At 39.3% G+C, this 288,358-nt stretch overlaps 2 protein-coding genes across 2 annotated transcripts; both read right to left on the bottom strand.

Moving 5' to 3' along the window:
- Positions 1–137,221: 137,221 nt before the first annotated feature.
- LOC139700070 (UDP-glycosyltransferase UGT5-like) lies at positions 137,222–148,855 on the bottom strand. Its single transcript, XM_071598554.1, has 6 exons — positions 148,130–148,855; positions 146,517–146,775; positions 145,707–145,908; positions 143,378–143,603; positions 142,406–142,625; positions 137,222–140,022 (listed from the first exon to the last, which is right to left on the bottom strand). The coding sequence occupies exons 1-6, from the start codon at positions 148,545–148,547 to the stop codon at positions 139,740–139,742; spliced, it is 1,608 nt and encodes a 535-aa protein (XP_071454655.1). The 5' UTR covers positions 148,548–148,855; the 3' UTR covers positions 137,222–139,739.
- Positions 148,856–156,592: 7,737 nt separating this feature from the next.
- LOC139700069 (monocarboxylate transporter 5) lies at positions 156,593–286,896 on the bottom strand. Its single transcript, XM_071598553.1, has 11 exons — positions 286,033–286,896; positions 179,494–179,743; positions 177,650–177,878; positions 176,839–176,985; positions 173,449–173,634; positions 170,275–171,089; positions 164,392–164,518; positions 161,243–161,419; positions 158,920–159,162; positions 158,441–158,566; positions 156,593–157,275 (listed from the first exon to the last, which is right to left on the bottom strand). Exons 2-11 carry the CDS (start codon positions 179,689–179,691, stop codon positions 157,094–157,096), a joined length of 2,430 nt encoding a protein of 809 aa, XP_071454654.1. The 5' UTR covers positions 179,692–179,743; positions 286,033–286,896; the 3' UTR covers positions 156,593–157,093.
- Positions 286,897–288,358: the final 1,462 nt, after the last annotated feature.

The raw sequence follows: 288,358 nt of genomic DNA, 5'->3' as shown, positions 1-288,358 counted from the left end.
AGGCACATGCAGATTCTGACTTTGACCCGTCGGTGTAGACTGGGACGAAGTCAGAAAGTGAGCTGAGGACGGCACTGAAGAGCTGCTGGTATTCGGAATCGGTCGTTTTGGCTTTGCGGCGTGCACTGGCAATGAGTTTAATATCCGGCATTGGTGTTAACCAAGGCGGATACTTAGCATAGGAGACGGGGCATATTTGAGGAAATGTAAAATTTACCTCATTAATAAAATCATTAAAACGAACGGCAAAGGGCCTAGTTGCCCTTCTCCGCCTGTTAAATAAGTCTAAAAACCGTTGGTTAAAAACTATGTTAAAACAAGGGTGGATTGTCTCTGATAAAATTTTACAGGCATAGTTGCCCATTAAAATCATCCTGCGGGTTTCCAACGGAGGCTCCCCTGCGTCTGCAAGTAAGCTTGGGACTGGGCTTGTTCTAAATGCCCCGGTGGCCAACCGTATCCCAGCATTGTGGACACATGTGAGTGGTCTCAAGTAAGACTCTCGTCCTGAGGAATACACTATGGAACCATAGTCCAGTTTGGATCGCACCAAGCCTCTGTACAATAAAAGCATGGTGGAGCGGTCTGCTCCCCAAGTGGAGTGAGTTAAAAACTTTAAAACGTTGAGGGTTTGGCGACACCTCTCGCGTAACACGCGGATATGCTCCCGCCAGTTCAGCTTTTGGTCCAGGATCATGCCGAGAAAGCGGACGGACTCCACAAATGGAAGAATCCTACCCAACAGGGTTAGGGTCGGGGTAACGTGGTAACCGCGAAGACGGTGAAAGTGCACGCATTTCGTTTTCTCCATGGAGAAACGAAATCCGTTCTTTCGCGACCACTCTCCCAGTTTGTTTAGAGTCACCTGGGCTTGCCTGGAAGCGTTTGGCAGTCGTGTCGACCGGCAAAATATGGCTAAGTCGTCCACATAGAGCGATGCCATCACCGGGGCATTGATGCATTCCACCACGTCGTTGATGGCGATGGCAAATAACGTCACGCTCAGTACTGAACCCTGGGGTACCCCGTTCTCCTGTGTAAAAGATCGGGATAAGTGCTTCCCAGTCCTTACTTTAAAAAGGCGGTTAGTTAAAAAATTTCTGATAAATAGGGCCATGTTGCCTCTAAATCCCCACTTGTGGAGCGTGTTGAGGATTCTCCATCGCCACACACTATCATAGGCCTTCTCCAGGTCGAAAAAGACTGCTATGACGTGTTGACGGTGGAGAAAGGCTTCCTGGATGAAGTTCTCAGTGCGCACCAGATGGTCTGTCGTGGACCTGCCACGCCGAAAGCCGCACTGAGCGTCGGAGAGCAGGTGTCGACTCTCCAAGCACCAGATGAGACGTCGGTTTACCATCCGTTCCATCACCTTGCACAGGCAGCTGGTGAGAGATATGGGACGGTAGTGTTTCGGGTCATTTTTGTCCTTGCCCTGTTTTGGGATTGGTATCACGATGGACTCTCGCCAGGCATTTGGAAAACTGCCCTCGTTCCAAAGTTGGTTGAGGGTATTTAGGACCTCCCCAATCGCAGTTTCCGGAATGTTCCGGAGAAATGCGTTGTGGATTTCGTCCGCCCCTGGCGAGGTGTAATGGGAGTCTTCGATGGCGGATTTAAGCTCCCAGGACGTGAAAGGCTCATTGTAATATTCACTTGTAGGACCTGCACCAAAATTGAGAGGGACTCTCTCGCATCGCCTCTTCAGGTTCGCAAAGTCCGCGGCATAGCCCTCGTCACTGCTATTGGCCGCGAACTGACTGGCAAATATGTTGCTTATTTCGGCAGGTGAATTAACCACCCGGCCAGCAACAAGCAATGGCGAGATGACAAATGAGCCCTTGGACCCGGAGATTTTCTTGACTTTGTCCCATACCTGACCAAGCGGCGTGCGATGGTTGATGGTAGAGACGTATTCTATCCAGGAAGCCCTCTTGGCCTCCTTCACGGCCCTTCGAGCTCGCGCTCTCAGGCGGCGGTACGATGCCAGATTAGTTGCCGTGGGATATTTTCTAAAAATATTTAATGCTTTTTTCCTCGCCCGAATCGCCCGGTCGCATTCCCCGTTCCACCAAGGGACAGGAGCTCGATTAATGTTCCCGGACGTACGAGGGATACTTTTGGTAGCTGCCGCCAACAGCGTTGAACTTAGTTTATCGACGTTGTGCAACGCGTCGAAACTTGCGTCGTGTTTATATGTAAACGTACGCTTAAAAAGTGGCCAGTCCGCACGGTTAATACGCCACTTTTCCGGAGGTTTTGAAATGGTGGGCGAAGAGTCTTCCTTAACGAGTAGAAGAGGAAAATGGTCACTCCCACAGAGATCGTTGTGGGTGGACATTTTCAGCTTTGGGGCTAGACTTCTCGAGCATAGACAAAGATCTATTGCTGAGAATTCCCCATTGAAGCTGTTAAAGCGGGTTTTTTCGCCGCTATTTAATAAAAACAGGTTAAAATCCTCAATAAAGTTGGATAAAATTCGACCTCTCCTATTGCTTTGGGTTTCTGGCCCTCCCCAGAGAGGATCATGGGCATTAAAATCTCCCATCAAAATGAACGGCTGAGGAAGCTGGTGGACAAGGGCTTCAAGGTTCAGGCGGGTCACCGGTGCACCCTCTGGCAGATACACGTTGCATAACGTCATCCTCTCAGGGGTGTGCACCGTGACAGCGACGGCCTGGAATGGAGAGTTCAGTTGGACTCGCGAGGTGTAAAGGGCCTCACGGGCCGCAACTGCTACTCCCCCTTGGGCTCGTTGGCCACTTAGGTCATCCGTTCTAAAAACAGTGAATCCCTTCAGAATACCCTTATCTTCTGCCTTAAAATGGGTCTCTTGGAGACAAATACAAGAGGGTTTAAAATCTTGGATTAAAATGGCCAGCTCCTCCTTGTGCCGATAAAAGCCATTGCAGTTCCACTGCAGAATGGAACACATTTAAAGTGTTAAATTAAAATAAATAAATAAATATATAAATAAATAAGATGACTAAAAAGGGAGATGACCAACTCTATTGAGGTTATCGCTTGAAGCGATGTTTCCTCTTCCACTCGTTTGCGAAGACCTCAGTATCAGAGATACTCTGGTCCTCTTCAATTACCTCCGGCCTCTTTGGCTTCACTGGAGGCGGCGGGGAAGGTGTATTCTCACGCCCTTTTGGCGTGTTCCCCTTGGTGGTTTTCTGTGGGCTCTTCTTTGAAGGGCCCACAGGAGTAGGTGGCTCCTTGTCCACCTTACTCTTCCCATCCTTCACCCTTTTGGGTTTAGGCACTTGCGTGTTTTCAACTGGGGATTCTTTCGGTATCTCCGTCTGCGTGGCGATGGTACACTTTACACATTGCGTGGTTGCAACGGAAGCAAAGGACCGGGAGAAAGTTGGAGCGATTAGCGCCCTGTATTTTCTCCTCGCTTCCGCATATGGGATTTTTTCAAGGGTTTTTATCTCCATGACTTTCCTCTCTTCTTTCATCTTCGGGCAATCACGAGAGTACACTGGGTGTGTACCCTCGCAATTGACACAAAGAGGTTCCGAAGAGCACTCTTTATCCTCGTGCGCGTCTTTGCCACAGCGCGGGCAGGTGGCCTTACCCTCGCAACGCGACGCGACATGGCCGAACCGTTGGCATTTGAAACAACGCACGGGATTTGGGATGAATGGCCTCACTGGTACCGATTCATAGCCCACAAACACCTTGTCGGGTAGTCTATCACGCGCAAACGTCAAGATCACGGAGGTGCTGTTTACGTTTTCTCCGTTGCGCCTCGTGGTGAGTCGACGACAATCAGTCACTCCCTGAGAGAACATTTCTCTCTTGATTTCTTCGATGTCCACGTATAGGAGGTCGTAGTGACTGATGACTCCCCGACAGGTGTTAAGAGTGCGGTGCACCTCCACCTTAATCGGAATGTCATGGAGCATTCCCATAGCAAGCAGTTTATCGCTTTGTGTATCGTTCAGGGTCTCTATAAGAAGTGTACCATCCCGGAGCTTCTTCACGCTCTTTGGGTCCCCAGGCACAATCTGTGACAAAACTCTGCGAATTAAGAAAGGAGAAACCTTTTTCAAGGTTTCACCTTCCTTTATGCACGACATAATTAAATAGCGCTTACATGCGCCTATGCACTTTTCTCCCCCGCCGGTGTCCGGACGGGATCTTTTTAGTGGTGGAAAGGGTTTTTCCTCCATAATAAGAAATGATTCGTCCCTCGGCCTCCCCACCCACCACGGAGCCACACATTTGGGACGCCACTCCGCCAAACCGGAGCGGTCGCCAGGGCTAACTCGAGGGATATAGCGCTTCTGGAGTGGTTGTCTGTTTCGGGGTGGATCTTCGGTGCAAGGGCCCACCAAAACCCTTACATCTCCGACCTCCCTACGCAGACCCCCACAACCTTGGCACTCGCCACCGGAGCGAAAACGCGACGGAAGCCGATTGACCGGGAGTGGCTAGCTCCCGGCCTCCCGTTTACACGAAATCCGGGGCCGAAGAGGGGTATCACTCCCCGGTCCATACAGGGCATCCGACACCCTGCTGGGAACCAGAAAGCTCACCCTCCAGGATCCCCTTTTCTCCCTTACGGGTCTCCAGGCACGGCAAACACCTGGGCGGATCGCAGGCCAGATGGTATGGCCGCTCACAGACAGTGGATCCACAGCACTGTCCGGACGCATCCCTTGCTGGCTTGGGGTTTGTTTTCGGGGTTTTCTCCCCGCCCTTTTAGTCGCCTCTTACGACAAGCAGGGATACTGCGGGAGTATTCTCTAACCCCCTACCCGCAGGGGGAACCGTTTCAGAAAAATAAGAATTGATAGTAAGACTAAATACTCTGATACAAAGCAATTTATTGCAGAGAGCAGGAGAGTGGACCTCAAAGGTAGGGTATCATTCAGATCAAAATGTTTTTAGGAAATATTTATTTCTATATTAAATAATTTTTGTACGTTTCCATAGAATTTTTTAAATGATATAGGAAAGTACTAACTATTTTAATATGGATTTTATATACCTCCACGAGAAGAAGTCTGAAACCGCAGAGAATGTTTTTAGTTTGTTTAAACATACAAATCGGCTGAAAACATTTTATCAATCCGAACAATCTCTTGGATTAGCACTATTTGTGATCACATGAGAAATCTGAGTGATAACCCAGTTTTAGAGCTGACAATTGGTTTTCCAAAACCCCATAAAGTGAATCCACTTTTTAAAATAAGATGGACTGTGGATATTTTGCATAATACTTGTAAATCAATGACAGAGTCATCTTCTCAATTTACGTGGAAATGGCAGTATGAGTTTGTCCTGGTTATTCTACAACGATTCATGTTTCCTTGGTTTTCCTGTAATCAACCTTGATATAATTTTACCTTTCTGCTTCCCTCTCTTTCATTCGAATGTAATGCAACTGATCCACCTTCATTCCAAGGGAGTTGGTCCAATAAGAGAAATTGATTTGAATGCCGAAATTGATATCAGAATGTGTTCTGCATGCAAACACGTTTGGAAAATAAAGAAAAGAAAACTACATTCCTGAACATTTAACTTTGAGCACCGAGCAAATAGGAGGACTGGCATCGAAGGGGCCAGGATACCCGGTGGGATCTCTTTATTAAGCGTAGGCAGATGCAAAAAAAACGAGCGAAGCAGTCGTTCCATTGGGCTCGTGTGTTTGCACAATTAATGGTCAAAGGAGTGTTTGCTGAGAGTGCTGAGATAGCGGTTTTAAGTCATTAATTCGTTTGCCAAGCGGTCACTGTGTACGTCTACTCTCCTAGGGTAACTTTATTAATTGATCAAACGGAGTTTCTCACCTGGTTGCTGTCGTAATACCTGTTCGCCTGCGTAAGGGACACTCTGCATATATATAAACCAATAAGTCGAATCACCCGTTTACCGATTATCCTGTGAAGCGCATTTATTTGGTCAATGGAGTATTTGTGCCCGTCGTTTTGGTCATCATGTTAGGCGGATTCTTTCCGCAATTTTATCATTTTTAGTGTTTGCTTTCCTGGTCCCATTTGAAAGATTTATGAGGGAGTAAATAATATCCTTGCCCCTTTATCAGACTGACGGTGCAATGTCCCACTCGTACCACTCTCCCGCGGCTGAATCCTACCCCTCCGGAGAATTAAGTTTTTCCCACTCACGTTTTTGCTTGTTGGAATGCTATTATATTTCCAGATATTCCTAATCTTATCTGAAGAGTTATTTTTTACCGGACTTAATGCAAAATTTGCGTTATTGCAATTATAAAAAATAACATAATTTACTTTAGGAAGATTCATGCGATATGAAGTCGAAGCCTTGGGCACGACATGAATAAAGAGTCAGGCATTTGAAAATTTTACTCTTGGCAATGTTTGAAAGTAAAAGTATCTCCCTAATTAGCCTACTGAATCTGCACACGTGTACTTAGCCCATTTTTTGCGTTTAAATAAAATTCAGTGATCGCTACAAAACGTAGCTGTTCATCGGAGTGTCAGGTTCTTTGACAAAGTCGTAGAGCCTCGTGAAACAAAACTCTTGAATTAGGGTAATAAGTTCAACAGCAGCGGAAAGGTAATGAATCGAATTCCAGGGAATGTTCATACTTTTTTCGTCTCAAACATAAATTGGCGGAAGTCTAATTAGTAGCGCAGCGAACTTCGAAACGCTCCCCGTTCACATTGAGCTTAGCAGGAAAGGAGTATTCGTCGAGGTTAGAACGAACGTTTAGAAAAGTTGATCAGCAAGTATGTAAGTTCTGCTTTTTCGAGCCATGTCCGAGGGCCAAAATAGTCGTAAATCAATGCACGGTGCGCTCTTATCAGAGGAAGCCAGGTCCTAAGGACTAGGAAGATCCCCAATGTTGATGCAAACCTGGAAACCTGAAAAGGGATCTACTAGATTAAGGAGATACCTTCCTATACATTTACAGATTTGGGGGTCCCCGCATTCCCGACTTATCTTCGATTGGGAGTCGGGTTTGCTCTAATGAATACTGGTTATTTACTCAAATAAAATAAAAATAGTAACATATACGCTACCCTGAAGCGTCATGCTTGCCCTAATTCAATTTAGTAGCCAATTCTATGCAGATCATTCTACTCGTAATTACCTGGACGCATTCATGTAAAAACCTTCGTAATAATAATCGATGAGAAAGACGATGTTGAGCTCAAGGAAATTACTCTTGAACATCAATAAAACCCATTTTTTCGTTGAGCTATTCACTTCATGTACACGAATTGATTTGTGCCAAAGTTGCATCCACAATAACTGCATGAAGAGAAATTTGAGAGATCTATGTGTAATTATGACAATGGAACAGTGACATCAAGCGCAAGGACCTACGACAGTCATTCGTTTAAGAGGAGAAAAAATCTTTCCGGTAAAATGGGGAGATTGGGACAAAACCGGAGACGCGAGGAGGCAGAACAAGGGTGGGTTTTGGGGATAGAGATTGTCAAACTTACGTGATGCAGCTGATGTGATGAGCGGTGATACTTCCGTGACGGATGGAGGGAGCGGTGATGCTGAAAAAGGGTGACACGTGTTCAACACCATGGCATCAAGCACATTTCCATCACCATGATCCGTGGTGCGGTCGGAAAAGTGGCTCCACTGTTTACGGCGGTCCCCAATTGTAGTTCCTAGAGTGTTTTCCATTTCATTTTAAAATTAAAGGCGGCGCTACACATGATTACCCAGTTTTCGCACCCATTTCGTCTCCGAGCTGTTCTCGATTCGTCTATCGTCATTGTTTGGCATTCGATCCTACGTATGCTTCTTTTTCAAATCTCTTCGATTATATCTTCATCTGATTCGCTTTGCCTATCCCCCCTTCACAGCCAAGCCCGCCCATGATATATTCTGGTGCGAAGGGATATAACGTCAAAGCGGTGGGAGAGAAAAGAGTTTGGGTATTTCTTTGCGAAAAGTAATTCTTCACTGCGCCTTGAAAGTGACTCACCACCTCGAATTGGGACCTTGGCCACACGAGTTTCACGTACTTTCCACATGACCTTGAAACTGAAACACTCCTCAAACAAAAAAATCAAATTTTGACATGAATATAATCATTGAAAGAAGGGCGTCAATTTGTACAAGTTGATCATATGACATTAAACTTACTTAACTCTTTTCAGCCCAAATTTATTTTAGAGAGTTTAAATATACTAACCAACCCCATACCTACGAGCATACATAAATGCATATCTGCCTTACCCATAATATATAATTATTATCGTACAAGCACACATAAACACACACCTATTGTAAACAGACTTTACCTGAATCACGACCTATGCGGGGGGAGGGAATATACTGGGATTGTGTGTCGAAGTAGACCAGCTGAAATAAGGGAGAGGAAACACAAAGGATGGAAGAGAGGCTAAGCAATATTTTATACTGATTATGTTCTTTATGATAAAATACCCCTGGTTTAACCTAGATTATATACTCTTCTTACGGAGCATGAAGTAATCATTCTCTTCCATGAAAAATATCGATTTCAGGAATTCAACGAAAGTATTTCTTTTCTATATTTCTTATTTTATTTTTTCTAAACACCTCTGTCCATTTTTTAAATTCTTCCGGTGTGTTTTCGATATTTTTTGTGGCTATGAATATTTAAAGGCCACTAATCAATGCGGGAGGAAATGTTTTATTTTACATTTCTGCTTAAGTAGATAAACTGATTAGATTTTGACCAAAATAAATTTCCTAGAATTCATTTCGACCTTGATTTAACATTTATGCACCAACTGCGGTAGTTAATTTAAAAAATATTTAAAGAATGGGATATCTGATAACTCTTTTTTTATTAAAGCACGTCTTTCCATATAATATCAATTTGTTTTCATTAAAATATGAAATAAATGGGTAATTTAACTAGAACTTTTACCAAAATACAAATTGGATTAAATGTTCAATATTTCTTCACCATACACCATTTATTCCGAGAACTATTCATTGAACATCGTTCATTAAATGGCATGAGGGGGTTTTTTGGCTCATTTGAATGTACAGGGTTCGTCCGGAAAATAAGTGTACTGAGTTCAGGAAAAAAAAATTATTACACTTTTACATATCTTAAGCTAATATTCCTCAAAATAGGACCCTTGTGAGTCGATACACTTGTTCCAGCGGCGTTCCCATTCCTGGAACGCTCCCGCGAAGGCATCATCGGGAACCTCTCGAAGACTCGTCGTCGACCTCTTCTCTGCCCTCCACGAACATCTTGTGCCACCGAAAAATCATGTTTCTGGACATGGCTGACTCCCCGTAAGCCTGGTTAATCATACCGACAGTTTCGGTAGACGATTTCCCAAGCTTTACCGCAAATTTGATGGAATAACGCTGCTCCAAAAACTTCGGCATCGCGTTCCGTGACATGGGTCGAAGCGTGGAGGTTCGCGTTAACAGAGCTCCTCACTACACCACAGCTCAGAGCCGACTGCCTTTTTCAGCGTCGCTTGCCAACATACCCCCCTCCAATCGCAGCCCGTAAGAGCGGTGCTGGGCGCGCCTGGAGCGACGCGCCCAGCCCAGGAGTCAGTACACTTATTTTCCGGACGAACCCTGTAGCGAACATTGAGATACCCCCTTGCCACCACGGGGCCATTGGGTATCTATTATATGGGGCAACGGTTCATTGTTGTCTTTGATAAGGTCAATGGTGAATACAAATATTCTACATGTGTACGTATTGAAAAATAATTTGAAAGAGGAATCTAACCAAAGCTCTTTCTTAATCGTGCCGTGCATAGGAAATTATTAAAAGACCTTAACAATACAAAATATCATGGTCAATTATTATGCCCTGTTCTCATATTTTTTGATAAAAATTAAATCCGCTTGGAGGAAGTGATGGACTGGCCACGTCAGATTTGTTTAATGTTGTATCTGACAAGCCACATGCATTTGAAGACTTTTGGAGATACATTTCCGAGCTTTCCAAGATTTTAAATTATTTATTATACTTGTATATGCATGAATATTCATTGAATAATTAATTCGAGGTAACCTACCTAATGAGTTAGGTCTTGAACCGTCTCTAGGGTCTATTGTCTACACATTGCCGGCACGTTCCTATGCTTGTACCGAAAGGTCTGTTTAACAAGTATCGCAAAAAGTTTCGAGACATAGATATATTTTAGATAATGCTACAATGCCTCAAAATTATTCACAGTGCATCCCTTGAGCGATGGCACACTTTTGCCAGCGGCTTTTCCACGACTCGAAGGCTCCCTGGTAGGCTGACTCCCGAAGGCCCTTAAGGGTTCGCTTGCAAGCTTCTTTGACGGCACTTAGGTCTTCCTCTATGGGAAACACTATTTTTCCATTCCATTCCACATCACACAACCACATCTCCAATGCTTCCAATGAACGCTCTTGCTTCAAAGACCATGTTTCACTGCCATAAAGCACTACGGTTCATATTAATTTGGTATTTACTAATATTTTTCCTTTAGCCCTCTGATATTCATATTTTGATTTAAAGTACGACAGTAACATAATTTAAAATTATTCTATTGTCATACTTTGTACAACGCTGTCGAGCTCACCAAATAGTGCCTATTTCACAATTTATTTTCTTCACTGCATAATCTCTTGAACATAGTGCAGATTTTATTTAAACATCACTATTTGCAACGTGATTTTCAAAAGAGACTCATTAACCAAGGAAACCAACAACAGAGAGTAGCAGACTTACTGATACGGAGAACCGTTATTGGAGAATAATCAATGATCTGATTTACATGTTCCTCCCTTCGTTCGTATGATATCAAACGAAATACAATAATCGATTCGAAAAAGTGGAATATTTCCTAATATTTGCATTTCATAAAGTCTGCTGTGTTTCAGATGCCTTGAAGATTTACTGATGTTTTATGAAAATAAGCTCTATAAAATTGTATATTTTTGTATTACCTTCTCAATTTTTGTTGGCATTTCCTAATTTTAAAATGACAACATATTCGACTGCGCCGGAGATAATTCTCTGCGGGATCGGTCACGAGAAAAAACATTTTAATTGAAATATTTTCAATGTCAGTGGGCACATATTGTTGAAAATATCTCCAAATCATATTCCACGAACTGTACAGTTTACTTTTAGGAGGAAGTTTTGGAAGGAAAAAACGTTATTTTGTGTGTTGACCTTATCAAATTAACAATGGCAGCTATTCATTTTTGTATTCTTTGGTGGCAAAAATAAAATGAAATGTGTGGCGAATTATATGATAAGAATCTGAAATATAAAACTAGATACATAAGATACTTGAGATTTGGAGTGGAAATTGATTTTTCATAATTATGCAACCAATGTTTCCATTAATAATTTCAGAAACAATAATAGTATGCTAAAATCTGATACATAATAAAAAAGAAAAAAGAAAAGAAATAAGAAGTAAGATTTACCAATACGGGAATGAAAGTAGAAATAATGAATAAGTTGCCGCTACTATTGTTATATTCGCATAAATTATGGTAATGGTTACAGTTTACTTTCTGAAAGGCACTAAGATAGGTTTAGGGTAACATCATTGCTATTAGGACATGAATTAACCATTTGCGGACTGTTTATTTCAAAATATTTTAATTTATTTCGGCGTGTAAAGCGCGAGAAAACCATAAGGCGGCACATGTCGAGTCAGTAGCGCTGGGTGTGTGAAAGAGTGAAACTAAGATTCACAACAGTAGTTCATATAATTTTGCTTTCAAGAGAAAACGGTCTCTTTCTAATAAATAACCACACCCATGCCATTTATGATAGCCATTTTCCTTCTTTTCCCCCTTCGGTTGAAGGAAACTTGTGTTTACTACACACTGCATGAAAAGTGAAGTTGTGCAAATCCCGCATATTCCTTTTTCATTTTTAATAGGAAAAATCGTCTTCTGAAAACTTTTAAGCCAGACCTTTCCCTCCTATATATTACGAAAGATACCTTCTACCTTTTCCTACATACTTTTATTAATTCTGCTGGGATGATCTATTTCAAACTTTTTAGCATCAATTTTCCATATTCATTTTTCCATTTTCCTAGTTCGAATTTCTAGTCCTACATTTTCTTAACGGAAGTCACAGCCGTCATTTTCATCTAACTGTACCCGTTTAAATATCATTGCGATTAATTTCCTCTAATTATCCTCCCCATATCTCTTGAATATCTTCCGCTTAAATACGTAGTTTCCCTCTTTTAGGTATCTCTCTCAAATAGAGTACTCGTATATGGGTTTTTCTTTTTTTAATTAAAATATTTCATCTTCCAATACAGTACGGTAATATATTCCTAATGAGGAAATTATCTCGTACTTTAGCTTTGATCTTTCCAAAACCCATCCACTACCCTAACAGGATCTCATGTTCTTCCGAAAATAATCAGGATGGTTGACAGCCGGTCTCAATGGTACCTGATCTTTTCATCTCCTTACACGACAGTCAGCCAAGCTCCTGTCGAAGTTGTCATATATGTTTCAGACAGAATCCTCGTTTATGATTCTTTACCTTCCACAAAGAACCTTCAATAATGTTACTATGCAAACTTCCTTGGTTGAAAATAAGGCCAATCCAGTAATTTATCCTCTTTCTTATCGGTTTAACATGTAACGAAATCCTCCCATCGCTCCCAAAACATCTTCATGAATAACCCATTCCATCAAGAGATTCTTCAACACTACGATAGCGCAAAAAGTGAAATTCTACTCCATGACACTTTGCTTGTCACTCCCGAGTATGCAAGTTTTGCTTCCAATAAATTACGAAAAATCGTATTGTATTTATTTATACGAGTATTGTCGTAATTTATTACGACAATACTCGTACAATCCCAGCTCCTGTAAACGAGATGTATGTCATGTATACATTTCTTATCTTTGGCTATGCATGTAGTTAAGAATGTTGAAATTCTTTTAAATTACTTATCGTTAGTGAGGTTCAACTCTCTGATTACGTTTCTCTAGTTTTAGTTACTATCAAATGATAATTACCGCATAGTTACATATTCTATTTTCTAACTATATTATAAGCGGAGTAAGTAATTCAATCTCTATATCAAATTAATTTTCCTTGTCTTAACTTGGGGTATGACTGGTACAGTGTTGAAATTAAAAATAGGTGCATAATAACGGCATTTATAAAAGTTATTTCTTCCATTAAGTATCAATTTCCCAGCATGAATACAAATAAATTACCCTACGACCTACTCGGTGATTTACCTTCCAAATGACTCTCGGGCGATGAAATCTAGTGGATATGTAGTGTTTAGAATGCTATTAGATCATTTTATTGTTGTTGACGGATAGTTTTATCAATTTCAACTAAATATTATGCATATAACTGTTTGCAAGCACCCATTTGTACCAATTATTCTCTAAATTATGACTACTTCTTGTGATACGAAGCACGTGGGTTCCAATAAAAGGTCCCAGTAATACACGCTCTTGCATGCGTCAGGTATATACATGCAAGACCGTGAATGTCCAAATCGCTACCACTCTACGTAATTTCGTGGTGAATTTGCGTACTCCATCAATGAAGAGCAAGGAATTTGGATATGGCAAATATGCACAGCTAGAAAACAACCAAAAGCTTTTTGGCCAACTGTATTTTTCATGCTTTCTATCATGCTTAAAATAATTCAAAAGTTAAGAATATTAAAATGAGTCCAAAATTTTCCATTTTTTTATTTCAACACAATTTCCCTAATGTTCTGTTACCTCAGTGACGAACTCTGAAATTCTTTACCGGTACATTCTGCTTAAACATAAATACCTATAATTACCACAGAATGAATAAGCCTAAAATGTGATTATCTATTATCAAACGCATTTAATAAACACGTGAATCTTTTATTTAATTTAATAATATCCTCGCAACATGAAAAAACGACATTTGAAATAACACGTTTATTACTAGAATACTCCTTACGCGCACTTCAAACTCACCAATAACCCGCCTGTAGCAAGATACCACAAGATCCACAATACTGAACATTTTGGAGAATTCAGAAAGGATTTTCAATGCCGTGCCTCGGGAGAGAAAAGAATTCCATATTTTTAACGACCATGCACAGTTTGTTGCGTAGCACAGTCAAGTCGGCCGACGGAAAACTTTCATGCATTACCATGATGGACTGTGAGTTTTGCTGAACTCAAAACTTTCTCGAATAAAAAAGGTGGCCTGAGTTTCGACAGATTTCTCCTCATCAATCATCATTCCCATTCATCTGGGAAGCCTTAAAAATCATGCATTCGTTTTTTCCAATACGAAAAACTTATACGGAAGAAAATATTGATTACCAAAACTACATCGAGAGTGAGTCTATTTTAATAGAAAATATTTCGATGCCACTAAGTGTGATTCTGCTACAAACAACACTTAAAGCCAAATTAACTTCAGTCAAGAATAATAATTTCAACTTTTCCCCAAACAATTTAGTGGGAAAACATGCTTATCCTTGGTTTTATTATCACCATTAACAGCGAAACCTAAATTACACATTTTCTTAGGAACAAGTATTTACTCATTAATAAAAATTTTATTTCAAATTTAAACGCTTATTCATGTGGAACATTACCAGTAAAAACATATTATTAATGAGTGAAATTACAATTCTTGATGAAGGACTGAATAGGAAGTAGTATCACAGACAAATATAATCTAAATAATACATTGACAAACACCTGTACACGAATTTTCACTTTCAAGGAAGCTATTTTTGATAGCATATGGCTCTATTTACCGTTACTATAAGGAACATTTAACTGGAATGAACACTAGTAAAAATAATATCCCACTTGAATATGGTAAATGAAATAATGCGCGTTGACCCGGAGTTCAGAACATAAGAAGTTGCCTTCTTTTATATTGGGTATCAAAAAAAAGTAACTTACGACGTCAATTAAGGGTTCTTAGCTAGGAGAAATGTTTCCAGGTCTTCCCCGCGGAGTGAAATGCCATCGGAAGATAAAATTATTACCATGACCTTGGAAACGGAGGTGTTTTGATGCGTTTAGGAGAAAGAACATTTCTTTCAGCGTCGCCTTCAGTAATTCCAAAGGACAGGGTAATAAATAACAGAAATATACTACGCACTAAATCACTCCCTCGGTTGTTCTTCCCGAGATAAATTCAAGGAAAAACATTCCTTGGGGGGGTATGAAAGTCCTTGATAAAATAAAGGAACGCATTCCATCAATATTTTCGCACAGAGAGTACGCTAGGGGGCTCATTGCCGCGATGAATCGTGTCAGATAGGAGTCACGAAGAAGAAAATGTAGGCCTAAATTTGCCGAACTACATAGGCATTGTTATCGATGGGGTATTCACATGAATCATTCACCAGCCACGAGATCGATTGACAGTATCATTATTCAATTTGTAAGATGTGAGAGACGGGGAAGGGGCGAGTCGACCGCGTTTAAAAGAAGAGGAGGCATTAAGCCCCATGCGCGTTTTTAAATTACGACCAGAAGAGCGATCTCTTTTTTTTCGGCAGGTGCTAGCTAAGTGGGGTAGATAAATATGGATGGTGTGCGCACGCATAGCCCCCGTAATTTATCAATTTATCACTTTCTCGCATACGATGTAAAAAGAAGGGATTTTTCCAGCCACGATATTCACTTCGTTTTGCCAAAGAAAAAACCTACCATGGTGAAACTTACAAAATTAGGAAGAAATAACTACCTGCATTTTTCACCCCGTCATAAATCGAGATCTAGGGCAATTAATGCCTGGTCCCAGACGAGGATACCAAGTTGAAATAGTCCCAAACAAGTATGAAACGTGCGTTACAAATTCAAAATAAAACGCTGCGTCCAACTATAAATTATGACCAATCTGGGAGGCAGAAAAGTCATGCGAAGTCATTAATTACCTGAATAAAAACACCCGATGTTCATATGGTCAAATGTAATGTTGATTGCTCCTGAATAATGCCGATGAAGTTTCATCTTTTGGACGTGCGCCATAAAATTCATAAACGAAATAAGTGATTACTTGTAGCATCAATTAGCACTGCATTTTCTGAAAAATTAATTTCAGGAAAAAAAATTAAAATGACATATGTGTTTCCTACTCAGTATTTTTTAGGTAGTGAACCCCAAAAAACGCTTATTAACCCATCAAGAACGTGTGCTTTAATGGTTTCATTTGTGTGAGTCGTACATGTAAAAAGATCGACAAAGTCTTATTTAAAACTTTACAGGTTAATGACTCCAAATATTTCCTGGAATAAATGCGTCAGTCAGATAATATTTTCATTACCTAAGTGTCACTTGAGAATCACTGAGATTACGAATATTGCTTGTATTTTTTGATGACCCTAGACACTTAAGCTTAATCGCCAATCGTACAGAGCAGATTGATGAAAACCCACATAAAGTAATTCAGATTTAAATCCCTTGGTAAAGGATTTTTGCATGATAATTGGAAGCTATCATAGAATGTGATAGGGGAATTTCTGCTCTAAAACTAAACATAATCCGTCATAGTAAAAAAATAAGAGGATTTTCAGTATTAAAAAAGTTGAAATTGTTATAATATTCCCCTTAATGAAAAATATAACATACATGCATACAAATTCCCTGGTCGTATTAAAAATAATACCCTGTATCCATTTTATTGCGTTACAGAATGATATCCCATTTAGTATTCTACGATTGGAATGCAGTTCCCGAAACATTTACCCAATATTATAAAACCTTTGTTTTAACGTCCTCCAATATCGGCTTTACTCGTATATATTTCTTCCCAGATCTTACTCTCCAGTTCAATTACTCCACCGAGCATTGTGAATCATATATCGACAGAATGTCGATATTTATTCCCATATCGACCACTGCTATATCCACATCCTGTTGCATCTCCGTTTTTCATTCTTTAGAAAATAAATAAGGCCTGATCAATTATTTTTATTTCTATTTCCATCAACCTCAATGCCCATTCTCAGCCAAGATGGATGTATTTGGCCAAGGGATGGTGTAGGTCAAAGTTCTTCCATCTGATATGATACGTACGTATGATACCTCATCTAGTAAAACCCCTAGAGCTGAAGGACCATAGACCACAGTTCAGACCCATGCAACGAAAGGCGTCGATCTGAAGTCAATTCCTAGGTGGTCATGTGCATTCAATTCAGAATAACTTCATGCCCCCAACTCTAAGGGTCTAAGTCCAAAATCACTTATCATCCATTCTTATATTTTTCCACATTGCGATCATAAGGCAGCAGTCAATTTATGAGGATCAGGGAAACCATTAAAAAAAACATATATTAAGCAGAAAACAAATCTTTGAAGAAAAATAATAAATTTTAACGGTATGTCAAGAAAGCTTAAGTAGTGGGGTGATTGAGTAGCTTCAGGCGTGATGTGGTGAAAGTTGAACATATTGACTAACTGATCGTGTGTTTTTTCCCCTTGATAATCAAGTCAAACGGATAACTTTCCACTTGATTATCAAGTGGAAAAGTGCTACGATCAGTTATTCATTAGTGGGGTAATCTTAGGACAAAAATACCCTTATTACACTCGTGCCTTATTTTTAGTCAGTACGATTCCGTCAGCTTTACGATTCGAATATTATTCCGTTGTAGATCGTATTCCGGAAATTGTAGTAATCTTATGACAGGTTATCATAGAAAATTTAAATTCTTATATGCAACCTTTTTGTATGAAAAGGTTCGTAAATCACACCTTCAAGTGATCCATCATGCCTCTATTCTTTTATTAAACGTAAAAGGAGAATTTGCTACGATATGGGGTCGATTAACTCATTTGGCTTCTGTCGTTCAAGGTCACTGTATCAGGGAAGCCATCCTCTTATGAATGGCTACTACCGGATAGAAGTCCACGCACCAAAAAGATATGGTTGATCATGCGGATTTGCCGAAAGGTTCAGCTACGCTGAGTGACCTAATTCACAGAGCAGAGATCGGGATGTGACTTGTCCTGTATTCACATGCACGCAAGGATGTTGGACTACAGCAGGACCCTTTTTTTTTAATCTGTTTGAAATCTTAATCAGCATGCAGCACCCTGGGAATAGCACCGTTCTTACTTCGACCAATCGTCTTTATAGTACACGACTTCCTTTCCTCACCGATTATCTCATCCAACACTCTTTACACGGTTACATTAAAAGAAGCAATGTGATAATCGGAGGACTAAGGGAAGGGGTGGGAAAGGTGGAGGGATGAGTAGGTCTGGTGGAGGGGTGAGTAGATCTGATGAAGGGGTAGGCAGGTCTGGTGAAGAGGTGAGTAGGTCTTAGACTACATTTTTATTCTATCCTCAGAACGTTTAGAAAATAAATTATTGCTGAAAATTGCTCTATATCAACTATTAGCATCGTGAAACTAAGAATATATTATCCTTGAAAATGAGTTGAAAGTTTATGGAGTGCTCTACAGGGAACATTAATGTTCATCTACTTTAAAACATCCGCGAAATGGAATTCAACGCGCCATTTTGTCAAAACCTAGAAAAATTTCCTAATCATTGGTGGCCGTTATCATTTATGCACAGATTACTTGATATATCAATGAGTGATATAAAGGTGCTCGCTTAGGAAAATTTTAAAATTAAACGGTGAGACACTTCTTGAGCAGATTGCGAGAAAAATATGCGCGAGACCTAGGCAAGAAATCGATTGAGACAGTCGAGACCTTTATTGAAGAGGAAAATGAAAAATAGGCAAGATATTCGCGAAGTAGTAAAGACCACGGGAAAAAAGTCATTAATTTTTATACTCGTGCTTTAGAAACATATCTGTGGAAAAGTCACATATTTCAAACCTCTGCTCTTAGCTATGTCTATAGGGGTAATATAAATATAGAATATATTTGAAGAAACTGATACTTACACGTGAAAGTATTCCAGAAGGGTGCAATAAATTTAGCTAAATGTTACTTCCAGTTTTGTAAAATATTCATGTAAAACTATTATCAAAGAATTCCACGAGAAAATCACAGACAAACAGACAGTGACAGAAAAATAATAAGCAATGAATATATTTTAGAGGGTCAAAATGACCCCATCGACCGTTCATTAGGGGAACAGTTTCGGCTTAATGCAAACACCAATGCGTGGGAAATGACGTGACGTACGGTGTAGTATAAGTCTCATTACCAACGAAGCGGTAGGGCCAAAGTGGAGAGAAAACGTTCAGTGCGGGTAATAATCATGGAGAAACATAAAGTGTAGCAAAGGCGGACGTTACGCCGAATGTGTATAATCCCTGAATCCATGGAAAGGACAGATATTGCGCTCGTTATATCGCCACCTCACTCGTTGATCAGAAACAGGCCCGTGGATTGAGCAATTAAGGCGTAGTAATTATTTTGGGAGGCGCACGACTGCTGAGGCAATTTGCGTAATGTAGAAGCGCTAAATAAAAACAGCAAAGCAAGGGATTAAGCAAAGGGGGGCGGGGAGAATGAGAAAATCGTCGCCAAAAGTCAAAGGCTGCGAAAAAAGAGCCCCTTAATTAGGAAGCAGCTTACATATGTAGCGGAACATAGTCTTGACACACAAGTGAAGTAATTAGGCTGAATCCACCGTAATTTTTACTTACTAACAAATTATGATAATCATGAAAATGGTTCTATATCGATTATAAGTAGAGAAAGTACTGAAAGATTTACAAAAATTCCAAAGCGCATCGACTGAAGTCGGTCAATAATGGCCTTTAACATTTAAATGTATTTCTCTCTGTATCAACATGTTGTGACACATGAGTAGCTATCAAACTCTCAAATATAATCCGTAATTCATATATCTCGGTAGAGGAAAATCATGATACTTTATTGGGAAGTTGTGAGAGCATTTTATTCCAAAAGAATAAATTTTCTACCCCACAGATATATACTAACGCAAAACTAAATTAGTGAATCCATATAAAACGAACTTAAGAGCAGAAATAAAACTATGTAGCAGTTAATGACAAACTTGGCAGACCTCACTCCTTTAGGAAAGATATACCCTGGAATTTTAGGTAAGCCAGTTAGCATTAGACACCAGGCTTTGTAGACAACATGAACGCAGGTAGATATTATGAAGTTTCTCTGATGTAGCGAAGCAAACATTCATTAAGGACCGTCCTAAACCTACTTTAAATAGATGACAAATCATTAATGACTAAAAAAATTCAAGATAATTAATCTGTGGTTCAAAAAACCAAATGACCTAGTGTTGGCTCAATTTAGAAGGAAGTATATTCTAATAAGTTTATTTCAATTAATATATCCCTTGTGGAAATTCTATATTAATTTAGTGTTTAAAACCTTTTCCTGAAATGCTGGGCTTGGCTTGATGAGTAAAAGAGAGGAAGACAAAGGTGAGCCTTTTTGTGGAGTATAAGTATACCAGAATCCAAATTTAAGGGCGCAACTGTGTGCGTAAGTACGCACATAACAGGATTATTATTTGAAGGATTCCCCTTACATTTTCATATATACTTAAAAAGTAAAAATTCATTACATAGTATTTTACACTTGATTTTTCCTAGAATTATATTTTTGTAATAATTAAAATAGATGGCAAGGCTTGCAAAATCACGTTTAAAATTGCCTTCATCCCTATCTGCGGGCCAAGAAATCAAAAATGCTTGAATGGATTACAATTAATAATCCATTGAAGTTAGCGAGTTATCTAAGTTTATGACAATCGGAATAAAAATAATGTGTATTGACAAAGTCAGGAAATTAACAGAACCGTACGCTAATCCCAAAAATATACAACAATATCATCATAATACAGAAACTATTTTTACACTTGGAAAATCACTTTTAAAGCATGAGTAAAAATAACTATGTTTGGCGTAGATACCGTGATGAACGAGCATTTGTGAATTTTCACCGTATTTTCTTTTGAAAGTTAAAAGGAGAAAATGTTTTCAAAGTCAAATTCGTGCAAAGTTAAAAGGAGAAAATGTTTTCAAAGTCAAATTCGTGCAATATCTCAAGTTAAAGAAGTAGGAAGGAGAAATGCAGTAATTCCTGAAAAATAATTTTTAAGAGAATACCAAATTTGGAAAAAAACATTAATAATTTCCCTTTTGTTTTTTTTCTCATAAATTATCACCTGAAATAATGTTTAGCCAATGAATATTGCCAAGATTTATGAAGAGGAGAAAATAATTAAATTTCCAACATTGAAGGAGGAATTAAGGAGGAATTTAAGGAGGAATTTACTGAGGTCATTTCATCAAAATTGTAGCGCGCATTTCCCAACCCTTATCAATTCTCAGTGCCCAATCTCTAAGGAAAGAAAGATATATTAGTGGTTTCCTCCTTCCTATTTTTTTTTTAACTGATAGAACTCCAGATTAAGAAGTTAGTTAAAGCGTTTTGTCTAAATAAGAAATTGAAAGCTGTTGACTTGGAAATTTAGATTAAAAATGATTGCTCCAAAATGGAGTGCTTAACCAGTATCAAGGATATAACCAATTTAAGAATATTTTCAAATTAAGTATCATAGTATGGACCGTTCAGTTTCAATATCATTACGATTTTGAATAATTCAAATTATGAGTCAAAATCATTTACTGTTTGTTTTAACCCATATAAAATATTACAAGGACATTACAAGGGCTTACAATATTACACATAAGGCTTGTATGCTGCACATAATACAATATAGAGTATCCCTAACCTAAAAAAAATTTAAACAATATCTCATATTATTTTTAGTATGTGATTAACGCTGATGTAAACATTTTTAAATTCAATGCAACAGTTTCAGAGTGTAAAAATCATTCGCCTTGACTGGGATCCCAGTCAAGGCGAATGATTTTTACACTCTGAAACTGTTGCATTGAAATGCACATTAGCGGATGACCCCGTTAAAAGTTACTGTTGCGGCATCCCCCGCAGTTTCTTTGGAATTTGATTTTTAAATTCATTTAATTTGATGGCGAAATAGATGAATTATTTTTATTCATCGAGATATTTACATACAGCGTTTACAATAAGAAAATGAAAAAATTATCTAAACCGTCAGGAATGTGGTGAAATACTGAAAACAATACACAAGAACTTCATAGATTTTTGGATCCAGTATCAAAATCGGCACAAATTTTATCACGCAACCTGAAGGTCTATCATGAAAAAAACTGTCGTTTAAATGCAACAGTTTAAGAAGCATAATATTTTGATATTCACATATCATTTCGTACACTCAGTCCATGCAATAGTCCTCACCCACTGCGTATATGCGCATCGATTGGGTTCAATTTTGGCACGCTGTTATGGGTGCATTGCATTTATGCTCTCTGCGCCATATCCGATCGCGCGTTTCACAAATTGTGACGAACATCCTGGAGTCAGCAGGAATGATTCATGTTCGAGACTGTTCGAGGCTTGGGAAGGGTGGGCAGGCAGAAGCACTGTCAGATTATCGGCCTCTGCTAAATTTTTTCATAGGTAAGATGAATGCTATCCTAATATCGGATGAGCACTTGCATGTCATGCTTTTGAATAATACTTAGATACTTTAGAGCCGGAAAAACAAATATCCATGCAAGGAAATGTATCATCAACGTACATGTTATTCCTGTAAGAGTTTTTATACATCTTTCTCTTTTACTCCTGGACATATCATGATATCCTGTGATCAAAGTATCACTTGCGGGTGCCATTGAAGATCTTTTAGGGAAACTCCTCTTTCTGCAATACAAATAGGTATTTAGCTTATAATAAACCACAGATAAAAATTCGCTGGAAGACGTCTAAAATTTCCTGTGATTGCGATAGCAACAACAAAATTATTAATTGTCGACCAATTTTAAGCATAGTATTGCATTTCTCTTTAGTTAAGTAAATGATTACTTTTTTACATTACTCTTAAATATAAGTTACTTTATGCGACGAACTTCATATGCTGGAATATTAGAATAAAGAATTAATCTCTTTCTTACGCAGGTTTACATATACATTCAGAAAAAGACTCATAAGGAAAATTTAAATCTAATACCGCGCAATTACGATCGCGTGATCTCTCTTTTATACGGGAATAATATTTCTGTAAGGCGTTTTGAAACTAAAAAAATATTAAATTACCTTTAAAAACTATAGCCCATAAGTTATTGTCCACATTTACTATTCACAGGCCTGTAGGGAAGCGTCCCTTAATTTCGCACCAATCAGTATTTTTTACGGAAAACATAACATTTTAAAGTATATTAAAAAGTGTATTAAAAATTGCACAGTTAAAAATGTATTATTTATAGGTAGATATATGTTAGTGAGTAGTTTGAGTGTTTGCATATGTGGGGTGTAAGTGTTCTAGCATGAATGTATACTATGTTTTTTTGTGGATAGTATAAATTTGTGTTGTCTTCGCAAGCGGTTTTTTTCTAATTTACGGTTGGTGTCCTAATACCCCCCGCCACACTCCCTTGCGGCGGCTTGCGGGGTATTAAGTAGATGTAGATAAAAAAGGGAAGTCTCAGCAGTCAGGGGAAGGGAAAGAGATTGGGCGCTTGGGTAATACTGAATAAAATCTGTTGACCATATCCGACCAAAGCAGGTGAAGAAATTACCATTACCGAGAGATCGCTCCGCGTCCTTGAGGCTTTATTTATCTTTCGATCAAGTCAACATATAAGGAGCCCTCCCACAAAAGGGTCAATCATATTCTTCAAGGTAGCCTTTTACATTCCTCTTCAGACGTGCTTAAAGGAAAGGCAGCACGCGTGGCCTCTACGACAGCAGAAGGGCACGTAGCCTTAGGCGTGAAGAAAGGCGAGGGACGATGCGAAAATGAGGGAAAGAAGACATCACCCACACACGCACGCGGAAAGGACTTTGAGTCCCTTTAGGGCGGCAGCGCGGAGGAGACTCGGGTGAGGAATTCCCCGCAGCCAGCCACTGCCGCGAGAGGGGAAACCGAGAGCACTTCACTTTCTCCGCTCCCTTGTGCGCCTCTCGCAAGGGTTTCCCTTCCTCTATTCACCCTCTACACCTTCCGGCACGCCCTCCTCACCTCCCGAAAACGTGTTCTGGGCATGTCCAGGCTTCTTATTAAGACGGCAAACAGAGGGGAGACCTCGTTGAACACGCACAAGAATAGCGGGGGGGGGGGGCGCGTAGGTGGATTGCGGAGATAGTTGGTGGCTCGGGGGGTGGGCCATAGGGAGGGAAATGGAGAAAGGGGAAAAGGAGGCGTAGAGGGGATATAGGCTTCAGTGTCAAAGGGACGTTGAGTGGATAGAGGAAGAAAGGAAGAGAGGGAACTGACGGTGAGAAAGGAAGGAGCTCTTTCCTCACCCTCACGAGTGGTTGTCTTACATGTGTGCCGTCAGAGGAATGCCGCTTCTCGGGGCAAGTGGTGTGAAAGAAGAGAGGATGAGGGAGGCAGGCAGGGACAGAGAAAGAATGCGAAGATATAAAGGAAGACATACGGCTCCATTAAGAGGTTAAATTCTGGCCATCTGTCGGTAAGTACTTCCCTGCATTTATAACCTCCTTAAGCTATGAAATCAGTCGCGAAATAACGGCGCGCAAAAATGGGAATGAAAAAGAGCAATGTAATAATAAAGCATGACGAAGGGGAACGCTAATATTCATAGCCAAATAATATTATAATTTCAATTGTATCTCTCCCTGTATAATAATTTTACTCACTATAAAACTCGTTTAAAAAACACAAATTTTTCGCTATGATCTAGTATATCTTACATGAGATAAATTAAAATACTCAATATTACAGGATTCATGACAATTTAATAATTTTTACAATATAAATAAGTAGTAAATTATAATAATATCCGTCAATTAATTTCTAATTTGAGTCCCAACATAACTCAAATAATTTGTCACAAAAGGTGGAATCAGAAGATGCGTGGTGGATTATTCCAGCTCGTGCATTAGGTACGGGTAACGGTCTACAATTCCTTCTTTTAAGATAAGTGCCCCAACCACTGCTGAAATTACCCGCAAAATATAACACACTGCCATTCGAGGAAAAGGAGGACCGGTGAGGATGCTATGTAACAGGTCATATCCAATCGCTGTCCAGAGCTCGTTCACACGATCCGATTAATTACGGTTGTACTATGCAAGTGTTGAACTGAAATATACGGTGTAAAAGGTACACAAGAGCAGAAAACCATTTTTTAAGGATTCTGTGACTCGATAGGCCTATATTACGAGTAACGCTGAATAAATCTAAGGAAAACTACGACCAAATCGGTTGTTCACAAAATAACTATTAAGGTTCTAATTCGAGTACCTACATCAACACATTGCATGTTTGAAATCCCCATTGAAGGTACTATCCAATAAAAACCCCATGCATGAAAAAATAAGATGAAATGCAGCATTAAGGAGAAGAAATGTAATTCATAGGTTGGTTTATGAACAATCATAATGTGATCGATACCTAAAACGCAATGCCGGCGATAAATAATGGCATTACCATGGTCATGAAGGGAATGTCTAAATAATAGCCAATATCAAATAATTTATTTTATGTGAGTGCATTAATAAGCTAAGTGACGTGACCTAATGCCATCTAATTCCAATTTAGCGTTTGAATAATCAGCTCATGAAAAATTAAGTTTTAGGGCATTTCGATCCCCGATGTCATCCTCAGGTATTGACTAGAAACTAGAGAATCCTGACCGCGCAAAGCCTATGTACGATTCTAAACAGGAAACGACTTTTTATATCAGGTAAACGCGTTATCTATTAATCCTATTAATATTAATATTATTAGCTGCGACAAGGAGTCCGCCAAACGTTATCATTGATATAGTTATTCCTAAATGATAGACGACCTATTTTTGCACGATTTCTTTTTTAATCACAATCATATTACATGCCTACGCCGAATTTATTGTTTGTTTGTTTTTCCAACATCATCTTAAGAATTTATGCAAAATATTTAGCTCAAAAAAGGCATTTCCATGAACCCTTAAATTTATCATTACCTTTTCATTCATTTATCTTAGCAAACAGTGTCATTACAGGAAATAGCATAGTTTTTGTTGTCTTCTTTCGGTTTATATCATTTTTTTATTTTTATACTCAATGGTACTCAATTATTTCTGCGATTTCTGGGTTGCTTACGAGTGACAACTTATGCGGGGTTTCTACACCCAGGGCAGCTTCATGAAAAAAAAGCCTTCTTGTGGCACTTAGTTCCTTTTACAATTAAACATCTGACTCTTGCTCTATCCAGCTCGGCGCCTCTTTCAGAGCAAAGGTTCCAGTCAACTCAAGGGATAAGGGATAAATAATCGCGAGAGTGGAGAATTTTGAATCATTTTTTATGACTACATCAGAACTGCTCCCATTTTGAGTCAAAATTGTGTTTTGCAAAAGGTTTTACACATTCTGTACAATATATTTTGCAATTGGATTTAGAAGTGGTTTAATTTAGATGATTCGGAGTCATCTTATCTTAGCGGTATTTTTAGACGCTAGGGTTAATTACTAAAAGAAAAGGTTTTTTCCAAAATTATATCTTTATTTAGTTTCCTAAGTAATGAAACAATCACCGCTTCGGATTTAACAAAAATCCTTTCATAATTCAGTCCGATAAAAATGCCACATTTTCTATTTAAGTTAATAAAACAAAAATACATGCCAATCTTAATTGCAATCGTTTGCCTACTCAAACATGAGTCAAAAAATGAATATAGAGCAACAAATGATTCCACTTTCCTACCCTCTTATGAGCACATCTTTTAATAATGCTTTGCTTATGTAAAATAGGCTGATTTTTTCATTTGCAGCCCAAAAATAGTTTATATTTTTTTACTTGATTTCAAAACCGTAAAAGTTGGTCAAAACCATCTAGATTTATAATGTTCAAAGAATCGTGGGCATATTGAATTCAAAAAGGAAATAAATATGTAATTCCACAGGAAAAAAACAATTCGCCTTGACCGGGACTGATTTTTACCCCGTGAAATTCCTGCATTTGAGTGCACATCAGCGGATGACTCCGTTATAGTAACTGTAACAGCATCTCCCGTAATTCTTCAATTAAAAACGAAGATAATTTATCATTATTATTTTGTTTACATCAGACTAAGAAATTATTAAACTAAATTGAATTCTAACACTTTATTTCAATAATCACGAAAAGCCTTGGGAGCCGTAAGTAATGAACAAAATGTTTCTTTAATTATAATTTCTAACTTTCGCTTTACCTCCCAGCGAAGTGACCCAAAAATAAAATTCCTCTATTTATTTATTGTATAAAAGCAAAATGTAGACATTCTCTTTTAAGTATATCTAAAATTTTTATGTTTTCCCAGCCGAGACATAGGTAAATCGACTTCTCGCATCTGAAACTGGAAATTCATCTAAATCCTCATGCCTCTTACCCATTGAATTAGAACTATTTTCAATGCCATATACTTTAATTTTGATTTTATTTAACTCAAAATGGTTTTTATGACTTAAAAATATACACATTAAAAGTCTGTCCAAATTTAAGACGTTTAGTAATTCAACTCAATTCCTCAACGTGTCTTTCCTTACGTTTTGCACTTTAACTATAAAAAACCTGATTAACAAGAAGCAAAATAAAACAAAGATAGTTTAGAATTCTGTTTTGTAAACATGATACTATTTACATGAACTTAGAGGTAGTTAGACCCTCCTATTATGATTCCCAATAATTGAGTACACATTTTACAATGAATTAATCATACCCAAAACCCTAAACTTCGAAATTATATGAAATTTTTTGAAGCCTTCTGGCTAAAAATGTGCGTACAAAAAACCAATTCTCTTTCAGCCCTATTAATTTTCCTATAAAAGAACAGTTCCCAATATGAGGCCTGCCTAAATTCCTTATACATTAGAGAACCCTTGCAGTTATTTTAGAGAAAAAATTACATTACATACATGAATAATAAATTTTCGCACTAAAGTGTAACGCATTAGATTAATTATATATTGCGATCTTTTTTCAAATTACGGTAAGAAACGGAACTAAAACGTATAGTACAGTAACACGCTCCTCCTACGACGATAACGTAAATTTCTTTATTTACATGAAATAATAATGATGATTCAAAATACTACCTTAAAAAGAGGTGAGGACAATGTTATTGTTAGAGAAGAAACAAAAGATTTGTTTGATGTTTTGTTTCCTTTTGTTTAACTGACACATTTTTAAGCAGATCGAGTTCCGAAGTCAAGAATGCATACATACCCTGAATTCTTTTATTACAGAATATGAGGTTTCATGAATGAAGTGCCCCTCATTGTTGCCTTATAACGATATGGTTAAAATACATTGTGGTCAAACACAAACACACCTTCCCTCAGCCATATAGAAGGTTTGTGAAGGTGAACAGAATGCCTAAAACCCAGAGCACACCTCTTGTTGTGCCAAATTATGTCGTTAGGCGTGAGATGACAATGCAAGTAAAAAATGGAAAAAATATTTCGATAAAAAACTAAAAGTGATACCTCTACGACCCCGCATAATTCGAATTGTGTCTAAAATAAAACTCCCCGACGATTTCCCGATGGGCAAAGATAAAAATAAAGACTCGCCGTCCGTCACGTTTGCACCTAGTTTGGTTTTTTTGTCAGGTCCACGATTTTCTCCCGTGACTTTTTCCACAAAAAAGATTTACTCAAGCCCTGGTATTTTCGCAGGTGGCTGAGCCCAACTCCCACCAGTCTATTTCGCGGTTAACAATGGCGGTCAGAGGCCCGAAGTGCAACCCAAAAATAACAAAAGCGCGCGAAGCATTAATTGGAGTCAACCCCAGTATATTTTTTGGGGATAATAGAACGCTTGGGGAAAAAATAACATTGGAAGGCAAGGATACCAACGATTTTAATATCTTTCGGCAAATTCCAACGCTTTTAAAAGTACCACCACGAAGAAATTAAAGTATGCTACATTAGAGAATCAGAAATGCTTTTTTTCCTACAAAGTGAAGCCTTCCAAGAAGATTTTTATGTAAAATATAGCACTAAATAATCTCGTTTTCTAATTACACAAATTTTAAAAATAAATTTCATAAGATTAAATTAATGGGACGTAAATTTTTATCCTCAATTTTATTTTTGGATGGGATGAATAAGTACAAGGGATAACGCTACATGTCATTCAACAAATTTGAGCGTTATGAAATTGACTAAATTACTAATTTTTCTTTTTCCGTTTTACTGTTGATATTAACGTTACTAAAATTACAAAAAAAAATTTCTTAATACTTATTGAACGACCCACGTGTGCATGGGTCGTTCAAGTCGTGAGCAGAAGATTTCCTTTCCAAACGCTCCACACCACAAGTCTCTAGTTCAGATTTTCTTGTAAAACTTAAACACACAATTCTGACACGCAATTATTTCACACTTGACAGTAGCCACTGCATGAAGTTCAAAGGGTGAGCCAAGAGAAGTACGTTTAGTCCTTTCTATGCCAATAACCCCAGCCAATTCGAACAAATTTCTCTCACCACTGGCACCCTAAAACCCTTACTTTGGCTAAGATACATAGATCATATTTTTCCCGTTTGGCAGCATGGCACGGACTCCCTCAAAGTTTTTGCTTCTTCTCGCAACACGTCATCCTCAGTATCCTTCACCTTCACCATTTCTTCCACTAAAATAAGCTTTCTAAATGTTCATATCTCCTTTCTCCAGAAATAAATTTCACACTGCAGACCCTGTCAATCCCGCAACCAAATAAATGTTTTTCACTTCAATAGCTTTCATCCTTTGCGCACTAAACTATCAATCCCGTATTCTCTTTCTATTCGAGGCGACCACATTGGTATCCTGATTCGCTAGATAAATTCCTTTTAAAGCTTCATGCCTATCTTATCCGAAGAGATTAGCCGAACTCCCTGCTGCAAAAAAATTATGAAACATATATGAGCCTATGAAGTGTCCCATGGTAGGAAAAATTACTCTCTCCATTTGCAGAACCTGCTTCCCCGGCGTGCAGTCCCTAAAACTTACTTACAGAGATATTTATCCCTCCCACAACAAGGAAATCACCACCGATCTGGTTTCCAACTTCCCCTTTGACATATTCATACGTGCATAAAATCTTCCTTATATTCCTAAAACTAACAGGCCCCTTTCTAAATCCACTCCAACTCCAAAAATCACTTCAACCCCAAGCAATCGATTCAGATCCAAAACCTTCTTATTCCTCATCACAAATTTCCTTCCGCAACAGTAATTTCTTAAATATCTCCCAACCATTTCGACTTCTCCCGTCATTTATCTCCCACAGCGTGAACTCTGGCCGGCTTTTTATATTGGCCAATGCACTAAGCTCCTCAATCTTATAACAGACTATCACATGCCATCCTGCAACCCATTCTCCCCGTCTACCTCACTCATTCTCTTCCCACAGCACGCAGCTAATCAGACCAACACTTTTGATTAATGCCACATTGCATTTATTTTGAAATCCCTCTTCTCTACAGAAATTCGAATCCAATTACGGACACTGGAATCTGCTTGCATTTGGCTAATACAAAGCCTCTAACATCTCGATCTAAACCTTTCCCAATACCTAACATCTTCCCCTTCTGTTCTCTAAACGCCAATCACCTAAAACATATATAAGACTTATTTTTAAATAAATAAATAAATGGAAGGAGAAAACACTCCCTTACGACATTGTTTAGGAAGTCCCACACAGTTTCGTCTGGGTACATACTTCTGTCCTCCCTTCATCCCACCCAACATCCCTATTCTATTCCCTGGTTTTGTTTAGACCCTTAGTCGTTTTCCTAACATTCTACCATCAACCACAATTTTCTGCCAATCAATATACTTTGCATCCATTGTCTCACCATAATTTCTCTCAACAAACTCCTCTCCTTCCCCACCATACCTAGTACTTCCTCATTTATTTTTCCTATCAGTCCACTTAACCTTCTCTATTCTTCACACACATATTTCAAAATCCTCCAATCTATGACCCTCATCCTGCCTCAATGACCATGTGTCCGCATAGCCAAACAAAGCTTTGGTAAGTCTTTTCTTAATATTCTTATGTACTCCACGTCCCTGTCATCGATTCTGTCCACCTTTTAAAAGGCTCTTGGCTAACGTAATTCTTCTCCTTATGTCCCTACTACTTTGACCATTTTGTACTAAAGCACTTTCGAGACAAGTAAACTGTTCCACCTTTTACCCTGATTTTTTCCCTCCATTTTAACATTTAGCTTACCTTTGGTGGTGATTTACCCCTTCCTCATGCAGAATTCAATTGCTTTCTCCTCACGGTCATTCCTCGAGCCTAAACCGTAGTCCCCCATCTCTTCCTTCGCCTACCGTTGTATTCTAATCCCCCGTCACTGTCAAATGTTTCCTTGCAGAAACACACGCGATTATGTCTTCTAACTGATCGTATGTCCTATCGACTTATTCCCCCCTGATTGCTTGGCGGCATGTACATCCGAACAATGACTAAGGTCGTCGGTTCTGCTTTCACCTCTACTAGTAATATTCTACCCGTTACTTGCTATATGTCGACAACGCTTCTTCCTACCTTTTTAATCAAAAAGTAGGAAGCCAGTGAGGTGTGGCCTAAGAGGCTACACCTCACTGGCTCTTGTCCCCTTCGCTGTATATTATTCTTTAACTATTAATTCAATAATCTCCGCTATTCTTCCATCTCTCCTCACACATACCTAAATCATTATATTTCCTCTTTCCCTCTCTCGCTTCATAGTTTCTAATTTTCCTGTCTTCAACATTTTCCTAATATTCGAAGTTCCTATCCTAACTGATTCTTCCTCTGCTTCTTCTGTGCTGCTGCTGTTGCATTAAGCTTTCCTTTGTAAGGTTTTCGTGAGATGACGACCGCGGAGGCCTTGCTTCTCCCGGTACCGGACACGACACACAGTCGATTAGGACGAGTCTTATACTTGATACAACTCCTTTACTCTATACTATCCATCACAAAAATCATAGGATGAATAATTGAGGTTCCTTCCTCAATAGAGTTTTTTTAATCACTAAATAGCCGCCCCAAAAGGGTCATGGGCCTTTGCAGCCGCCACACTGATAAACAGACCCTGTGGGAACGACCTTTATTCTGGCTCCTAACCTTTGATCGATCTTGTATGGGTGACCCTATCAAGAGCAATTATTATTACTCCCGCCAGTACAGCTCTAGGTGCCATCCGAACGCGCATGTCTATTGTACAAGTAAAAATATAAATGTTTATTTTTGTATTTTTAGAGCACGTATACACTAGTAGTTTAAAAACAATGTTAAATAAAGTCAAGACCCCAAACCCATAAATTTTAATTAAAGTTAAAAAAGAGAAATGGCATAAGATATATTTCATCCAAGTCCACTCCTATACAACAGCAACAAATTAAGTTGTAGCCTTTTTACTAACTAAAAATCACAAAAATCACCCCGAAAGAAAAATTCTTCAAGAACACCCAATTCAAAATAAGTTTAATGTAATTATACACTGTAAATATCCGTACACAAACTCATTAATGGGCATGTGAATACTCTTAAGTTCGCCTAATCCATCATTCACCTATTTTATTATCCATCGAAAAGACACTATTCATGACGATTCACACGTATAAAAATTCTTGAAATACTTTTAAAAGTCATTCGTTTGTAAGTCGAAACGATGGGGAGAAGAATACTAAACAAATAAAATAAGGATAAATTATCTGTCTTTGTCACTTTCTTTCTTAAAATGGCATATATTCACGAGATGCCAGCCGTCCGTCACTACGCATCTTTACTCGTTCACCTTTAGCTATGCATACTACATGTAAGTCCAAAGTAACAGTTACCTCATTTTCGTTTTAGAGTGAAATTTAGAACCTATAAATGTACATATGTATCTCAAGACTGATAAATCACACGACATGGTACAGCATTTATTTGGATGATATGCAAAATCTTCTTCTAGACTCGCCAAAATTATAAACGGATATCTAAGATATAGGTAAACTTTCCCGCTGTTTTTGGCATTGTATTTCTTAAAACAACATGAAAGCCTTTTGCACATTATATTTAGTACTAGTAATAATTGCGTTGTATTAAATCCAATCTTTTCCGTTTCCTCTGAAAGGGAGATAAATTCCTGCATCTATTAGATTTCAGATGAATCTGAAAAATAACCAAGGTTAGTATAAAAAGTATCGGTGACAATTTTTTACTGATATGTGCGTGAAGTGCTGCATTCAGACCGCCGGCTAAGTGTGTGTATGATCACATATCGTAGTAGCATTGATAAGATGAGAGTACACAGCATTATCACTGAAAATTTGGCGATGCGAAAGATCTGCGCTAAACTTGTCCCGGAGGTTTTGACGGACGACCAAGAGCAGAGTCGTGTTTCTGCTTGCGAATAACTTCTGCAAAGACATCGCGACGACCGGAAACTTTTCCCGATACTTTTTATACAAATCATATCTTGCCGCATTCATCGATGCAAAATTTGATTACCAAAATTAATCATTGACGCGTTAAAATTCCAACGAAGAGAACTACCTAGTTGGGAGAGAAAATTAACATGTAAAGGCCCTTTTAAATTTTTCCATTTTCATAATTATTGTCAACATTTGCTTTTTGTTCTCTAAATACTACCGCCTATTGTCATTTAACTTCATGACAAGTGCTAAAAACTTATTTTTAAAAGTAGTTACATTTGAGTGTCCACTTCTAGGGGATTTAATAGATTTCCTGTAGGTAATTGCGTGTTCATTATTCCGGATTATATCTACGCCTACGCTATTAGCACCATTAGAGATCAAAAATATATTTAACGTTCGAGAATGGGTCATTTGTTGAAGATTATAAAAGATGATAATTACTACCTGAATCGACTATCGATCCATTACTTCACCCGATAAAAACATCCAGCACGCTGACTCCTGTTCATAATTCTCACCAAAAGCTAATGATTACGCCAAAAGAACTTAACCGCAGGGACATACCATAAGAGAATGTAAATCCGGTGAAAAGCCTAACCTTCAACCACAAAATTGGAGTCCCAGCTAATTCTATAGAATGAACAAAGAACTCTGGGAAATTAGTAGCCTCTGAGCTAAGTCCAAAAAGTAAAAAAAATTCACACATCGTGAGGGTGGTTTCCATGGTTTCCGAGGCTGTTTACGCTCAACGAGTCCGCTTTCCACAATTCTCGGGATAGGGGAGGGATATTAAGGGATAAAAAAAAACTTAGCATGAGGGAGCATGACAATGGGAAAAGCGAGGGAATAAAGTGGAAGGGCAAATGAAAGGAGTTCGACGAAGCGAAAGAGGGACTCTATAGAGATAAGGATAAGGGTGATTGTTCCACATGCAAAAAAGAGAAAACAAGGTAGGCAGACGGTGTAGGGTAGGAAGGAGGTTCATAATAGGTGCAAATAAACACAAAAGGAGCTAAGGAATTAAAATGAATGGCTAAGAAAAAGAAGGGAGACAGAAAGAGGAAGACAATTCACAACGAAACTGGGATGAAAGTTTTGTCACTTAGAAACATCGCAGATTGAATGCATTTTTAAAAGCACGTCTTTTGATTATCGTGTAATATACCGGTAAATGGGTTCTTTCATTTCGCAGGCATTTTGTTAAAAACTGTCAGCAATAGCATCAGAGAATATAAAATATTTCAACCCTTAGAGACACTGACATCTTAAAATCTAGGCTTCTGCCTAAGCGGGAGTAAGAATTTTTATTCTAGTTAAAATAAAACTTAGTATCTCAATCAATAATTTGCCTATCGAGCTATTTCCATCGTTCAGAAAAAGTTCATTACTTATTTTCATTTCGACGTTTTAACGGTGATTAAAATCCGAGTGCAACTGAGTTTGATTTTATCAATTCGTCACAAAGGGGAGCTGTTATAGAATAATAAATCCAAACAAACACAAAAGAGCTTGAGAAAAGAATGAACGATTAAGAAAAAGAAGGGAGAAAGTAAGAGCAAGCTCCAGGTAGAAGAGACCCTCTACAGACTAACACGAAATACGTTGTTGATTGGGCGAATCGATTAGGAGCAGTCCCAGCATTAGTTGCCATGGCGGAGAATTTTTGTGCTGCTCAAAAAGTTGAATTATTTTACCGTCGCAACACTTTCACGGTATTTTTCCGAATGACTATGCATTAGATATCATTTTTAAAATAAATATTCATTTTCAGTACCTCCTTATTGCACGTAGAAGTTTCACTCATTTTACGCAGAATCCAGGACAGCTTAAAATAAGTTTTGACTCGAGTACTAGTAGTATTTACATTTAGAGTGCGTCGACTGCTAAGATCATTCATTACATCTGTCAAATCGTTTAAAAACTCAATTATCTTTTAATAAATAAGTACATTCATTAATAAATACTTAAAACAAATTTACCCTGCTATATTTTGCTCAATAGACCAGTTTCGCTTAAAAGCTTAAAATTCGGCTCAGTGAGCCAGGTTCATCCCCAAAAGCATATCCCGAATATCCCTTGATATGCTCAAATATTGATATCGATATACTCGATATCGATCTAAAAATAAGACAATATTTTTTAAATGACCCATTCAGATGCAAAAATAATTTTCCCGTATCTCTATTGAACCAGCAATTCTAATTAGTGACATCCCAAAACTTCATTCCTGAGGGGATGTAGACATATAAGGGTCACCTAGGTGTTAAGTTCTATTTTCTTTTGGGTTGCCAACTGGATACTGAGAATCGCACGCCCCTGGTCAATCACTTGTACCCCAGAAGCGGACTATTATTTCACGCAATACTGCAATTAAAGCTATATTTTAGTATTAAATGTAAGTAGCTCATTTCCTTAAAGAAATTATCCTCGACATTTTAATGGGTAAGAATGACTACCATATTAAGCTGGAGTAAGTAAAATGTGGAGGAATAGAAAAAAGACAGTGGTTTTTTTCTGTACGGATTGAGTTGGGAAATCTCAATCATTAGATATACAGGGTTCGTCCGGAAAATAAGTGTACTGAGCTCAGGAAAAAAAATTTATTACACTTTTACATATCTTAAGCTAATATTCCTCAAAATAGGACCCTTGTGAGTCGATACACTTGTTCCAGCGGCGTTCCCATTCCTGGAACGCTCCCGCGAAGGCATCATCGGGAACCTCTCGAAGACTCGTTGTCGACCTCTTCTCTGCCCTCCACGAACATCTTGTGCCACCGAAAAATCATGTTTCTGGACATGGCTGACTCCCCGTAAGCCTGGTTAATCATACCGACAGTTTCGGTAGACGATTTCCCAAGCTTTACCGCAAATTTGATGGAATAACGCTGCTCCAAAAACTTTGGCATCGCGTTCCGTGACGTGGGTCGAAGCGTGGAGGTTCGCGTTAACAGAGCTCCTCACTACACCACAGCTCAGAGCCGACTGCCTTTTTCAGCGTCGCTTGCCAACATACCCCCCTCCAATCGCAGCCCGTAAGAGCGGTGCTGGGCGCGCCTGGAGCGGCGCGCCCAGCCCAGGAGTCAGTACACTTATTTTCCGGACGAACCCTGTATGAAATTTCATCACTTGTTCATGTCATTTAAATTATTTGTTAATTATTCCATCAAACTTCACTTTTCACTAAAATAAACATTTTGTTATGAAATTTCCCAATGAGGTCTGCGTGTGAATGTTCTTCAAAGAATATCCACAGAGGATTTATTTTATTGCTCATAAATTTAAAAATATGTATCACAAACATAAATACATCTAGCGAAATCCTCAATGCACTATTTAGCCACGGAAATATTTAAATTTCATTTTAACTTTGACACATGTTTCCGAATATTTCTGGACGACATAATTTCTCAAGAAATGTTAGCCCTCCAATAAAATAACCCCAAAAACATTTGAGGCCGAATGTATGCAAAATCAGGAAATGCAAAATCATTGGTTTCTCAATGATTGAACTCAATGATTAATGTTTTACGCCAAAATATATCGATTGCAACAAAAATTAAAATTAACTCATGGAGTAGCCACGGTTATATTTACGGGCATAGTTGTATAATTCATATCTTCTAACACCGTGAGCAAGTTATTGGTATAAAATATCCCACAAAAGTTTTACGAGATGAAGGTCCTTTATCTGTCAAATGTTTAATCACCGAAAAAATTGAAATAGATCGGTAATGATACCTACAGATCAACATAACCGCTGTGAACATTAATTTCCAAGGTGCCAATCGCACCACTTCCGGTTAATGTGCCTCTGTACTCGAGCTACGGAGCTAGGGCAATACCCCAGCATCACCCCAATCGTATTTTCTTTTTGCGCAAATCGATATTTTTCGTAGCCTTCCCATTCTCTTCGCCAAAATGAATTTCCAGGTTCCTCACTTCCGCTTTGTCAATCACCTGCTGTCCGTCATTTCCTTCCCCCAAAACGAACGCACACATGCTACACACACACACACACCGCTACCGACGGAAATTTCATCTCCACCCTCTGCTCCTACCTACAGCCCCCCCCCCCCCACTCCGACACGGCAATCTATCCCGAGCACTCCTGACTCCCGTGTTCCCACATCCAGCCATCACTCCGTTTTTATCTTAACCACTTCCCCCGAAGTCTTCTTCTCCTCTCTATTCTGCTCCCACTCTCTTTCTCTATCTATCTTCCTTCCTCTACTATTTATTTCCGCTCCGCTGAAATTCTTCTCCATCAATGGCCACCTTCCCAAGCCGTTTAATCAAGCAAACAGCCTCGCAGGCACCTGTACTCCAAAGATTACCAGTTCCGTGAGCAGCATGCATGATTTCTATCAAATTTTCTAACGGAAGGTATTTCCAGGATTCCATTGGTAAAATGTGTACACTTTATTTGATTTCTATGCATTTGTTATCTGTACGCTCATTTACATGTACTGTATATACCGAGCCTATTTTGAAAGTATCAGTCGGGTTGCTTCGCAGGAGTAAATCGTTCATTTCCATTACAGAATACACGGAGCAAATATATATGCTTTTTTTTGTATATTCCTTATATGACAAAAAATTTAACGCCTTGGTTCCGTGCAAATATTGTTAAATTTCTTTGATATTTTTTCTCGAAGGTATTCATAGCCCACGTACTAGCCAATATTAAAAAGATAAGAGGAATTTAATCCTGAAAATTCGCGTGGTATGAGACGCGAAGTGTTAAAACATTTTTTTCGGTAATATACTGAAGGAAGAAAAAATATGCATACCTTTTGTGAATATATGAGGAATATATTGGTTATTGGAAAGGATCATTTTGGTCCAAAGGCTAGAATACCATAAATGATCTTAAATTTAAGTATAATTTTGTGCATGTAATATTAATACGAGTTTCATGCGAGTTATGAGGCTCATTTCTTTAAAAAAATATTTTAATTTCAAAGCAAAATTAGCCGTAATAGAACATTTAAGTGTTGAAAAATCATGATTAAATGCACCCCAAATATATTTACAAGGTATTAAAAATACAATCACAATGTCTTTTTCCTTGAAAAAGTGAAATTCACGTTTTAAATTTTAAATATAAATGTATATATATAGAATGTAATCCTAAAATAATGTGGGTATAGTCTCAAATGATTTGAAAAATATTCAAAAGTTACCATAAAAAATAAATGCACCTATGTTAGGTAAGATATAAATTTTGAACAGAATAAAGGTGAAAAAAAGCATCATTTATTCACCTATTTCACGAAACCATTTGTATTATTGGCATAAAAAAGATATACATTAAATAGTTTAAAAGCAATATGAAATTAGCAAAATTGAATGCTTCGAAATATAAAGTTCACGTCACGATGTAAGTTCATATCTTATGTTTCATTCAGATGTAATTGTAAATAAAAACCTAGGCAAGTTCCAAATATCAAATGCTTTGCTAGATATTTTTTGTGAAAAAGTAAATATTGCGAATTTGTAATCTAAGAGAAAGGGGTTAATCTAAATGTCCGGAAGGAGAGAGAAGGTAAAGACACCGTAATAGGATGACATGGAAAGGCATTAAGGAGATTATTTCCTAAGCATGGCGTTTGGGTGTTTGGTATGATGCATACTCATTTGAGGAAACATTACTTCGACCATCGGTTAAGGTCATAAAATGAGTTTCCGAGGCTTTTCGAAGGTGGAGGTGGGTATTAGCGGCGAAAATAAAGACAATTAAAAGCCATCTAAGAAAGAGAGCAACTACTTGCAAAAGTATTTTTTCAATGGCTTGGGGAGATACTCAATTCGCCACATTGCTGTCAAAATACATACTATGATGTAGGTTTCTGTTCCAGTACGTATTAACAAATGAAAATACGGTATAAAGATATTTAAATTTAATGACGTTATTTCATCAGATGGTCTCACTATTACCTGGGTAATAGAGATATAAGTTGCAATTGTCTATGTTCACATTGCCGAACCACTTGAAACTATTTTGAAATTCTACCTTTATATTCCATTATTATAATGATAATGCAAAGTTGTATTGTTACTTGTAATGATTCTTATTTCTATAGCCATTTTTCCCTTTTTTCATCAATTTTTTTTTAAATTAGTCCAGCCAGGGCTGAAAGAAGTGGAGACAATGTTGTCTCATCGTGCACAGGTAAAAAATATTAGATCCATAATAAAAATTAATTAATCTCACAAAAAAATATCAGCAGATTAAGAATCATTATGAAGCTATTAACCACGTAAAATTATATTTAAGCACATGGTTTTCTTAGAGACTAATCTTGCCTCAAAATAACATAGTGCCTCTTTTCCGTTCGACAAACAAGTGAAATTCATAATAAAGCGACAATTCTATAGAAGAACATAGTGCAGGTAAATCAATCCCTTAATTAAGATCTATTTGACGCGAGGTCACACAGGGCATCCCGCCGAGTCATGTCAATCAGCTTATCTGACTTCCCTTCGAAAATGCATATTGCAACGCCCGTAAAGATAGAAATAGACGGGAGTGATTCGAGAAGTCACCGCACGAAAAGAGACTCTCAAAACCAGGATAATGAACACGAGGATGACTGCGAAATTCGATTGAACTCTTGCATCCTATTTTATTCAAACCTCAAGTCAATTACCCTATTTCACCAGTCTGTGCAAAAAAAAGAGAGAGCTCGTAAATGGAAGAAGCAGAAAAAAAGTATTCCTGAATAAAAGATCAGCATTCCCATATTCCTCGACTTATTTCATTTAGAGCTAACGACTCGTCTAATTTTCAAGCTCAGATAAGAATTCCATCATCTGGCCATTTATATTCGAGCATGGAGCCTCATTATTCTTTCCTCGAGACCATTTTTTTTCTCTTTTAAGAATGAAGGGATGGATGGATTTCCCATCCCCCCCTCTCCCCTCTCTGTTCCCTCTCGGCTCCCTTTCCCAGATTAGCCCCTCAAGTTGATTCAACCGCTCAACATGGACAAAAAGCAGAGGCCATGTACCGCCCATTCCAAAATTGACTCTTCTACCCCCCCCCCCCAATCCCCCAGCAATGATCCCGGCTCACCAAATTCGAACACATACCTTGACTAATTCATCTACACACCTGAATCTACGACTGTGACGCCAACCATCAAAGAGGATCGAGGTATTATGAGAAGTAAAAGATAAATGTCCGTACTACGAGGGGCAAATTGAAGATAAAGGGAATACATAAATAATTCAGCCCCTTGTATTATAAGTAAATTCACATTTCAGAGGCTTTATAAACGTTAATTAAGCCAATATGTCTCATTTCATTTTTTTATTAAAATAAAAACTTGGCACGTAAAAATTCTATGGTATTAATATTGTTAATAATTGCTGTAAACAACGTTTGCCTGGTGCCCTGATGGAAATATGTGCCATTTCTCCTATACATGCATCTGTAATATACAGTTAACATTACTAATCTGGATAATCACTTCGTATATTTAAAGCTTATATTTTAAATGTTTTACAGAAATTACGTCATGACAAATAATAAAAGAGCGGATACAATGAAAGCATGTCTAACAATACAAATTTTATCAGGTCGAAATTCTCCCTGAATGTGTTTCCATTTTTTTACTACTGTTTTAATTAAATAATAGTTCTGTTCCATAATATAGTATTAGACAATCAATGTTTTTAAGGGTGATTTTTTTACACGCATGTAGGGGTATCTTTTTTTAAGTAATTACTACTTAGAAATAATCGAGATATCTGGATAAAATGTATTCTACATATTGATTGATCCTTATGTACATAATTTTGTTAAGTACAGCTATTGATGCTTGGTTTCAGGAATTCGTAGATTGAAATAACTCGGAAGTATGAAGAAGATAATGGCTCACAATGTGACTAAGTTCCTGCATTTGAAAGTTTACAAGGACCGGAAAATCAAGGATAAAATATTGGCGGTTCATAAAAAAGAGAGCCTGTCATATGACGAAATTTTTAGGTGTAAAAGGAGTTTTCAACGTGCCTACATGCCCCTCCCAGACGATCCAAGAAGTTGAAAACCATCACTCACGTACGATGCTGCCACAGTGAAGGACTTTATCCTATTCGACCAAAGAGCAACCATCATTCGATTCATCATGAATGAGGCTTATCTTAATTACGGCAGTGTGTGGACAATTATTCACGAAGAACTGTACATGTAAATGATGTCAGCACGCTGGGTTATACAGCTAGTGACTCCTTTTCAGAAGCAAACACGGTACGACGTACAACGCAAAGTGATGTCTTTTAAATGCTGTCACATTAATCCTTTTCTCCCAATCTTAACCCTAGCGCCTTTTTCTTATTTTCAGAACTCAATATACCAATGCAGGTTCGAAGATTTGACAGTACAAATGATGTCGGTCGACAGGTGGAAAAATGCTTTTCGATGCAACCTACAAAATGGTATACCTCTGGATGGTGTCTATTTAGAAAAGTCTTGAGAATAAAAAATAAAAATTTAGTTTCTAAATATGTTAATTTTTAGTAAAAATTAAAAGTTTACGACACTCCCTCGTATGAGTCAATTTAGTATTGAATTCCTTGTAAACTTTAATTTTTAGAATACATGGTTCGATAAAAAAATTGATACTACCTATGATTCAACTTTCTTAGACATTTTTACAAAGAATACCGTTTTGCTTCAAATGATATAGGATTTTTACTCTAGACAAAAAATCTATCTATTTTGGGAGTCTAAAATACTGCATGATTTTGTAAATATGATTTAACTACTTTGAATATTTTCGTTGATAAATTTAAAAACGAATGCATAGAACTAGAATCAAATTAAAGAAAATTCATGACGAAAATTAAACATTTTTCCAATTTTTGCAAGATAAAATTGCAGCAAAAACTATCGCATATTTTATGCAATCTTACGTTATCTTCAGAAATGACAGTTTTATAAGCTTTCTGAGCTTACTTTCCATCTTTCCTATTGATTCTATTTTTTAACCGAATCAATATCATAGAAGGCGGTCAAGGGCTCAAAAACTTTTCATAGTACTCACCCTCTTTCCCGATTGCGATGTGGCTCACATGGATAACTTGGGGAAAACTCTTGAGTTCTTCCTTGCCTCTTCCGCTTACGTCTTCTACCAGCGCTTGGTTTTCCTCCAGACGAACCCGCTCCTGCGAGTATATTGCGACCCTCGGAAGTAATTTGATACAGCCTCTCGAACGATCCTAATGAGGAATTAAAAGGAGCTTGAACTGCTTGAATTCCCAACTTCGACAGCAGTCGAAGCACTAAATTCAACAAGGTTTTACTTGGGCCGTAATCGCTTAAAACTAGTTAGTCCAAGAAAGGAACTGATGCTGGGTAAAAAATGCATTTGAAAACATTCTCGGATCATTTAGGCTTCCATTTTCAGTAGCTTTTAGGTCCTGTTAACCTAAAACACTGATCCTAATTTGACATTATTTAATAGAGTAACTGCAAATTTCTTCACAAAACACCTCAAAAAAGACTTGGGTGTGTGAGATATTTACCGTGATTATTGATGAGACAAGATACCCATCAAGTCTGAAATTTTATTTTTCAATTACTTCCATTTAGTTCCATCAGTCAGGCTTCTTTGTGAAACTTAATCAACTGGCTTGTAATAAGGCATGATAAAAAAAGGCATAAAGAAATAAGGCATCGTGACCATGCACACAGACCGATATATGGTATCCTAGCTCCACTCAAAAAAACTCAAGCATTATTTAGTGTAAACTAATTATTTAATATAAATGCATGGAAATTATTCCAACAAAAAATATAACATCTTGTTCTGCCGAGTGTGCTTCTTCTGAGTTTTAAACCTGTCATGACTTTCGATAGACCTTCATTCTTAGAACTAATTCTAACGGAAGTCACATATTCAAAATCATCTTATATTCGGATCAATTTGTGACGAAACGTCGGATAAGTTAGCCTTTTGGCTCATTTCCGTGCATTGGAATTAAAAAACACGCATATTTTTTGTCATTTGCTAATATTCAATATCAATTATTGGTATACTTCTTCGCTATTTTAGGTTCAACTCATGTCATCGACTGTTCTCGGCGGAAACCCAATGTAGAATGAAATTCGCTTCAAACCAGTCTGCCCTACGATGCATCACATAATTCCATGAATTAATAATGAATGCACAGCATGCGACAAAAGATAGTTGATTGGTGGCGACTTGGATGAAGGGTGAGAAACAACTTTCATGTTTCTGGACGATCTACAATTATTGCTTGAATGATGTCTTCGCCAATTTCTTGCAATACTGTGACAAGAAACGCGAGAACCTCACGAAAACACGTGAACAGTCACAAAAAGAAATTCCTTCCATTTTCCACTTAGCCAAGATTTGTTCGACCATCTGTCACTAAAAAAGAATTTTATGCAGTAAAAATATATGCGAGAAATCAGATGCCACATATTAACGTCTGAAGTATGGCCGGCTGGCCAATAACATTTCACAGAATAAAAACTTTAAAAAGTTTTACAATCCAATGAATATATCAGTAAAAACTTTAAATAATAGCAATTTTAATAAACCTTTTTATAAATTGTGACACCTGATCTACGAAGTATGGGAATGAAAGCGTAGGCTTTTCATATGTGATTGTGGCGAAGAATAGAGAATATAGCTATGACATAAGAGAGGGCAAACGCTAAATTTTTAATAAGAGTGAGCGAAAAGAAGAGGTAGCTGGGTAAGTCAGAAAAGGAAGAGAAAGTAGGTGGAGGAAATATTGAAAGCTATCAGGATGCTGAGGGCAGAGGCTGGGAATGATAGAAGGGAGAATCTTGGGTATGCGATGTAGAGGAAGGAAGATAATGGAATTTTTAGACAGCATGGGGGAGGCAGGAGAAACGAAGATATGAAGAAGGAAATAATTCGTTACGTTTGAGGAACAAGAGGAATTTTTCGTAAAACGTAGAAGATAATAGAAGGAATATGACCGTCCAAAAATCCATCATATTAGGTAGAATGCCTCGGATGAATGAACGGGTCTTAAATGGTTTTGATTCTTCGTCGGTTTTCTAATATATAGGTTATCACTACGGATAATTGAATAATATTTCAATAATAGCTACGAAATTATTAAATCAAAAAACGTTGCCATCATTGACTAATAAAATATGCCACATAATGTGCCCGATTTTGATGGAAATTACTCGATATTAGTCATTCAATATTAACAAAAATCCCTGGAAATGTTTTTGGTATTTATATTAACTTCATGATCCATGGATTTCCTTTGGAATTGGTGGCATGTGGTTATAAGATAACAGCCTTTATTATACAATTGCGAGCTGAGATTATGAATTAACCATAGGAATTCCAGATTTAAATTTGTAATTAGTTTTCCGATATCAGTTCCTGATGTAACTATATAGTGTGGGACTCTAATAAGCCCTTCGGTGTCGCAAGTTAACTCAACTGCTCTCGAGTGCCTAAACTAGCCTGTACCTGCCTTCCTGAAATTATTATTTTAGCTGCCCTTTCTTCGTGGTTGGAGAGACTTTATCTTTGTCTCACATGCCATGTTTAAACTCGAAATATTTATGGGCAAACAATCCTAAACTTGTGCTTTGTATCTTGAACAACGGAATTTCGCCAACTCTTAACATTAGTAAAGTTGTGTTTAGGACAAGTACGCCGTTTTTCATATGAAAATCATGGTAATAATGCAATCTGGGTCAACACGTGCCTCTATCACATAGGAAACTATGTCCATTATACATTGTTTACCCTTATGAAAACAAGCAAAGTTAAAAGAGAGATATGGAGTGATGATTCCGCTAGTAACTGCCGGTATTGCTACATGTTGATACTGTGATACTATAGATAGTACAACGAAAGTGAAGTAGAGATAAAGATAGATATGGGTCGATGTCCAGGTCATTAAGCACAACTCGCAATCCATAAGAGTTTTTAAAATTGGTCCAAGTAACAAACAAAGCTGAAAAATTCAAATTATTTTAAAAATTTTTCATTTACCCAATATAAATTTTAAGGCAATCATGACGAATTAAAAAAAACTAAATGGAAAACCGCTACTGTACGTAACTAGTAAGATTTTGAAGAAAAACTTCTTTAAGTAGGTTTCATTCACGGCTAACATAAACAGCGTCATCAGGAATCACACGGTGGGAGGGGAAATGCAGATGATTTATTTTCCCTCCTCATTATTGCTTTAAATAAGTCTGGTTTGGCGTACGAAATGAGAAAAATCAAGCCATTGTGCCACCTAAAAGTTCTATTGAGAGGATTGATAAGTTCTTAAAGGTGATGGCCTAGTAATCAACCCCAAAACTAGATCCACTTGATTTAGTGAACATATTCAAAACCCCATATTTAAAATTCACAAAACACAGTTCTTTTCAGCAAAACTTTCCTAGGAATGATCCCACAATTGACGATCAATACTTGTCACATCTATTGTTGTCATAGCATTAATAAATCCTATTACTAGGGAGTTCCGATGCCTCGATAAGGGCCATCTTATAAGCACTGGAGAAAATGTAAATGGTTTCCATAATTACCGAATTCAATGAACTATGAACCGTGAGTGTAATGATAGACTAATGTTAGATGGTGGAATGTTTTGAATCCATATAATTTGGAGCGAAAAAAACTCGGAGAAGACTTTGGATACATATGCAGCATTTCCATTTGTGAAACCAACTGATTCTGTTCACAATAAAGTAGATTCGTAAGCTTTTGGCTCAGCAAACGGTTCGGTCCTACTGCGCAGCGACCCCGACTAGTCACCATAGGTCATGAACGTCTCACCATTAGGGCGATATTTGTACGGTGTTTTCTTCATCCCTTCAGCGTGCCCGGCTGAATGCTCATTCATCTTGAATTTTCCTTCACGGTCATTTAAATAGAAAATCTACACTTGAAAAACATGTCACAACACCAGCATCGCACAACTATCTTTTGTGAGTAGCGTAGTGAAGACTGCTCAGCGTCAATTTTTCAAGAATTGTGGCCCATTTTTCGAGCGCGCGCAAATAACCAAGAATAGAAGGATTTTATGTGAGATACATGCATTCATGTGCAGGGCAGCCATTACTCACGAAGGCTGTCTTCTGTGCTCTTAAAAAACTCCAGAGTATTATGAAATGAATTTGATGAAACTTTTTACTCTTGTTAAAGTGACTAAATGAACGAAGTGATAATGCTGAATATTAAATATTTTAATCAAATCGAATGACTTATCCTTTATTTAATTTTGTATTCTGTGAATTTCTATGAGCATCTCCAAATATTTTGTGGGTAACTAAGATTTTTGGTGGGGTTTCATTTAAAGTAACCTTAATTTTTGTACAGAAATGTTTAGGGCAGAAGCACGAACAATTCCCTAGTTCGCAGATATTCGCACGATAACTAATTCACTTTTTCACTAAGTTTCACGCTCTCACAGCTTACCAAACGGATGTGTCTTACGCATATCACCTTTATGAAAACACTCATTTCACAGAACAGACCGTCCCTTCATCCCGTGTTATGCGAGCCATTGTCGTACCCCTAATTCAATATGGATCCTCTCTTCGGTCATAGAAGTCTTTCATACCCCCCTGAAGAGCCATGCGCGGCTAGAAAAGCCTTTCACTTCCCGTTTCTTAACGCACCTTCCACTTCTGCATTCCCTCGTTTTTCCCATTGAAACAGGAGGAGCCATAACACTCTCCTCTAAGGGGATTCTATAATTTGATATGTTAAACCGCATGCGGTGGTTTCAGATGGCTGCAACCTCTCCAGTGAGGCCAACACCCCATATGGTGGTCTTCCTGGAAACAATTTCATGGGAGTTTACCGCGAATATAACATCAAAGTTGAATGGCAAGCTTTTGGTTTGAATGCGCAGCAAGTACTCGTATTAGGATCAAGCGAGATAAATGGTCTAGTTCCATTTTCCCTATACCCCTAACAAGGAAAGACTCCTACGAGCCATCGAGTTATTTTCAATATTTCAATCCCAAACGCAAATGGGTGTCGTAGATTTAAACAATGAATGTGGGTTTTTTTTCAGTAATGGCTGACTTGACAGATACTGCCGTAAGGAATAGCGTTTCAGGAAGGTTATATTTACCAGCATAAAAAGATTTTCCTTTTCTCGAATGGCGCATGAATAATCTATCCATTTAAATATGATACTGTACTGCTTAAGTATAGAAGTGAGAGGTGAAAAATTTTCTTATATGCAACAGATGTATCCAACTTTTGAGGGACAGCTCTGACTCAACTCCTTATTGTGTTTGAAATAAAATACCGCAATTCTTTTCACAAATCTGTGATCCTGGGATACAGCAGCTTCATCAAAGGACCTTAATGCTATACAACGCTGGTGTGGCACTTTGCAATTAGAATTAAACTTAAAATATTGCATTGTCATACATTTTTTGGAAAAAGATCAAATTCCACCAGAACGCCTCTTGCATGGGAACACCGAAATGGAATGAGCAGACTCAATTAAATAACCTAGGAGTTACTGTCTCTCGCGATCTCTCCTGGGTGAAACACATGCGGGGAATATGTGAACAAGCGAACAAAAAACTAGGATTTATTAGAAGAGTACTTGGTAAATGTGATGAAAAGGTCAAAGAGAAATGTTATCCGTCATTTTTAAGGCCTCATTTAAAATATGCTGCATGTATATGGGATCCTCACGAAGTTGGATTGATTGCCGAATCGGATCGAATGCAGCGTAGAGGAGCGAGATTTGTAAAACGTTGTTATCATAAACTTGGTAGCGTATCCAAAATATTAGAGCAGCTAGGCTGGAAATTACTCATGGAGCGAAGGTTAAATTACAGATTAAATCTCTTGCTTAGATTAGAAGGATATTTCTTTAGCAGTGATGTTGCAAATTTATTATTACCCTCATCTTACTACGATAGGCGAGATCATTTCAATAAAATTAGAGAGATTAAGTATAGAACAGATAGATTAAAGATGTTAGTATTCCCACGAACGTTAGAATAACATTGCCCCAACCGCAGTAGGGGTAAAAATATTCGGGTAAAAATTAGTATGTGTGTATTCATCACCTGCCACACACCCTAGCAGTGACTTGCAGGGTACTAAATATATTTCTTTTAAATATAAAAAAATAACTTTGTTTTTTACATTTAGATTAGCAACCAGAAATTATTCGACATCATCATTTAAATCATAACAGAAACTGAATATAGCAAAAGTAACAAATAATAATATTGCTATAAATGCATTCTTTTATTCTTTCGCCTACCTTTTATTAGAACTTTGAACTTAACAGTGGTAGAAAAATGGTATTACTCGCGTGATAACTTACACAAAGCTAAATAATGGTTGAGCTGAAAACAACCTTCGGTTTTCATAACGTACTCTTTAAAGGGGACATCTGCTGAATGTGATAGCACTTTATGAAACCATTTACAAAGTAATAGAAATGTAATGTGAAGGTGCATAACAAGGAATAAGAAGGTGCTAGTGAACACAATAACACCTTTAAATGGCAGTAACTTCATTACGTAAAATCTCTTTCTCTAAAAAATCTTTCATCAAAAAATCTTCTTTCCTTTAAAATTAAAAAAATTATAGGTAAACTTGTACGTCACCAGTCTTTATAAGAATCAAAGGCTTCTAATCTGCGAAATAAATGAAAACTCTACGTGGAAAAGCAAAACCGTAAGGACTTGTTTAAATCTACGCATAACTACCTCCTCTGGCGAATGGCCGACTATCTTAACAAACATAAATAAACTTTACTTGTTTTCAGAATATTTAAAATGGGATAAAATAATACGCATAAGCTTGATGAGATCAATAGAAAATTTATTTCAAAAACTGTTTCGCCAGTTTCTCTATTAAATTACTGATAGAATCAAAACAAGGAAAAAACTATATAATGGATATTTAGAGTACATACGGGACAAGAATGCCAACTATTGCGATGGTTTATCATTTTCTGCAATATATTTAAGTAATACTAATTGGCCGTCTTATAATGGACTTCCCCGTAAAGCCACAATAGCTACCAAAAGAAAAATCAATATAGCTATTAATTCCCAAAGCAAACGATAATTTACCAGGTGTTCGACTCAAACGTCCAGATAAATTTCCTCTGAGAAATCATTGGACTGTAATTCGATTCAATCCGACGCAGCTCTTTGGCTTCACTTGAACTGCCAAGATATCTGACGAGGTAATAAATGCGCTCTCTCTCACAGATGAGCCCCGGAGGTCAGCAATTCAAGGACGTCCCAACTCACGCCAGTGACTTCATCTATAAGTTTACGAGGGGCCAAAAAACTCTGTTGGTCATGGCAGTAACTAAAATATTCAATGCGATGCGCAACAAATTTGAAAAATGACACTTGATCGCTTATGGGAAAGACAGCAGAAAAAATACACAACAGTGATTACTTACTGCGTGACCTTTCTTTTCGCCTGTTGATTATTGATACCACTCCTCCACAAAGAAAAAGGAATTGGAATGATTTCATCAAATGAGACGCGGAATCTATCCCATAAGCAATAATTATTGAAGAAAACCTGATTATAAAGAAAAAAATGGCACAATATTTTTTTTAATTCCCAATATTCCCTTTTATCTTTATTGAAAAATTAAATGTTGCTTATCCCAAAAGTCTTAAATCTTTTACTATTTAACTACGAACTCCATCTACTTATTTATGCATGGCACACGATTATTTAAGATTGTTTTGAGAGCCGTTAACAGCTCATTTGTTCATTCTGTAGCTAAGTGGTACTATATTATTAGAATTATTCACCTAGAAGATATTCAACAAATATGGAAAAAGTTTTCAATACTTTCCCGGAGCTTATTCGAGATCCTGTACCTGCTGGTGACGAATCCTTGCGCATGGTAAGACATTCCACTCCATCAGGGACAACTGCTCCATTCCTATATTAACTCGGCGGGACATTAACAAACTGAACTCATTGCTCTCACTGGAGACATCTTGCCTCAGAAGTCCCGCTTCGCCGTTTACAATCGCTTATAGTCCGAACCATAGTACAAACATGCTTGGGAAACCGCCATGAAGTTATCCGAGCGGGGAAAGGAACTTTTAAGGCTACCACCAAGTTTTCTACAGCGGCCACCTTCAATAATCGTACAGGTCCTGATCCCGTCAAGCCCGCTGCCAAAATCTAGGCTCTAGACACCGCAGAGTAGATCGGTCGCACTCCCGCCGATCGATGACGCCGGTGGGTCTCAGAAACTCACGACGCCGATCAACATCAGTTTCCTCCGTCACCTCTGTCTCTGGATGGCTTAAAATTCTTTCCTCCAGAAGAGGACGACGAGATACAAGCCAAAAATTGAAATTCTTGAACTGAAATTCTTTAACAGGGTCTCACAGCCTCGTGAAGGATTTCAGTCAGGATAGTGTGCGTGTGGCTGTGCGTTGGTCCCTGTCGCGGATTAATTTCCCGTAAACCACCACAGAGGGTATTCTGATCGAGAGGTTGTGGTTGGTCCCTGACGTGATTCCCGTTAAACCAACACAACAATTGGTCTGACGAGAGATTGGCAACTAATTTTTACGGCCATTGGAGTTTTCTTCCCCATTCTTATTTAATTGCCAAGGTTAATAGAAATGGATAACAGTGCCACACCAAGACGTTGCCCCTCCTATGAGACGGAGGGGTACATTTATAGAAGATTTTTGCCAACTATTCGATTACAATCACTATACACCCTGGTAGGCTGCCTGAGTATAAACAGACCTACTCACCGTTGAAATCCAGGCATGCGAAAATGAACTTTCGATCTACGACGAAAAAGAAGGCTTTGCGGTCCTGATGACAGCGACGAGATACTTTATTAATGAGGTATTTGCTAATAAGATGTGACTATTATCCTTAAATAAATTTGAATGATACGGTATATCAATGAACCAAAAAAACGGCAAGATATTGCTTCCTTAATTCACTGTGACGGTTGGTCTCTCAACAAGGGTGGTCGGTTGCCGAAAATGTGTATGCCTTCTAATACGCAGTGCATTCTTTTTTTATACATATTCGAAGGTTCATGGTCATTTACCTGCTGATTTTTCCAGATATTTCCGCCTTGGTGTATAGAGATGGTGAATTTTATCACTCAGAAAAAAGCAATCAAATAACTTATGCCAAACGTTTTCCTTAGAGTGAAATAAATTACTCTTAGTCAAGTCTCTTTAAAATCTACCCACTCATAACGCTCATTAGTCTTGAAAATTTTATCGCGAACAACGCATTTGGCAATAGGGGTATGAGAGACGCCGTCTCAACAGTTTAACTCCACCCTTTAATATAATTCGTTATACCGTCATGCTTACAATTAGTACTCCAAATCAATAAAAGAGAATCAATAAACAGTGAAGAAAAAAATCTTCTTCAATCAACTAGTATAAATGGCAATGCGTTTGATGCAAATTTAAATTTTATAAGTTTGATTCATTCCTCCGATTAAAATCGATTTATATGCCAATATTCAAGTATTTATAAAAGTTTTCTTAATTAAAGTCAGCGATGAAATTAACACTTGCCGATAATTCTAAAGTTTGCCATGCTAAAATACCTGAAATGCCGGGGACACAAAAGTGAACGATGGTTGGCTCCTTTTTTGAAAGCATCGATAATTAAAATTATCGATGAGATCAGGCGCACCAGTTTAACCTGCCAGCACGCCAAGTAGAGGCTAATAAGTTTCCCACGACTTTCAGGATAAACGGTCGGCCCCTCTCTTTGCCGTCAACTTCGCTTTCAGCTAGTAGCTTTTACTTTAATTTTTATTTTGATTCATCTTATTCGGCATAGTTTACTCAATAGTGAGAGAGAAACTTTAGTTAGAAACGTTTTAATCCGCGCATGTTAAAAACTTTGTTGCCTTATTTTATATATTTATGACGATTTGGATATACAATGAGCGTTTTTTTTCTCAGGACTTCAGAAATATAAACAAGCATTTGAGAGAGAAACTAATTTATCTAAAACATTATCTGATGTGAAAAATGGTTTTACCACGGTGTCGAAGAGATTCGAGAAGAGCTTTTTTCATTAGTCAATTGAATCCAAGAAGTGAAAGGTCAGAAACGCCATTAATCATGCAATAAACTTCGAATATAATTACTTTTTCTGAGTTCATAAAAAAACATTAACATTGTCCATAGTAGCCCGCGTTACATATTTCGTAATCCATTCGTAAATGCCAATTTATTTGCATTTGTGAATACACAAACTTCTGGGTGATTATAATCCAGACTTTATGACTTCCTTCTTTCCATCTATCCCTTGCGACCTCGTTTTAAATGTTCTGAAGGACCCTTGGGACACGAACAACAGCTGTTCCCAAAGGTTTCCACGATAAATTGAAAAAAAACACTCCACCGAATTTCCTCCCCACCCCAGAGAAATAATGTTACAAAAGCCTGATGTCCAGGTATTGTTTCCTAGTGGTTCGACAACTTTGGATATTGATGTTTTGCATTGCAACTTTGGATATTGATTTTATTATAAACGAATTCAGCATTGATCCTAAATGTTTTAGACCAAATCCTAATAAAATAAATTAAATGGAAATAATTACCACTTCGACAAATAATCCCTCGCTGCTTAAAAGCTCCGCATGCCTCCGTCTCTCACGCCTCAATCCTATCGCTCAGCTTAAGTTGGGGGTCAGCTCCGGAGCTCTTTTAACTTAAAGCGGCTCAAACTCTTTTCTTTTATCCCTTATCTTCCCTCAGAAGTCTTTTCCCACTTCTTCCTTCACAAAAACTCGACCTCCCACATAACTAATCTCAGCCAGTCTTATTATTTTCCCTTCGAAAAGAAGAAGACAGTTTTCTTTCCCATATCCAATCCTCACACCTCCAGGATAGGCGTAAAAATTTTCTTTATTTTTCCAAGGGAATTTTTTTTCTCCACTCCCTCTCACACACCATCACCAGCAGCCACAGTAAAAGAGCTTATTTCAGCAAAAGAAAAAGAACGGATAAAATAAGAGTGAAGGGGTGGTAGTAAGGAGAGGCCATTTCTGGAGAAAACTGCTAATCTTAGCGATAATATTCACTTTCTCGCACTCCCTCTATCGCGTTGCGAAATGGCGCTTTCCTCCAAGGGTCAGAACGACGCCGTTTGGGAAAATTTGAACTGACGTGAAACAATTTCCCTCAGATATGAGGTGGGCACAACGGCTTGCTATTTTCTTTAAGAATCGGTGCTGCATTTTCAGCGAGTTTTTTTCGCAAAATGCCACACCTTCCACTGTTTTCCAGATCACTTTTCAACACTCTCCTCAGACTTATCCCATTAGTCACAAAACCATACCATAGGCTGACCTGTATTTATTCATTTCATCAAATCTCTACTACTCCCAGATATTTTTTCTTTATTCCAGAATGTGGGTAAAATTAAACATTACCGTCTTTTTCGAAAAAAGGGCAATTTATTTGAAAAATTACGGAATGGAAGTTTGCTGCACTCCAGAGGCGAAGCCGATGTGGACAACCTCCACGTCTAGTATGCAGTGGACAGTAATGCATGTGCGTAAAATAAATTTTACAGGTAGTACGTATTTCACTTAAATGTAAATTATATAAAGCCTGTATACTCAACTGTTTTCTTCTTCATTTAATGGATATGTTTAAAGAAATAAGACAACGTGCTCTTCCTCAGAATTATGCCACAAAAAGAGGAAAAGAGTTATAAATTCTAACAGAGAAGAAGAATTAAGCGAGAAAATCTATTTTAGTAAAAAGTCAAATAATTTTTTCACAGCCGTCACATAATAGTGACCCTTTAATTATCATACTTGTTTTTTAGGAGTTTGACTTGATTTTTTCGAAGACTTGATGTTATTAGAATAATGCATATAATAGAAATGAATCCCTTTGGAAATACCTCAGAATATCTTATGGATATGAATACAAATGATCTATAAAATTCTAACATTGAGAATTTAGTCGTAGTTGCCCCACCTAGGCCCATTCCATGAAGTTCCAAGAACTTATAAAAAGAAGAGCATTTGAAAGGTTTTTAAGTTTGGAAGTTAGTGTCAAGAGAAAGTACCCACTCTTACAGAAAAATTGGTTTTTTAGTGTGGTTTTTAGAGCTATCATCCATAAGTAATTAACCCCCTTTATGGAATACATGTATTTATTCGATCCTTGGAACCGCAATTTTATCTCGAATATTCGTTGGATGAATTGAATGCGAATTCGTTTGATTTCCAGATATTATCGATGTCATTAAACATAACAAGGTAATTCAATTCATACAATACGATAAATCGTGTATATAAAACATCTAATATTTATTCGGTCCTTGCAAAGATTTACTGAACTTACAGGAGACTGCTGTCGACGATGGTGTACCACCTCATCCGATACAGGAGTTAATACCCGAGCGCTCAAGGGGCATCGTTGAACTTTACAGATACACACAGAGATATACATCAAAAATGAAGGAAATTGTAAAAAATATCCTTGGTAAACAATAAAATACCATTAATAAATAGAAGACACAAACTGCAATCTTAGATATATTCAGCTGTATCTCACATTCGAGTAAGCAAAGCTTAAAATGGTGTTTTACCAATAAAAATATTCATTTGTCCTGGTTGATTTATTCCATTGCAAGTATTTACAATAATAAAGGGCAGATTTTTAACATTTATTCTTTTGCGCACCTCTGAATACGAGTATCATTATTCAACAAGATTAGAATGCCATTTCGAAACTGCAATGACAATCAAAAACTTACTTTTACGGTAGAGGTGCCAAAAATTTAATTTTCACTCTCGTTAAGAAAAGTAAAAAAATCAACGTTTAAAATTTAAGCAAGGAATGTATGCATTGCAAAGTAGATATTTTCCCATGCGTCATCACCTTTTGTACATAAACACACAAGATAGTTACATTAGAGGATGGTTGAAATCTCGCTCACCTTTCCAAACGTTTCAGTAGAGGTGATGGCAGAAACCCTTCCTCCAAGTTTTCTTTCGGCTTCACTAGATTGAATTTCCTACTTTTCAAGGTAAGCAATCCAACATATATAAAACTTAGCCACTATAAACATTCCCTTTATCAAATAGCAGGTAAATTGAACGCGTGCAAAATTGGTTATGGTCTAAATAAGGAAAAATGTTTAATAAAGGTAGGTTCTGGATCGTTTTCCCGACTGAATGAATATGCGGGGCATACGGATATATTTTATCATTATTTAAAACCGTAATGATTTCCCACTTTTACACAGTTTGCAATCACGAATCTCGCGACCCAGCTCCAATAATTTGTGGTAATGCCAAGTATCACGACAGGTTTCCTTATGTTAGCACGAAATTTGTGGAACAGCGATGATGGCGTTGACGCTAGCCATCGCCTTAATGACTATAGCTTCCTCTGTGATTCAGATCCATGATCTCAACCCGGGTTTCCCACAAGACGACCCTTCGGAGTCGGCTACCTTTCCAAAATCTACAATTCAAAACGATAATCTAAGTCTTGGCATTTCGATGCATAGGTCTTCGTCCATGCCTCTAATAAATCGATTTGACGGTGCAACGAAATGCTAACCAAACGATGAAGGGCTACTATGTGGTAACTCACTCGATTCCATCTACCATGCCACTGCTTAACACACCTTAGACCAATCTGCTTTTATTTTGCAGACCGACGGTGAAGACTTTTAGTTAATTTAGGGAGTGAAGGTGCAGTTTCTTTACTCCTCGGTAAGCGACATTTATTAAAGAATTAACTCGGTTTAATGATAGGTTTTTTGAGACGGAGAAAAATTTCTTATATCGAAAAGAGTTGATGAATATTAGTATACTAATTAAAATTATTTATTTCAAGGATATGATTACGGGCTCGATGGTTTCCAGCTATTCATAGAAATTATTTTACTCCGATTATTGAACAATTATAATCCCCATAGACAGTTGCATTTTACATTCCTACGTCATAAAAATATAAAAAGTAGCCAATAGCTCTACAAAACTAGTTTTGTAAAAATGATTTGACACAATTTGTTCCAAAGTTACACCTCATCATTTAAAACTGTTGCGCAATTTGTGTCCATTATTATGTGCTTGCAATGAATGTTACTTAGAAATGCTTACATGTGTAAACTTAAGAGAATATTGTCTTTAGAGGAGTTATACCACCTGAAATGTCTCTAACAAATGAGTCGAAATTCCATAGGACCTCGCTCATCTTATTTAGCTAGAAAAAAGCTTAGCGTTGACTAATCTCATTTCTGAAAACTAAATGAATCATTTATGCCTTACACCTAAAAATTCTTTCATTCCACTTTTTTTAAAATTCCAACAAGCCAAACGTTCTCTTCAATTCTGCTATTTCACTGATGCCTCAATAGTTAATGCAGTTCTTCGCGCAGTGACTTGGTTTCAAGCACGCAACTCGCAGAGACAGATCACGTACACAGGTTTGCAAGCAAAACCCTTTAGAGAGTCGTACAAAATATTCATGGGTAATCTCATGAAGTCACAAGCAGCTCTGAGCCAAGAATAAAAAAAGAGGAGCAATGAACAAAGTAGAAACAAGCATCCTTCATCCTCTTGCTGCTTACTGACTCGCAAGAAATATTAACTCCTCCAGGCCCCTTAAAAATCTCACGTCCTAAAATCCTCACAGAAGTCCTTTTTATTTTTCTCCCGGCACGTTTTCTCAAGCTTCACCACCTCTATCAGACGTTTTCAATACTTCCTGCAATATATAGAGCATGAAGTTAAACGAGGCATTAATGGCGGCAGGTGTGGACACATACTTCATGCTTTTTTGTAAGATACGGAAAGTAATCGCGATCACAGTTTTCATAAATGAAAAAAAGATTGAATACAAGCCGTTCAAAGTGAGGACACATGTAGCAAGAATGGTCACGAGTCTCATGGTAGTTTCAAGCGCTAGAAATTCGATACTTTTTTTTCATGATGTATCATTGAAGAACCTTTAATTTCACCGGATCTTTCTTCAACAGAAATCACAGAAGATCCGGAGCTGAATCAAAACTGAGTCAAACTCACGGTGAATAGAAAAAAGTCCAATCAGTGAAGGCTGAAATTAAAATGACTGTACAATAACATAAGTTAGCAAAGGAAATGCAAAATGATCGTTTTATAAACAAAATAAAGTTTAACTTTCAGTATGAAGACCCTTTAAATCTCCGAAAGGGTTCCCAAATATAGATAGGGAGTTTGTAAAAGGTAAAACATTCGTTTATTCGTCGTTTGCACCAATTTATGTTCATGAATACGCAAAAGGGAATGTACTGAAAAGTAGGGTAAAGTAAATACGGTGTCATGTAATTAGTGGATCCAACTATCCTTAATACAACCTACTTTGGGACAAGGTAAACACAATTTCTACGTCATCTTTTCAGCCCCAATGCCAAAGAATAGTTGTATCTACTCCGGTCCAGTTCGTAATATGCGAAATATAGAACTGTATCTCTTTCAGTTCTCGATACGTCTCCGCTCTTTCCGAAAATAAATAACAGTGTTCCCAACTAGGAGATAATCCAGATGGCTTCATTTAAAGGAGATGTTTCCAGGCCTATCGTAAATTTTGTAAATTTCCGAAACTTAAAAAATTTAAATTATTTAAGTGCCAATACAGCCTATTCCTATTACATATTAATCAATGGACCGGCCAAATGGCCCGTTAAATCATAGTGTCCATTTGTGTTTTGTTATATTTTCTATCGTTGGAATATAAATAAAGTATAAATTTCGTTTTTGTATTTAAAGCCTTAATTTTCACATAAGTATAAAATCTGTCTCGTATTTAAAAGCTTCTTTCAATCAATAAGGCGCGAAAAATTCACCTTATCCATATTGCCCTCACTCACAGTTATTAGCACGATATCTTATAAACTGCGAAACTGTCCGACAAGCTCACCTAAAGAAGCCTTTTATGCATGATTCGACTTCAATAACTATTTGACTACAGAAAAGACAATGAAGATAAAATGTACAAATTAGGATAGTATAAACTTAATTCTTTCATCTGCAAAGTGGTGTGCGTGGAAAGACTCTTGCACAAGAACACCAAAATAGTTTTGAAAGAAGCATACTGCCAAGTGCGTAGGACCGCAAACAAACAACTGATGTGCCAAACGAAATCTAATATACGAGTATGCTTCCGATCGATTTAAAAACGGACGCATTCCAGCGAATGTAATACGATGGTGCCAATATATAACTCACACAACTGGATAGAGGCAATAATAATCAAAGTAACTTCTTAAATTTTATTTCCCTTTTCTACTTATTAACCCTGTACAATTAGGCATTTATCCCATTTCTTTATAAGTCCTTGATAGCCCGCAGCAAATATGCCTTTTGCTTGCTGTCGCAACCAACGAGTAACTTCTACGGCATCACCATCATCAAAACGTCGACCACCCAAATGATATTTTAGGGGCCCGAAAATCACTGGGGGCTAAGTCGGAACTGACCGGCGGATGTTCCAAGCCTTACCGACGACATGTTTGCAACAGCTCCTGCGTTTGCCTTGTTGACGTTTGCAATATATTTATTGACTTACCCTCATAGTAAGGGTCTTCAAATTGAAGTTAAAATTAAACTAATCTTCTAATGGAAATAACAGTCTTTGTGACGAAGAAGTATTTGTTCTCATCCTCTTCCCGACTTATCTCAGCCCAACTGCCATTTCAAAAACAATAAACCCTATAAATGCCTTCCTGTAACTTCCTCCTTCCAGTCATTCACACCCAATGCCACGCCGTATGGATCTGACACAATGGAAGTTCCCTCTCAATTCCCATCTTTTACCCCGCATCGCCTTTGAATATCCTTTGTCTTCTAATCTCATTCATCTATTCCGACTCCCTCTACCGATTCCCATTGTCTTTCAAGTGCTGACCATTGATTCAATAGTACCCGATACGGCTATGTTAACCAATAATTCACGAAACACATTTCTTAACAATCCTACGATAAAAACTTCTCAACAATTGCAAAAACCGGAGGTGAAACCCTTTTTTATATACGTAGGCACCTGATGATGTGGCAATAAAATTAATCTCGTAGTTAAATTCACCAGATATTCTGTTAAAAGATATTATTTTATCTCATTAATATCATGATTAACCTGAAGAACTGAGTTCAATTAATTCCATTTTTTATTCATTTTAAGTATTCAACAGGTCCTGGATTAGCACCGCTTTCATTTGACTACACACTAGCAACTTACATTCAGTAGTTTTTCTGGGAATTTATTTTTTCTTTACTTTTTTCATCCATAAAATGCGAACCATGGTTCAAAATTATTTATTTAGTCTCTCCGTAATTTATCGCCACAATTCATTCTTTTGTCGTAATTTATTTGGCGAGTACAATTTATTAATCCTCTCGCACGAACATTGCCATTGAAATTACTTCTCGTCTCTTATTCAGGTATATTTATGGACGACATGAGACCTTAAACTTGATGTTTAACAGAAATGTCAATAGACCTCTTTCGAAAATTTTATGATATTTTAGCTTCTATTGCAGACAAAGAAGCTTTAAATGGATGCAGCTAAAGGTCTGCCTTAGTCAGAGAGAGAGAGAGAAAGTGAGTGATGCTTAACCTATCAAACACCTTGCACTCCCTGAGTTGAACGATAATATACCGCTTGAGAACATATTGTTCGGATAAGGATTGAGGCATTCGACTTTGTCTGATAGATCAAGTTTCTGATAACCATGAATCCCGGGTCCTCATAGACAATTAATGTATTTTTACAAAATTACAGTTAATATTGACGATGAATTCATTGGAATGCTACCCATCCTTATACTCGTACATGATCGACAAGTCTAAACGGATTCATTCAAAAATGAGATCCTATTAAGAAATCATTTAGAAGATGAAAATAACCATCCAAAATAATTAATAATCTAGGAGAAAATCTGTCTACATTTCACGCACTTTTAATTGTCTCCTTACACTTACAAAACGAATCGTGGAAATTACAAACAAAGTGAATAAAAGTTCATTAAGTGACTCAGTAAGAATTTCTGTAAGAAAAATTAATATTATAAATGCAATAATTAATGGGTAGTAGTTTTAGGGGTTTGTAGGGTGCGTCGACAGCTATGGTCATTTTGCACCACTGTCATTACGTAAAACTTATGTTCCTTTTAAACTAGGAATAGGTAAACAGATAAATACGAATAAATATATAAATAAATAAAATAGACAAAAAAAAAAAGGAAAATGCTAAAATCAAAAGCATTAAAATTATGCGCTCCGAAGCTAAAGCTGCCCCATTAAACCGGTTGCCCTTAAAAAAGTTAAGACTCGATTTATAGACCCAGAGTCATCCCCTAAAATATTTTTTAAGTCTCCCCTTATCTTCAACATGTCTCTGGCCCTTTGGTATGTTGTACATTCCGTCAGGATATGTTTTATCGTCAGGGGTTGGAAACACTCATTGCAGCGGGGCTGTTCTTTTACCTCCGCAAAGAGGTACGAATGAGTGAGGGCAGAGTGTCCTATTCTCAGGCGCGTAATCATGACCTCTTCCCTCCGAATGCTCCGGATGGAAGAGGACCATGGTGAAACGACCGGTTTTATTGCCCTGAGTTTATTATTTTGAAGAGACTGCCAAGTCTCCTTCCACTGATGCAGGACCGAGTTCCGCAAGGCGGCCTTCACGTCCTCCATTGGAACCAAGGTGGAGTCGGTCTCGGGTTGTCGAAGGGCATCCTTCGCTGCCTGGTCAGCTTTTTCGTTGCCTCTTATGCCGACGTGACCAGGAGTCCATATAAAGGAGACCCTGTTCCCCTTTCTCTGAAGGGACAACAGGGTATAATGGATCTCCTGGACTATCGGGTGCACAGGTGCAAAGGCCGATAAAGATTTTAGGGCGCTCAACGAGTCGGTGCAGATGAGGAAAGAGCCATTGCTTTCTTTTATTTCTCCTAGGGCCGTCCTTATGGCTGACAGCTCGGCTGTGAAAATGCTGCAAGAAGTGTGCAGTTTTTTCCTCACGACTCCATGGTAGTGGGACACGACCGCATAGGCACATGCAGATTCTGACTTTGACCCGTCGGTGTAGACTGGGACAAAGTCAGAAAGTGAGCTGAGGACGGCACTGAAGAGCTGCTGGTATTCGGAATCGGTCGTTTTGGCTTTGCGGCGTGCACTGGCAATGAGTTTAATATCCGGCATTGGTGTTAACCAAGGCGGATACTTAGCATAGGAGACGGGGCATATTTGAGGAAATGTAAAATTTACCTCATTAATAAAATCATTAAAACGAACGGCAAAGGGCCTAGTTGCCCTTCTCCGCCTGTTAAATAAGTCTAAAAACCGTTGGTTAAAAACTATGTTAAAACAAGGGTGGTTTGTCTCTGATAAAATTTTACAGGCATAGTTGCCCATTAAAATCATCCTGCGGGTTTCCAACGGAGGCTCCCCTGCGTCTGCAAGTAAGCTTGGGACTGGGCTTGTTCTAAATGCCCCGGTGGCCAACCGTATCCCAGCATTGTGGACACATGTGAGTGGTCTCAAGTAAGACTCTCGTCCTGAGGAATACACTATGGAACCATAGTCCAGTTTGGATCGCACCAAGCCTCTGTACAATAAAAGCATGGTGGAGCGGTCTGCTCCCCAAGTGGAGTGAGTTAAAAACTTTAAAACGTTGAGGGTTTGGCGACACCTCTCGCGTAACACGCGGATATGCTCCCGCCAGTTCAGCTTTTGGTCCAGGATCATGCCGAGAAAGCGGACGGACTCCACAAATGGAAGAATCCTACCCAACAGGGTTAGGGTCGGGGTAACGTGGTAACCGCGAAGACGGTGAAAGTGCACGCATTTCGTTTTCTCCATGGAGAAACGAAATCCGTTCTTTCGCGACCACTCTCCCAGTTTGTTTAGAGTCACCTGGGCTTGCCTGGAAGCGTTTGGCAGTCGTGTCGACCGGCAAAATATGGCTAAGTCGTCCACATAGAGCGATGCCATCACCGGGGCATTGATGCATTCCACCACGTCGTTGATGGCGATGGCAAATAACGTCACGCTCAGTACTGAACCCTGGGGTACCCCGTTCTCCTGTGTAAAAGATCGGGATAAGTGCTTCCCAGTCCTTACTTTAAAAAGGCGGTTAGTTAAAAAATTTCTGATAAATAGGGCCATGTTGCCTCTAAATCCCCACTTGTGGAGCGTGTTGAGGATTCTCCATCGCCACACACTATCATAGGCCTTCTCCAGGTCGAAAAAGACTGCTATGACGTGTTGACGGTGGAGAAAGGCTTCCTGGATGAAGTTCTCAGTGCGCACCAGATGGTCTGTCGTGGACCTGCCACGCCGAAAGCCGCACTGAGCGTCGGAGAGCAGGTGTCGACTCTCCAAGCACCACATGAGACGTCGGTTTACCATCCGTTCCATCACCTTGCACAGGCAGCTGGTGAGAGATATGGGACGGTAGTTGTTCGGGTCATTTTTGTCCTTGCCCTGTTTTGGGATTGGTATCACGATGGACTCTCGCCAGGCATTTGGAAAACTGCCCTCGTTCCAAAGTTGGTTGAGGGTATTTAGGACCTCCCCAATCACAGTTTCCGGAATGTTCCGGAGAAATGCGTTGTGGATTTCGTCCGCCCCTGGCGAGGTGTAATGGGAGTCTTCGATGGCGGATTTAAGCTCCCAGGACGTGAAAGGCTCATTGTAATATTCACTTGTAGGACCTGCACCAAAATTGAGAGGGACTCTCTCGCATCGCCTCTTCAGGTTCGCAAAGTCCGCGGCATAGCCCTCGTCACTGCTATTGGCCGCGAACTGACTGGCAAATATGTTGCTTATTTCGGCAGGTGAATTAACCACCCGGCCAGCAACAAGCAATGGCGAGATGACAAATGAGCCCTTGGACCCGGAGATTTTCTTGACTTTGTCCCATACCTGACCAAGCGGCGTGCGATGGTTGATGGTAGAGACGTATTCTATCCAGGAAGCCCTCTTGGCCTCCTTCACGGCCCTTCGAGCTCGCGCTCTCAGGCGGCGGTACGATGCCAGATTAGTTGCCGTGGGATATTTTCTAAAAATATTTAATGCTTTTTTCCTCGCCCGAATCGCCCGGTCGCATTCCCCGTTCCACCAAGGGACAGGAGCTCGATTAATGTTCCCGGACGTACGAGGGATACTTTTGGTAGCTGCCGCCAACAGCGTTGAACTTAGTTTATCGACGTTGTGCAACGCGTCGAAACTTGCGTCGTGTTTATATGTAAACGTACGCTTAAAAAGTGGCCAGTCCGCACGGTTAATACGCCACTTTTCCGGAGGTTTTGAAATGGTGGGCGAAGAGTCTTCCTTAACGAGTAGAAGAGGAAAATGGTCACTCCCACAGAGATCGTTGTGGGTGGACATTTTCAGCTTTGGGGCTAGACTTCTCGAGCATAGACAAAGATCTATTGCTGAGAATTCCCCATTGAAGCTGTTAAAGCGGGTTTTTTCGCCGCTATTTAATAAAAACAGGTTAAAATCCTCAATAAAGTTGGATAAAATTCGACCTCTCCTATTGCTTTGGGTTTCTGGCCCTCCCCAGAGAGGATCATGGGCATTAAAATCTCCCATCAAAATGAACGGCTGAGGAAGCTGGTGGACAAGGGCTTCAAGGTTCAGGCGGGTCACCGGTGCACCTTCTGGCAGATACACGTTGCATAACGTCATCCTCTCAGGGGTGTGCACCGTGACAGCGACGGCCTGGAATGGAGAGTTCAGTTGGACTCGCGAGGTGTAAAGGGCCTCACGGGCCGCAACTGCTACTCCCCCTTGGGCTCGTTGGCCACTTAGGTCATCCGTTCTAAAAACAGTGAATCCCTTCAGAATACCCTTATCTTCAGCCTTAAAATGGGTCTCTTGGAGACAAATACAAGAGGGTTTAAAATCTTGGATTAAAATGGCCAGCTCCTCCTTGTGCCGATAAAAGCCATTGCAGTTCCACTGCAGAATGGAACACATTTAAAGTGTTAAATTAAAATAAATAAATAAATATATAAATAAATAAGATGACTAAAAAGGGAGATGACCAACTCTATTGAGGTTATCGCTTGAAGCGATGTTTCCTCTTCCACTCGTTTGCGAAGACCTCAGTATCAGAGATACTCTGGTCCTCTTCAATTACCTCCGGCCTCTTTGGCTTCACTGGAGGCGGCGGGGAAGGTGTATTCTCACGCCCTTTTGGCGTGTTCCCCTTGGTGGTTTTCTGTGGGCTCTTCTTTGAAGGGCCCACAGGAGTAGGTGGCTCCTTGTCCACCTTACTCTTCCCATCCTTCACCCTTTTGGGTTTAGGCACTTGCGTGTTTTCAACTGGGGATTCTTTCGGTATCTCCGTCTGCGTGGCGATGGTACACTTTACACATTGCGTGGTTGCAACGGAAGCAAAGGACCGGGAGAAAGTTGGAGCGATTAGCGCCCTGTATTTTCTCCTCGCTTCCGCATATGGGATTTTTTCAAGGGTTTTTATCTCCATGACTTTCCTCTCTTCTTTCATCTTCGGGCAATCACGAGAGTACACTGGGTGTGTACCCTCGCAATTGACACAAAGAGGTTCCGAAGAGCACTCTTTATCCTCGTGCGCGTCTTTGCCACAGCGCGGGCAGGTGGCCTTACCCTCGCAACGCGACGCGACATGGCCGAACCGTTGGCATTTGAAACAACGCACGGGATTTGGGATGAATGGCCTCACTGGTACCGATTCATAGCCCACAAACACCTTGTCGGGTAGTCTATCACGCGCAAACGTCAAGATCACGGAGGTGCTGTTTACGTTTTCTCCGTTGCGCCTTGTGGTGAGTCGACGACAATCAGTCACTCCCTGAGAGAACATTTCTCTCTTGATTTCTTCGATGTCCACGTATAGGAGGTCGTAGTGACTGATGACTCCCCGACAGGTGTTAAGAGTGCGGTGCACCTCCACCTTAATCGGAATGTCATGGAGCATTCCCGTAGCAAGCAGTTTATCGCTTTGTGTATCGTTCAGGGTCTCTATAAGAAGTGTACCATCCCGGAGCTTCTTCACGCTCTTTGGGTCCCCAGGCACAATCTGTGACAAAACTCTGCGAATTAAGAAAGGAGAAACCTTTTTCAAGGTTTCACCTTCCTTTATGCACGACATAATTAAATAGCGCTTACATGCGCCTATGCACTTTTCTCCCCCGCCGGTGTCCGGACGGGATCTTTTTAGTGGTGGAAAGGGTTTTTCCTCCATAATAATTAATTATTCGTCCCTCGGCCTCCCCACCCGCCACGGAGCCACACATTTGGGACGCCACTCCGCCAAACCGGAGCGGTCGCCAGGGCTAACTCGAGGGATATAGCGCTTCAGGAGTGGTTGTCTGTTTCGGGGTGGATCTTCGGTGCAAGGGCCCACCAAAACCCTTACATCTCCGACCTCCCTACGCAGACCCCCACAACCTTGGCACTCGCCACCGGAGCGAAAACGCGACGGAAGCCGATTGACCGGGAGTGGCTAGCTCCCGGCCTCCCGTTTACACGAAATCCGGGGCCGAAGAGGGGTATCACTCCCCGGTCCATACAGGGCATCCGACACCCTGCTGGGAACCAGAAAGCTCACCCTCCAGGATCCCCTTTTCTCCCTTACGGGTCTCCAGGCACGGCAAACACCTGGGCGGATCGCAGGCCAGATGGTATGGCCGCTCACAGACAGTGGATCCACAGCACTGTCCGGACGCATCCCTTGCTGGCTTGGGGTTTGTTTTCGGGGTTTTCTCCCCGCCCTTTTAGTCGCCTCTTACGACAAGCAGGGATACTGCGGGAGTATTCTCTAACCCCCTACCCGCGGGGGGGGCAATAATTAATAAACTGTGGAACCCTCATCTGATGGATTAAAGATCACATTCTACCTTTTCCTTTAGGTGCCTTATGATAACTCGCAAAAAATCACGATCAATATGGAAGGATATAACGAGAGGTAAGGAGAGCAGAGAACGGATGAAAGTATGAAGAAACGAAAGAGAGAATATTCTACCTGTCTCTTGTAATTTTAAGCGTTTTAATCGTCGGGTCTGTCTGCATCTTATCAAAATCAAGGGTGGCGATGAGTGCAGACTCAACGGCCGCAGCAAAAATATTCCCAGAAATATTACTGGGTTATGGAAAGGGGAATAAATTACTCGCAGCAAGTTTGTAACATATACAAAGTAACGGCACATTCTGAAAGAAAATTTGAGCACAGACGAGCATCGCGAAAGGGCCGCTCCCGTTTTCAAAGTGGCAAAAGGTCGCCTCACCCTTCACTTTAATGGAAACTCTTTAGGTGACTGAATATTAAAAACGTTGATTATATAGCGAGGAAAAAATCCCAGGACTAGGAGAAACCGATCAAAGGGCGTCCTTCCTGTGACATTGAGAGAAGCCGGCAGAGCTTAGATGACGGCAAAGAGTTCAGGGGAAAAAAATCATATTTTTCACATTTCACGAAAAAATAAATACTGCAAAGTGAACGACTTCACGCACGAGGTTTCGCTAATTATTCACACTCCAACATACGAACACACTCGTACATAGGTCACCTTGGTCATGGATTTAAAATTCGGGAAATATATGTAGAATTAGCAGACTCAAGGGCTCCTCCTTCCCACGGGCGATGCGGGATATCAACTGTGTGGTAAGAGATGGCAAAAATCCCACTTGCCACCCACAGCGTCTAGGAAATATTTAGTTTTTCCCAAATGCATGCACTTTCACTAACCTCGAGTGCTTTGTTGTCAAATCACTTCACACTGGGCCACACGGGACTGCCATTCACAGTATTGCTTGCCCTGCTTTGTTATTTTCAAGCATTTCCTTCCATCTCTCGTCTCTCTCAGTGGGAGGGGGACGCCTCCGCTGCCTTAGGCAGTGTCTTAGACTTCTATTTCCAACAAGGTAAATCATGAGTGATAAATTACGCTTGGTTTTCAAATCATACGCAAAAAAACCATTTATATGCCATCCTATGCACTTACGAAAACTACTGATCACAACCAATTGTTGGGTATAAAACCATTTAACAAGCTGTAAAATTACAAATAAATCGATAAATATATTTTAAAACTCCCTTAATTCGAGGCTACTTCCCATACTTTAATAAAAAGACGATACAAGGGATGCATATGAAAAACATATCTTTCTATACTAGCAGTCAGCTAACCTACTTTTTTACAATATGAATCTGTTTTTGGTTTCCTATTGATTGTAATTAATATGTACACTCCCATTTTATACAGAGGTCTATCTTTATGAGCACGTTGTGAATAATATTGTTTTTATTTTTATTATTTTAAGCTTTCAGATACTTATCCACGAGGCAATTGCAAACAGCGTGTCTGGCTGGACACTTTGGAGGGGGGTTCCGCTTCAATCGCCGGGTCTGCCACTTTCGGAGAGGCATGCGCGCTAAGTAGACAAAGGATCACCAAGAGGTGGGACGCCCTTTGTCATACCGGCTGCCAATACATCCGGCTTCATTCTGCACTTGTGGAATGCATTTTACGTCGTCCAGCAGTAGATCATTGATTCCATCGAGTATTCCCACGATGGGGGCTATCAGCTCGTCAAAGTATGCCCCGACGTTTACACGGTGACGGTATTTTTCCGTTCCTTCATCCCCTTCGAATTAATTTATTTTCAGCCGGCACTGAAAACTCGATCAAGAACTTGGAATGCACTAGATCGTCCAGGAGAACATTATGCTGGGTAATAATGATCACATACCGTATCGCATCGAAGAGTTCGGAACGCTAAGGAGTATTAAGACGAGGGTTGGACAGGAGTTTATTTGCCTGACGAGGAAAACATCGGCCGTCCTACCGTAGAAGAGAAAGAAAAACATTTTTCTGAAAGATCAAAATATTTATCGAACGAATATGTGGGAAACACCCATGAACTAATTTGCTATTCTGTTTTTTAGTATTAAAAAAACAGCATAATCAAAAATCCCAGGCATGAAGAACAAAAATCCAGCCCTCACTCGTGCATTTTATAGACAAAAAAAAACTTTTCTTGATGTGAAAGCAACATTTTCTATGTAATCGATCGAGCGATTGATTTTTATTCAAGAGGATAATTCGTTCCCATTTGTCTTTATCACCTTTGCATTTCCTGGAATACTCTGTAGAAAATTACACTTAATTGATCTTTTTACCCGCATACACGACGTGTGTGCTACAATCGAAGTGTACGTAGAGCTGTTTTTTAAACGGTTGGAGCATGCTATAACTTACTTTCACAATATCCCAAGCAGTTCCATCGCAAAATTAAATCATTGAAAACTTCTGAATAAAGCATTTAAATAAATCAGCAACATTTTGGGACGAATATAAAGGAGTTCTAATACAACGGAATCTCCCCTGTCAATCAGAATACTGTTTCAGTGGGTCAATTGTTTTCCTTTAAGGATGTTTTCCAACACACTTCAAACATTAAAAACCTAGTTTAAATGCTTTAATTTAGTTTAAAATACATTGAAACTTCGAAATGGCCCTAGCACCGCAGAGGGAAAACGTTTCCTTAAGAATATCGATACGAGTTATCTGGAATAGGTTTACTTGAATCCAACACCTCCATAATGACACAAAAAATAATAAAAAATTTTAACCGCCATTTCAGAACATTTCATTTTAACCCCCATGAAAACTAAAAATATCGCTTTCTGTCAAGTCCGAAATTGGAAAAAGCATTATTCACAATATTCCTGCCAAAGCAAATCTGAAAAAGGAGGACAACTTGAGAAAGAAAAGGAGGATTAAAAAAGAATTGGAGTGTAATAGTGGGTTACATGGTACACCTAGTAACAAAGAAGCGATATGTCGTCAGTTATTTTACATTCTTGCCGATTTCACCACGTTCATTGGTGTCAGGAGACAATAGCAAAACTGCGTTCTACTGAAGCCAGCGGACTCGATGGAAGGCTGAAGAATAGATATATATATATATCATCATATAATGATTTTGTAGAATTTGATATGGTTATGCGCGTTCAAGTTATGAGTTCTTCTAGTTTTTCTGGAAAAACGACTAACACGACAAACTTTTATTACTTCTCAACAATATCTCCCTATAGACATCACATCATGATTCAATGACCGCCGAAAATGCGTCTGTAGGGGCCCCTTTTGCCCACTGGTAAATCCGAATGCTCCATGGTGAAAGCTTCTTGGGCTCGTGGTCAAACGAATTTCCGCCTTCAATGAACTTTCAAGCACCCATGAACAAGCATTTTTCATATCAATACGACACTTGCAACGTACCCCTCACTCAATGGATAAATTTGAAAAATTAGACTTTTTTCATTATGACCTTGTATCACGCATTCAATTTTGTTAACTTTAGCCTAGTTGTTTCAATAACGCACACTCAAACTCTAATACGTGTATACTTTTTCAAAGAATCGCGGGAAATACCGTGACGGTTAATAAGCGGGTTACTCCGCAAAGGTAAATCGTAATTCGAGAATTTCATAGTTTAAAATTCACTGAATTGACCTAGATTCAAATCTGTAGCCCTCAATCGCGTGAAATTAGGACCGATCTCCATGAAGCTGTCAAATTAACGCACGGGAACAAATAAAATCTTTCGTTTTTTTTAATTCGCATGTAACAATGAAAAAATTGGAAAAGGCGTCATTACATTTAAAATGTGTTATTTTTAAGTTTCATTAAACAAAAATACTCTTCGGTACGTATTTCGTCTAACGTACATTAAAAGAGGAAATGATATTCCTCATAGTTTTTAAGTTCTGTGATTTAAATTTCAACCTTTTGTTGGTCTTACTTTCATTTTAATGTGCTTGGATTTGACAACATGTGAATTTTTCATTTTATGTATTTAAGGATTACTCTTATGCTGGAGGATATACTGTAAATAAATGCCAGTTTAGGTAATGTTATTTTCTGTGTATATGTTTATTATTAAGTTAACCATGTGTAATTACGGCAGAAATTTCTTTAATCAACCAGAGGTTGATTTAAAATACACCACAAAAGATCAATACTCAACGAGTAACTCTAACCTTCAACCTTTGCTTCAGGTCACCAGGCCCGCTGTGGTGCCATGCAGACTTTTTTTTCCAATTATCCGCGTTTTTTTAGCATTAGACCGGACTACCATTAGGCCGAAAAAAGTGATAATAGACTATATTAAAAAAATGGCGGAAAACATAAAAAATGTAGCTCCGTCACTCCCTCAATATCACTAAAAGAAAGAGTTTTTCTGCAGCGACACTTGAGCCTCCAAAGCAATGAGAAATATAATTCCAGCACAGGATCCAGCAGCGCCTCATTAATTCTTTCGTTGGCAAACAATAAGTCATACGGTTTCAGCGTCAGGAATAAAAGGCACAACGGTCAAGATGACCTCGTTACATTTTATTTATTTCCCAAAAGCAATATCCTTGAAAGAGCAATGTTCAGTGCGCAACACGACTTGGTGAACAGGGAGGACAACAGCGAAGGAACGCGAGCGAGGAAGTCCGTGTGGGTTTTCGAGAGAGGACCGGAAACTTATTTTAATGACCACTTCCGAAAACGGCGTCGCCTGCTGCAATGCACGCGCGAAAGACAAAGCAAAAGCAGCGGCGTCGAGGAGGGAAACGCAAAAAGAAAACAACTGGCAAGTGCCCTCGAAGAGACGCGAGGGCGGGAGAGAAATAACGGCCTCGGTCGTGAAAAGAGCGGGGGAGGGTCGGCGGGGGCAGGAGGTTGCGCGGAGGAGGAGGACTCATTAGCGTCCGTCCGTCCCTTTCCGGGATAGGACCCCGGTATGGCGGAGACACCCGAGAGTGTGTGACCCGGTGGCATTCATACACTTCGCGCTATGTTTTTTGATAAATAGTGTACTAGCAAAATCAATTCAAGTCAATTAAGGGGCAAACATGTAACCACCCGCTTTCCCTCCCTCTCCCATAGATGACTCGCACGAGGTTTTCTGGACAAAAAATGCTTTATGCAGCCGCAGGAAAACAACAAATTGCACCAACTTTCTACCATCCAGTATATTCCTCGGTAAAGCCATGGTGAAAAGTTTAGGGAAATTGACAGCCGAAATATAATTAAAGAAGTTCTTATGCTCCCGTCCAATTTTCTTCGTATCCAATTGGAGCAATTATGAAAACTATCTGCATTCCAACTTTCTGCTACTTTTCAAAGTTCACGGATCGAAGCGTCAAATTTCAATTAAGATTTGGCGTCCCGATAACCATTGCCGTGGAGACATTCGAGGTAATACGTTTCTTCCGATTATTTAAACTTTCCAAGAACGATTTTGATTTTATGTACTCCATTAGTTGTTTGCGAAACATTTCAGAAATTTTAACAATTCTAACATTAGCGCCAAATTTCATTCCCAAAAATTTAGGAAAATTAACCTTAAAAATCGGATTGCACGGACTGAATAGTAATTCTCATGATTCGAACTTTTTCACAGAATTAGAAAACACTGGTTAAACTTCTTCTGCTACATTATGGCATCCTCAAGTAACTAATAACACAATGCAGTAAGAGAATAATACCGTTATATGATGAAACACGTAGGATTATTTTTTCGTCGAAAATGATGATTGTCCAGTTAAGTTTACTCTTACTAAAATAACATTTTCACCGCAAGTAAATTACTCAAGTTAAAATTGGAACCTTCCAATAAGCAGTGTGTCTTAGTACCAAGCGATAATTACCCACTGCCCACTCATCATTCATTTCGGAAAAGAAATACTTAGTTATTCCACATATATTTTATTAAACACGACCTAGGTTTCGACTTACAAAATCATCATCAGGTAAAGTACAGAAGACACAGAGCTTTATAAAGTAGACAGAGAAGAGGAGGGGGGAGGTGTTTGAGAAGTGGGAGGAGGAGAAAGAGAAGGGAAACTGGTTGGAATAAGTTAGGTCATTAACTAATATACCCTTATTATGACTGTTCTTTAAAATTTCCAACTGTTCCAAGGAATCTAATCTTAAGCCTTTTTTCTCTAACTGTAGAATTTTAGGGACAAAGTCACTGGAGTGGTTATTTTCTACAAGGTGCTGGGCAAAATTGGGAGAAATATTTCCGTTTTTAACGATTTTGATTTTATGTACTCCATTAGTTGTTTGCGAAACATTTCAGAAATTTTAACAATTCTAACATTAGCGCCAAATTTCATTCCCAAAAATTTAGGAAAATTAACCTTAAAAATCGGATTGCACGGACTGAATAGTAATTCTCATGATTCGAACTTTTTCACAGAATTAGAAAACACTGGTTAAACTTCTTCTGCTACATTATGGCATCCTCAAGTAACTAATAACACAATGCAGTAAGAGAATAATACCGTTATATGATGAAACACGTAGGATTATTTTTTCGTCGAAAATGATGATTGTCCAGTTAAGTTTACTCTTACTAAAATAACATTTTCACCGCAAGTAAATTACTCAAGTTAAAATTGGAACCTTCCAATAAGCAGTGTGTCTTAGTACCAAGCGATAATTACCCACTGCCCACTCATCATTCATTTCGGAAAAGAAATACTTAGTTATTCCACATATATTTTATTAAACACGACCTAGGTTTCGACTTACAAAATCATCATCAGGTAAAGTACAGAAGACACAGAGCTTTATAAAGTAGACAGAGAAGAGGAGGGGGGAGGTGTTTGAGAAGTGGGAGGAGGAGAAAGAGAAGGGAAACTGGTTGGAATAAGTTAGGTCATTAACTAATATACCCTTATTATGACTGTTCTTTAAAATTTCCAACTGTTCCAAGGAATCTAATCTTAAGCCTTTTTTCTCTAACTGTAGAATTTTAGGGACAAAGTCACTGGAGTGGTTATTTTCTACAAGGTGCTGGGCAAAATTGGGAGAAATATTTCCGTTTTTAAAATATATGTGGAATAACTAAGTATTTCTTTTCCGAAATGAATCTCTTCCACAAAGTGACGCCTCAAACCATTCTATTTATACGTCATCATTCAATAAATAGCTCAAAATCAATAGGATACAAACAAGTGTTGTATTAATTACAAGCCACAAAGATTGTGGTGCGAAAATGCACCTGCACTCCTATGTACGTAAATCACAGACGCTGCTATTACTCGTTTCTCAACGAAGACACTCAACCTCTCACCACTCCTTTCTCCTTCCCAATAACATTTCTACCTTAATCTCAATTTCGGAATATGATACGTGGAACTGCATGGAGCGATGCAGTGACATTCAGCCGATGGTCAAAAGTGAGTGGGAGAGAGAGAGAGAGAGCAAAAATTAGGTCATTGATTATTTTCCTATCTGGGAACGACTTTGTTATTAGCGGAGCGGGAAAGTGGGAGGGGCAGGAAAGTTCGAAAGCAGGAGAAAAAAATTAAGGAGTGGGGGAAGCGGCCAAATTGGCACGAAGACAAACAATCGGCTGATGCACTTCAATAGTGCGCGGTGGAATTGATTCTCGAAATATTCAAAGCCGCATTGGCTGACTGCTTACTCTGCAGCATATGATTCGGAAAATTCAGAGTGGAGAGCAAAAGAAAATGCGGGATCGTACACCATCCCTATTCAATTCCTTAAGTTAATTGGTACTTCAAAATAGCAAACCAGAGAATAAAGTCAGCGTTCAAATCACACTAGCTTTGATTACACCAAATACAAGTCGTAGCTAGCTGATTTTTATTGACTTGTACTTCCAAAACCTCTTCCGGTCCTTCTCAAAAGAAAGGTCATTTGGATAATAACAAAGATAATGTAAAAAAAGGATTTTTGCTTTCTTATATTAATAAGGATATGCAATTTTCGGATGCATTTTTACGAAAACGTAGAATAAATATTATGGTTATATTTTCGTTTTGACTTGAAATTGAGGAGAAAGCTTACTTTTGAAATTTCTCATAAAATCATCTGGTAACTCGGGTCAAGAAAGTCGAAAGATAAACTGAAACTAATGGTTATACATCGTCATTTTTAACCAATTTGCAATTACAAGAAATAGCTACTACCTTTTTTATCCAAGAAATAGTACCCAATTGAACAATGCAACACATTTGTACCTAATAAAATACCGGTATCATAGAGTTTTTCATTAAAAACTTTGCACAATCACTCCGAGTTTCTAAAACAATAGACTTTCGAATGCGTAGCTGAGGCAGGCTTTCCCAATTCCCTTATTGATTTAATGTAACCCATCTCCCTTTTCATTTTTCATTTCACACAGTAGGCTCCGTATGCATTGTAAATCTATATATACTAAGAGATTACAGGCAGGGTAAACAAATCTTGAAGGGTAAATACGTGTAGCAGGTCGGCTTGCTCGTAATACTTCTATAAATATGATCAAATTGTCTTTATTTTTATAAATCAATTATATAAATGTCTAATAAAATCATAGATTTATAGATCTGCATTTAACTATACTACATTTAAATATTTGAATAATAACAATGAATTAGGTAAAATATCTTGAATTTATCCAAAACATAACGATCCTCGATAATCAGAAATTATTAACGTAATATCAGTACGGCTTCCGAAAGGATAGATCCTGCGAGACACAACTTACTCTTTTTGTCCAAGATATTCTAATTTCGGGATTGAGCAATGCTAGAGTGGGCGCGATTTTTCCAGATTTTAAAAAGCCTTCGACAAAGTAACTCATACTAAACTACTCGCAAAGCTAGAAGCATATGGCATGGATAAAAATATCCGGGGTTGTATTAAAGACTTTGTGAATGGTCGGGTTCAAAGGGAAGAGACACATGGAGTTAGCTCAAATATAGTAGAAGTTACTTCAGGTGTTCCACAGCCTTCTCTGATGACCTTAATGCTATACAACGCTGGTATGACGCTTGGTATTCAGAATTAAACTTAAAACGTTGCGTTGTCATAAATTTTAGGAAAAGGAGGAAATCCCACCAGAACGCCTACCTCATGGGAACACCGAAATGGAATGTGCAGACTCAATTAAAGACCTAGGAGTTACTGTCACTCGCGATCTCTCCTGGGTGAAACACATGCGGGGAATATGTGAACAAGCGAACAAAAAACTAGGATTTATTAGAAGAGTACTTGGTAAATGTGATGAAAAGGTCAAAGAGAAATGTTATCCGTCATTTTTAAGGCCTCATTTAAAATATGCTGCATGTATATGGGATCCTCACGAAGTTGGATTGATTGCCGAATCGGATCGAATGCAGCGTAGAGGAGCGAGATTTGTAAAACGTTGTTATCATAAACTTGGTAGCGTATCCAAAATATTAGAGCAGCTAGGCTGGAAATTACTCATGGAGCGAAGGTTAAATTACAGATTAAATCTCTTGCTTAGATTAGAAGGATATTTCTTTAGCAGTGATGTTGCAAATTTATTATTACCCTCATCTTACTACGATAGGCGAGATCATTTCAATAAAATTAGAGAGATTAAGTATAGAACAGATAGATTAAAGATGTTAGTATTCCCACGAACGTTAGAATAACATTGCCCCAACCGCAGTAGGGGTAAAAATATTCGGGTAAAAATTAGTATGTGTGTATTCATCACCTGCCACACACCCTAGCAGTGACTTGCAGGGTACTAAATATATTTCTTTTAAATATAAAAAAATAACTTTGTTTTTTACATTTAGATTAGCAACCAGAAATTATTCGACATCATCATTTAAATCATAACAGAAACTGAATATAGCAAAAGTAACAAATAATAATATTGCTATAAATGCATTCTTTTATTCTTTCGCCTACCTTTTATTAGAACTTTGAACTTAACAGTGGTAGAAAAATGGTATTACTCGCGTGATAACTTACACAAAGCTAAATAATGGTTGAGCTGAAAACAACCTTCGGTTTTCATAACGTACTCTTTAAAGTAAAAATTAGTCTAGTGGATATTCATCCCCTGCCACACACCCTAGCGGTGGCTTGCAGGGTATATATAAATTAAAAAATAGCAAATTTATGGTGCGATTGATATTTATTCGGTCATTTTTAAAAAAAATGGATTACGTCATCTAATGCAGTGAACAGCTTTGAGTTTTTGAATCAAATGAACTCGAACTATAACAAATGTAAAAATATATTTACAATTGTGGTAATGCGTCGTTTGCCAACTTCTAATTTTATTCCAATAAAACTGAGGCATTTTTGCTTAAGTGGGGATATTTCTTGCACTACTCTCCTAAGTTTTGCATTTGGATATCCAGGTTTTGTGTGCTTCTTATAGTGGTGTAACAACTGATTTATAGTTCCTAAAAACGCCGATATTATAGTGAAATGGCAATGAATAACAAGTATTTCTGTGAAAATGGCTTCTCTTTTTGTATTTCCCCCGCATTTTTTTCAATGGAGCCCTTACTATGTCGCTTTGATTGTCTATCCATTGTCTATGATTGTCCATCATTGTCTCTACATTCTATTTCTCTTTAACACCACCACTTTTGACTGTTACTACTACATTCTTTCTTGCAATTCGTTTGGAGGCAGGTTATTGTAAGCAAAAGTATTCTTACATAGTAGGCGGACTTCGATTTCAGGAATGAGACAGAAACACAACTCTTCGTCAAAAATGCTGAATATCACTAACCCTTTCCCCTTTGTTCATTTTGAGGGAACCAATCATCCAAGCGTTTGGAAATTTCCATTCCCGCACGACTTTCACCCATTTCGTAAATTTAACAATAAGAATGAGCACTATATTTAAATTTGCAGAGGGACAAAGAGGCTGAATTTGCCGATTACATCCCTGCCCGAAATTACAAAAGTGAACGACGGAATCAAGGCCCGAGGCAAAGTCCGAAATACCTTCAGGAACAGGTTAACTCTCCTCCTTCCTCCCGGTTTAACTCTCAAGGAAAGGCTGCCAATCCTTTCCTTTCATTTATTATTCGCGGCGAATCGAATTATTAACACTTAAAAGGCCCGTCCGAAGTGGAGCAGGGGAGGAGGAAACGGGAGATGGAGAACAACCGAGGCTCCTGAGTAGTCGGTTAAGTATAACACGAGGAAGTTTCCAATTTCAATTACAGAGTCCGCTGCTCCGTGAAATTCTTCGTAGGGGGAAAGAATGACTTGCCTTTTTGTTTTGGAAAGACCAACATTGAAGTCAAGTGTGCTTCCACGGGGTTTCGCATGTTTAATATTTTAGTATGTAGCGGGTTATTTCCCCACAATTCAAGCGAAAACTTAATGCAACTCGTTAACACCACTAATCAGTACATCCGTATTGCTTCCTATCTTGTGCTATTTGCGCCGAATTGACACATTAGAACGTTATCACGATGTCTGTATGTCCGCAAAATATATGCCAATACTATAAATAATTCGACTCTCGGCTGCTGGCATTCAAAAGCAATGCCTTTTTTTGCTCTTAACGGTCTGCTTATTTTTAATTTAACTTTTAATATATTGCTATTTATGTATAATGTACAATTGTAGTGTCATCTTCATCATACATGATATAAAAAGAATTAAGACCATCAATACAACATAGAATTACGGACAATCTCTATCATATACCATAGTGTGCGTTCCTCATTGTATACAATGGTAGTATAAATTAAAAATGTATTCATGGTGTACTCATCCTGGTGCAGCTAAGCCAGTCAGTTCTGGCTTGACAACGTGTGCCTCGTAAACAAAAATAAGAGCTTGAAGTGATGCAAATATAAAGCTATACAAATTTGTGCCACATTTTGTTCCAAGACCTAATTCATTCTGTATAATAGTCAGTCTTTCACTCTCCCTTTTACAGTATTTACTGACTGCAATGTTCTCAAATCTTAAAGTATTTTATTAAAAATTAGAGGTACAGTAACCTCCAATTTTCTTCTTCATTTATTTGTATGAAATTTTTTTGTTATATACTTAATATTGCCCCTTAATGGTAATTTCTTTTTATTTAAAACAGGTACATGCATTTTATATTTGTCATAAAAAGAGTTTCCTATGGTGATGGCATATCTATACAGCCTGTCTACAAGCAGAATTCATAATTTTTGAAAGATATTTATTCCATCTAGAATATTTGTATTTTTTGATCAAGCCTCAGACTTTTCTCTAGGATTATTTGCTGTTTATTTTTTAACATATTAATTTTTGTAGAACCAGTAGATCCCCAGATGGTTATACCATATCTTGAAATACTCTCAACCAGTGAAAAATGCATTATTTTGATGACATCCAAACTTACAAAACTAGTTATGTGGTGAACTTAAAGGATGTAATTTAATTAGTCATTTATTTTTAAAATATGTTCGCCAAAGTTAATAAGTTAATACACTCATTAAAGAAACACAAATATTGTTCAATACTAGTTCACCATACAATAGCTTAAATGCATGTAATGGCAATTTTTTCCATTGAAAGTAACTGCGTTGTTTACTAATAATATGATACCACCACCTCTTGTTTTGGTTCTCAATTTTGGTATTTTTTTATATCCTTTCAGTTGATAAATATCACTTGAATGTCATATGAAACACAATGAATATTTGGATTTTTAACTGATGAAAACCAATCCATTAATAGTTAAGACCTCACAAAATAATGTCTTAGAACCGTCCAAAACCCTCCTCTGACCTTATACTGATGGTCTCGGAGTTTTCCAACCTCTTTGCTAAACATTTTTCTAATTTTACCCATGCATATTTGTATCCTCTTTCCCATCCCTTTTCTTTTGCTTTCTATAACAAGTTTTATAATATTCAGTCAGTGAGTCATTGATAAATCTTTTGCCAGAAGATTTTCCATTGATAATGTCACTGTTATTAAAAATTTTCCTCTTGGCAACCCATTTCTCTTTTATGTTTTGGTTTTTGAAGGACAACACTAGTTTGGTATTTTTATCGGTAGGCTTGCCCTTAATGAAAAATGCATCATCAACTACGTTTTCACAATAGTCTTCTATGCAAATTTCTTTGGCAAATCTTTTCCACAACCGAAATTGGTGAGGTATTAGTCCATTCAAGACAAGATCAACTTTTATTTTGCAATAAAACCAGTCACAATGACGAAGATTCCCTTTTCTTGGCCGTTCGCCATTAAAAGTGCAAAGAATCCTCCCAAAAGAAAATGTGAGAGCGGCCTTCTACAATAAAACAAAATTGAACAATCTGTTATGCCACATGAAGGACCAAGTTGAACCCCTACACAAGAGTGAGGTGCACAAACTCCTCCGCAAAGACTGCCACCGGATATACATAGGCCAGACGGGAAGGAGATTTGAGACGAGAGTAAAGATTCACCGAGCATGCTTTAGAAACAGCATCTCCACGTCACTCTTCGCCAAACACCTGAGAAATTGTGGCCACAGCAGCGATTTCATCCCCGAAATCCTGCACATTGAGAAAAAGGCCACCGCCTCGATGTGCTGGAGCAATTAGAAATCCCTCCGCACATGGATTACGGAGATGTTTTGACCAACGATTTTTTTACCCTTCACGTTCTCCATTATTGTATTTCCCTCACTCCTCTGCCAAATAAACTGAAACCAAGAAAACCTCTTCAACAATGTAGTAACCCCTCCCAGCCTGCTACTTAAACCACTTGACTAATTACCCAGTGCCGTTCTCCCCGTTCACATTACCCATTCCCCCACTCCTCTGCCAACTAACCCGACGCCAAGCAAACCTTTTTCAACATTGTGTTAATCCCTCCTCCCAACCTGCTAATTTATCAATATTACCAATCCTCCTCCTCCGCCCCCTCTCCCCTCCCTACCTCAACCAATTCATTCTTTCCTCCTTCCTCATCCCCTCCGTCCGGAGATATATATATATATATATATATATATATATATATATATATATATATATATATATATATATATATATAATACACAGTAACACACAATAAAGAAACACAAAAAAGAACACTCACACGTATTTTTTTGATATTTCGACGGAAACAATCCGTCTTCCTCTGAAGATATAGAAGTAATGAATGATTCATTACTTCTATATCTTCAAAGGAAGATGGATTGTTTCCGTCGAAATATCAAGAAAATACGTGTGAGTGTTCTTTTTTTGTGTTTCTATATTGTGTGTTACTGTGTATTGTACTATTCGGCACTTCCGTGTTACGTCTACGTAAGCATTTATTTATTTATTTATATATATATATATATATATATATATATATATATATATATATATATATATAAACACAGATGTAGATTTTTAGAAATTAGAGACACAAAGAAAGGACACTCACAATTTGTTATTTTACGTTTCGACAGCACGGCCGTCGTCTTCAGAGAGAGAGATATATATATATATATATATATATATATAAATGCTTACGTAGACGTAACACGGAAGTGCCGAATAGTACAATACACAATATATATATATTTTTTTTAAGGTAATCTACCGGTTAAGGTAGGTTTTTTTGGATGGACACAACTACCAAACAGGCATTTTATTATTCCTAACAAAACAAAAAAAATCCATCATCCTACTCTATATCAGGTCCCTCTTCATCTCTGAGTACTTTCTTCCTCCCTTCATCCCGTCCAACATCCCTATCCTGTTCCTTTCCTTTCCTCTTTTGCCCAACATTCTACCCTCCATCACCGTCTTCAACATCCCACTGCCGGTCAAAACCCCCTTCATCCACTTTTCCTGCCTCCATAGGATTGCTCCCAACAAACCCCTGTCCTCGCCCACCATTTCAAGTACTTCCTCATTTGTTTTCTTCTCTGTCCATTTCACCTTCTCCAATCTTCTCCACACCCACATTTCAAAAGCCTCCAATCTACGTCTATCCTCCTGTTTTAATGACCATGTTTCCGCGCCGTACATAGCTACGCTCCATATCAAAGTTTTTACGAGTCTTTTCTTAACATCCTTACTCAACGTCCCTGTCATCAACTCCCTCCTCCTTGTGAAAGCCTCTTTGCCTAGCGCAATTCTTCTCCTTACGTCCCTACTACTTTGACCGTGTTGGTCCAAAACACTACCGAGATACGTAAACTGTTCTACCTGCTCTAGTTTTTGCCCTCCTATTTTAATGTTGAGCTTGGCCTTTTTCTTTCTAGAAAATCGCATAACCTTTGTTTTACTAATGTTGATTCTCATCCCATACCTGTCGCACTGAATTTCCAATTTTTTCAGCAATGCTTGCAGCCCCTTGGCTGACTGACAAACTAAAGCTTGGTCATCAGCAAACCTAACTGATTTTACGAATTCCCCGCCCACTTTCATTCCTACCTCGAGTCCTTCCCATGCCTCTTTGATCATTTCCTCTGCATACAGGTTGAACAGCAATGGTGATAATGGGCAACCCTGCCTTACACCCCTTCCTAACACTGCCCATTCTGACTCCCCGTTTCCCACCCGCACCTGAGCAGTCTGAGACATGTACAGGTTGCGGATTAGCCTCCTTTCCCTCCAGTCTATCAGTATATATATATGTATATATATATATATATATATATATAATATATATATGTATATTATATATATATTATATATATAGATATATATATATATATATATTATATATATATATATGTATATTATATATATATATATTATATATATATAGATATATATATATATATATACTGTGTTTGACCTGTATTTTGATGTTAAACCATAACGAAACCTAGGTCGTAAATAAAACATTTCTACGTGTAAGTTGTTTATTTTCATATTCAATATGAAGATTTTCCACCAAGTGACGCCAGAAACTGTTTTTATTTCTCAGTTCATTTAAAAGTTAAACAATCACCTCCTACCCCGACATATTTTTCTCTTACTGAATACAAAAACCTTATCCTCAAATTAAGTAAATAACTCAGAAATACATTCTATCGAGATATCGACTGCTGAATATCACGCACTTTTCACAAGTTCAAGTGAATAGAGAACCCTTGAGAAAGGAGACTCCCGCCAGAGGGCTCCACACCGGACTCTCTATGCGGGCGAAAGCGGTTTCCACAGAAGGTGAGCTACAAAGTGAGCCTGGCAAAGCGACATCCGATTCCGCGGCTCTGACAGGAGTCGGTCGAATTCTCCGCGACTCACGAAAGTACATCATACCTGCATGGTTTCCACCCAACAGAATTCCATGGAAACCTAACTCTCGGGTGAAACTGAGTAGGATTGGCATCAGTGCATCTCATGCGAAAAATATTAAAAACGCGGGGTAGAGTAGAAAGAGTAGGAATATCGGTAGAAGCAAAGGGTCATATTTTAAACAAATTAATTCGATCTGAGAAATAATGAGGATGATGCACAAAATTAAGACTTGACTCTGGGCTGGCTAATGGCCGAAAAATTTTAATGAAACAAAAACGAGGAAAATGATACCCCGTATCGGGAAAGGTATACGCACCAGGAGGATTCGAGGTAGAAAACAACTAAGAATGACTTGAAAAATATCTATATTAATACTCGTAGGTGGTCAAGGTTGCGGGATTGATGTTCTCTTGATCTGGGTTTCTTTCCCCTTGCATTTATTTACATGAATGTCTCCAACATGGACTCGTCCATATCCTCAGCACAGGAGTTCATGCGTGAAGGAGTAGAGGAAGGCGTGACTTTGCGTTCTCTGTTGTTTTCCTTAGCCGTTGGCACGGCCTTTGGTATTTTTTACTGACTTTAATAAAAAATAGCTTTTGGTGTATCCTTTGTAGTCTTTGGAATAAGTTCTGATTTTTGTTCGCACTCAATTTTTGTTTGATATCTAGAGTCGTATTTTCGGGGGTCATTTATTTTCTTTAACCTTTTACGTGTTTCGAGGTATGGAAGTCTTTCTTGGGTTTTGATTTCCATTTCCTTATTTTCCCAGCGCATTTTGGGGTATTCACGATAATATACAGGATATGTTGTCTCTCGCGAGTGAACTCTCGCAATTGACGCAGAAGAGAACGGTATCATCACTCGTCCCGTCATGTTTATCGTTGCCGCAACGTGGCCATGTTGGCTTGCCCTCACATCAAAGAGATATATGACCAAAGCGTTTGCAAGTGAAGCAGCGCATATGGTTCGGGATGAGTGGTCGTACTGGGACGCGTTCGTACCCTATCAAAACCTTTTCTGAGAGCTTGTCTGAGGAGAATGTGAGGACAATTGAGGTAGTATCAAATGTCTCGCCCTTCCCCTTCGCTTTAATTGACTTGCGTCGAGGACACCTTGGGAAGCCATCTCTTTCTTTATCTCTTTGATGTCGACGCGTAGTTGGTCATAGAGTGATATAACACACCTACTTGTGTTTGAGGGTCATATTAACTTCTGCCATTGACCTGCGCGGAGGTCACTTTCGATTTGATTTCACGGTCACGGTAGGTGCACAAGTTCATACCTATTAGTAGTAGTATTGGGGTTTTTAGGGTGTATCGGCAGCTATGGTCATTTTTCACCACTGTCAAAACGTTTCGAATCTCAGTTCAGCTTTAATAAATATATAAATACATCAACATTCAAAACGAAATCATTAAAAATTAAGAGACCTCAACTAAAGTTGCCTCGTTAAGCCAGTTTCCCTTGAAAATGTTAAAGCTCTATTAAAAGAGTTGGGGTCATCCCCTAAATAATTGCTTAAATCTCCCCTAATTTTAAACCATTCCCAAATCGGCCCTTCGATATCTGTTGCACTGAGTTAAAAAATGATCCACCGTCAGAGGAAGGTCAGACACATCGCAGCAAGGTTGCACTTTTGTTTCCGTGAAGAGGTACGAGTGCGTGAGGGCGGAGTGCCCTATCCTCAAGCACGTGATCGTGACCTCTTCCCTCAGAATTTTCCGGAGGCAAGAGAGCCATGCCGAAACGACCGATTTTATGGTCATAAGTTTGTTATTATGCAAGGATCGCCAAGCTTCCTTCCGCTGGTTAAGGACCGAATTCCGCAAGGTGGATTTTAGATACTCCACAGGTACCTAAGTGGAATTGGTCTCGAGTTTGCCCAGCCTTCGCTGCTTTGTCGGCTTTTTCATTGCCGGGTATTCCAACATGAACAGGAATCCATAAAAAGGATACCATGCTCCCCTTTCTCTGAAGGGATGGTAGGGTATAATGGCTCTCCTGAACTATCGGGTGCATTGGTTAGAAGACCAATATGGATTTTAAGGTGTTCAACGAGTCTGAACAGATGAGAAAAGAGTCGTTTTCTTTGATTTCTCTCAGGGCCGTCGTTATGGCTGACAGTTCCGCTGTGAATCTCCTGCAAAACGTGTTCAGTTTTTTCCTCACGACGCCATGGTAGCGGGGGACGACCGCATAGGCACATGCGGATACCGACTTCGACTCATCGGTGTAGATGCGGACGAAGTCGGAGGGTGATCCTAGGAAGGCACTAAAGAGTAACTGGTATTCCGACTCTGCGGTAAACGCTTTACAGCGCGCATGTGACATGGACTTAATATCCGGCTTTGGTGTCAACCAAAGCGGATATGCAGACGGGGTATACTTAAGGAAAGGTAAAATTGAGTTCATGCTACATTCGCACACATTCTCTGGAATGGAGACAAATAAGTCTCTGTGAGGTTACAGAGCATTTATAAGTGAAATGGGATAGAGGGTGTAACTACATCACTTTGATAGGGAAGTGTAGAACTCACCCAATATAAAACTCAATGGTATGCAAAACTCATGCAACAGGCTACCGTGTCTGTGGCAGGGAGGTGGCTGTTGGTGCATCGTTAAAGGATGTTGATCGAATGGATTCAAATGTCAGTGAGAAGGAAGAAGATCAGGGGTAGATGGTGGTAGTAGTATTTTTGGGGGTTTTTAAGGCTATGGTCATTTTGCACTACTGCCAAAACGTTTACATCCTATTGTCGATTTTTATTAATTTTTAAATAGAAAAATAAGAGTCGCTGGTACTCTGACTCAGTCGTCAACGCTTTACAGTGCGCATGTGACATGGACTCAATATCCAGCGTTGGTGTTAACCAAGGCGGATATTTAGCGTAGGAGACGGGACATATTTGAGGAAAGGTAAAATTGGGTTCATGGATAAAATTATTAAAACGAACGGCTATAGGCCTAGTTGCCCTTCTTCGCCTGTTAAATAAGTCTAAAGACCGTGGGATAAAAACAATGTTAGCTCAAACAATGGCTAACTCCCGGCCTCTTGTATATACGAAATCCGGGGCCGAAGAGCGATATCGCTCCCCGGTCCATACAGGGCATCCGAAACCCTGCTGTGAACCAGAAAGCTCCCCCTCCAGGATCCCCTTTTCTCCCTTACGGGTCTCCAGGCACGGCAAACACCTGGGCCGATAGCAGGCCAGTTGGTATGGCCGCTCACAGACAGTGGGTCCACAGAACTGTCCGGACGCATCCCTTGCTGGCTGGGGGTTTGTTTTTGGAGTTTTTCCCCGCTCTTTTACTCCCCTCTTACGACAAGCAGGGATGCTGCGGGAGTATTCTTTATTCCCCTACCCGCAGGGAGAAACAAATATTATATTCCTTTCCTTCAATGGCATCGCTTACCTAATATTTCTCCTCAATCAGTCAACATTTCATTTCCATCGACATGCTCTTCATTATAATAAACAACATTTAATGAGGTCACATATACCAAGATTAAAATTCGTTGTCAATTAATTTCAGGTCCCAATATTTAAAAGTCGATTTATTATTGATAAAATAAACACATCGAAATGCACTTTAAAATATTTTTACTTGGATGTTATTCAAACAAGTTCCATTTAATTAATCGAACACAATATGATGTATCAACAAACAACGGTGAAAAATCACAAACACCAGTTACAAGCGCAAAAATTATTTCCAAGTGGAATTCTTCATACATGCCCAAGCTAAATAAGCATGCTATCAAAAATTTCCTGTTATAATTGGGTTCTTCTTGCATTTAAAACTAAACACGCTGAGCTGAAATTACGCTCACAAGCTGTGCTGAGACTGAGCATACCCATCTAGCTAGTGAAGCGGATCGGAGCATCACAGATGAATGCCCTTTCAACTAAGTAGTTATAACTACCATCCACCCAGTAGTTAAGCCGAGGTAATGTGGAATTTTGTCAAACTCTGCAACGGTTTCTTCCTTTGAGTCCACCCACTAATCAAACCTAACAACTTTCCACAGATACCTTGTGGTTGTATCCATCTCACACGGTGAATTACATATATGACTGACTCCATTCTTCTCCGAACATGATTGTTCAAACTTTGCATGAATTACATTTCTGTGGATATCAGATAACTTTCGTCTAACCTGGAGAGAAAGAAATTGTGAGTACTAAATAATATATATAAATATTTGCTCAAATAAGAGTAAATGCGATTAATATGTTTTATCTGAGAAACTAAATGAAAAATTACTCCATAAAATGAAGTTTAAAGAAAGTTATACGAGAATCTCAAAAAACTCTCACTTCATTTAAACGCGACGCCTACTTATTAAGCCACCATCCATGGGAAACTGAGACTCATCTACGTGCAGTTTTTCTTGATTTTTGTCACCTAACATTCTTAGTTGCCTAAACGATGGCCACGGTAAAGTGGCAATGGCGTGATTGATACCTATTTTTTTTTAAGGAAAACGTGATCTCAAATACGTTTTTCCTGAGCTCCTGAGTATCTCCTGAATCCTTGAGTTGCCCCAGAAGCTTTTTCCTCCAAGAAATAACAAACTTCAGGGTCGCTAATTCCAATCCATTACTAGCCTATTTAAATATCTGGATACATAAATTAATTATGCATTATTAATTGTACTAAATTAATCAAATGTACTGGGAAACAACGAAAAATTTACAACCTTCAGGAGCTTAACTGTGTGGCCTATTGGTGAGAGATAAACACCTATGTTTTCGATACGCCGCTCTTAATCTCGATCAGCCAACAGAGCATGTATAAAATCATATTGATCCATTAAAATATTCTACCATGAGCAGCCGAGTATTCCACCGCGTGTCATTGCACTGAAAAGTGTGTTAGGAAGGCGGCCCAACAGTCCACTCTGCTTCCTGAAGGTCACAATATCCATGAAGTCATCGAACATGCCCTTCTTTCTGGGAGTCCTAATTCCCATGAGGGTTAAAATTGTTCCGAAGAACTGTGTTTATCATATGGAAAGCGCATTTGAGCCGTTATATTGGTGCAGTTCAGTCATTATATACGTTCCTTGATCAGTTACGAACTCAATATCTCTGCCTCCCTAACTGGTATTCCGAAAACTGCCAGCTGCCGAAAGATTTTATTCTTTGTTTTCACCACTTTTTCCTCCTCGGGGAATTAATATGTGAAAATAATCAAATTTTTCCGTGGAAGCAGCGCATTCCCCTATCTTAATGGCATCTTGAATTTATGGCAATAATAATGACACGCAAATCTCTTGCCTTTTCCTCAAGGTGCCGCGATTTTGTAATAGGGTGCAGTAATAGATCCTTTGTGGAAACACGAAAATATCAATGATTAAATTGGATAGTTTTAAACATGTTCAAAAATCTAATTACTTCAAAATCAGTCCTGTTTTCATTTGATCTTTGCGCGAAACCCTCGCTTTTTTAGACTTAAGGTAGGGGCTGATGTGTTCTATAAGGTAATATAATGTTTTAGCGTCCGAAAATAATAACAAGCCTAAGAAATAAAACTAAAAAAATATTTTGGGCGCATATTATACTCCTTAAACATTCACAGTTAAATTTGGAGAAATAATGACCAAATTATAGCTGTCATGGCATTTCTGGGGACCAAATAGGTGATTCATGGTCGGAAACGAGATGTTAGTCAAACTTGAAGATCACCTTACCATATATTGCTCCAACATCAACTAAATCCTGCACCAAATTGATAAAACCATCACCTCCAACAGTCTCAAATGACGAAACGACAAACGCTGTGGCGCAAACAAAATCAATGCATTTGTCGAGAACAGCACATTTCACATTCTCGGGAAAGGAAAGATTAATCTTACTTCGGCACCAACATCATTCCATTTGCATAAGTGTCGCCTTAAATGAGGACTACCTGTCTTTGATCCTTTGTATACATATATTTCTTGGCATTTAGCGTATTGAACATGATCTTGATCTTCTTCATTCACTACCAGGGGGAATGTTTTCCAAATATCGCTTTTAATGGGTAGGTGTACTCAATATGAATAATTTATAATATCCACAATAATTTATCTTTAACAGATTTTTTTTATATCCCCGTGTTGATAGTTTTCACCATTTCCCATGAAATCCGCATCAGCAACCAAAAAAATTTCCATTTTGTTCCAGCAATAAATATTTCGCAGACAGTCTGTTATTTCCGTTATTTCAAACAGTACTGCAATATCAATAAATTTTCCATTCTCATGGAAACGCCGAATGTTTTCAAAATTTGCCACCAGTTGGTGATATCATAGGTTCGATTTCATTCGCGGAGATTTAAGTTATATTTTAGAGGATGGCCCTGATTATTTAAGTCGAGTTTTTAGCCTTATAAGTGAAACTGGCCTATTTAGCAAACTATATCCGTCGCAATTAGTTTTCAGCATTTTGGTTGTCTATTGATGCATTTTTAGTACATTTATTTAATGAAATGTGTTTGAGTAATTAAACGATATGACTGTAGAGCAAAAAATGACCTCGGCTGTCGACGCATCCTTATGATAGCCACTACACTTCTGGTTTCACCTTCATTCTAGTGGGCGTCTTCAGGTCGAAGGGTGCTTAGGTGGTGAGTTAACGACAACTATTTTTCAACTACTTAGAAATGTCTTAGATGATGGATATTTCAATATCCATACTCGTTTAGGTCTTCTATCTACCAAGTACACCCTAAGATATTTTGCTAATTATTCATCAATGGCACAAAAAAATTACGCAAACAATTACGCGAGCGAAAGCTGTCAAACTCGCTCCTTCCCTTCTTACATAACCTACACATTCTTCGAAAAATGAAATCGAGAAAAGTGAGCCAGCACGGGTAGAGATTCGAGCCACGCCTACGATTTCGCTAAAAATGAGCAGAGTACTCTAATGAAGTTTAACGATATTTACTATGACAGACAATGAGTAAAATAAACGTACAGGTCGAATTACACTGTTTATTTCAGTGCTGAAATGAGAATACTTGCAACCGCATTGTTTAAAATTGGCAATATAATCGATATATGAGTTGAATTCAACTCCCAGTACTTCAAACGGAAATAATACGATTTCTCAATATTCCTTCGATCCTATTCTCAATCGGATTCTTGAATGCAACTACCAATCACAGATATAAAGGCCGTTTCAGGTGGCCTCCAATTGATCGCTGAGATCAACATTATTTTTCAATTGACACGCGTCAATGAAAACACAAAATAAAAGCTTTAAAGACTAAGCAAATATAATAGCTGAAAGAGGATATGCCAGTGTAAAATGGTTCATTCGAGACTTAACGAAGTTTGCATCTAAAACATCCTAATTTCAGTACTGATTTAAGTAGCTGAAATAAGCATCGTGTACAAAAGTCTCGACAGTTTGCAATGGATGAAAAATCAATACAGTATCGACATATCTACACACACATTCCCTTATATGTCGCAATTTTGTTTAACTTTTTCTATTCCTAAAGACGTTCCATCCTCGAGTGGGGGAATACACGAGTGGGATCTCTACGTTCACAGCTAGGAGAAAGAGAACGATCGATAAACAGAAAAGGGCAAGGGGACGAATTGGTACTGAATCCAGTTAAGGGACTGAAAGGATACCGGAAGAGGGCTCCTTATATTTGCTTAACGGAAAGGGATTTGTAACACATTCAATCATCTGTTTTTATTTCAGCATCATTATTAAATCCTTTAGTTGAAGCCGGAGTTCTCGCTAACACAGTCTATACTCTTCAGAGAAATCCTTAAGGATAATAATCAACTGTTTATTTTGCAAGGCTTACCGGAAGGAAAGTACACAATTACCGGGAGAAACATACCACGTCACAGCACTCGCTTGAAAAATAAACCCCGGCGACGTTTCACGATCTTACAGTCAGACTATTTACTTGCCCCCTTGGGTCTAGGACCGAACTTAAAAGGGGATCATAGAGTCAACAAAAGACTTCTAAAATCAGACGGTGACTTGGCTAGATCTCCGGAAATTTCGCCTGGATTAATGCCACCGGTAAATAAGGGTAAGCGGCAACGGTGGATGTATTTTTGGAAATAAACAGATTCAATTTTTTTCAAACTTTGGAAGACATCGGGGTTAAATATTTAATTTTGTTGGGTCGAAATAATGTTTTCAAAACCAGCGAATTTTCGATTGACGCTGAAAGTTTGAAAATAAAGGGGATAAATGTTTAATTTGGTATGCCGATATGCTTCGACAGAAATTCAGCAAATTTTTGTTTAACTTATAAAATCGAAGTGTTTGATTGGGCATTTTGCGGAAAAATGCCGGATGAAATTTCAGTCTCTGCTTCTCACGATTTCGAAGTAAAAAACGACGACGATTCCTACGACCGCTCTCATTCGAGGCGAAGTCATATTGGTGTATGGAGCTGTTCAAGACGTGGGAAATATAGGAGTCGTAAAGTTGACGAAGTTAAACCTCGATCGTAAAACTAAAATTAATAAAAAAACTAAAATATCCAAGGAGCGAACGACTTGATAGACGGCACGTAATAAAATCACGGTTTCTTTATGATGGTAATGCACGACGAAATAGTCATCAGTTTCAATGCCTGTAGTGACTGGCGTGCAACAGAATTGGTCTCAGACATAAAATGACAACTGTCATGAGAGTAGGCATGGATCTCATAGAATATAAGAGGATATTTCAGCTATGGTCTTGAGATGTACAGATAGTAAGTATGAGATTTAGTGAATGAATACGAATATTACTGGGAAAAGGTCCTCAAGTCTCCTTAGGTTTGACTCAGCTTTACATTCTCGCTTTATACGTCAACATAAATTTTACGCAAGTTCCTTCATCTTCATCCATGAATTCAACTTTTATTGACATTTATGAGTTCAATATTCTAATATATCTATGCTTATTTCCGACAAAAATATTTTATTCAACGACAAAGCTTACGTCCTATGGTGCTTCATTTCAGCCATTGGTCTAATTTGGAAAATTAGGTAGTATTAATTTAGGACATGGCAAAATCTCCCAAATGTATACACGCATTTGTAGTGGTAGAAGTAACACAGCAAACTAAAATTCGCTACGATAAAATTTAACATAAATTAGATGTAACTGGCATTATTATAGTTGTTCGTGTATCGGAAAAAATCGAAATGTATCGCATTGTTAAAGTTGATCATTAGTTGGAGAGAGAAAATAATTCATGAGGTAGGGGCAAAGTGTTAACACACTCATTTGATAACTCCTTACAGAGATAGTCCAATGACACCCCGCTGGCTGCCGGGCAGGCTCGAGTAGCACAGAGTGAGCTGCTGATCGCATGAATAACACCGTGACGCATCAAAACCATACATTTTCATTCAACCAAATGACTAACTGCCCAGTACGCATTAAGTGAAGCAGGGTCACGTGACCGCGTCACTAATTAGAGGGGTATCATTCATAACAATTAAAGCTCAGAAGTAATACATTAAAGCAGATCAGATATTTACAGAGACAATAATTAGTTATGTCATAATGTCAGCAAGTTAGGTAAGTATAAAAACTACTATTTTTATTTTTGCGTATTTTTACCATATTTTGCTCACTAGACAAGTTTCCCTTAAAAAGGTTAACACTCGGCTTGATGGGGGATCGGGATGTTGCGGTAGCCAATGTGCTGGATTCCCATCCGGGTTCGGATCCCGGAGGCGGCAGATATTTTTCAGTGGTATCCCTGCTTGAAGTGTTTTTGTGGAGAGCACTTTGAGTGAGCACGTCATCCGTCGGATGGGACGTGAAGCTGCGGACCCCTTGACGCCTTTCGTTAAGAAAATTCTAATGCCGACGTCGTGTTTCTCTCCACCCTTCCCCCTTCTCTATCCATCCCTCATGGCACATATGACCTCAGCCGTCGTTCGCCTCCCCTAAAACTAATACACCGGCTTAATGAGTCAGGGTCATCCCCTAATATATATCCCGTATCTCCCATTTAAATCAATCGCGTACCCTCCGGTATTTGCCACACAACTACAGGAAGTAATTCACCTTCAGGGAGAGGTAGCACTTCGCTACGAGGTTTTTCCTCCGTGAATAGGTACATCTACATCAATACCCTGCGAGCCAGCAAAAAGGTGAGTGGCAGGAGGTGCAGCCCAGGAGGAAAGAGTAAGGGTGTTACGGTTTTTCAAATGGATGGGGAAAGGTGGGGGGAACCTGCAAAAAAAAAAAATAAATATACTAGTATAACCTTGCGCAGTCGCTACCTTGTAGGTTAATACTTATTATGTCGAGCCGACTTGTGGGGGATTACGATTACAAGAATTCTGGTCTCTAATTGTTCTTGGAAAAAATGGTCATTTAAACCTGTCAGTCTTGCAGTCTATCTCTCTAATCTTATATTCGTGATCCCTCCGCCCGTAATACGTAGGCGGTCGTATTGTTTTTGATGTCATCGGAAAAGGTACGAGTGTGTCAGGGCGCTATGCCTTAACTCAGGCGTGCGATCTCTATCTCTTCCCACCGCCTCTTCCTAACGGAAGATGGTCACGCCGATGCCACTGACCTCATCCCTCGGAGCTTATTATTGGTACCGTTCAGCCACGCATCCCAGCATTGTTTCAGAACCGAGTTGCTCCATGCCGCCCTGAGGTCGTGAGCGGCCACCAACATAGTCTTTCGTGCTTCCCTAGGGCTTCCTCCACCGCTGCGTCCACTTTTTCGTGTCTGGAAATTCCTCCATGGCCAGGGATCCATAAAAAAGACACTTTGTTACCCTTCTCAAGAAGGGATACTGAGTTAGAATGTACCTCCTAGACTACAGGGTGCATTGGGGAGAAACCGAAAATGGATTGTAGTGAACTCGAAAATTCGGAGCAGATTAGGAAGGAGCTGTTACTGCCTTTTATTTCTCACAAGGCTATATTTATCAGAAATAGTTCCCCTGTGTAGACATTGCACAGCCTATTGATCATGGCACTCAGGAATCCATGGTGGACCAAGAAAACTGCCCCATCACATGCTGATTCTGGCACAGATCCGTCTGTATACATGAGTATGAAATCGGAGTGGGATCCTAAGAAGGCTCTAAAGGTTTGATGGCATTCCAAATCAGTGGTCCAAGGCTTTGAGTGTGTATATGAAAACCTTTAAATCTGTGGTGTGGTGATATCCACATCAGATATTAGGGATGGCAAAGAGGGCATGCTTAGGGTAGGATAAATTTGAGTTCGAGTAGAAGATCGTTAAAACGGACGGGGATGAGGCTAGTGGCCCTTATCCGCCTCACTCTTCCATATGCTCCCACCAGCTGGCAACACTTTTAACGGAAAAGGCCATCACTGCCTCCGGTAGTAGTAGTAGTAGTAGTTTTAGGGGTTTGTAGGGTGCGTCGACAGCTATGGTCATTTTGCACCACTGTCATAACGTAAAACTTATGTTCCTTTTAAACTAGGAATAAGTAAACAAATAAATACGAATAAATATATAAATAAATAAAATAAACAAAACAAAAAAAAAAAAAAGGGAAAATGCTAAAATCAAAAGCATTAAAATTATGAGCTCCAAAGCTAAAGCTGCCCCATTAAACCGGTTGACCTTAAAAAACTTAAGACTCGGTTAATAGACCCAGAGTCATCCCCTAAAATATTTTTTAAAGCTCCCCTTATCTTCAACATGTCTCTGGCCCTTTGGTATGTTGTGCATTCCGTCAGGATATGTTTTATCGTCAGGGGTTGGAAACACTCATTGCAGCGGGGCTGTTCTTTTACCTCCGCAAAGAGGTACGAATGAGTGAGGGCAGAGTGTCCTATTCTCAGGCGCGTAATCATGACCTCTTCCCTCCTAATTTTCCGGATGGAAGAGGACCATGGTGAAACGACCGGTTTTATTGCCCTGAGTTTATTATTTTGCAGAGACTGCCAAGTCTCCTTCCACTGATGCAGGACCGAGTTCCGCAAGGCAGCCTTTACGTCCTCCATTGGAACCAAGGTGGAGTCGGTCTCGGGTTTTCGAAGGGCATCCTTCGCTGCCTGGTCAGCTTTTTCGTTACCTCTTATGCCGACGTGACCAGGAGTCCATATAAAGGAGACCCTGTTCCCCTTTCTCTGAAGGGACAACAGGGTATAATGGATCTCCTGGACTATCGGGTGCACAGGTGCAAAGACCGATAAAGATTTTAGGGCGCTCAACGAGTCGGTGCAGATGAGGAAAGAGCCATTGCTTTCTTTTATTTCTCCTAGGGCCGTCCTTATGGCTGACAGCTCGGCTGTGAAAATGCTGCAAGAAGTGTGCAGTTTTTTCCTCACGACTCCATGGTAGTGGGACACGACCGCATAGGCACATGCAGATTCTGACTTTGACCCGTCGGTGTAGACTGGGACAAAGTCAGAAAGTGAGCCGAGGACGGCACTGAAGAGCTGCTGGTATTCGGAATCGGTCGTCTTGGCTTTGCGGCGTGCACTGGCAATGAGTTTAATATCCGGCATTGGCGTTAACCAAGGCGGGTACTTAGCATAGGAGACGGGGCATACTTGAGGAAATGTAAAATTTACCGCGTTAATAAAATCATTAAAACGAACGGCAAAGGGCCTAGTTGCCCTTCTCCGCCTGTTAAATAAGTCTAAAAACCGTTGGTTAAAAACTATGTTAAAACAAGGGTGGATTGTCTCTGATAAAATTTTACAGGCATAGTTGCCCATTAAAATCATCCTGCGGGTTTCCAACGGGGGCTCCCCTGCGTCTGCAAGTAAGCTTGGGACTGGGCTTGTTCTAAATGCCCCGGTGGCCAACCGTATCCCAGCATTGTGGACACATGTAAGTGGTCTCAAGTAAGACTCGTCCTGAGGAATACACTATGGAACCATAATCCAGTTTGGATCGCACCAAGCCTCTGTACAATAAAAGCATGGTGGAGCGGTCTGCTCCCCAAGTGGAGTGAGTTAAAAACTTTAAAACGTCGAGGGTTTGGCGACACCTCTCACGTAACACGCGGATATGCTCCCGCCAGTTCAGCTTTTGGTCCAGGATCATGCCGAGAAAGCGGACGGACTCCACAAATGGAAGAATCCTACCCAACAGGGTTAGGGTCGGGGTAACGTGGTAACCGCGAAGACGGTGAAAGTGCACGCATTTCGTTTTCTCCATGGAGAAACGAAATCCGTTCTTTCGCGACCACTCTCCCAGTTTGTTTAGAGTCACCTGGGCTTGCCTGGAAGCGTTTGGCAGTCGTGTCGACCGGCAAAATATGGCTAGGTCGTCCACATAGAGCGATGCCATCACCGGGGCATTGATGCATTCCACCACGTCGTTGATGGCGATGGCAAATAACGTCACGCTCAGTACTGAACCCTGGGGTACCCCGTTCTCCTGTGTAAAAGATCGGGAAAAGTGCTTCCCAGTCCTTACTTTAAAAAGGCGGTTGGTTAAAAAATTTCTGATAAATAGGGCCATGTTGCCTCTAAATCCCCACTTGTGGAGCGTGTTGAGGATTCTCCATCGCCACACACTATCATAGGCCTTCTCCAGGTCGAAGAAGACTGCTATGACGTGTTGACGTTGGAGAAAGGCTTCCTGGATGAAGTTCTCAGTGCGAACCAGATGGTCTGTCGTGGACCTGCCACGCCGAAAGCCGCACTGAGCGTCGGAGAGCAGGTGTCAACTCTCCAAGCACCACATGAGACGTCGGTTTACCATCCGTTCCATCACCTTGCACAGGCAGCTGGTGAGAGATATGGGACGGTAGTTGTTCGGGTCATTTTTGTCCTTGCCCTGTTTTGGGATTGGTATCACGATGGACTCTCGCCAGGCATTTGGAAAACTGCCCTCGTTCCAGAGTTGGTTGAGGGTATTTAGGACCTCCCCAATCGCGGTTTCCGGAATGTTCCGGAGAAATGCGTTGTGGATTTCGTCCGCCCCTGGCGAGGTGTAATGGGAGTCTTCGATGGCGGATTTAAGCTCCCAGGACGTGAAAGGCTCATTGTAATATTCGCTTGTAGGACCTGCACCAAAATTGAGAGGGACTCTCTCGCATCGCCTCTTCCGGTTCGCAAAGTCCGCGGCATAGCCCTCGTCACTGCTATTGGCCGCGAACTGACTGGCAAATATGTTGCTTATTTCGGCAGGTGAATTAACCACCCGGCCAGCAACAAGCAATGGCGAGATGACAAATGAGCCCTTGGACCCGGAGATTTTCTTGACTTTGTCCCATACCTGACCAAGTGGCGTGCGATGGTTGATGGTAGAGACGTATTCTATCCAGGAAGCCCTCTTGGCCTCCTTCACGGCCCTTCGAGCTCGCGCTCTCAGGCGGCGGTACGATGCCAGATTAGTTGCCGTGGGATATTTTCTAAAAATATTTAATGCTTTTTTCCTCGCCCGAATCGCCCGGTCGCATTCCCCGTTCCACCAAGGGACAGGAGCTCGATTAATGTTCCCGGACGTACGAGGGATACTTTTGGTAGCTGCCGCCAACAGCGTTGAACTTAGTTTATCGACGTTGTGCAACGCGTCGAAACTTGCGTCGTGTTTATATGTAAACGTACGCTTAAAAAGTGGCCAGTCCGCACGGTTAATACGCCACTTTTCCGGATGTTTTGAAATGGTGGGCGAAGAGTCTTCTTTAACGAGTAGAAGAGGAAAATGGTCACTCCCACAGAGATCGTTGTGGGTGGACATTTTCAGCTTTGGGGCTAGACTTCTCGAGCATAGACAAAGATCTATTGCTGAGAATTCCCCATTGAAGCTGTTAAAACGGGTTTTTTCGCCACTATTTAATAAAAACAGGTTAAAATCCTCAATAAAGTTGGATAAAATTCGACCTCTCCTATTACTTTGGGTTTCTGGCCCTCCCCAGAGAGGATCATGGGCATTAAAATCTCCCATCAAAATGAACGGCTGAGGAAGCTGGTGGACAAGGGCTTCAAGGTTCAGGCGAGTCACCGGTGCACCCTCTGGCAGATACACGTTGCATAACGTCATCCTCTCAGGGGTGTGCACCGTGACAGCGACGGCCTGGAATGGAGAGTTCAGTTGGACTCGCGAGGTGTAAAGGGCCTCACGGGCCGCAACTGCTACTCCCCCTTGGGCTCGTTGGCCACTTAGGTCATCCGTTCTAAAAACAGTGAACCCCTTCAGAATACCCTTATCTTCAGCCTTAAAATGGGTCTCTTGGAGACAAATACAAGAGGGTTTAAAATCTTGGATTAAAATGGCCAGCTCCTCCTTGTGCCGATAAAAACCATTGCAGTTCCACTGCAGAATGGAACACATTTAAAATGTTAAATTAAAATAAATAAATAAATAAATAAATATATAAATAAATAAGATGACTAAAAAGGGAGATGACCAACTCTATTGAGGTTATCGCTTGAAGCGATGTTTCCTCTTCCACTCGTTTGCGAAGACCTCAGTATCAGAGATACTCTGGTCCTCTTCAATTACCTCCGGCTTCTTTGGCTTCACTGGAGGCGGCGGGGAAGGTGTATTCTCACGCCCTTTTGGCGTGTTCCCCTTGGTGGTTTTTAGTGGGCTCTTCTTTGAAGGGCCCACAGGAGTAGGTGGCTCCTTGTCCACCTTACTCTTTCCATCCTTCACCCTTTTTGGTTTAGGCACTTGCGTGGTTTCTATTGGGGATTCTTTCGGGATCTCTGTCTGCGTGGCGATGGTACACTTTACACATTGCGTGGTTGCAACGGAAGCAAAGGACCGGGAGAAAGTTGGAGCGATTAGCGCCCTGTATTTTCTCCTCGCTTCTGCATATGGGATTTTTTCAAGGGTTTTTATCTCCATGACTTTCCTCTCTTCTTTCATCTTCGGGCAATCACGAGAGTACACTGGGTGTGTACCCTCGCAATTGACACAAAGAGGTTCCGAAGAGCACTCTTTATCCTCGTGCGCGTCTTTGCCACAGCGCGGGCAGGTGGCCTTACCCTCGCAGCGCGACGCGACATGGCCGAACCGTTGGCATTTGAAACAACGCACGGGATTTGGGATGAATGGCCTCACTGGTACCGATTCATAGCCCACAAACACCTTGTCGGGTAGTCTATCACGCGCAAACGTCAAGATCACGGAGGTGCTGTTTACGTTTTCTCCGTTGCGCCTTGTGGTGAGTCGACGACAATCAGTCACTCCCTGAGAGAACATTTCTCTTTTGATTTCTTCGATGTCTACGTATAGGAGGTCGTAGTGACTGATGACTCCCCGACAGGTGTTAAGAGTGCGGTGCACCTCCACCTTAATCGGAATGTCATGGAGCATTCCCATAGCAAGCAGTTTTTCGCTCTGTGTGTCGTTCAGGGTCTCTATAAGTAGTGTACCATCCCGGAGCTTCTTCACGCTCTTTGGGTCCCCAGGCACAATCTGTGATAACACTCTTCGAATTAAGAAGGGAGAAACCTTTTTCAAGGTCTCACCTTCCTTTGCACAAGACATAATTAAATAGCGCTTACATGCGCCGATACACTTTTCTCCCCCGCCGGTGTCCGGACGGGATCTTTTTAGTGGTGGAAAGGGTTTTTCCTCCATATTAAGAAATGATTCGTCCCTCGGCCTCCCCACCCGCCACGGAGCCACACATTTGGGACGCCACTCCGCCAAACCGGAGCAGTCGCCAGGGCTAACTCGAGGGATATAGCGCTTCTGGAGTGGTTGTCTGTTTCGGGGTGGATCTTCGGTGCAAGGGCCCACCAAAACCCTTACATCTCCGACCTCCCTACGCAGACCCCCACAACCTTGGCACTCGCCACCGGAGCGAAAACGCGACGGAAGCCGATTGACCGGGAGTGGCTAGCTCCCGGCCTCCCGTTTACACGAAATCCGGGGCCGAAGAGGGGTATCACTCCCCGGTCCATACAGGGCATCCGACACCCTGCTGGGAACCAGAAAGCTCACCCTCCAGGATCCCCTTCTCTCCCTTACGGGTCTCCAGGCACGGCAAACACCTGGGCGGATCGCAGGCCAGATGGTATGGCCGCTCACAGACAGTGGATCCACAGCACTGTCCGGACGCATCCCTTGCTGGCTTGGGGTTTGATTTCGGGGTTTTCTCCCCGCCCTTTTAGTCGCCTCTTACGACAAGCAGGGATACTGCGGGAGTATTCTCTATCCCCCTACCCGCGGGGGGGGGGTAGAGACGTATTCTATCCAGGAAGCCCTCTTGGCCTCCTTCACGGCCCTTCGAGCTCGCGCTCTCAGGCGGCGGTACGATGCCAGATTAGTTGCCGTGGGATATTTTCTAAAAATATTTAATGCTTTTTTCCTCGCCCGAATCGCCCGGTCGCATTCCCCGTTCCGCCAAGGGACAGGAGCTCGATTAATGTTCCCGGACGTACGAGGGATACTTTTGGTAGCTGCCGCCAACAGCGTTGAACTTAGTTTATCAACGTTGTGCAACGCGTCGAAACTTGCGTCGTGTTTATATGTAAACGTACGCTTAAAAAGTGGCCAGTCCGCACGGTTAATACGCCACTTTTCCGGATGTTTTGAAATGGTGGGCGAAGAGTCTTCCTTAACGAGTAGAAGAGGAAAATGGTCACTCCCACAGAGATCGTTGTGGGTGGACATTTTCAGCTTTGGGGCTAGACTTCTCGAGCATAGACAAAGATCTATTGCTGAGAATTCCCCATTGAAGCTGTTAAAGCGGGTTTTTTCGCCGCTATTTAATAAAAACAGGTTAAAATCCTCAATAAAGTTGGATAAAATTCGACCTCTCCTATTGCTTTGGGTTTCTGGCCCTCCCCAGAGAGGATCATGGGCATTAAAATCTCCCATCAAAATGAACGGCTGAGGAAGCTGGTGGACAAGGGCTTCAAGGTTCAGGCGGGTCACCGGTGCACCCTCTGGCAGATACACGTTGCATAACGTCATCCTCTCAGGGGTGTGCACCGTGACAGCGACGACCTGGAATGGAGAGTTCAGTTGGACTCGCGAGGTGTAAAGGGCCTCACGGGCCGCAACTGCTACTCCCCCTTGGGCTCGTTGGCCACTTAGGTCATCCGTTCTAAAAACAGTGAATCCCTTCAGAATACCCTTATCTTCAGCCTTAAAATGGGTCTCTTGGAGACAAATACAAGAGGGTTTAAAATCTTGGATTAAAATGGCCAGCTCCTCCTTGTGCCGATAAAAGCCATTGCAGTTCCACTGCAGAATGGAACACATTTAAAGTGTTAAATTAAAATAAATAAATAAATATATAAATAAATAAGATGACTAAAAAGGGAGATGACCAACTCTATTGAGGTTATCGCTTGAAGCGATGTTTCCTCTTCCACTCGTTTGCGAAGACCTCAGTATCAGAGATACTCTGGTCCTCTTCAATTACCTCCGGCTTCTTTGGCTTCACTGGAGGCGGCGGGGAAGGTGTATTCTCACGCCCTTTTGGCGTGTTCCCCTTGGTGGTTTTTAGTGGGCTCTTCTTTGAAGGGCCCACAGGAGTAGGTGGCTCCTTGTCCACCTTACTCTTTCCATCCTTCACCCTTTTTGGTTTAGGCACTTGCGTGGTTTCTATTGGGGATTCTTTCGGGATCTCTGTCTGCGTGGCGATGGTACACTTTACACATTGCGTGGTTGCAACGGAAGCAAAGGACCGGGAGAAAGTTGGAGCGATTAGCGCCCTGTATTTTCTCCTCGCTTCCGCATATGGGATTTTTTCCAGTGTTTTTATCTCCATGACTTTCCTCTCTTCTTTCATCTTCGGGCAATCACGAGAGTACACTGGGTGTGTACCCTCGCAATTCACACAAAGAGTTTCCGAAGAGCACTCTTTATCCTCGTGCGCGTCTTTGCCAAAGCGCGGGCAGGTGGCCTTGCCCTCGCAGCGCGACGCGACATGGCCGAACCGTTGGCATTTGAAACAACGCACGGGATTCGGGATGAATGGCCTCACTGGTACCGATTCATAGCCCACAAACACCTTGTCGGGTAGTCTATCACGCGCAAACGTCAAGATCACGGAGGTGCTGTTTACGTTTTCTCCGTTGCGCCTTGTGGTGAGTCGACGACAATCAGTCACTCCCTGAGAGAACATTTCTCTCTTGATTTCTTCGATGTCCACGTATAGAAGGTCGTAGTGACTGATGACTCCCCGACAGGTGTTAAGAGTGCGGTGCACCTCCACCTTAATCGGAATGTCATGGAGCGTTCCCATAGCAAGTAGTTTTTCGCTCTGTGTGTCGTTCAGGGTCTCTATAAGTAGTGTACCATCCCTGAGCTTCTTCACGCTCTTTGGGTCCCCAGGCACAATCTGTGATAACACTCTGCGAATTAAGAAGGGAGAAACCTTTTTCAAGGTCTCACCTTCCTTTGCACAAGACATAATTAAATAGCGCTTACATGCGCCGATACACTTTTCTCCCCCGCCGGTGTCCGGACGGGATCTTTTTAGTGGTGGAAAGGGTTTTTCCTCCATAATAAGAAATGATTCGTCCCTCGGCCTCCCCACCCACCACGGAGCCACACATTTGGGACGCCACTCCGCCAAACCGGAGCGGTCGCCAGGGCTAACTCGAGGGATATAGCGCTTCTGAAGTGGTTGTCTGTTTCGGGGTGGATCTTCGGTTGGGTAGTAGTTTTAGGGGTTTGTAGGGTGCGTCGACAGCTATGGTCATTTTGCACCACTGTCATTACGTAAAACTTATGTTCCTTTTAAACTAGGAATAAGTAAATATATAATACGAATAAATATATAAATAAATAAAATAAAAAAAAACAGATAAAAAAGGAAAATGCTAAAATCAAAAGCATTGAAATTATGAGCTCCAAAGCTAAAGCTGCCCCATTAAACCGGTTGACCTTAAAAAACTTAAGACTCGGTTTATAGACCCAGAGTCATCCCCTAAAATATTTCTTAAGTCTCCCCTTATCTTCAACATGTCTCTGGCCCTTTGGTATGTTGTACATTCCGTCAGGATATGTTTTATCGTCAGGGGTTGGAGGCACTCATTGCAGCGGGGCTGTTCTTTTACCTCCGCAAAGAGGTACGAATGGGTGAGGGCAGAGTGTCCTATTCTCAGGCGCGTAATCATGACCTCTTCCCTCCGAATGCTCCGGATGGAAGAGGACCATGGGGAAACGACCGGTTTTATTGCCCTGAGTTTATTATTTTGCAGAGACTGCCAAGTCTCCTTCCACTGATGCAGGACCGAGTTCCGCAAGGCGGCCTTCACGTCCTCCATTGGAACCAAGGTGGAGTCGGTCTCGGGTTGTCGAAGGGCATCCTTCGCTGCCTGGTCAGCTTTTTCATTGCCTCTTATGCCGACGTGACCAGGAGTCCATATAAAGGAGACCCTGTTCCCCTTTCTCTGAAGGGACAACAGGGTATAATGGATCTCCTGGACTATCGGGTGCACAGGTGCAAAGACCGATAAAGATTTTAGGGCGCTCAACGAGTCGGTGCAGATGAGGAAAGAGCCATTGCTTTCTTTTATTTCTCCTAGGGCCGTCCTTATGGCTGACAGCTCGGCTGTGAAAATGCTGCAAGAAGTGTGCAGTTTTTTCCTCACGACTCCATGGTAGTGGGACACGACCGCATAGGCACATGCAGATTCTGACTTTGACCCGTCGGTGTAGACTGGGACGAAGTCAGAAAGTGAGCTGAGGACGGCACTAAAGAGCTGCTGGTATTCGGAATCGGTCGTCTTGGCTTTGCGGCGTGCACTGGCAATGAGTTTAATATCCGGCATTGGTGTTAACCAAGGCGGATACTTAGCATAGGAGACGGGGCATATTTGAGGAAATGTAAAATTTACCTCATTAATAAAATCATTAAAACGAACGGCAAAGGGCCTAGTTGCCCTTCTCCGCCTGTTAAATAAGTCTAAAAACCGTTGGTTAAAAACTATGTTAAAACAAGGGTGGAGTGTCTCTGACAAAATTTTACAGGCATAGTTGCCCATTAAAATCATCCTGCGGGTTTCCAACGGAGGCTCCCCTGCGTCTGCAAGTAAGCTTGGGACTGGGCTTGTTCTAAATGCCCCGGTGGCCAACCGTATCCCAGCATTGTGGACACATGTGAGTGGTCTCAAGTAAGACTCTCGTGCTGAGGAATACACTATGGAACCATAGTCCAGTTTGGATCGCACCAAGCCTCTGTACAATAAAAGCATGGTGGTGCGGTCTGCTCCCCAAGTGGAGTGAGTTAAAAACTTTAAAACGTTGAGGGTTTGGCGACACCTCTCGCGTAACACGCGGATATGCTCCCGCCAGTTCAGCTTTTGGTCCAGGATCATGCCGAGAAAGCGGACGGACTCCACAAATGGAAGAATCCTACCCAACAGGGTTAGGGTCGGGGTAACGTGGTAACCGCGAAGACGGTGAAAGTGCACGCATTTCGTTTTCTCCATGGAGAAACGAAATCCGTTCTTTCTCGACCACTCTCCCAGTTTGTTTAGAGTCACCTGGGCTTGCCTGGAAGCGTTTGGCAGTCGTGTCGACCGGCAAAATATGGCTAAGTCGTCCACATAGAGCGATGCCATCACCGGGGCATTGATGCATTCCACCACGTCGTTGATGGCGATGGCAAATAACGTCACGCTCAGTACTGAGCCCTGGGTTACCCCGTTCTCCTGTGTAAAAGATCGGGAAAAGTGCTTCCCAGTCCTTACTTTAAAAAGGCGGTTGGTTAAAAAATTTCTGATAAATAGGGCCATGTTGCCTCTAAATCCCCACTTGTGGAGCGTGTTGAGGATTCTCCATCGCCACACACTATCATAGGCCTTCTCCAGGTCGAAAAAGACTGCTATGACGTGTTGACGGTGGAGAAAGGCTTCCTGGATGAAGTTCTCAGTGCGCACCAGATGGTCTGTCGTGGACCTGCCACGCCGAAAGCCGCACTGAGCGTCGGAGAGCAGGTGACGACTCTCCAAGCACCACATGAGACGTCGGTTTACCATCCGTTCCATCACCTTGCACAGGCAGCTGGTGAGAGATATGGGACGGTAGTTGTTCGGGTCATTTTTGTCCTTGCCCTGTTTTGGGATTGGTATCACGATGGACTCTCGCCAGGCATTTGGAAAACTGCCCTCGTTCCAAAGTTGGTTGAGGGTATTTAGGACCTCCCCAATCGCAGTTTCCGGAATGTTCCGGAGAAATGCGTTGTGGATTTCGTCCGCCCCTGGCGAGGTGTAATGGGAGTCTTCGATGGCGGATTTAAGCTCCCAGGACGTGAAAGGCTCATTGTAATATTCGGTTGTAGGACCTGCACCGAAATTGAGAGGGACACTCTCGCATCGCCTCTTCAGGTTCGCAAAGTCCGCGGCATAGCCCTCGTCACTGCTATTGGCCGCGAACTGACTGGCAAATATGTTGCTTATTTCGGCAGGTGAATTAACCACCCGGCCAGCAACAAGCAATGGCGAGATGACAAATGAGCCCTTGGACCCGGAGATTTTCTTCACTTTGTCCCATACCTGACCAAGCGGCGTGCGATGGTTGATGGTAGAGACGTATTCTATCCAGGAAGCCCTCTTGGCCTCCTTCACGGCCCTTCGAGCTCGCGCTCTCAGGCGGCGGTACGATGCCAGATTAGTTGCCGTGGGATATTTTCTAAAAATTTTCAATGCTTTTTTCCTCGCCCGAATCGCCCGGTCGCATTCCCCGTTCCACCAAGGGACAGGAGCTCGATTTATATTCCCGGACGTACGAGGGATACTTTTGGTAGCTGCCGCCAACAGCGTTGAACTTAGTTTATCGACGTTGTGCAACGCGTCGAAACTTGCGTCGTGTTTATATGTAAACGTACGCTTGAAAAGTGGCCAGTCCGCACGGTTAATACGCCACTTTTCCGGAGGTTTTGAAATGGTGGGCGAAGAGTCTTCTTTAACGAGTAGAAGAGGAAAATGGTCACTCCCACAGAGATCGTTGTGGGTGGACATTTTCAGCTTTGGGGCTAGACTTCTCGAGCATAGACAAAGATCTATTGCTGAGAATTCCCCATTGAAGCTGTTAAAGCGGGTTTTTTCGCCGCTATTTAATAAAAACAGGTTAAAATCCTCAATAAAGTTGGATAAAATTCGACCTCTCCTATTGCTTTGGGTTTCTGGCCCTCCCCAGAGAGGATCATGGGCATTAAAATCTCCCATCAAAATGAACGGCTGAGGAAGCTGGTGGACAAGGGCTTCAAGGTTCAGGCGGGTCACCGGTGCACCCTCTGGCAGATACACGTTGCATAACGTCATCCTCTCAGGGGTGTGCACCGTGACAGCGACGGCCTGGAATGGAGAGTTCAGTTGGACTCGCGAGGTGTAAAGGGCCTCACGGGCCGCAACTGCTACTCCCCCTTGGGCTCGTTGGCCACTTAGGTCATCCTTTCTAAAAACAGTGAACCCCTTCAGAATACCCTTATCTTCAGCCTTAAAATGGGTCTCTTGGAGACAAATACAAGAGGGTTTAAAATCTTGGATTAAAATGGCCAGCTCCTCCTTGTGCCGATAAAAACCATTGCAGTTCCACTGCAGAATGGAACACATTTAAAGTGTTAAATTAAAATAAATAAATAAATATATAAATAAATAAGATGACTAAAAAGGGAGATGACCAACTCTATTGAGGTTATCGCTTGAAGCGATGTTTCCTCTTCCACTCGTTTGCGAAGACCTCAGTATCAGAGATACTCTGGTCCTCTTCAATTACCTCCGGCTTCTTTGGCTTCACTGGAGGCGGCGGGGAAGGTGTATTCTCACGCCCTTTTGGCGTGTTCCCCTTGGTGGTTTTTAGTGGGCTCTTCTTTGAAGGGCCCACAGGAGTAGGTGGCTCCTTGTCCACCTTACTCTTTCCAGTAGTAGTAGTTTTGAGGGGAGGCGACCGACAGCTAAGGTCATTTGCGCCATAGGGGATGGACAGGAAAGGATGAAGGGTGGAGAGAAACCCGGCGTCGGCATTAGCCTACTCTTTACGAAAGGCGCCAAGAGGTCCGCAGTTTAACGTCCCATCCGACGGACGGCGTACTCACTCAAAGTACCCTCCACAAAGCACCTCAAGTAGGGATCGAGATACCTCTGAAAAATATTCAACACCGCCGGGATTTGAACCCGCGCCCTCAGGGTGGGAAGCCAGTACGTTAGCCCCCGCACCATCTCGATCCCCCCTTACTCTTTCCATCCTTCACCCTTTTTGGTTTAGGCACTTGCGTGGTTTCTATTGGGGATTCTTTCGCGATCTCTGTCTGCGTGGCGATGGTACACTTTACACATTGCGTGGTTGCAACGGAAGCAAAGGACCGGGAGAAAGTTGGAGCGATTAGCGCCCTGTATTTTCTCCTCGCTTCCGCATATGGGATTTTTTCCAGTGTTTTTATCTCCATGACTTTCCTCTCTTCTTTCATCTTCGGGCAATCACGAGAGTACACTGGGTGTGTACCCTCGCAATTCACACAAAGAGTTTCCGAAGAGCACTCTTTATCCTCGTGCGCGTCTTTGCCACAGCGCGGGCAGGTGGCCTTGCCCTCGCAGCGCGACGCGACATGGCCGAACCGTTGGCATTTGAAACAACGCACGGGATTCGGGATGAATGGCCTCACTGGTACCGATTCATAGCCCACAAACACCTTGTCGGGTAGTCTATCACGCGCAAACGTCAAGATCACGGAGGTGCTGTTTACGTTTTCTCCGTTGCGCCTTGTGGTGAGTCGACGACAATCAGTCACTCCCTGAGAGAACATTTCTCTCTTGATTTCTTCGATGTCCACGTATAGAAGGTCGTAGTGACTGATGACTCCCCGACAGGTGTTAAGAGTGCGGTGCACCTCCACCTTAATCGGAATGTCATGGAGCGTTCCCATAGCAAGTAGTTTTTCGCTCTGTGTGTCGTTCAGGGTCTCTATAAGTAGTGTACCATCCCTGAGCTTCTTCACGCTCTTTGGGTCCCCAGGCACAATCTGTGATAACACTCTGCGAATTAAGAAGGGAGAAACCTTTTTCAAGGTCTCACCTTCCTTTGCACAAGACATAATTAAATAGCGCTTACATGCGCCGATACACTTTTCTCCCCCGCCGGTGTCCGGACGGGATCTTTTTAGTGGTGGAAAGGGTTTTTCCTCCATAATAAGAAATGATTCGTCCCTCGGCCTCCCCACCCGCCACGGAGCCACACATTTGGGACGCCACTCCGCCAAACCGGAGTGGTCGCCAGGGCTAACTCGAGGGATATAGCGCTTCTGGAGTGGTTGTCTGTTTCGGGGTGGATCTTCGGTGCAAGGGCCCACCAAAACCCTTTCATCTCCGACCTCCCTACGCAGACCCCCACAACCTTGGCACTCGCCACCGGAGCGAAAACGCGACGGAAGCCGATTGACCGGGAGTGGCTAGCTCCCGGCCTCCCGTTTACACGAAATCCGGGGCCGAAGAGGGGTATCACTCCCCGGTCCATACAGGGCATCCGACACCCTGCCGGGAACCAGAAAGCTCACCCTCCAGGATCCCCTTTTCTCCCTTACGGGTCTCCAGGCACGGCAAACACCTGGGCGGATCGCAGGCCAGATGGTAGTAGTAGTAGTTTTAGGGGTTTGTAGGGTGCGTCGACAGCTATGGTCATTTTGCACCACTGTCATTACGTAAAACTTATGTTCCTTTTAAACTAGGAATAAGTAAACAAATAAATACGAATAAATATATAAATAAATAAATTAAACACAAAAAAAAAAAAAAAAAAGGAAAATGCTAAAATCAAAAGCATTAAAAAAAATTATGAGATCCAAAGCTAAAGCTGCCCCATTAAACCAGTATACCTTAAAAAACTTAAGACTCGGTTTATAGACCCAGAGTCATCCCCTAAAATATTTCTTAAGTCACCCCTTATCTTACAAATGTCTCTGGCCCTTTCGTATGTTTTACATTCCGTCAGGATATGTTTTATCGTCAGGGGTTGGAGGCACTCATTGCAGCGGGGCTGTTCTTTTACCTCCGCAAAGAGGTACGAATGAGTGAGGGCAGAGTGTCCTATTCTCATGCGCGTAATCATGACCTCTTCCCTCCGAATGCTCCGGATGGAAGAAGACCATGGGGAAACGACCGGTTTTATTGCCCTGAGTTTATTATTTTGCAGAGACTGCCAAGTCTCCTTCCACTGATGCAGGACTAAGTTCCGCAAGGCGGCCTTCACATCCTCCATTGGAACCAAGGTGGATCGGTCTCGGGTTGTCGAAGGGCATCCTTCGCTGCCTGGTCAGCTTTTTCGTTGCCTCTTATGCCGACGTGACCAGGAGTCCATATAAAGGAGACCCTGTTCCCCTTTCTCTGAAGGGACAACAGGGTATAATGGATCTCCTGGACTATCGGGTGCACAGGTGCAAAGGCCGATAAAGATTTTAGGGCGCTCAACGAGTCGGTGCAGATGAGGAAAGAGCCATTGCTTTCTTTTATTTCTCCTAGGGCCGTCCTTATGGCTGAATGCTCGGCTGTGAAAATGCTGCAAGAAGTGTGCAGTTTTTTCCTCACGACTCCATGGTAGTGGGACACGACCGCATAGGCACATGCAGATTCTGACTTTGACCCGTCGGTGTAGACTGGGACAAAGTCAGAAAGTGAGCTGAGGACGGCACTGAAGAGCTGCTGGTATTCGGAATCGGTCGTTTTGGCTTTGCGGCGTGCACTGGCAATGAGTTTAATATCCGGCATTGGTGTTAACCAAGGCGGATACTTAGCATAGGAGACGGGGCATATTTGAGGAAATGTAAAATTTACCTCATTAATAAAATCATTAAAACGAACGGCAAAGGGCCTAGTTGCCCTTCTCCGCCTGTTAAATAAGTCTAAAAACCGTTGGTTAAAAACTATGTTAAAACAAGGGTGGATTGTCTCTGATAAAATTTTACAGGCATAGTTGCCCATTAAAATCATCCTGCGGGTTTCCAACGGAGGCTCCCCTGCGTCTGCAAGTAAGCTTGGGACTGGGCTTGTTCTAAATGCCCCGGTGGCCAACCGTATCCCAGCATTGTGGACACATGTGAGTGGTCTCAAGTAAGACTCTCGTCCTGAGGAATACACTATGGAACCATAGTCCAGTTTGGATCGCACCAAGCCTCTGTACAATAAAAGCATGGTGGAGCGGTCTGCTCCCCAAGTGGAGTGAGTTAAAAACTTTAAAACGTTGAGGGTTTGGCGACACCTCTCGCGTAACACGCGGATATGCTCCCGCCAGTTCAGCTTTTGGTCCAGGATCATGCCGAGAAAGCGGACGGACTCCACAAATGGAAGAATCCTACCCAACAGGGTTAGGGTCGGGGTAACGTGGTAACCGCGAAGACGGTGAAAGTGCACGCATTTCGTTTTCTCCATGGAGAAACGAAATCCGTTCTTTCGCGACCACTCTCCCAGTTTGTTTAGAGTCACCTGGGCTTGCCTGGAAGCGTTTGGCAGTCGTGTCGACCGGCAAAATATGGCTAAGTCGTCCACATAGAGCGATGCCATCACCGGGGCATTGATGCATTCCACCACGTCGTTGATGGCGATGGCAAATAACGTCACGCTCAGTACTGAACCCTGGGGTACCCCGTTCTCCTGTGTAAAAGATCGGGATAAGTGCTTCCCAGTCCTTACTTTAAAAAGGCGGTTAGTTAAAAAATTTCTGATAAATAGGGCCATGTTGCCTCTAAATCCCCACTTGTGGAGCGTGTTGAGGATTCTCCATCGCCACACACTATCATAGGCCTTCTCCAGGTCGAAAAAGACTGCTATGACGTGTTGACGGTGGAGAAAGGCTTCCTGGATGAAGTTCTCAGTGCGCACCAGATGGTCTGTCGTGGACCTGCCACGCCGAAAGCCGCACTGAGCGTCGGAGAGCAGGTGTCGACTCTCCAAGCACCACATGAGACGTCGGTTTACCATCCGTTCCATCACCTTGCACAGGCAGCTGGTGAGAGATATGGGACGGTAGTTGTTCGGGTCATTTTTGTCCTTGCCCTGTTTTGGGATTGGTATCACGATGGACTCTCGCCAGGCATTTGGAAAACTGCCCTCGTTCCAAAGTTGGTTGAGGGTATTTAGGACCTCCCCAATCGCAGTTTCCGGAATGTTCCGGAGAAATGCGTTGTGGATTTCGTCCGCCCCTGGCGAGGTGTAATGGGAGTCTTCGATGGCGGATTTAAGCTCCCAGGACGTGAAAGGCTCATTGTAATATTCACTTGTAGGACCTGCACCAAAATTGAGAGGGACTCTCTCGCATCGCCTCTTCAGGTTCGCAAAGTCCGCGGCATAGCCCTCGTCACTGCTATTGGCCGCGAACTGACTGGCAAATATGTTGCTTATTTCGGCAGGTGAATTAACCACCCGGCCAGCAACAAGCAATGGCGAGATGACAAATGAGCCCTTGGACCCGGAGATTTTCTTCACTTTGTCCCATACCTGACCAAGCGGCGTGCGATGGTTGATGGTAGAGACGTATTCTATCCAGGAAGCCCTCTTGGCCTCCTTCACGGCCCTTCGAGCTCGCGCTCTCAGGCGGCGGTACGATGCCAGATTAGTTGCCGTGGGATATTTTCTAAAAATATTTAATGCTTTTTTCCTCGCCCGAATCGCCCGGTCGCATTCCCCGTTCCACCAAGGGACAGGAGCTCGATTAATGTTCCCGGACGTACGAGGGATACTTTTGGTAGCTGCCGCCAACAGCGCTGAACTTAGTTTATCGACGTTGTGCAACGCGTCGAAACTTGCGTCGTGTTTATATGTTAACGTACGCTTAAAAAGTGGCCAGTCCGCACGGTTAATACGCCACTTTTCCGGATGTTTTGAAATGGTGGGCGAAGAGTCTTCCTTAACGAGTAGAAGAGGAAAATGGTCACTCCCACAGAGATCGTTGTGGGTGGACATTTTCAGCTTTGGGGCTAGACTTCTCGAGCATAGACAAAGATCTATTGCTGAGAATTCCCCATTGAAGCTGTTAAAGCGGGTTTTTTCGCCGCTATTTAATAAAAACAGGTTAAAATCCTCAATAAAGTTGGATAAAATTCGACCTCTCCTATTGCTTTGGGTTTCTGGCCCTCCCCAGAGAGGATCATGGGCATTAAAATCTCCCATCAAAATGAACGGCTGAGGAAGCTGGTGGACAAGGGCTTCAAGGTTCAGGCGGGTCACCGGTGCACCCTCTGGCAGATACACGTTGCATAACGTCATCCTCTCAGGGGTGTGCACCGTGACAGCGACGGCCTGGAATGGAGAGTTCAGTTGGACTCGCGAGGTGTAAAGGGCCTCACGGGCCGCAACTGCTACTCCCCCTTGGGCTCGTTGGCCACTTAGGTCATCCGTTCTAAAAACAGTGAATCCCTTCAGAATACCCTTATCTTCAGCCTTAAAATGGGTCTCTTGGAGACAAATACAAGAGGGTTTAAAATCTTGGATTAAAATGGCCAGCTCCTCCTTGTGCCGATAAAAGCCATTGCAGTTCCACTGCAGAATGGAACACATTTAAAGTGTTAAATTAAAATAAATAAATAAATATATAAATAAGATGACTAAAAAGGGAGATGACCAACTCTATTGAGGTTATCGCTTGAAGCGATGTTTCCTCTTCCACTCGTTTGCGAAGACCTCAGTATCAGAGATACTCTGGTCCTCTTCAATTACCTCCGGCTTCTTTGGCTTCACTGGAGGCGGCGGGGAAGGTGTATTCTCACGCCCTTTTGGCGTGTTCCCCTTGGTGGTTTTTAGTGGGCTCTTCTTTGAAGGGCCCACAGGAGTAGGTGGCTCCTTGTCCACCTTACTCTTTCCATCCTTCACCCTTTTTGGTTTAGGCACTTGCGTGGTTTCTATTGGGGATTCTTTCGCGATCTCTGTCTGCGTGGCGATGGTACACTTTACACATTGCGTGGTTGCAACGGAAGCAAAGGACCGGGAGAAAGTTGGAGCGATTAGCGCCCTGTATTTTCTCCTCGCTTCCGCATATGGGATTTTTTCCAGTGTTTTTATCTCCATGACTTTCCTCTCTTCTTTCATCTTCGGGCAATCACGAGAGTACACTGGGTGTGTACCCTCGCAATTCACACAAAGAGTTTCCGAAGAGCACTCTTTATCCTCGTGCGCGTCTTTGCCACAGCGCGGGCAGGTGGCCTTGCCCTCGCAGCGCGACGCGACATGGCCGAACCGTTGGCATTTGAAACAACGCACGGGATTCGGGATGAATGGCCTCACTGGTACTGATTCATAGCCCACAAACACCTTGTCGGGTAGTCTATCACGCGCAAACGTCAAGATCACGGAGGTGCTGTTTACGTTTTCTCCGTTGCGCCTTGTGGTGAGTCGACGACAATCAGTCACTCCCTGAGAGAACATTTCTCTCTTGATTTCTTCGATGTCCACGTATAGAAGGTCGTAGTGACTGATGACTCCCCGACAGGTGTTAAGAGTGCGGTGCACCTCCACCTTAATCGGAATGTCATGGAGCGTTCCCATAGCAAGTAGTTTTTCGCTCTGTGTGTCGTTCAGGGTCTCTATAAGTAGTGTACCATCCCTGAGCTTCTTCACGCTCTTTGGGTCCCCAGGCACAATCTGTGATAACACTCTGCGAATTAAGAAGGGAGAAACCTTTTTCAAGGTCTCACCTTCCTTTGCACAAGACATAATTAAATAGCGCTTACATGCGCCGATACACTTTTCTCCCCCGCCGGTGTCCGGACGGGATCTTTTTAGTGGTGGAAAGGGTTTTTCCTCCATAATAAGAAATGATTCGTCCCTCGGCCTCCCCACCCACCACGGAGCCACACATTTGGGACGCCACTCCGCCAAACCGGAGCGGTCGCCAGGGCTAACTCGAGGGATATAGCGCTTCTGAAGTGGTTGTCTGTTTCGGGGTGGATCTTCGGTTGGGTAGTAGTTTTAGGGGTTTGTAGGGTGCGTCGACAGCTATGGTCATTTTGCACCACTGTCATTACGTAAAACTTATGTTCCTTTTAAACTAGGAATAAGTAAACATATAATACGAATAAATATATAAATAAATAAAATAAAAAAAAAACAGATAAAAAAGGAAAATGCTAAAATCAAAAGCATTAAAATTATGAGCTCCAAAGCTAAAGCTGCCCCATTAAACCGGTTGACCTAAAAAAACTTAAGACTCGGTTTATAGACCCAGAGTCATCCCCTAAAATATTTCTTAAGTCTCCCCTTATCTTCAACATGTCTCTGGCCCTTTGGTATGTTGTACATTCCGTCAGGATATGTTTTATCGTCAGGGGTTGGAGGCACTCATTGCAGCGGGGCTGTTCTTTTACCTCCGCAAAGAGGTACGAATGGGTGAGGGCAGAGTGTCCTATTCTCAGGCGCGTAATCATGACCTCTTCCCTCCGAATGCTCCGGATGGAAGAGGACCATGGGGAAACGACCGGTTTTATTGCCCTGAGTTTATTATTTTGCAGAGACTGCCAAGTCTCCTTCCACTGATGCAGGACCGAGTTCCGCAAGGCGGCCTTCACGTCCTCCATTGGAACCAAGGTGGAGTCGGTCTCGGGTTGTCGAAGGGCATCCTTCGCTGCCTGGTCAGCTTTTTCATTGCCTCTTATGCCGACGTGACCAGGAGTCCATATAAAGGAGACCCTGTTCCCCTTTCTCTGAAGGGACAACAGGGTATAATGGATCTCCTGGACTATCGGGTGCACAGGTGCAAAGACCGATAAAGATTTTAGGGCGCTCAACGAGTCAGTGCAGATGAGGAAAGAGCCATTGCTTTCTTTTATTTCTCCTAGGGCCGTCCTTATGGCTGACAGCTCGGCTGTGAAAATGCTGCAAGAAGTGTGCAGTTTTTTCCTCACGACTCCATGGTAGTGGGACACGACCGCATAGGCACATGCAGATTCTGACTTTGACCCGTCGGTGTAGACTGGGACGAAGTCAGAAAGTGAGCTGAGGACGGCACTAAAGAGCTGCTGGTATTCGGATTCGGTCGTCTTGGCTTTGCGGCGTGCACTGGCAATGAGTTTAATATCCGGCATTGGTGTTAACCAAGGCGGATACTTAGCATAGGAGACGGGGCATATTTGAGGAAATGTAAAATTTACCTCATTAATAAAATCATTAAAACGAACGGCAAAGGGCCTAGTTGCCCTTCTCCGCCTGTTAAATAAGTCTAAAAACCGTTGGTTAAAAACTATGTTAAAACAAGGGTGGAGTGTCTCTGACAAAATTTTACAGGCATAGTTGCCCATTAAAATCATCCTGCGGGTTTCCAACGGAGGCTCCCCTGCGTCTGCAAGTAAGCTTGGGACTGGGCTTGTTCTAAATGCCCCGGTGGCCAACCGTATCCCAGCATTGTGGACACATGTGAGTGGTCTCAAGTAAGACTCTCGTCCTGAGGAATACACTATGGAACCATAGTCCAGTTTGGATCGCACCAAGCCTCTGTACAATAAAAGCATGGTGGAGCGGTCTGCTCCCCAAGTGGAGTGAGTTAAAAACTTTAAAACGTTGAGGGTTTGGCGACACCTCTCGCGTAACACGCGGATATGCTCCCGCCAGTTCAGCTTTTGGTCCAGGATCATGCCGAGAAAGCGGACGGACTCCACAAATGGAAGAATCCTACCCAACAGGGTTAGGGTCGGGGTAACGTGGTAACCGCGAAGACGGTGAAAGTGCACGCATTTCGTTTTCTCCATGGAGAAACGAAATCCGTTCTTTCTCGACCACTCTCCCAGTTTGTTTAGAGTCACCTGGGCTTGCCTGGAAGCGTTTGGCAGTCGTGTCGACCGGCAAAATATGGCTAAGTCGTCCACATAGAGCGATGCCATCACCGGGGCATTGATGCATTCCACCACGTCGTTGATGGCGATGGCAAATAACGTCACGCTCAGTACTGAGCCCTGGGGTACCCCGTTCTCCTGTGTAAAAGATCGGGAAAAGTGCTTCCCAGTCCTTACTTTAAAAAGGCGGTTGGTTAAAAAATTTCTGATAAATAGGGCCATGTTGCCTCTAAATCCCCACTTGTGGAGCGTGTTGAGGATTCTCCATCGCCACACACTATCATAGGCCTTCTCCAGGTCGAAAAAGACTGCTATGACGTGTTGACGGTGGAGAAAGGCTTCCTGGATGAAGTTCTCAGTGCGCACCAGATGGTCTGTCGTGGACCTGCCACGCCGAAAGCCGCACTGAGCGTCGGAGAGCAGGTGACGACTCTCCAAGCACCACATGAGACGTCGGTTTACCATCCGTTCCATCACCTTGCACAGGCAGCTGGTGAGAGATATGGGACGGTAGTTGTTCGGGTCATTTTTGTCCTTGCCCTGTTTTGGGATTGGTATCACGATGGACTCTCGCCAGGCATTTGGAAAACTGCCCTCGTTCCAAAGTTGGTTGAGGGTATTTAGGACCTCCCCAATCGCAGTTTCCGGAATGTTCCGGAGAAATGCGTTGTGGATTTCGTCCGCCCCTGGCGAGGTGTAATGGGAGTCTTCGATGGCGGATTTAAGCTCCCAGGACGTGAAAGGCTCATTGTAATATTCGGTTGTAGGACCTGCACCGAAATTGAGAGGGACACTCTCGCATCGCCTCTTCAGGTTCGCAAAGTCCGCGGCATAGCCCTCGTCACTGCTATTGGCCGCGAACTGACTGGCAAATATGTTGCTTATTTCGGCAGGTGAATTAACCACCCGGCCAGCAACAAGCAATGGCGAGATGACAAATGAGCCCTTGGACCCGGAGATTTTCTTCACTTTGTCCCATACCTGACCAAGCGGCGTGCGATGGTTGATGGTAGAGACGTATTCTATCCAGGAAGCCCTCTTGGCCTCCTTCACGGCCCTTCGAGCTCGCGCTCTCAGGCGGCGGTACGATGCCAGATTAGTTGCCGTGGGATATTTTCTAAAAATTTTCAATGCTTTTTTCCTCGCCCGAATCGCCCGGTCGCATTCCCCGTTCCACCAAGGGACAGGAGCTCGATTTATATTCCCGGACGTACGAGGGATACTTTTGGTAGCTGCCGCCAACAGCGTTGAACTTAGTTTATCGACGTTGTGCAACGCGTCGAAACTTGCGTCGTGTTTATATGTAAACGTACGCTTGAAAAGTGGCCAGTCCGCACGGTTAATACGCCACTTTTCCGGAGGTTTTGAAATGGTGGGCGAAGAGTCTTCTTTAACGAGTAGAAGAGGAAAATGGTCACTCCCACAGAGATCGTTGTGGGTGGACATTTTCAGCTTTGGGGCTAGACTTCTCGAGCATAGACAAAGATCTATTGCTGAGAATTCCCCATTGAAGCTGTTAAAGCGGGTTTTTTCGCCGCTATTTAATAAAAACAGGTTAAAATCCTCAATAAAGTTGGATAAAATTCGACCTCTCCTATTGCTTTGGGTTTCTGGCCCTCCCCAGAGAGGATCATGGGCATTAAAATCTCCCATCAAAATGAACGGCTGAGGAAGCTGGTGGACAAGGGCTTCAAGGTTCAGGCGGGTCACCGGTGCACCCTCTGGCAGATACACGTTGCATAACGTCATCCTCTCAGGGGTGTGCACCGTGACAGCGACGGCCTGGAATGGAGAGTTCAGTTGGACTCGCGAGGTGTAAAGGGCCTCACGGGCCGCAACTGCTACTCCCCCTTGGGCTCGTTGGCCACTTAGGTCATCCTTTCTAAAAACAGTGAACCCCTTCAGAATACCCTTATCTTCAGCCTTAAAATGGGTCTCTTGGAGACAAATACAAGAGGGTTTAAAATCTTGGATTAAAATGGCCAGCTCCTCCTTGTGCCGATAAAAACCATTGCAGTTCCACTGCAGAATGGAACACATTTAAAGTGTTAAATTAAAATAAATAAATAAATATATAAATAAATAAGATGACTAAAAAGGGAGATGACCAACTCTATTGAGGTTATCGCTTGAAGCGATGTTTCCTCTTCCACTCGTTTGCGAAGACCTCAGTATCAGAGATACTCTGGTCCTCTTCAATTACCTCCGGCTTCTTTGGCTTCACTGGAGGCGGCGGGGAAGGTGTATTCTCACGCCCTTTTGGCGTGTTCCCCTTGGTGGTTTTTAGTGGGCTCTTCTTTGAAGGGCCCACAGGAGTAGGTGGCTCCTTGTCCACCTTACTCTTTCCATCCTTCACCCTTTTTGGTTTAGGCACTTGCGTGGTTTCTATTGGGGATTCTTTCGGGATCTCTGTCTGCGTGGCGATGGTACACTTTACACATTGCGTGGTTGCAACGGAAGCAAAGGACCGGGAGAAAGTTGGAGCGATTAGCGCCCTGTATTTTCTCCTCGCTTCCGCATATGGGATTTTTTCCAGTGTTTTTATCTCCATGACTTTCCTCTCTTCTTTCATCTTCGGGCAATCACGAGAGTACACTGGGTGTGTACCCTCGCAATTCACACAAAGAGTTTCCGAAGAGCACTCTTTATCCTCGTGCGCGTCTTTGCCACAGCGCGGGCAGGTGGCCTTGCCCTCGCAGCGCGACGCGACATGGCCGAACCGTTGGCATTTGAAACAACGCACGGGATTCGGGATGAATGGCCTCACTGGTACCGATTCATAGCCCACAAACACCTTGTCGGGTAGTCTATCACGCGCAAACGTCAAGATCACGGAGGTGCTGTTTACGTTTTCTCCGTTGCGCCTTGTGGTGAGTCGACGACAATCAGTCACTCCCTGAGAGAACATTTCTCTCTTGATTTCTTCGATGTCCACGTATAGAAGGTCGTAGTGACTGATGACTCCCCGACAGGTGTTAAGAGTGCGGTGCACCTCCACCTTAATCGGAATGTCATGGAGCGTTCCCATAGCAAGTAGTTTTTCGCTCTGTGTGTCGTTCAGGGTCTCTATAAGTAGTGTACCATCCCTGAGCTTCTTCACGCTCTTTGGGTCCCCAGGCACAATCTGTGATAACACTCTGCGAATTAAGAAGGGAGAAACCTTTTTCAAGGTCTCACCTTCCTTTGCACAAGACATAATTAAATAGCGCTTACATGCGCCGATACACTTTTCTCCCCCGCCGGTGTCCGGACGGGATCTTTTTAGTGGTGGAAAGGGTTTTTCCTCCATAATAAGAAATGATTCGTCCCTCGGCCTCCCCACCCGCCACGGAGCCACACATTTGGGACGCCACTCCGCCAAACCGGAGTGGTCGCCAGGGCTAACTCGAGGGATATAGCGCTTCTGGAGTGGTTGTCTGTTTCGGGGTGGATCTTCGGTGCAAGGGCCCACCAAAACCCTTTCATCTCCGACCTCCCTACGCAGACCCCCACAACCTTGGCACTCGCCACCGGAGCGAAAACGCGACGGAAGCCGATTGACCGGGAGTGGCTAGCTCCCGGCCTCCCGTTTACACGAAATCCGGGGCCGAAGAGGGGTATCACTCCCCGGTCCATACAGGGCATCCGACACCCTGCTGGGAACCAGAAAGCTCACCCTCCAGGATCCCCTTCTCTCCCTTACGGGTCTCCAGGCACGGCAAACACCTGGGCGGATCGCAGGCCAGATGGTATGGCCGCTCACAGACAGTGGATCCACAGCACTGTCCGGACGCATCCCTTGCTGGCTTGGGGTTTGTTTTCGGGGTTTTCTCCCCGCCCTTTTAGTCGCCTCTTACGACAAGCAGGGATACTGCGGGAGTATTCTCTAACCCCCTACCCGCAGGGGGGGGATCTTCGGTGCAAGGGCCCACCAAAACCCTTACATCTCCGACCTCCCTACGCAGACCCCCACAACCTTGGCACTCGCCACCGGAGCGAAAACGCGACGGAAGCCGATTGATCGGGAGTGGCTAGCTCCCTGCCTCCCGTTTACACGAAATCCGGGGCCGAAGAGGGGTATCACTCCCCGGTCTATACAGGGCATCCGACACCCTGCTGGGAACCAGAAAGCTCACCCTCCAGGATCCCCTTCTCTCCCTTACGGGTCTCCAGGCACGGCAAACACCTGGGCGGATCGCAGGCCAGATGGTATGGCCGCTCACAGACAGTGGATCCACAGCACTGTCCGGACGCATCCCTTGCTGGCTTGGGGTTTGTTTTCGGGGTTTTCTCCCCGCCCTTTTAGTCGCCTCTTACGACAAGCAGGGATACTGCGGGAGTATTCTCTACCCCCCTACCCGCGGGGGGGGGTGGGCGAAGTCTTCTTTAACGAGTAGAAGAGGAAAATGGTCACTCCCACAGAGATCGTTGTGGGTGGACATTTTCAGCTTTGGGGCTAGACTTCTCGAGCATAGACAAAGATCTATTGCTGAGAATTCCCCATTGAAGCTGTTAAAACGGGTTTTTTCGCCACTATTTAATAAAAACAGGTTAAAATCCTCAATAAAGTTGGATAAAATTCGACCTCTCCTATTACTTTGGGTTTCTGGCCCTCCCCAGAGAGGATCATTGGCATTAAAATCTCCCATCAAAATGAACGGCTGAGGAAGCTGGTGGACAAGGGCTTCAAGGTTCAGGCGAGTCACCGGTGCACCCTCTGGCAGATACACGTTGCATAACGTCATCCTCTCAGGGGTGTGCACCGTGACAGCGACGGCCTGGAATTGAGAGTTCAGTTGGACTCGCGAGGTGTAAAGGGCCTCACGGGCCGCAACTGCTACTCCCCCTTGGGCTCGTTGGCCACTTAGGTCATCCGTTCTAAAAACAGTGAACCCCTTCAGAATACCCTTATCTTCAGCCTTAAAATGGGTCTCTTGGAGACAAATACAAGAGGGTTTAAAATCTTGGATTAAAATGGCCAGCTCCTCCTTGTGCCGATAAAAACCATTGCAGTTCCACTGCAGAATGGAACACATTTAAAATGTTAAATTAAAATAAATAAATAAATAAATAAATAAATATATAAATAAATAAGATGACTAAAAAGGGAGATGACCAACTCTATTGAGGTTATCGCTTGAAGCGATGTTTCCTCTTCCACTCGTTTGCGAAGACCTCAGTATCAGAGATACTCTGGTCCTCTTCAATTACCTCCGGCTTCTTTGGCTTCACTGGAGGCGGCGGGGAAGGTGTATTCTCACGCCCTTTTGGCGTGTTCCCCTTGGTGGTTTTTAGTGGGCTCTTCTTTGAAGGGCCCACAGGAGTAGGTGGCTCCTTGTCCACCTTACTCTTTCCATCCTTCACCCTTTTTGGTTTAGGCACTTGCGTGGTTTCTATTGGGGATTCTTTCGGGATCTCTGTCTGCGTGGCGATGGTACACTTTACACATTGCGTGGTTGCAACGGAAGCAAAGGACCGGGAGAAAGTTGGAGCGATTAGCGCCCTGTATTTTCTCCTCGCTTCCGCATATGGGATTTTTTCCAGTGTTTTTATCTCCATGACTTTCCTCTCTTCTTTCATCTTCGGGCAATCACGAGAGTACACTGGGTGTGTACCCTCGCAATTCACACAAAGAGTTTCCGAAGAGCACTCTTTATCCTCGTGCGCGTCTTTGCCACAGCGCGGGCAGGTGGCCTTGCCCTCGCAGCGCGACGCGACATGGCCGAACCGTTGGCATTTGAAACAACGCACGGGATTCGGGATGAATGGCCTCACTGGTACCGATTCATAGCCCACAAACACCTTGTCGGGTAGTCTATCACGCGCAAACGTCAAGATCACGGAGGTGCTGTTTACGTTTTCTCCGTTGCGCCTTGTGGTGAGTCGACGACAATCAGTCACTCCCTGAGAGAACATTTCTCTCTTGATTTCTTCGATGTCCACGTATAGAAGGTCGTAGTGACTGATGACTCCCCGACAGGTGTTAAGAGTGCGGTGCACCTCCACCTTAATCGGAATGTCATGGAGCGTTCCCATAGCAAGTAGTTTTTCGCTCTGTGTGTCGTTCAGGGTCTCTATAAGTAGTGTACCATCCCTGAGCTTCTTCACGCTCTTTGGGTCCCCAGGCACAATCTGTGATAACACTCTGCGAATTAAGAAGGGAGAAACCTTTTTCAAGGTCTCACCTTCCTTTGCACAAGACATAATTAAATAGCGCTTACATGCGCCGATACACTTTTCTCCCCCGCCGGTGTCCGGACGGGATCTTTTTAGTGGTGGAAAGGGTTTTTCCTCCATAATAAGAAATGATTCGTCCCTCGGCCTCCCCACCCACCACGGAGCCACACATTTGGGACGCCACTCCGCCAAACCGGAGCGGTCGCCAGGGCTAACTCGAGGGATATAGCGCTTCTGAAGTGGTTGTCTGTTTCGGGGTGGATCTTCGGTGCAAGGGCCCACCAAAACCCTTACATCTCCGACCTCCCTACGCAGACCCCCACAACCTTGGCACTCGCCACCGGAGCGAAAACGCGACGGAAGCCGATTGACCGGGAGTGGCTAGCTCCCGGCCTCCCGTTTACACGAAATCCGGGGCCGAAGAGGGGTATCACTCCCCGGTCCATACAGGGCATCCGACACCCTGCTGGGAACCAGAAAGCTCACCCTCCAGGATCCCCTTCTCTCCCTTACGGGTCTCCAGGCACGGCAAACACCTGGGCGGATCGCAGGCCAGATGGTATGGCCGCTCACAGACAGTGGATCCACAGCACTGTCCGGACGCATCCCTTGCTGGCTTGGGGTTTGTTTTCGGGGTTTTCTCCCCGCCCTTTTAGTCGCCTCTTACGACAAGCAGGGATACTGCGGGAGTATTCTCTACCCCCCTACCCGCGGGGGGGTCACTGCCTCCGATACCCCACTTGTGAAACGCATTTAAAACTTGTTTGAGCCTCCACACACTTTCGGAAACCCTCTACAGGTCGACGAAAACGACAACGACGTGCTGACGTAAATGGAGACTTCCTGAATACAATTGCCCCTGCGCACGAAATGGTCAGTCGTGGATCTGTCGCGTCGAAATCCGCACTGTACGTCGGGAAGGTGTGGCCTCTCCAGCCACCACATCAACCAGCGATTCACTATTCTTTTCATCACCATGCACGGGCAGCTGGTAAGGGAGATGGTCTACTAATGATTACTGGCTTCCGCCAGGAATCGCGGAAGTCATGTCCAGCCATACCTGGGTGAGGGTGTTGAGGACCTCCACCGATGCAGTCTCAGAAATATCCTGAACGAAAATATTGTTGATTTAGTCCATGCCTGGGGAAGTGTTCTCTCTCTCTGATGGCTGACTTAAATTTTCAGAGCGAAACGGGATTTCCATTATACCAAAATTATCATTCATTACCCGGTCTACCCACCCACCACGGAACCTCACACTTGGGACGTCGCACCGCAGATTCGGAGAGGTCTCCAGGGCTAGCTCGAGGGATAGAGCGCTTCAGGAGTGGTTGCCTGTTTCGGAGTGAATTTTCAATGCAATGACCCACCAAACCCTTGCCCCTACGGCCGCCCTACGCTCACTACAACCCCCTAGATACTCGCCACCGGAACGAAAACGAGTCTGCACACAAAATATGAATATTTCTTCATCACTCGAGGATGGAGGTATTCACGTGATTCGGAGTCAGTTTTCGAAATACAAGTATGTGATAAACGCCATCGCATAGTGTATAAAGCAGAACTAGTCGAAATGTTTAAGATACCTGTACCGAAATATCCTTCAATCAGAAAATGAATACCCATCCCATATTATAAATAGCAAGGAGATGTTTTTTTCAAATAGATGAATTTGTAACTAATAGATATGGTGATATTTTTGGCTATCTCTCATCAGAAACTCTTCCATTACGGTCCTACAAATAATAAAACCAGAGAACGTCACCTCAAAGAGAAACCACATCGACTAAACGAATGACATGCTCCCAACTTCCTCACGAGTTCCCAGTAACATCGACCGTGTAATATACGCGCTCCGATTTGACGAAATCCGAGAATTCCGCTCCCCTGAGGAGAATACCGCCGTCTTCGGAATCGAGGAATCTTCGAGACATACTTCGAAGGAGGTCTTCCAACTTTCTCTCTCGACGGCGAGCGAACGGTTATCTTTCCCTTTCATCTCCATGGATACCATTTAAAGTGTTTGTGCGCGCGAACGTGAGGATGAGGGTGGGTACAAGGAGAAAACTAAAGGATAGTAGGGTAGATGGAAAACTGCTCCACTGGGAGATACCTCTCCCGGAAAAGGTTTTTCCTATCCCTCCATTATTCCGCCCAAACAGAAAAAAGTGGAAACCTTTGAAAGGAGCAAAAAATATTTAACTCGGGTCTTTCCCGAAATATTCTTCGTCCGTATTGTACATGTAGACGCACCTGCTTGCACACACGCGTCGGTGAATATACGCACAGTCGCATAAGCGCTCCAAAATTTTTGGAATGAGCCAAGAGTGAGAGATATAAAGGGAGAAGATAAAAATGTTTTATTGAAATGTAAAAATGTATGTATGCATATTCACGCATATACTCAAAGGCACATTTATACAAAAACACACCGAGTGTGCATAGTAATGACCCCAGGCGTTTCAGTGTAAAAGTAGGCGCACATAAAATGATAGATGAAGTTTTGAATATTTCGGCGGTGCAATCATATTCTTCAGCGAAAGGATGAGACTCGGATGCTTTTTTTCCGACTCAATTTTATATTCTTCTCCTTTTTAGATGACACGCTTGTGGTCATGCGGTTCTATTCACTTCTGTGAGATTTTCAACAAATATGCATACACTTACACACGCAAACAGTCATAAAATATTCCCATATCTACCGACGACGAGGGGATGGAGCAAAGTAAAGAACTGCAGCAGCTCCACGAAGCCAGTGCTATTTTTTTATATAGAGAAGGGAAAAAGGCGTTACGACGAAACATGAGAGGAAGGGGGAGATAAAAAAATGTGAAGTGATTGTACAGGGGAAGAACGGAAGTAGGAACGATATGGACGTTATCGTCGTGACGGTAGGGGGATGGAGTTTGGTTCAGAAAGAGCGAACTGAGGAGAAGCAAAGGGAGGGATACAGAAAAAAGAATGGGAGAATGGAGCGCTTTTAAAGATACCTTTTGTCTGCGTATTTTCAAGGGAGGGAGGGTTCCCATGTTCCATGGGATTAGTGAATGGACTGAGTGAGACGGAAAAATATTTTTGAAAATGCGACTAAAAAGCCTATCGAGCATTTGAGATAACGCAGACTACACTACGTGAAACTATTGATACTTATTTCCCGTGCCTTCTTAAACGTTTTATCTGAGCACAACACTGGGTACCGAACGTTCCTCTGATGGGTGGGAGTCTTTCTCAGCACCGCTCGTGGAATTTTTGGGTTCGCATATACAATACAATGAATAAAATAGCTCTCCTCTTGAGGCGTTTAACTTTTCCGAATCGTCCGAGACAAAAATGTCTGGACACAATTGCATTATTTGGCATCACGCCAGTATATACGCGTGTAACTACGAACGTGCAAGCAGAAGAGGGAATTTCTGATTTCTATAGACAGATGTCTTCAGTGAGGGACTCAATGAATCGATCGACAATGCAACCCTAATTCTCAATATATTCACATTCCGGTTTATTTCGAAACAACTGCAGATCACACAAAGTAATGCCTCAATATTTACGAATTTCCATTACATTTATTCATACCACGATTTACCAACAATTATAATATACAAAATTTATATATATATATATATATATATATATATATATATATATATATATATATATATGAAATATACAGAACAACAAACGTACACATGCATACTTTTACTCAGACAGTAATTATACATGGATTCGCAGGTGGGAGCTTCGGCCAAATCCTTAGCCCAGCTAAGCCGATAAACACTTATGTAAAAAGGCAAATCGGAGATTACACAATTGAGAAAATGACAATTTGGTTTTTCTTCTCTGAGGCAACAATGGAATTCCAGCATCATTTTTCGTATTACTTTAGTCATTGATTGATTGGTTTTAGAATTCATCCTCCTCCAGGGGGAGCCAAGGTGGAGATTTTGTAATTTAGCATTCTTCATTGACTTAGCAACGCGAAGTTGCCAAAAATTTCTAATAATTTTCATTTATAAATATGTATTATCTGTGGGCATTGATGAATTTTTGCAACGAATTATTAACAACTCATTAATTCATCTGGAATCTATCAATCTCAATTAATCTTTACAATTTTAGTTTCATGAATAAGATTGCAGTCATAAGGAATACGCTATAAGGATGAGGGGCATTCACAGCAGTACTTGTAATGATTGACCAGACACTATAATGTCTATTTTTACTGACATCTCACTGGTATACTTTCATAATTTTTTAGAATTCTCGTCCATCGCATCAAAAAGAGGTTCCATTTGAACATATTTTAGTAGCATTACGTGCATACCTTTCGGACCACATCTTCTTCCTTAGTATCCATGCTTTGATAATTTAAACACTTCTTACAAAAGGAAAACCCACACTATGGGTAGCCTGACTTTATGGTGGAAAAATTAAAAAAATACTCGGTTTACTAATTAAATATCTATTCAAGCGATATGTTAACCACGATGCAATTTGACATTGAAGCAGACATAGAAAATTACTTTTTTCTCAAAAAAAAACAAATTTTGATAATGCTTTATCCTTACATTCATTTCTTTATCTGAAGACAAAACAAAGATTATCATCAACCCCTGTGGAATTATGATTCTTCTTAAGACTCCCAACCATCCCAGTCAAAGCATCTTTTTGTTCTCTTCTCATATGATGAGATGTAAACAATGGATTGCCCACTCTGTATTTAAGATCTTTCAATAGCCCATTCACAGAGAGCCATGAATAATCATCAAATCACATCACTTACACCCTTGACGGATAACACTGCCGTTGCCTTCATGCCACCTGCCTCAAATACTATCTCTTTGTAGAAATTCATATTTTTAGCATTAATTTTAATGAAACATAGCCCTAATAATAGGAAATATCTATAGCAGTATTGACATATGTAGTGAATTTGAGTATCAAAACTAATTTCCATTAAAAAACAATAAATGAGTAGTAGTAGTATTTAGGGGAGGCGACCGACTGCTGAGGTCATTTGCGCCATAGGGGATGGACAGGCTGGGATGAAGGGTGGAGAGAAACCCGGCGTCGGCATTAGCCTACTCTTCACGAAAGGCGCCAAAGGGTCCGCAGCTTAACGTTCCATCCGACGGACGGCGTACTCACTCAAAGTGCCCTCCACAAAGCACCTCAAGTAGGGATCGAGATACCTCTGAAAAATATTCAACACCGCCGGGATTTGAATCCGGGCCCTCTGGGTGGGAAGCCGGTGCGTTAGCCCCCGGAACATCTCGATCCTCCACAATAAATTAATAACTTCAAAATGGACCTCACATTTCATAGCATATTTCTTCAATTAATTTTTATGAAAGTAATGCCATTTATTTGTTAAGTTGCACTGAAATGATGAAAGATGAAAAGATGTCCACCATGCTGACATCTTTTCTAGACACTGGTTCTGAAATTAAAAATAATAAATTTACGTTAGAATTGCACCAAGTGCTCTTTTAATTAATGCTATCACAATACATGGGTATGATAATGTCAGGTGCATTTTCAATTGAAGCATAAAATTTGGTTTCACTGATTTATGAAATGTAAATGACTATAACTACAGCAATCACAATGGAAATAGGTATTGGTTTTAATAGCGAGGTAAGAGATGGGTAGAGCAGTGAGACAGAATTACTGTCTCACTCCTACATTATTCAACATCTATGTAGAGGACATGATCAGCAGCACCCTAGCAGACTTAACTGGGATGAATATTGGGGATCAGAGGATATGCAGCATAAGATTTGTAGTTGACATGGTGTTTCTTGAGGATGATACTCAGGCATTACAAAGAACAAAATGATGATGATGAACTTCATCACGAGGATATAGTTTAGAAAAACACAGTGTATTGTAAGTTTGTGACTTTAAGGGCTAACTATTCCACTCTCGCCAAAGAGGTTATCAGCGCAAGTATTAGTGTTGGGGGTTTATAGAGTGCGTCGACAGCTACGATCATTTTGCACCACTGTCAAGATGATTAGAACCTAAGTTCCATTTTATTAATAAATAAATAAATAAGCAAATAAATACAAAAATAAGTAAATAGATGATTGTTAAAAACAAAAGGCATTAAAATAACGAGACCAAACTAAAGCTGCGTCATTTAGCCAGTTTCCCTTAAAAAAGTTAAAACTCGATTTATACCGCCGGAGTCATTCCCTAGCATATTACTTAAACCTCCCCTTATATAAACCTTTCTCTGGCACTTTGGTAATTGCTGCACTGAGTCAGGATATCTTTTATCGTCAGGATTTGGTCGCACTCACTGCAGCGAGGCTGTTCTATTACCTCCGTGAAGAGGTCCAAGTGAGTGAGGGCAGTGTGTCCTATCCTCAGGCGCGTGATCGTGACCTCTTCCCTCCGAATATTCCGGATGGAAGAGAGCCATGTCAAAACGACCGGTTTTATGGCCCTAAGTTTATTGCTTTGCAAGGACCGCCAAGCCTCCTTCCACTGGTTCAGGACCAAATTCCGCAAGGCAGCCTTTACGTCCTCCACAGGAACCAACGTGGAGTCGGTCTCGGGTTTTCCCAGGGCTTCCTTCGCTGCTTGGTCAGCTTTTTCATTGCCTGTTATTCCAACATGACCAGGAGTACATATAAAAGATACCCTGCTCCCCTTTCCCTGAAGGGGCAAGAGGGTATAATGGATCTCCTGAACTATCGGGTGCATTGGTGCAAAGACCTATATTGATTTTAGGGCGCTGAACGAGTCTGAAAAGATGAGGAAAGAGCCGTTGTTTTCTTTGATTTCTCTTAGGGCCGTCGTTATGGCTGACAGTTCGGCTGTGTTTATACTGCAAAATGTGTGAAGTTTTTTCCTCACAACTCCATCGTAGCGAGACACGACCGCATAGGCACATGCGGATTCCGACTTCGACCCATCGGTGTAGATGGGGACAAAGTCAGAGTGCGAGCCGAGGACGGCACTGAAGAGTCACTGGTACTCCAACTCGGTCGTCTTTTCTTTGCAGTGCGCATGACAGATGGACTTAATATCCAGCTTTGGTGTTAACCAAGGTGGATATTGAGAGTAGGAGACGGGGCATACTTGAGGAAAGGTCAAATTATCCCCATGGAAAAAATCATTAAAACGAACTGCAAGGGGCTTAGTTTGCCTTCTCCGCCTGTTAAAGAAGTCTAAAAACCTTTGGTTAAAAACTAAGTAAAAAAAGGGTGGTTAGTCTCGGATAAAACTTTACAGGCATAATTGCCCATCAAAATCGTCCTGCGGGTTGCCAACGGAGGCTCCCCTGCGTCAGCAAGTACGCTTGGGACTTGGCCGGTTCTAAATGTCCCAGTGGCGTACCGTATCCCGGATTGTGGACACATTTCAGTGGTCTCAAGTAAGACTCTCGACCTGACGAATATATTATGGAACCGTAGCACAGGTTCGAACGGACCAAGCCTCGGTACAATAAAAGCATGGTAGTGCGGTCTGCTCCCCATGTGGAGTGAGTTAAAAACTAAAACGTTGAGGGTTTGGCGACACCTCTCGCGCAATACGCGAATATGCTCTCCCCAGTTCAGCTTTTTGTCCAGGGTCATGCCGAGAAAGCGGACGGGCTCCGCGAATAGGAGATTCCTACCCAGCAGAGGCTTAGAGTCGGGGAAACGTGGTGTCCGCGAAGACGGTGAAAATGCTCGCATTTCTTTTTCTCCGTGGAGAAACGAAATCCGTTCCTTCGCGACCACTCTCGCAGTTTATTTAGAGCCACCTGAGCTTGCCTGGAAGCGTTTGTCAGTTGTGTCAACCGGCAAAATATAGCTAGGTCGTCCATATAGAGCGATGCCATCACCGGAGCATTAATGCATTCCATCAAGTCATTGATGGCGACGGCAAATATCGTCACGCTCAGCACTGATCTCTGGGGTAGCCCGTTCTCCTGTATAAAGGATCGGGATAACTGCTTGCCAGTCCTTACTTTAAAAAAGCGGTTTGTTAAAAAAAACTCCTGATAAATAGGGCCATATTGCTTCTAGATCCCCACTTGAGCAACGTGTTAAGGATTTTCCGCGCCACACACTATCATAGGCCTTCTCCAGGTCGAAGAAGACTGCTACGACGTGTTGACGTAGCATTAAGGCTTCCTGGATGAAGTTGTCAGTGCGCAACAGATGGTCTGTCGTGGACCTACCACGCCGAAAGCTGCACTGAGCGTCAGAGAGTAAGTGTCGTCTCCCCAAGCACCAAACGAGCCGTCGGTTTACCATCCTTTCCATCGCCTTGCACAGGCAACTGGTGAGAGATATGGGACGATAGTTATTCGGGTCATTTTTGTTCTTGCCCTGTTTCGGAATTGGTATCGCAATGGACTCTCGCCAGGCATTTGGAAAACTACCCTCGTTCCACATTTGGTTGAGGGTATTTAAGACCTCCCCAATCGCAGTTTCCGGAATATTCCGGAGAAAAGCGTTGTGGATTCGGTCCGCACCTGGCGAGGTGTTATTGGAGTCCTGGATGACGGATTTAAGATCCCAGGGCGTGAAGGGCATATTTTAATCTTCCGGTTTTGGACCTACACCGAATTTAAGAGGGACTCTCTCGCATCGCCTCTTTATGTTTGCAAAGTACGCGGCATAGCCCTCGTCACTGCTGTTGGCCGCGAGCTGCCTGATGAATATGTCGCTTATTTCAGCCGGTGAATTAACCACCTGGCCAGCTACAAGCAATGGCGAGATGACAAAAGAGCCCTTGGACCCGGAGATTTTCTTAACTTTGTCCCATACCTGACCAAGTGGCGTGCGATGGTTGATGGTAGAGACGAATTCTATCCAGGAAGCCCTCTTGGCCTCCTCGCGCTCGCAGGCGTCGGAATGATGCCTTGTGGTATCTTTTAAAAATATTCAACGCCTTTTTCCTCGCCCGGATCGCCCTGTCGCATTCCCCGTTTCACCAATGGACAGGAGCTCGATTAAGGTTCCCGGACGTACGAGGGACACTTTTGGTAGCTGCCGCCAAGAGCGTTGAATTTAGTGCCTCGACGTTGTGCAACGCGTCGAAACTTGCGTCGTTTTTATATGTAAACATACGCTTGAAAAGCGGCCAGTCCGCAGGGTTAATACGCCACTTATCCGGAGGTTTTGAAATGTTGAGCGAAATGTTTTCTTTTACGAGTAGAGGAGGAAAATGGTCACTCCCACAGAGATCGTTGTGGGTGGACATTTTCAGCTTTGGGGCTAGACTTCTCGAGCATAAACAAAGATTCATTGCTGAGAATTCCCCATTGAAGCTGTTAAAGCGAGTTTTTTCGCCGCTAGTTAATAAAAACAGATTAAAATCCCCAATAATAAAATTAGATCAAATTCGTCCTCTCCTATTACTTGTGGTTGTTGGCCCTCCCCAGAGAGGACCATGGGCAATAAAGTCTCCCATCAGTATGAATGGCCGAGGTAGCTGGCGGACAAGGGCTTCCAGATGTAAACGAGTTACCAGTGCACCCTCCGGCAGATAGACGTTACATAACGTTATCGTCTCGGGGATGTGCACTGTGACAGCGACGGCTTGGAATGGAGAGTTCAGTTGGACTCGGGAGGTGTACAGGGCCTCACGAGTCGCAACTGCCACTCCACCTTGAGCTCAAATGGATGTTTTTAGAACGGATGACACGAGTTGGCCATTCGTGTCATCCGTTCTAAAAACAGTGTACCCCTTTAGAATACCCTTGTCTTCGGCCTTCAAATGTGTCTCCTGCAGAAAATGCAAGACGATTTAAAATCATGGATTAAAACGGCCAGCTCCTCCTTGTGCCGATAAAAACCATTGCAGTTCCATTGCAATATAAAAGACATTAAACGTGTAAAATTAAATTTATATATATATATATATATATATATATATACGTTAATTAAAAGGTTGTGAGATGACAAACTGTATTATGGTCATCGCTTGAAGCGATGTTTCCTCTTCCACTCGCTGGCGAAGACCTCAGTATCCGAGATACTGTGGTCCTCTTCAATGACCTCCGGCTTATTTGGCTTGGCTGGAGGTGTAGGAGAAGGTGTATTCTCACGCTCATTCGGCGTGTTCCCCTTGGTGGGCTCTTCTTTGAAGGGCCCACCGGAGTAGGTGGTTCGTTGTCCACCTTACTCGGTTTCTTTCATCCTAGTTGGTTTAAGCGCTTGCTTTTCGATAGCGGTCTTTTGAGGACTCAGTTTAAGTGGCGATGGTACACTTTAGCAATGGCGTGGTCGCAACGGAAGCAAAGGACCGGGAGAAAGTTAGGGCGATTAGCGCCATGTATTTTCTCCTCGCTTCCGCGTATGGGATTTTTCCAACGTTTTGATCTCCATTACCTTCCTTTCTTCCATCATCTTCGGACAATCACGAGAGTACACTAGGTGTGTACCCTCGCAATTCACACAAAGAAGTTCCGAGGATCACTCTTTATCCTCGTGCGCGTATTTGCCACAGCGCGGGTAGGTTGCCTTGCCCTCGCAGCGCGACGCGACATGGCCAAACCGTTAACACTTGAAACAACGCACGGGATTGGAATGAATGGCCTCACTGGGGCCGATTCATAGCCAACAAAAACCTTGTCGCGCGCGAACGTCAAGATCACGGAGGTGCTATTTATGTTTTCTCCGCTGCGCCTCGTGGTGAGTCGACGACAATCAGTCACTCCCCGAGATAACATTTCTCTCTTGATTTCGCCGACATCCACTTAGAGGTCGTAATGACTAATGACTCCCCGACAGGTGCAAAGAGTGCGGTGCACCTCCACCTTTATCGGAATGCCACGGAGCATGCCCATTGCTAATACTTTTTCGCTCTTTTTTACGTTTAAGGTCTCAATAAGAAGTGTACCGTCCTTCAGCTTCTTCACGCTCTTTGGGTCCCCTGGTACGATCTGCGACAAAACTCTGCTAATAAGGAAAGGAGAAACCTTTTTCAAGGTCTCACTTTCCTTTACACATGACATAATCAAGTAACGCTTACATGCGCTAACACTTATCTCCCCCGCCCGTGTCCGGACGGGATATTTCCAGTGGTGGAAAAGATTTTTCCTCCATAATAATAAATGATTCGTCCCTCGGCCTCCCCACCCGCCACGGAGCCACACATTTGGGACGCCACTCCGCCAAACCGGAGCGGTCGCCAGGGCTAACTCGAGGGCTATAGCGCTTCAGGAGTGGTTGTCTGTTTCGGGGTGAATCTTCGGTGCAAGGGCCCACCAAAACCCTTACATCTCCGACCTCCCTACGCAGACCCCCACAACCTTGGCCCTCGCCACCGGAGCGAAAACGCGACGGAAGCCCTCCCGTTTACGCGAAATCTGGGGCCGAAGAAGGATATCGCTCTCCGGTCCATACAGGGCATCCGAAACCCTGCTGGGAACCAGAAAGATCACCCTCCCGGATCCCCTTCTCTTCCTTATGGGTCTCCAGGCACGGCTAACACCTGGGCGGATCGCAGGGCAGATGGTATGGCCGCTCACAGACAGTGGGTCCACAGAACTGTCCGGACGCATCCCTTGCTGGCTGGGGTTTGCTTTCGGGGATTTCTCCCCGCCCTTTTAGTCGCCTCTCTTACGACAAGCAGGGATACTGCGGGAGTATTCTCTATCCCCCTACCCCGCGGGGGACGAAAGCATCGAACATTTGATCCATGCATTTAGGTGCCATGCGAGTTTGAAATATCCGACTTTTATTCTCAATAGGTTTAGGCCACGTTGTGTTCGCCCTTTGTTTTAGATCCTCTGGCTTCCCTCTTTCGCACTTAAAAATACGGTGCTATAATTAATTATTATTTTCACTGATGTCAGCGAAACGACTGAGCAATTATCTCGCTAATTTCTATTTTTGAATTCACCAACCTGCCTCCAACATGTTGAGGTGGGTTTCCATGACTGTTTCGACCCGGAAATTTTCTCCAATGTGCTCCACACGTGTGCAATGAGGCAACTATGATTAACATTGGAGACTAAGTCAATCCAGGAAGCTCTCTTCACCTTCTTTACAACTAACTATAAGAGCTCGCCTAAGCAGCCGTAGAAAATATGCCAATTAGTGGCCGCCGGAATTTTGGTTAAAATAGTGTTCTTTCCCTCATCCGGATGGCTTCGCTGCATTCCTCGTTCCACCGCGGGACGGCTGTAGGAGTATATTTCCCGGATGACCGAGGTACGCTTGTCGTAGCTGCTGCGACGATCGCTTCGGTTAGCATCTCGACATGGAGTGAAGTCTAACATCTGACATCGTTATTAAAAGAGAACTCGCTTATTATGAGCAGTTTGCTCGGCGGATAAGCTCGTTTCCTGGGTGGCTAGACAGTATACCTTTTCGGCGGTACTAGGTATGGAAGTTTGTTCTGATTTCCAAATATATTTTTTTCTTGCGTATTTGGGGGTATTCACGGGAATATACAGGATGCGCTCCCTTGAAATGGACGCAGAAGGGCAGGGCGTCACAAATTGCCCCGTCAGGTTGATCTTTGCCGAAATATGGACAGGCTGGCTTGCCCTCGCATCGAAGAGATTTATGGCAAAGGCGTTAGTAGAAGCGTCGCTTAGGGTTCGGAACTCGCACTGGGACGCGTTCGCAACCAAGAAAACCACTGGAGGAAACTGCCTTAAGGAGAATGTGAGGACAATTTAAGTTCGTTGTCAATCTACGTGTCGATGAATGACTATGAAGCCATTTCTTTCTTGATCTCTACACTGTAGACGTGTAATTGGTCATAGTATGTGATACCTCGACTAGTATTTACCGTCATGTGAACTTCGACAAGCACGGGCATGGTGTGTATCATGCCTGTGGCCAATAGTCGCTTGTTTCCTATTTGGCGTTTCAATTAGGTGTGCCATTGCGCAGATTTTTGGCCAAATTCAGTCCTTCAGGCGTCGCATCCTGATGGGATCTTTTGTATGGCGGCAGTGTATTTTCCTTCATTCCATTATAAAGATTCATCCCCCGGCCTCCCCACCTACCATAGAGCCATACACTTGGGACGCTGCAAGGCCAAATCGGAGCAGTCGTCAAGGCTAGGTCGAGGGATGTAGCGATGGCGCTTCCGGAATGGTTGTCTGTTTCGGAGTAGAATCATCAATGCAATGGCCCACTAAAAACCGGACCGCCCTGGCACTCGCCACCGGAACGAAAGCCGACTGTCAGGGGGTGGCTAGCTTCCGGCCGCGTGCGCACGAAGTCCAGGGCTAAGGGGAATATTGGCCCTGGTCCATACTGGGCATCTGAAACCCAGCAGAGAACCAGAGAGCTCACCCTGTAAGATTTTTCCTAGGATAATAAACACACCACATTCTAAGAGAGCACCTGCAAGCAGTATCCTTCTAGATCCTGCCGTTTATAAAAGTTTCTTCCATCACAGAAAGAAGAATACGAATTCTTAAATCATCTCCCAGCTTCCCAACCAAGGACCTATGCATTTGGTAAGATAAAGCATACTATTTATGTTGTGCCCTCCAAACCAAGCATCTTCGGTCACTGCATACCAGACTGTTGCTACAGCACTCACCACAAAAAGTGTGATGAATATGGAAACAATCTGAATATCTCCCTATCACTTTTTTTATGATTTTTAAATCTTCAGAAACTCCCTTGTTCATACCAGGTCAGGCAATGGATGAATCACCCTTCAGCCCCCTATTCTCCCTCTCATGGCTCCATTCACAGGCATTTGTGCACCCAATGGTGAAGTCCCGCCGATAATTGATTCCCAGGAATGGCTGACAATACCCTATCTGGTCCAAGACTTTTTCATGGTTCTTCCCCACCCTTTAAAATTCAGGACACAGTGCATTATTCATCCTACAAACACAGGTATCAGTCCCACAGCTTTGTAGAATATACACAACTTTGACACTGGAAACATCAAATGGGATTTGGAATGGCTCAAGAGAAAATGAATCTATGAAGGTCCAACTGTCTTGGTAACTTCTCCAGCAAAACTTGAAAATTTCAGGTGTATTTAGTATCATCATTCCACTTTGTGCCAAAATTACAGCAGCCAAACTCGAAAAGAATGTAACATTCAATGAAGCTTCAGCCTTCACTAAATCTAAGAATATCAATCATGCTGGTTTTCACTGTAGCATTGTCATCACTGATTTTAGCTTGCACGTATGAATTAAAATTTAACAAGAATGAAGTTTACTAGGAATATATTGTGACTCACTTAAGAAAAAATTAAGACTTTCTAGGGTGTGCCCATTTTTTTTACAGTATTTTTACAAGCAAACAATCATCTCCCACACCTGTCTCAGCAGGCTGCACTGCATCCCTCAGCCTTCCCCTTCATGGAGCCATGCATTTGGGATGGACCATTGGAGACCACCTCAGTCACCAGGGCTAACAAGTGATATGGCACTATCACTAGGGTATCTGCTGAGTGTATAACCAGAGCATAGTCCACAAAATCCTTTTGGCTTCCACTACTCCAGCACCACCAAAACAAAAAATTGATGTGGAAGTCATCCACTAAATGTAGCTAGCTTCTGGTTGCCCACTTACAGTGAGTCGAGCAAGAAAGTTAATGCCTCCAAGTCCATACCATGATACTGGCATCCTGCTGGGTCCCAGAGAACTCTCTCCAGGATCTCCACCAATGTCTCCGAACAGGATAACAAACACCTTTTGAGCATGAATCGGTGGGTTAATGAACATTTATCAGCATATCATGGCATGGACAATCACTCACAGCAGACCCACACTGCTTGTTTACTACCCAACGTGATGGGGTTATTTTCAAGTTGATTCCATGCCCTTTTAGCCACCTTCAATGACAAGAAGAGATTTGAGATGTTGGAATGGGTATTCTCCATACCCATTCCAACATGCCCCAGGAGTAGGAAGCCTCCATCAAATTAACAAAAGGTTCTCTTCCCAACTGAAAATCTCATATGAGTTGGAAGTCTCTCATCTCAAACTACCAAATGACCAAACAATTATTTTCCCCATCACTCGGCATAAGCAGATAGAAAGGTGTTTTAGATCAATCTGAAATCCTGCAACAGTAATTCAAAACCAAAATTCATAACTCCTACCATAATTTTGGAAACCTCTCCTCACAATCTTGTGATAAGTTACTATGGCAAACAGAAAAGACAAACAGTAGCTCCTTCAATAAATAAGGACATTATGGGCATTAACTGAATGTTTCCCAAGGCATTACTTGTCGGCTAGTCTTCAAGGCTTCTGATACCAATATCATAATTCATTCATATCAACCTCTCATATTATTAGTTCAGCCAAAAATATACCAGGGTTTTAAAGATGATATGATGTGCAGTAGATGTGAAACTGAAATACTTTGCCCCAGACTGGTGCAACTAGATTTCAAGACTCGAATGAAAAGGGGTTAAAGTTTCACAAAATAGGTTTCATCATCCTGATCCTATTGTTTGACAGATTGATAACAAAATGACTGGTTGATCAACACATTTCACCTTAAAGCTACTAAGAGTACATAAGGTTTATGATTGAAATAATTAGCCAGTCAAAAAATTGCTGTGATTCTAAGTACCTAAAGCAAAAAAGGCAGTTCTAGAAGCTCACTAAGTCTTGATTAGACGGATAAATTGGTGCAATATATTGAGAATATACAATGTTTAAGCAATTTTGAATGCAGCCTGATAAAGCAGAGCCATCATTTCTCTTCATTTATAGCCCCACAGTTGTACACTTTTGTACATAGCTCTTTCATGCAAACTCTTCTAGGCCACAGTCAAAATTAACCTACAATTGGCTTCTACCCAGATTGCTAATCTCTTTGCAAGGACAAGGTTCCATCCTGTTCTCCACCTAAAAAAAATTACTGATACTTAGTCTTTAACATTGGGATGAGCCAGAGTAGACACACATTCCAATGGTGTATAGGAACACTGAATTCTAAATGAAATGATTATTCAGTAATTCAAAACCACCTCCTGCAAAACAACATAGAAAAAGTACAAGATACCTTCCAAATACAAAAACAACTCCGAGGGTCTCCATTGAATTCACTGGGGGTAATTACACAAATAACAAAAACAATTAATATTTACAACACTGTCTGGCCCCTACTGAATAACATAACATTCCTTGCATTGAAGTTTTATTTACAGTTATAAACCAATCAATGCTGGACTACACAACCATGAGTCTATTGTTTTTCTCTGAATTTCAAGAACTTTAAATTTATAGTTTTTCTGACAAAAGAATTTGATAGTTGATAGCACAGTAAGAACTCCCTTTCTTTCATTATCATTCCACTACTCTGCAATAAAACTACCATTTCAACCCTGATCATAAACTAAACCTCAAACACAAATATCAATTTGCAAACAAAATATTATTTAAAAAAAGGACCAACAGTCAGCCACAATCACAAGGAACATTTTTTCTCCAGATTATTTTACCATAAAGTTTAGAAAATTGTACATGAAGTTACAAGGTGCCATACTGAAATTGATTTTTATAAATACCATTCCTCCTCATGCCGTCTGTTACACATAACTGGAAGTTTGCCATTTATAATAACACACTAGATAAAACGTACATTGCAATATAAAATTACAGTTTGCAAATGAGGCCCAAACAAAACAAAAATTCAACAAGTATGATAAGTGGATAAACATTAAAGCTGAGAAATGCACATCAGTCTAGGGATGGCAAACATTCATTACCCTTGGTAAATATAGCTAACAAAATTAATAGAGGATGATAAGACCTTTGAAGAGATCAATTACATTAATGGACAATTTCTAAAAATCATCACATCCTAGTTTGGAAAAATTAATACCATTTCTCATTAACAATGGTATTTCGCTGAATAGTCTTAAACTCTTTTGGCCCAAAATCTAGTAGACAAGGTAGGGAGGGTATACAATTGCAATGCAAAATATTAACACCCACTGCAAGTACCGGTAATAATTCAATGTTCTCACATGATTTAAATATTTAACGGATCATTTCTTGATGCATTTGCATTAACATCTCATATTTTTCAACTAGTAAAACTATGTTTACCATTACATTGCATGATTGCAAAATGTGTACCTTACATCAACTCTAAAGCTTCCTAATACTGATTTGGTGGTATAAATAAGCCCCTGTTAATTTTGATAAAATATCTCCATAATGAAATAAATCATTATTGGTATCCATAGGCACCTTATGGCAAAATCCATTTTAGGGGTAAGGAAACCATACGATTACTTGAAAGAAACCTGGAAAAATATTGAGAGTAACATGACCCCTAACTTAATCCTGGCACCATTTTTTGAGAGAATTCAATATGGCCACCAGTAACAAGTCACGTGTGCCCCTTGCTTCCATATTTTTTTAGATTTTTTATTGTGAACTTTTTCATTGTCCTCTTTTCGTGAATTTTTCCATCCGTGTTTATGCTGCTTGGTCTAGTGAACCTTCTCTATCTGTGGTGCCCTCTATTCCTCAATAAATCTTCTGCTATATAAGATTTTGTTATACTGCTTCTGCATTTTGTGGCTTGTCCCTGTGGAATCTCCATTCCTCCAACTACCAGTATCCGAACTCCTTGAGTTTTCAGGGGCTCAGGACATAAAGAATCAAGACTTTGAAGTTGAGCTGGGCCCCTCCGGTGGTAGTGAAATTGTAAGGCTTGTAATTGACACATTTGTTTCTTTCCTCATTTAAGTCTGGGGTCAAAATGAGAGCAACATTGGACTCCTCATTTTCAGATTTTTTCCAATATCCACCTAAATCAAGGCCTCTATACTTTCCCTAGTATATCAATGTCTCTCTGATTTCATGCATCCTTATGCTCCAAAGGTGTCCAAGGTTGACATAGTTGTAAAAATAAAAGTGACAAGAACATCTTGAATTATGACAGGTAAATACTAAGTATTCCTTAGTTTGAAAAAGCATTTGAGTATGTCTATTGCTAAAGGTTTTTTAATTACCTTCATCCTTTTATCTGGGTATCAGTTGGATTTTGGAAAATTTCAGTGTTTTGTATGGCTCGGAATGTAACAATTTTACAGGAAAATTTAGGTACAGAAGTTATAAAATGCATCACTTTGTTCCTTCCTTCAAAATATAAATTTATAGTAAAAGTTATACCTATATTTGACAAAAACGAGCATTTGCCCAACACTTCATGATAACTATCTTTTCTCTCATGCAGCAGTTTCCTCGGGTAAAAATTGCAGAGGGAAATTTCAACTTCGGCAACAAACACCAATGAAATAACCAGGGTAGGCAGAACAAAATTCAGCTGGACTGATCAGTCAGGGCAGGCAATGGCAGATTTTTTTGGGAGCACTAGAGTAAGTGATGCCACACAGTGCATCTTTGAGGGTGAAGAGAGAGAGCATCAGTCTTCAAATAATACCTTGTCATAAGATAAATTCCGTGCAGTTTTAACAACTAGTCTAATTAAGTTAGCACCATATTACCAAGAAGAAACCCTATTCTGAACAACGCATAAATTAATTAGTTTGAAATAAACTAAATTTAGTTTCATTTGACAACCTCATCCAAAAGTTATCAAAAAATATTGAATCATCCACAATCACAGATGTAGCTACAAATATATATAAAGACCAATTGGAGAGCTCATATACGAAGAAATTTTCACTCTTTCTTGGATTTCTTTTTCTTGGAAGAAGACACCAAAGAGGCTAATCCTCTGCAGACAAGATATATTATGTACACAAAGGACACCAGACCAGCAAAGATCACTGATGCAACATCCAAAAGGTAATATTCAAACCATGAGAGATTCACAGCTGGTGATCTAAGGTGTTGTGCACCTCCATGACGTAGTATATACTCGGTCCAGAAGACTCCCCTCTCAAGTGGGGACTGTGGCTGGTCTCTAAACACGGCTGACAGCCTCCGAGCAGTCTCCAAGTAACTGTAAAGCCAAAATAAGAATTATTAAATAAGAAGAAATCAAATAATATTTGGAAGAGTTAAAAATATTATGAGCCTCACTGGAAAAAGTGTATTGATTCAAAGGATAAAAATAAATTTGAAAAAAATGTCAATTGTTAGGTCGGAAAATTTTCAGACTACCCTTGTTCATGATATTATTTGAAAATTACTTTTAAAATATTAGATTCATTTCAATTGATGAAGTGAAAATTGTGCGTGAAATAATGTTTTTTCACCTCAAAAACTGTCTCCTGAGTCTATTTACATTCAGAAGAACCCTATCTACCAAATTTCCAAGCTCAAAGACACTTTTTTACTCCAAAACATGAACTAAATTCAGTCAGTGTCTCATGGGTCAGGGCTATATGGGTCTAGCTTTGACCTAAAAATTCAAGCCAATTTTCCAGAAAAATACTTACTATTCAATATTTCTTCCCACAATGGGTACAGAAAATGGTTGTTTGATGACAAATTTATATAATATTACTGTTTTGATCCAGCAGTAAGCAACAGATTAATATTTTATTGAAAGTACTTCACAAAAAATTTCCCTAATAAATATTAAATTTATACAAGCTGCACATTTAGTTTCATGTCACATGTCGTACTGCCACAAAACTTAGTACACGTTGGGCTGATTGGGATGTTACTCCTCTCCTAATACATATAAGGTCTGTTCAAAAAGTATCGCAAATTTTGAATTTTTGCGGGTTACCTATATTTGATTTTTCATTTTTTTGTTGCATTATGTTGGTACTTATATCTCTCACTTATGCCAAAAAGTTCGGCCATTTTGAATGTTCAGTTAATTACTGGCAGCTGTTTTGCTTGGACGTGTTTTAGCTTTTCTTTGATTTTTGCCTATTCCAAAAAATGGATCAAATGCATTCCAATTGTTGACTGTGGCATATGTGGCACCAAATGTTCTCAGAGGCCCGAGAAGATGTGAATGACAAAGAGCGTGCCGGACACCCAAGCACGTCAACAACAGACATTGCTGAAGTGAAGAAAATAGTATTGGCCACTCGTTGAATCACCATTAGAGAAGTTGCCGAGGACCTAAATTGGCATGTGCCATTCAATTTTTACCAATGATTTGGGCATGACATGGGTTGCCACGAAATTCGTACCCAAATTCCTCAATTTTGACCAAAAACAGTAATGCATTAACATTGCTAATGAGGTGTTGGACTCTGTCCACGACGACCCAAATTTACTCCATAGGGTCATAACTGGTGATGAGGTTTATGGTTATGACGTGGAAATTAAAGCTCAATCATCCCAATGGAAGCTTCAGCACCAGCCAAGACTGAAAAAATTTCGGTCAAATGTGAAAGTTTTGCTCGCAGTTTTCTTCGATTGCAGGGGCGTGGTGCATCATGAGTTCTTGCCACAGGGTAAAACGGTAAATAAGGAATATTATCTACAAGTTATGCGCTATTTCCACAAAGCAATCCCAAACAAATGCCAGGATTTGTGGAAGAACAAAAATTGGATTTTGCACCATGACAACGCCCCTGCTCACACATCGTTACTTGTGCTCGAAGTTTTGGCCAAAAACAACACACTAATGATGCCACGGCCACCGTATTCCCCAGATCTCATGAAAGGACGACGCTTTCCTACGATTGACAGGATTAAGACTGCATCAAAGGAGGTGCTGAACAAGATCACAAAAAATTATTTTTTTAAATTCTTCAAGGATAGGAAAAAACGTCGGCGCAAGTGTATAATATCTAATGGGGATTACAATTAATTACAATTAATTTGTTAGGCTGATTTTGTTGGCTACATCTACAAGGAAAACCCTTAAATTACCTTAATTGCAAAACCCAAACTAGCATTTACAAAGAAAATGAAATGCCGTAAAACCCTTCTTTATCCCAGCCGGGGATATATAACAAAAGCTCAATTTTGGGAAAATATAACTCAGGGATATAATTCACAACAAATGGGAGGAAATTTTCTGCATTTGCCCCACGACAAGATTTTCCTCTGAAAAGTAGTCTGTTGTGGAGTAAACCATATGGAGCACATTTACCAAAATTATTCATCTGTAACAGATTAATAAAGCCTAAGGTGCATTTGACTATGCTAAGTTATCAGCTCCCAATAATCAACTGTGTGCTAGTAATCCAATTAGATCCAATACATATTATGGGTATTCAAAAGCTTCAATATTAATGATTTCAAAATGAATTTGTAAAAATTTTAGGAAATCAAATCACAACCAAAAGTCTGTTTTCCTAAATGGTGTCTTTTAAGGTGGATCAAAAAAAATTAGAATTTAGCACCAACGTTTCATAAAAAGTTCATGCCATCATTTGAAGGGAAACATCTGATGCAATTCAGAATGAGCTTACCTGCCGTTATTGAGTAGGTCTGTGATGGCCCCCACAAGTTCCTCTTTTTTAAAGGTCCTGAAATCCAGCTTGAAGCCCAATCCAGCTTCCTGGGCATGCTTCAGGTTGAGGTATTGGTCTCCGAAGAAAGGAAACCCCACAATAGGTACTGCATGGTACACTGCCTCTTGGAGACTCAGCAGACCACCATGTGTCACAAAAGCAACCAAGTGTGGGTGTGCTAATTTGAAAGACAATTAAATCCAAAGATTCTAATTATTACTGAATACTCATTATCCTGATTCACTTTTCATGAAACTGTAAATACAATTTCCCTTCTGCATGTTTGTAGGAATCTGCAAAATATTGTTTACAGAATTAACCTACAAAAATTTAGCTGGAATAGATGAAAATGTTGATTGGCTCTTATCTCAATTAAATTTTAATAAAATGTTAAGTTGGCTGAAGAGCTTCCCTTCATTTCACTAAATATGAATTACTTAATTCATAACATTAAACAATAATGTCCAAGATTACATTGAATACCAACATGGTGGAACTGCTAGGGTACGCACTCATATTATGCCCCTGTGCAAAACTCACCACTGCAAAAATGTTTTTGTTACCTTGTGTCTTGAATATTATATACTAAATATTTCATTTTAAAAAATACCTTCCATAGATTTTACACTTGTGAAGAGGTCTGGGATAAAACTTTTACCCAATGTATTTTTCGTATCATCACACAAAACAGCCAGAATTAACCTTTCATGGACACCTGATTGGATATTTACAAGCTCACCAACTCACGTGGAGTAGAGGAAACAAACAAACATCTACCCTTCCCTTAATTCTTTCACCTTATGATTTCTGTTTACTCGCTTGTCCTATATCACTCCCTCCCACCCTACTGAGGATAGAACCTCCTAATAGTACAATAGACACCTGAGTGTCAGCAGGCTATCACAAACAGACTAAACATGAAAAACTTACCAAGGATAGACTGCTGTGGCAGCCATTTTGAAGCATGAACATTTTCTGGGAGATAGTTCATGTCTGTCGTGTTGCTGCCCCACCTCCACAGCACTTTACAGGGCAATTTGGCCAGTGTCCCCAAGATGACACCCAATCTCTCCTGATCGATTGTATCTGCATCAATAGCAGAGCCAAGGCTAAAAAGTATTACTTTCTCATTCCTGTCCAGGATCTCTTGCAAGTCCTGGATGAAATGAAGATGAATTAATGTCACAGCAGTGAAATGGTTCTTACTATTTCCAATATATCTGTTAGTGCTGGTTTTGCCAGCAAAAATTTATATTTTCTAGATTGCACCAAAGAGAAAAAAAACCAATAACTTAACAAATGGGCATTTTGACCTGATTCAATACATAATCATTTACAATGAAATTTCTTGCTTTCAAATCATACCAGAGAAGAGAAACAACAGAATATTACAACACCTGAATTTCTTATAAATATGTACATAGTATTAGGAAAGAGTCTGCAGCACCAGCCCACAACCCAAATGTAGCATCAGAAAGTTTGATATGATTTAATGAGACACCTGTTAAGTTTTGAGTGTGCTCTGTCTATTGACTTTTTCAAAATGAATGAATGACTGAATGACAGCAGGTGGTCAGGAGGAGATGGGATTTGTGCTTGCTGTGATGCTGCATTATTGGGAAATAGTTGTGCTTGGTTATCCATAAGTATTAGACACAAACACGATCTGAACAAAGACTATAGGGCAGACTTTAGCCATACCAGTGACCTACAAAGAAGCACTGAAAGATGATTCATTAGAAGAACCTAATCAGATTCCTAACATTTAAGAGAAAACTCGGAAGAAAGATAAGTTTTTAAAAAAATAAAGAAAAAGTCAGGAACAGGAATCAAGGAATTGAGTATCCATTCTGTCCAAGTGTTTTGGACTGCAAGCACATAAGGCTAGTTACAATGACACGCATTTATAGCGCCCATTAATAGGATGAGCTTAGAGTTTTTAGCCATAGATGGGAGAATATATGCTTATGCCAGGGCCACCTTATGTTAACTTAGCTACAATTTTTTCAAATAATCAAGTTAATATCAAAGCACTTCACCTTGTTTTTAAAAAAAAGTTGGAACACAATAGTTGTTGATACTGCAAAAAACTTAAAATGCATGCAAGAATTTTGCCAACTTGAGATTTCAGCTAGTTTATTGGTCAAGCTTTAATGAATTTTTCAAATTCAGAACAAATCACAGATGATGCAAATATTAACAAATAAATTTAACAATTTTGCACACAGTGAAACAGCCCCTATCCATAAAATTTGAGATTTCCATGATCTGTACCCTATTAACTATGTTAAGCTAGAAGAGAATATTTTACATTAACCACTTTGTCCCTCAATTTTCACTTTCAGAGAATTTTAAACGCTCGTCCTTTTTGTTATAAGTTGAATTGTTCTTGTGTGGTGAGTCCATGAGCATCCATAGGCATTGCATTTTAACAATGACCCTATGGCAAGGATTTCCAAACAATCATTTAGTGATAAATTTAGAAAAGAGAGAAAAGAGAAATAGATAAGGGCCATAGATGGTGACAGTGAGAAAATACATAAAAGACAACTGACTCCCCTCAGACAAATTTTAAATGACATTTATTTGATATAGTAAGTATTTAAATTTAGCAAAAACATAGGAACCCTTTTTAAGATGACTTTCTCCTAGAGAATTACTAGTTTTTTTTCTACTAAGAGAATCTACTGATATTCATTTCCCATCAACCAGTTGCCACTCTTAACATAAAACTACAAATGCATAAACTGAAGAAAAAAGACCAATTCTTAGTGATTTTGGATATGAATATTGGGCATTGATAGAATTCCTGATTCTTCCAATGTTTACAGAGGAAAATTAACATTCACATCGATTTCTCAGTTTTACAGTTTCCAGCACCACCTATTAATTATGTTCATGTTTCACTGACTCTTTCACTGGTTAACATAACACAGTAGAGTAAGTAAACAATCTGAAACATAAGTGACATTTAATAATATAAAGAAGAAAAATCTTATTAGCCACTGCAGCAGATGCTTTTCTGAAAGAGGAAATGACTCTTTCATTAGAGTAAACATGTAATAAATAAAACATGAAAAATAAATTTTGAAAAAACTCACCTAAGAGACACCTGAAATGTCCAGCTTGAAAATTGAAAGTAAAAGATAAAAAATCAACCGGCCCTAAGGATAATCCTCCATCAAGATAAAAACATGCTTACTATTTTGAAACATGTATTGCCATAAAAATTGGGCAATGTATCAAAAAATAAATTCACCTTTGGCAGCGGGGGAGGATTAGCCATGACATGCATTCCACCCACATCCACCATATTTGGCACTGAAGGGTGGATTGGTGACAGAATGGGATGACCATTGAGAAGCACAAGACTTGTGTTCTTTTCCAATTCCCACAATGGCGGAAATTCTTCACCAAAAAATTTTTTGGCAATGTCATTCTGCTCTGGCAATACCACATACCTTAAAGAAAACAATAATTCTACCATTAAAATTAGATAATATACAAAAATGACAAGAATACTGGTCTCAATAATAGAGTAAAACTTAGTTTTTGAGCCCTAAACATAGTAGGTGATTCTCAAAGGGCCCTAACTTTTTCACAATGCAAATTAAGATTAAGTAAAGACATACAGTTCAGGGAAAAGAAAGGATCAGGACAGGTTCCATAGAACATGCTATTTAACACAAAAATGTCAAAATAAAAAATTACAAGTTATCAAAGTGTTCCATGGCATGAAATGTTTGCAATATTGACTTACACTACTCATCCTGAATATCCATCCATTAATTAAGAGCTAAATGAATGCTTGGACTGAGCGTTATAAATTAATTTGCACAACCATAATGATAAATTGAATTTATTTGCAATCAAATATTCCAAAAGAATAGGCAGTAATAATCAGCATTCCCACATAAAATTCCACGAACTGCCATGACAGTGAATTCAACACAATTCCAAGTTCATTGAATTCTATTAATTCACATTCGTAGAGAAATCCTCATATCATTCACCAGGAGTCAAATGTCGGTTGCAAATGCAAAGCCAGGAGCTATGAAATTTCACCTACCTGCGATACAGACTCACCCCAATGGTAAATACTGCATTCTGTAATCGCTCCCAGAAATTCATTTTGCGTCCAAAGGGCAGAAACCAATTTGGCACATGAGCCATCATTTTTGGGTTGCCAACAGCATCATTTGCCCATGCCATGTTATATTGTGAAACCATCATTATTAAGGGTGCATCAAAATGGTGAGCAAAACCCAATAGGCAATCAACAAAGAACATCTCAACTATCACAAGATCAAATTTTTCTGATGTCGGATCTTTAAAATATGAAACAGAAGAAAAATATCAAAGATTAGCAAGCATTAACAGGGGTACATAATCATTAAAATATACATTGACAGTACTGGCTTTGATTGATAGTTTATCATACACATTTATCATCGAGTGCAAGATAAATAATTAACCGTATTTTCTCACCGATAACGCGCGCATTATCTATGCAAAAAGGTTCAGATGATCGAAAAAAATGAAAATGCCCGTTATGTAATGAAATTTGAAAAAAATCCAAACATATACATACCTATGCACAATAATTTAAAGAAGAGTCTCGCGAAACTAAATTAGTCTGGAAGCATACCTTCCTAATTGCATTCTATTTTATACAGATCTGTTACTTTTACAATTGTTTCTTCTAATAAATCAATGAGAAAAAGAAGAAACATATAATTTCTATACTTCATTTATCCTAATACGTAGTACTTCTTTATTCTAATACATAGTACTTCACGTATAAGAAGAGTACGTCGTATTATTTACACGCACGTATAAATATACGACAGGATAGGTAGATCACTCGAATCCAAGAAACTCGTCACCTGAATTAAAATTAAATGAATTAAGTGCATTTATTATCTCTTCAGGCCCACCAAGTTCACTCTCCGAAGTTAACTCTTCCTCATCTTCTAGCACTGGCGTTTAAATATTGCCTGAAGAATTTTCAAATCCAGTTTTTACATAAGTCACTCTGCCACCCTGGAAAAATTCCAGGGTCCACCGGCTTATTTCTTCATAATCTTATCTCTTTTAATCCTTCCCGAATCTGTGTAGTCTTGCATACCAAACATCATCCCACTTTTCCCAACTACAACCTAACTTTGATTAGGTGTTAGGCTATTTATCGTGTATTGTGCTAGGGGGTATTACGACGAAGTTGAGACCGACAGGAAACAGGATAGCTACATCACAGCAGCCCACAATGACTTCCAAAAAATAAGCTCCCACATGAAGGGCATTATTTTCAACGGGACAACCACAAAATGAAGCTATGTACTCAATGTTCAACACAATTATTCTGAATAACGATCAATTCCAATTGAAGTGTTGGTAGGTGGAAATGAATACCAGTTACTACCATTACAGGTCGTGATACTTCATTGCTTATAGAAGTTTTAAACATAAGACAATTCGCATTATTAACACAGGTTGTCCATGTTTTCAAAACATTAAACTCCAACTATTACTAGTAGAAATATTTTTTTTATTGTTTTGTACCTTGCTAGTTGGCTTTTCATTAATGAATTAATTTTGAAAAGTATAAAATTCGTCCACCTCTTGCAACAACTTTATTATTTAAGAATAAGCCAAACTACAACGACTAATGAAAATACTTACCAGAGGAATTGTACGATAAATACTTCCGTAGCTCTGGGGATGAAAGCTGAGTCTCACATACATTATTCGCAAATCCCCACAATGCCATGTGCTCATGAAGTGGAGTGTTTTCCGGGCTAACAAGAAACTTCAAAAAAGAGTTTTTGTCCACTACTGGTACTGGAATGACGACGTTTTTGAAATTAGGAGTTTTGGCTTTCGACAACTGAACAGGACTAGCCACCTCAACGGTGTGCCCACGTTCGGCCAAATTTCTCATCAAAGCTTCGAAAACCATTAAATGACTAGGAGCTGGCATAGCAAATAATCCCAAAATTCGTGCAGATTCTGTTGTGCTTCCAAGTAACAGTGCGGAGAGTAAACATGAGATCACGAGCAGTTTAGTTCTTGAAAAGAGGGAAACACTGAGATTCTCCATAGCAGAAACAAAATTCTACGAAGTCAATAGCTTGAAGTCACAAAGTTTCCTAGAATTAGTACAGTTTATCACGTTTAACCGTTTAAATCCCAGCAGTTGCAAATTTTAACTTCATGTAAATAGTTTCCACTGAATTATTCTAAAAACCACTGAATCTTATCGACACGTGCACTAATTCGTGTAAACTTTAGCGTACTGCTGCGTTTTGACGCAGAGCGATGCCTATATCAGCTTGTCTTCAAGAAAGATCCAACCCTATGATCCAAAGCATTGCAAAATATCTGAATTTTTTCTGCCGCACCATTCAGGGTCATCGTAACTTCCGTTAAGCGGAGACCTGTTGATTACTTAGTTCAATTCTTCCCCGTACGACAACACCACGAGGCGCCTTTAAAAAAAGTGAGTATCGGTGAGTACTTCTAACTCCGCCCCGCCCCTTTTTAGGACCCGGGAAATAGAAACCATGAAAAATGCTTAAGATCAGAAGCTTTGTTGATCTCTTTACCTCATTGCACTATGTTAGTGGTTGCCATATTGCATTACATCCGATATTCTTGGTAAATAAAGTTTTAAGACTATTTCCTTTGTTATCACAATTAAAAGATCGTTACTTGGATACTTGTGGTTGCAGTGGATAGATGTAAATGTTGATAATGATAGATAATGCAACAGCAAAAAACAGATTTTTTTAAGATCTTGATTTATTTAGAGGATGAATACTCTATTATCTGCAGATTGAATTCCGATTGATATCGATCAGCATTCAACCAATAGGTCAAAGTCCAACTGAAATAAGTAGTTGCTTGTAGTTAGTTATCCTCTTTTTGTCTATTGGATATCCATATCTTAGTGGAGTTACTGAAATAAGAAAATATCTACCAAGACAGATACCTCTATGTAACATTATTCTCTGTGAGAAAGGTCGTTGACAAAATTTCGTCTAGGGTATTACTTACTTATGTCATTATTATTACTTATGTCGCAGGTATATTATAGTAGTTATATTAACTATAATTTAGTGGGTTGTCAATGAAAAATAATAAACCAACAGAAGGACTAACATATAAATACGGGATCTGTGTAATCACATTGAAATAGGTAATGAAGAATTTGTGAAATAATTTGTTCTGTGTGTGCCTTCCATAAGTTGCCAAATCTATTCATCTATTCTTTCGATGTTCTTTGTTAAATACAATTGATTACCCCAAGATACTCTAATTATTACCCTTCCAAGTTTATTCAATTATAGATACAATCCTCTTTTCCAGTTAAATGAGCCAATGAAAAATATGTGAACCACTTACATATTTCAATATTTGATTTTTTAGGTGTTTATTCTTCGGTACATCATGTGTAAGGCCAGATCTAATGCTTTAGCATTCTTTGCAATAATCAAATATTTTGATTCATTAGCAAAGGTATTCAACAGTTCCAAATGAAGAAATTAGGTTTATCATTAGCATACCAAAATTTGATTAAGCCCTTGAGAGTAAAATTAGGTAATGCACAAGGGCCAGTTCTAGCACAGGAAAGAGTAAATCAGACCAAATAAGCACCTAATATCAAAAGCAGGCAGTCAGTAAGTGAAGGAACAGGTTTGAAATTCATATAAACCTATTCAAAGGTAGTGACATTTTACAGGGTAGAATGTTGGGCCTTCCTAAAAAACACAAATAGAAAATTCGATTTTTTTAATATGCTGGTGCCATTATTATTGAAATCATTGCCTCCTATTTTATGAATTGTTTCTTAGTTAAACCCCAGCAAAAGGAAATAAGTGATGTAGACATTGCCCTCCCTAATTACTGTGGGAATCCCATATTTCTTGATCCACATTTGGGAAATGAGCTAATGAGATTATCACTGTTTGCGTAAGAATCTGTGCCAGGTTACCCTGGAAAAACAAGCAATGAAGAAGTTCTGGACAGAGTGAGATAAAAGTACTCATTGACAGAAGCAACAGAAAAAGAAATATACAGGACATTTGGATACCTAATAAGATATTTAATTTGAAAATTTTCATAAAAGCCTCTATGCTAATTGTAGTAGTGTACGGGGTTATAAGCTGGGCCATCATAATACAGATTGGAAATTTGAATTTTCCTGAGCCTCTATTTATAATACTCTCAACGAACAATAATGAGCAATAATGGATTTCTCAACAGAGTGAGGGAAAAGTACAAGTTGACAAGTGATAGGAACTGGCTAAGAGGTCGCCTGATAAGACATTGAGATTGAATATAAATCTTATTGAGGAAGATTAGATGTATTAAAGGAAGGACAAAGACCTCGGATGGAATTAATGGATGGCAATAACAAAGATATTGGTACAACTTGGGTGTGATAGATCTTGCATTAAAAGGAGAGCTCCTCACAAAGAGACCATGCATTCCACGCAGAAACTCAACAGGTCAAATTAGAAGTCCTTCTGAACCTAGCGGTGGTGATAATGGACAACCCTGCCAGACTCCTCTTCCTGACACTGCCCATTCAGACTCTCCATTCTATACTTACACCTGAGTAGTCTGAGACATGCACAGGTTACAGATTAGTCTCCTATCCCTCCAATCTACTCTTACTTTCTGCAATATATTCATTATTTTTTCCCAATTCACTCTATCAAATGCCTTTTTTAAGTCTACAAAACAGGCAAATACATCCTTTAGTATAGGGAAGGCAAATAGATTTTTGCCTTCACTCTACCCTCTCCTTACTAGAGCTCTCATAAATGTATATCTCCATATTCTTTCGATTTATTTGTACCTGAAGATGTCACCTGTGCATTGTAATTGGTTGTCTAATGTTAAATTTTTCATGTAATCTACAATCTTCATTATCTACTTTCAAGATATGACTTTATATATTTGAGCCTGAGACCATCAATTTAAAATCCACCAAGTTACCTAATTAGATATTCATTGCAAATCATTAAGGATGAAATTTTTATGCATGCTTGTGGTTATATCAAACATTTTCATTTCAAGTACTCAATAAATACTGTCTCCTTAGGCTTAAAATTTTATTTATAATTGGTATGAAGACTTACACTTTTTATGTGAGCTTACTTCAAATGCTCATAAGTTGAACATACGCCGTATTACAGATAGCACTAAATTGAAATTTTATTAATCTGCAAACTTTAATTGTATGGGTAACTTTTTCAGAATGTTTTGATCACATGAAATGCTTCTTTGTAGCATTCTCTACTTTGGATAAAATATATGTGTGAATGTGTGTATGTACATATACATATATATATTTATACACACACACACACACACATATATATATATATATATATATATATATATATATATATATATATATATATATATATATATATATATATATATATATATATATATATATATATATTTTTTTTTTTTTTTTTTTAAGGTAATCTACCGGTTAAGGTAGGTTTTTGGATGGACACAACTAACCACCAAACAGATATTTTATTACTCCTAACAAAACACAAAATCCATCATCCTACTCTATATCAGGTCCCTCTTCATCTCTGAGTACTTTCTTCCTCCCTTCATCCCGTCCAACATTCCTATCCTGTTCCTTCCCTTTCCTCTTTTGCCCAACATTCTACCCTCTATCACAGTCTTCAACATCCCACTGCCGGTCAACACCCCCTTCATCCACTTTTCCTGCCTCCATAGGATTGCTCCCAACAAACCCCTCTCTTCGCCCACCATACCAAGTACTTCCTCATTTGTTTTCTTCTCTGTCCATTTCACCTTCTCCATTCTTCTCCACACCCACATTTCAAAAGCCTCCAATCTACGTCTATCCTCCTGCTTCAATGACCACGTTTCCGCACCGTACATAGCTACGCTCCATATCAAAGTTTTTACGAGTCTTTTCTTAACATCCTTACTCAAAGTCCCTGTCATCAACTCCCTCCTCCTTGTGAAAGCCTCTTTGCCTAGCGCAATTCTTCTCCTTACGTCCCTACTACTTTGACCGTGTTGGTCCAAAACACTACCGAGATACGTAAACTGTTCTACCTGCTGTAGTTTTTGCCCTCCTATTTTAATGTTAAGCTTGGCCTTTTTCTTTCTAGAAAATCGCATAACCTTTGTTTTATTAATATTGATTCTCATCCCATACCTGTCGCACTGAATTTCCAATTCACTCAGCAATGCTTGCAGCCCCTTGGCTGACTGACAAACTAAAGCTTGGTCATCAGCAAACCTAACTGATTTTACGAATTCCCCGCCCACTTTCATTCCAACCTCGAGTTCTTCCCATGCCTCTTTGATCATTTCCTCTGCATACAGGTTGAACAGCAACGGTGATAATGGGCAACCCTGCCTTACACCCCTTCCTAACACTGCCCATCCTGACTCCCCGTTTCCCACCCGCACCTGAGCAGTCTGAGACATGTACAGGTTGCGGATTAGCCTCCTTTCCCTCCAATCTATTCCTATTTTCTGCAGAATACTCATTAGTTTTTCCCAATTCACTCTATCAAACCCTTTTTCGAAATCTACGAAACAGGCAAATACCTCCTGGTTGTGTTCTATATTCCTCTCGATTAATAATCTCATTACTGCAATGGCATCACACGTACCTCTCCCCTTCCTAAACTCAAACTGATCATCCCCTAAGTAATCATTTGCCCTACTCTCTATCCTTTTGTTTATGATCCTGAGAACAACTTTAGCTGCGTGGGATATCAAACTAATTGTCCTATAGTCCTCACATGACGTGGCCTTTACCTTTTTCGGAATAGGAACTAAAACTGATCTCACAAAGTCTTCCGGCCAGATTCCCTCCTCATAAATACTACGGATCAGCCCATATAGCCTCTCCCTCCCACATTTTCCTAAGCATTTCAAAAGTTCCACGGGAATGTTATCTACCCCCACGGCCTTATTTAGTTTCATCTCCCTTAATGCCCTTTCTATCTCATTGTCTAGTATGCCTGGACCTAAGCTGTCTTCCTCTACGTCATTTTCAATGTCTAACTTTGTTGGTCTGAGTTCCTTACTATACAGTTCTTCTATATACTCCTTCCATCTCTCTTGGATCTTTCCTGCGTCAACTATTACCTTACCCGCCTTATCTCTAACTGTTAGCATAGCTCTTCCTTTCTTACTTCCCGATAACGATTTAACTTTGCTGTACAGCGCACCGATTTCACCCTTCCTCTGCAGACTTTCCATATCCTCGCACTGCGTCTTCCACCATGCTTCTTTTGCTTTATTTGTTGCCCGCCTCAATTTATTGTTCAATTCTTTGTACTTCATTTTGCCTAATTCTGTATTTATATTCTTCCATTTTCGCCGCTCATCCATCTTTGTAATCATCTCATCCGTGATCCATGGTTTCCTAGTCCTTTTAGCGTTAACGGTTCCAATGGTGTGTTTTGCGGCTTTAGACAACCCTTTTTTGATCATTTCCCATTTTTCTTCTATAGTACTAAGCCCTTTACCATCCTCCATGATTTTCTCTACCGCCTGTTTGTATTCCTTCCTTTTCAACCCATTTAATGCTTCTACATTCCATTTTCTAACTCGCCGCCCCTGCCTTATCTTTTTGAAACGTACGCTACATTTCATAACAACTAAATTGTGGTCTGAGTCCGCATCCGCTCCCGGGAAGCTGTGGGAATTTATCACACTGTTCCTAAACCTGTTTTTAACCAGGATATAATCTAGCTGATATCTTCCTGAGTCACCTGGCATTTTCCATGTATACCTGCGTCTTTTGTGGTGTCTAAACCAAGTGTTGGTGATGACTAACCCCTGTCTCCTGCAGAACTCAACTGCTTTCTCCCCGCGGTCATTCCTCGTGCCTAAACCGTAGTCCCCCACCTCTTCACCATCTCTTCCTTCGCCTACCGTCGCATTCAAATCCCCCATCACTATCAAATGTTTCCCCGCAGGAACACACGCGATCATGTCCTCTAACTGATCGTATATCCTATCGACCTCTTCTTCCTTATGGTTGCTCGGTGGCATGTATACCTGAATAATAACTAAGTTCGTCGGTTCTGCTTTTATCTCCACTAGTAGTATTCTATCCGTTACCTGCTCTATGTTGACTACGCTTCTTCCTACCTCTTCATTTAATACTATGGCAACCCCTCGTTGGCTCTCGTCCCCACCGCTGTATATTATTCTATACTTATCACTCCAGTAATCCCCGCTATCTTTCCATCTCACCTCGCATAGACCTAAAATATCTATATTTCCCCTTTCCATCTCTCGCTTAACATTCTCCAATTTCCCTGTCCTCATCATTGTCCTAACATTCCACGTTCCTATTCTAACTAATTTGGTCTTCTTCTCCTGCGTCTTCTGTCCTGCTGCTGCTGGTTTTCCCTTGCAAGGGTTTCGTGGGATGACGACCGCGGAAGCCTTGCCTCCCCCGCTGCCGGGCACGACACACGGCCGATTGGGCCGGGCCCCGTGGTTGCCAGGACTCAAAATATCTCTATTGTCCATCATATTTTTCTAGGGAATGATAATTGAGGTGGTTTCCCGTTGCCTTCCTCAATAGTGTTTTTAACGTGACACCATCACTTACTGGCCGCCCCACTGGGGTCAGACGCCATTGCAGCCGCCTCACTGAGGAACAGACGCCGCGTGGACTACCTTTCGTCTGGCTCCTAACCTTCGACCTATCTGGCATGGGTGACCCTACCAGGAGCAATTTTTATTACTCCCGCCAGCACAGCTCTAGGGGTCATCGGAACGCACAAGCCCTTCCACCACGTCAAGGTTGTAGTCCGGGGAGGGATATATATATATATATATATATATATATATATATATATATATATATATATATATATATATATATATATATAAACCATAACCATAAACACAGTAATCAACCCAAAGGTCGGTTTAGTAGGTGATGGTAGAGTTCACCCAGTACTAAGCCCGACGGCATGTGAAATTCACACATCAGGGTAGGGGAGCCAGTTCCTTTCCCTGTACCTGTTATGGTTTCCCAGGAAGACCTGGTACCCGAAAAATAACGTAGCTTGGGTGGAGCTGCAGGTGCCCAGAGTGCCTTACCCAGGACCCTCCAGTCAGCAGTCTACCCACCGTGACCCACACATATACAAGTATATATATATATATATATATATATATATATATATATATATATATATATATATATATATATATTTATATATATTTTTATATATATATATATATATATATATATATATATATATGTATATATATATATTTATATATTTATATATATTTATATATATGTATATATATATATATATATATATATATATATATATATATATATATATATATATATATATGTATATATATATATTTATATATTTATATATATTTATATATATGTATATATATATATATATATATATATATATATATATATATATATATATATATATATATATATATATATATATATATATATATATATATGCAGTGTGAGAAATATTGGTGGGATCCAAATGGTCACTGTATTGATGCAAACAATAGTTCAGTAAGCCTCAAGCTGCAGTGGTTGGAAGGTCGCGCCGCTTGTCATTTGTTTACAATAGCAAGGCAAAATGAACAACACAATTGAAATTCCCGCCAAATGGTCTGTCCAGAAAGTGACTTCTCTAAATAGGAATGAGACAGAGGGTAAACTAAGATTTGTTAGAGCATGGTGATAGTTTTTTTTTTAGCATCTTTTAAAAGGGGTGACAGAGTATCATATGATCATTAAGTTCAGAAGAATATTTTTGCTATGAGTGCTAAATATGGAAAAGTCATTAACTATCTCCATTTTTCTTCAATTGACTTTTTCCAATTTTTTCATTAAAAAGTCTTATCCAAAGAGTATTTTGTTCCTTTGAAGTGGATATTAAAGGAAGGATATTTGGGTAGTTCATTACACCGGAAAAGCAGGTACTCAGTACGGGCATGTGTATATTGTGACAGCATTAACATTTAAATCCCAAGATGAACATGATTTTTAAAAATGCTTTAAATTTCAAGGAACGTTTTTTTTTTAAATAAATCCATGCTTGTAATAAATAATACATTATTTCCTTTAATTTAAATTTAATATTTAAAAGTTTATTACTATTTTGAGCACATTTATAAAAATATAAACTCTAAAATCATCAGTTGATAGAAACAGGTTTGATAACAGGTGCTAATGGAATGACAGGTAACACTTCCATTGGAAGTACACACTGTTTTTGCCAACAGCCAATAGAATAATTTTGTGACCAATTCTGTCCCCTGATAAAGTTGTAACTTTGCATTCATTTCTAAACACTGCAATTCCACAGACTACAAGAAAAAACCAACTTTGTACATTTTTGTCCTTCAAGGAATGTAATCACAAAATTGAATTAATCAAATCTTTAGTGATCAACAATTCACTCATTTTTTTGGAAGCTCAATCTATTCCTGCATACTCTCCAGCATTGAGCTAGTGTCTTTGGAGAATCACTATTTGACTTTTTGCTGGACTCACATGGAGTGCAGCAACAGTTTAAGCATAAATTATGGCCCTCTAGCACCATTTTCATAACAATGTCAAACAAGTACACCGCCCTCACCTCCCACTTTATTTGCATTCGCTTCAGCCTCTGCTAATTTTCTTTTCTCCCATTTGTTGACATATGATAAGGGGTAGCACATGACTCCTGATATAAGAATGAGAGAACCTGACAAATAAAATGATGCATCATAACTGCCTGTGAATTCCTTGAAAGATCCTGAAATGATGACAAATATAATTAGGGCAACAAAATTCAAATATTTTTTTTTAACTTTAACATATTATTTATACATAAATTTACATATGCATAAATTTTTTTCAAGAGGCTTGAATCACTATCTTAAAAATTTTATCATTTTTAAATTTGATTATTTAAAAGATGGGTATTCAAGAACTATAATTCAGATACATAATAAATCAATGACTGCTTTTTCATATGCATTAATGAGAACTTAATTGATGTCTTTCATCAGTTTTCCTGATTTAATTTAGTATAGTTTACCAAGTTTCATATTTTATTCAATAAAATTATTTTCATATTACTATTATTTGAAAAAGTCTTAAATTGATTTTATTTGTTATATTGAAGATACATTGAATAACATGCATGAAAAAACTACTTTTCACTTTGATCGTCATAAAGTCAAAAACATATACGGAAAATATGTCAAGAGGCTTATTTTGGTAAATATGTATTGTGCAAAGTGGAATTCTTTAAGACAGCAGGGAGGTAGTGAGTGCTTTAATAAAATCTGGAAATGATGGAAAATAATTACCAAATACAGGCTGAATATGCAGGATGAATATGCTGTCTAAATGTATTTTACCTGGTAACACAAATCTTGAGGGTATAAACTAGTTTGTGCGCTGGGAAATTGAAAGTCTTACATCTAGTGTGTCTGAATCCCACCTTTAAAATGTAACCTAATTCGAGATTAGCCATGAAGTTAAGTTAATAAAAAAAATGGTAATTTTGCCTATTCTACAGAATTTTGAATCCCACCTTATCTATACCACTTATATCCTAACTGTTATATAACCAGTAATACACAATGAATTTAGTGTTGCATAAGTACTTATTTCTCAATCTCCATGATGCATTTCTCCATGGCGTATAGTTGGCTCTACGTACACTAAATACACTCTTTCAGACAACCTTCTAACATCATAACATTTTTGATCTGAAAAAGTGGCTGTCAATTATTTCCACTTTTGTTTAGGTTTGTTTTGCAAACTTTGAAGCACAAATTATTACAATAATGAACGGCATATGAATATGCAACCTCATCAAATGGTAATCTTGGCAATCATTGGATGCTTTGATTTCCCATTCGCCATGTTTTTCTCAATTTCATATTATAGCTTAAAAAGCATGGACTTGCCTGCAAGTGGAGAGCCAACAGTTGCTGCCAGCCCTTGAAATAAAAGGAGTAGTCCAAATGCATTGGTAAGTTTATCCAATCCAAGCAGGTCCACGACAAGTATTGACCGAAGTGAAGCGAAGCAAGCTGTAAAATTCATAAAACACAATGCTAAAACGTCATCAATGTATAGTAGTAGTAGTAAATGTCTAATAGCAGACATAGTGATTACACATTTGATTTTATAAGGTTTTCCACAAACCATGAAAATATATTAAATGTTAGAGTGAAACATTAATTCATTTCGATTATCAATAATATCCAGTGATTTACATAAAACATACAATTTATAGAAAAAACAAGCTTTTTCCATAATATTTCTCTGAATGGAATTCATATTCTATTTACATCCATTCTTTCTATTTTTTATCTTCCATCAATTAATTTTATTGGGTGAGTTAGCAGGGAAGGATGCATTTTTCTCAGTGAGGTATACTTACCAATTGTAAGGCCAAATAAGGAGGAGTAAAAGAACTGATATGCCACTGAACTGGAAATTGGAGCAGCAAGTGTAGATATACCAGCAACAGTCAGTGCTGCATTGTTCAGGAAAAGAGCATTTGCTTTTGGATAAAATGAAGACACCATTCCACAAACAACACGACCAACAGTATTTGTGATTCCAACAACAGATACAAGCATAACAGCCTTCCCGCTATCCATTCCTAACATGACAGCTCGTTCTGAAAAAAATTGAAACAGTTTTTAATCTTTAGTAAAATTATCTAAATCCATGTGTTTACCTTTCAAAGCAATAAGGAGAGGATAAACACAGTAAGGACTAAGGATGTATATTGACAAAGGGTATTCATGGGTGGATTATCAATGGGTAGCTTTAGTTTTTGCTATTATATATTTATCATGAAGGATGTCCCAAAAATTATCTTTATGCTTATATTTAAGAGTATGTTTTTTACTATGTCATTTTTTATTACATTTTTACTAGGTCATTTTTCTTCTCATAGAAAAACTTCTTGGGCTGTGCTAGCTAAATATGGCCTTTCTTCTTTTCCAATCAGAGATATTCCTACACTAGATAGGTATGGTATAACTTTTAATTTTGCATTGCTTTTTGTTGTATTCACTCATGGTTCAGGCAAGTTATTATGGTGTAGCTCATCTTCACATTATATCTTCAGACTTCTTCATTGCTTCCTAAAAAAAGACATCCTTCTCAGGTCCACAACCATTAATATGATTGGCAAAATAGAACAAAATAATTTTTTCTCTGTGAATCTACCCACTCTGTCTCCTTGAATTTCATTTATTGACCTTTCAAAGTAGATTTTGAAGATGTGTAAGTGGTGGTAGTGCACATCCTTGCCTTATTCTTTTCTTGCTTCTTTCCCATTTCATACAGATTTAAAACACATCATATGGTTTTTCTATATTTGAATGACTCTTCTCTCTTTATAAAAGACTCCTACGTCCTTCAGAATAAAGATCATTCTGAAGTGTAATGGCCCTATGGCCTTGGCATTTAGTTGTCATAGTTTATACTGCTACTGTAGCTTTGTTAGCCAACCCAAAATCTCCATGATGGGTGGGAGAATTGAGGCAGTTGGCACAAATAATTCTTCAATGGCATTTAACCATGTATGCCTAAAGAATCTAACTTTCAATAACCTCATCAACTGGGCAGTGGAAATAAATGCTGATTTGTTGAGGTGTACATAACTCATCTAAATCACTGCAAATTTCATGCACATTACTAAAATATTAATTAAATCTTTATTCAAAGTTACTTCTTTGCAGTAATCTATAAATTATTTCATTGCATGTCAAGTATTGTTTATTTCCATAATTTAACAAATTAATAATCAGTAAGTTTTATCATTTTCCAGATGTTGTTTTAAAAATATCATAAAATTAAGAATTAATCCATATAATTTTGGTAAATGATGTTTTAATTTTTGGAGTTTGCAGACAGACTTTACAGAGACACATATTTAACTACTCATAGAGTAAGGTCAGTTACACTAATCTGATAAAGATTTCATTCCTCATTAGTTTCCTAACATAGGTACATCTATCAGAAATCATAGGTCTTAGTCATAAACCTTCTATGTGCTGAAGAAAGCCTTTTCTTCATGCTGCATCGCGGGATCTCACAATTAGTAAGGATATTTTTGTTGTTTAGAGCAAGCATCCACAAAGTGATATGTGATTTCATTTTTCTCATTTACAACTACATATTCTGAAATCTTTCTGAAATTCAGTTAAGCCCTAACTGAAATGTAGTGCAGATTTTAAAATATTCTCAGTTACCCTTCACTAATTTTTCATTTATCTTCATTCTCCCTCGTTTCTTGTTTTAATATGTAGTCCCAAATGGGAAACTTTGTTTAAGAGGCTCTGTTGTCTAGCAAATGAAAAAGGGATAGATATTATCTGACTAAGATATCATTTTGGTAAAACTATTAAAACACATCCAGATTAAAAAATTCACATCTCATTGTTTTTCATGATTACCAATCCATTTGATGGAAGTTCATTTTACTTGGTTTTCAGAAGTCACATTTAGGTATTCATCTAAAGCCAAAGAGTATGGACACTTCCTTATAAAATCCCTATCGTCTATTTTTGGAAAATTTTCCTTGGAGATATGATCTTTTATTCTGAGGATGTCATATGCCCATTAAACATAGAAATATAATCTTAAATATGTTATTTTCAGTATTGGCTAGTATAAATACCAACTACATGCAAAATGTACATTTGATAGATTTCAAATTCCTTTGTTCAACAACATGGACAACTTACCAGCTAGGAACATGAATGGTACAAAAAATCCCATCATAGTCAAGAAGCCACTGACTGCAAGCACAATGAATGTTGGAGACTTCAGCAAAGATATATCTAGCATAGAAGAGAGGGTTCGCAGAGCAGGAGCTGGGCATATGAGTGAACAGCAGTTTCCTTTTTTCTGTTCCAAATCATCTGTTTAAATGGGAAAAATCATATTTTTATGAGTTACTCATGATATAAAAAATAATTCTCATTGATCTTTTAGCCAACAGTTTGAGGAATTCATCTCATCAAGATATTGTACAGAAATACAAAAAAGAAATCTTACATACAATACTCAAAGACATGACTCACAGGTATAGGGAATAAGACATCAAAATGGAACACAGCTCAGCCTAACTGTCATAGCAAAAGCAATCAGAAATCATAATATTTATTTATTTAGTATAAGTCCGAAAACAGCGCATTCTGGCCTTTACATCGAAGTATTAACAACGATAACAATGATCACATTTACAAACACCCAAGCCCTAGGTGGAGGAAAACTCACCCAGGTGGGAATCGAACCCGCGACCCTTGGAATGGCAGACGAGGACGTTACCCCGCCGCCACCGGGGCCGGCAAGTATAAGCGAGTAGAAAAGGAAGGAGCTAGTCCTGAATTGTCCAAACCAAAGAACTCTTCCATATTATAAAATATGAGGGCAATCTCAAAAGTGGCCAACCCAACACAGAAAACAAAAATTTTGGACAAAAATGTATTTATTTTTCAACATAATCTCTTTCAGCTCCATATACTTTTCCCAGCAATGTTCAATAAGCTCGATAACCTTCTTATAATAAGAGCTGTCTTGCTCCTCAAAATAACCATTAGCTGTCTACTTCACTTCTTCATGGTTGAAAAATCTTTGGCAAGCGAGCTATTTTTTCAAGTTAGTGAACAGAAAATAATGCAGGGGGGGGGGGGAGCTAAATCTGGTGGATAGGGTGCATGAGTCAGCAATTCAAACTTTAATTCATGAATTTTGGCCATTGCAATAATGGATTTGTGAGCTGGTGCATTGTCTTGATGAAACAACACTTTCTTCTTAGCCGAACAGCTGGTTTTGCTTTATTTCTTTGCTCAAATGGAGCAATAAGTTCGTATAATACTCGCCGTTAATAGTTTTTCCTTTTTCAAGATAGTCAATGAAAATTATTCCATGCACATGCCGAAAAACTGAGGCCATGACCTTGCCTGCAGATGAAACGGTCTTTGCCTTCTTTGGAGCAGGTTCTCCCTTTTGAATCCATTGTTTTGACTGTTCTTTTATCTCGGGTGTAAAGTAATGGACCCATGTTTCATCCATGGTTATGAAATAGGGCAAAAATTCTGCTTTGTTTCTGTGAAACTTTGCTAAACACTCAATTGAAACATCTTCATGACACTGGTTTTGCTCGAGTGTGAGTAAACGCTGCACTCATCTTGCACACAGCTTCCTCATGTTCAAATTTTCAGTTAATATGCGATATACCGCACTTGTTGAAATGCCTACAATGTCTACTGGCTCGCACACTTTCAGTTGATCCAGTATCACTTTGTGGATTTTCTTCACCATTTCTGGAGTTGTCACCTCATTTGGTCGACCAATGTGATGCTCGTCTTGACAGCTCGTATGGCCTCGTTTAAACCCTGCTGCCCAATATTTTACTGTTCTAAAAGATGGAGCAGACTCACCCAGAGTAGAATCCAGTTCAGCTTTAATAATGGTTTGGCTGAGGCCTTTCTATTACAAGTATTGCATCACAGAATGATGACCAATTTTCTCCATTTTCACAAATTCACTAAAAACGCTCACTATTGATGGCTGCAAATCAAATACTAAACAATGTGGCATCTTCAAACTTGAAACATATGATTTATAGATTGAATACTTTCTAATACAGTGATATTTTTTAAACAACTACTGCCATCCAGGTAGTCTATCAAACTTTTAAAAATTCCATAATGATGAAGTTTTTCTTGTTTTTTTTTCATGTGAAAACTGAAGCTTAGTGCTAATGAAGTTATGTTAGATGTCCTTAATACACTATTAGTTAGAATAAAATAGGATATAACAATTAGTTTGATCAAGGATTCCTATCTGATGCATACTATGAATTTTTCCATTGGCATCTACTTTATAAAAAAACCACAAACATAGAAATCAGTCTGAAGATTGGTTTTGTAGATAGGGGTTCACCTAGAACTAAGCCCGATGGCATGTGAAATTCACAGATCAGGGTAGGGGGACCTATGGTTTCCCAGAAAGATCTAGTATCCAAAAAACACAGCTAGGGTGTAGCTGAGGGTACCTAGAGATGCATGCTCGGGAATCAAACCCGGGCCCTCCGGTCAGTAGCCCAACGCTCTACTTCTGGACTATTGGGCTCTTCTATTTGTTTTATATGCATTGAAAATGAGGCAATTTAACATCAAGTGAGGTGTTAAAGCCATCTTCCTGCCAAAGAAAGCTGTCAGGATCATCTGCTAAGCAAATCCTAGAGATCATGTCTAACCACTGTTGGGTTTGCTGCGATCCCTAGGATTTGCTTATACATTGCTAATCATATTATGATATTTTACAGCTTAAATATGTATGTTATCTTGTGTGGCATATAAGAAAATGCTAATAATCTCCAAACAAGATCCAATCTTTATAATTATGAAACAAGGAACAAATACATCAAATTCTCATTTGGCTAAGACATTATGAAATGCATGGGCATCAAATTATTAATTAAACTACCAGCTTCTGCATAGAGCACAAGCATTTCAACATCAAACTGTAATATTGGCTATCAACCAATTATTTTTACTCTGTTTATAAAATGTATTGAGACTGATGGCAGTGACTTGATATTCAAGTAAAATGAATATAAATATGTATATAGGCACTCCTGTGTTGTGTTTTTAATTCTTTTGATGAAATCTATTTCAGCATGTAACATCTCGTGATGAATAAAGTTTATGTTGACATGCATTTTTTCAGAGGAAACTCTCCCATTGGGAAGATTACTTCACAGAAATCTTTGTAGTTGAGGGAGGATTTATTATTCTCCTGACCATTATTTTCTCAGGCAAGGAGATAAATTGTGAATACATTTTTAGCATTACCATTTTATTTCAAATACCATGGCACATACCACAATCTTCCTCTGGTACTGCTTTCCATTTGGAAGCTAGAACTCCATTACCAGGACCATCCTCCTTTAATGCATCATCATCTTTTGTGGGTAATTTTGTTACAGATGCGTGGTATCCCAATGAAGTCTGTTGAAATAATTGTTTACAATAGAAAACAAAATCAATCACATAATTTAAAACAAAATATTACCAATTACCAAATAAAAGGAATTATAAGATAGCCTAAAGAGGGTTTATGGCATATTTCCCTGGCAAAATTTGCTCATAAAAAATAGGGAAAAGAGAGGTTTCTACAAAATTTTGGAAATATTTGAATTTATCAAATGATGAACAATTTCCTATTATTTGTGCTACCATAAGAAAATGGTTAATTGCACCTATTCCAGCTCTGAAATCTGCCTGTTCCCCAGCTTCTTGGTATATACCTACCAGCATGTTAACTCTTTCAATTAAGTTTTTAAACCATTATTTAAGTCATTTTTCACAAATTAGTAAAAAAAAGTGGCAGGAAATCAAGAAGTATATATTCTATATATTTATCTTAAAAAGTTATGTAACATTATTCCTTTATTGAAACTTCAGAAAGTTTAAACTGCATACTACAAGCATGAAGGGAAGAATAAATACAATAAAAGACTATAAGCCATCAATATCCAAAATAAAAGGGAAAAATGATATAAATTCAGACTTCAAAGTTACTACAGGATTAAAGCTAGTATGATGCCTATTTTCATCATTATTTAAGATTTATATATGATGAACAATGTTTAAAAACATTGAAACTATAATGAAAAAAAATGTGTTTCCCATATTCCCATGAATAAAAATATGTAAAACACCCTCACATTTGTAACTGACCAAAATTTAGAGTGCAAGATTATGAAAACTTAGGGTACATACAATGAAAACTAATCAAGGAGTATAAAGATAGAGTTATGGAACTTAAAATATATAAGGCCTCATTGAAGGATAACAAAAATATCTGCTTTTATAAGATGGAGTGCGGGCAAGCAAGAAAAGCAAGAAAGAGTGTAATTACCTCTGATTGAAAATAATGCATGATAGTTTCCATTATGAGGCAATTACAGGAAGGAACAATCAGGACAATATACTATTCACCAAATAAATGGTGTCATTTCAGCCAGCAACATATCAAAGAGAAATGAGCAACTAATGCAAAATACCATAATTTAAAGTATTTTGCCATGTGAATCTAAACACTGGCATCTGAAGGAAAGAAATGTGAAGATGTTGAATGCTACCGATATGCATTTTTGGCTGATATTCCTAGAACGGAAAAAGTCTGAAGTGGAAGAATTCTTGAAAACATTTACACATTGCATTCACAATCTGTTTAGGTGCACAATAATACCTTTGCTTTTATCTCCTCATATTTCTTCCCATCCAAAAACAAAAAGCGAATTGCCGAATGATACTGCTCTTTTTCCATCTTAGCGAAAATCACGAAACACGTCTTACTCTAATGGCTGCATGGAATGCAATGGATCACATGCATGGATGGAAAGGATGCCAAAAGAAGTGCTTCTGCACTTGCAATTTGTAGAATACAGAAAAAGGCCCAAACAAGATTCAACTGGTAGGGAGGAATCAACTGAAAAATGCCGGAAAGAGCTCTTAAAAACAGCAATGGGAAGATAGAAAAAGCTGGAGATTGGGAATTTGAAGATGACAAGGATCATCATAAAAACTGATACGCACATCACCATTTTCCTTCCTCATTTAGGCTCTTTAATGAACTGAAATATTTCTTATGTTTTTCCACACTGTGTGATCAACTCCTGTGAGTGAGAAGGAAAAATAAACTTGTTCATGTTACTAATTTGCAAAATAGGAGCAGTTATCATTTTGGTCATCCTCTATATTAGTTACAATGGATTAGATAGCTATGCTGTTTATTTAAGTACTTAAAAAAAATCATGTAGACTATACAGTTTTGCAAGGTATAATATATATGCACAACTAATTTAATACTAAATTTAGATTATTAAGTCATGTAATAATTTTGAGCATACACACAATAATTTCTAAAATAATTTGAAAAAATTATTATTATTGGTAATCTACTAGTATGCTTTGGATAGACAAAAGCTACTAAACAGTACATCAACAATCCATTCTCTCTCCAAACAAAACAACCTGACATCCAACATTACGATAAGACTCTTTAATTTGGACCCTCTTCTATTCTACTCCTGCCCCTTCCTCGTTTGCTCAATATTCTCCCCTCTTTCAAAGTCGTCAACATCCCATTGCCTATCAGAATGCTCTACATCAATCTTTCCTGGCTATGTTTTATTTCTTGCAACAAGCGCTCTCCTCCCCCATCATTCTTCTCCAGGAGTATTCTATACACAAAATTCAATATTTTAGTGTCACTTCTCCCTTTTGCTGTTCCAGATAAACAAGAAACCTGCTTCATTCTGACAGTGAGCAGAGAACCCCTGTACGTTGGACTGATGGCTCCTATACCTAATATCTTTCAATGCTCATTTTTACATGCAATCTATTAAAATTATTACTTGCTGAATATTTCATCAAAGGGAAATTTGGTGGTAAAGGAAAAAAAATCCAATTCAGCATCACAAGAGTATATCAAGTCATATTGGGCTATACTGCAGGTTTTCATGTCATTAATGGAGGTACATTTTAATCAACTTTTAAATGTTCAAAATAGTCTGTTAAATTGTTCATAACATTTATTTCAGTGGCAAATACATCCTTAATCTTATTTATGCTAAGTGGGGATAAATTAGATAGGAAGTTCATATAGCTAATATGCATATTATTATAATTTTCCTGTGGTTGTCAATAAAATACAAAAAGAGTATGATGGTTAACTCTATTTCTATGGGATTGTTTTAAATCTTAAATTATCAATGTGTAACAGTATTAAACAATAATAAATCATAGATTGTTATGAGTAATGAAGCATGCATGCAAATACAAGATTATAATTTTCATAAACACCTATATCATTCCATAGCGTAAGACTTCTTTATCATTGCTCATGTGACATCCATAGATTATAGGAGAACATGAATGGATTGTAAGGGATCAATACCTGAACCTTATAGAAAAAATATTTTCACTAAAACTTTATTGTACTGTTTGGATATGTATTCTTTTCTGAAAATAGTTTTGTACTCCTCTCTGCATGTTCAAACAATCAAAAAGGTTAAAAAACAGTTCCTGCCCTTGAGTCACAGTCATCAACTCACTTTATGGGAATACATACATGGAAGGAATCAGGTGGTAATATGGTTTGTGTACAGGCCTCCAGTACTGAATGTGGAAGTAGAATCCTTGTCTGATGATTAAGAGTTTGTGTGATCGCTCTTGTGTGTACTTGGATAACGAATAAATTTGCCCTGGAAATACCACAGTAGTGTGTTAAAATGGCTGGATGAATATCTTGGTAACTGTAGACTATTAGTGTAGTTCTTTGACAGGTCTGCCAAGGGCCACTGCCCAACTGGAAGTTTTGTCTCCTCTCTCCAATTGTAGTGTAGCATCGATATGGTGTATGTGGATGTAGCAGTCTTTGAAATGTCATGAAAAATGAACACTGTACAGTGGGTTAATTATATATGGCTTATGAGAATTAATGTTCAGAGAGTTATTTTTACTTAAAATCTAAGGAATGATAATCATTTAATCCCAAATAATTAACAACTATTGGTATCCAGTGATGGAGAACTGATTTTATAGCTTCATATCATTGTCAATGTTGATGCTAGGCTTGAATTGTGGTATTGAAATGAAATAATTTACTTTGTAATTCCACACTCTTTATTAAAAAAACACGACCCAGGTTTCAATGTTGAACGTCATCATCAGGTGGTCCTCAGAAGCAAACTTGGTATATAGACCTGATAAATGGAAGGGGGGATGGCCAGAGAGGGAGGGTGGAGGGGTAAAAAGGTTAAAATGTAGCTGGGAAAAAAAAGAGAATTACATCTTTCAGTGTCAATCGTTGACTTGGAAGAGTGGTAGGTCTAGGAGTGGGGAAAATGAATTTGCCAACAAAATTTTGTATCCCTCCCACTCCCCATTCAACGTCAAAACCTGGGTCATGTTTTTTTTTAAATAAAGTGTGTGGAATTACAAAGTAAAATATTTCATTTCAATATGTTATGCAAATTCCATAAAGTTACGCCTGAGACAACAAATATTTTTGAAATGTAGTTTTTGGTGAGAAATTAAGAATAGCCCAGACTCAGGCTATCATTTCTTTACATTTCCAAAGAGATATGTTTACATTCAAGCCAAAATGTTCAATGAAGATTTAAATGTACAACTTATTATCTACAATAGAAAGCTATAATTACGAGGGCGGTTCAATAAGTACCCGTGCTTGACGACTAAGGGCGTTCCTGAGGGAAGTTTATGTTATCATCGTGTACGGCCATCTATCAAACGACGGTGAAACAACTTTCAGACTGTTTTCAAGGTTAGTTTGGATTTGGCAGCCATTAGAGTAAGACGTGTTTCGTGATTTTCGCTAAGATGGAAAAAGAGCAGTATCGTTCGACAATTCGCTTTTTGTTTTTGGATGGCAAGAAATTCGAGGAGATAAAAGCAAAGTTGGTTGCTGTTTATGGGGCACTCGCAATCTATGACCACAGTTAGACATTGGTTCAACGGATTTAAACGTGGGCGAACATCTGTTTTTATGACGAGCGACCAGGACGCCCAGCAGAAGTGGTTACCGAGGAAATCATTCAATAAGTACATGCCATGATTCTCGCTGATCGACGAACGAAAGTAGCAGAGGCCGTGGGTGTCTCGACCGGAACGGCAATTAATATTTTACATGATAAGTTGGCGATGAAAAAATTGTCGGCCCGATGGGTGCCGCGATTGTTCATGGTGGACAACAAGCTGATCCGGCTGTCAACTTCGTTTTCGCCGCCAAACTGCATGAACTACGTTATGAATTGCTGCCGCACCCCCCGTATTCACCCGATCTGAATCCCTGCGACTTTTTCTTATTCCCTAACATGAAGAAATGGCTCGCGGGGAAAAAGTTAAGCTCAAACGAGGAAGTTATCGCCGAGAGAGAGGCGTATTTTGGAGAGTTCGACAAATCCTATTTTTTGGAGGGGTTAAAAAAATGGCCGGAACGTTGAGAGAAGTATATCTTTCTAAAAGGGGACTATTTTGAAAAATATAAAAATGTTTTTGAAAAAATGGTTTCTTCATTTCTAACACGGGTACTTATTGAACCGCCCTCGTATGTAAAAGTCTGTCTATCATGTAAACAGAGATATTCTTGGTAAAAGTCATGGTTTCTGGTGTAATAATAAAATGAATTGAAACCACTGTTTCTTAGAGAGGAGGATGTTTTGTATAATCAGCCATTTCTTCAATAAAAATCTTTAGGATGTTCAGTAAAAAAGATGAAATTTTTATATATTGTTTAAAAAATTGAAATCGGCAATTAAACTATTTTTTTGGGTAGAAATTAAAAATTGGCTTCCAGGAAATAATTAATTCATTCATTAAAATTCAAAGACATCTTGCAAAATATAATGGCATTAGATAATTACTAAAAGTGGATTAATAAAAACATAAGAAATTGAATGTTAGCCATTGCATTCAGGATAGAGGTAAATATTTGACCAAGTAACTGCATGAATGCACACTAATACCTTGATAAATCTTTCAACAAAGCAATATGGGATTATTAAATACTGAATCAGGGTAGTTGTGGCCAGAAATTCCTTAAACAACATGTGACCAGAAAGTTATATCAGATATTCACTTTGAACCATTATAGTAATAGTAAATCTGCATTTATTATAATTTTGGTGCTTAATATCCCATTAAAAATAAACTTATGATTAATTGGGATTCTGTACCTGCGATGTGTACTGCTCCAATCTCCTCAGGCTGGCACTGAAGAATATGTCAGATCTATCAAAAGGTCTTGGTTCAGCTCCTTCCTGTACTCCACCAGTTGTATTTTCCCCTCCTGTAGTATTTCCCCTTTTGCCAGCCTCCCCAGAAAAACTCGATCCACTCTCAGAAGTTGTTCGAATCCTGCTGTTGCGCCTTCTTGCACCAGGGCGGTACAGAGCCATTGCAGACCCTCCTCTCTTCTCTGCTCTAGCAGATCCCGAGACCCTCTCCTCATGGAGAGTCTTCAGGTGTGGAGTTGAGCAGGATGCTATGAAAGTTGCCTTCCTTTGCTTGACCACAAGGGAGGAGTCTTCACCCTTCTCCTCCTCAGCCAGCTCCTCAAGCACCCCACCCCCTTCATTCTCCAGTAGAACCCTGGCAACATTTACAGAGTGTGATGAGAGTTTCCGTTCCTGATGATAAGGAGGGACTGCCACCTTGTTGTTGTTGTCCACAGCCAGTTGGTCATGGGAGATGTTATTGATGTAATTCCCTGATGCTCCCGTGATGTGTGTTTGGTGAGGATCAGCCACACTGTATGAGGACTCTGACATCCTCATCTCATCACGAGCTATCTTTATCCTTTGGAGGAGTGGCAGGTTACCTTTCCCATCCTTTGAGCACTCACTCACAACTCTTCGCCTTTTGATCTCTCCATTTTGACTGGGAGGGCCCAAGTTATCATTTCTGGCATCTTCTTCCCGGATTACTCTAACAGGAATCGGCTTCAGAGGGCGGAAGAGTGCTCCAAAAATTGCACAGTTTAAGACAATACCTAGAGTAAAGTGGGAAAGTTATTTCATTTCAAGAACATATCTTATGCACTGATAAATTGTAAAGATTTAGTTCAACACATTCTAACCAAGTTAAAAGTAAACTAAAACTCCTCTGAAGTTTAACATATAGTAGGACTAGATCTTAGAATATGAGGAGGTTACCTCTATATTTTCAAGTATAATATTTTTCTTGTTTCATGGAGATGCCATATAGATATTTTAAACGGTTGCTTTTAAAGAATATTGTTTAATAACATGAGAAGTTATTTGATTTGGGGGATTTATAACTCTAAATGTGATTATTTTTTGATTAACTATAATAATTATCAAAATAGGGAAAATAAATTTTGTCAGGGGGCACCAATGTACACTTCAAGGTAAACCAAAAAAATGGAGGGAGTATTATCACTACCAGATATGCAAATACTTCATATTTTCAAACTTGGCAAGGGGGTGCCCTGCCTGGACTCTAGTTTCTAAATACACCCATGATTACAACCAGTAATTACTTAAAATGCTGAACACTGTATGTTTGGCTCTTTTTAGAAAGGAAATGAAGGGCATCTGAATTTTCACTGCTATATGCTTATTTTTTGAATAAATGTTGGACAAACATACAGTCAGAGTCGACAGACAAAGATGAAATATAAGAATTATAACAAACACATTGTAGCAGCTTCCCAAATTGTTTAATTCTTCTTAAAACTTTCTGTTTCTCTTATTGCATGCATTGAAATAACTTTGTGCACATTTTAAAATTCCCAGTTGGTTTTTTGTAAAAACCATGCTCCTATTTTAAGAAACTAGAAGAATGTGGTATGGATGCTCAAGATGTGCCTTTCTAACTGCAGAGTCTGAATCAGTTTTGTTCCTGAGAAAGCTTTCTGTAGTTGCATCCTATTATCACAGCAAATTCATGTCTGGGCATCGAATTTAAAGTATTTTGTTTTTAATATTAAGCTAAAGAGAGCATATGAGTTAATACAGCAGAGGAATTCTTATTTTAAAATACTTCTGTTAGGAAACCTATTTCCACACTGGCAACGGACGAAAACAGGTAATTTAAGTTCACTATTTCACCAAGTCAGTTGAAATTTTTAACATCTCTATGCAAGAACAAGCCCTTTCAAAGCCTATAAAATGCCCATAATGGCACTTAAAGGCACATATTTGACTCTACTATAAATAACTACCACTACATGGGACCACAATGAGGTACCCATCAAAGTGATGCAAATTATTTAAAAACACGTAGAACACATTGCCAACTGGTATAAAATCCTTTTCTGAAACAACCTGTCAGTTGTTTGAGTACATGGTGCTTCCAGATATACTTCAATGGTATAAAACAATTTTTGTATTCACCAAGAATATTTTGCTTAAGGAACTTCCTATGCACCAACAGATCTCATAAACAGTAGGTATAAAACCCAATATACACAAGAAGGTACCCCTTATTATTTACAAACCATTTATGCAAGAGCAGCTGTTCTTTTTCCATGAAAATACTATCAAAATGGCAGGATTAGACACTTTCTACATTGACTTGTGATGAGGTGCACTGCCTAAGAATTATGTATTTTTAAACTGTGAATCAAGAGTACTTAAACACTTCCCACTTGGCAAATATTAATATTAGATCCAACATGACAATTAACAAGCTTTCACATGATATTCAAGTGTTGGTTCATATGTATGGAATCAAATAAAAACCCATTGTAAATATCTCAATCCATATTTGCTGACTTTTGAAAATATTTTAGAAAGGTAAAAAATTGTTACAGCTAAGATAAGAGAGGTAAGATAAGAGATAGATTTAAAATAATCATAAAAAATATTTTATAAACCTGTGTGCATTAAGTACATACATAGATAATAAGTTAAATATAAAAAAAGAAAAATATAATCTAACAAGGCACTATGAGCATTCATATTATGTAAGTAACAAGCATGGAATTGGCAAATAAGACTTGTGCTGATAATGTGTTTTTGATTTCATGCTCTCAAAAAAAGACTTAGGAATTTTTTTAAATGTAATAAATAATGGACATGTATCTATGGGAAAAAATATATAATGGAAGGGAAAATTGAAAATGGGTCCATTTTGTGCCAGAAATTTCAAGGAATAATTTTTCACTTTGATTAACTAGATGGAGAAAAAGATTTTTATGCGAACTTTTATTTTAATATAGTAATTCAAATTTAGAAAATACAATGCTATGCTACAGAGAGGAAATCTTTGGTTTTAAAAAAGCAGGAAAAATATTTGAGAGCTGCCTATCCCCAGTGCCCCCACCTAATGTCACCAGTGACAGCCATAGAATTTCAGGCATTGGTGGATGCATCAGTCTCCCTCACCAGCTTGAATCATAAGGGCACCACGCCATCCAAGTGAGTCGATCAGAAAGGTAGCGAGGGGAGCCATCAGGAACGTTCCAATCCCTGAACCACAGACAGCTATTCCAGTGGCCAAAGCCCTCCACTTCTCAAAGTAGAAACCGGTTGTTATGACTGCAGGGACATATATCAGGCCAAACCCAATGCCTGAAATGGATTAAATGAAAAGAAAAATCAGAAAATAATTTTGGAAACAATTTAACAAGGACCAAACTCCCAATTGAAAGAATCACATTTAGCAACATTACATTTCAACAAGGAAGCTACAGCATTTGTGAAAAGTGATTTAGTTAACACATTCATTATTTTATAATCTCCTTTTTACTATTGAATGGATGAAATACATGCATGCAACAGGTTATGGAAGGTATGAAAATAAAGAAAGACAAACATAGGAAATGTTGAACAGATTCAAGGTTTGATTGACAACTTCCGTCTAGTTTTTTATGTACCTGCTAACAAATATTCACCATCATCAGCAAAGATTACTGTCAGGATATGCAGTAGGTACCTAAGTTTCAAAAGGACTGTGGATTCTGATTATACATGCACCATGAACCCAATTTCAACACATGGTATATAAAAAGTACAAATTTCTAAACAGTTGAAATAATAATGTTATTATATTACCAATGTCTCTGTGTAGAGAAAGAGAAAATAATAGCCACTGGAATCAGAAAATTTAAAAGTTTGAATGTAAAGAGGACAATTAAGCATTGTTAGGAATGATTTCATAAATTTTTTTATAATTATTCCTAATAGTAAATTCATGGATTCATCTTCCTTTTGTATTTTGTTGTAAACACAGAATTAGGAAGAAGGAAGTACAAAGAGGTAAGTGATAAAATGATACATGAAGCTAATTGGGTAAAAGAAGCACGGGGAAGATGCAATGCAAGTACATATATGGAAAGCTTACAAAGGAAGGGATAAATAGGGTGCTCTACAGAAAGGTGAAAGCAACATCAGGAAGATTAAAGGGAAAAATTATGTGAATCATCAAAGATACCGCAGAAAAATCATTAAATGAACCAAGAGAAATGGAAATAATACATAGAGGATATATATATGATAAAGATATTAGACCAGTAAGTTTAGAAATGGAAAGCAAGTTGCTAGCTCCCATCTCACAAAAGGGAAAAGTAAAGTAAAAGTTATCTGAGGAATATATAAAAATAATTTTGATCTGTATGGAGCTAAGATGGTACTTAGGCTAAGTAATAATATAATGCCAAGGAGGGCAAATATTACTTAGAGGATGACCACTTTGGGTTCAGAAAGGGGAGAGGTTACATCAGTATTGCAAAAAAAGTAATGAAGCTACTAATAGAGGATAAATTGAGAATGCATTTGTTTGTTTTGTAAATTTTGAAAAGGCGTTCAATGTAGAAAACTGAGTAAAATTAATAAATTCATTAAATAAGAGTATTTAATAGAGAGGTGACTTCTCTAAAACCTTTACATGTCTCAGACTGCAGACTCAGGTGTGTGTAGTGGATGAAGAGTCAGAATAAGTAGAGTTAGGAAAAGGCATAAGACTGGGGTGGCATTATTACTCATGCTTTTCAACACATACATGGAAGAAATGGTAAAAGACGAATGGAAAAAATTGGAGACTGGAATGAAAGTCAGTGGGAATTTCATAAAATCAGTTAGCTTAATGGATGATCAAGCTTTCATTACCCAGTCAACCAATGGGTTACAATCCTTGCTGGGAAAACCAGTGTGATATGCATGGGATCAATGTAAAACAAAGGTTATAAGGTTTTCAGGGAGGAAAGCTATGTTGAATGTTGAAATAGGATGGCAAAAACTAGAGCAGATTGACGTTTACCTATCATGAATGGGTTTTGGACCAAGATAGTCAAAGTAGTTGGGACGTCAAAAGAAGAATTGCATTAGGCAAAGAGGCTTTTATGAGAAGGGGGTTATGAGGGTAAAAGAGAAACTTTACACTTCCACAATAAAGGTTTAATATTTCACGAACATGGTTTCGATAATGCGCATCACCAAAACCATGGTCGTGAAATATTAAACCTTTATTGTGGAAGTGTAAAGTTTCTTTTTTACCCTCATAGTGAAGGAATTCAACAAATTTAAACCTGAAACTGTTATGTTTTAGGAATGGGGTTGTTGACAGGGATGTTGATTAAGGGAGTAAGGAAAGATCGGCAACACATTTACTTAGGAGCAAGGTTTTGGCTTGGAAGCATGGTCATGAAGTAGGACGATAAGAATAGATTTGAGATTTTTTAAGTGTAAATGTGGACAAAATTAGAAAAGGTTAAATACATGGAATGGTAAACAAATAAGGAAATGCTGGGTATGGTTGGGGCATAGAGAGGATTGTTTGGAGAATTCCAAAGAAGACAGGAAAAGTGAATACAGAGTATATAGATTGGTAATGGGATGTTAAAGACTGTGGCACATAGAGGGCAGGACTTAAGGCAGGTTAGGTAGGGGGAGGAAAAGGATAGGCATGTTGATTGGAATGAAGGGAGGTAAAATTATGCAGAATTAAAAAATAGTTTAGTGCAGTATGGGTTGTCAGGTTGTGTTTTGTTGGACAAAACTGAGAAGTTCAATGATGATCAGTCCTTTTGTTCACCGAAAACCTACCTTAAATGGTAGACTGCCAATAATATAATCATATTGTAGTACAATTCTATTCTCAATAACATAATGAAAATTAAAACACTTTCAGGATTCCAACTAATATTAATTCAAATATGGCAAAAATCTCATTCCTTTTCCACCAATGCTTCCACCCACACAAATACAATGTGTGAAGGCTACATGATCTTAAGTTTCAATGCGTTTCTTGTCACTAATAACAACAAATGAGGTGAAGCCTGAGACCATGCAGCCTTTGCAATCTACATGCTCTGGAAGTGTGTGCGTCATCAATTGAATGTCTTTCTTTAAAGCATCATCCTTAAAGCATTTTGTTAAATATGTTGGCATTAACTACCATAATCAATTATTTTTAAGTATGTAAGTATGTCCAGGGATGTAGCCCCTCCAATAGGCACTTGAGCAGTGTTTTGAGTAGTGTCTATTGTGACTCGAGCACAACCCAAATGTGTCATGATCATTAAGTACAGATTATTTCCTTGGTATGTAAGTAAGAAAAGAATAAGTGCGCCAAATATTTAACACTAAAATAAACCCTAAAATGCACTTTTCTCAACTATGCTCCATAAATCAAGGCTTTTTCCACTAATCATACCTAAGACCTTGGTTTCATTAGGATACTCTCTGAGAAATTTACTATTAAGGGCTTACTATACTAGTTTACAATCAAATTTATAATGTTATCTTCAAGTGGCCATAGGGAGTAGCAGTACCAACCTCCAATCACACCATAAGTGATGCAAAGAAAATTGACACTAGTGGCAAAGAGCCCAGATATCATAAATGCTGCACAGCCCACGGCAGCACCCAATATTGTCACTAGGCGGAATCCAAATCGGTTGGCCAGGGCACTAACAAATGGACCTGCATCACAAAATAAAAAACAGTAAAAATGACCAAATATAGGTTTGCTTTGAGACTTGTACTCAGGATGTGAGCATGATACTCATAAGGTGGATTATACCATGTTTTTAAAGATAAAGAAGTGTCAAGAGATATTGGTTCACTTGATAACTGGATATAAAAAAAAACTATATTGGCACAGGGTTACAACTAGTCCAACATAAACTTTTTATGAATGGATACTTATTTGTATTTATTTAATGTCATATCCACTAAATATTGATAAATCAAGATAATCAATGGAATATGCCAATCTTCTAAAAAAACCTTTACTGAATCAAGCTGCAAAATAAGTGGTGTAGAAATTACTAATAAATCATTTCATTAAGTTAGAATAATATTCCACAATATTCAGACAGCAGCCACCAAAGAAATAAAAGAGAATTTTCTGAAGAATGAATTTGATGAAATCATGAATAAGGAATTATGGCAGTTCATCTTTGGAAAATATTTGGCATGCTACTTAAAAATATATTTGGTATATTCACAGTATATTTCTTGTATTATGTGAAAAATGTGCCTTCAAATATAATGTGCGTCAAAAAATGTCCAACCAAATGAAGAATATGTACAACTATAATTAGAAATTGATAGGAGGTCCTCCAATATTTCTTTAAGTACTTGCCAGCCATTAAATAAAATCCAGAGAGAAGGGATCCAACCAGTGCAACCTTGGAGTTACTCTCGCCAAATGCTTCAGATATATGTCCAAGGAACATCCCAAAGGTGAAAATTATCCCATCAACAATGAAGTTGCAGGCGAAAGAGGCAGTAACAATAACCCAGCCCCAACCACCATCAGGAGGTTTCACTACCCACTCAATCTCTCCACACTGACTTCCTTCATCGTCAATCTACAAAAACAGTTTGAGGGAAAGTTGAAAGACAAGTGATAAATAAAGATATGTCAATTCATCCATTGATAATTGATTTTCCACCACAACAAGTTAATCAAAACATAGGAACTATATGTTAATGAATTAAAAGTGAAAAGAGGAAATAATTATTAGTAAGAGGAATTAGTAATTCTCATGCTCAACTCAAGTCATGAAAAGGAAATAGGTACCAACACATTTTTTAAGAGATGAATATTTTTAAAGTTTTTTTTTGCTTTTTGTTAAAATAATGGATTGAAGAGTATTGTGTTGTTAGTGTTGCAAGTGATACAAAGGACTAATTGGGAGGTAAGTAAAAAAACACCATATTAATAGATATATTTAATATGTAGGTACTTTCATTTGTGCAGTAGAAGTTTATGAAAAAACATTTAAGTATTACCAAGCACTAATATGTATAAAATCAAGACTTAGTGGCAGATGAGTCAGTACTTTCAATTTGTGCGAAAGTAGATGGTTTAATTTCCTCAAAATAGTGTAAATGACAACTTTCCACGCAAATATTTGAAACAGAAAGGAAAAAATCTTATAAACAAAGTAAAAAATATAAAATTCAAGTGGTTAACCAATGAATACCAAAAATTAGATCCAATGACATTTAGATGAATGCTTTTTATGAAGATTTAAGGAATATCTTTTCTCTAATGGGTATACTATATTCTTAAGAGAAGGTTTAAATTGATGTGATTTACATTTGTAAAACTAAATCAAATGAGAACCAAAGAGTGTATTCACATAGTGTTTCCACAAAACATTTATTTTTCATGACATAAGCTTAGTTCAAGATCAACATAATTAGGCCCGATGAACTTCAACCGATTATGAAAAATTAATATTATATGGAAAACGTGAGTGGCAGTGTTGATCTTCAATTAAATCTAGGTCATGAAATGTGAATGTTTCGTTGAAAACTAAGTAGCATTTTTCATTCCAATAGGAAGCAATATCAAATAGTTTCACCAGATGTAGTGAATCTCATTTTCTCATGACTATTAGGTGACAAACAGATATAAGAAATTTTAACAATAGCCTAAATAGTAAGCAAGGGAGATTTTAATAAAAGATAATTCTGAAGATATGGGTCCTTTCATCATGAAAATTGTCTCAGTAAATACGTTAAACGATCAAGTAACAATCATCTAAAATCAAATTGAGTAAATGTGCTAGATGTCACTCCTGTCTCAGATGGAATAATATTATTAATTGTTGATATTGGCATATGCTGAGGATACCGCTATAGTGAATCTAAATATGCTGGGCCAATTGCCCCAGTTTATATTAGTGGATGCATATTTATTTGGTTTTTTTGTAAGAGTGGTTATTTTAGTAAATTTATCAGTTTAATAAATTTGATACTGTGATGAGAAACCCTAGTTTAAGAAGACCCAGTCAAAATCAGAGTAAAAAATGTGGAGAATTTTCCACAGAAATCGGCTAAGTTCAAAATGGCTTTTTCTATTTGAATTAGCGGTTTTCTTTTCGACGGGATGGATAGCTGTTAGATGGGAGCTGTTTCGCCTCATCACCGTCTTTCCTAATCGTGAAATCACTAATTTAATCAACCAGTGATTACCTCCCGGTCCTCTTCATCCCCACCGGCGTCGTACTCTTCCTTCTCGGCGGACGGCCCCAGTTCCTTCATTTGCGGTGAAAGGCCATCGGTTGCGGGCGTCTCCGCAGCCGTCTCCGTGGCATTGCCCGCCTGGGTGCCCTCTTCGGCAACCGGCACCACAGGGGCGCCGGCCGCGTGACCGTTCGCGTTCTCAGGCATTTATATGCTTCCCTCTGGATAAGCGGTCGCGAAGCGATGGACTCCCGGGTATCTAAAAAGGAAAAAGCCGTGGGTGAAGGTGCGAACCAGTGAGTGTGTTCGACGCAGTGGGAACACATTATGGCGGCAGGGTGGCCTGAATGTTTCGGTGTTCGGTTTCTGACTGGTCAAATACCGGATAAATCTCCATTTTTGAAATAGAAAGAAAGACTCTTTTGAGTAACACCAGCTCAAGCGCTGACGTTGCAATTTTCTGCGCTTCTGTGGAATACTGCTGGTGGATTAGAGAAAGAAATTACCCGTGCAATTTATACAGGAGATTAATATTAATGCGAGTGATGGTATTAGTTATAAAGGGTCGCGACTGAAAGCCGTGGCCATTAACGCCAGTAGAGAAACCCTTGGGCCAACACGTTGGAAAAACGTCTGCTCTAAATTCCTGGTTTGAGAATTTTGTGCAGACCGTACAACCTGGGGGCTAGTGGGTTAATTTAAATCAAATATCTAACACTCCTCATCCTGAAAATCACAAATTTTGACACTGCATTTTTCACATCTCTTTGAAAAATGGGTTTGAATCTTTTGTTGGTGGAATCACGCTCTTGCCATCAAAGAATAGTTTAGTTAACAACGCAAAAGAAAAGTAAATTCAATAGAATAAAATGTGCGAGTAAAAAATTATGATCTCTTTATTGAACAGACCTCATATGTATGTGTGTACATCTGCTTCTTTCCTCAAAACATACTTACTATCCCATCTTCTCCTTTTAGTATGACGTTAATCGCATGACCTTTGATGTGGTGATAAATCGGCAATTGTTGATACGTCATTGCCCTTTTTGATTATATCAGTGTTTTTGATGAGTCGTCATTTATCGAGTGAGTTTTATGGCATGGATCGATGCCTTAACATTATTGAATCGTTTCAATGAAATATTCTCCCGAATCAATACCGCGAGATACTTTATCGTTTTTTTTAACTGGCACGCAGCAAAGGAAAACAAAACTGATCGCAAAACGAAGGGAACGAAATAATAAACACTTTTCCCCTAGCTAGATTTTTCTATTCGAGGGGAAAAGAAAACAGGAGGAGGCGTGATGGATTCAATGTCATCCAAGGTCAAGAAGGTCATATGATAGCAGCCGAGGAAACACTGCCTAGTTTGGACGAAGGTATCCATCATGTATCACGAGGGAGACAATCTTTGTTTAGATGCATGGAAGTGTGTGATGATCGCGGTGAAAATGAATTTTTATGTCCCCCTGTTGGTGACGAACTGAATGTATATTATGCACACAATACACTCTCATTATCCCTCGATGTCATGCAGCAATCGTCGCAAAGACACCATCATTCGCGCCTGCCAACAGGTCGTGATACCTGAAGGACCCTTTCTTCCCGACGATCCTCCCAAGAAACGAGGCCATCGTTGCATGTGCATCATGATAAATTGCAGCAAAAAGGATTCACATCGCTCAAAAATAATGCCCAGGGCATAATAAATCTCTCGTGCCACAGTTTAATAGAGCATCTGGATGCATTAAGTTTTTTCATTTGAGGCGCAGTTACATTCCTACAGATTGAGCCTCGTAAGCACCCATGATGATGATGAAGGGTCCTTGCTAACCTTACCAGGAACTAATGTGATTTTAAATAAGGTACGTTCAACCAGGTCAATAAATTATATGGCTATATGGAAGTTTCTTACTGTGTGCATGTGCTATAGACATTAGGGTGGAGGAAAACGACTGCATTCGACAATGGCATTCATTATTAATCTTTCAAAATGATGTATCCTAATGAGGCAAAGTGTTTGGCTACTTGCCAGGGTTCAAATCCGGCCCGAGTAGCAAGTAAAATCATATTGGATATCCAAAAAGTGTAACTAATTTCCAAGAGGCAAAATAATGTGTCTAAAAATAATGCCAAATGGATATTGCGTGGAGGTTAACGTGGAGGTTAGGCGTGGAGGTTTATATAATGAAATACAATCCATTTTCAATTGTTGTTCGCTAAAGCCACTACTAACTGCGAAGAGTGACTTGAGGAATTACATATCATGAATGTATTGATTAATGATTCATAGGAACAACAGTATTTTCAATCAATCCGTCAATTGCGATTCTTGTATTCGAGAAATGTGGTCTCAGGGTATACTGCTACCGTTTTACTCGTAAATACTTTCACTCCCAAATTTGATTTGATTGCGTCATTCGAGAAAACAAAAATAACTTTTCATTCTATCCCCCAGAAAAAATTATCATAATACACGCGTATTCACAAATAAATATGCATAGAATTAGGGTTCAAAGCCCAGTTTCAGTTAAATCCGAGGTGGATTACGTACGGATGGCAATCGGTGGCACCTTCGGATGTTTATAAATGCTCGCACAAGGATATCGGGTGTTGTACAGATGTCATAGATGGACACTGTGGGCATTGCATGGCAGGCGTAGAGATATAATTTGCTTTTAGGGTATACGAGTCATCTACTGTCTCAGGGCTCCCCCAACTAAACTCAAGTTTGGTAATTTTCTGGGTACCATAGCCATCTCTCTGGGTAAGCAAAGGCGATGGAATGAGACGTGCATTTCGCAACACACATTTTAGATCTATCCTGGCTTATCAAATCGACCTTCTGGTTAACGATTGTGGTTGGTGGGGAAATTGTAAAAGGAATGAAATCGGGAAATCAAATAGGCAAATCGCAACTCAATTGGCAAGAGTAGGCACATTGGATTTTACATATCGATTAAATCAATGACAGTATAACGAAATTTATTTACTCGAAAGTTAAATAATATGTTTAAAAGCAGAATAAAATAAATAATTGACTGTCTCACTAGCAGATTCGCCATTTTGCGGTTAACAGTACACTCATGATGGCAGCTACTGTCAATATGAATAAGGTTGCGATAAATCTCTTATCCATAATATTGGTTTTAAAATGATTAAAAAAATGTAATACTGCTCACAGAATGAATGGTAAGGAATGTTTCTCAGCCATACCAGGTAATACAACCGTGCGCTAGATTCTATCACCGTATTGAATACGTAAGAGGTGAACAATGCCGATATAATCGCATATCTATTTATTAATTGAAATTCCATTTTTTCTTGGCCAAAGGAATCAAAGGCAAATATTAAAAGTCAAGGAAAATTTGCCTTAGGTAGAAAATTTCACCAGAGAAGACGGAATCCAATATTAGGGTTTAAAATGTTTTCATATGGCTATTCCAAATATCACGAGTTTATTAAAGCTGGAAATAAATATTCATCATGTGAAATTTTAGCAATAGAAAATGTGAATGATGATATTTACCGAAATAACCTGAATTATATTCATGTCTGGGAGAGTTTATGGCGGTGAAATTCATGAATAATCACCACTTGATCAAAATAACTACACCACAAGAAAAGAATTACTTTTTAAACAAATCCAAGAAGGAACATGCTCCTGAAACTGAGAATTTCATCACGATATTAATGGAACAATCTTTTCTCACTGGAAATATTCTCACAAATACAATGAAAAAGGTTTTGGAGCGGTACACAGCTTGACGATTTTAACCGTTGAACTAAGGGTTACGCATGAGCATGTGGAGAGAAATCATTCATCAGAATCTATCAGAGAGTTCATTACTAATTTAGATACTTACTATAATCAGATATATACATTTAGAAGGACTTCATTAATACAAGTATAATGTCTTTCGGATGCAATTTATGTTCTCCGGTCATCGTTCAACTATCCCGTAAACGTCCAATTAAGAATCCAAAAATCTATAGTCCTTTGATATTATTTGATCGCCATGAGTTTTTAGTGCTATAATAATGCAAGACATTGCTAAAGGTATAAAGGAAGGCGTCCCAACTCGTATAACGATTGGTTTAGGTAGAGAAGAGAAACGGCTCTAGAGTATGCCGTTTGGGTTTTGCACCCTGTTGCATGCAGTGCTAAGGTTTCTCAGAATTAAGGCCGCTATCAGTGAGTAAAGAAGCAGGCGTTGGTCGTCTCGTGTTGAAATGATACCAGGCGGATGGGTTCCACTTCCGATATATTGTTAAGGGAATAGAATTAGAACAACCCTATTCCCGTAATGATTCCCATTCCTATGAGAGGAGAGCCGGTATTAGAACAGAGAACGGAATATCTAAAATAGGCGATAAAGACTAACCGCAGTTTTCAGTCCAAAAGGCCGAAAATTGTGATGGATAAAGTAACAACTGTCCCAGAACTAAGCTATCAAGGGATGGGTACAGTGCAGCATTTCCGAATCCGTGTCACCCGCGGCTTGCTAGCTTTTGTCCACGTAGGAATAAGATCACACAAGTACCTGAATTGTACAGTTTACTGCAACTACGAGTATAAAAGTACCCAACCATATCTGCTGTGGCCATCGACGGAAAAATGACATGATTAATAATGAAAATAATCTTAATTACTCCGTACATTAACGATAAAAATAATTCCAACGGTAATTAGGTCTCAACGTAGCGTAAATATTTTTATAAAATGCTCGACTATTTTTCGAGCACATAGGGAAATGATTTCATGGAATTAAATAATTTTTACAAGCCATTCACTGCAACATTTGCTCCATTTCATTTCCATCCTTATGAAGTGGATTTAATTCAAATACTTCTGCGATAGCTGGTATTTTCATTCGTGAAGGAAGTTCATATACAACAAGAATAACAATAAAAAAAAGGTTTAGCAAGGAAAAAATAGATTTGACCCAATGATATTATCCCGTTGATTGCATTGAGCAGCAAAAAATTATTTCTTAATTATACTTTAAATATTTACAATGTATATAATTCTGAAATATGAATATTATAATGTAGAAAATAGTGCATCATTAGGCACTGCCAGCTTTTAGATCGACGACATTTGCATTTAACCGTCTCAATTGGACGATGTTTTGTCCGTATAATCTCCCACCAAAAATTATCGTGACAAACAGTTTGTACCGTATCATCTTGGCGACTTAAAAATATCTAACTCATTCCGTTCCTCTCTTTCTTACCTTGTCTTTTTAAGTAGGGCACGCTCTGAATACAGAGCTCAGGGGCGTGAAACCTTCAATTTAGCTGCAGCCATTTTCATTTAGCTTTAACCATTCAAGAAACTTCGGGAAGATGTATTTCAAAATGTTAATGTTGTACTGTCATCCAATGGTGACTATATAATTAACTCTAATTTTTCTTTTTTGAATTGGACCACTCGTTAGTTGTAGAACGTATCCACGGCATTCACATTAAAATGCAAAAAAATATCTGCCACTTGGTGCCCAAAACATTACAGTACAGTCTGGGATAATATTTTTCCTGCGTATTAAGTGTGCTCATTTTAATTTTAAAATGAAATAATTAAAGAAAAGTCAACGCAAATTAATTAAGGCACATAAGAGGATTCGTTTGGCGAATATTTGATAAAATCTAAAGGATGTACTAGATGTATCACAAGAACGTAGACACCCCATCACTGACCTAAGCTAATGCACATTATTAAGCGCATATTAATTTAGAAGCAGATTGAGCCTCCTGATTACGATATAACTCTGAAAGATGGCCTACATTTAGGGGGGCTGGAACTATCTCTCAATTGTTGTTAGGCGGATATTTTCATGCCACGATTGTCAAATAGTCAGAGAAAAAGAAAAAATGCACCGGTATATGAACGGCTTAAATCGTGCAGTGTGCATCAGGTTTTAGATATGGATCAATTTGACGAGCGTGAAATACAAAAAAATGGGTGAAATTTCTCTACATACTGTTTAATTACCATCTCTGCTCAGGATTACCACGGCTGGGCACTGCGGAACTCGTTTACTGTGTTCCCAAGTGTTGGTTACCTTGCCAATCAACAATGGATGAAAGACTACTGAACAATACCGGAGAAAGATTTTTCGAGAGATTCCACAAGAACAACATTGGAAGCTGGAATTTGACAATCGGGGATCAGTGTTTGTACCCATATCCTGGCAGAGTTCTACATGGACGAATACCTTTATGATACCACTTCTCCATTGCTGAACTTCATCCCATCTCCAAAGGATATTTCCACAAACACATTCAACAGATTGTCTCAGTTGTAGAAAACTACGACCTTTACTGCAGTGATCGTTAATAGCCCTTACGTTTCTTAAATCTTCTACATTACTCGTAGAATTTAAATATTCTCCTGCAGGATTAGAGAAAGTTAAAGATACAAGGAAAAGATAAATAAAATTTTGTGCGGAGTCAAAAACCTAAATTCGTTATAGAGTTATAAGAATAAAAAACTGATATGGCTTGGAGTTTGTTGTCATGCATTATGATACTGAGTGGAATAAAGTTAATGCTGTCCACAGCACCAAATAAATATTGTTCACAAAATAAATAACTCAATATGACACAAAGAAAGATAAGCAAACGTCTCCATGTAATTTGCGTAGTTCTAATGTATTTTTTTGCATCTAAGAAATATATTTTAATATTATTTTAATTTTCACTATGCATTAATAATTGGTCATATTAATTTGCTGTCATATGTAGCTCTATCATCATTGTCAATCGACATCACTCGTTGGATTGGTTTTATGAAGCTCTCTATCCAGTTCTCCTTTCAGCTTATCTCTTCATGCTTTTCATTAATAATTATTATTGTTACATGCACCACATCTAGATTTTCCTCAATTACTCTCTCCGTTCACTTTTCCTTCCACAAATGCATCCAGCAGTAATTAGTCGAAGTACATCCCTGATTAGTCTATCATTTCTTCTTCGTATCACAATACAGCAAAAGAAAATGTGCACAGACTTGACATTCAAGTTAGTGGTTGCTTGTGTTCCACATGAAAGCGATGAAACCGCTACTTATTCTGCGGAGAAAACAATTGTCTAGTGAAAAACAGAAAGGTCTCATAGTCTTCGATATTTTCATGCTATCCCGAAGAAATTTGAAATGAGTAACGTTCCATCACTCATTGCAATATGTTATAAGCACGTTTATATGAGCATTATTAATAGTGCCACCCAAATAATGCTATACCTTAAGCTAGTTTGCAAGACGTAAATTTCCTATTAAAATAAACTAGGATGTTGAAAGGTGATATTGACGCATATAGAAGTGTTTTTATTGTGTGGAATTTTAGCTTTAGAATTAAATGAAGTTGAAACGAGCGAAATGCTTATATTTGTTTGGCATTTTTATAATGGCTGATGATCTTAGTTATTATTTAATTATCTAAACAACTTTTGATTCATTCGGTACGTATTCAGCGAAGTTTTTCCGTAGTAAACAGTCTAAACTTTTAATTTCATGAACTGTTTAAAGATCTCCCCCACTCTATCTAATCTCTTTTCCCTAAATCCAACGCGAGACGCAGTCAACGGTTTTGTGCAGTTGCTGTTTACTTCGCCATAACTCACCCGAAAATGTAAGCAGATTGACCTAATCGTCCACGCTCCACTTGTTCCCTCGTCTCTGGCACAATTTTTTAACCCCAAGTTCTCTCTCATTTTGACGACGTCTGGTGCCCTTCACCAAATGAGGGTATACCAGCTGGGAGAATTATCTGGCGTATTATACCTTTGCCTTGGATCTAATTTCTCATGGAACTTGGAAAAATCACTGCGGTATTTGAATGTACACGTAATTTGGACTATCAACTGTTTTCGTAGTTCTAGGTTCCGCGTTTCCACAATAGCGCGCAGTATTAACGAAAAACATTTCGAGTGAAAAAAAGTATCGTAAAGTTTTTAAGTAAAAAAAAGATTCGTTGAGAACAATTAAAATTCTATCATCGAAATATTTAATCTTGTAAATAAATTATCTTCGTTGATGAAAAAAATGCAAGAAATACGTGCGTTATTGTAGAAATATCAATCAGCTCACATCACAATTGAATCGGTCATTTATCTGAAAAGTAGTCTTCAAATTTATAGGAATGAACGTTGTTTAAAATTGGCAATATCGGATCATAAATTATACTATAGTCTTAATTTTCTTTGATTTAGACAAAATGAAAAGGATCAGATGGATTTTTATTGTGAAATGAATGGATTACTGGTTGAATCCAGTATAACACAACTTTCTCGGTCACATAATCGACAGTCATAAGTTTTCATCAATTATTCATGATTAAAACATTTCTCATTATGGACATATATCGATTGTGCATTGATTCAAAGGCTATATTTACAGTAACATTTTTAACGAGTGATCACTTACTACTGTTGTTGGAATGCAAAAAATATACACGAAAAGTGTCTCCTAAAATCGTAAATACACCATAAGACTATACCAAAATTGGATATGGTGCCACTTTTGGTGAAAAACGTTTAGGCCACGTTTTCGTACTATGTTGTTTATTCTGACGGATGATTCGGAAAATAATTTTTTAATAAAACATCAAAAGCAGGTTTATCAGCTACAACATTAAATGCTACCAATCTGTCTTTCATTGGCTTAGTGGTAAAACAACACGACATTTTTTGCGGCTAATTTGCTTCAATTCTCAAGCAAAACAATCCTCGGGGAAAGTCCTCTTATGTGCGCTTTGAAACATTTACCGTTTTTGAATGTGAAATACCAAATTTTTCTTCTTCTTGTAGGTTTTTCTTCAGGCTGTTCTTTACCAATAGATTATTTTCACATACTTGTAGAGTCTTTCGATCTCTACCTAGGTCGCCCACATTTCGTTTTTCTTCTGGGCACTGATCTCACGGTATATTTTCCACTTTAATTGTTTCCCAATTAGTTTATGTCACCGTTCCACGTCTTTCTCTTCTATCTTTAGACGAACCGTTCATTGGTATTATTGTACATTCTTCTCTTACATTGCATGTTTGATCTCCTCCATTTTTCACAAATATTTTTTCGGAGGTATTTCATTGCGATTGCTCTTGATAATATACTTGTGCATGTTGATTCTATCGGATAAATTGGCCCAAAATCGGCTACAAAAATATTTTATGGCAGTTAGCTTCTTAACAGAATAAATCAACTGTTTACATTCAAATACAAACATATAAAGTAGAGTTTTAATCTGATGTGCTTATTATAATAAATCTTCTAATTGCTTCATGAATACTAGCATCCGATGACTCCCATCTCGGTTACCCTATTTTTCATGCCCTGTTTCCAGGCTATGAATTCATATTTATGCATGATTAAGCTCCCCATCGAGTGACGAGATTATTATGCAGCACAAATGTGACACATGATTTCTGTTCAACTGAATCAAGTCTGAGTGACGCCTCCGTCTCTTCCCGAGACGGGATCCAAACTTTAAAGGCTTGAGAGGAGCAAGTATTAGGGTCATGGATAGTGTAACAGATTTTCATGCCAATATTAATCAGAGAGAAAATATTTGAGTCATTTTATGGAAGAATTTGTGTGATTTTTTTCCCTTTCTCCCAGTGCCCTACTGCGATGTCCTTCGGAGAAACACACTGAGTGAGGCGCACGTCGTTTTTAGAATGAGACGTCCAACCCTTAACTCCATGGCACATTTACACTCGAGCATCCTGTCTAAGCGCTTCCTCCAACCTCTAATATCCGACTCCACATTACTTACTCACCTTCAATTCAGGAACAATTGTAAAAGACAAAATGGAACATTAATTACATTGTTTTCTTAACGAGATAAAAAGAGCAACTTTGTTGAGAATTGACACGAATCATTTCAATTGCTCTTTTAATTTGTTCTTGTTTTTGCCTAATTATGATTGATTGCTTCGGCTTTTATTATTAAAAACTGTAGTATTACATTTAAAGGCAATACAATCACTTAAATGTCTTGACTCAGTATCTCTGATCACTATTGTCAGCGTAGAAATCGTATATACTCGAGAGTGTTGAGATATATCAAGGAAGCTCACTCGTTACAGTCTTTTTAGATTTGAATCACATCACATCATTTTTCTCTTGCATATTGTTATTAAAAAATAGTTTCTTCGGTCTCTTGAAAATTTCCATATCTGGAGGAGAATATTTAAAAAGCATTCATGTTTTATGAGCCTCTCGAAGCGCAGTCTGATTTTTTTTCTTTTGGTATTCTTAAAGTGCCATTTTAATCAGTATGAAATGTTCAAATCGCTTAGTTTTATCAATGAAGTTTTTCTGTAATAAAATTTAAGTTCTTGATTAAGCTATCTTACAAACATTTGAATATTAAATGTCTGGAAGTATCGTTTCAAATTTTTTGAAGATACATAAATATTGTTCAATCTATTCATCAGAAAAATTCGTTATAGAAATCCCGAAATTAGCACATTTTTAATTACGTTAGTATCTGAATCTTATTAGTACTCCAGATGTTGCAGTTATATTTTTCTGGGAGTCCAAGTTAACCCTAATTTTGTCTTGAGAGATCGCGAAAGCGAAAAAATTGGACGACAGCAGTCGTCTGCGACAACACTAGGAGGAATTATCCTGCCCAGACTTCTGACCTCGGCCTTCTAGCCCTGAGAGTATATTAATTTTAACTTCTACATACAAAAGATATAGAAAATCCAGATCGTTTAATGATATTTTAAAAGGATATCTTGGTGAATCTCAGTTCAATGCGTACACGAAGAAACTTCAACCACTATTGTTCCTCATATGGAGCCATAGGAAAATATTTTCGGAAATTTAACAACAAAAAAAGAAATATTGTAGGGAAAATAGAAATTTTTGCATCAGTAACCTAATAGAAAAGTATAAATAATGCTTCAATTTTAGACTCATGAAACGACTGTTTCAGGAATGCTGAATGAAAAAAGGCAGTGCACCAAGGGAGTTGAAAAGTGTGCTACTTTCAGGTTCCTATCCCAATATTATAGTTTTTGAATGACGGAAAAAATTAATTTCCATAAAGAATACGCGGGGTGAAATAAGCTGAGAGATATTGTGAATTGTTGCCCAATCAGCTATGGTGATTCCTAGAAACAACCGACAAACTTCGGCAATAAATTTTAATTTAATAGGATGTTAAAGTACTTTTGAGGAATCACTTCCAAGGAAACTCTACCTGATATAAATTATCTCTCATTCTATCTCATGATTTAATTTTAACGAATTTGTTGATACATTTACGTATGTATTGAAAAAGTAAAGTGTCTATGTTTAAGAAATTCCAAACAAGAAATATGACTTACTAAGCGATTAATTTTCATAAAATTGTTTACTAAGATTTTTTTTCAAACAATACTCTAAAAGTTGAATATTTGAAAACCAAGGGAAACCAAAAATGAGTAAAATCAAGGAAAAATGGTACGACTTGTAATTTATTCTAAGGTCGTTAATGATAGGTGGGTATAATGATGGCACTGATATAATTTAATGAGCTCAATTAGAGAAATGTGCGAACGAATGTTTCATTGGATAGTAAGGCAATTTTATAAGTTTAATCAGGGATAGGAGCATATTTAATTTTATGAAAAGTTTTTCTAACCACATTTGAAGCGTGGCATTAATTGTGTAATGAATCAATAGTACCGATCTTTACCACTAAAGGGACGATATTACCTATATGACTAGAATAAACTATAACCATTACTAGACAAATGCGAATTTATAAAGGTTTAAAAAAATACTTACGAAAATTAACTATCGATTCTCCCTTAGACAAACCCTCATATAACCTCGTATTCAAAATATTTATGCTCAGATGAAAAGGACTTTTTTCTTCATTAATTAACTAATTACGCGAATTCATATAAGAAATTTTTTCCCTATTTTTAGTGTACCTTATAATCATAGAATATTGTTATCTTGGGCTTCAAATCTCTCATTCGATTATTTGAATGAGAAATTGGCATATTCATACTGAGAGCACGTAAAGATAATATGGGACTTGCTCCTCGATACGCACGCCTTTCCCCTAATCTTTAATTTTCCTAGGTCCATTCAAAGGCTGTCGTTCTGCATTTTTGTAAATAATGTTGGAAAATCGACACTTAATTGCACATAAAGATTAATCACAGTGATATAGTTTGAAAACCTAATTACAGTCTTATTATTTGCCGCAATGGAGCAAGAATGCAATTGAAGAAATTCGAAAGATAACGGAGAAATATAAGAAGTTAGCTAGTTATTCCACACAAATTGAAGAATTGGTTCGCAAGAGATAGAATGAGAAATTTTCCATAGACCTATTAAAAAAACGGTTGAATATATAATCGTATGCAAAAGGAGGGAAAAGTTTGCAGAGTTAGCGAGTGAGGAAATATGATAAGTGATCCTTGTGTACTCTTGCGACATTTCTTTGGCCGATACGGGTCCAAGAGCAGCTATAAATACCGCATTCTCAAAGAGGGGATAAATATGAAACTTTAACTGGACCAAAAAGCATAAAGAACAGTCCTTAAGATACGACTTTAAATGAGGCTATTTTCTTTACTGTGAACAAAAGAGAACAAAAGAGTAACTAAGACTCTTCTGACGAATGGCAATGGATCACAAGGAATTCGTTATCTCGTTATGGACGCGTAGTCATGACCTCCAGTGACATTTAAGACACTCATTTCCAACATGGAGGCTACTGCGATTCTATTCCAAGAAAAATAAAAGGGAGGTGATTTTTTATTATTGTGACCACAGTTAGGAGAATTTTATATCGTAGTCAACTCACCAGGACTTCGCGAGAAGAACTTTCTATGAAAAAAAGCGAAGGATTGTAAATTTGAATTTTTCCCAAAGTTTAAAGGGTGACATATGTCTCCCGGATATTACTGATCAGATATCAGTGTAAGACGATGGAATTTATAAGCTGTGTTAGAATATAGTAAATGCGTGCCAAGTGATAGAATTTATAGCACTATAAGGATGTGTGGATCTATGGACTTAAGTTGACCCACAATCTACAATGATATATTTTGGATTATTTAGGATTCCCAGTCCCACCCTAAATAGAGGCCCCGTTAGTCTTCTGACGTATCTTTCTGCTTATCCCAGAAAATGTAGACTCCGGTTGTCTATTCAGTGGCGTCGTTCAAAGTACAGGAATTAGATAGTGCGACGTAACGGTAGAATCAAACCGAACGGTAGATGTCAAATAAGAGAACATCCTCCCACTTTATCGGGAAAATTTTCTGGATCGAGTGCCGTTAAAGCTAATCTAAAAGGTGGCGAAGAATATTCATAAACTGGAGGTTGTCCTCACTATGGCTTTTTAAAGTTCATCATCAAATCAATCAAACAACATTCACGCAAAGTGCTCAGGACGATTAAATGGTTAGTTATCGCTTTACGATGCTCCTTCGCTCAGGAAAATAAAAAAAAAATATCGTAAGAACTGCATTCACTCATTTAATGTGCCCTTTACTCCAAGTAAATTTGAACTAACACAAAAAGTAAATATTTAAGTTTCGCCATGCTTCATTATTTGATTTAATGGTTCCACTTTCCTGAAATTGGCGAATTACGCCATAGAATTTGAGGCTTTTTGTCCTCAATGCAATAAAATTTCAACCCAAATAACTGGGTGCAAATATTCACTTTCCGTCATAGATACCTCTTGATTCTAAATGGAGTATTCTGTGAAATTTTCGCAGAAATAGCGTTTATGGTCTTAATCAAATATTTTTACCGTATTCAAATATTTATAATTGAAAATATTTAATAAGTTTGCTGTACGTAGCATCTCACATAAGCTCGCTAAACCGCCACCAATGTTCTGACTCGCACGCGGTAATAGTTATAACTAGAAATGCGAAGATTAGTCAGTAATTTTAAAGAGTGCAAAATCGTATGCTTTACGAAAGATTTCATCCGAGGTTAAATCCCTTCTATACCTGCAGAATATTAATGTCACCCAATGAAGATATTCAACCTCCTTAAATATAAAATCCACAGGCTTCAAACCGTGCAGGATTTGAGGAGTGTGAAGGCCAACTTGTTCCATGCCCTACGATGAGTGAAAATCATCCATCCAGGGCATAACGGGAAGTGTCTTTCCCTGTAAGATCTGTACCCTCTCAGATGGATAATTTTTTAATCCAGAATAAAACTCAGATTTACTAAAACAGGGAATATCCGGAGGTATCGCCGGGATTTGAACCTGGAACTCTTCCTTTCTTAAACCTATCCTACCGGGCCATCACGTAATACCTTGACATCGTATGATAAGAAGCTGGGACGAGCCATAAGAGAAAGCTATAAATAATAATATTTACCGAATGAACTTACCTATACACTCCAATTGAATAATAAAGAGGCTAAAGCAAGAGACCAGTCGAAGTAATGTCATTGCATTGCGTAGGCATCGGACAAATCCCCTCCGTTTGAGAGACATTTCAATGGGGTTAATGGACCAACAGGATGGTTACTTGATCACCAAGTATCCTTGCGCAAAAGTATCCTTCAGGGTATTATGGAGGTGAATTTACGAAGAATGATTGTGAGCGGGGTTGCCGTAAACAGAGTGCCTTATTTCAGGGAATTCGCGACTTAGATGGTGCCAAAAACGACAAACGGCTAATAAACGAAATTTTTCTACCTCGAACAATGTTTGATACGTAAGCGAAAATCTTACTAAGAATAAATCTATGCGATGTTAAAAGGAGTTTACACAACAATCTATTTATTTAACCACAATTGCATTGAAAATATTTCAAATGATTTTTTCTACACTGTGAATATTTATATTAAATGAATTACATTCGATTGATTATAAATTATTGCTAGAGTAATTATTTTAGGAAAGTAATTCATTAGTACATAAATCCTATATTATTCCCTTTTTTCAAGTAGTTCGAGGACGTCTTACATTCAATTAAACAATCGAAACTATATTTTTAAATTTCAATTTATTCATCTTGCATAATATTAAAAAATGAATGGAAATCGTTCGGGAAATTATGATTGCACCAAAATTTTGACGGGAAATAATGGCTATAAAATAGAAATTAAGCATGTTATGTATGTACATCTTCACAATGTCCCACAAGCCGTCACAAGGGCATATGGCGTGGTGCGGTAGGGCACCTGCCATCATGCACTTGAATTAATATTAGCTCATGTAACAAAATTTACGTGCACCTACGTAAAAATTTATGTACATCATGCAAATAACTAACTAAATAAATAAAAATTTGTGCTTTAGTAAATACGTATATTCGAATGCTTGAAAGTTCGATTTTCTTACGATTGCGTGTCGTGCGAGGGAGAAAATAATACTGAATTTGTGACAGTGCCAATCTCTCTTATCTCAGCGTGGGAACGTTGTATTTTATTGGGTAAAGAACTGGACCACTGACCGGAGGGCCCGGGTTTGATTCCGGTGATGAGTCTAAGCATCCTTAACTTTCCCTAATCTGTGTGTTTTTTGGGTACCAGATCTTTCGGGGGAGCCAAAGACGACACCGCGAAAGGAGCTGGCCCTGATGAGTGAATTCGACAAGCCGTTGATCTTATTATTAGATGATCTCTACGCTTACCTATAAAACCTACCATCGGGTTGATAGATAATCTTGATTTTAATAATACCCTCTATTTCGCAAGAAAACTTAGCGGTGACTTATACCTTTCTTAAATTCTGCCTTGTCTGCTCTCTTCGTAAATCCAGGGGCGTTTATATATACGTTTAAAAAAATTAAGAAATGTAAAGCCTGCAAAAGTTTTAGTTTGAATCGGGCAAAATTACAGTAGGCAACCAAGATGAAAGTTCTTACGAGAAGGAATATTAGTTAATTTTTGGAGCTGACAATTATTTTGAAACCAACTGAGCCAATGATAAAAAATAAAACAAAAAACCTTTTGTCACATTAAAAATATGATTTCTCCAATAGATCACGAAATTGGCACCGAAGATCTTAAAATTTATATGTGATTAGTTAATTAAATTTTTTACACTGTGGCACTAAAGAGACACCATTTCAGGCAGGAGGAAATCGGTCAACGGTGTTGGAAGGGTACTATTAGGAAGATTCAAGATTATGGAACTAGCACCTTCATGCAAGTAAAAGTATTAGGGTAGAAAACTATTCAAAGTCTCTGCAATGAAAAAACAAGCGACTAGTAAAATATTTGAGGAGCGGAATGTCGTTTTAGGAAAGGATTCATGTTCTATTTGAGCTCAGAAGAACAACTGCAACTGAACCTAGAGGGCATTCTTGTGCTCAAATGATGGTAACAGATAAGTCAATCGGTCAAGAAAAACTCGTTCAATTATCCTATATTTCAATAAAAAACAGTGGAGTTCTTCATGCCCATTACTACATATTCTTATTTACTGACATACATACTGCATAAAAAATGATGCCCAGATTCCGTCTACCCCCGAATAGCGGGCGGACACCTCTAAATGGCGGACGACTTTTTCCGTTCCCAGATTATGTCCTCTATTTGGAAGTTTGTTGTGCCACAGATACATATGGATTAGGTTTCGTAATTATATATTTTAACTCATAGAGCAGAATAACATCGCGTCCGATGGCTCTGTTGTCATGTGAGCGAGAACACGTCGTGTTTCATGGCAGCGTATTCCTTCCAGGCGCATCCGGGTGAAGTGTCGTGGGGACTCGGAAATGCATCGGCCAACACTTGTAATCAAAAGAGCATTGCGTAACTGAATCCATAGCTCTCTCTCTCCTTCTGGAACGACTTTCTGTATTCACGACACCGCTTAAGAGGGAGCGGTGAAGATGCGCGCTGGCGGCGGTCACTTGCACTCGCGCCCACCAGTGACACCACCACCCCTCTTCTCCCGCGCGCCCCTCACTGCACCTGCTATCCTAGTCGTCCCGGCAACAATTCTTCTCTTCCCGCTATCATCAGACGGTTTCCGCGATGGCGGACTTCATCCACGATTTATTCAACTGCCGGATATCGTGTTCTTATGCTGTAAGCACTTCACTTGATTTGTAATTGTGCGATCTCGGGTTTCATTCTCATAGGAGATTACCAATGAGTCAATTATACACGTGCAAAGCCAAAATAAAGATAAAGATTTGTCTTACAATAACGTTTTTTCCTCGCTAAATGAGATTCCTATTTTATGCTAGATTTTTACGATCCTCTATCATAAGTTTTTTAAATATCTGATGGAGGTTGTTGAATGTACCTTCTGTCCCTCTTTACTTCCTATTCTCTTTCCCCGAATCAAAAAGAAGACACATTGACTCTGATCTTGAAGACTTTGCGCTACCCTCTCTTTTCACAACAGATCGACGTTACTCAGCCACATATCTCTACGAATAAGCACCGTGCCATTGTTTAATATCATAGATTCGTCTTATTTCCTTCTTAGTATTTCGTAAACCAACAAAAAGAAAGTTTTAAAAACTCATTTAGTAGATTTTTGACAACTGTCGGTATGAGATTTAAATTTTGTTCGATCTCTTTGATGAAGAAAGATTTAATATACTAGTCAACCGTGTGACTCGAGAGATCAAATTCCGCGCACAGTTCATGAAATTGGTAAATATTCGTATCCATTGGCATTTGTCGTCAATTAACATGCTGGGGCCGATGATTTGGCGCTATTCCACCTGATTCTGGGTGGCCTCAATACCTCCACCACGCTGCTCTTGTCCCCTGCCTGCATGTGGACTGTAGCTAAAACATGGGTAGGCACAATGGAACATAAAGTCTATTGCAAATTCCAGGGGACCATGTCGAAGGCCCCCCAAAAAAACAATCCTCCGCCTTGATTCTACTCCCTATGCCCATTTAACATCATCATTCTTCTAGACAACGAAAAAACCTCAACAGTGTGCTTCTTTATACAAAAATTTACGTATAACTTTCCTTTCAGATTATGGTAATTTAAATTAAATAAATTGAGCTAAAAAATTCCTAGATTTAGATTTCAATTAAAATTCCTACACTAATGAAATGGGCAATGCCTTCATTGTCCTGAGAAAGGGAATAAAAGAGATCTCAAGAATTACGGGTTAATATATCGAACGCCACTATTAATTTAGCTTTATTTTATTTAAGTGTTCAATCAAAGTAGCACCTTCAGCCATCTTATCAATCCAATGTTATCTGAGCTTACCTGATTACAACTCCCAGGAAGTAAGATAACACAAGAGTAAACAAGTGTCGGGTATAAAAAGGAAGAATTCATATGATTGCATCCGGCTGTAACACAGCTCCTAAGTATCTGTTTTATTTGTGATAAGAATTGATTGAATTCTGGCATAAAATGACAATATTGTCAATGAATCATTTTAGCTCGCAGATCTTGAATGCCCGAAGAGACTGAATGCATGCTTAATATCCTGTTGAAATCCAAAAAATTATAATGCAAGGTGAATTTCATAAGAAAGGCTACATTTACTAGGCCGTGACTGCTAATTTGCAAGTTTTATGCCCCACATATTTGCTTATATGTCAACAAAACACGTTTCTTAGGGTTAAGTTTTCGGTCAACAGAACGAATTGATAAAGACGGTAGTCGCACTTCCCTACAAAGCACATATTGTGAAAAAAAGTTATTACCTCAACTTGTATATTGCAAAGAAAAGACAGGTTTGTCAAAAAGCTCACGTGATGGCCGTCCACAGCAGCGCTAATGAAAACCTAATAAAACTTTTTCAGCATAATGTTAAATTCTATTTTTCTCTATCGGTGTTTTACTGGCAGCAGCAAAGAAGGTGAACGCAGGATGAAATTTGACTTGGAAAATATAATAATCATTTTAAAAATCAGACGTAAGTCCGGGAACTTCCAATTTTTTGTCGACAAATACGTCAATTAATGATTCCATCCATCCATGGAAACTATGGTTCCTTATTTTCCTTATGTATTCTTTATGCCTAAAAAAATACATATCGAATATCTAATTGCGTACTCGAACTATTAGTTAACTTCAAAATGTAATAGCACGGAATTGTCTAACTAATGATGAAAATGTTTTCAGATGCATATCTCATTTCACGCGTAAACTAAAACACCCAAGATAGCTTAAATATCTCACGAATTTCCTCTTCTCATTATGAGGGTCAATAGCCAAGAGATACAGCGAAATCATTCACATCTTCAATGATACGGTGAGATGTGCTACCAAAGATCACAACAAAAAATAATTACCTTCTTACTTACCCTCCGTCTTTTATGAAGTCCAACAATATGTATGTGGATTTGAATAAAATATTCGCATCTGATCCATATTTTAGATTGTGTACCCGAATTAATGATCCCAATTACACAAAAATACGTTGTCAGCGACCATAATTTCAGTTCTCCTGCGGAATAAAAACTCGGAGTACAATCGAGAAGCAAAAAAGGGAACAGAAAAGTGATTGCAGCTGAGAAATATGAGTTGAATGACCCCCACGGTCGGCGTAATATATTATTTTTGCCTTCCAATTAAACGCCGGTATCGTATCTCTCGATTCCCGCGGTACCTCTCACGGAACCTTACTTCAGAAGTGGTCGATTCTTTGTAGGTGTTCTATTCGTGTGTAGGTGAGTACACAGACGAGCAAAGATGAGAGCTGAAAGACTTTGTATAATTCAGTGTACTTTTCCCTACAAATAAATCATTACCCATACCTGTATGAGCAACTCGTTTTCGAATTCCTTTCAAAAAATGTACACCTTCTATGTTTATCTATCACGGCAGAAAAGGATAATATTAGTGGAATTCAACACGATCCCTGCAATCTCAATAGGACGCCACAGATCGGCTGCCCAAAGCAACATTTAGTTATCCGCAAAAATGTTTTCAAACTACAGGGTGTGTTACAAATGTAATGCAGTTATTTTTTAAAAGTAATTTATTGAATAGATTTGCCCAAACACTTAACATTCTTCAAAGTACTGTCCTTTGGCATCTACACATTTTTTCCAGCGACTCTGCCATGACTGGTACGCGCCCTGGAAGACGTCTTCGAGAACCTCTCGCAAGGTCTTGGTTATTCAAAATACCTGGTCGGGTAGAATCTGAAAATCACCGCACCTACCAATATTTGGATAATGTTCCCCTACGATCAAAACATCTTTAAAGAGGGCTATTTGGGCAATATATCTCGCCCAGAATGGAATTCGAAAGAGGTATTGTCTGACGGGAAGAGGAAGGAGCACCGCCACAGTCGTAGGCTCCAACGGAATGGAGGAACATCTCCGTCCACCGATTCAGTAAAAACACTCTCGCCGTCGTCGGGAGATGCCCTCGCCACTTTGTTGGTTTCGTCAACTCGTCAATCGGGCCGGATTGCCACGGTTACGCAGGCCTTGTTGATTTGTCGAAAAACAAAATAACCTAAGTGCCGCCTGCCGGTGGGGTTGATGAACCTCAAAAGAGATAGCGTTGACATCAAGACTCCGAAAAGATTTGCTGTGAACGGATCATAATACGCATGTCTATTTGAAGTAGAGGAGCCATTTATTCCATTTCCCATTAAAAATAGATCTTCCAAGGAAATAACCAAGAATTACCATTAGAGAGTTAAAATTCCTTTGAAGGGTAAGACATACTATACTGTGAAGAGGAGTGAGGGAGAAATCAAATTTAGGAGAAACTCGTCAGGAATAAAAATTGCCATATTCTTGAGAAATAATTGAACGGCAGTGGTTTGTTGGGTTATTTGATATTCAAACCGGCGGAGAAGCTAGAGATCTCTCTACTCAGTATTGGGTAACAAGCTATTATTATGTATATTTTCTTGCCCCTGCTAAATTTCAGCGAAGTCTAGTATAAAATGTTTCGCCACACATCTTGAAAAAGCAATGTGTTTGTATGCATATATGTATATCCGCTCACATTGTTGGTATATATATATATATATATATATATATATATACATACATATATATATACATATATACACATACATACATACACACACACACACACACACACACACACACACACACACACACACATATATATATATATATATATATATATATATATATATATATACATACACACACACACATACATACATAAGTGTATTTCTTAAAACTATGAAAGTGTAGCCACAGTCATCTTAGCGACATTTAAACCATTAAGCTAGATACTTAATGGAAACGCATTCTCTCCCGAAGCGTTTTGAATTATAATGGTTAACGTGAAATATAACGTAGCCCCCGATAACGTCATTTATTTAGCCATTTGGATGAATGATATGATGTACTCGTGTTCTAATGCTTCATTGTTTCTTAAATGAATAAAAAGACGAGAATTCTGCGTCATTTGTTACTACCGGTGATGTTTTTCTTATCAAGGACAATCTATGGCTAAAGACCTGGGTTTCGAACTGAATCACTAAATTAATAAAGGACGTTTTATTCCCAAACAATATGCAGACGTAATATATAACTTACCGAATAATTTCGATCAACCGGCTAATTCGAAATCGATCTTTTATTTCTCGAAAGAGAAAGATAGGGGAACCGTGTTGCAACAAACGATTGGAGGTTGGATTCAGCAAAGCCATCTGATATCTCATAAGAAAGTGATATAACATTAGGAATTTAAAATATCAAGAATAAAGGAGAAAGTGCAAGATGAAATAAAATTAAGGTAAAAGATTGCTGAATGGTCATTTCATCCAAACAGAAGAGAGTTTCATCTGCGAAGTTCATTTAAAATTATTATTTTTACACTAATCATGCTATTTGATGATCGTAAAGCTGATATTTGAGAAAAATTGAAATTTTCAGAATGTTTTTTAAGTAATCACATACCTGTTACATACCTGTACAGTAGTATACCAAGTGAAAAACCCCCGATTTTAAGTTACCTAAGGAACCTTATCCCCTTTTTCTAATTCATTCACATAGTCATTTTCTCTCATACACAAACTTCTATCGCATCACCTATATACACTCCTCATGCGCTATTTCAAACGTGATATTGAGTTCCAAAGACTGAATATTACTTAACCTGACTCCTCGACTACATTCACCTAAGACTTTCTCGGTCCACCCCTCCCTCGTCCTAGCCATTTAATCTTTTCCCACACAACTTATTGGTTAAGGCATCACTGATTCATCCGCCAAACATGACCAAGGTAGAGTAGCACTTACCATACATATTCGACTGCAACCGGTGCTTCCTAAACTGATTCTCTTGCGACTCACTCCCTCCTCACCAGATCACTTCTATTTGTACCTCAAATACTCGCTGGCACTTATTACTAACTTAGAGGAGCTAGATTTTTAAAACTTGTTATGATAAACTTAGTAATGTATCCAAAATATTAGATCATCCAGGCTGGGAATCACCCACGGAGCGAAGGTTAAATTAGAGATTAAATCTCTTGCATAAATTGGAAGTATATTTCTATAGTAGTGATGCTGAAAATGTATTATTTCCCCAATCGTACTGCGGTAGGAGAGATAATATCAATAAAATAGAGAGATTAAGTGTAGAACAGATAGATTTAAGAAGTCATTTTTTCCACAAAGGATAAGGGATCAGAATTACATTTTCCAACCACGGTAGGGGTAAAAATATTCGGATCAAATTTAGTCTGGTGTATTTTCACCCCCTGCCACACACCGTAGCGGTAGTTTGCAGGGTAATTAATTATCTAAGATATTCAATCAATATATATGCTTATTCTGTGAAAACTAAATTACTCATCTAAGTGAACAAATGTTGGGAAAATTAATAGAAAAATATATACTCACCAATTTTAAAATTTAATCTAGATGCAAATTTTGACGTTTTAATCTGGAAGATTTAGTTAAACGACCTATGTGGATGATCTGAAAAGTTCTTGGCCTGGTGATGAAAATTTAGGCTTCTAAAAAGTTTTATTTTTCAAAAAAATCTCCTTTAATATTAATGCATTTCATCTAGTGGTGTTCAAATGCCATTATCCCGTCATTGTAGATTATTCTGGAAGTTTTGCGAACTGCTTGTCTACAGCCGCAATCAATTCTTAATAGACGACAAACGTTGACCAGCAAGTAAGATTTTTCAGCGAGTAAAGTTTTCGGAAGAGGTGGGAGTCCGAGGGAGCTCCGGGGAATAGGGTGGAGGTTACAGCACTTCATTTTGCAAATCCCTCAATTTTCCCATCGCCTAGGTAGGTTAGAGGGCTGGTGCATTGTCCTGATGGAAAATGGGTTTTTCCTCAGCAATGCGGGTCTACTTTCAGAAATTTTTGCATCCAGTTTACCTATAAGGTTAGAATAGTACTCCTTAGTATTTGTTTTACTTTTTTAAAGATGTTAGATCGACAGAATTCCTTTCGCATCCCAAAAAACCGACGCTATGACCTTTCCCGCCGATGGCACCGTTTTCGCCTACTTCGGAGCTGAAGAACTGACCTCTATACAACGCATGGATTGTTGTTTACTTTCTGATGCGTAATGACGAACCCACTTTTTATCCATTGTCACAAATAGATGCAGAAAATCGATCTTTTTTCGTCAAGTGCCCCAAGCACTAATTGGAAAGTAACGTTTGAATGCGTTTTTAATCCAAAGCACGTGCGGCACCCATCTGCGCAAATGTTTGTCAAGTTCAATTAATCTTCAAAATTGTAACCGATGAATTCTTTTAATATTCCTACAGTGTTATTAAATTTACGCACCTTCGCACGCTGATCTTCCAAAATCATAACGTACACTTTCTCGATGTTTTCCGGTGTGGTTGCACTTTTCGGACGTCTTCAAGTGGATCAACTCGGAGGCTTTAACGGACACGTTTAACCGCGGCCGCCCATTTCTTCACGGTGAAAATTGAAGGAGAAGAGTCCTCAAAACCACTTACAATCCCCAAAAAAACTTTGGGTGGCTTTAAACCTTCTTTTAAGAAAAATTATACAACTGCATGATATTTGATATTTTTCATCTCAAGCAACAGACGCATCCCAACTGATTCAAAGACTGCCTACAGCGAGCTGCTGCAGGGAATGGTTTGCAATTTCACAATGCGTCTACTCAAAGTTGAGTTAACATGAGAGAGAAAAAAATCATGTGAGTAGTAATGCCATCTATGGGCGAGACCGATAACCTTTTAGACCACCTTCATATTATGGTGTCATTTTTGGGTGAGTAAATATGTTTAAAAATTTGCTAGCTTCTGTCAATCTCAATAAAGACATTACACATCCAATTCCGTGCGTCTCAAATTGATATTTAATTAATCGTGCCCAAAAGGTTCCAATCACATATATTCATACACAAACACACGGATAATTGGGAAAGCAATTGACCATATTAGTGAGGTAGCCTTAAATATGTTCATTTGCTCGGAATTTCCGATGTGAATTAACTGGCGAGTGCAACATCTTCTCCTACATTTCGAATATAGAGTATCAAAAGTGAAGAAATAATAACCAAGGGCTATTTAATATCACATCTCTTTAAGGATCCTCCAAAGTTTGTGGAAACAAAGCGGTAAATAAATGTATCGTGGCTTTATTATCAATACACATTTACCAAAAATCAATAGTTGGATTTCACTGGTTATAGGGGAAAGATGATTGGCCATTGTAGTCTGCCATATCCCAAAAACCTGTTTCATGTTTCGTGGGGAGGGGGTAAATGCAGACGAGCAAAGCGTACCCGTCCCGCCGTCGCGTCGCCTGGGGCATTTTGCATCGGCGCGCCGGCGTCTCGCGTTTGAAGTCGTGGTTCTGGTGACGCTCCGCTGGAATCTTCGGCATTCAAGCCAATTAATCCAAAAGATTTTGAAAGCGAGTGACTGACAGTTAATCTTCGGAAGAAAAAAATCTAATCTGAAACGGGTAATTTCAGATGCTCTAGCAATTGAATCGTTAGCCGCTTCAAGACTTTCTGTATTTAGGATGTTTTTTTTTAAATTTCGCGTCATGGATAGACTATTAATCGCTCGAACTAACTCGTTGAATTTAGAATAACTCCTAAATAGGTGTTACACCATAAGAAAAATTTTCAGCGCTCATTTACAATGAGCGTATTATAAACTTATGAGAATTTAACAAATAAAAATTCCTCAGTTCATTAATTAGTCATAATGACGTCCTTTCTTGTGTTAATAATTGAAGTGTGGCTAAATTACGCGACATTAGCAACCTTAATCAATATATTGATGGAAAACGTATTCAATAAATAAGGTCAGAAAAGTGAGTTACAATAATGGAAAGGATTAAGATTGGGAGGGATACAGAAAATCAATAAGCACATAAGTACATAAAAATATATTATATATATATATATATATATATATATATATATATATATATATATATATATATATATATTGCATCAAAGAAAACTAATAATCCTCACTTGAAAGGCTGCTGAGGTTGATAGCGGTAGAAAGATTATCTATCATTATTTGTTGCGATGAGGGAGTGTTTTCCATTGCCATTCACTATTGCAGTTCATTTTATCTGCCCCTCATATTAAAAAATAAATGCGTACTTCATTCTTTTATGACACAAACTGACTAGCTCACATCGTTGATCCGAACGCCTAGCATCTTTAATATTGGTAGCATTGGTCATCCTACGCATTCGGAGTTTAACTGGCACTGTTTCAACCGCTGGCTAGCAATCGATGAGGCGCATGTTTACGCGAACGTTCGCTTCTCACTTCCAACTGAGAAATGAAATTATATTTGGATCAACTGTCGTCAAAAAGTAATTGGTACGACACGGGAAACGGTGAGCTGAGGAAAGTAACCTTCATTCCAGAACTAGCCATAATCTGTTATGGTAGCTAGATTAAATAATATAAACTGGGAATAGGTCCAATAAAAATTGTAGAACAGGTGCTTGATAATATTTCAAATATCAAAAATGGTAATAAAACGTTTAAAAAGAAGTTGTCGTTGTTGAGAGGTACGTTTAATGATGATTTAAAGAAAGTTAAAGTGAAAACTTTAATGTGGAACGTAGTTTTGCATGGTTCAGAATGTTCGTTATTGAGGCAAGAGGATAAGTACGAGAGAGTGGAAGACTTTGAGAAGTGGCTGTGGAGAATTAATGGGAATATACAATTTTTTGAAAGGAAAACATGTGATTTAGTTCAAGGCATGGCAGGGGAACAGAAACGGCTAGTGGGAGAAATTCGAAGGCAGGGCTAGTGGATGCAGGAGATACTGAGAGGCACTTGGATGCTGAGGACGGTAATGAAGGGGAGAATGCTGGAAAAGCAAGGTAGAGGGAGGAAAACAATCGGTATTTTGGATGAAAATAAAGTAAGATAGAAGTATGAAGTGTTAAAAAAAAGTGTTGTTGTAATATGAAATAATGTTTAGAATGCATGAGGTTTAACTATGTTTTGTGTCACGTTAGTTAGGGCTTAGAAATACAGAAGAGTGTGCATTGCCAGGGCCCATTGAATGTCTAACCTAAACGGTAGAATACTACCGATAATAATATGTCAAGGCTATATTATTTTGCAGCGATCCTGAATTTGTGGTATAATTAGGTCACACTAAAAATTACGTTAGTGGATGAGATAAGTTTAAATAAAGCACTGTCGAACAAACTTATACGACTTTCTAATTATTTCTATCTGCAATTCACGACCACAACTTAAAAAATACGATGAAATAAACAAAACATATCAACGCTACAATACTTGTCTAGGATAAGGACTAATTTAAGAAATAATTTAATGATGAGATTCACAAACACAAATTTCCACTGAATTATTAGACACCTTGCGCGCTCACGTAACTGTGAATATTAGAGAGTAATGAAATAGGTGACACGATCAATAATAAACCCCGATATGTAGACGGAATAACGTGCATGAACTTGCATTCATAATTTTCATGGCTCTTGACAGATTTGCCAGCCAAATGGTTCTTCTTGACAATATAAGCTACAGCGAATAGCGCATAGGCCCTAAGTGAGCTGGCCGTTAGATGAAATCACTTGCGTGAATCATCAACGCTCGGTTTTTCATCCAACTTACAATTCATCTGGTTCACGGTGCTAGTATGCACGGGAGCATTGTACATATTTCCCAGCCGTAATCAGATCGTCTTCTTGTAGAAAACTAAATAAATTCAAAAATACTCCATGGTATAGGCGTAGTAATTGGTAGGCGACAAAATAATGTGTAATAATTCAATTACTCCTGTGTCCATTTTCTCAAGCTACAAATCGTGAACGCGTCCTCAAAAAACAGACCCGAATTGAATACATAATAAATTTCAAATTCACCCAATTTGTAACAACTGTCTCTCCATTATTAACATTAGGAGACTCAGTCAGTAGAAATAACTAGGACAAGTAAATTGACTTGTAGCATTAAAAATGGGTGCTTGTTTGCCATAGTTATATAGTCGCTAATCCCAGGTGCGGTGATTACACTAAAGAGATGTTTCTGTAGAGCATCCGTAGAAGATATGAAATCCGGTACTAAATACTACATCCTATCAATAAAACTGGATCGATATGACGAACTTTGCACCAAAGAAACACGATTCAGAGAATAGGATACCCGTCGAATGCTATCCAATGGTATACGAACAGTTTTAAACTAAATATCTGGTGCTTGATGTGTCATTTTCTTGAACTATAAGCACTAAAATTTGTCTTTTAAATAGCTTCTAGGGGAGAAGCCCTGCATATGAGTAGTTTCGATAAGAAAAGGTACTCATTAACATGTTCCACTGTTTCCGTAAGAAATCGATTAGTAGACGTAAACGCAGACGCTGAATTGCTGAGAATTTGAGAGTGAAATGAAGTAAGCGTTCTCATCAAGAGGAGTGTAATCAGTTAAAACAATTAAAATGGAACCTAAACGTAGCTGAAAAAGTTATCATGAACTTTAACATTACATTTTTGATGATCGTTACGAAAACATGAACACAAAAATATATGCACATCACTCTCTCCCGAAGCTCTTTCCCCCCAGAATTCCACCGCAGGACATTTTAAACGCGCAAGAGATATTGTTCAGCAACGCAGAGAAGCAATCCCTCTTAATCTCTCCGAGATCCCAATGAGTCCTCTTGAGGGCACGCGACATAGCAGCGAGAGAAAAGGGCAGTAATAAATCACTCGTGCTGAACCCGGCCGGAAGTCTCCGGGCTACATCAAGAGGCCCAAGGAGGTGGGAACTCATCTGATTCTCTCCCTCGGCCACTTGGCTATTCGAAACCGTATCCCCGGGCTAACACACGCCCACACGCGTCTTGAATGATTATTTTTCAGCAAACTTGAAATGAATTACCCGGAGTTTTGGAGGCGGAACTGGAGGGAGTAGCTCGTATCGCGCGCAGGTCTTAATGACACTTTCCAACGGCCAACGAACACCTATCGGGTAGTCGTGATGGATTTGAACCGGAAGTTCGAGAAATATGCTCCATTTTTTTCTCACGGCAAAGTTGAAAATGGAAAAAAATCCTAACCTCAAGTGATATAGGCGATCCACATCATCTATCGAATCGAGGAATAGTTTGTGGAAGCTCTCCAAACTGTCCTGTCCCAACCCAATCATTTCATTCCTCTATAGCTCCTTGCACCGAAATAATCCATTGCCTGCGTCTAGTAAGTCATTGTTGCAATTACCCTGTGATTATTTCTCTGCCATGTTTTAATTTTGTTATCCAGTAAGATATTTTGCCTCGGGATTTGTCCAATCAGTTTCCCTCTCCCTCTGTTCTCCAAAGAATTATCTATTTGCTGAATCTTCAAAGTACTTCATTTGATACGCGTTCTATCCATTTTATGTCCATACTTCTTCCATAATACCACATTTCCAATGCCTTCAGCCTTTTCTCCGCTGCTCTTATTGCCTGTTTCACACTCGTAGAAAGCTATATTGCAGTTATAAGCGCCTCAAAAGTGAATGAAAAAATTAAGGAAATAAGTATTGCAAACGATGAAACAGTTGAGGAGAGCGATCCGTTTGCCGCTGCTTATTTGTTCCTCTCTGTCTTGCAGAATGGATTTGATTTGACCAAAGCGGAACGAAACCTTGTTATTCGTGCACTGTAGACATAAAAGCTGAGAAGTGGTGCCATTATGCGATGAATGGTGACGTCAAGGAATTGTCTAAAGAGGCAATTACAGACGAGGGAGGTGAGTCGTATAGGAGTCCTCTTGGAAGGTCAATTTTTATGAGAACCATGCTCCACTCTTACGCAATTTCAACATTGACGACGACAGAGGTCAATTACCTGTCAGATACCTTGGCCGGGATCGATAGCGAGCTGATGTTCGATCGAAATGATCGAGCACTGACTTCCGTGAAAGTTGGATAATCTCGACTAAGTCTACTACATCGTAATAGTAAGCAGTGGCCTTTTTTTACTTCAGAAATAAAAAAAGTCATCAATAATTATTTTCCCCCTTTTCAATTGTTTAATTATATTTTGAAGTATTAAATTTTTGATAATGTATTCCATGTTCTAAGAACTCCTTCTCGTCCAAAATACGTTCCGCTTTGAGGCCACATTGAAAATGTTGACAACACCTTGGGAAGTATTGGCACGGTTCGTACGATTTAAATTAGTCATTATCCAACTTGATTCGAATATATTTGAAAGTGTACGAGCCAATCCTTTCTAGTATCTTAGTCAAGTGAATGATAATTTGGAATCAGCAGACGATTCAGACGAGCTGTGATTACTGCCCAGAATCGTGAACTAGAACTGAAAGATTATATTAAATTAATCATTAACAGTTCTTCATACCCGCATCATCGTCATTCGCCAAACCAAGTGTCTAAGAACAAAGTTCACTTCGAATGCGAGGTGAGCGGATTACGCTTGGAAAATCCACTTCTCTTGCCAGAGAAAAAGCGGTAGAACCTACAACGAGCAAGGTAAAGATTTTGCTCCGCATCTATGTCTGATTCACTCCTCTCGGCAAGGGAAAACTAGCCTATTCTATTAGATAGAAATTGTATTCATTTGACGGATGTAGGTAGTCGGAATTCACGGTGTTGCTTAAGTTAAATGTCATGCACAACCAACGGAGGTGAGCTATTTTATATGAACTGGGCCACACCAAAAAAATACCATGCAACTATTTACGATTCCTATGTAACGGCGTTAGTTAAATACTTGGCTCAAATAAGTGTTTCAAAAGTTAAGTTACAAGAAGAAAACTTACGACATTATGTGAGAAGTTATGAAACCTCACATTGAAACCTCATACCCCAAAGATAACAAGCCCATCTAAGAATGCTAGATTATGAAGTATTCTTGAGTTTATCTTCGATACCGAAGTTGAGCACCCTGCGAAATAAGTGGACTAGGTCAACAGGATAAAACAAGAGGAATGAAACTTCTAAATGGCTAAATTGAAATATTTGAATAAATGATAATATAACATTGGACACTGCGAAATTCTATTTCAGTGCCTATTTTTAGTAGTTTCATGGTACATGACAAATAACCGTTTACAAAACCGTTTAAAGGCGATTTGTTCACTTTAACTTGTCTTTTGAAATATTCTTTAGAAATTTTCTAGCTGAAAAATACCACCAATCCATGAATGAAAAGCCAAAAATTTGTAGGGGTAATACGGGTGTGCCTTGACTCTGCTCTGAAATGATCAGTATAAATATTCTTAATACATATGATTAAAAAATTCCTCAAAAATGGTAAATGTCAAATTCAGGATGATTGCCAATCGGCACAAATCTTGTTTCCAGAAATATAATAGGTTCAGATGAATTCGATCCAGCAATTTAGTGAAATATGCCCATCAGTGTCGTTTCTTACACTTAGAACATCACCTATATACCTGAACCACTAGGAAAAAGGTTTAAAAAGAGTATATCCCAAGTTAAAAATATTGTTTTCAAGGAGATCCATAAAAAGTAATTTGGACAAAAGATAAATTGTGAAGCCTATGGCTAATTTTTCTGTATTTTGACTAAAAACAATGGAATGAAGAAAATAATTTTGTGAAACGCATATCGTAAGTGGCTTTTATATCTCTTTGTGATGATTTCTTCTACAGGCGCGGCGCCGTCTTGGGTAATTCTATCGTAATATCCATTGCCTAATGGGGAAGAATGGAGGTAAACAGAGTTACAAAGCCAAATGACACCAGTCTTGCTTTTGGGACGACTAAAGGGCATTTTACTGATTAAGCGTCTTGAAGAAATTCTTTATACCACATTTCAGTTTGAAATTAGGTGTATTGAGTCATTACTGCTTAGTGCATGAGTAACTTTATGTGTACACTTGAGCAACTACATCAAAAACATATGGCGTGATACCTGCTGCGGGATTATGTACGTGTTTATGAGTCCTCAAAGACATCAAGGCATTGGAACCTTTGAACGTATGCTAACTAGTAATCGGAGAAAAATATATCTTTGGACACAAAAAGAGCTTCACTTAAAGCTTTGTTGAAATCAAGTCGTGGCGTCATTGGGTATGACCTTCTAAAAGATTCGGCCTTGTTTATGAAATCCTGGCACTTAAGCAAATAATCTTGACGGTCTAAAATCATTATGCAACGTTCTCATTTCCTTTCATTCTGAAGGGAAATTTCCTCCGTTTTCGTTTGTTTGTTCAATGGAAACGATTTTCTTAAGAGCTGTACATGTACCTGTAAATGAGTAACTTGGAGATGAGTTCTGAACAACTTTAATCTCATGAACCACATACTTGAGATTGGGAATACTATTACAGAGTAAAGACAAGACAGAATGAGTTTCTTCCCATTTTCTGGAAATGGGGAGAAACTGGAGCATGTAGAGCGCATTTAAACCCTTTTCATGTAAGATCCATCTTTTCCTCATTAAACACACGGCGAGACAAATGAAACACTCTTCCATGAAATTCACGCTAGTAAGCAACAGAAAGGTTATTTGAGTTAGAGATTTTTTGACCTGTTTTCCTTTTAAAAAAATATTTACTATTGAGCTGGTCACGTTTTCTGAAGGGTACAAAACTGTATGATCGCTTCACCAAGTCGTCAATGATTAGCCATAGCAAAAAATCCAAAGAATAGATAATACAAATATTAATATTCAATGCAAAATGATAGAAGGATAAACTTTTCCGGATTATGTCTCATGGGAAATTACATGCGAATGTACACTATTGCCGCTATCTATTCTGTACACTGGCGGTTGAAGAATCAGAGCTTGTCCCAATCTTCACCAAACATGACAAAAGAACTTTTCGTTAAAGTATATGCGAGGAGACTCGATATTTTTATGGAGCACTTTCCCTATGTTCGTAATTTGTTTAACTTCCCTTTTCCCACCCCCTCTCTCCCCTCCTTTTTGTATGCACGAGGGAGACGAGCTGAATGCTTGAGCACTGCAACATGGGTCTTGGGAAACTTTCTTGCTATTTTCTGTAAAAATTTAATACATAATTCCCGGCATATTCTATTTTTCCTTATGTAGTTCAAGACCATGAAAAAATTTATGGCAACTGCTTGGAATATTGCAATAGAAAAAATTTTCTTGAATTTTTCTTTCGCGAACCTAATGGTAAACATTCATTATGACCGCAAAATTAGGTGTCCTTAAATGGAAAATTATGTTGCTCAGCTGCAAATATTTCCAATAGTTTCAACTATTTATGCTAATACACATTTGTTTGGGGAAAAAATGTCTCTTTTAAGAGCTGCATAAGACGTCCACAAACAAAAGTCCCACTAGAGGTGTGTAAATGATTGTTAATTACTTACCAATTCAAAAAAAGGGTTTCTAATTATCAGTGCCCCGCCGGTCAGGCTAGTCTGATAGTTTACTTACCGCCGGATGACACAAATTTTCTGTGCTTGAATCATTTCACAACGCTGTGGGAATATTTTTATTATATGCCTGGACATAGCGAGAGGACCGCGATTGCTCAAAATCTAACTTGTCATCAGGTTTCCGAGGCTCCGAGACATAATTAAGCACGTAGCTCTAAGCATAAAAAAAATCCGCTACCTACTGGGCGGTAGGAGATAATTCAGTACATAAGAGCAACGCGATCGGCTTCTTCACCCCCGTGTTCGAATTCATGGATTTCTTCTAATGCAATAATCTCAACCTCCTGATCAACAACTCCCAATAAAATCAGAAATAACGGTTGAGATCCTTCTAGGATTCATTTTGATTTTCCCCGAATGAGTATTTAATTCTCCGCCCATACAGCCGAACGATAAAACCAACCCAGCAAAAATCCTATTTATGATATGTAAATTGATAAAGTTAGAATGAATGGCTTAATTAAATGATGTAATGGTAATTAAATGTATCTGGACAGTTATCAAATGAATTTTCGGAAAATAGGTCATTGAATCAACTTCGGAAACCGACGGAGAGAATTGGATGAAGTTTCATGGATAACTTTATACTTCGCGGCCACGGGGCGGAGGGATTTCCTGGGTATACATATTCAAAACGGGGAGAACATTTTCAACATTACACTTGGGAATCGGACTAACTTTGCCTTGATATCTGCTTTAATGGCAAGCCCCTAAATAAAAATAACGCTGGAGAAAAAGTTCATTTTTCTTGCATTGAACATAGTACGTCGATCAAAATGCCAGTAGCGACGGGCCACGAGCATCATGGCAAACCATGAAGTGGTTCTACAACATTCATTTACATTTCTTTTTCATCTAAGATGTGGTGGGAACAATAAAGGAAAACATTACACGCTGAAATAGTCAACTGCTTAATCTATAAAAAGGACGTAATATTGAAAAATAAGTATGGGAAATAACACAATAGTTATATCACCATCTGTTAATCTTTCCAAAAGAGAATAATCCTCTTATTAGCAAAGGTGATGTAGCTCTTGAAATCATATCGTCGTGAATTACGCACATAATTTTTTTCCTTTGTTTCTCACCACATCCACTTCCTTCAATGGCACAACACCGGTGGCTATTTGGACTTCTCCTATCGGTTAATGTTGCGATGACTTATATTCATGACCAATGCATTTCTTTCTTCATCACATGCATTCTTTTGCTTTTACTCTTCTCACTTAAAACACTGAAGCTGTACATAAATTCTGAGTATTAAAATCTAACCCTATATCGCTAAGTTTAGAATGCTTCGAGATTTTCATTTATTTATTCCCAGGGATTACAATCTCATGCTTTGCTAGTTGTACATTATGAAGCATTAGTTATGAATGAAGGTTTATTTTTTGCTTGAAATAATTTCATCTTAAAATTTTTTTTTAAATACTATTGTTATTGGCGGAGGGCTTACAAAAATTTTTAATACGACGGGAAGCGGGTGGGAGCCGAGACCACAAGTCTCTAAACGTCCGTTGCTGTGGACTACATGCAATATTTCGGAAGTTCCAGAGTCTGTGACGATACCCAAACCCATTTTAAATGCTTATATAATATATTTCTTAATAATTTCAGAAAATGTTGTCACCACAGACTTGAACTGAACCTAACGAAGAAGCAGATTCAAGAGAATATAGAAACATGGAACATGTCAAAAATAATTTTTATACTAATGATCGTTTTAATTTTTGACTCACATATTTTGAAATCTTAAGAAAACTTCTACGTAAAATGTATCTCGTTAATTAAATCTAACCTTCTTTTGTGTTCACGTCGTACACAGTTATTTTATCCAAAATTATTCTTTATAAGATTGACGTGGTGGTAATATTACAGTATTTTACGTTTTTATGCGAATATAAGTAGTCTGAAATCTGAAGAATACGCGGAGTTGTACGTAACACTAAGTTGTACGCAGCTATTGGGCAAGTAAGCAAAATAAAGACAGCTTTCGTGACGTTGCGTCAGATTTGTTGAAGATACAGTGATACTAATCGATGGCACTAAGGTATTTTAAATAATTGAAGCAATGTTAGTTGAAGTAATTAAAGGTTATCAGATGAGAATTAACGTACGGGAAACTTAAATGGAATAAACCACGGAGAAAATACAAACGACATCTCAACTGGCGAAGGAGTAGAGCAAGCCAAGAAAATTACCCGCATTTAGGGGTATATTACCGGAGAATTGGAAGAGTGGAGTAGGTTAAAGCAAGTTATCCATCGCAAAGCCATACCTTATTATAAAAGGAAAATCTTATTATACAGCAGCCTTAAACTGGAGCTGAGGAATCCTGATTTAATGCAGTGAGGAGTGCTCTGATGCACGGTTGTGAAATACGAACCTTGGGGAAACGAGAGATAGGAGAGGATTGAGGTCTTTGGGATGCGGGTGTGGAGAAGGTCGAAGAGAACACAATGGATGGACGGAGTACGGAATGAGATGCTAAACAGGGTTAGGAAGCAAAATGTCGGGGGTGAAATGTTAGAGGCAACGTGTGTTGGATAATTTGGAAGGGTAAAATTTTTCAAGCACTACATAGAGCATAGAATAAAACTGAATCAGGTACGTTATAAGAGGGGGAGGTATGCCTACGACGTCGGAGGGCACAGTGAAGGGGGAAGAGGAAGAAGTAGAATTGAAAGGATAGACCTTGTTACAGGAGGAAATATTAATTAAGTAAGGAACAAGCCTGGGATAAGATAAAATACAGACGATGGTGTTGTATGGACTTATACGAAGACGTGTACGACTCAAACGGCGACGCCACGCGAACGAAACATGATGATGACGCGATGATACGTATGACTCATTGCCAAAGCTGAGAAGAAGCTGCGGCGGTGTTGCATTGAATTCGATCGGTGACAAATTTAGGAATTGGAACGAAGTCCTTCACCGATATCCAAGGCAACCAGTTTCAATAGCACTTACGTGTAGCGTAGGAATAACCGAGGACATTACTCAACATTTTTAAAGCCGCCTTTGAAGAAACATATGTTCTCCTACTTATGTCGTACATCCAGCACTGGCGACCACGTAATGTGGTCACGGGCATGTAAGTGCCGGACGAGACATGGGTCTCCTGCTTTCTCACGGAGAGTTCTTCTTCTCCGTACCAGGCGGAGTTCGTCCACGGTTCGCTCGAACAGAAAGGAAAATAGAGCGATGTCGAGGGCAGAAGAAAGAATTTTTAGTCAAGGGGAAAGTAATCGAATGATTGAATCTTTAATTGCGTTATACAATTCACAAGTGCAGTTAAATTTAAATATGGATACTTAAAAGCTGCATTATGATGTATTTTGTATTCCACATTGAAATACTTTCTACGAAGGTATTCAATAAATAAGTCGCAAACGTCAACGAGACAAACGTCGGAGCTGCTTCAAAAATTTCATTGGGAACACTTGGAACGCACTCCCGACCTAGCCTTCAGAGATTTTCACCACTTCAGACCCCTAAAAAATTGCTTGGCCGGCCGAAATTTTGACGAGAATGATGTAGTAGTCCAAGAGATTACTCTTTGGCAGCGACAGCAAACAAAGTACTTCTGTGCTACCGGCTATCAAGGCATTTTAAAGGAATGGGATGAGTGTCTGAATAAGCAGGGTAAATATGCAAAAATTTGAAAAAAATCAGGAAAATGCTTCGTTTATTATGGCTTTTATCCACTTTTACGAGTTATTTGTTAATCTTCACTTCTTATTTATTCCTGGATTACGCAGCTGAGTCGATTTTGGTGACGGTATCATCGAAGTCTTTACCACATAGTATCTTACGAAACTGCTTGCACGCGATTGCGCCGAAATCCAAATACAAACCCGCTTAAGGTAAGTAACTGCTCAACAACCAGATGTAAAGGAGTAAGATTATTTCTAAAGGAAGCGTCGCAGACATGATACGTCCCGCGCCACTGTATATGGCTCAATCTGATTCGAGGCTCAGACATTTGAGCAACTCTTTCCGGTTCATTCTCCCAAAGAGATAATCACCAACGGATCGAGAATTTGTTAATCTCGACAACCCTTTTAGTGATCTAGACGATTATATTCCTCTTAGTTGTAGTGATTCACATTTTCTCCCACTACGTGCTACCGACGAGTGCAACAAATTCTGTAGCTCTATGCTATGTGGATCTCTCTGGGTGTTAGGTATAAAGTTTGTCATCGTTGCGAAAAGCCGTATCACCTTAACATAGTCTTTCGTTACATAACTTAGACCCTGCCTAGACTACGACTAAAATTGCTTTTCAGTGGCTTAATCATATTGCCAGAGAGGTGAATCCGGTATGGTTAGAAAAGACAATTGCAAACATCACCCAGTTATCTTCGAAACTAGTATAAGCCAATAACGATTATATAAAAAAAGTCTGTACATTTCAATAAAATATATTTTTATGTAACAATAGTCATTCCAAGTACATTCAGTGGTTTTCATAATTTAACAAGGGTAACTTTTCATTTAATAATGTTTTGAGTTGAACATAATCTACATTTACAGGTATTGTCCAAATTTTAATTTGTGATTTGCTCGCCATCATTCCGTCGCAAACTTACTCCTACATGACCAAACAATGTATAGTTTTAGTGAGTAATTTTTTCCAAAAATATGAATCAAGATATTTCCTGCATTAAAATGAAAGAATGAATCTTGGGAAAAACTTCCATGCAGATACAAATGTCACAATTAAATGCTGATACAAAGAAAGTTAAAACCTCATTGAGAAAATGATATTAAAATATTACTTGTTCCACCAGATTAACAGTTAGCCTCATGTCGAATTATCCAATATGTTTTGAAGAAAATTTGTTTAAAAGCCCTGTTATTTCTCTGGGCGTTGAAGTTATGCAATTCACTTCCATCAACACGAGAAAGTCAGAGGCTTGCCGAAATCGATATCGTCACCCTTACGCTTGCTAGACCTTCACTTACCTGCCCTAGGCCACTGCGTAGCACGTAAGACACAAGGTATCGATGTGCTGAGCATCACGATCAGCTCCCCATGAGTGAACGTCGTTGGTGAGAAAGATGGGCATTCTACATGTGAGCCTCCACCAGCTACGAGAACAAAGTAAAATATTGCGAGAAAATGACACCGAGGACATGAGCGGGACTTTTACGACTCACGTTTCGTATCCCAAGTACGGATCCACCGCCGGGACAATATTCCTACGCTTCAAAAGCTTTATGCACGCACATCACACAATCGAGTACCACTTACTCGTAGCTCTCCGTTGAGTTAATATCAATGCCCCCTCCAGCCGATCACTTACATCACACACACTTACATCACTTACAATCACATCGTTTTCACGAATCCCGTAAAAGGGAACATCGAATGAACTTCAACTACTTTTGTGGCCGTTTCTGATTAAAAGATTGGTTACTATTTTGACATTACACTAAAACCGATGGTTTATTTTCGACTTGAAAACGAGGACATCCCATTTGAGTTACTTAAATTTCTTTATGTGCTCGGTAGATTCGATGATGCAGTGAACACCTCCCCTGTCAGATCAAAATAGAACAAGCCAGAGCTTTCAACTCGAGAATCGTTAGTTCGGTTGCCATTTCTATGCAATTTAAGAAAACTTTTCAAATGAAATTTCTTTCTGTTCGCAGATTTTTAATTCATTGGCCAAGAATAATTCAATGTAACAAAGAAATATCGACAAAATACATGTACATTTCAGTTAAAGAGCTTTTGAAAGATTGAAAGAGTAGAAAGACTAATAATATGCTCCGTTCATCACTGATTGAATCCGTTTTAATTCACTAATTGTAATTTTTTTAAATAACTTTAATTTTATGAATTACTTTATCATAGTAAAAACGGCTGGACATTTCAACCACCAAAATAGTAGTTCAAGCCGTGGAAAGATCGAAACAATCCATGTCTAATGCCAAGATTAATCCGAGTGGGGTAGCCTTTTCCACTCATTAGCAGTGCATACATGGTGGAAGGTAGAAATCCACAAGAGGGCTAATAATTTCTTCGACCAATATGAGTGCACCTTTTCTTCTCTCGCTAAAAAAAAAGAAATAATTAAATCTGACCCATTAGTCGGCATTACTGATGGTGCGAGGCTGCCCTACTTCGTGCAGAAAAAAGGGCTGAGAATCGGGTTCAAGGTGTCTCTCGCGAGGTCCAAAAAGGTGATTCGCGTTTCCGATCGAAAACGGCAAGGAAGTTTTAGGCATGCGGTAGGTTGACGGCCCTCGTTACACACACGGCCACGGGCCTGCTTGTGTTTTGTTCTCCTTTCTTTTACAATGCCTCGCGTACGGACACCTCCCGTGCTTTTTCCTTTCCCGTCCGATCGAGTGGAATGCATAACAATCAATCAGGGAGGGTTGGGGTGAGGGGGTGGCGGTGGGAATTTCTCCGCCCAGTCTCGTCCCCTCCCAACGCCCCTCCCCGCTCACTCCAGTCGGCCTTCTCTTTCGACAATGCCAGATACGCCCGTCATACCAAACTCTCTATAAGGGAACCTCAAACCGTCCCTTAATTAATAACTTTCGCCTCGAGCATTTATCACACGTAATTGCGTCGAGGAGTAAATAGAGAGGTGTTTACCTTCTTACGAAGGTAAACACCTTTCGTGAGATATTTCGGAAATTTGTAAAGTTTTTTTAAATAACAAACATTAAAAAAGAGTACAACTTTCACGCCGTCACATTCCTCGTGGATGGCAGCAATTGGGACAAATCGGTAAAATTAAATGATTCAACTCTTTCGGCGTAGCGGCGATGTCATCTCCCTTTGTGCTGATCGTCTGTTTATTGATGATCACCTGCCTCTAACAAGTGGCTCTCCGTATACTTAAACGAAATAACTCACTCCGAGTTATGGCATGTGGAACAATTTTGGCTGTTAAAGAGGAGTTAATATTATATATATATATATATATATATATATATATATATATATATATATATATATATATATATAAATATCTTCGAAATGGAACGCTCTTCGGCGACACACAAATATATAAAAAACACAGATGTAGATTTTTAGAATATAGAGACACAAAGAAAGGACACTCACAATTTGTTATTTTACGTTTCGACAGCACGGCTGTCGTCTTCAGACCTTCAGTCTTATATATATATATATATATATATATATATATGTGTGTGTGTGTGTGTGTGTGTGTGTGTGTGTGTGTGTGTGAGTACAAAACATAAAAATTACACCAAACTCAGCAAAAGGAAATGAAACAATGGGATTACAACATTAAATACGCTCAAAACCAAGTGATGACAGCGAAGACAGAGAGCAGCTACAAGTGACGATGGATGAAAAATAGGTCGAAAACCTTTTTAATTAAAATATTTATATAAGTGAAACAAAAAGTAAGAGCGCGGGTAAAGAATATGGATATTATAATGTTTGGTTAGAAGGAAAAAAATTGGAATGGGTGACATTGGGTATTAGGGTTTGTTCGAGTATTGCTTAAAACGAGGAAATACTTGTACCAACGGCCATGAAAATATATTATACATATATTACCTGTATATAATATATATATGTATATGTATTTTGGAGTTTGGTTTTGTATGGATCATAAAAATGATGAAGAAGCCTGATGAAGAAGGATGAAAGCCTACTAACAAAAGACAAAGAAGAAAGAAGATAAATTTTGGTACTGCGGTTATGTAGAAAATAGAGAAAGTAAATTGTAATGACAGAGTGAGAGAGGGATGAAGTAAATATTAAGAAAAAATAACGAACCGATTATTAATAGAAAAATAAACATAAAGGAAAAAGACATGGCTTTGATATACGATACATTAAAAGGGGACTCTTTACGAAGACGAATCATTGGAGGAGAGTTAACCGGAAATGGTGAAAAAGTCATAGAAATATCATGTTTTCGGACAAAATGGGAAGGAATTATGAACTTATGAAAACTGATGCCCAGGAAAGAGAATGTTGGAGAGCCAGTTCCTAGGAAGATTTTCACAAGGAGCAACTTATTGGTTTGGGTTGTGCATTGAAAATTTGAAAAAATATATTTTTTGCAATTCCATGATAGAGGTGATTCATAAATTTTAATGGCGTTTAAGAAAAAGGTATCTTTGCCTTAATTTATCATAAAATTTCAAATGCAGTATAGGTAGGGGTAACACAGATATAAGTGTATATATGTGTAAATAAGATATATTAAACTTTAGAAACAACTCCACTTTCCTTAAAAATTAGATACGAGTACATAATACAAAATCTGGCGTATAGAAAGCGTGAAAAATATAGAAATTAATCCGTGAAGTTATGGATGCGGTCTTAATAATGAAATGAACTATCTTTATGAAATTATTACGAAATTCAATCCGTGCAAATGTGATGATTGTCATACACTGCTTATTAAAGTTAGTAATCGGCTGGTTACTTTGATCAAAATTTCAAAACCTCTTTTCGCATGCTGCACCATAAGATATATCAAAGACTTCAGATAATAGGTAATTTCCTCAAACTATGATAAATTTGAAACTCCTTCATCTCCCAAAAAGGTATTTGTTTGTGAAAATCATTTTATCGATTCATGTCACTATTTACATATCCTCAATATCACCCCTCTGTAAGCCTCCAGCCATCATTTTCAAGAAGTGATATTATTTTTTTTAATGTAGGGCCATGCCGTCATTTAAAAGTTAAGAAAAGGTTGATTGGTGTTCAAATAAGAACATCTATCCATTGATAATATTATTGCTTGATTAATAGAGAATAATGAATTTTCATAAGAAAAGAGACATGGACTCCGAAAATGAAAGATTTTTTAAAAAGCAAAAACGAACATACCAACCGTCCACATGGACAAGTAAAAACACACTTTTAGCTGGTAAAACTAACATGAGTATCAGCAATAATGTGTTAACGTTGTTTTGACAAATAATTAAAAAGAGAAAACTAATTATATACGTTTCCATTAGTATGCAGTCGCAGGAAACCACTGCCTTCAGATTAGTTGCCCGAAAGCCTTATGACATTATTTCATGCTCCAATACATTAAAATATTGCGGCGGATGGTATTGATTTTCTTGACTCAATCATGCTGGGGAATGCAAAAAAAAAAAGATACGAGATACTTTTGGAAATGAAAATATTGCCACATCTCCTTGCTTGTTTCCATTTATCAGAATTGTGGAAAGTGAAAAATTTAATTTATTTTTCAATATTGAAATGTCTGAACTGAACCTCAAAAGAAATTTAGCGAAGGGATAAAGTTAATACCCTCGCTTCTCAAACCAACCTTCGCGTGAATACTGCAGTGGTTGTCTCAAGCTAAATGTCAACTTTAAATTTACTCGGACAAATTGGTGTCACATATGACGCTAAAATTTTACGCTCAAACGTTTTTAAAATTGCATGCAGTAACATAAATGATAAAATTTAATTATTTATTAGTGAGCTGCGAAATAAAATAAAATAAATTCTTCAGAATGTATCAACAAAATGTCCTATAACAGCTGCCATGAATGATATAGTGCGATTGATAGAAGATACGGTTTCCACGGTAACTTTGTGAAATATTTCAGCGAAGTAATTTCAATTCATAATTTTCTTTATTTCCACCACCTGCGTTTCTTTACGGCGTAACAATATCTCACCTGATTATATGTCACCGTGAGAAAACCTGGGTCATGGAAAATAAAAATATTTGAAAGCGGACTTTCAGTATGTTTTTATTTCATATACCATTAACCATGCAAATACCTAATTGAAAGGAATCTAATAAAACAAACTGTAATTTTTCTCGTATTCACATGGGACAATGAATGTTACAGAAAAATAAAATAATATAGTTCTTAAGTTCTTTAAAGTTATTTAACTTTAATTGTGAATAATTTTCTGGAACGCAAGTAAACAAAAACATGCGGAATATGGTATCAAAAAATTTTAAATAGAGTCAGAAAGTCATAACGCTCAACCGGTTGCGTTGTGATGGCAACCAAAAAACTATGCAACCTTAATTCATACTCTAAATAAATGCGGAAGAGAGAAAAATCTTGCGACAAAGATGCGATCGCACCTAAATCGAAACTAGAATGAATCGATACGAGACTCGATAAGCCAAGAACTATAAGTCTTAGAAATGGGGTTAGTAGCTATTTTCCACACGGACAAATTTCCTTGAGTTATACAGTGGTATAACCAGTGCGATATAAAATAGGCATTTACTGATATTTTCAAAAACGTGACTGAAAATTAGAGAAGACAAATGAAAGGGGCGAGAGATTGGCACAATAAATGATCGATAGGAACGCGTGGACGGTGGCTGGAGATGAAAGGTGATTGGCGCAAATGCATGGAGATCGGCGACGGAAATATTGCCAAAGACACAGCCACAACTGCTCTAAGAAAACTAAAAGAGTTCTCAGCTATTTCAACACGCCGCAATAAATGAGTCTCAGCGTTTATGAAGTGATTAAGACCTTTCCGACACTGATTAAGCCATTTCCGACACTGCAGCTGAAGGACTATTCAGATCTTCGTCTCAGGAAGATAAGCGTGACGGAATGATTTTGACATGGCACATATTTCCACCATATGTTGGAAAATTAATGACCAGAGTCTGATATTTTCGTAAGGGTCAACGGGATTGACCAATGAATGCACTCAGTGACGTGCAGTATCTCCAATGAATAACCATGAACAAACACCACAGAAATATTTAGTGGTATAATTCGCCACAACACTTAATTAATCTTCCCATTAAAAGTTGTTGTTGGACCTCTTACGATATTTGTTCGGCTAACTCTCGGAAAATGGCCAAAATTTTTTTTAACGACTTCAGTTTTTATTACATATGGCCGAGAGAGAGGAGCGTAAAAAAATAAATATTCATAGTTGAAAAAAGGCGTCAAAATTAGAGGGATCAAGGTGAAGACGATCGGAGTCAGTGGAAAATTTCACTCCTCAAAATTGCGACAATTTCCCCTCATTCCAGACTAGAGTCTGTGACAATGACGCATTTTAACATGGCGTAGGGGCAAGCAATATCGGAAGCATCATTTTTCTGCCTCTTATATGTACAAGCATAAAATCTTCGAACTCAAGATAATCGAGATAGAGATGGAGGGGAAGACCTTGGGAGGTCTGAGTGAAGAGGTCGACCTCCGACCTCGGACGTCCTCATCCACTCACCCCAGAGCACTGTCGAGTGAGGGTACCTCAAGGTCAAAGATTGTCAGGATTGGCTTTACGTTTAGGGATGTAATCCCTTTGATTTTCTCATGTTTTGTTCCGTTGAAACTTTTCCGAACGATAATTAATTGCATATGTGTTTTCGGAACGAAACCAAAATGCTATCAAAACAACCCAATATGATTTAGATTAGGAGCAGACCATTGGGTTAGGGCAGAATTTTGATGGACACTGGTACTACTCTCCAATGCATTCCTAATCCCTAAATAACAAAACAAATATCTTCGACCTAATACTACATATGTCATTGACTCATTATTTACGAGTATGTTTTCGTGATAACTGAATGCTATGTAGAAAAACAATCCGCAAGAAATAGAACATGTGGTCTAAAACTCATGCTGGCACCCACCGACATGCTTTGCCCCTTCTAGTATTGTTTGACCAAAAATGCTGTAAAGGTCCCTCACTCAAATTAATTCATACTGTATTATTATTCGACCATAGGGCTTAATTTTCAAGGTAAATTCACCTGCAAACTTAAGCTTTGACATCGCAATCGATTTGAGGAAATAAAAGCCTTGAGGGACATAACGAAATGCTTGTGTACTTGCCGTTCACATGCGAGTATATTGTAGTAACGTATATAGTAGTATAGCACGTAGTTACCTTAAATTTCTATTACATTATAAACCTTTATTATCAGGATATGACTATTATAAGAAAAGAAATTTAACGGTAAAATTGCCTGGCTCGTCAAAGCCTATTGTTAATTGAAAGCATCAGATTCTCATCTTTTATTTATAGCGTATGCGTGTATATTAATAATATTACCCTGGTTTTTTCCACCTGCGTCCGTGAACTTCCGAACCTACCGTCCGTCTATCGAAATGCTTTGTGATTTTCCAGCTCATGGTTCTTTGGCTCAGGGAAACTAACATTTTGTCATATGAAATGAAAAATAAGTGGGTTTAAGCATTGAATGTTATCTTAACTTAATTTTGCATAACTCGCAACCATATTCAAAGCACACACCCATGTAACGGATATAATAATAGGTAAGATTGAAAGAAAAAAGACAAATTAAAAAAAAGACGGGTGAGGCACTCTGGGATAATCGTTTGACTATTCGTTCAGTTGTTTTTGTGCAAGAAAAAATGGCAAAACTAATAAAATATACTGAGTATACGGCAATATAATAAAGTAGAGCCATGATTGTGACCCCAAAATTTTGGTTTGAATGGAAATACAAAATTTTTAATGAATATTCAAACCTTGCGATCCACGATTAGGAATATTTATAAATATATAAAAACTTATATTATAATCCAACTGAAGTCCCTTATCTGTGGATAGTAAATGCATACCTATATCGCTTTATTTTGTAAATACGGCCATACATGTTATTTTATCGGTAACCTACCAGTTAAGTTCGGGTTTGGGTGGACACAACTACCAAACAAATATCTTGTCCCTCCAAAGAAAGCACAAAACAACATCCTACTCTATAACAAAGTCCCTCTTCATCTCCATACACTTCCGTCCTCCCTTTATTCCGTCCAAAATCCCTATCCTATTTCTACCCCTTCCTCGTTTTTCTGACATTCTCGCCTCTATCACAGTCTTCAACATCTCACTGCCAGTCAATATGCTTTGTAACCATTTTTTCTGTCTCCTTATGATTTCTCCCAACAATCCCCTCTCCTTCCCCACCATACTCAGCGCTTCCTCATTTGAATTCCTTTCTGTCCGCATCACCTTCTCTATCCTTCTGCGTATCCACACTTCAAAAGCCTCCAATCTACGTCTATCATCCTGCTTCGATGACTATGTTTCTGTGCCGTACATTACTACGCTCTATATCAAAGTCTTAACGAGCCTTTTCTTAACAGCCTTACTCAACGTCCCTATTATCAATTTCCTCCTCCTTGTAAAAGCTTTTTTAACGAAATTCTTTTCCATATGCCCCAACTAATTGGACCATTTTGGTCCAAAACACTTTCGATATGGTTGAACTGTTCCACCTGCTTCAGTTTTTGCCCCATTTTAATATATAGCTTAGCTTCTCTCTTTCTAGAAAATAGTTCAAACTAAATTTAATTCATATTTATTCTCATCCCATAGCTATCGCACTGAATTTCCGACACGCTTGCAACCCCTTGGCTGATTGACAAATTAAAGCTTGGTCATGAGCAAACCTGATTTTATGGATTCCCCTCCGACTTTCATTCCTATATCTAGTGCTTCCTATACCTCTTTAATCATTTCTAACTAAATATAAAATATGTAATGCAAAGAGCACTTACGTATGAGTTTAGGCTTAAATAGAACACACCACCGAAAGCACAACTCCACATTTTCTCAAAATATTATGCATGAGACAATGTATGGAGGTGATAGGTGGAACAAGTGCATGGGGATAGAGTAACACGGAAGAAGCTAGTTAAAGGCAATATTTCGTGAAAATTTAAAATGAGGCATATACGAGGTTCATCCCAAAAGTAAAGTCTTCAATTATTAAAGAAATACAAAAGAGTGTCTTTTCAATAACTCATATATTTTTTAAATGCTAAAATATTCATCTTTTTTTTACACAACCTTCATTTCGATAGCTGCAATTTTGTAGGCGCTAGGGCAGTTATTGTATGCCGATGTCATACCAGCCCGCCACCAAGTCGTTGGGAAAGCGCTGGACTTCACCTTTCACCTTGTTATCGTCGCTTGTTATGGGTAAAAAGGATGCCTAGGTACCCTAAGTCACACAAGGGATCAAGCAGAATCCACGCTAGTGGCGGTGTTCCTCTTCGCCCAAATCGCGAAAATTCAAACAAGCACAGTTTGCCGGCGAAATTAATACTATATTTTGGGATCAGAATAGGTCGATTCCACAACTCTCGGAACCACAATAAACGCTGACAGGTACCGTGAGATAAATAACTCAAGGAGGTGATTCAGGGCTGGAGATTAGGAATGTCGAACAAGGGCGTAAGCTACGACAACGCTCACCCTCACGTCGCCCGTCAAACTCTGCAACAACCTGGATGGGACATCATGTCCCACCCACTGTGTAGTCCGGAAAACCAGTAGTTACCACTGGCTTCCTAAGTTGAAAGAACATTTGGCCGGAAGGAGCTTCAACGGCGATGAGATCCAACGCTTACTCAAACGACACTACGGCGAGCTGGTACGATATGGGATAATTTGAAATTCTCCCAGAACCTATAAAAATACATCTACCAAAATGAAATTATGGAAAAAGTGGAGGAAAAATTGAGAATTGAAATAATTATCAAGTATTTAAAAAATACTTTATAGTTCTAAATCAATCTTAAATTACCTTTGTAGGAATGTTAATTTTGCTCCTACAGAAGCAGCACATATAAATTCTGTTCTAACACTTAAATCTGTTGTTTACCAAATCCAAACTACCTTGAACTTACCAGAGGAAGCTGACAATGAGTTTGGATTATCTCATCATTATCTTAATTATCACAGGAAAAGATAAATGAAGTAGGTCAAGATAACATTCTCTCTTTCGCATGCACGCATGTGGCTTCAATTGCACCATTTCAAGATCGTTCTCAATCAAGTTTGAATTCACACACTGAAAATGTCTTCTTTGAAAACTTTAATTTTCATAGTATTTCATTGTAAAAGGCTTTGAAGAAGTGCCAACACGATATCGGAAGGAAATAAAGACATATAATGAGCTTTATAAGTCCGCTCTTTCATAATAATTGTGCGATGATTCAATTGCTCCTGAGATCATTTATTTCAGCTACGTTATGGAAAATTATTTTTCTCAGGAAACTTTCAGGAAAATATCATGTGCAGAACAAAGTTTGGATGGCTCTAGAGCGCACTCTGGAGTAACACCGGGGGTAAATGTATAATATTCTTATCTCATAGTGCCTTTAGATGCCATAAAGTCGTACGATGATGTCACAAAACCTCCAAACGAGAGTGAAAAATATTACAGATGTTTACATTAACAATATTTTATGCCCAGCTACAATCATAATTTAAACTTTAAACCATGTAGTAATCTGCATAAACGTACTCTTAACACTGAATTAAGTCATCATGTCCCCTATTATTTATCTTAAGTTGAAAAAATGACTCTCATGGAACAGAATCGAAAACGAAGGAACGCTGGACGAGTCCGTGATTTTTTTCTTTCTTTGGTCTCGGAGATCTGTCGATTCTCACTGTGCTTACAAGCAGAATTAACGCATCGGGTAATTTTTTTTCTTTTAGCCCAATTAATTCATTTTTTCGGGCAACACATTAAATGTGAACCTTCACTTCTGCTCATTTTTTTATGGAAGCACGCAACTTCACCGCCACTCGCCATATCACTTTCATCGACGATTTTGACCTCCAAAGAGCGATGGTTAACGAAGTCTGGGGCATTAAATTTTAAATGGGTAGCCACGTTTCATTAAAATTTGTTTTGCCGAAAATATCCTCCGAATGATGATCATAGTCCTCCGAAAATACTGCTGCCTGATCTAACGCTAGGCTGTCTCTCATCAGGAATGTCATTCTGCAAAGCTGCTACTGAAAAAAACTGGCTGTTCATGAAATTTACACTCGGTTTTTGGCTAATTTTGCTCTTTAGCTTAAAAAGATTTTATGGTCACCGCTGGGTTTTGCTTCATCGCTGTCTTTTTCATTTGATTCCCGACGTACCCAATGGGGTTGAGACTTTAATGACTGTTATAATGAAATGAATTTTTAGATAAGTAACATCTTTGCTGAAGATATGACGAAATGTTCGCGAAATATACACTGGAGGGTCTTAAGTGTAAATTAACATCATATCATTGATTATATTTCGCCCTCCAATCAATGTCTCCTCATATAGGGCAAAAAGCAGTTATCCAATTGAACCAAAATTCCGTCACTTCACTAAACATTAATAAATAAAGCTATGTAGAGGATGAAGAACAATATTTTTCGAGGAACACAAAGTGAAACTTTGTGGGAAACTTATAGTATAAACATTGTCATAAATATTGTATGAAAGTTACAGATTGACAAAAACAAAATCATTATCCTTCAGCCTAGATTAAAGATGATTAATACCGTTTTGGATATGCTTAAATGCAACGCAATGAGGCTCCGCAGAGATTAACGATTCGGCCGAAACCTTATTATCTCGATGATCACGCAGCCTCTTTTCCGTTGCATGGAACGCGTTGGTCAGGGTTGGATCCTATTGCAGAATCATACGGTCCATTTGTTGGTGAGTTAACATGCCCCCTCATTAGTTATGTGGGGGAGCATCGCCGCGCGGATACGGGGCGGAGATGAGGGAAGAAAATACACGTTTCATGACGAAATTTTGAATGTTTGTCAGAGATAACACAATGCAAGTAAAACATTGCAAAACGAATTCTAGTTTGCTATGCTTGAACTCCATGCAGTTCAACTTCAGACCTACTTCGCGCGTCAAAAATACAACAATTTCATAGAGATGGGAGAGAGCGACAATATACCACTTGGCCTCACTCTTGCATGCAAGCCTGTACATCCATACGCCAACCACTAAATAAAAAAAATATATATATATATATATCCATACGCCAACCACTAAATATAAATATGTATATATAAACATACATATATATACTATACATATATATACTTATATATGCACATATATGTATTATTATTATTTATTTATTTATTTATTTAACGATAACCAGCTTAAAACTTTTAGATTAAATACTGATGTTCGATAATACATATAAGGAAAAACTACAGTCAACTGGTTATAGAGAAGCATTATTAACTACGTGAGAGAAAAACGATTGTTTCATCCATTTCGAGAAGCAAGGGTGAAATAAACTATTCTGAGCTAATCACACATTTTTCACGTTCAACTTTTAGATTTCTGGACCAACAGTTGAATTAGATTTACGATAGATATGGTCAACCTGAACTTGTGTCAAGTACCCTACTTGATACGCGTGCGATTCCAAGAAACTGTTACTCTGAAAACCGTTCCAAAGTTAGGAATGTACTTTTTGGCGCTCTACCACGCCAGAGATACCGCCTCGAAATCTCCCTCTGTCCTCGCGCAGGTTTTAAAAAGGAGCGGAAAAATACGCCCTCGGCCACTTGGCGACTAAGGAACAATTCGCGCAGGCCTCCAACCGGACAGCCAATGTCACCTTCTGCCCGTTCACTTCGCGCCTCTGAAAAAAAAATAAATGACCCTTGTCATCAACGCATCCGCCTCCTCGAAAGAACTTACGCTCGCTGACTTTAGCGTTCGAATCACCTTCAATTGATCCTCCACCTCCAAAAATTGGCCATCTCGGACGGACTCCTCCATCCACCTCTCCCCCTCCTCCCCCTGCCCTTCAAACCAAGCAATCGGAAAGTCAAGGATCCGCTTCCTCGCCCGCACGCCGAATCGTCGCGTGGAGAATCCATCAAATAAATCTGTCGACAATGGCGAGGGGGTATCGGGAGATGTCGGAGAGGGAAGGAGACAAGTTTTTGAGATCATATCAGCCGGGAAGCTGCGAGAGGGAGCAAATATGGCGATAAAATGCCTCGGGCTGAAATATTTTTACCTGCTCACTTTCATCCTCGGCGTGACGGCGATCGAATTTCTCCCTCCAGATTAGAGGGGAGCGGAAGGAGAGAAGGTAGGAAGGGAGGAGGGTTTGGGTAGGGCAATGAAGTGAGAAAGGGAAACGGTCTTCGAAGCTGTTGGTTTCAAAACAAACATGAATTCGCGAGCGGGCGCTAATTCGGCCGTTGCCCACCGTCTAACGAACGTGCGTTCGTCGGCCGAGTGGACCACATACATGCGAGTGGAGGAGGGAGAGTCCTATTGTTGCCCGCGGGGTGTTCGCGGAATCGTCATGGATCGGCGGATTTAAACTCAAGAGAATGATTGCTCAATCTCCTTTAACGGCTTCGAGAGCAGCACTTAATGACAGTGATTTGAACTAGGGGAGCGATGAGAGGAATAATACTGATATAAATGCCTCACCATCTGGAGCTAAGAAATAAATTTGATGTCCGAAAATTAGTTGATAGTATTATAGCGGATAAATTGAAGGCGGTACATTCAAATTAACGCAACATTTGGATCTGAAAATAAAAAGTTCTAACAACATCACGGACGATGGTGACGACGTTTCATATCTCCCGGTATCAATTTGTGGAGTAAAAATAAGCAGCCGGAACCCGTTTTCCATTTTTACCGTTACTGAAATCGATTTATTAACTTTCCTGAAGGAGCTAGGAATGCCAATCCAAGTCGCGAATCCTTTTATAAAAAAGTGCAAACATTTGATAACTTAGTCACACTGTATTTGTCTCGTAATCCATACGTTTGGAGTACCATATATTCTGTCTGGCGTAATAACTATTCACCATAGAGAGATATCAATAACCGAAACTTCAACAGCCAATTCAGCTGATCTATATGTCGAATGATGAGACTTAAATAATACCAAAAAAATACGCATCATGTTTACCAAGATAAGAGGAAACTGGTATTTCGCAAATTATTCCAGGGCTTAATTAGAGCACTGAGTATCATAGTTATTCATAGAAAGAGTCGCAATACTATCTTTTGATTCTTTACTACAGAAAAAATAAATAAGACAAGTTTCAATCAATTAATTTCATGACTAAACCTATGTTTTGCGGTATCAGTTTTTGACTGAGCTAATACTATCATTTATTTCAGAACCATATTTTATTTTAAGTTGTAATTTCATGCATAAATTTAATGCAGTCAACACATTTTTACCTACTCACTTACATCTTGTATTAGCATTTTGTCGATATATTGAAATGAAATGTCGATATAATGAAATGAAAACTGTGATTCGCTTGGGCAGTGAAATTAGTTCTGGTAAATATAACAGATGGTATACAGAGCTAGGGATGAGAAGCGGCTTAAGCATTTGTGAGCACGTGACCTGATGTAAAATAAATTCCTATCTACTGATGCGAAACTCGGATGATATGTCACGAGGTTATGCATACTAAACGCTTAACGAGATAAAAAAAAACAGAAAAACATTCAGCTCTCTAAAGATAAGGCTATTGCGGGCTTTGAATGTACCGTCGTTTCTTCGTCGAGCACAAGAACATCGATGGGTTCATGGGCAGCATCAGTGGATAATTCAAAAATATAAAAATTAAAATACACGTCGATAAAAACGATATATCACAACATACACTTCAATAGGAATACCTTGACGGCATTCAATGTCTATCAAAAAGAAATTTGGGATCGTTTCGGTTGATCGTTTGTGTTCCTTATACCGGAGGTCCACGATCGAAATCCATCGTTGACGGTTCTCAAGTGTATTTTCAATCACCATTTGGATGTTGTCTGGAGAGCTTGTATCACTCACCCAGTCAGATGGGATGTTGCAGTGCGAAACGATTGGTACCTGTCTTGAGGGCAGGCTAGTTCCTCTGCCACAAAGTAACAACACCACCTTCAACCTCCACCAGATAACTAAGCTCAATATAATGACACAAATGACCTCGGCTATCGGTCTCCTTACCTGAAGTCATATCTTCGTGTATTACTAGCGATTTATTAGATAGGAGAATATTAGATTAGATAACACTACACTGCGCATTTTATCAGGTTTTTGATGGAATTTTTCCGATTTTTATTTAGTATTCCCATGCGTCCGTATTAGCGTAAAGAAACAGTACGCCTTTTTTAAGTACAATTATTTAACCTCATCTAAATCCGTGAAGAATCGATTAAGGTTTATCAAAGATAATTCAACAACAGGAGCATCACTCTCCGAATTAAATCTTAAATCGTGTAGCAAGTCAATGCGTGAAAACGACCAAAGTAATTCAATGCAACACTCTGTGAAAGTTATGCACGTGGAATAGTTATTTTAATACTGAGAATCATGGTCAAGTTTCTGCGAAAGGCCATAAATATCAGTTGAATGGCGAGTATCCAATTAATAAGTCCCTACCCAACGCTGGATACAGTTACTGTTTGAGCGCACACTACACTACTTCATAAATAATTCATAATTAATTTTTAAATGAGTTTTTAAATCTGTATTCCGAGGTTTCGATGCCTCCAATCTTTTGATTCCCCGCGAGTTGCAAACTATGCAGTTACCCTTCGTCTATGTCAACAGTTCTTTGAACAGTATCGAACAATTATTTCGAAGGTCTTGCGATTTTGTACACTGTCTCACACACTGTACTCTTAGCTGTCTTCAGCCAAAAACGTGCAAAAATTAGATGGAAAATTATTGGACTGGAAGTCTTTAATTGAAAGAAATTAATAAATAATGTCGTCGCCAAATAATGTCCAGCCGACTTAAGAGGTATGTACAATAAATACGCGAATTGGTGCAATCTGGCAGTCATGACGCGGACTATAGCCGGAAAATAGTTTCTGTTGTCCTTGCTTTTACTGTTTGTCGAAAATGGAAATTGACGAACTCACAAAGCAACGAATCGACATCAGGTTTTCGGTGAAGTGCGGTAAAGGTTATCAAGAAATAACTGAAATTTTGACAGCTGTTTAGGACTATATAGCTCTGAAGAAAACATCCGTTTATAAGAGGATGAAATCAAACCAAAAAATCAGGAAAAAGTCGATCGAAAATCAAAGTCATACTCCTGATTTTCATTGATGTCGAAGGTGTTGTTCATCATGGTTTTCTTCCTGAAGGACAAACATTAAATGCTGTGTTCTACCTCACAGTTCTCAAGCGTTTGAGAGATCGCGTGCGCCGTGTTCGACTAAATTTGACTCATAGCGTTGGATAGATCCTTCACCATGACAATGCACCTGCACATTCAGCATTGATTGTTGCCCCTTGCGACTTTTTCCTAATCCCAAAATGCAAAAATGTGATAAGGGGACATCACTGGGAAGATAAGGACAAAATAAAGTAAGAAACGACGAGAAAACTAAAAAATAGTAACGAATGGAGAGTACTTTAAAGTGAACAGAATCGATGTCGACTAAATTTTGCAAAATAAAGTTTTTATGGCATCAGTTCGCGTATTTATTGGACGAACCTTGTACAAGTAAAGGTACAAAGTTAAAAGTACCCTGTTCCCGTACGAAGGAGGAGAGTTTGTCGTTATTCAGGAAAAGTTCAAGATCAACGTAAAACTAAGGAATCACATGTCAGTGGCTAGTGTCAGGTGGGTATCTATTGAGTATAATAGAATAGACTCTAGAAAAGTTAGAAAATTGGTATGAAAATAAATATATATGATGGTTTAAATATATCTGTTCCACATCTCGCGCGATCTCGGTATATTACATACAGAAAATATAAGAATAAATAAGGAAAACTAGACCTAGAGTGGAAAAGCAAAGTTTCACAAAACAAGACATTTAATGTCAAAGGGAGAGATTATGAGTTATTTTTAAAGGTTGAAAGTGAAGATACGATTTGCGCAACTGGTGGATGATAACGGCCACAAAGCCGTGATTACAGCTTTTTCATTGGTATGACCCAAAATATTGCGAGGCTAGTTCCTTACGCCTTCGTCGTTCTAACATAGTATTAGGGGCAACTATTATGTGGGGTAGGCGCTAGAATCAATGAACTGAAATAAACGGTAATCCTCCAAACGAATGGGAAATCTCCAAAAAAATATCAAACAATTTGTTGATAATTAAGTATGGTGTCACTTTTCTCATTTTTTGATACTAACTATATATCGAACATCTCCAATCTCCTCCCGAAAACGAACTATTTGCTGAAAATTTTACCAGCCATCGTACTAACTCGATACCGACAGTTAAAAATTTAGCTCGAAGACTAATGAGCACGTATTTCAGAGGCATTCGTTGGCCGTCACCGACCATTTACTATAGATGAGCGGAAAACACGTGCACTTCAAATGGAAACAGTGCAGCTGGTATGTATTAAATTTTTTTGCACCTTATCCCTCGCAGTGGCAGGAGCGGGCGGCTCGTCTCGTATCTTGCAATCGCTTTGCACTCAGGTCTCGCCACTTAACTCACTTAACCAGCTCAATTATTACTCGTGTAAAGAGCGCGATGCACACGCAGCACTGGAAACCGTCATAAAAGGCTTTTTGAGAGAACCCGCGCCGCGAAGTTACGTGCATGCGTATGTACAATATAAGCCCGCTCTCTCCGGCTCCAAGTACGGCTCCCTGAGCGTCGGCGAGGAATTACATTAAGCGCGGGATATCCCGTTCCGAGGGAGATGTGAATTCCAGCATCACTCGCGGGTGACAAACTGGGTCAATGGTATTCATACTGGTGCACGCGCAAGCATAAGTCACCAGATCGCGCGACAATTGAGCCGACCCACGCGATGAACGCGAAATCATTAAGAGGAATGAATCCCTCCATTACGGCCCGCGTTTTGTTCGATTCGCGTCCAACTCGTACAACTAGCGTGAATAACAAATCAGTCCGACGAGGTCAAGGGGTGCTCGAGCCGTGCAAATGGTTTCGCAGTTTAGATTCAATATCGAAAATATGTCACTGCATCGATATATTTGAAGGATGATGGAATCACTTCCGTCCGGAATTTCACCCACAATAACCAACCCGAAGTTTGCGAGCTTTGCTAGGTGAGCTCACCTCAAATACATATGGGGTATATATACTCCTTGATCAAAAAGTTCCCGGAATAACCACCGTGTGGCGCTCCCATCGTTCCGATTTGAGTTCTGTTTTTTTTGTTAAATTGGTACATCTGTTGTTGATATTCCCTTTAAATCTTAGTGTCATAACTTGACATTTGCAAAAGTTACGTAGCCAAGAGTACATCTATCTCTGTGTGTGTTGGCGATTTTTTACAATTTCAGAAATGGATTTAAATTTGCAACAACGAACTTGTATTAAATTTTGCGTAAAAAACGGATTTAGTGGCGCACGGACGTTGGAAATGTTGGAAAAGTGTTTCGGCAACGATTCTCTAAAAAAACGGTCGTTTACCAGTGGCACGAGCGGTTCAGAAGTGGTCGTGAGTCAATCGAAGATGATGAACGCAGTGGCAGACCATCGACATCGAAAGTCGGTGAAAAAATTGATAAAGTAAAAGAAATGTTGGTCAATAACCGCAAATTAACCATCAGAGAAATAGCGGAGGGCTTGAACATTGCCTATGGATCCGCCCAAGACATTGTGGTTAATGATTTGGGTTTCCGTCGTGTAGCAGCAAAGTTGGTGCCAAAAGACCTCAATTTCATGCAAAAAAGAGACCGTGTTGACGTCGCAAAAGACATGATTTGCGAGGCTGAATCCGATCCCACATTCATCAAAAGGATCATTACTGGAGACGAGACGTGGGTTTATGAGTACGACACGCAATCCAGACATCAGGCAAGTGAATGGCGTTCACCAAATGAGCCGAGACCAAAAAAACCACGTCGTTTTCAGTCAAAAAAGAAGGCAATGCTGACGGTTTTCATGGATTACAACGGTGTAGTGCATCATGAATTTTTGCCAGAAGGCCAGACAGTAAACAAAGAGTATTATTTGGGCGTTATGAGACGTTTGCGTGAAGCAATTCGCCGAAAGAGACCAGAAATGTGGGCAGAAAACTCGTGGATTTTGCACCATGATAACGCACCGTCGCACAGTGCTATCATTATTCGTAATTTTTTGACGAAAAATGCAACAAATACCATCCAACAGCCACCGAATTCACCTGATTTGGCTCCCTGTGACATCTTTCTGTTCAATCGAGTTAAAAAACCATTACGGGGAACGCGTTTTAGCAGCCGAGAGGAAGTAATGGAAAAATCGCAGGAAGCACTGATGGACATACCGAAAACCGACCGTAACTTTTGCAAATGTCAAGTTATGACACTAAGATTTAAAGGGAATATCAACAACAGATGTACCAATTTAACCAAAAAAACAGAACTCAAATCGGAACGATGGGAGCGCCACACGGTGGTTATTCCGGGAACTTTTTGATCAAGGAATATATAACAACTTTATATCTACAACTACCCTTGCTTTGATGTGCGAGAGACACTTGCGCCTCTAAGTAATAGAAACTTTTTTTTATAGGGATCCCTCATTTTCCCGACCTAACATGGTGTATCCTACGTTAATGAGTCTAAATATATTCCCAATAATTATTAAAAAAATAGCCATAAAGTATTACCAACCTAGAAGGAAAATCAGCTGCTGAAAAATTTGACCAAATTGTTGTACAAGTAACCCTTTAGTCGGTAGAATGTCCAATTCTCGCACGAAGAATCAGGAGAATATTTACTAAAAATCATGAGCATGCGCGAAGTATACTCCTAATATGTTCCAAAAGCCATTTGTAATTTATATGCTCAGAGACGCTAGTGATTAGAAGTGAAAATCTTTGATTAGAACCCTTTTACATGCTTGATGAATCTTATCTAGATTATCGTAGTGATAGCAGGAAAAATGGGACTATGCTCCCTCATTCGCTCAAATTAGGTCAAATAGGCGTGGTTCGCTAAGTAATTTCATAAAAATAGAGAAATCTTAATAAAAATTGTCTTTCAATATCTACTCAAGGGCCTAAGGAAGATACTATTGGCACTTCAACAAATTATTTCTACAATCCCATGAAAAAATGTAGCGACGAAATGTCGGATATCGCTTATTTATATCTCGAGTGGGCTAAGAGGTAATCTGATTATTGTGCTAAGCTCAAGCACCGGTAAATTATGTCACCACTCAAGGTTTTCGCGCGCGATATCATTTAAGGCTATACACGGCCTGCCCGCACGATATGCATCTTTAGTTTTATCAGACTCCGCATAAGTGAGACAATGATTTTCTATGTAAAATATTTTTATCGGCATGACAAAGATACACCGACAATGGCGGCCAAGTTGGATAAGATTCCTGATAATTTAAGGGAGCCGGTTTAAATTCTGCCTTACGCATTGATGACAAAACATTCATACGGCTTTTCCGTAGATTTTAATGCATAGTATTAATTTGCCTTCGAGCTTCTTGAAATAATTTATCACTAATATTGATAAAATAAACTTAGTAACCCATGGTGCATACACTTCTGGGATTATGAAATTTATTCCCTTAATATATGGTGACGTTTTTCGAAAAGAACAGAATTTAAAATATCACATCACTTTCAAAATCCTACAATAAAAAGGAAACAAGCGCCGTTTTGGAGGAACCTTTCGTAGTATCATTGGTAATATCCTTAAAAAGTAATTCATCCGACCGTCAAGTGCCTAATTTACCCCGTTAAATTAGCCGGAAAAAAACAAAATTTTAATGCTGTGGAAAAATTTTTAACGCTTAAGGATCATTTATATTAATAGTGCACGGAGAAAATTCAAACAAAACTGATAAATACCTCGTTGCTGATTTTTGCCATAAATAAAGTTACTTTATCACAATTAAATATGTGTGTTCAACATGTTCCATTATTTGAACCTTTGCGACGATTGTTATGTAAATGTGTATCCCTCGTTAAGAAATTCACTTTAATGCTCCGCGGGACAAAGAATTGCGACTTTATTGGTCCGAGAGATCCGGATGTTCTTCATAATTAGTTCATGATAAGTTCCTGCCTGAATCAATATAGACCTGATATGTGGCGGCATCGAGAGAAGACTATGAAGAGCCAGCCAGAGAACTTAATAACTACACCGTATTCATATGCATAACTTGCATATTCTAATTTTTATAATTAGTTCTAAAGAATAACTTTCGTCATTTAAGTTGTCCTTTTGTTGGTACGTCGTTGTCATCTTCAAAATATGATCTTCATTTCAAAGATTGATATCATTAGCAGTGATACAAAACGCGATTATTCTTTAAAAAAATAATCCAAATTCACACAAACAGGAAAAGTTTAACCTTGCACTTGCATGCCTATCTCCCCTACTCTGAGAAAGTTATAAAAATTTGAGGAAATGTAAGATTAAAGAATCCTTATTTTCAATTTATTTACTACGATTACTTACTTAATTACAAAAGTCATGTATTTACCAAAAAATGTGAAGGCTACCACAGATGACAAAAAGAAGGCAAAAGAACTTAATTGGCGCAGCAATTTGTCGTCAATGAAAAGAATACAAGTATGTAGCACCTTTAATTAGTAGTCTTAATAGCAAAACACAACGAGGCATTCGAGCACTGTTACACGTTAAGCATAAAGATATAATTACCTTGAGTTCACTCAGATCACTGCTAATTTTAGTGCGTTTCTATATTAGACGCACAAGAAAACACATTAAATGACCCAGAACTCACAGGTAGATTTCCAAACAACAACATGGAAAACCACTCCAGCCGCATTCTTTCGAGATAGCGTATAACTTCTGGAAGGTTTGAACATTAAATTGATAAAAAGAGCGTCGAATATATTACTTTCTTAATAAAAAAATAGTCGTGATAGAAAAAATAATTGCAATTGTGCAATAAAAATCGTTCAAAATGTCAGTTTTCACTAATCTGCATCAAGTATAAGGCGCACAACAAATGGAAGCATTGTGAGATGCGAAACTGTGGATGTTTTTATTGCTAGTGTTACGAAGGTGGTTAATAATGGTGGGGTAGGAATGAGCGAAACGTTTCATTCTAGCCCTCACATTATCTTGGCACGCGTTACCCAGTGGCTCACGCGCCTAACATTGGCCAACTGCACTGGAAACGGAACGGGAATTCCCAGTATTCGTTGTTCTTTTCACGTTGAGTGCACCTTTTCACGCTGCGATCACCTCGACGACAGCTGAGACCCGTCATCCCCCTCCTGGTTCGTTGTGGTGGTGAAGAGGGGTTAAGGTAGGCATGATGCTGCCATATTAAGGTTGCGATCTCGATTGAAAATTCACGAGGGGTTTTGGACGGAGGCGTGACGCCGCGCTGCGCTGGCAAAATGCCCTTCTCGGAGTGACTCCATGGAATAATAGAGGAGATTTATAGTACTGCTTTTAAGGTGTTAACACTTGGCGGTAGGGTAGCCTAGTGGGCTGAGCATTCTGTATTCTGAACGGCTCAAATCTAATTGCTGTCTTTGGACATTCTGGCTAAGCTGAAGCTGTGTGATTTCCTGGGAACCAGAGCCTCATAAGCACAGGCGGTAAAGAGAACGGAACTGGTCAAAGATCTTAACTTGGAGAATGCCATGGGACACCCGATCAGGTGAGCACTACCCTCTAATATGGAAGTTGTTTTCTGGTTGAAAACAGTTCTTTATTTTTTTAATAACGGCGTGAGGAGAAAATTCTCTCCGTTAGAGACACTCGCGACAATTACCTTATGAAATTTTATTCTCAATCCAATACGTCAAATCTCGCTCACTGTAAGAAAATGGAGATTCTAAAATTTCGAGAGAAATAAATTTAAATATTTTTTAAAAATCAGGCTATTTAGGATCATTTGAATATGGGTGGTTTTTATAACTGGGTGACCGGAAGGTCGAAGTTTTCACACTCTAAACAACGACAATTATCAACCATATCAACAATCTGGGAAGCTTGACTTAAATGCATAACAAGCTCGCCACAGTTATCATCCGCACAACTTGTGATAATAGTATATCCGATATTTACGGATGCAAAATTTTTACAGCAGCGCAGGCACCATCGTACAGATATTTCATCTCGATCTTGAAGGAGGGAAACATTTTTTTATTTCTGAAGATTTGACTGGAATATTCCTGTCTCCATTTTAATAATTCTTTTAAAATAATGAAGACGAACCTTTTAATTCTGAATAACCTTACGAAGAGCTATGTTAATAGGGAACGTTCTGTTCAGTGTTTACTTAATAAATACGACAAGAGTTATGTTAGCACTTTTGAATAATTGAGCTGTCGTCCCTCAGAGGTATTACAGACAATAATTGTCTCTTGCGACATGAAAATTCCATATGGGGATAGAAGTAATTGGCCCTTGAAAGATAGAAAACCTTTTGCTGCTCATGTTTCCTTCGATATTTAAATTTCAAATGCATTGATCCTGTAAACATTCTCAGAGAACGTACTGACTTGGATGTTATCAGATACGTGGGAGTCGTTCCATTCACTTTTGAAACACTATTACATTGCCTGGAGGCATATCCACACGTTTTGTACACAATAAAATGGCATTTGTGGATAGTCATAGTTCCATAATTTGGATTAAGTTAATGTTAAGCGTAGGATCAATAAGTATTCTCCTACATAGCGGTGATCACGAAAAGCACATGGTAGCACTTAAATGCTCTTGCGACTCTGGAAGAACATATATATCTCTCTCTCCTTGTGCTATTTATTTTTACTACAGCAACAACTATCAATTATCCCAATTGATCACACTAATCGTGGGCATTTCATTCCAGTTTGAATCTCACGCATAACTAGCGTGCGCAGATCTGGAGCGAGGGGACGGGAGGACGTCAACGGCCTCGGGTAAATCACGGTTCCCCGGCCATTGCCGAAACCCTCTCCGCAAACCCCGACGGCAAAACTCGAATTCCTTGGGCCCGCAATTACATTCAAGTTTGCGTAAGTTGGCGATATCTATCGGAAGGAGGGGGAAGTGGTGGTTCATGAAGTGAAGAGTTGCTTGCCAACACTCGCACGAAAGCACCTAAACTGGAGTCAACATGTACGGCAGGTGGGATGGAAGGAAATACATTTCTCAACAGAGGGAGGGAGGTATTAGTACCTCGACAAAACTTATTGAAGTAATTAGTTCTGGGGATAATCCTTTGCAATGGACAGCATTTCTTTGCGGTAGACTTTTTGTACATAAGTAAAATATAAATGAACCCAAAGAAGCAATAAAAAACAAAACTTTTTGGGGGCATATATTTGAGAATACCGGTGAACTTGTGGTATTTAAGTGCTTGATTCTTAGTAATTACACTATCCCATACTTTTTATTATAAAGCTGTGTTTGGGGAGATCCATGTTCACTTTTCTCGGCAATAAGCACATGAGGATACCAACATACACCATGTTATGATGAATCTCCACTGGTTGCAAAGGGATTGGATGGAGATGACTAAATGACGTACCGCGGCCATAAAGTTTATCGCCTCAAAATGAGGTAACATTATTTCTCACAATTATATTCCCTTAACAATGCTGCTATGCATTTTCACATTAGTAACTTTAGGTCCATGCTCAGATTAGCTTCGCTTCAGCTCGTCTTTACATTTTCGGATCTAATGATTGAAGAAAACAGGTTGTGGAGACACCACTTATTACGAAATAATTTAAAATGTTTCACACAATGGCTTATAAAATATTTTTCCCATTTATGAAATGCCGCTCGCTTTATTCAGCCTGTTTTAATGTAATATTTTTTATTTAAGTGTAAGCAAGAATCCAAAGAGTGTTTTTAATTAATTGTATTTAGTCGTAGCTAGCATGACGTCAACAATTGGCTAACCTTCGACTCTCGATGTCACATATATTCACACTAGAGCCAAAATCCCTTTCCTCAAGGGCGCGTCACCATTCATGAAACGCTCCAAGCCTGTAAGTACTGTGACGTGGTAAATCTACGGTAATTTTTACTTTAATTTGTACATTACCTAAACCTGTACATTTATGTACCTGTAAATCCAAAAGACAAACGGCTACGTAGACGATAACAGATTTACTCGTGAAATATTGTTTTAGTAAATAAATTTTGTGGTAGTGTAGTAATTATTAATTAGCTTAACTTGTTTTATCTTACTTTATTTCTTATTCTTATTATTTGGTGAAAATCCTTATATTCTCCTGTAGAACTTCAACACTCGATCCTAAATGGTTTAACCTTGAGGTGTCTTCCGTTTGGCTTCGCACTACGGGAGACTGATTCATTTGCAGGATTTTTTTTACCCTGAACTTTCTCTGTGGGGTGCAGAGTGAGCATACCAAGCAACCTCGTTTGACACAAGAGGTGTCTTTCATTTAAACCTCTACTCTGTCCTGTCATCGATGAAACGTCTCCTACCCGAGCTAAAAATCACAATGACCGCGGAAACAACTACTTCGATAGTTAAAAATTGCTTTGATTTTCTCTCAATGGGCTTAAATATGAACTAACCAATATGAGTACTCTACAAAAATGACGGAAAAATAGAAATAAATATGGTAACAAACTACATAATAGTTCTTTGAACCATAGACATGCATTTAAACGGAAAAACCTATATACATACTTATTGAATTAAACTTAAAATCTAATTATTGAGACTATTTGCTTATAAAACGCATTCATTGTAAGTAGAAATAACTTCACTGGCATATATTAGGGTGGAAAAATTAATCTAAAAGTTTGGCTTTTTATATGCAGAAATTATGAAACCTTGACTTTTACAAAAATGGATTTCCGGTTTCCAGAAATAATGAATTTGAAAAATAAAAGTTTTAAAAAGCCTTACAACGAGTCAAATTCAGGTCGAGGTTCATTTAGGAGTCGCAAGTCTACACATCATTATAGTCAACACTGCCTCGGTGAGTTTTTAATAATTGCATCATGGTATCCTCTTTTTCACACGTACCTAATCATTTGCCTCTCTTCAAAGAATATCTCCTACGGTAATCATGACTTTTCCAGCACCTGAGAGTAGACAACTGTGTTCAACTTATCACTTGAGTGAGTGCCGCTCATTGGTCGCAAATATCGACGAAGCCGCGCCGCCAAAATTGGCACCCCGATGAAATTTATGCAAGAGCGAGAGGGTTTTTGTGCGAGATCTCCATTGCGATCTGGACGAAGCGGAACAAAGAACCTCGGTCTCTAATTTGACTCCAGGGAAATTGTGTCAGCTGTGTAATTCTGGGGAAGTAGGTAGGACGGTGAAGTGGCGTGGCCCTCCTGGAAACGTCAATCAGCAGCGATTTCATTCACTCGACTTTCCTTATCCATCAGGTGACTAAATGGAGAGCCTTAGGGGAAATTATTTCCCAGTAGTGAATTTAAATTTAACATTTTTGATATTTTTCTTACTCCTTCATATCATACTGGTCAGAACACACTTAGAGCTTCGACGGCTTTAATTGGTTTCGCAAGAGTAGTGAAACAGCTGTCTTCGAAATCATTTGAGAACATAACCACTTTTCTTCCGAGTTTACATGTCCGATATTTTGACGATGAAGCCGGTTACCGCACTTAAATTTGTTTAAATAATATTGAAGATGACAGAAGAGTTTCATATAAAAATTAAAGCATTGCTGGCCTTTTGAGTCAGGGGAAAGAGAATTCTTTAACGTGCCACCCATATGACTGCTCTAGTGTTGAATATGAACATCTAGTTTTTTATATAGCGAATCAGTTATGTCACGTTGAGAATTATGACATTTGGCGTTTACCACAGGACCGGGCTCGAAAAACAATAGGGATGTTACACGCATGATTTAGCCAAACCTACCTCTTTAACTCTGCGGCGCATCAGAAGCTTGTTCCTTTCGATACCTGCGTATCGATTGGTGAACGTGACACTCCAGCAGGGTGTCTACGTAGGAATCACGTATCCGAGATAAAGGCGCTTATTCCACTTCGGTTCAAAATCATACGAGTGCCTCATGTCCACATGGGGAAAGTCCATAGGGCAGGGAGGTTAGGGTATATCCACGTCGAGTAGCTATGGATCATTGTATTTTCAGAAAATTTCAGATATTTTTGAGTGGATATTGAAAATTATCGCCGCCAATACCTCTAATCACTAGTATGACATAAAGTTTACAATCGGGTCCTGCTGCTAATTGACATTTTTTAACACCAATAAAAAATCTGTTTACAGCTAACACTCAGAAGAAATAACATGTTACACCAAGTTTAAATTAGAATTAGTTACAAGGGAGACATAAGATATAAGGTGAATTAACTTGGATTAGACAATGAAATTAGAAACTGTGGTAGAATTAAAAGTGCCAATTTTTTCCACTCCCGCCGCAACACTATTTACTTCTCTAATCATTATGACCTTAACACATTTCGACAATGACCTAAATATTCAGGCGTCAGACCAGTTTTGATACTGTTAATTTGATTTGCAATACTCGCTATTAATTGCATAATTTTTATATATAATTGAAAAACGTTTACCCTGTTCCGTTGCATATGATCAAAACTAAAATATAAATATGTGCATGTTTTATACATGCTTAAATATTAATCGGAATCTAAATGAATATGTTGAGGACAGAATTTGATAGCTCATATGGTACATGTCGCAGCAAATTAAATATTTAGAATCACTCGCATAAATTATGGTTATTTTTCGGTGACATTATCATTTATTAGACGCTAAGATAATGCTAAACAAGTTAAATCAAATACTTGGTACAATTAAATGCGTTAATGCAAGCTAAATATGCATAATTATATCATACATATTGTAACATGCAGCAATAATTCTTGCCTTACCAAGCTATTTGGCTTCAACCACGAAGTGGTAATCAGATGTCATTAAAATTGTTTAAATTATATTATATAGAAATAATCACAATACTGTCATGGTCTGGGAGAGAGATACTTCTTATTAACTAATACAATACGATAGATACTGCACAGCGAGCTAAAATAAAGGAGGAAGCAGAAAATTCTCTTCGTACTTTCTCGCGCCGAAAATATCAAAAAAGCATTCATTTTTTGCGAAAAGTGTTAACTTATCCATGTGTACCTGGGTATATGCTGTGCAGTTTAAAGAATGCGCACACACATATACGTGAGCATCACTCAAAAGGTCTCACGAGAATGTTTTCCTAACCTAACGAGGTATTCGGACGGCGTCCTTCCGAGAGGCTATAATTTGCTCACTCGTTTGCACAACGAGAACGAATTAGGGGAAGGAGGGACGAGCCTGAAGCGGGGCATATTGAGGAACGTAGTGAGATGTTGGGGTTATAAGGAAGAAATGCGTACCAAGGTGGCCGGATAAACTGGTGTAAAAAAGCAATATGAAAGATAGGTAGGTTAAGATTAGATTACTTGCACTCTGAATGCTTTTCATGGCGTCACATTACCTGATCTTTGACCGAGCATCAAACGCAAATGTATGAATTGATACGCTCAAAGACTGTTGACTCTGCTTTCCCAGAGTCGTGAATAAGAGTGTGTAAAAACACATTGAGACGAATACGGTACCTTTATTCAACAATATTGTACGTCATAACTTACCCATAATAATGCTCCACTGATTCTGAGATAACATATGAAAGCACGTTGACATTCCAGTGTTTATTTTTGGTAAAGTGAAGCACCAATACCTCAAGTAGCCATTCAAAGCCATTTTAGTCATTCTTCATGGAGAAGCAACTGTATGTTAGTTCAAAAAAGAAATTACTAATATATAAGTATTTAACATCATGTGTAGCAATATTCCAGCTGCTTTCAGTATCTAATTATTTGGCATACTGTATTGACGTTAATTTTAATTCACGCTCTCTCTGTGCAACTGTGTAACTGTGTTATTAAAGCACTGCCTTTGGTAGACGGAGGAGTTTAGCTCATGGTTGCAACTGATATGTACATAAATAATTGTGTGTGTGTGTGTATATATATATATATATATATATATATATATATATAATATCTTCGAAATGGAACGCTCTTCGGCGACACACAAATATATAAAAACACAGATGTAGATTTTTAGAATATAGAGCCACAAAGAAAGGACACTCAATTTGTTATTTTACGTTTCGACAGCACGGCTGTCGTCTTCAGAAACGACAGCCGTGCCTTTCTGTGCCTTTCTGAAGACGACAGCCGTGCTGTCGAAACGTAAAATAACAAATTGTGAGTGTCCTTTCTTTGTGTCTCTATATTCTAAAAATCTACATCTGTGTTTATATATATATATATATATATATATATATATATATATATATATATATATATATATATATATATATATATATATATACATACATATGCACTTTATTCAAACACGAAAACCCGCCATATGGCGAACAATTATATATTCACATAGAAATAGATATAAGGGAAAGGGTTAGAAACCCATATAATGGAATGGAAAAATACAATGAAGAGGAACGCATATTTTTGCAATTGTCTCTGCTCGATTCCGCCCTCCCCATCTCTCCTGAATTTGTCTTTTATATGCGTTCCTATCCCTTTTCCTCATATTTATTTCCGTGTGAATGAATATATACATATAATATATATGAATATGTGTTTATATATATGTATAAATATATACATTGACGTATATATATATATATATATATATATATATATATATATATATATGTGCAATACATAAATATATTCATTTCTACACACACACATATAAATATGCATATATATAAACACATACATATATATGTGTGTGTATATATATATATATATATATATATATATATATATATATATATATATACATACATATATATACACACGCATATGTGTGTGTGTGCGCGCGTGTGTATGCATATTATTCGATTCATATATATTTCACGTATCCTTGCCTGACAACCTTCGTATACATCGTCTCAAACTGTAGCTTCGAACGGGAATTCAAAGATATGTAATATTTGGGTATCGGGTAGCAATAAATACTCAAAAATAATAGTTCTTATCAAAAATGTTTCAATTAACTCACACGACTTTATATAGTGGAACATTCAGGTCCTTGACGAGGTTTAAACACGGGACGCGGTACCACCCATTGCCCTAGAGACCCTGCACCTAAAAGCGCATCTTTTTCGTAAATCGAGGGGTAGGTTCCATGATTTCTCAAATTTTATGCATTATTAATGCATACGAATGGTTGGTGTAATCTTATTCTCCGTTCAATTGAATGGTGTTGCAAATGTAACGAATCGAATTAGCTGTCCCCTCCTCGTTCTTCACTGGATTCCTTAGGAATCGGTTATTAGAAGTCAAAACCTCGTGATATAGCATTAGGGCGGTTTTTTGTGTGCATGCCCGTTCGCCCGTCCGCTATGGAGCAGTAACACCTGTCGCAAAAGTTTATTTTTCTTTCTCTCATACCTTGACCTAATTACGCCCAAACCAACCCTATCAGAGTCAAGTGATCCACACCACCGTACTACCTGTATTCCCATGCACCACCACAGTTACTGCAGGTAATTAAACAAGGTAGCCTGGCAGAAAATTTGAAATGCACCAAGACCCACACGAATGAACAAACAAAATAAATGGAATACATTTCGAGTGGAGGCATGAATTGATAACTCTGTTTCTCTGTGGCACACCCGGATTCAAGTAACAGCGTCCAGTTACTTTGGGAGGCGTGCAGCAGCTGACGTCGGCTTCGCCATCAAGGACGAGTGGTTAATGAAGGGAAGGATATTACTGTCGGAGGGAATTAAGGATATTGAAGAACTTCTTCACCGGCATCAAAGTTGACTCTTCGGGAAGTGCATCGAGGCGTTTTTCAAATGTTAGTAGTAGCTTTTATGGGAGACGGCCGACAGCTAAGGCATTTTGCGCCATTAGGAATAGATAGGAAAGGAAGGGTGGAGAGTAACCCGGCGTCGGCATAAGCCTACTCTTATCGAAAGGCGCCTAGGAGTCAGTAGTTTAACGTCCCATCCGACGGACGTCGTACTCGCTCAAACTGCTCTCCGCAAAGCACCTCCAGTAATAAACGGGATTCCGCTGAAAAATATATGTTGTCTCCGGGATTTGAACCCGGGCCCTCGCGGTAGGAAACCTGTACGTTAGCCACCGCACTATCCCAATAATGCTCCCATTATGAAAGCCCAGTAGGGGTAAGATTATATCGATAAAACATGGAGCATAAGGGTTTTAAACAATGCTATTTACCCACGAACTACAAGGGACTAGGGAATATTTATAATCTAAATTGCCTCATAAATACTTATGGAGGCCAGGTAAGCTAGCTTTTGGCTATTATTTAACGTACCCCTTATTTTATTGTATCCACAACTAGCAGTTCGTCTCACATACCTACCGTACAGCTAAACTACCGTGCCCGCCCGTTAAAGGTATTGTTCCACTGTGTAACCCGTAGAGATTTTCAATTTGTCCCTAACATTTTAATATCATTTAAAGTGGAGCTTACATGAATGGTGTGTATCTATCCCTTGCTATTCACTATATCAGTAGCGTATCGGGCAAAAACATGTGCATTAACGTTCGTAAGTGAACATGTTGACGAATGGCCTTTTTCGGCAATTGAACATTCAGAAATTCGGTGTTGTAAGCCAAAGAACGAATTTTATTTCTCATTCCACCTTTGACTTCCCAACAACTTTTGTTAAAGTTGAGATTTTAAAATTGAAGTATTAAATAGCCTTGAAGAAGTTAACTCGGTAAGAGGATTAACAATGCATTTCCGTTTCAATAGCTCAAGGCAAAACCTTTAGAAAATCCATGTCAAATGACAGAAATAAATTGTTATTTTTGCATAATTTTAATCTTAGAACAACCAAATGTAAAAGCTTTACCTGCTTCATCTTCAGGTAAGTTGTACTTGACCTGTACGAATTGTGCTTGAAGATATCTCCAATGTCTGGTTGTACCATGAATAAAATTGAAAATTACAAAATGTCTTTCAATTATTTAATATTTCTCTTATCAGCTCGTAACAGTGGACTGCATCGCTGCATTTATCTTCCCTAGCAAAGCTCCAAATGATTTTCTCTCCGTAATTACCATCAAGTTGTGACATATTTAATGACACTATAGACTGAAGCACAGATATCCTTCTGTTCTCGCTCGCTTATGGCACTCAAGCAAGCACATGCAGCACCTTTTCAAAGCAGGTCATGTCACCACAACAATTAGCCAAGAACTCCACGCTTATCACCCCAATTTATTTTCCAAATTATTTTATATATTTCGGAGAGTGAAAAATAAATTAAAAGACAATAGCAGCAGATATCAGCGTACATTTTGAGAGAAAAAATAAACGTGGTGGACGTGAAAAATGGATCACTTGACAGAAATCGATAAAGGAGGCCATCCTTATTAGTTTTGAGTTCGTCTCCGTGTGCGTGTGTGTGTGCATTGAAGACCCACGTCGACGAGATTTCATACGAGGTACAAACAGAAATCGATCCACACACCACACGACTCTACAAGGACAACTCTTCTCCCGTCTCTCACAATTCCGATAGAAGCGTTGACATGAACTCACCTACCCATCTGCCGTGCTAAAAGCCGTCCCCGCCCAGCCTGAGCAAACATCGACGTGAGGCCTGGAGCGAATTCACAGAAGGAAGAGTAATGGAGCCAGAGCACTCCCGCTCAGATGGAAATGCTTTTTAAATCAAGGGCTGGTTTTGATCACATTTTGTGCATCAAATTACCACCAAAAACAACGCTAGAATATTTCTTCGAGTTTAAAATCAGGTTATCAGTTTTTTATTCTTGATATTCATCTCTTCGTTTCGCGTCAACGCAGGATACGACTTCTCAGCTCCAAAACTTCTCAATTTCATAAATTTTAAAGAGGAAACTACTCTTTGGCAGACATTTGAGGCCGATAATTTGTGGAATTCCATTGAAGTGCGCAAGGAAGAATAAAATGACTTTGCATTTCAATAGAACAGATTTGTTTACTACCAAATAATTTCGCTACACTGAAGTATTAGTCTAAATGATTCTGCAATAAAGCAAAACTAGTTGAGAGTATAAAGATGTATTCTTTGGAAACGCAAAATAATTTGATTCTTTCTTTTGAATCATAAAGCATACGACTGAGTGAAAAAGATAGCACCCACGAGAAATATTAGTTTATTTTTCTTTTCTAATGAATGGAGGAAGGAAGCAAAAAGAAGAAAATGCAAACTCCTTTTAAGTTACTACCAATGAATGTGCTCACGATTCAATTCCAATTGAGTTAAAAAAAATTGCAACGTATTGAAACAAGAATTTTGCATAGCGAGCTCTTGATTCTTATACGTTTCATTCTTCCACTTTTTTCTCACTCGTGACTCACAAGGCAAATGAAATTACTCCAACTACCATTCATCACATCCTCATAAGGTTATGACTCACTGGCCTTACTCACTATATCACCAAAACTGCAAGGCACGAAAAATTGCGTATGATATATCGTTTTATAATCGGATTTACCCAAGGGTGAAGGTTTAAATTCCAAATAAAAAGAGCAAAACTGGTTAAATTGATGAAAGATGGCTTAGCACAGCTACTACTGTGATTGTTTCAAACCTACTGAGATCCTGGACGGAATTTTAAGGAGACGATTGAGGGTCTTTTGAAAATTAGAAAGATGCAAAGGAAAAAGAGTCGGGAGACCGGAAAAGAATTCGGTGCTTAGTTAGTAGTTGACATATACCAAAGCTATCAAAACATCTTCAGTCACTTTCCCAAACTAAAGTGATTTTTTTCGTTCCTTTCTATTATAAATACACGATAAAAAGTTGTAACAATTTAATTAAAATAATTAAATATGAAGTTTTATCGTTACTGATGTAAAATAATGCACACGCAAGTATGGCAAATACCTTCATCGGCAATAGATTATTTTGATGTGACGCTGGAAAAGAAGTTGTGCACGTCGTACTAATATATTATATATAAATATATATGTATCGCGAAAAGTAACCAGTTACTTTTAAATGGATTACTTTTTGAGTTCTTTCGATATTTCCCCTGACCTCTTGCCATTCCGGATGTTTCCAATGAACTTACACCTGACGGAAGCGACAAGGAGACGCGCATTTCATCAACCCGACGGAGATACATTATTACCACTAGTCCTTCGTTTTCTCCGATATAATGCTAAGAAAATCTTGGTTTTTGAATGCAACCACTGCATTCCTACACCAGGAATGCCATTTCTGGCTTTTGAATTATCCTTGAAGTGTTTACATGTCCTGCGTCAACGGAAGGTCAATGATTAAGCAATATTAAACGAGAGAGTTCATACAGAAGGTGGCAAGTAACAGAGCTCATTAATATTTTTTTCATGTTTGATCGAACAAGCAGATTGACACTGCGGAAGTCAAGTATGTTTACAATTCCGCCTCCAGGGACATTCTTGAAAGAACAATTGCGATACGAATACGAAAATAAACAGTCATTTCAAGATTTGAGCGTCATTTGACGTACGACTTGTGTTTTTATGATAGATTAGTAAATCAAGCGTGTTAATTTTACAAGAATTAATTTGCTGGCAATTATTTGATAGACTGAAATTATGTGATAAAAAGACAGTATCTCGTATTTTGTGCATGGTTTAGCATAAGAATATTTTGAAGTTTAACTGCCCGTAGTCGCCATCATCTTACCTGTAATATAATTTACTTCTGGAACGTAAAATGGTGGCAAGGAAAATATTGGACACAATTATCCGAGGAAACCCACAGGAATTTAGTTTGCGTAACTGATTTGTCAATAGTGTAACTTAAAAATTGTTTTCTTCAATATTTCGCAAAAACAATCCAATCGTAAGAATTGAGGGGAATTAAAATACCTGATCAGGCTACAGTGTTCCATTTTATGATATATTACGAAGCATTTTTTTACTTTTATACTCTCTTCCTCTTTAATCACTGCAGAACGAATGTATTCATTATTAATTGTGTATTCTGTGGTATTTGTGTATTGCACAACACGTGTTGTCAATACTAACCAGTGAAGGCAATTTGAGATATCATTCTATTTTCTTAAGCCTACAGGTTTCCAATATTCTCCACAGACGAGGAATGTCGATTTCATACCAATGCTAAATTAAATTATTACGTACTTTCTTAGTTGTAGCCCGTGGTTTCCTGAAAAGGATGTTCCAGCTAAAATATTTCTTCTCCTGTTCATGAACTACAGTAGAAATTCCCTCAACATAAAAGTAACTAATACAATATGAAATCCCTAAAGGTTCCACATAAAAGCATACATTAATAATTGTTGCATTTATTGCCAAGTAAATTGATAATTTTTGTACACATATATCTATCTCACTCACAATTATAACCAAAACTATCACATAATGGTAGGCCATTCAAACAAAGATATTACTATTAGGTCATTTTTTTAAGGAGAAAAGTTGATAACGTTGGTCGAATAAATTTAAAATTTAGGAATTATTTGGAGCTGTTGAACAGATGCTACAAATAAACAGAATGAACAAATTAGTTAGCAAGAGAAATTTTATATTAGTTATCAATTGCATTATTTAAATATAGAGGGCTAATATGCACTTGATTTATGCATTACTAGTCGTAAGAAGGGAATTACCAGAGAATGTTTCTGCTTTAGGCATTTTAGTTGCTAATAGAAAACACCTTGCACACAATGCCAGCCTATTGGATTCACGGCACTTGGATAACTGCGTCCTCAGATTTCACTACTCACAGGCATACGCAAACGCAATAACTTGCGACGAATCGAGGGCAAGGGGCTGTCTGTCTTTCCTCCTCTTGTGACAAACATACATGCATAGTGCTGGCATTTCTAGAAACTGTGACAGTACCTTTTGGCAAATGCGTCAGGCTAAAAAAAATAACAACTAATATTTCATCCTTCAGAAATTGGAAAAAAAATCAACGACACCGGATATTATCAAAGTAACCTTTGTGATTAGTACATTTCACTTCCTTTTCTTCCGATTCTCCGCAGAAAAAATCTCGTAGCCTATAAGAAATGGATCGGTTTGCATTCAGTTCCCGAGATGAGGCAGATACTTTTACCCCATATTTATGTCCGGAAAAGAAATCTAAATTGATTATTTGTCACCATTGGTCGGAAAAGTGAATGCCGCAAACATTAAACTACGCTTTTCACATCACAGTATTAAAATATTAGTTCAGAGATAGATCAATGATATGTTAGAAAATTATCATATCGTCATCGCAAAATTCATCCTAGAGTTAAGGCAACTTTAGTGCCATTCATGAGCAAAGCTAAATAGCTTTACAAAGTTTTGTGCAAAAGAATTTTATAAATTTTAGTACCGAATAATATTATAAATATTAGTTTAACAAAACAAATTTCACCGGATACATTCTATTAGAACATTTGTGGCAATAAGAAATCGTAATTTGGACTCTTTTCAGCAGCAATATTCAATTATCTGAACGCACGGATCACAGATTATAGTTAATTTTTCTAATTTGGACTTCTTCCTCGGTTATTCTATTATATTCATTCCGTTTATCAAACACTATCTCCAAAGCATTTTCATTTTTTTTATTGTTTAAAAGTGATCGGATTTGTATAAAAGGTGAATATATTAATCCAGATATTGCTACAATTACTCAAAATTCTTCAAATTACATCCCTTAAGCATTGACGCACTCTTGTCAGCCGCTTTTCCACGACTCGAAGACTTTGACTCCTTTGGCGGTTCCGGAAGGTCCTTAAAGGTACGCGTCCAAGTCAATTTGTCGGCATATGGTGGTGCCCTTTGAGGAAGGATTTCACTTTCGGGAACAGAAAATAGTCAGATGGTGCCAAGTCGGGACCGTAAGGGTGCTGAGGAATCTTCGCGATGCCGTTGCACGAGTTGCTCGAAAGCAGGCACTCGACTCTGCTTTTGGTCGCCCGTCAACACCTTCGGGACGAGTTAAGCACGCAGATCCTTCGTATCGTCAAATGTTCAGTTATAATGGTGTGCACTGTCATTTTATCAATTCCAATACGATCTGCGACCATGCGAACAATTAACCGACGGTCTGAATTAAGCACTTCACGCACAGGTCAGGAAAAAACTGTTACCGAAACGTTTTATACAAACCTTGTATCACCTCCATTGCTTACTGTTACACGTACCTGATATGTGGTAAAATACTTATAATCACCCATCCTTTCAATATCTCATAGAAATTTTAATGATCATCTTAGAAAATTCAGTGAATTGTTCGGAAAAGAACTATCATATGGCTATTTTGCGAGTACACTACGAAAAATATAATAAAATGTTACTTCTCCAAGGCAGAAAGAGTCACAGGCTGATAGGTTAGCAAAAATTTTGTACATTTTATGAAAAAAAGATACTCAAAGAATTGCGAAAACAAGGAAATTGTCATTTTAAATATATTTTTATAGTGTCACATACACCATCCCCACGTCCGGCCTACTTTGAGAACGAAGATTGCACCTGTAGACTACTTCACTTTCAAGGTTACTAAGTGTGTCACTTAACCTAACCCGGAGGGTGTTAATATACTTCAGAGTTTCAACATGAAACTTCTGCGTAATTGTGACTGCATACTGCATTGCAGAAGTGGCAATACTTGGCGGTCTAGTACATTTTTGTGAGACATCTTTTGGCAGATGGAATCGAATCTTATTTTAAGGGATTAAACCGGAAAATTTCTCTCTTAATGCAATCGCTAGTCTATCGTCTAGTTCATGTATAGTTAATAATTTAGGTCAATGTAAAATGCGAGATTTTCTGAGGCAAAGAACAAAAAACTCATAAAAAAACGATAAGTGCATGTATCTTCACGAGTGGGCCCGATATCTCGAGGAAAATATGTACTCCGATGGGCTTAGGGGGCTAGACGTATTTTTCACCAGGTGAATAACGAAGTGCCTCCATCACAGAACGGAGTTAAGTTCCCGTCGGCCCGGAGGCCTCACGCATGTTTTATGGCTTACAAACTTTGATAAGATGTGTCACGAATACAAATCAGTGTGAGAGATTTATTAACCATAGAGAAACGAAGATAAATGCATACTAAATTACTTCGTGGAACACATTTAAAGTTTAACCTATCACATAACATTTTTAAAATATTACAATAAGATCCAAATACACCCTATTAACATGATCCCGTAAAAATATCAATTTGCTGAAATTCCTTGCCTTAAGTTTTGGGAAAAGAAAACTTACGAAGTTCGCAAAAATAGAAATCACAAGGTTTTGATATAATTGATATAGGTTTACAGTTGTAATAATAACCAACCGGATTTAGGGAAAAAGAATTATGAAATTATTCGTGACATGTATAATAAATTGTAATTTTTATAATTAAGTAGCACTTGAACAATTGATACAAAGTTAGTCGAGGATTTAATAAAATATTAAATAATATGCGCTGCACTCTGTGCAGTTTTGCGGATGGTGAGCTCTATCATTTTAACTATAATTTTTAATAATATGTTCCTAGTATAAATTACTGTGATATACGCACCTACATGAGGATTTTATGATTTTCCGCTACTTAATAACGCAAAGAGTGGAATAAAAAAAACACATAAAATCCGGTTAAGCTAAGAGAATCGTTTTCCTCCATATCATTAATTTTCTTCCAAGAAATTAGCTCAATCACTTCGAATAGCAATCGCGAATGTTAGAAGCTGATGGAATGGGAGTTTAGAGGAGACAATTGCAAAGCGCCTTTCACATTTCAGGAACTCCATTCATCAGAACGAAGGCAGTAAGTTTACATTTCATCGTCAATGAAAATAGGTTGAGGCTGCGGGAAAGGCAATATGATTGCCTAACCTCAATTACATCAAAGGCAAATAGTGAACAGCAGAAAAATCTGTTTCAATAATTTATCATTAGAAATTTTTAAACTTTTTTCAAAAAAGAACATCAAATTGTATTGGGAATTTTATCCATGGATACATTTTCGCATTTTTATTTGATTTTGCAGCTAATATGGCTATGGCTAATATGAAGACGTGATATATGATTCATTGAGTGTAAAATTGTGTGAATGGGAAAATACCTTGATATACATAATAGTCCAAAATGCAATAGAATTATTTTTCATGGACTTCCCTCCATGTTTTCAGGGACAATATATCGGGTACATTTTTCAGTGCATGAAACCACTGGTCTCTTACTATATGTACATCTTTCAGAATAGAGATTTGTAATCAGTCGAAGACACCGCCAAAGAGCAAAATATTTCAATAATCACAAAGTGGTATGTCATGCAATAACCGAGCACCGATGTAACCATATGTATATATATAATATAAAATATGTAGAAAAATGTAATATATATATATATATATATATATATTTCGTGTTACGTCTACGAAAGCATATATATATATATATATATATATATATATATATATATATATATATATCAATATGGAAATCAACTCGAGTACAGAAAAATCGATGGAAAAATGACCTGATGGCTGCAAACCAGTGACCATAATATTGCAAGAAAAAGTATCAGTTTCTATCTGATCTGACGCACGTTATCAATATTTACAAAAATTGAATAATTAAATTTGTATTTGGAACATGTATTCCCGAATCAATGATGACATAAATGGCCATGTTTTACCGTATACCGTAATCTGTCTGGCTCATTCGATTCGTAGCCTAAGGGGATTTGAAATACAACCACCTATATGGCAAATGATATGTAAATGCTTCAACACCCACTAACTGATAATTTAATTCAATATATACGAACAAATTACGTAATTTAATATATAGTAGCTATTAACTTAATCATTAATAATAAACAGTCTCACTCAAGAAAATGAAAATGTACGGTGGAAAGGATTAAAACAATCATTATTTTCTTTTATATTGATAAAGAAACAAATTATAATTTCGGGCACTGCCATAACTAGCAAACGAGTGATTTTAAAGTATATTCAAGGCGTCACTTCTACGTCAAACACTGATGAACTTGAGCTGTGATCTAAAGATGATAAATGAGCTGTGGAGAATAGCTAAGTTATTACATTTATAAATGATGGTCTGCTTTGTCTAAAGTGATTTTGAACGCGAACTAATTTCGCTGACCCGTCCACCCACCCATGACACAAAATACATGTATGCATTCCACCAATATCGACGCAAATTACCTTAGCTGTCGGTCGCCTCCCATAAAACTACTACTGCGAATATCGAGGCCTCCTAAGACATCGCCCAGCGTGCTCACAAAACCTTCTCTTATTGAGTGTCTTCACTCTGACGCTGCCGAGCTAAACTTTTTGCTAACTGAAAGCTTTTGGAGGGACAACCTCGGGAGACAAAAGGAAAAGGTACAAGACCCACCGAAAAGTCTTAAAAACCTTCCAGGTATCCTTGCGTCCTCTTGAATACATCCCATTATCCGCCGTCCCTTGCTGAAAAAGTGAGTGAACGTTGTCAACGTGATTTGAAGTGTGCTAGGTGCGAGAAGACGAGGGAAATGAGGGGCGGGTTGGTAAAGAGGGAGGGGAGAGGGCTGAGGAGAGGGAAGGGGAGGGAGACCTTTGGAAACCTGGGAACACAGTGACACAGTTTAGACTTTTAAATCCACTTCAGACAGCTGTTTCGCTCCCTCCGCACCGTCATTTCCTCCCCTCCACGGTAGTGTCGCGTAGTAAGGGGAAGATGTCGTAGTAACCACCCATTTTTCCCTACCCCTTCCACTCTGCTCACTTCCTTCATCGCATCCCTTCCCACTTCCGCCCAGTCATCGCGTCGCCCTCACCGACTCGGACCTTAATCCGTTCGTTCCAAAGATCGAGTGGCTCATTTAAACCAGTTCACGCTCGCATTAATACATATAGTACGTTGCATTTCAAGCAGAAATACTTTTTCCGAGCGAGCTAGCAAATCAAATTGATAGTAAAAGGCTCGCTAAACCCCCATTTGCAGTCAAAATTCTCGGGAAAATAATTGTCAGCAGTAATTTCTAAAAGGTAAATATAAATTTGAATGTCGGTACGGAGTTGGTGAACGTTTGCCAGCAGTATCAAATTGAAATACGGATGTTCTCTGGACACTGCCAATAAAATCCATGCCATGTTTTTTTTGGTCAAGAGAGCACTCTGGCATAGGATAATGAATAGCTCCTTTACATGCAAGATCTTTACACTCGGTAGGGTGTAGCATTAAGTGAGGTATTCACTTGTCTATCAAACTTATCTTGTGGCTTAAGCACGTAAATGAATATAAGCTCGTGTTTTCAAATCATAAACTTTTACTCAAAAAAAGAACAAATCAGAAAAAAAGTTTTGCTCGCACAGAGGTAAGAGAGATTAATAAAAATTTCCAAATTTTATTTTTCATCAAATACAATACCAAGAAAGACAAAAGCACATTTTACGCTTCAGAAAATTACCACTCCTAAATGACCTGATGAAGTGAAGCCACTGTGTAACTACTGTGCCACTGTGTAACTACTGTGTATTATTTACCGAGCGATCGTCATTTCACGGATAAGTATCAATTTAGAGTCCATTGAGACCATGAGAAAACGATTATAACTAATTTCAAGAATGCAAAAGTACATGTGAATACCGTTTCTCGAGATTACCAAAATTTAACATATTGATAGCTTTTAAATATATTCCAGGATTATATAATTAAATAATAAGAAATTATAAAATCTCATTAATGTTAATTAACAGTTCCCATTCCTCCTGCGAGATTAGGACCTGTAGTATTGGAGTGAAGCGTCGAGTGAAATAACAAAAAATGTAGGACCTCAATTCCCAAAGGTTTACCCAAAAAATTGAGTCAAGGTTCATGATAAAGCAACAGTACGAAGAACCTCATGGTTCTATTGATTTTCTGATTTTTGTATAGCTGATTCCTTGACACCCCTTACCAGATGTCCTTGTCTTGTAGAAGTAAAAACATTGGAACAGTGCTGTAAGACAAGTCCATTTTTCAGTTTACGAAAAATTACATGCCATAAAAGGACATAAAGGAAATTTTTGCTAATGGCAAGCTTTAATAAGCTAATATATTAGTGGCAATAAATAAATTATTGCCCCTAATAATTGCATTATTCCCGAAAATATTTCTGGCATCCATACAAAACATTAGCTTTCCCAAAGGATTACGCCAGTGGAAGAGGCGGACCAAAATCAGATGCCCTCAAGTCACCGTTTCCAAGAAAAGATATATGTGATTCGTCGTATCTTCGCGGTCTCATTTTTTTGCAAGTTCCGACGTGATCTCTTTTCGTTGTAGATGAAATATTTCTAGCCAACCGGCGGATGCAACCTATAATTTTACAAATAGTGCGAAAGCAGTGTCCACTATAGTAGTGTGTCTAAGCACGAGAAACCAACACATAAGTGTAGATGGAAACTTAATGCCGTATCGACCCTTTGCAACTACTCAAGAAAGCAAAGATTGTGCACATATGCACATCTTTTGATTGTGCCGCTATTTGATCACTCATAATGCGTTCAGGTTCGTTCTGTTTGCGTCAAAGATTGCCCCATTTCTGGAAAATATTTGCTGGCAACAAACCGTTCTCAAAAAGATACGACCAACGGGCCAAAGAATCAACTTGAAAACAGAATACGGTACGTGCTTCGGAAGAGATGTTTCCTTCGAGCTACTTATTTGGTCCCGACGCCTATCTACGACTACCTATGGACAGATTTATGTTGTGTTGAAGACCATCTTCTTAATGTTAGTAAACGGTTTTCTTATCCTATCAATTTACCATGGCTGATACATGAGTTCCTCAAGAGTTAACTTGAAGAACCTGATAAGTACACACATCTTTTCCAACATAATTTTTCACGTTCGTGTGGTTTACGTGAATGTGTTAACCCGAAGGTGGTGGACTAAAAAATTTAGCTTAGTAAATAGGTACTCACTAACCCCATTTTACCGAAACCGAGAAAATATAATACCTATACATGTATTTTTCCCTTTATAATAGTATGCTGAAATCAACCCATTTTCAAGAGTCCGTAGTGGCTCTATAACTTGTACGAGGGTCATCCGGAAAGTAGTACCCGTTCGTGCCGCATGAAGTGCTGACGACGCGAGTAGCCGCTGGACGAGGTCAGATAGCTTCAGTGGCTTGTCTGCCTTCTCTGAGCCAAGTTGCGTGACGCTAGCATTGCCTGTGTTGTTTCTGTGATTGTTTACAATGTTTAAAAAAATTGAGAACGCCGCCAGTTGTGAAGTGAGGGCAGTGATTAAATTCCTCAATGCAAGAAACGTTCGCCCATGTGATATTCATCGCCAATTAAAGGAGGTGTATGGAGACAATGTAATGGACGAGTCGTCTGTTCGGCGGTGGTGTCGCAACTTCAACATGGGGAGGGGGAACACACACGACGATGAGCGTTCGGAGAGACCGTCTGTCATTACAGACCAACTGGTGAGCTCAGTTGACGAATTCGTGAGGAACGATCGGCGCGTCACAATTGATGACATCTGTGAGCATTTTCCCAATGTTTCTCGAACAATTGTTCATGAAATTGTTAAACACCATCTGCATTATGCAAAAATTTGTGCAAGATGGGTCCCTCGCGTATCTCAATGAGCTGGCGGCGAAGGACTATGCAGCAGGAATACAGAAACTTGTCACACGTTATGACAAATGCCTTAATTTGCTTGGAGATTATGTTGAGAAGTAGTTTAAAGTATCCTCTTTCAAATAAAATTTTTATGTTTGTTAATATTTACTTTTGTGTCTTTATTTCACGAACGGGTACTACTTTCCGGATGACCCTCGTATTTGGTGAATAAATAATTCAAAGTAAAGTGCAGCACAATTATGGCATGTAAAAAAGCAATATTTGAACTTGATTGATGAAATATGCTCCCCATTTTCGATTTTAACTGGGTGAGAACTTTGAATTACTTTTGGGGTCCATGTTAAAGGGAATATATTTAAACTTTCTATTCATAAAGCATGCAGGTCTCTATATTCCGACGCCGATATCGTAGTATGAATGAAATTTACGACGCAGGTGGAAAATCCACGCCTTTGTTTTAATGTTCTAAACGTTTGTGATTGAAGGTTACTGGATGCTTTTAGGGAAAAAACTCGGACCTGAGTGAATAGGCAAACAAGACTCGCGTTACTTGACTGCAAGGGCAGAGGTATTGAATTCACTTTCGTGTTTCGAGAATGTAGTGAGAGGAGATTCCGAGGCAAAAAAAGAGAATAATACTCCAATGTTTCATAGTGGTGACTAATGGATTGCCTCAATTCTGCTGTTCATCAACATGTGCAGGAGCGATAGAAATGAGCGTCTTCTAAGGTTAATCGATACAAAAGCGTCAGTAGGAATTAAGGGCGCTTAAAGTAAAGCAGATACATCCAAAGTGGTGGGTCATCGCTTGGTTGTCTCCTACGATTCTGTCAACAGTGCTCTCACGCAATCGCGTGCTTTCACAAATCGGTAATCAGGTAATGGACCGATAATTTGATGGGGTATGCGTCACAGTTAAGACATTATTAAGAAAACTTCATGATTCGAGGGTCGAGAGCCTCATGTCACAAAGTTATCACCTAAAGCCAAGTGGAAAACTCCCAAACGAAGCCACTTTAATGACTTGATGACTTTCGCAGAAAGATACGTGGTATGTAGGTTCAAAGCTGAGTTTCTATGCGAGCAATAGAATCAAAACGTCTACGAAAGATTGTCTTCATGCGGAAATAGCATACAACAGTTTAGAAGCGCTCTTATTTGATAACGCATTCAGCACTCTTCGAGGCATATTATAGAGAATTTTACGAAGCGTGAAGTCGTCACTTCTCCAGCCAATTCCAAGAGTCTGAATAACACCGCTTGAATGATTTTGTTTTCGCACGAGGCAAATTAACTTCATCATGTTAGCTTTGGTCGTATGGCCTCGCTGAAATCAAATTGGAATAAATCCTTTACCCTAATCAAAGGGTGTATTTCCGCCAGTTAAAGGAAACGAATTGTTGCATCATGAGCATATACACGAAGAAGATCTTGTCTAATATGTTAGGTTTGGTAGTTATGTACTTTGCTTTGAGACGAAAATAGATATTTGTATCTATTTTATGCAGTAAAGAAAGTGTTTTAGTTAGTTTTTATTAACTTATCCCGCTTAAAGAACTTATAAATCTTATGAATTATAAATTTTTGTCTTCTCACCAAATCACTAAGATTTATGCAGAATGTGATAACAGTCAATTTAGTGAAATCAGTAAATGCAGAGCTTGAGTAAATTATTCTAAAATCCAAGGATGAAAATCCTGATTTGTTGGATTCAGTATCCAAAGAAAGGAATGTGGAAGTAAACCCTTTGGAATTTTCAATGTTTAAAACTCCAACTAATGCAGATCTAGCCGGGTTAGCTTCCAATTAAGTGAGTGGTGAATATCTTATAGGCAAGTCTCGCTTCGTCTTTCTTTGACAAGCACCATTCATTAGATTTTTCTCAGCCTTCCATAGATCTATTATATAGGGAATACATACGTCACTCTAGATTGATTCGTTTAACGGTTTGTGAAAGTAATTACCCATATGAGTTAGTGAGTGTGGATATTACATCAATTCTCGTTTCACCTAGCTAAACCTTGAACGTGGAATAGTCTTAGCTACTTGTCATCAGTTTTTTCTATGGATGTCTCTATCTCCACCAGAAACTGTACACACCACACCACATACTCATTGTATATATTGTTTCACTGCCTTCTTCATTGATTTCAAACACATCTACATACGATTTTCGGATTATATGTTGGCTTCGTAGAAGTTTGGAATATTCACCATTAAAGGTATACCTAGTTACCACTTCTTGCCTTTAAAAGTGAATAACACTAAGTTTTACAAAGAAATTTGGAAGTAAAGTGGAAACTTGTTATTAAAATTCTTTCTCAATAACTCCACCCACTTTTTCACTCTCCATACCAGTCATGGGGTGCAGAGAGCTTAAGTGCGAATTGTTCAAGAGAGAGAGGAATAAAAAATAAAATTGCATCCTCTCGCTACGGAGCATTTTACCTCAAGAATGATCGCACAAGAGGAGACTGTGACGTTATGCCCGTCAGAGAGCCGTTTCTCTGTATGCTTCCTTGCATTCTCGCCTCCACTTCCTCCAACGCGTCCACTGAAGGTCAACCGCTGCACCATTTTCATGCAATATTTTTGAACGAATTCCTTCCCATCCGTCGAGAATGCTTGAGCGTGAGGCTTCGTTATCTTTCATCCCATTACCTTGAGCAGATTTCGATCGCGAAAAATTTTTACGTAAGATAAAATATTTTAGGAAAAAAAAACTTCGGTTTGGAAAATTAACCACACCGCAAGGGGACGAGCGATGTCATAGGAAGAACGGATTACCATCCATTTTCCATGACATTCCATCTAATCCACATAACTCTGGCATTCAATGTCAAAACACGTTTTCGTTTCGCTATCGCTTGACTTGACAACTAGTGCATGCCAATCCTAGGGATTACAATCAATGCGCTTATTTCATACAGTATTTCAATATAACCTTTTTATTTATTCATTCTAATTTATGATAAAGTTTCGATGCAGATAGAGGGAAATATTTTCGACAACTAAGTTGGAAAAGAACAGTTACACCCCGCATAGCATTTTATTACTTTTTCAATGCGAGTGTTAGGCGAAATGTAACATATTATCTCGACCTTCAACGGTGAGATGGTTACATTACAAATATAATTTACATTAGTCCTAAGCATGATTGAACTCTAAGCTCCATTACGTTTGTAATATCCAATATTAAAGGTACTATATTCTAGTTATCACTTCTCAACTCGTACACCATTACACGTCGCCGGAAAGCCACGCTCACGTGAGGTTCCATTTTTCAAGGTGAGCGCAAGAACGTCATAAGAGGAATGTCCGGTACAAGAGCGCATTAACCGAGCAACGACTTCGGAAAGCTAATCGCGGGTGTGCCCCTGCCTATCAAGTTTAGCCAAGGATCCTCGCGAGGACGGGGATTTCTGGCCGTGGCCCGGTTGCACTCAAATTTTGTGACCGTGCCACGGTCGACCGCTGCCCAAATTACCATCAGCTCCCGGAAATTCGAAAGCCCAGGCGACGGCCTGAAGTGGAAATGAACGCCGAATTAACGGAAAAATTTAGGGATACCACTTATATACCATAATTGTTGGAAATCAATTCATTGTAGGTATAATAAGGACCTCCAAGTGATGTACCATTTGAAAAATCTCATAGAGTAGAAATCAAATCCTCCTGAGTCTTGATAAACGAGGTATGTCCAGAAGGTATCCAGCCTAGCAATATTTTGAGAGAAATGGCCTACTTAAAAAAATGAGACCTTAGTTCCCTTCAAATTTCTCTTATTGGTACCTCACACACTTATCCCAGTGTTGTTTCACTTTTCAAAAAAATTGGCAAAGTCCTCTTTCGGATAGGGCATCAGTTGCCTCGTCACATTCTCTTTTATGTCATCAGCTTCTAGAATTTCGTACTGAAGTTGCAGGGGACTTGCTCTAAGCCGCGAATGACGACCCAGGTTTTCTAAAAACGAGAAGGAGTCGTGGGTCTACGGCTACTACCCTGAAACAAAAGCCGTCTTCCCAAGAGTCGGTTGTTGAAATAGAAGGCAATGAGACGAGGTAGTTTATAGCCATTCCGAAAAAGGATTTTGCCAATTGTTTTGAAAAGTGAAAGAAAAGCTGGGATAAGTGTGTGAGGTCCCAAGTGGAGTGCTGTAAAGGGGACGAAGGCCTCATTGTTCTCATTCTGTACCGAAACATACCTATTTTTGAAGCTATTGAATTGATAATAATATTTTATTCCAACTCCATTAGCGACGTAACAATTCAATATTATTTTTAATATTTAATAGAGTACAAGTGAGATATAAAATTTGAATTTTGCATATTTTTATTTGTGTAAATTATATATAATCTTAGCATAAAGGGAAATAAGGATTTAAAATAAGGTTTAATAGTTTAAAAAGCTATATAACTAAGGCTACGTCAAAATGGACTCACTCACAGTGTTTACAACTGCCGTTCTATGTGCGCTTGCAAGCTCTGATTCGTGGAGTGCAAGCACCAAAATAAAATCAAACGATGACTATTTAATTCACTTGGAGTACCAATTTACCATTATGAGAGTTTTCTTTGGGTTCTTATTCGAAAAAACGGATATTTGCGGATAAAGAACCGCTAATCTCGTTGTATGACGAATGGAACAGCCCATCGCATGAAAGGAAATCGGAATAATTTTGCTTCATTTATTTTACTATTGAAATAACTTATTTTAGTTTTAATTATGACATTCATTAACGAATGGAGCCGTACAATCGCTAACCACCACACATAAGACACTCTTACGTTTTTAAACGAAAACTCTATATTTCCGTTTTCCGTTTGATAGCAGCAGCATTGGTGCAATGTTCAAATTCCCACCGAAGGATATACGAGAGGGGAATTACCGAGGCCATCGGACTATCAGAGGTTTAATGAATATAATCACGAATCACTAAAATTTCCCCACGCGAATATTTTCCACCGGTTTTTACCATATGTATACGATAGACAACCATATTTTTTCATATATTCGAGCTAAGGACGCTCACATATAGCTAGGAAAGCATATAATAATGGATAAATGAGCGAAAATAAGTTAAAAACAAATATTACTAGCTTTTTTGTCAGTAAAGTTTTCACATGTTACTCAAATAGAGTATGGAAAGTAAATCAGAGGCATGTCCGTGTATCATTTGTTAATTTGTTGCCCTGGACCATGGGAGTGCCACAGCCTCAGATCAATTTAATACATACAAGTCTTATATTAATTGCAAGCAAAATTTGGCTAAAAATAAGAAAAATAGTCCACAAAATATTAGAGTTGAAAAAGGTTCATCTACGTACAAAGTCGTTTACACCTAAATATATTTCAGTAATTCTCAGCGGAAATCGGTTTTTCTCCTTAAATAACCTAAAAATATCGTTTCTTTACACAGCCCAAAAGATGTTCAATACCCGTGTGAATGGGCATTTGTTATATGCTAAGCATTAACGCTTATGCATCACGTATACTGATGGAATTACAATTGTTGCGTTTTTAGATTCCTGGTGCTATGACTACGCGAATGAATGAATGATATCTATCAACTTTGCGGTATTTCTGCGCTGTTTATAAATTTCCTTCACTCTCAGTACGCATGATTCGTATTTCTGCATTAATTGGCAGTTATCATTACTAAAAATTTTAGGAAAAGAGATTACGCTATTTTCAGAAAATTTAACCAAGGGACCGCTTGTGTGATCATGATTCTACGCAATATTAAAATTTAAATGACCACATTACTTTTACATTACATTTTGATCTATGCAATGCGCGAAAAAATATTTTTACATTTTAATCTTTCAAGAAATAATTCTGGAAGTAGTTTTAGCTTGGTTCGTACAAATGATGAATCAATCGATCAATATTTACAATAATAGGCGATTCATATTTCTGAAGAGGTGGGTCCCAAAGATGAGGTGGTGAAAGCGTGTCTCGCTCACTCGAGTGAACATCAATAAAACAACAATGAAAAGAGCGATTTGCCTGTTTGCTGACTAATTCTGACCTACATGTTACTCTAGTTAAAACAAATCCTATAATGTTTCTTAATGATAGACCTTTGTTAATGACGGCTATATCTTCCTTCTCACACTTGTTGCAGAAGTGATTGTCGGAAGAAGCACAGACTGATTAGCCTGGTTGTTTGCACAATTTGAGATATTTGGGAAACTGGCGGGGGAGACATATGTCAAGGAGAGGAATAAGAGGAAAATTTTCCCACTGATAACGAAAGGCTCCAGAGTCCCATCTATTAAGTGGTATGCTGCATTTTAAGTGCTCTCAGTGAGGCACCAAATTAGGGATCTGAATAGATACACACTAATTATAAACATGTTCGAGATTAGAACGAGTGATCCGATAGTGAGATGCCAGGACCACAACTACAGCATCAAACTGTTACCCACACGACGACGTCCTCGTACCATATTATTTAGAATGTGGAAAGCCTTTTTAAGCCCCCAAAATTTCCATTTGTCAGAGGACTCCTCGATAGCTTAACTGGCTAAAGCGCTCGGCCGGATATTGAGGGATCAGATTGCGAATACCGGTCAAGGCGAATGATTTTTACATTCTGACATTGTTACATTGTAGCATTAAGTACATGCACATATTCACTCAGTAATAGGTTTTCATCATGAGAGATGTACATATTTGAGGCACGATGACTCAGGTAATTTTATTCGGAATCCATCCATCCATCCAATTGGAGAAAATTACATTATCCGCAAACAAACAGAGTGAGTGCATAATTTCCTCATGATAATTGGAAAAAACGGGAGGTGCAATGGACTGAGGATTATTTTAATTTTACCATTAAACATTTAGGAACGGAGAGCGTCTGAAGTCCTGTCAAATATTACCTCAACTGTTTGCGTTAACCCATCCTTAGGTTGTTCGGTCCAGAGAGAATCAATGGCGTTATTCTTTTGAGAACTTCGCCCTGAGTTAATGAAGGCATTTAAAAGATAAATGGGACGAAAATTTCCGACAGAAGCAATAGGAGTGTTCCAAATGGTGTGAGGATTATTTTGGCTGGTGGATTCCTTCTTTATTATCTAAAGGAAGAAATAAATTTAGAGCTACCATGCGTCTTAGTTGCACGGTTTTCCATGGATTTCCCCGATTGTTTACTAATGTTCTGCTCATTCCGAGCGAGGAGCTTAGGGCAAAGGGCTGTGGAAACGGCAATGCTTGGAAACGGTGCCACCTGCTGCATCGCTCGGGTGGCAATGGGAGTCCAATGTCAAGAACTCCGAGGCAGTTCCACATTCACCTCCGGCTCGCCGCCCGAAGGAACTGTAAAAGGCAAGCGCGAGTTGCACAACTTCGGAGGAGAGTGGTTAAGTTATCCGGTTTCTAAAAACCATCGCCTACATACTGAATAAATCGAAATCCTCCGAACAAAAAAATCATCAGGATTAATTCACAGGTAAACAGTAGCTCAGATGTTGATTATAAACATGATGACCAATTATTTACGATATTTTAAGGCCAGAATTTGAAAATCGCCCGACGGTAACAAAGTCAGTCAGAAAACGTCAACAGCATCAAATATGCCTATCTTTTTAAAAACAGGCGAGTTAAATCCGCAGATTAGTTATTGCTGAAGTAAAGTACCGATTAGAAGTTGGGTTGAGCAAAATACGCGATTCGTTCAATTCTGCCATCACATTTAGCGCTTGCAGTTGGCATTAGTAATAATTATTTGCTGTGAGCATGTCGAATTCCCTGATATTCGATTTTCTCAGTTGACTTTTCCAACCCCTCCCCCCTGCCAAATGATTGCCTTTGGGTTCACGGTGAAAGGAAGAGTTGAATAATCATTGAATGCAGAAGGCCGCTCGATCAAATGTTTTCCCAATGTTCTTCAGCATAGCTTCGGAGAATGCCGATGCTGACTAATTGAAACCGGTTCGAGAAAAGTTTCATAGGCACGTGTAATATGTATAGGTAAAGGAGCCTGAACGAAAGTAGTAAATTCTCAAGCGCCAGAGACTCCCTCTATTCTATCGAGTAGATTTCTCTCCACCATTCGTATATTTTCATTTATCGCAAGGAGGGAATATTTTTCCTATGCCATTTAAATATAAAGTCGCAGTTTTTTACACGCTCGCTAAAGGCACTGATCCAAGTTACGATCAACCTCTCCCAAAAATCGCATTTCAGTCGTGGAAGCAATATACTGGAGCGAATGTCTCTGAACTTAGAAAGTTGATTGACGGTTAAACAGGGAAAAAATTGGAATTAAAGAACGATAAGAGCTAAAATAATGTTATAATTAAAATAGATACAGATAGAAAAATGGCTGTTTGGCATCTAACAAACGGTGTAGTTCCTTGTAAATGTTAAACGATATAAAATTTGAACCTTCAGAGAATGTGAAATATAACGACCGGCTTCTCTTAGTTATCCGCGATTTTTCAATCGTTTAAGTTGCCCCACTTTCGAATAAACTCCCTCATTACAAACTCATCCTTCAAAGAGAGTTCCTCCAACCATCCTGGAGGCATCTTCTGGATATTTAAGTCCGTGACCCCTTTAATCCACTACCTCTCCAGTCATTTCTGGCCTGAGGACGCCACCAAAAAGACTGGAAAACTTTCTTCGATAGCAAGCCGACCGAGGCGAATGACCAGCCGTGAGTTGAGAAGATTCAAAACAATTAATTAATCCTTCTGAAACTAAGTCTGCATATTTTCAAATAATCATAACTATTAGCTGTAGTCGACTGGGTTAGGGTAGGTTTTCGATGGGCCTTGGCACTGTACACGATTGTACTCATTGTTAACCAACTTACGCGACACAAAATATCCCTGAACCTCACACCTCATAACACATTATACTATATATCTCTGCACATGTACATCTCTATCTTTTCCAATAAACAGTGTAAACTTTGAGTTCTTATTGAAATGTCTCAGCAGCGCATTATAGGGTAGTTATTCCCATACGAATTAGAAAATAATCATAACGTTCACTAACTAAAACGGTGATTATAGTTTTTCTCATGTGCATTGGCAAAACAAAAATTGTAAAAGTATTAACATTTGTTTTGTTTTGAAGGGATATTTTTCCATTGCACCCGCATTCTCTCAAAATAATTCAATTCTTCCCAAAGGTGGCACGTGACATCGCGATAAGAACGTGTTATCACGGAGTGAAACCAGTGTCCGATAGCGACGCGATCGCTCGGATCGGGCAGGAGTGTTCCCAGGGATCCTAGACATGGAGAGGAAATTTCGTCATCTGACGTTTGAATGTGCACCGAAGAGATGAGCTCGCGTCCACAGACCCCCCCCGCACCCTCCCCGTCGATCATCCCCTCCACCACCGCCACAAACAAAGCGGCGAGCCACTCCCATACTCAAGAGGTGGCCATCACGTACACACTTTTCATTCCTCCTCCCAACACTTCTCGGAAACTGTTTCAGCAAGCTGAAGAGTGAGGTCGCCCTCGGAGAATGATTGGGGAGGGGGAGGGGAAGAAGCCATAGGGAACCCCGTCCTGCTCCACCCCCCCTCAACCGTTCCCATCGCCCCCTCACCCCCCCCCCCCCGAAACTCCCCCGCTTTCCGAATCTTTCCTCTATGGCCGCCGCCTCGGCTCTTCATCTCCCGATTCTCCGCTTCCCATCTTTGACCCCAGAGTTTCGTCATCCTCCGGGTCCATCGTTTGTGCTTTGTTTATCTCATTTGCGCCGAGCTTCGGTTTAGTGTCACGGCGACAAAACTGAGCAAACGAGATGGCAATGGACTCCCGTTAACTCGACGAAACCGATCCCGGGCAGACGAAATCTCAAATGCGTGAGGAACGGCAAATACGTATTTACGTCGCAGAGCCTGGTACATCCCAAGATTAGGGTATACACCGATATAATGTTAAAGATGGTGGTCTAATTCTATTAATTTGAACTGATGATGCAAACACGGTGCCATCATCTTTAAGCGTTCTACGGAAAAAAAGCAATTTTTTATCGAACTTAATAAAAAAGGTGTCTACATGATATCTCGGTTTGTGCAAGTGAATTAGACGATATTGACCATCTCATCCTATGCTTTCGGGGGGCTTACGCTGCATTTATAAATTTATAAACCGATGAAAAATTCTCGCACTCCTCAAAACAAAGAGACGCGCTTCGGATAAACAAATGCAACATGAAATTAGATCAAGGACTGGCTGATTAACTTCTAGTTTGGAAACTGTCCCTTCTTTTAATGCTATAATTATTTCCTGGTACAAAAGTTTGAAACTGATGTATAATCTTGCTGGGATGTTTTTGTAACGAAACGTCCTTTGCCCTTCCTTTCACTTATCGCTTCGTACTAGTAGCAAATATAACCTCTTCCTTTGCTGACCTTATCCCTGTTTGACGGGGACCGTCCACAGTTGAGACGACATTGATTTCAGAGTCCTCATTTCAAGAAGCACATTTGAAATTTTTTTAAGGAAGAGCCACTTCGTCGTTTTCAGCATTATATGAAACCTATCATTCGAACCTTTAAAACAGCATTCGGATACGACCGAATTTGAAAGAACATATTAATAGATTAAATATCTTATAACCGTTATCCCAGGTAATTTATTACCTGAGCCTGTGGAAAGTTTTAAAATACCAATTGCCGATATGTGGCTTGAATTTTCTTTCAGAGGTAGAGAAAATTTGGCAGCCATTTTCTAATCTGCATAATTTATAAGCAAATATTAGATTTAATGTGATTCATCATTCAAAACCTAATTTTCACCATAAATAAGTCGTATTGGTACTAATCAGAAAACAGCTACGAAAGGATACCACGAATGTAAGGAGACAACCCAACCGGAACTTCCGGGAAGTGACTGACTTGACAATATTGGCTATCGGAAAGGGATGTGGGGCTCTCAGGGAAGAAAAATTGGTTTAGCTTATCTGAAGTGACAAAGGACAAACATTTTTAGGCAACCACAGCTTAAGAAGTGGACAAGATTTGTTAAGTAATCATTATCACTACCAAAACATACGGGAGCACAATATTCTGACTTCGGCGAAAAGCCTACGCCGACAGTATGAAGCAAACAAAGACAAAGGGAAAACCCGTTAAGTCCAATTCTATCACAGGAGTTTGAAATTTGCCTGAAGTGATGTTATCATCCTTATCACCCAAACAGAACCAAAAACGGGAGGCGATGTCGTTGTCGAAGGTTTCAATCAGAATTAATACATGCTGTGATTCATGTATCACTGATTAACCACTTATTTCAATTATACATTACATTTCTCTAATTGATGCGATTAAAAATTGAAATCAGTTATATTCTCCAGAGGAGCTAATTTAAAACAAAATTCGTCAATTAGCTGTGGATCGCCATTAATGAATAAAATTGCATTAGGCTCATCGAAGGATTAATTCAATGAATGCTAACCTAAAATCAGCTAATTATCGTTAGTTACTATTTTTATCCTTTTTCGTTGAATTTTAGAAATGAATGATTGAAAATTTCAGTTAATACGTTTCGATGTGTAAAAAAATCATGCTAGTAAATATGGAAAATAAATAACGGTGGGTTGTTTTTAAGGATAAAATACACCCCAATTTTTGGATTCAATTCAAGGTAATTGTGGATTATCCACATTAGGCAATAACAAACAATAAAATTTCATTCTAAATGTCGGCCAGTAAAATATGTATTGCAAAAGTTAAGTGTAGGCATTTTAAGGAAGATAACGAAAACTTGACTATATTTTCAACCAATTTAAGAATCTTTCAAATTATTCCCCTTATAAAGAAACCCTTAAAAATTGTTTGTGTTAAAAAAATGGTTAGAAGACCATTATCCTGTACGAATGTCCTGTACAAGAGCTTCCCCATCGAAATGTGAGAAGGAATAGCGGGGGATTCCCTCCTTCCTTTTTATAGTATTCGTTAAAATCGTAAATTCATTCAAGTACACGAACTTTCTGAGAAGAAAAACTGTTCCCAAATATTTTATTTTTTGTCGCGAGCAGGTTAAATAATGGAAAGTTACCTCGATATTATATTGCGATACCCAAAAAGAAATAATTATATTTGACGAAAATTGTCCAGACCTCATTCAATTATATTCTTACTTTGTTTCCATTAGAATAGGTTGGCATTTCGACTCCAAGAGTTCCAGCCAAGCAACTGCTGAATAGGTTGTGGAGTACTCTGAAATGTAGAAGCCCTGCCCTGGTTGTCTATTTCTTCGATGACTAATCCACTCTGTGCTTTGCGAGCACAAGCGTACAAATGACACTTGGATCGTTCGTCCTTGCTCTCCACAGTCACCAATCGGGTGCGGAGTGCCCATCAATTTTTTCGCCATGAAGAAGTTAAAGCAAGGATTAACAGTCAATGAATTAGCTCCGCATGTTGTTGAACTACTTTTCCGTCCAATGCTTTAGCTGCTACCGTAACTGGCTATTGAAAAATGTTGTCCTCTAACACAGTAAGTTTTTCACCAAATAATAGAACCTCGATAAGAGGACCATTTGTAAAAAGAACAGAATAATTTCCTTCGCAAGTTCAAACACCAGCCTAATCATAAGCAAATTGGCACAAGTATTTCCTACTCCATGTGAAAAAACCTTCGCACCGTGTCCCAGCATCAAACGCGTCGTATAATATCGGAAGAAATGATAATTTGTAAGTTTTATAAAGTTTAGTGAGTAGGAAAGATTGAATCCAATGAAAATAGAACAGATAGTTCTGTGTTTTTAACATGCTCAGCGATTTAAATTGCGCTGGATAATGCACAAAAAGAACTCGGCCTGCTTCGGAGATGAATAATTTTGAATGTGTTTGCGAATGGAACTTCCCAAGAGCCGATGATGAAAAACAGCGTCGTAATACCTGTAGATACGTAGAGTGCAGGAAGTGGTGATAATGTAAAAATAGACTTCAAGCTTCGATGGTTTCTTTACCTCCAATGAGAATATACATCGCACTGGACGAATTCCGTTGAAAACTTGCGTATTTGAAATATTCGTTCCGTATAAAAACATGTCTTATAGACTAATATTAGAATATTCATATGCCGAAAACTAGCCAAATAGAAATCGCAATCCATCCTTAGAATGCGGTTGCATAAAATCTTATCATCAACAGCGCTGACGTAGAGAGATATGGAATCCACTGAAATCTGAATACTATTTTCCTGAAAATGTCTACAACAAGGGGCTGAGATTGGATTCCAACTTTACAGAAGCAAATAACGCACGGCAATTTAGATAAGTGTATCTGGAGCGATATCGATTCAATGACTTAATCGATCATTGCATTCCAAACTGACAAAGACTCAGCGGAAATTCCCACATGGTCATACAATATATGTTTCAATAACCCAAATCACGATCAAGAATAGGAAAAAAATTATCTTTTTGAAGTAAATTGTTTCGTCAGTATATTTTAATAATTTTTAACGCAGTCAATAGCTAATAACTCCTTTTCTCAAAAAGGCTGCAAGCGAGGAAAAAAACAAATTTATATGCAATGAGAGCCATAGCTTCCTTAGGGTATTTATTTTGTTTGAATTTAAATCATACTCTGGATCCCATGGTCAGCTGACTACTTTGTACACGTAAAACAAACACACGACGGTGATTTTAAAATCCTGAGACTAAATATAAAAGTGGTCCTTTTAGGCATTGTAATGAATTTGAGTCGACATTCTCACAAGCAACTTTATTAAGATGAAACTAAGCTGTCTCAGATATTATTTTAACTCAAGATTTCTTGTTGAGATTAAGAAAATTCAGAGCAAATCATTTACCATTGGTAGAGATCGATTTTAGTCGGCATGAGGTGGAGCAGATATGTGCAAGTCATACCTTCTACACTTTTCGTTGCAGTCAAAAGGAAAACATGTATTACCACGATGTAACTGAAGTACTAAAATCTAGCGGCCTCATCATACTTTCCATTTTGTTCTCCCTTTCCATATTTCCCTGTTCCATAATTAACATTCAAATTAAAATATTGTGCAAAAACCGAGAATTGCACTCAAGCTATTAGGAATAAGTCGGTTAAACATTTGTCTTTCGATTCATCACCCGTTACATTGAGTTGCATTGTCGAGCGATTGTTAAGGATTTGTTTAAAAAAAGGAACTGAAAATGTGTGGGGTCCAAAATAGGCAATGAAACGCATTAGGTGTTTAAAATTATAATTTTCAAAGCATTTTCCATTTAGATACGGGCAAGAGGTGATGAGAACAGTTCATCATTATATGTCATTTCTACTGCTCTGACAGTTGCGGAATACAGCGGCAAAGAGAACGGAAAAGAGTTACCCCTAGAGTGCTTTTCTCTAGGGAATTGCATTGTTGTAAGGCTATATAACTCTATCTCGCGAGTTCAACAACCGTGCTACGGGCGGGTTCTTTGAACAAAGCCTGTTTACTCACTCGGTGTGAACCAGAGGGGTCGGGTGTGGCCAGGGAGCAGTCCCATTAGGGTCAGGAGTGCCTTCACTCATACCCTGTCACCTCGACTCTCAACCACCCCCCTCCCGCTCACACTCATAAACATACTCCAAGTAACCTCTTTCCCTTCCTATTCACACCGATGCACAATTCTATTCTTCCTACAAGTCCCTATTCCTCCGCCTCCCCGATACCTTTTCACGCATCGCTTCAGAAAACTGCCCGGGGATTTCGGATATCTAAAAGTTTGTTAAAACCAATCACCGACTCGAGACTCCCTTCAGTTTTATTTTCAAACAATCGCTCTTCATCCTTAAACACGGTGTCTTATGGACTAATCTACAAGACTCATGACATGCTCACTCTGCCTAATAGATCAATCAGGCATGCGTAAAACATTATTTCACGGAATTAGATCACGTTACGTATTTATTCACCAAGAAGGTAGCTGTAAATGGCTTGGGAAAAACTAATCGTGCGGTGGACCTATACAAATATAGAGGAAAAAGCCACTGACAAGTTTTCTAAGGTTTTAGTAGGTGGATAATGTTGTCGTTGACATGACATTTATTTGTGCACTCAGGACCATAATTTAACTTTCTTCGCGCTCATTTTCCCTCCCACTTCCCTCCATCCACTCAAGAAAGCCCTTTCGCCCCGCCCCCCAAAAGAACTCGGAAATCTTTCATCCTCTCCCACCCCCAAACCCCTACTCTTTCTCCCCCTCTCGCACCGACCCTTTTCCCGCCTTTTCCGCTTGCATTCACACATTTTACCGCCTTTCCTTTCCCGCCCTTTCCCCTCTTTTCTATCCCATTCTTTCTTCCTTTCCTCCATCCTCCCAAACTCCCACCACTACCTCTACACCCTCGCTCTCCTTCTATGGCCAATTGGATTCTAAGAACGTGCGAGTGATCCCATTCCGAGAAATTCTTCTCTGACTGCTGAACCTCAGATTTGCACACTTATCTACCACAAAATATATACTTCCATCGTTTAGCAGTGGTCGTTATCTATCAGCACGACGATAAAAAAACAACTAAGGCGATTGAAATGCTTCTCCAGTCGATGATTCAACCATGCCCTTACTATATGCCACACGACAATGATTTTTTAACCAGAAGTGTTGTGTGTTGAACATTATCCAGGGATATAAAATTAAGAATACCTGCACCGTATGAACAAATCGCAAAACTGCGGTTAAAACTTACTTTGACACAGGTAAACTTTGCCTTCGACAGCATAAATTATCGGTAGCTTTTTGAGCCATATTGATCAGTGGTATACATTGGGAATTTCGTACATTCCATTTGAAATGGGTCAGTTTTTGCAATGAAGTGCAAACAAATAAATAAATATAAACTAGTTTCTGGTGGGAAAATAGCAAAACTTCAGCATGGGAAATCTTGGCACTGCTGTCTTTCCACAGCATTACCTCAGCGTTCCATAGCCCATACTGTCATTTGACCACAGTCATTAACCCGAAGGTTGGCTTGATAGGCGAGGATAGAGCTCACCTAGTATTGATCCCATTTTTAAGAGTGAAATATACTAATGAGGGTAGGGGACCAGCTTCTTTCACTGTGCCGCCAGTCGTCCCTTATGAAGATATGGTACCCGAAAAAGCACACAACTTGGGTGAAGATGAGGGCGCCCAGAGGCGCGTCAATTGGAATTGAGCCCAGGCCACAGGTACAGCCGCCGTCAATATCCCAGTGCTCAACCAATTGGACTACTACACTCCAGTACCAAAAGATGAGTATTTTTTTAAGTTTATCTCATTAACCAAGCGAAAGATAAATTTACATATTAATCAACAGTAAATGTTACATAGTGTTATTTTACAGCTCTCATCAATTAAAACATGAAGTCCAGTGAGGGGATACCCCTACTGTTCCGTAGTCTAATTGAATATTTACGAGATAATAATATTTGGATAGTATCTCGTACTATCGAATTGTTGGAGGATGCAAATAAAATACCTCGTCTTTTAAATCAAATTTATTTTTCGCTAGGAGAAGGGAAAATAACGACAGGATCGTAGAGCAAGTATGTTTAGTAACGGCTGGCCAAAAGCTGATATGGGGCGTAGAGTCGTACAGCGAGGAAACATGGTCTTAGAAGCAAGATGATGGACATAGACTGGGGACTTTTAAAATGTGGTTGTGGAGATGGATAGAAAAAGTGAAATGACTGGGAAGGAAAACGAAGGAGTGCTAGGCATGTTGGGGTTGGAGAGGGCATTGTCGGGAGAAGTCCTTAGGACACACGAAAGGTGGAAACAGAGCACTTCGATTGGCCATTGGGTGTCGAACGCTGTGATAGAGGAAAGAACGTTAGGCAAAAAGTAAGGAATGGAAACAGAATCGGCATGCCGGATGGAATGAAGGGAGGAAGACAAGAAGTATACAGAATATATGAGGAGCTTATTGTACGAGTATCGTACTCGTAGTATCGAATGTCAGATTGTATTTTGTTAGGAGAGGCAAGTGCAAATGTATCGTTATACCGTTACATAGTCTGTACCCATCCATAACCTACCGTAACAGGTAGAATACCAATAAAAAATCTGTCATTACTCTAGGAGCTTTTAACTAGATAAAGTTAATTACGCCCTAATATTTAGTCCAGAGCTCAGAAGTGAAGTATTTCAGAAAATTACCAAGAAATACGCGATGATTACATACATTCAGCAAAGTCCACTACTTACAGGTTCGGCAGACTCACCTCACTTTTTTTTCTCTCGCTGTTTGTGAGCCTAACAAAATTAGGAGCATCGGATCGACCCAATGCCCCCCCTTCCAGTCCTAACTCACCAATCCACCTCATTCTGAAACCAGCGCCGCCCCTGAAACAGCTTCGGGGCCTTGGACGGACTTCCTCCCTCCTCCCCCTCATCCCCTTACTCAATCTCTCATTTTTCACCATTCATTTCGCCGCCTCTCCACGTCCACATTTCTCAGGTGAATGGCGTCATCGTTAACGTGCATGCAGCCATATTCCTTTCTGTCTTTGACCCGGTTTGCCACAGTCCCCCTTCTTTAATGCACGGAATGTCATCTAATTAAAGTACACTCGTAATATCTTTATTGAGAATGTAAGAATGGCGCTAATCGAAAATCATTTCGAACGTTTACCCTGATATTTAATAGATCTAAAGCGAGCTACTGGGCGATTTTCAGCCTTAGACTAAACTTAAATCATTCGTATGACCAAAGGTTCACATATTCAAGCATCCAGCAATTTGATGGAATTTTTTCTATTTTTTTAATTATACGATGCGTCCTCATTTTTTTTAGGTGCATTCATTACTTTTGCCGGAATAATTCATTTCAATCAATCATTAATTAACTCTGGACCTATTGCATCTTTATATGACGTTAAATAATAAGTGATTATAATAAGAATTGATATTAACAATACGTATTAAACAATAATTCATCCTCAAAAATACGCATCTCAATATGCTGGAACAGGGTGCATCGGAAGTGCATATGGTGGGAATAACTTGAACTTAAGGCTAAATTTTCAGTTTATGTATGAAAATGAAAAGACTTGTTCAAAACCGAGATTTAAAATACTTACAAGCTAGTATGGGTAGGAAAAAAGTTTTCCTTTACAGGAAATTCAGAGTCTTTAGGATAATTGCTTGAATTGGGATGTAAAATCTTCATGAGATTAATATTGAGAGATTTAACCTAATTCTATACCTAACCTAGGTTAGTTGGAACGTAGTCAAAGTTATTTGAAATAATTCCAAAGAACGTATTTGCCTCATAAGTATATTATATAATTAGGTAGCAAGATATTCCTTTCTATTTTGGATGTAGGAGAACTCAGGACTCTATGTGAATGCATCTTTACTAAGAGCCCTCACCATCACAGATGTTTCTGATTCCATCGGTTAGGATTGCGTCTTATATGGCACATATGGGTATAATATTGAATTAGTTTATCTAAAATAACAGATAAAAACTTAAAAGGAATATATTATTCTAATTATATACGAATTTATTAGCGAAAAGGGCTCTTTCAAACTCTGGCAAACTCCTGACCAACCCAGCGCATATCCTCAAGCTACGACCAAACAAAGATAATTAGCGATATGGGCATTAGATGAAGAAATTTTAGACCGAAAGCGGGGTTTACAAAATGAGGGGGCAGATGGATAAATCACATAGGGAAATAAATGGTTAATCAAAAGAGAACCAAAAAGCAGAAAGCGCAATTTCTCGGAAATGAGTAAAGAATTTAATCGCAGTGCTTAATTATCTGAAATAAAATGTGTGAATAGAGAAATATGAAAAGGGTTTAGAAAATAGAAACAGACAAATACATTCACGAATTTAATGCCATAAAGTAGAGAAAGAGAAGCACTCAATTAAATATAAGCATAAATAATATTTCCGTCCAAAAATGTATTCGAGAATCCAAGCCAAGCCAATCCAATCCATTATGTTTTCATACGCACTTTTCAATCCAAAACTTAATTCATTATCAATTAAAGATATGTTCAAATCAATTTGTAAAATATCCAAAGTACCTCACTGTTATAGTTCAACTCTGCATCATGCTGCACATCAATTCACAAATATAATCATTTAAACTATATTAATAGCGCCTGTGCATTTCACATTAAAGACTTAAGGAAATAAGTGGTGTTCCCATTGAGTTCCGATGTCAATTAATGAGGTGTTGAGAAGCAGCAGGCTCTTGGAGGGTTCAATAATATGTAGAATAATTGGTAATGCATGGAAACGGGTGGAAAATTATTCGTATTTCAGAGCACATGAGAGGCGGCAGACGAGACGCAGGTGCTAAGGTATACTAGAATAGCCTAGAAGTTAGATAGATATTGGTTGATGATGTTCACCAATAAGAGAGGGTTATTTAAGTTGTAACTTAATCCTTGTGAGTAAAAGCAGAAGGTATTTCTACAAGTTTTAACTACATTTTTGGCTGGTGCGTGTGTGAAATCATTTTCTGTTTAGACGTCAAGAACGGATTTTAAGTTTCTCTTCTGCGTTATCAGCGGGCTACCTCTGTAAAAGCAGGTCGTGGGAACGTCCCGGGACCATAGTGTTCATTCCCTCAACTTGCCTCCCCCGATGCTTTGAGGGAGGGATCAAGAGGGGAGCGGGGGCGCCAAGGATGATTAAAAGGACCCATAAGCACATGCAGGCATTCATGAGTGCCATGTATGTGCGTGGTGGGGGGATGGAGGCTTCAGCACCCCTCCACCCTAAAGAGACCCTCTCCCTTCTCTTCTCCTCCCCTCTATATTTCTCTCTCTCTCCCCCATACAGGAATTTCTCGACGTGCCATCCCTCATTCGAAGAAAAAAAAGGAGGCCTTTCGGGGAAAAGTAGAGCCCTCCTGAAAGAGAAATTCCTCCAAGGGGTTGGAATGGAGTCCCGGGCCAATAGTACGAGACCTACGACACTAGAATGGGCGGGGGAGACTGCTAGTGAGCGTGCGTGCGTGTGTACGACAGTGCGTAAAAAGGCGGCAACATAAACAGGTTTGTGTTGAGAAGGGACGCCCCACCTCTCTCTCTCTCTCTCTCATTCTCTCTTCTTCCTCCATCCCCGTCCTCCTCCCATTCCTTCCTCCCTCCCGTTCCTCGGGAGACTGGTGGGCCCGTTGCCTCACAGAAGATTTCGTCCTCCCAAAAGAGAATTATTAGGCGCGTTCCCCTGCGTGATGGATCTCACGTACGGATAAACGGTTCGGTGCATATTGGGTTGGAGCGTGCGAAAAACTCGTTGGAGGAACTGGACAGGGACTGGCGCAAAAATGTCGACGCATGGAGTAAGAGTGACGTGGTCAGTCCAAGGGACTAATGTTGGGTGGTCGTCTCCAAAGGGTCACGGTATTAATTAGCCAATAAATTTGGTCAGTATTCTATAATAGTATATATAACAATGCATTCCCCTAAGTTTCCCGGTGACTCCATGGATAATCTCCATAAATGTAGATGCCATAAAAATCATAAATCTCAAATATAAATATAAAATTTTCAGATTCTTTATGGCAATAATTCAATTTGAAATGATTATACTGACGGATAGTGAGTGATAATAACAATTACATAGGTAGACATAATGCATCCATACATATTATTCCTGACGAAGATGATACGGATGATGTTTTTTGTTAGAGCAGAATATCACAAACAAAAGAGGATTCAATTTAGAAAGGTACTTAACTTTCTTAGACTAATAATATGCATTTGAACGCGTTAACAGAAACAAACCATTGTCAATAACCGAATAAAGAACCTAGACATCTATTAAAAATAACATGGAATTATATAGAAATCATTTACTTAAATCAAGAAGTCAAACAAGGATGTATTATGATACCAACACCAATTAATCACTCTAAATAAGTAAATTCCCAGTGATAGCATGCAAAATACGTATAAAGTGAAGATGAAAATGCATGATTGCGATATGCTGAGTTAGGATGGACAGAAATACAGCATCGCATTCAGTTTAGTCTTATAGATAGCCGTCAGGGAGACCTCAGCTTAATCTAATATCAAAAGTAAGACTACGGTGCATGCATAGGATGCTCTCCACCAGACACAATCAAGTTGAGATCGGTATGTCATCGAAAAACCAAATCGTTCCCCTCTATAAGATATTTTCCGGGTAATCATTTGAAATGTTGCTGCGAATATTACATTTTCATTACAACATGACAGATACTAGTGCTTGGTGGCTCAAAATTTGCATCTTAGACGATACCGCGAAATGTAGCGCAGCCTCTAATGAATACCTCGGAAATGGTTTCGCTGAACGCTCGTTGAATGATTCGCCACAGATTGAAGATGTCTCATTCCAGGAAGGAACGCAATTGGGTATTTCCCTTCGTCTTAGCTCCTCTCACGAGAAAACATCAGATGTTGGTTGGGTGGGGGTGGACGCAATGACGGTTGCAGTTGAGCCTAACATTATAAAGCCCAGTTACACAGTGATATACGCGTATGTCGCGATAAAAATTGCAATGAAAAACGTACGACTGCAAATCTAACAGAAAAGCTGTAAATACGAGAACTTTCAAGTGCCTAGATCGGGTAGGGATCGAATGACAAAATGTTTCCCAATTCCTATTATTCGCATTTGTGTAACCAAAGAGGATGGCATCACTAGAGCTACTGCTCAGCATTTTACTCAGATTCTTTCAATTGATTAATTCGTGACCCACGAACGAGCTTATTTACAAAACTAAAAAAGCTCATCTTGTGTAGATGATACATTTTCTAATACTAATTGGCTATTTTAAAGGGTTTACTTATAATACATGAAGTTTTAGGTTTTTAACCGTGATTAGGCCCACAGTTTAGAAGACGTCTACTCGAGGGAAACCAAAGTTTTCATACCTTTTCCTGGTAAAGATATATTCCAGAAAATGGATTTGCCTGAATTCATAAACTACAAATCGATTTTAACTCACTACTAGTAAACAATCAGTTTTCTCTTTAAGTCACTCGATTCTTCCTTCTGTGACTTTGGCCATTTCATAAAACTAAGAATCAAGCAAAAGCAATGTAACGTATACGTCGGTATAACATAACAGGGTAACATAAATTGTTAAATGAGAATATATTCTCGTCTATGACATTAAAATGATTGTATAACAGAAAAAAAAGGGACCGGTTTCACTGTGTGTCATCTCGTCGAGAGGATGAAAACAAGGTTTCTCTTCTTCCTAGAACAAAATAAATTATGAGAATATAGCTTCGGTCAAGTGAGACTTTAAATTAATCTAAAACGTTTCCTAGTCACTGGCGAAATTTTAGTCCCAGCAGTTGGGCTATGAGAGAATGAACTAAGAACTTCGACAATAAATATGAAAGTTTTAGCCCTTTGGTCAAAAATCATGACGCATTGTAGATTCAAAAGTATATTTCAAAGTCTGCATCAATTTATTCGAATGGGTCAGAAGATATAACTAATTATTTCAGGCAATCCACACGATATGGCGGGTGAGTGAGTACATGCGACACTAAATAAATACTCACCGACATGCTGTGCCAAGCTAAATAATGCAAAAATTAATCACATCACCCTCCCAATGTGAACCCAGAAACTTTCACGACTGATATTTATTTCCTTAAAGATCATTTTTTTTATCCTTGGTGGGGAGTATTTTCGCTATGGTTTCGTTCCGCTATCGAGTACGGTTCTTTTTCTTTCGCTCGATTTGAAGACTGGCTCCTTGAAACGCAACTGTTTTGACTTTCCTTTCACTACGATTCCAATTGCCATGCATAGAAGAAGCACGTCGACAAAATTTATCAAGTCGTTACATTTTAAAGAAGACAATAAGGAAAATTACCAAGCAATCGTTAAATCTGACGCTACGTTCTTTCAAATATCGCACCACGTGGAACACCGGATGATTATATTTTTGCGCGTCCATTTCAGACTTCTTGGTTAGGTACAAAAAGACCAGAAGATTTTTACCTGAATCAACTAAAGAAATGAGGCCGACAAAACTCTCTTGGTGGTGAATCGAAAACAGTATCCTAAGCAGTGAGGAAACCAAAGCCGCATTCAAAGATAAAACTATTCCTTACTTGCCAAGGCTCGAAGAAAGAAACCATAACGGGTCTTGTAGAAGTTAAAGCGTTGCAATAATTTGACTAGCCCACCGGACATTGAACTAGTTTAAAGCGCTTCCAGCGTTGTTTGTGTCATAATCACCAAGGTGAGAGAAGGAAAATGGAGCAGCTGAGCAAGAGGTTGTCTCGGCGGAAATTCAAATGAGACCCCATCTTTCCCAATCCCATCGACGCAATGAGGTCTGTCTATTTTGGAGAATATTAAAGTCGAGTTCACCACAAAATGAGGCAACTGCCCGCTCATAGCTGCATAGCACGATCCTTAACGAATTACTTCCGAATGAGACAATTCAATGCGCTCATTCCATTCTGGTCAAGAGTGAGCCCTGGAGCGGAGATTCGCTTAATGCTCCGGCCAGAGTATTCGACGGAAAACTTAACACCATACAGCCCTGGGAACAACCATTTCTTCTATTCAGCGAATTTAAATTGGGCGATAAACCAAAACCATAAACACAGTAATCAACTCGAAGGTCGGTTTATTAGGTGATGGTAGAGTTCACCCAGTACTAAGCCCTATACGGCGTGTGAAAATTCACACATCAGGATAGGTGGGCCAGTTCCTTTCCCTGTGCCGGTTATGGTTTCCCAGGAAGACCGGGTACCCGAAAAATCACATAGCTTGGGTGGAGCTGCAGGTGCCCAGAGTGCCTTGCCCGGGAATCGAACCCGGGTCCCTTCGGTCAGCAGTCCAACGCTCTACCCACTGGACTACCACGACCCACCATTGGGCGATATCAAACTGTAAATCCATGTAAAGGGTAATGATGATGATGATTTAAATGATGTAAAAAATTAATCTTTGGAAAGTTTCCACCAAGATTTATTAAATAATATGAAGCGAAGTTCCAGGGTACTGCGTGCCCTTGAAGAAGAAACAGGCGAAAGAGGTAAACTACGAATAGGAGAACAATGTAACAGCTTGGCGCTAAGGACATGCTATCGTTCAGATTCATTTTGGAGGTCAATAAGAATATGTTATAATTACCAGGATCTTTCTAAAGCTTACATAATAATAGCAAATAAATTAAGTGACAAAAGCACCAGTAAGGATTGCTTTAGTTTTTAATTTACTATTGAAATCTTCGAAAGAAACGAACGCGTGTAGATTAACATCACCCTCTCCCGCCGCACACCCTTTCGGCGGCTTGAGAGCATTGTGCGCACATGGATATGGTTGAATATCTAATTTGACATGAAAAGTAGCCTGTTATGATATGATCTTTTTGGAGCCCTATGCTCGCGCCTGTACCTCCACGAACCTCTACGTGGACTATCCCTTAATAAAGAGTGATAAAAATCGATTTTTCAGCTGCGCCTTGACCGAAATTTGCGAGTGGGAATGGGAGGACAACCGGTGGTCGACGCGGACTTTTGAACTCCACCAAAACGGAGAGGAAGGGGAGATGAGAATGTGGATTTTTATTAAAATGTGATCATGAGTGGAAATTGGCAGCCCGTCGGCAATACTCAGGGCGATTTTACAATCGAAATGAAGACTTGCCTTGAGATATGACGTCGGCGAAGAGTTTTAACGAAGGGCGCGAGTCACCCCCACCTATCGCTCGCGGGGGGAAGGGGGGGATGCAGGAATGGAGCTGAGAGATGTATGAAATTGGATGAAGCCGCTCGCCACCCGCCCCCACGACACCCGCGATCCCATTACGCACTTAGCCTCGCGACCAATTTTTTCACCTCTATAAATCATACGCACAGGTACAATAGTGAAAAGAATTGGATTTAAGAAACACGCAAGTTGAAAATGGCTCGCGCTTCGTTCTATGAAACCACAGAAACCATGAAGTGCGTGACATCTCTTATTTCTTCCGGAGTGAAATGGAAAGAAATATGAGCAAAGAGGTTCACAGCGTCATCCCGAAAACTATAAGATCTACTACACTGCCGAAAGACGACCGATGGCCTTAGCAGCCGTCCACAATCGCATCGACCAGAAAATAATACGCGAAAAAAACGACTACCTGTTCCGATAAAAACTAAACAAAGAAAAATGAAGTCACCTTGAGGGTAAACGTTTTCCTTACGCCCCCGATCGAGTAGAGCACTACACGTATGCGTTGCATACGATCGCCCCCACGGTATACGAATGAGGAAGGCGGAATTGGAGCGGGGCGCAAGGCGCCGCTCTTTTTTTTTAAAGCACGTGGGTCCTGTTTGCTTAATAGGAAACATACTCATGCACACACTAGGATGCATTCACGAGAGGAACAACAAATCCTTCCTTCCTTCCTTTTTTCCTAGGACTACCGCTGCCCCGCCCTGCTCCCTTCCGGTCCCTTTCCTCGATCCGCATCCCTCCCCCCCTCTCCGACACCCCTTTCATCTTCACTCTCGTCCCTTTTCTCCCGGCCTGCCAGCGGCGGAGGCCGAAGAGGCCCAGTGGCGGAGACACTAACCTTTCCCAATGCTCCCCGCACGGGCGGGCCGCGTACACCGGCGGCAGTGGTCTCTTCCCCCGGCCACGAGGAACACACGTAAACTCCTCCCTTAGCACTCTCTCTCCCACGCTGCTGTTGCTGCTTCCCGGCGAGGTGTGGCGACGGCGTGGACGCAAACGGAGTCAAAGCAAGTTAGGGTGAAGGCACCCCCTGTCTCTTTTTGACACTACCACTCGAATTCGGGCACGAGGGCTCGAAATGTGGCGCACGGGCCGCACTCACTCTCCCTCACTCTCTCGGGTCTCTCGTCTCTTTCGGTGTAAAGGAAGAGAGAGAGAGAGAGTGGATACGGAGTGATAAAATATCTTAACTCTTTAATAAATGGTAACTCTATTCCTAGAGTTGTCAAAAATATGTATCGATCAGCCTACCGTCCTCAGGACTGTAGCAACAGTGATGGCAATATTGCACAATATGATACAACCCTTCAAGCTGCGAGAGGGAAAGGTCTTAACACTCTTTTTAAAGTACGGAAATTGTCCGATTTGAAAAAAATAATATCCGTAGCATTTAAAAACAAGCGGCGTAGAGTGATTGAAAGCACACGCAATTAAGGCACGCGATCCGCATTTGATAGCGTGAATCCGTCTCCGGGGTTTTAACGATTCTTTTTCACGACCTCGGAAGTAAAACTTTTAGTGTCATGAAAACAGAACGTGTATAAAGTCACTCCCCTTTGCCTCTCTTTCTCTCTCACACTCACTTGCTTAAAAACAGGGGAGACCGAAAACAATCTAGGGGGAATAAATGGGACGGGGGTGGGTTGGTGGAAAGAAAAAAAAATGGGATTCCCCGCAGAGCACACGGTGCAACCTTCCTAGATTGCAGCTGAAGCCCAACTGCGGTTTGTGCGATCGTGTTTGCCGGTGAGATAGTGACGGGGAAGAGCCTCAAGGAGCGAGGGAGGGAGAGAAGGAGGGGAGGGGTTTTAGGGGAGGGAGATCTGAGAGGGGAAGGAGAGGAGGCACACTGACGAAGGCGCATACGAACAAGTGACGTCACGGGGCCGCAAAAGTACAAATGCTCGCAAAAGACACCGAAAAGGAAGTGAGCAAGCGAGGATCTAGCATCCCACCTTCCCACGAGAGAGGGTCGGAAGAAGAAAGGAAAGTGAAGCCGAGGAGGAGAGGCCGCAAGGGTCGGTGAAGGAGGGAGACGAAGGGCCGCATAAGAGGAGTGGAAAAAGGACCACGGGCCCCCACGTATTGCAGCGGGGAGGTTGGGAGTGAAAAGGGCGGGAAACGGCAGCCAATAGGAGGAAGTTTCGAAGTAAAGGCCTTGCGCTCGCATTCGCCGGCTTGCCTCGCGGCCTCCTTCTCAATGGGTTCTCCTCTCTCCTGCCCTTGTAACTGCGGGTCCGTGGGATCGAAAGGAAAAAGTAAGCGTAGTTGAGTGTTCAGAGGACGCAATTCAGGACGAAATTTGTGTTTTCAAATACTCTTGCCATCACTTGATCATTTGATTACAATAAAGATTTACCATACAGGAAAATGAACATATTTATTATTAAAAATATACATTTTATCTTGAAAGACGAATCGCTGGAGATAGAAAAAACATTTTAGATCTGTAAACTAAAGGTCTCGGACAAAGCAGTGGATAAAGACGGAGCAGTGCCACCGGTGGTCTGGTTGGAAGAAAGTATTTCATAATATTCAGTAGGGGAGTTAGCTACTAGGATAGGAAGTCGGTTAATGACTACGGTAGATAAGCGAAAATTGAAATTAATCGAATATTCACAAGAGAAATCTATGGCTTAAGGGACTGAACTGTTTTTAGTTTCATGGAATTATACTGTAGAATTCCACGAGAAAAATTATATCAAGCAATGGATGATGTAGTTTCTACGGCGGAGATTCCTACGGATCTCCGACAGCAGGTTACCCTAGTTACAAACATAAAAAATTTCAACGATTGTGAATACCTATGGAGAATTTCAAAAGTCGTGTTTTGATGTCATTAAATCAAAACTTGTTGCACGTTAGTACATATTTTATAATATTATTCCATTTTTTTCAGTATCATAGATCAGAATTTTCATTGCTTAATTTGAAATAATTGCAAATGTGACGCGATGGGCTCATCAAAAATTTCTAAGATGGAGATCATAAGAATAGATCGCATTTGACATAAATAACACATTCAATTCAAATAGTGTCCTTTACTTACAGTAAGTCCCAGATGTGGATGTTGAAGGGAATTACGAAATGTATTAAAAAGTAATCAAAGAATAATATTTGAGCGCTGCAAGAGCAATCTTAAGAGTTGAATGCTGATGATGGTA

Source organism: Hetaerina americana, unplaced genomic scaffold, assembly GCF_022747635.1.
Source record: "Hetaerina americana unplaced genomic scaffold, ioHetAmer1.1.p SCAF_10, whole genome shotgun sequence".
Taxonomy (NCBI): Eukaryota; Metazoa; Arthropoda; class Insecta; order Odonata; family Calopterygidae; genus Hetaerina; species Hetaerina americana.
This window is presented reverse-complemented; position numbering and strand designations above follow the sequence as displayed.

Excerpts from the sequence above, each read along its gene's own strand:
- LOC139700070 (XM_071598554.1), bottom strand. The coding sequence starts at position 148,547 with ATGGAGAATCTCAGTGTTTCCCTCTTTTCAAGAACTAAACTGCTCGTG. Across the intron at positions 145,909-146,516 it reads GGGGTGAGTCTGTATCGCAG|GTATGTGGTATTGCCAGAGC; the intron begins GTAGGTGAAATT and ends GTTTTCTTTAAG. Across the intron at positions 142,626-143,377 it reads GCCACAGCAGTCTATCCTTG|CACACCCACACTTGGTTGCT; the intron begins GTAAGTTTTTCA and ends CTTTCAAATTAG.
- LOC139700069 (XM_071598553.1), bottom strand. The coding sequence starts at position 179,691 with ATGCCTGAGAACGCGAACGGTCACGCGGCCGGCGCCCCTGTGGTGCCG. Across the intron at positions 161,420-164,391 it reads AGTACCAGAGGAAGATTGTG|ATGATTTGGAACAGAAAAAA; the intron begins GTATGTGCCATG and ends CCATTTAAACAG. Across the intron at positions 159,163-161,242 it reads ACCATTCATGTTCCTAGCTG|AACGAGCTGTCATGTTAGGA; the intron begins GTAAGTTGTCCA and ends AATTTTTTTCAG.